The 216,371-nt window shown below is 38.3% G+C and overlaps 11 protein-coding genes and 1 long non-coding RNA gene across 12 annotated transcripts; 8 read left to right on the top strand and 4 right to left on the bottom strand.

The window, feature by feature from the left end:
• Positions 1–4,264: 4,264 nt before the first annotated feature.
• Positions 4,265–126,191, bottom strand: LOC6562682 (discoidin domain-containing receptor 2). Its single transcript, XM_001988094.3, has 17 exons — positions 126,092–126,191; positions 93,382–93,756; positions 84,880–84,985; positions 67,817–68,048; positions 67,222–67,369; positions 66,319–66,498; positions 65,724–65,857; positions 61,720–61,927; positions 56,241–56,396; positions 55,263–55,495; positions 54,680–54,827; positions 50,221–50,716; positions 47,475–47,723; positions 46,932–47,024; positions 6,618–6,780; positions 4,918–5,067; positions 4,265–4,831 (listed from the first exon to the last, which is right to left on the bottom strand). Exons 2-17 carry the CDS (start codon positions 93,680–93,682, stop codon positions 4,667–4,669), a joined length of 3,162 nt encoding a protein of 1,053 aa, XP_001988130.2. The 5' UTR covers positions 93,683–93,756; positions 126,092–126,191; the 3' UTR covers positions 4,265–4,666.
• LOC116805333 lies at positions 6,137–6,538 on the top strand. Its single transcript, XR_004365134.1, has 2 exons — positions 6,137–6,211; positions 6,301–6,538. It is a non-coding gene; the product is annotated as an uncharacterized LOC116805333 (long non-coding RNA).
• LOC6562299 lies at positions 33,518–34,168 on the bottom strand. The gene has a single exon (XM_001988092.3). The coding sequence runs from the start codon at positions 34,163–34,165 to the stop codon at positions 33,860–33,862; it is 306 nt and encodes a 101-aa protein (XP_001988128.3). The 5' UTR covers positions 34,166–34,168; the 3' UTR covers positions 33,518–33,859.
• Positions 34,363–34,746, top strand: LOC6562300. The gene has a single exon (XM_001988093.3). It carries the CDS (start codon positions 34,363–34,365, stop codon positions 34,621–34,623), a length of 261 nt encoding a protein of 86 aa, XP_001988129.1. The 3' UTR covers positions 34,624–34,746.
• LOC6561829 lies at positions 105,492–106,568 on the top strand. The gene is made up of 2 exons (XM_001988096.1): positions 105,492–105,594; positions 105,880–106,568. Exons 1-2 carry the CDS (start codon positions 105,492–105,494, stop codon positions 106,566–106,568), a joined length of 792 nt encoding a protein of 263 aa, XP_001988132.1.
• Positions 116,982–118,129, top strand: LOC6561830 (arylalkylamine N-acetyltransferase-like 2). Its single transcript, XM_001988097.2, has one exon. It carries the CDS (start codon positions 117,007–117,009, stop codon positions 117,676–117,678), a length of 672 nt encoding a protein of 223 aa, XP_001988133.1. The 5' UTR covers positions 116,982–117,006; the 3' UTR covers positions 117,679–118,129.
• Positions 118,395–119,377, top strand: LOC6561738 (arylalkylamine N-acetyltransferase-like 2). The gene is made up of 2 exons (XM_001988098.2): positions 118,395–118,440; positions 118,537–119,377. Exon 2 carries the CDS (start codon positions 118,591–118,593, stop codon positions 119,245–119,247), a length of 657 nt encoding a protein of 218 aa, XP_001988134.2. The 5' UTR covers positions 118,395–118,440; positions 118,537–118,590; the 3' UTR covers positions 119,248–119,377.
• Positions 120,011–120,763, top strand: LOC6561739 (arylalkylamine N-acetyltransferase-like 2). Its single transcript, XM_001988099.3, has one exon. It carries the CDS (start codon positions 120,034–120,036, stop codon positions 120,676–120,678), a length of 645 nt encoding a protein of 214 aa, XP_001988135.2. The 5' UTR covers positions 120,011–120,033; the 3' UTR covers positions 120,679–120,763.
• LOC6562066 (arylalkylamine N-acetyltransferase-like 2) lies at positions 121,857–122,646 on the top strand. The gene has a single exon (XM_001988100.2). It carries the CDS (start codon positions 121,912–121,914, stop codon positions 122,554–122,556), a length of 645 nt encoding a protein of 214 aa, XP_001988136.2. The 5' UTR covers positions 121,857–121,911; the 3' UTR covers positions 122,557–122,646.
• Positions 126,192–138,231: 12,040 nt separating the features above from the next.
• Positions 138,232–138,819, top strand: LOC122322407 (mesenchyme-specific cell surface glycoprotein-like). Its single transcript, XM_043214388.1, has one exon. The coding sequence runs from the start codon at positions 138,232–138,234 to the stop codon at positions 138,817–138,819; it is 588 nt and encodes a 195-aa protein (XP_043070323.1).
• A 31,209-nt stretch (positions 138,820–170,028) lies between these two features.
• On the bottom strand, positions 170,029–172,057 carry LOC6561778 (UDP-glycosyltransferase UGT5). The gene is made up of 2 exons (XM_001988104.3): positions 171,349–172,057; positions 170,029–171,288 (listed from the first exon to the last, which is right to left on the bottom strand). The coding sequence occupies exons 1-2, from the start codon at positions 172,029–172,031 to the stop codon at positions 170,379–170,381; spliced, it is 1,593 nt and encodes a 530-aa protein (XP_001988140.2). The 5' UTR covers positions 172,032–172,057; the 3' UTR covers positions 170,029–170,378.
• An 18,159-nt stretch (positions 172,058–190,216) lies between these two features.
• On the bottom strand, positions 190,217–213,903 carry LOC6562599. The gene is made up of 12 exons (XM_001988106.3): positions 213,548–213,903; positions 210,708–210,813; positions 205,891–206,122; positions 205,686–205,833; positions 200,643–200,822; positions 198,787–198,926; positions 198,401–198,608; positions 194,243–194,470; positions 193,802–194,034; positions 192,632–192,770; positions 191,258–192,322; positions 190,217–190,841 (listed from the first exon to the last, which is right to left on the bottom strand). The coding sequence occupies exons 1-11, from the start codon at positions 213,852–213,854 to the stop codon at positions 191,859–191,861; spliced, it is 2,385 nt and encodes a 794-aa protein (XP_001988142.2). The 5' UTR covers positions 213,855–213,903; the 3' UTR covers positions 190,217–190,841; positions 191,258–191,858.
• Positions 213,904–216,371: the final 2,468 nt, after the last annotated feature.

Genomic DNA, 216,371 nt, shown 5'->3' with positions numbered 1-216,371 from the left:
GAAAGGGAAGCATTAGGAAAGGGCTCAGGTTGTGTGGCAATTTCGTCTTAATGCAAAGCAGGCGACTTAAATGTATGTTTGCGCCATTATTGATGACCTTAGACAGGAGCCAACTCAACCCCCCCATCTTAACCCTTGGTGGCATCTTTGTAGAGTAGGCCACATAAAAAACGCAACATGTTTCGTTTGTGGCTTTTTTTGAACGGGGGAAAGCGATACGTAGACAGGGGCGACGCAGGGGTGCGTGGCACAAGGGTGTGAAACTAGCGCATCGAATTGGCGAAGGGTGCCACATCCAGCCACGTGGCTGAAAGTGAATAATAAACATAAAAAGCAAATCCTTAAGGTGCAGTGGGCTATTTTTTTTCTCTTCTGATCAGCGTCGAGCAAAAAAGCGGGCTAGGCAAAGCAGAGGGTCACGCAATGGGTGCCTGAGGGAGGGGGAGGGGGTGTCGCATTTGATGACTTCATGTCCCCAGTGCAAATGGCTTTACCGTTACCCACCGACATCGTCTGCATTTTTATGGCTTTTCAAAAAAATATTAAATTTGTATTTGAGAGGAGAACACAGTCCCAGATGTGCTCTCTCAGAATTTAAAATAGCTTTTTTATTTATTTACATATTTATATCCTTTACCTGTTGAGCGCAATTAACATAAATTAACATAAATACACACATACATATGTACAGAACATGTGTGTATACATATGCATATGTAAAAACTCACACACATATGCTTTTACATATACAGATATGCTATTAAAATGCCTTTATGTTGTTGCTTTTCCCCCTTTTTCTTTTCTGCTTTTTGGTTCGTGCTCCTTGCGGCATTTTGCTTGCTTGTTGTTTTTCTTTTTGTTGTTGCTGTTGTTTTGCTAACCAAAGCAAAATCTGTGAGCGCATTTGTTGCTGACGCCGACGCCGACGCCTCGCGTCGCTGCTGGCGCTCATTCTGTTTGTTCTTTTTGCGTTTGCTTTGTTTTCGTTTGGCTTGCTTACAATAAAATCAAAGATTGCGTCTGGGATTTTGTTTTCGCAAACCTTAAAAGAAAGCCAAGTCAAATAAGCGCAGTCCCAGTGCCAGTCTCAGTCCCAGTCCCAGTTCCAGTTCGACTCTCATCCCCGCGGGAGAAGCCGGCAAAGCCAGCGAGTTGAGCCTCGAGGCCCTCCCTCGAATAATAACTTATTGATTTCGATTCGACAGTTAACGCAAACTTACTTTAAATTAAAGTAGCCTCGACTATTTGCAATCACAACTTTGTCGCAAGCATTTTTACTGCTGGCATTCTGTTTTTTTTGTTGTTTTTTTTCCAATTAGTAGCTGGATTCACCAAATCCCAGTTCAGAGCAAAACGCTACAAAACCGCACAAATAATTGCGTAACCGTTGCCTTTGCAGTTGAGATGAAGAGGCAAGAAAATAACACACACACACACACACACACACACAAACCGACACACATTCAACAAGAAAGCAAAAATAATGTGCGAGCTAAGCAGCAAAAGTGTGCTACAATTTCTGTAACTTCCATTTGGGGATTAGTGTGTGGGAACTAGGAATGAACCCTACTTGCAACCCTCAACATTGAGTAACTTAAAAATAATTTAAAAAATATGAATTAGGAGTCTTAATAAATATAGAAAAGAATAATAAATCGAATAAAATAAAATCAGAATTTATTCAAAAACCAATTCGACTGTTATATCATTATATTTTGAAATCAGATAATACATAGAATGCCACATACATTTTCTTAGTTCTCCATGATATTCGTGATTCACGTGCCCATCTCTAGCAGAAGAAACATAAGCTCCGAAAGCATGGTTGGGCGGTGTGCATGGCGGCTAGGAAAATCTGCCTGTAATTGAGCTCGAGGGTCACAGATGTTTTGAGGATTTAACAATGCGACAATGATGAGCCAGCCGCTATTTTCTGGGCACAGGTCCTATGTAGGCCGCTGCTGGCTGGCGTCGAGGCCGGCAATCTGAATTAATAAGTTTATTATTTTCAAGTTGGCCTTCGGATTTGTGCCGGATTTGTATTTTATGTTATTTAATTTTCCTCTTGTCGGGGACCGAGGACCCGCAGGACTCAGCTGTTGGACTGCACACAGCGGCTCAAAGTCTCATTTAGTTTTGCATGCTCCACTTTACTAGGCATGCAACAGTGGCATGTGCCCCAAAAACAATAGATACTCTCCAGCAATTTTGATTTGTATTTTGTTTTATTTTTGCATTTAGTGTACTTGGGATTTTTAAATTATGTTTTGTTTTTAATGTATTTAGCTGCAGATTTTCTTAAGCTATATATTCGTTATTTTTATTTATTTTTTTGTCATTTTCTTTTTTTATACCATTGCAGTATTATAACTTTTCACCAAATCAAGTTTTTTTTTTATTGCAGAATAAACGGACTCAATCTAAGATTATTTTCTTGGCTTAAGACTATTATATTATTGATTTTTGTTTGTTGATTTTTTTCTTGTTTAGAAAAATTAACTTGTTTTTTTTATTTCAATTAATATTTAATTTAAAATGTGAGCAGTTGGACTTTGGTCTGCAAGGATATGTAATCTTCGGCGTGCCAAAGATGAACTTTTTTGTTGTTTTGTTTTATTATTATTTTTGTTGTTTTTAATGTAATTTGCCATTTCCAATGCTCTTAAATTTTTAAACTTTTATTCAACATGATTGTGCTCAACGTTTTTCCTTTTTATCTTAGGTCTTAATGATTTTTTTTTAAATGTTTGTATGACATGAAAATTAATTGATGAATATAATATTCCGTAATTAGATTCGTTGCAATTGAAACTTTTTTCATTTATTCGTCAGCTTTTTCCAAATAATTGTAAATGTGTCTTTTTTTCATACTTATGTGTGTAATAATAGTTTTAATTGCATTTTTATTAATCTATAATGCAAATCAGCATTTATGATTGGAATATTCTACGAAACAAATTTTAATTTAAATAATTGCACAATTAAATAAGTTATCAAACGTGCTTTCCAAGTTTCTCACACAACAATTAAGTGATATATATATATTTTTAAATTCTGAAAAAAATTTTCGTTTTGGAAAGACAGTTAAGTTCGGTGGCCCGAACTTGAAATCGATTGATTGACTATGATTTTTGCATAGTTTTAAGAATATATTTTCAAGTATTTTGTTGCTACAGCGAAACCTCTTTAAAGCTTATTCATTAAACATAAACTGCCAAATTAGCAATTAATTTACTTTCTATATAATGTGTGGAAAATAAAATGAAGCGCGGAAAAGGCACAAGAAACTATATTTATTTGATTCAAAAAAAAAAAAAGAAAACAACAAAGGACATGATAGATAAAGCCTGAAGTAAAGAAATATTTTGATATGCGTCTAATTGACTTTGTCATGATTTGAAGTTCGAGCTTTGGCTTGAAAACACAGTGTTATCTTAGCTGAGAATATTTACGCTTAGCATACTAGTTTTATATAGAACACTTCTCTAGTCGGCAGTTCTAGAAGCATTTTGCATAAAATGAAATTCTAATTTTCAGTTGCTCAAACATTTATTGTCAAAATTATACGCAGGTTTTTTTTTTTTTTGGATATTATTCTTCCATCAAAATTCAATTTTGAGTTGTGGTTGATAGAGTTCATTTAGAATTGAGGGGGGAGTTTTTGCATAGAACTACGTTTATATAAATATATATGTATATATATTTATTTAGAGTTCTTCGTATTTATATATACTATATGCATAGGTATAGGTATGTACATACATTTAAAGCAAAATTATCAGATAGAGAGCGTTCAGGTGGAGGAGCGATAGGTACACACATATGTCAATGTTTACATTTTAGATTCTATTTCATAGAATACGCGTACAGTACAACAAATACTTATATCTATCATATGTCGAAATTGTCAATTGTGTATAGTCTGTTTGAAATATATTTACAATTCGATTCAAATTACGAGTGTGTTGAATGCAAATCTTAAGCTATTGACTCGAAATATTGAACTTAACGCTAAGCATATCCTGTGTCTGACCAATTAATCTCTTATCATATTATTACTGTATGTGCTGGGTGCCCTAACCAAAAGTTGTAAGCCCTATTGAATAGTTTTGGGATATTTTAATATGGTTTGTTCTTTCTTAGTAGCATTATTATTATTTTTGTAATTTTGTGAACAGATTATTCCCAGATTAAAAACTTGCTTTTACTAAAATTCTTTCTTTTTATAATTAAGTCAAAAATAAAATCAAGAAGATAACTGAAGCATGTAGCCATTCAAGCATTTGCTATTTTAAATCAGAATAGGGATTCCAACTATGAGTTCTATAAATTATTTGAGTGTATTCATTTTTCTGATCTCTGGGACACTTTCAAAAGGATCTCGGAATACATTTGACTACCGTTTTAGTGAGGGCATTTTCCACTACGACAAGCCGCAGTTTGTTTACAAATCATTTCATTTTAATTGCATTTATCTTTTAAATGCGTAAAATACGCATTGAGTGTGTGTGTGTTTTTTGTTTGTGGCTTATTTTTTTATTTTAAATTTGCCATATAATATTTGATATATATGTATTTCAAATGTGTGCTAAAATCGCGTGTAATTCTTGTTTATTTTTGTTGGGTTTTTCCTTCTTCTTTTCGTTTTGTTTTTTACAAATACAATTTAATACATCAGCGTTTGGGTGTTGGGCTTAAAACCTAAATTCTTGCGCTGCAGAAACAAATGTATCTCCCGGAAATTGGGACGACTTGATTCGTTGCGTTGCCAGCATTCGCACATGAGATCGTAAATTTCGCGCGGACAGTTGAGTGGCATTGGCAAGAGTTCCTGCAAATATACAAAAAATAGAGATGCATAGAGTAAATGTGTACATACATATACGCTAACAGTTAGCACAATGCATTGTTACTTACATGCATTTTATCGTCCTGATAGATATGTCCGATGTTTTCAATAACATTCGCATCTGTCATGTGCTCGTAGGGCTGCTCCCGGGCGAATGTCAATATTTCCCAGAGGGCAACGGCAAAGGACCAAACATCCGATTTGGTGCTGAATTTGGCCTGCAATTAAATGAAAGTTTTTTTTTCTTCTTTATTTGTATTTTATTAATACAAACACACGTATCCGACCAAAAGACCGGTTCGCTTTATTTTTGTTTACATGGCTTTTGGCTTAAGGATTTTACGGTTGCTGTTGGGCGTCGGCACAAAGCCATTCATTCACATACACATACATACATACATATACATATATCCTTTAAGGCAACTTTTGCGCTTTTTAATATGCATATATGTTTGAATACCAAAGAACATCTCAGCCAACCCGCTGCCAACCCGCTGCCAACCCGTTGCCAACCCTTTTGCCATTCGTTTGCCCCCAAGGCAATGGCACAACTCTCTACAACCAGCGTGTACTTTGTTGTCTAAAATACACACACATACGCACAACAAAACCAACAATAATCATAACAACAACAACAACAAGCATATGTATATATCTGATGCTATATGCGTGGAATTTATCCATGCCTTTTCATATACATATATCCTTTTTGTCTGTGCGGCTGTTTTGTGTTGTCTGCGCCGTTTTTCATGTAGTTAATTAATTTATTTAGTGCGGTTTTTCGCTCGGGGATTTACAAAATATTTTGCTCAGTTTCGTTTTTATTTTGTTTATTTTTTGTCTTTTTGTTTTTCGTATTTTGTTGGTTCGTTTGTTTACTCGCTATTAAAATTCATGCTCTATGCTATTTTCAACGAAAATTAAAGTGATTCATTGTCATTTGATACTAGACTGTAACTCAAATATTTTGTTGCTGTTGCATCTCGGGCATATATTAGTTAATTGGAAAATTTAAATATTCAGTTCAATCTATTAAAGGTAAAGTTTCATATTAATTAGACTGAAAATCTCAATTATGTAGACAGCTTCTTCCTCTATAATACTCTTTTTTAGCTCGTATTATTTTGAATTTTTACACAACTACTCGTAAACTAAATAAATATGTATTAACAGCCCGTTTTCCATCAATATTCTCAGTTCACTGTTTCTCTTAACAATTTTACTTCAATGGCTTCGCATTTTCCCTTCCAAGCTTAGTAAAAATAATCAAAAATTGTTTCTAAAATATTCACACCTTTTTGCTTTTTGCTGCCCTAATAGACTTATCAAAATATGGTTTGCAGATCTTCAAGACCGGAAAAGGTAACTGACATAAATCGCCTGCTTAAAGAGGCAGCAGAAAAAGCAAATTAAAAATAATTAACACAATTACAACTCATTTTGCTGTCAAGCTGTCTTCAAGGATCGCCTACCCCTACCCTGGTGGTTAACTCCACTGGCTTCTTGGAATACCCAGGTGGGCAGAGGAGCGAGAAAGGTGGTGGTAAACAGACAGAGAGAGGGAGAGAGGGGGAGAGGCAGAGTGAACACTGTTCATTAATTTATAATTATAAACTTCTGCCTCTGCGCACAATTCAAGCAGTAAATGAGCAAAACAGCAACAACAAATAAAAAGAATAAAAATGTGAACAAGGTGGATTTTTTACTTGTAAGACTTGGACTTGGGAGAGGAGGAAAGTGTTAGGGTCTGGGGATTGGGTAAACTTACTAGCAGGACACTCTCCCAGGCCATCCAGCGTATGGGCATTGGCTGCGTCTGTCGACCAGTGGTGCCCTCCAGCTGGCAATAGTCCGACGAGTAGGCCGAACGGTTTATCACAGTGCCAATGGAGCAGACTTTGACGTTCAGCTCGGGTCCAATGATGCAACTTCTGCAATGAGAGGGATTAAGTTGAGATTTTTGCATCAGAAATCTGTGGCAGTATTGAAAATTCAATTAAAAATAACAGAAATTAAATAAACAAACACTTCCGCAGGCCAAAAAAGTCAAACGAGAGTCAGTCAGAGGATATCAGGATATGCTCCTTGAAAACACGAGTTGATTGCTTCGTTCATCGTTCCCCACTTTCGTGCCACATAGCCATTCTCGTATCCTTCTCGTCGCATGCATTTCAAATGAGCGTCGCTGCCAAACAGACCCCACCTCTCCATCCCATACCCTTCCTATTATTTTACCATTGCCTGCTGTGTGCTTCACCTAAAGGGGTTGCATGTGTAGCAGTTCTGGTTGCTTCTACTATTTGGGATGGCATTGGCAACTTGGTCAAGGGGTTTGCAACAGTTTAGCTTAATGGCCGATATCTGGCTTTGAGGCGTATTAACATATTCTTATCTATATAACATTTTATCGAAAGGATTTAAGTATGTGGAATGTAAAAAATATCTGTCTCTCTATATATAATTAAAAATTAAATTAAATTCATTGAAGTTGATCTTATGATAATCAATGTGCTTTTATTACATTTGCCTCCTAATTTAGGAATTAGGCTGGTTTTCAAATATTTACAAACTATATATTTTCGGAACCAAATTAATTATTTTAAGTCTATTAGAAAATCAGTGTATTGAATTTATAATAATCAGTGCATTTCCTTTTGTTGTTTTTAACACTTTACCACCACAATTAAATTGTTGACTTTATGAGTAACTCCAGCAAAGTTTAACTCTCTGCTCTGCTTTTTTTTCGGCGATTATAATAAGAATACATTTTACCAACAAAATACAACTTTCGATCCTGTTAATAACTTCAAAGGAGCTTAGTATTTCGATAAGACTCTGAAGGGTATTCACAGCTCCGAGTTTTAAATGTCCGTTGTTGTTTCTTGCTTAAGGGCACTGCCGGCGCATAACAGATTGCATGCTACGTTTGGAAGCTGGCAAGTGGTCAGTCCACGGAGTACTGAGCACCCCGAGGGCGGCAGCAGCAGTTGGTAGCTTTGTATTTTTGTGTTATTGTTTCAGGCACAGCCCAAACCACCCAAGCAGGAAGCAGAGAGATGAGTCTGCTGAGGCTGTGCAACAAAAACTGGGGATCAACAAACGTTGAAGCATGACTGAAAATGACAATATAAGTAGAGTGGCAAGGAGCACCAAGAAATGAATGGGTTTGGGCTGGCTCTGCCTGCCTGCATTCGGGGGAGTGTCGTAAATGAAACCATGAAATGGTAAACACAACCAACATTTGATATTGAGCAAAACGGAGTGTGCCAAAGTTAAGTAAATACAGCGACAGCTTTGGGTTATGACTGATGACATACCTCAGAGGGCAATTGAGAACTTCAAGCATTGCGAATATTTATAAACAGAGTGGTTGCGAAAAAAAATATGATGCGACAAATGCTTAACTGGAACTGATGGAAAAAACAGCAAAACAGCAAACAATGTTGACAGACGGACTTTTAATGAATATAACAATTTAGCTACCTTACATCTTATTCCGCAAGATGAGATGAGAATTAAAGTACTCTATTCTATTCGATTAATATTTTATATATTAAACTGACAAACTGATAATAACCGTAGAGAAAAATATTATTTAATTTGAAATATATAATATTACAATAAATTCAGAGCTTGACTTATATTTGTTGTCTTATAAACGCAAATATAAATACTCTGTATTTGACTATTTTCTTTTGTCATATTAATTAATATGTAACTTTAATTCTAATTTTCAAATGAATTTAACATTTTTCTTTTTAAATATCTGTTTTTTAAGACCACGTTTAATAAATAAATATAATAACAAGGGCATATTAAACATATTCATAATAGATGTGCCAATATAGAAGACCCATCGAATTATTAGAAAAAGGCCACATTTCCACAAAAATAATTCAACTGGAAGTTTGATGCCCAAATCTATAGTAAGTTATAGTTATGAGGACTATCGCACATCTGTTTCATCAACAACAACAATTCATTAACGGAAATGCAATCAAGTATGCAAAGACCCAGCAAAAACCTGACAAACATGAAAATGGGGGGGAGGAAGGGTGGACTTCCAACCAAATAACTGACGAAGGGCCAGCGGGCAAAAGTGAACTCCACCCTGCCCACAATTCGCATATTCCATATACCATACACCAAAGAGGTGGGCATGGAGTATTACACATAAGCAGACAGGTCTGACGTGCATAATTTCCTGTTGTTCGCCTGCCTCTTAATATCATTGGAAAAGGATATGAAGTGCTGTCATATTACAAATAAAATGTCTGCCACAAGTGCGCCATCGTCAAGCGCGACTCGACTCGACTCGACTCGTCGGACTCGTCGTTTGCTGTTCGTTATGTAATGCGTTTAGCCCAAATCTCAAACCACACCGCACCGCACCACACCGTTCAGTAGAGTTGAGTTGAACTGGGACTTTGAGCCAGCACCAGCACCACCACCCCATCCATGCAATGGCGGACAGTTTCTGATTTCGTGCGTTATAGATCTCGATTTCGCAAGACGCAACAACAACAACAATTGAATTTGAGTTGAGTGAAAGGTTTAATTTTCAGCTGTCATGCGATGAATGTGTGTATATGACGACGCAGTTGCAACATGGATAGAGTGTCGCTTGTTGAGTGAGTAGTTAAGTAGGCTTGTCTAGGCAGTTTATGGCTGGGGGTAGGATTTCCATTTCTATTTCTATGCTCTTGACATCTATTGACAGCGACACTGACACGTGTCGAGGTTTTCCTGAGGGTTGAAACATAGTAAGGCCCCCCCTACCCCCATCTACCAAATTCCCCACTTCACTGCTGTACATATAATATGTATCTGCTTGCTGTCTTCGCAATTGGCCGATTGATATGTGTTTAGCGATTAGCTATCTTCGTTTTAAAATGAATTGTTTTTATTCTCCGTTTAACTGACTTGAATATGATTTAACTCCAAGCCATTAACTTAAAAGCCTCCACTATTAACCCAATTCATTTCCCTTATACACACTGGACTCACATAAATTTGGTTACGCAAAATATTCCGTAAAATAAAACACTGCCATATGGACACTGGCGCAGAATCAGCGTCAATTAAAACGCGTCGTAAAAATTTGTAAGCTGACTAACAAATTAAAGCGAACAAAAGTGCTTTTCCAAAATAAAATAACACAAAACTGGGAGTGTTTTTTCTAGCATTTCCATGACCAGTATATACCCTGTTAATTGATTTTAAGATTTGTGATTGACTACACATTCTGAAGGCTATCTTGATTTCATTAAAAAATAAATAACTCAACGAGTAGGAAATTTAAAAAATTGAGTTGAATTAGTTATAATTAATAATATTTATTGTAAATAAAATATACATTTTCTATATCTCTCTATATCCTTGAGCTTATTTTTTTCACCAATCCATGGAATTTGGTTTGATATAAATATAAAAAGATTTTATTAATCTCCAGCCAAACATAATAAGAACATGGATATTCTCCATTTCGGTGAGGACATTATAATGTTTATATAATAAAAGGACAGGCAATGGACAACAGTGCCGTTAGTTTGCGTCCTTGTTTTCGAAACTTTCACTAACCATCTGTATCTGGCATACACCAGCAGCAACAAAAACAAAATCAACAGCAAAAAAAAAAGAAAAGAAAAATAAATAAACAAAAATAACAAACAACATCAAAACCATGTATTGTTCTAGTTTTTGGAGCTGTTTCTCTTTTTCTTTTTTTTAGCTGGCAATTACAAGCATATTAGGTTAACATAAATGTACAACAAAAAGTCCTTGGATTTGCGAAAAGCAGATAAATATATATATATATATATATATAGAGAGAGAGAGAGAGAGATAGAGAGTAAGAGAGAAAATGGGGGAAAAATAACAGCAGCGAAAAAAAAGAAAAACGAGTACAAAACGCAATAACAATAAATTGCATGCGACTTGCGGCGTACTTTAAAAATGTGTCAGAAAAACATATAGTTATGGGTTTTTAGTTGCCCCTGAGCCTGAGAATAACAATCCCCACCCACAAACACACACTCTGGCAGGAAGCAGCGTACTAGCCTGTGTTTTGCACAAGACGCGACGCGAGCAAAATAAATAAAATGGTTTGGCAGCAAGGACAAATAAACGACTTTAGGATTTGCTTTGGCGTTGGACGCGTCTTGCCAGTTGGTTATAAATTAGAAAGACTCATGTGCTGCCCAGTGGGCTTTAAGCGAGTTAATTAAAGTCCCAGACAAACTGATGGCCATTAAAAACACGCTATGGACATTAAGTGCATCAACTAAAGTGCTGCCCACTGCCCACTCCCTACTGCCCAGTTGTCAGTTGTCAGTCGAACGTCGGCCGCAGTTCAATAAACTAAGAAAACAAACAATTAAACTTGAGTCTGATGAGTTGCTTGAGGTCAAAGGGTGTTCTGGTCAGCGAGGCACAATAGCAACCACCAATAAAGTCAAATGCCGCTAGGCGTTGTCTCAAAGGATATTAAGGATCTGCTTGAAATCGATTGCTGAAGGTTTACACAAACGGGGGTGCTCTGAATTATAAAAATACGAGCAGGTTTATATAGGTCATCCATTCAATTAAGTTATTTTCTAGAGAGCTATCTATAGTGCAGCTTTTAAAATTATATCTGCTTAGCTGACTTGTTGATGATATATAAAATAGTTTTCGCATTCGATAGGACATCTTAATTTTATTTATAAATTTATTTTGCAATTTTTATTTTTTACAACCATTGTCATTTTTAGTCAGGATAAATAAAGAGAAAAAAATTTGCTGCAAGGCCACAAAGAATATTATGCGAAACCCTGTAAAAAATCTGTAGATATAGCAAACCTAAGCCGCATTTAAATTATTTAAATTGATCGACTGACACACTTACAGTCTAAGCTGCCCATTTGCCTTTTGGCACACCACCAAACAGAACAAACCACAAAAAGCAACTACAATCCGATAGAATAAAAAAAGGAAAAACAAAACAACCTCTCTCGAAAATCCTTGATATCAATGGCAAAACGCGAACGACAAACGCCAAACTCTGGGCCATTATCATTACTGGTCATTCTGGCAGCCAAGGCGAGGGCATATTGTCAAAGGACATCATCAACATAATGGACATGATGTAGCCACAAAAACGGATGTCAAATTGAAAAAAAAAGAAGAAGAAAACGGGAGATGAAACCAAAAGCGAAACTATGAGAAGGAAATACATGGTTTGGAGGGAGGCACAAACGAGCTTATAAGCTTATGAAGAACCGGGACATGGTTCCGGACTGGACCATGGCAGCCTTAGCTTTCCACTCAATTGAAACGCTTGAATGACTGAACCGATGAATGAAGAATGCCAGCGAAACATCAACTAAAATGACCCACAACACATGAGTGGAACTGAGCTTTTTTTTATCACTTGGATGGCATCAGTTGAGGGTCAACTCCCGTTTCTGCTTCTCATTGTGTATGTGGCTGGCCAACAACTATTATCATTTGCTGTAGACACACACACACATGCAGTTATTGCTGGACGGAGACCGAGCGACCGAAGGACCTTTGCTATTGACAACACCAACAAACAAAAAAAAAAAAAGAAGCAGAAAAGTGAGTTAGGAAACCAATGGAGCAACCAGCTACAAGCACATAATAGGCCATTTGGCCAGCACTTGAGGGTCAAGCCTTAATGTATGCTAATGATTACGATGAAGAGTTGTGTCCCAGCATCGATGGGCCAAAGGTTACGACCGGGCCTCATTTTGCCATTTATGATTGCTTTTTTTTTTTGCAGCCATAACTTTGATTTCAGTTTACTTTGTAGCTTAAAGCTAAAACTAAGCTGACACTTGTGCAATATTAATATACAAAGTTTGAGCAAAAATAAGAGACTAAAACTGAGATTGATGGTGTGTTTATTCTATAGAAATTATTCTTTATAGGCGTAGACATACATGAAAAATGTGCTAGTATATTGAAACTATGCTTGGATGGTATTTTAGTTCAACAACACAAAAGGTATTGGTCAGAAGAGCCCATTACAGATAAATTTTCAAATAACAATGAGGGGTATTCGAAGTGATGTTGCTAAAAATCGTATCTCATTTTAAAGATTTCCAAATTCAGTTTCAAACACATAAGCTTTGCTCTCAAATTGCAGCCACAGAACAGCTTTTTTACTGCTGCTTGGCTGTAGTATTTATACGGAAATTGTCTGCCTTTTAACCTATTTGCATGCAGTTGACACATGGCCATTAATTAAAACATCAACACCATGCCCCCAAACAGGTATACAACAACAATTGCAACAAATACAAGACAAGTACAAACAGCAGCAAAACATCGCCTGGAGACTTGCTCAACAATTTCACATGTCATCGCATGCAAAAATTGTTGTGGCAGTGGGGGGGATGGGAAGCAGCGGGTGAATGGGCAACAGATATCGTTCCGACCATGTGAGATGTGATCAGGTGGAAGCAAAATGACAGCCATTGCCAATAAGGTCAATTTGGTGGGTGGGCTTGATGCTACATACATTTAACTCTTGAAAACGCGATGCGTGCAAATAAAATGGAATGAAGTTGATGCTGCAGTTGCTACTGACGCTGACGCTGACGTTGTCATGGCACAGTCTGGGGTGCGGACTGAGACTGATACTCTGGAGGAGTATTGACTCCGGCGGGAAATAATGTGCAGCCAGGCGGAAGTAGTTGCTATATCCGAGCGTATTGATTGACTTGGAATAATTGGAATCAGAGTTTCCCATTGAGAAATCAACAACTTTTGACTCGACTTGCAAGGCTAATAAGTTGCATATACAAAGGTGAAAAAGGCTAATAAGTCAAATAAAACTAGGTGGCAATATTCCTGTATATACACTTATGTAAGCCAGAATTGCTCCACAACCATAAGTAAAATAAAAAATAATATAAAATAAATTGGCAATATAAATAAAATTAAGTAAACTAGTCCTTTTAGAAAAACAACCCAATTTATAAATTAATTTTAGGTATTGGTTTTCTATATGGTTTAGACCAATCTGCTCAAGTTTCCTTTTCAAACCATTATAAGAGTTAAGAGTTATTTTCTTTTATATGGTCAACGTTAAATATGACTTTTAACTTTCTTATGCACACTAAGTGCAAATATAACAAATTGATTTTCTATTTGTTTTTATCTATATTTTTTTGTATACCTCTAGATTACTTTGATGAAGTGGGCGTTGTCTCAAATCGCTGCTGGCTGCTTAAGCGCAACGCCCCCCTTTTTTTTTTGAGTTTGCAGCCACGCCTCCTTTGTTGCTTCATTAGTGCGTCGACTCATTTTGAGTGATGTGCCTGGGTTCTTTACTCGCTATAAATTTGCATTTATGCAAATCGCGTGCATTTGAGGGCTTTCACTTTAACTGCTTTCACTGCAATGCCTAAGGTTCGGGTGACTGCATCTAAGTTAAGTGCCCCCCTCCAACTACCCTCTTCAACCCGCCCGTATCCGCTACTCGCTACAAAACTAACTAACTACCGTTAACTCTAGTTCTGAGCAGCGTTGCACTTGGCAACATTTTATGCTTAATTTATGCGCATTTTTCTAGTATTTTTCTTGTGGATCTTGACTAGAAATTTATTGCAGTTTCATGGCAAGCTTTGCGTTTCGTTTCGTTTCGTTTATTTAATTTTTATGGTTCAAATTTTAGTAACTTTCACTTTTTTCCACCTTACAAAACAAATTTTACATGTTTTCCGGCCATTTTTTTGTTGCAAGCTGATTTTTAATTAAAATTTCGCTCGGTCTGACTTTTTTCCTGTTGTTTTTGTGGTCGGAGGGCGCGGCTGTTTTAATGTTGATATTATGCAAATGACAATTGATTGCAATTTTGCATATACATACGTATGTGCCCGAGTGTGTGTGTATTTGTGTGCTTGCATGTGCTGATATTTGTGTATGTTGACTGAAGACATATTAAAATAAATGGAGGCATACACCATAATAGCCATAATATGCCATAAACAATTACCATTTAATAAATAATTGCTTGCAAATATGCAGCTATTGAATGGACACATTTATATATATATATATATACATGTGCATATTTATAGTTTTGCATTTATAAACAATTATCTCGCTTACACAAAGCACACACCTACGAAAATATAAGATAAACATGGCAATTATCTGCGGGGCTTAATAGCAAAAAAAGCTATAAATACAATACATTGCAGGTGATGAAAAGTGATTATATTAAAATGACAATAACTATTATTCTGTAAGCATTTATACAATGAGTTTCTTCAACAGCTTGTCACGAATATATTCTCTAATTAATAACCTTTTGTACATGAATCCTTTTATGTGTTTTGGCAAATTAAACTTATAAGTTGTGGAAACGTTCTGAATGAAACTTAAGTTGCTTTTTACTTTTTACTTTATAAATAATTTTTAAAATATTAACAAATAGTAATAAATAGTAATATGCAATATATATTAATTGTGTATAAAATCATTTTGAAATTTGAAATCACTTTGAGACTTAATATTAATACATTTGTAATTGAAATGTTCTTTTGTAATTGAAATGTTCTTTTTTTTCAGCACTTTACCAAATATAAAAAGTCAATTTCACAAGTTACATCATGCAAAAGTAGAGTTGTTTTTTATATACTATCTTTGCAATTGATCAACTCATCAATATTATAAATATTTAATTTGATAATTATACAAATCGCGTCCTATAAATTTATATCAATTACCCCTACCACAACTGCAAAAACGTCCACTTTAATAAACCGCATTAATCATTGTCATTGTTTGATTAAATCAATTAAATTTTCCAAAACAACACAGCGTGGCACAGGCACATCAATACACAACGTCTCTCGAAAACACAGACACACATTTATATGTATATATTCCACCACTCATCCACCTATAATTATGCTTGGCCATAATTGCGTTGGTCATTTAAACGCAAATCCTATGGAACTGGCCCTCAACTCAAATGTCCGTCAACATTTGGTTCTGCACGCTTTTTGTCAATTGCCAATCGATGCAATTGAAATTTCAAGTTGCCATCATGTAGCTGCTATTGTTGCTATCGGTGTTGTTGTTGTTGTTGTTGTTGTTGATGTGGTATCGCCCAGCAGCCTTTGAATTGAATTTCCCTGTCATTGATTTGCAATTATTACTAAGAGCGCCTGCAAGGCATACCAAACCCAACTGTACAGCTAATCTACACAAATCTAACGCACAGCTGACCACACCGCCTGTCGTTGTAATGGTTACCATGGCAGTCCAACCAGCTCCAGCTCCAGCTCCGTAGCTCCACCATCCAACACACAGCAAATACCCAGTCAGACTCAAAGGGGGTTTAACTTGTCGCGCGACATGAAACGATTAAGGCTCAAATGCTTTTAGCCATGCCATTGGCTTCTGGCTTTGACTCTTAGGTGTTTGCCAGAGTCGCTATGGCGGTCTGGTCATTATGCGGGCGTTGCGAGGGTGGCGATGTCAACCGCAACGTGCTGCATTTATATATGTACAATATATATATATATATATATATGTACATATGTATGTGTACATATCGTGTGATTGATCACAATTTTCCGAAAGTAATTAGAGGCGCATGTGGCTTGCGTGGACTCCACAGGATAGAGAAAAGCATTCGATGTAATTACTCTGTAAATAATTCGATGCGTTCAATGCTCAGAAGTGGCAGCTTATTAAGGTGGCTTGTGGATAAATGCTTTATAAGCCAATCAAAATATTCACTTCGTTTTTAGAAATCGATAAAGGGTTTTTTTCAAATTAAATTAATTTGTTTAGGTTTAACCAAAAATGATTTAGCATACGACCTAAATAAATGTAAGAACCGATGAATTTATTTATTGTACGGTTTGTTGTGGAAAATGCCTTATAAGACAAGCAAAATATTGATTTTAGCATAGAAATGCTTTTATTTTACTTAAATTAATATGATAAGGCTTCTCTAAAGATGATTTAAAAATTAAAGAGGGAAATTAATTGTACATTTATCACATTTAAAAGAATATTTTATTAATGAAAATGTTGTTTCTTAATTTTTATTGCTCGTTTTAAATGCATTTAATATAGTTTTATTTATGACACAGAATTTTAATATAACAAAATTGGTTTTTATTTTTTATTTGTGTCAAATTTATTAAAGTTTTCCTCTTCATATTGCATAACAAAGTGATATGTATTTTTCGCATATAATAAATGACCCAATAAGACTGATTTTATATTTTGTGATTTTCAATTGTTTTCCTTTTGAATTTATGGCAGCTTCATTTGCATTTAACTTTATACGTGTCTTGCTCATATATTCCCAAACAATGTATTTTGTTTTCTTGTTTAATCAATTGAAGGTTGAGCGGATTATGAGTTGTGTCACAATAACAATTGCATTAATTTAAACTATTTATTTAATTTCAAAGCTAAAATTGCCACATGTAGTGTTTTTCTGATCTCCCCAGACACAACTGTTATATATTCGTTTATTTTCGCCTTTAAATCAAGTCTTGACAGCATTCATATTCATTTTGAGCTTGAGACACACACATTAAAATTCCACATTGAATTAAATTAAGCTTACAAGTCTACTGGAAGTCTTTGAACCCTCTTGACACGTCGTCTATCAAGTAATCAGTTTTCTTAATGTTTGGTTTGTTATTTCAATGCTTTCAGTACCATCTATTACAAACACCCACACGAGAAGCAGCCTCGAAGCTGGCAAAGATTGCTGGCGTCTCGTCGCCTTGGTCGGTGGGTGCCAATAATGACAGCCGACATATGCACGGACGGCAGAAAACAATAAGCAGTCCAAACTTAACGACAACTAAATCCAATTATGTGCACAGAGCGCAACAGGAGCTGCAGTAGTCGACCAATGGACCACTAAAGGAACACGTGTGCGCAACGAATTCACGACAGGCACGCTCGTCTATATACACAGAAATACTCATAAATATATATAAATGTGTGTGTGTGTGTGTGTATTTTTGGGGGTTGCTTCGGGGGGTTGGCTTTTGATGCGGCTGTATTTTGGGCTTTTGGTCTGCATTGCATTGCATCCCGCAGCGTTGCATAAAGGTTTACTTTTCATTTATGCACCACACAAAGGAACAACCCTTACAACTGCATTGAACAAAGGAGGTCCCTGTGTTTGTGTGGCGTGCATGTGTTAACGGTGAAGACAAAACCCACCCACCTACCCAGCACCACCGAAAAATTGTAATTAAACTTAATCCGCTCAATTTGGAACGCACGCCATGCCAAAAGTGCCTCTCTTAATGTGCTTATTGCATTGAATATTATTTATATACCCTGTAACCAAAATCAAGTGCAGGTCATACATGTTTTATATCACTCAGTAGAAGATATCTCTTGAGAAAAAAAATTAAAATAAGTTGCATTTATATTTTAGCTTGCCTAAATTAACATCATTGTTGATTTCAATAAAAAAAATTGTTGAAATTTAAAATCAAAATATGCACTCTATACCACAGGGTATTTACAAAGTAAGTCCCTCAGCAGTGCAATGCTTTCACTTAATTTTAATTAAAAGTTTCAAAAAAAATGATTCATGAATTTTTGCAGTTGCCCAAATGCCTTCATGTGTTAAAAAATGTGCATAAATTATTGAATTAGTGCGTTTCTGTCGCTCTCCTGATTTCTCGCTTTCTCTCTCTCTCTCTCTGTCTCTGTCTCTGTCTCTTTTGACTGTTTCACTTTGTCGCTGCTAGCCAATTTTCATGCTGTGCGTATTAATATAATATTTTAAAGCATAAATTAAGGCGCCATCGCCACACTTGTTTATAATTTATGCATGGCGTTGACTTTGTTTCGGTTCGGTTTGGTTTGGTTTGGTTTGGTTTTCATTTATTTATTTATAACACTCGCTGCCGACTGCCAAAGGGCTGCGGCAATTAGTTCCAAGATCCTTGGGGATGTTTTAATTATCGTATTGTATTTTTGTTTTGTTATTTCATTACTGTATTTGTTGCTGCTGCTCGGCGATTTATGCGAACGATTTAATAATGCAAATTAATTCAAGCGGTTGCCTTTTTTTTTTTGTTTTTATTTTTTCTGAGGTTATCATTTGGGCGGCAATTTTGGTATTGCTTTTGTCATTGTTGGAGTTATGTTTATGGATGTGATTTGATTTATATATCTGAGGTGGACGACACAAAGCAGCACCGCCTCTTCAATTGATTTATATGAGAGATGCACAAGCTGTATGTCAGGCAATTATTTAATGGAAAGGGCATTAAACAATTGAGACTAGAATTTTGTGAATCTGACATTCAACGATTTTGAATAATATGTTGATTCAGCTTGGCACTGTGGTAAATATACATTTGGTTCAGTTAAAATAATATAATATATATCTCAATCAAAGTTAGATATATTTAGTTTTAGTCTGTTTAGCAAATAAATATTGTAATTAACCTAGTGGATGATACAATTTCTTATGTAATAAAAGAAAATCCTTCTAAATTAAGTTGTATTTTAAAGAAATGCATTTTTCTAGATAAATTTTATATTTCTTTTAGCCAGCGCACCTACTGCCTCTCAATATATTTATATATTTGAGATAACGTTCACTTCTTATAAATATTTCGAATGTGTTACAAATTGCCACGACAAACAAACACTGCAAATTCCCTCGACTTGCTGTCTTCAATTGCCTGCGATGCACTTAACACGACCTGCAACAGCAACAACAACAACAACAATAATAACAATAGACAACTCACTCTTCCTCGTAAGCTTCTGGCCCGCAAAGTCAACATTCTTGGCGGGTACTCTTTGGTCCTGGTGCTGGTCCTGTTACTGGTTGTGGTACGCTTTTTGTAGCACAAGTGTTTTGTAGTTTTGCAGTGATTTCATTAAAATTTTACTGTCATAGTAAAAGTTTTATTATGAGCACGAGTTGATTTTGTTGCTGTTTGCAAACGTGAGCCAAAAACAGTTCCCGGCACATGCCAAAAATAAGACACGACACAAAACAAATAGACTGCAACAGCGACTGGAGACACAAGGAGAAACAGAGAGAGACACACGCATACACACACACACACACACAGTCAAAAGTCAGTCAAGCTCGTTCAGTTTATATAGTAATTATGTTTTTGTTGCTGTTGTTGTTGTGCTGTCCAGACTTCACGCATTACGCCTAGGCATGCATATGCAACAAGCGGCAGCAACATCAACACCAACAGCAACAGAGGCAGTGGCACTTACATAAAAAACTGCTGCATGCACTGGTGCTTTTCTTTATGCTTATACCCTCTACACATTCCAAATGGGTAAAAGAGGTGTTTCAGACCACTTGCTTGGGAAAATATGTTGAGAATTCATTTCGAGCTGCATTTGTTTTGTTTTGTTTGTAACAATAGCTTAACCAAACTCACTAAACACCACATATAGGTGTTTTATTATGCTGTTAATATAAAGCAGTCATTCTTCTAATATATCATCAATAAACCGTGTTAGTCTCGGAATATGCCATTTGTTTTGTTTTTGTTAGAAAATAGATATAAATATATAAATATAAGAATAGATGATACATCTGCCATATGTCGGAAAGGGTATTAAATACACATTAACCCAAAGATAACTCTTTGCCGGTGGCTTTTATTTCTTTGCTCAGTCGAACACCTTCTGCTTCTGCTTCTGCTTCTGTTGCTGTTGCTGTCGGAGTTCGCACAGTTTATGCTGCCTGCTTTTAGGCTAATGTGCTCATTTTATGTAAGCGTCTCCCTCATTGCGCGCTGCAAAAAGATTTTTATGCGAGCGCCAAATGCCTTCCTTCACCCTGTTGTCGGCCACCCTTTGTTCGCCCCGCAGCAACTTTTGCATTGTTTGTTGCCGGTGCTGATGGTGCTGCTGTGGCGCACTGCCAAATGCAACAGCTTGTGTTTATAATTGAAATAATTGCAGAAAGCAGACATAATTATATTCTTATTCGTATTGTTGTTTTTCTTACTGTTGGCTGTATTCTCTGGTTTTTTCTTTCTTATATTCATTTCTTTTTTTATTTCGCTCATCATCATCATTGTCGTTCTTGTTGTCTGGGAATAAGAGTGGCAACAGCCTAGAGCTATACGTATATAAAGCATAGTTTTTATGCCATCAACTCTAGCCCTGAAATAGTGCAGCTGGGCATTTTGGCTATGGATAATGCAATGCAGGTGCTCTTTTATATTTTAAGCTTATATTTTATAATTATAATCAAACAAAGCGATGATATTTTATGCCTCTTTTATTATGCACAATCCCAATGGCTTCTGCTTAGTTTTTTTTCTTTTAATTTCTAATCCTTTCGACTCGAGTAATCTTAATTTTTCTTATGCAACATTTGTGAAACAGATTAATTCATTTCTACACAGGATTTACTGTTGCAGATTGTTCTCTGGCAGGGCATTTTAAGGTCGTTCACACCTTTTATGTATGTGTTTCTTTTATGTAGCCTACTTTAAGGCTTTCCATTTTAATTGCACAACATGTACATCAAAAGCTGGGCTCATTTCCAAGCAATTACTTTAAGGCCTCGTCACGTTACAGACTTAATCGTTAAGCCGCCTTTGGGCGCATTAGTCTCGACAATTTTCGTTGCCTAATAATCAACCCTTTTGCAGCTAAGCAAATATGTTTTTCTATCGGGCACCTAATGTTGCATGCAACACACATTTTGCCCAGGTAGCTGCCTGCTGTCTGTCTCTGGCAACGGAGCAGATAAACTTCAAAAAGCGCCTTGAAAAGCGGCTTAAAACTTCTTTAGACAAAACGGTCGCTGGCCAACGAAACTCTATGACAACATTGACAAAGGAGGAGCAGCTAAAGCTGAAATTAAGCATTACCATGGATCCGCTTGCCGTCTATGTGCGATGATTGATTGAGCTTTTAGTTAAATTGCTCAAGCGGCCAGTCGTAGCGCCTGGAAGTACAAGCATCTTAGTGAAAAGTTACCCCGCCCGCACCCGCCGCCGCATAATGTCCCTATTGGCCCCAAACAATCGTCCCCAACTACAAAGTCGTTGGCAAAGCAACAGCTTCGGGCTTACGTCTGGCGTGTACCGAAAATTATTAGTACGTCAGCTGCGCTGGGACTTAATTTTCCATCCGAATTGCTGTACCACCTACCATACCCTTGTTTTGGGTGTTATAGCTTAGTCATTAGGCTGAAAATGATGCGATTTTATATACTCAGCCATGATTGCTGAATCAAGCAATATTCAATTTCATTGAATTGTTAACAAAAATGGCAGCTCAATATTTAAAATCATCATACAAACAAACAAATAACAATATTCTTATTAATTTTACAATAATGTAATTAATATGCATAATTATTAATTTTATGAATTTTGTTAAAGAAACAATTGTTATAAGAAAATATTCTCATTCAATTAGCTTTAAATGAAAATGTCAGTTGCACATAATCAGTATAGTTTGTTAGATTATAGGTAAGGCTGTCTTTAGATTTTCAGAAAGTGTATATGACCGTCTAAGTTTTGCAAAGATAATCAGTCCTGTGTGTGTTACCCACCCGTTTTGTTGATATTTTGTTGCTACTTTTTGTTAGTTTAAGCAGCATCCCGTGCTAAAAGTTAAACTTTGCCTGGCCTAAAAATAATAAGCGGGCGTAAAATGCGCCTAATATTTATCTTGATAGGCCGCATTGCCTTCAAGCCACATCCCCTCTTTCTCTTGCGCACTTTGTCGGCAGCTATCTATCTAAATTATCTCTCTCTCTCTCTCTCTCTCTCTTAGCCGTCAGCTGTGTTTGTCTTAAGTTTTATGCGCGTGGACTGCTGGCAGTAATAATAATCCAAACTTTAGTTTGCTCGGTTCACGTATGGTACCACTTCGAGGATAACTATACTGTTGCTTTATTGTATTTCAATATTTTGTAGACAAATCCATTAGTAACAGCCGCAATAAGGACTAAACCAAAATATTGGCATTTAATTCCCCGCACAACAACTTCATCAAGTGCCGCATAAGCCAGCGAATTTTTAGCACTTAAATGTGGACATGACCTGAAACTTTTTTCTTTTTTTTTTGCCGGGACTGCTAATCCCTAAACTGTCGCAAAAGTTTTGTGCGAGCAGCAACCAGCAACAAAAAAAAAAAGAAGAGGATAAAGAAAAAAGGCCAGCAAAAGTTTTGCAACAGATAAAAGTGCAAAGTTTGACGGAAAGCAAGACAACAAACAAAAAAGGAAAGCCAGGCGAAAATTACAAACATTTTCAATTATCAAGCCAAACAAGGACGTTGACGTATTGTCTGGGCTCGCATTATGCCATTACCATCACATAATTACAGCCTGATTATTGTTTATTAAGCTAAAATGGTCGCCAGGGCGCCTTGATAAATGGCCCGGCTCAGCGCGGCTCGTCTTTTGTCTTGACTGTACCGGTGAGGCTTGTCCATCAAAAGTGTCGACCGCTGCTCACCTGGTGTCAGTTATCAAAGGGTTCACCCCGCCTCCCAACCAAAAAAAAAAGACAGAAAAAAAAATAAACACAATCAACTTGCGCTGAACACTCAACCTCTTCATTAGTCATTCATTTTTCAAAACGAGCCTTGCGGTAGTCAACATCAAAATTTTCGTTAGTTTTTATACACTTTTCTTTTCTTTTGTTTTTGTTTTTTTTTTTTTTCCTTATCATCATATTTTTCAAGTGTCAGTGTCAACGAAAGGTTTTCGTTTGATAGAAGGCAATTAGAGCCAGTGGGCAGAAATGTTTCGCCGTTGCTTTGAAATAACATTGGACGTCAAAGATGATGATAATATCAGCCTCGTGCTCCTTGGGGACTTTAAATTAATTAATCACATTAAATGCTTTGCGGGCTGGCCCCATAAGTAAAAACATTCTGCCATGGTAAATTGTCAAAGCAAACTATTAAGATCAAAGATAATGCGCAAAAATAATGATGCTAAATGTTGGCACAATTATGCCTCGCTGCCCTACTAATGGAGGCTATGTATATTTAAGTTTGGGGTACTCCTAAGCAGAGTGCCCTGGGGATAGTCTAAAGAAGAAGACGGCATTTCAATTAATTAAATATACTACTGCTACAATGTTGACGCATGTATGATGATAATTATTATGTTACGAGGTTCACTTTAAGAGTGAAATATGAATTACTCAAATATCTGTTAAGTTTAAAAAATAATAGATTCTTCAGTAAGTAATCTGTGCTTAGAACTTAAGAGAAGATTTTTATGATTAATTGCATTTATACAAAATCTTAAGAATCTTGAGCACATCTAGTCTGTAAATACATATTTTATATGAAATTTGTATTTAAAACTTTGCATGCCAACCACTTAAAATTATTTCGCTATTTATTTAAACAAATGTCGTCCGACTGGCTTAGGCGCAAGTAAATCAGGGAAGTCGTGCAGAATTTTCTTTTGAATAACAACACAATATGAACAAAAATGAACTTAATTCAAAACATTATCCCATTGGGTTAGAACCTACTGTCAAGTTTCATGGCAGCAGCTGAATCTGGCAAAAAGGAAACTGAATTGGAACAAAGAAAATGCATTCGAGTGTTAATAAAATTGAATACAGTGTTTTTGTTTTCTACCCTTTTTTCTTTAGCTAGGCTTGGCTGCTTGGCCACGTTGTTATTGGTTCGTTTCAGCCATGATTTGATTTCAATTGTGAACTGGTCACGGGACGGGGTTGAGGCTGTGAAGTGCAATATTGTGAGATGGCGCTTTTATCTGAAGCCATTGGGCATTACCTTCAATGCTGTCTTCAATTAGCGATAATAATATAAATGATGCGAACGAGTTTTCCACATTTAACTTTTTGACAGCCTGATGCGGGTACGTTGTTTCAGCCGTTGGTTAATTGACAGGGCGATTGGCCTTGGGATAGTGGGCCAGGATGGCAGGCTGGCAGGCAGTCAGACAGGTCGACAGCTCTCTCGATCGAGCTGTTTTATTTAATGGCTTCGCCTGTTTTTAAAAACCGCAATCCCAAAACTGTCAATTTGGCAGAAAAAGCCACAACATTTGACTAACAAAATCAAAAAAAAAATAAATACAACAAAAATAAATAAATTTCCGGAAAGTTAATTGTAAGCAAGTCAAAAATTGTCGTTATTCGATTTGTATTATGCTCAATTTTGTGCCACTGTGCCAGCTCGCACTAAAAATGAAAACTAAACACAATTAAAACTAACGAACCTGGCAAAATTTGCACAAAATAAATTTTGTTTTAAATGTTATGAGGCTCATATTGAGCGCTCGAGGACGTGTGTGTGTGTGTGTGAATGGAAGGTCATTTGTTGGGTTGAATCAAGTTCTTTGCTGATGTTGCTGCATTTTCCTGTTGGTTCTAGTTGATTTAATTAAATGCATTTGAATGCAATGGCCTGGCAATGCGTAGTGCCGACTCTCAAAACCATCAGCACATGCGGTTTACATACTCCAGCATAAATGTTTTGATATATCTATGTATACCTTTTACATATATACGCACTTGTATGTATGTAGATATGTATATATATGTATGCATTTAGTTGTAACTAAAACAAAAACGGAAATGCTGAGCTTATGCTACTGACAGCGCCTTCTGGTGTTATTTTATGGCAAAACATATTTAGGCAGCAGCCAACTCGTGGCACAATGGCAAGGAGCCGCAGGAGGAGAGACTGACACATTTTCAGTGCGTACATCTACTGAGTGGGCAATATGTAGATGTATGCATATGCATGTAGGTATGTAGATATGTTGGATATTTGGTAATCTCGCTGCGGGCCACATTTAATCAAAAATGGAATTGCGATCAACCGCACAGTGCATAGATATATGTATGTATAAAGCTTTTAGCAGTTCTTTAAACTAAAACATAAATTTGCTATTCAACTTGTCTGATATGATGATGTTTTATTTAATCTAGCACTCAAGGGAGATTTTTAAAATGTATTCGGTCAGAGCACTTGACGTTGTCATTGTCATTTTGATTGCCTATCGAAATAAAATGTTTGTTGTCCAAAATTATATTTATTAAATGAATAAAAGCATGTTGTTTTCATTTAATTCATTTGCATATGAATTTATATTAAATAATTTAACGATGTTTTTAATGTTATAGAATTGTCTTGCACTGTGCTCACATAAATTGAAGCTTTTCACTTGGTAAATGCTTTCTGTTGTTGTTGATAAAAATGTAATTAATTAGCTGTCACTTGTTCTTGATGTCAAGCTAGTTTTGGACTAGTGTGCTGATTGTTTTGACATTTTGACATATGCCAACTGATTGCCACATAAATTTGATGCTCACGAAAATACAACGAAATACAAATAAATTGCAGCTAAGATTAGTTACTTAGTTGAGTTACAGAATACGATGTAATTTTATTTTTAATATAATCACTTTAAACTAATATATATGATAAACATTTAAACAAGGGCATTGCACACAAATAAATAAATATTTAATAGTTGCAAAATTGCATATGAACTGTAAATTAAGTAGAATCAAAGTTTGATTGAATATTCTGCAATCTCATTGCACTCGCTTCAAAAGACTGCAACTGTGAGTAGCATTGCGTACAACGTTCTGAGTTTCGACAGCCTGGCATAACTAATTGAATACATAATTTACAATTAAGTACGTAAGCTACTTTAATATTTATGTCTATAAATGGGCAGAGAGCCACACGCAAATGCAAATGAAAGAGACAGAGAACGAGAGAGAGAGAGAGAGAGAGAGCGAGAGAGTGGGACATTTTGAAATGGCACGCCTCCACTAAAGTGGGCGTATGGTCGTCCATTATCGGCCATCACTTGTGCCAACTGCAATAAATGTCAATTATTCATGAATTTTCAATAACTTTGGCCAAGGCAAAATAGAAAAGTTTTTTCCTCGATGTTCTCGTTGTTGTCGTCTGAGCTTGAAAAACTTTTTAATAATATGTAAATATGGCCAATAGAGAATAATAGAGAGCAGGGGAATGCCAGAGAGTGCAAGAAGCGACGGAAAGAGAGAGAGAGAGAGAGAGAGAGAGAGAGACAAGACGAACAGGCGTTAACTAAGAAGCAAAGAAAATTTAATGCCAAACAATGTGAAAAGAGAATTTACTTGAGCGGCAAAGTACATAGAGCAATGTGGAGAGAGGGGTAAGTGGGGAGGGGGTGTGGGGTGAGCATGGTCCGACGTCCAGACGACAACGCAAACAAGAACGTGCTCTCAAGCATAGTTATAATGGTGAATAATTAACAGTTATTAATAATGACAAAAGCAGCTGCCACCGACGGCAGCACACAAAACTGTAGCATACTTTTTTCGTTGGTGGACGCGGAAGCCGAATGGGGAGGTGGGTGGCTTGGTGACGGGGACGGGGACGGAGACGAGTCACTCGTAATTTTGGGGCAGCAACATTTGTGCGCTTTTTGATTTAAAATTCACCGCCAATAATAATAAAAATAAATCATTTGCACAGCACAAGGCGACGCGCTGGTTCAGTATTACGTATACGCAATGTACTCGCCACTTTGTTGTTGGAGCGTGCAGTACAAACTTTTTTGACTCTTGCTTAATAATTTGCTATAATTTATGAGCGTCAAGCGTCGTAGTCGACTTTGGGCTTTATTATTGGATTTTCGTAGCCTAGTACCCATGTCCACAGACAATTTAAACTTTATGGCAAAACGTTTTTGAATGCTTAATTAGTTCTTGGGCAGCCCAATAAGACGCACACAAAACAGGCGGCATTTTCTGTTTGTGTTTTCGGAAAGTTTCTGGGGCTAACGATTTAATTTGTTTGCCCATTGAGCATAGGAGTCGTCTAACAAAGCATATTTCCTTTAATTGGCATTATTAAATTTTAATGCTAAGTTCTAGTCTATTACTCGTTTGCCATGGCATAAAAACCTGAAAATAAATCTTGAAGCGTTAATTAAAGCTGCTAATTTTTGAGGCTCTACTAGGCTTAAGTAATAAAACTAATATCATATATTATATTTGAATAAAAATGATGTGAAATGCAAAAAAAAAGAACATATGAATGAGCCAAGAGTTGTTCTTTAAAATAATATTTATTTGTCAATAAATTAAATACACTTTTTCAGATTTTTTAAGTAGCTATATATATAAAATTAACTGATTCAAAGGACCAAATTATATGTTTTCGAGATTGCAGATGATTTGATTGAATGATAAAAGATTTAACTAGTTTCGTAATATCTTTTAGATTATTTCATTTTTCATTGATAGGAAGTATTAAGTATATTTAAAAGGGTTTTAATTACATATTCTGTAGAGCAGCACTTAGTCGTGCATTAAATGTTTCAATAACTTGAAAGCGTTAATTAATTTTATGAATCGGGTTTGTGGCATCTTCGACTATATACCATTCATCCCTGTTCAAACCTAATACATCTGGCACAGTGCGCTCAGTCAGGCATTACAAAGCGCCAATGGGCCACCAGTTCCCATCCTTCAACCTGCCTGAATGCCTGCCTGCACAGCTCTTATCCACACCGTTGCCGTCCCCAACCTTTCACCTTTGTAAGGCGCTGGTAACAACTGCGCCCACATTAAACTCAATAAAATAAATGTGCAGCCATAAATTACACAAAGTGCGTCAGTTACACACACCGAATGGCAAAGCAATACCCACGACTCCTCGTCCTCCTCTCTTCTGCTACCTCATATCTGAACACCCTCCCCCAATCGCTGTCTAACAGCTGCTACTGTGCCCCAAAAGCCGACTATGCAAAATCGACAAGTGCCACAATTTTTTATGCAAAATAATCCTTTGCCTGGGTCCATTGATGAATTATAGCAAATTAATTTTACACTAAAAAGCGACAAAGCTAGGCACAATGACAGCCTACCATACACCACCCCATAACCCCACCACCCACCTTATGGTACTCTTATCAAAGCATTTGCATGGCTGACGTTGCCTAGGCAAACAGTTTAACCATATCAAATTCAAATTCGCATAAATTTTGGTAGCATCGCAGGTTGGGGAAATGTATAAAAATCGATTCCCAGCAGGAAGTGCCAGAGCTGCTTCATTTTTTTGCCTCTCATTTTTGTGGGGCGGCGCAGATGAGTTGTGGGCTTCTTAACCAATAGAGAGAGAAAAAAAACAACTCAAACCAAAGTCAAATCGATTATTATTTTATCGTCTGGCTGGTATGGGCACTGTTAGCGACACACGTTCGCTGGAGGGTTGTAAAAATAAATTTAAATGTACCAGCAAAATGTATCAAAAATTGAATATTCGGTTTAGTCTTTTTCGCTCTGCAAAATGTAGTATGTATGTCGAATTTGTACGTGACTGTTGAATGTTAGAGCCCTTGCGTTTATTGAGTGTAAATCCTTGTTGTTGATAAATGGAAGAATAGATGGAGTTATTGTCGATGAAATGTGATGGAAACTACATAGAAAGATGAAGAACTTTGAACTCCAATTGAAATACTTCGATAAAGAACCAAACTTGGAAATAAGGCAATCAAAATAATAATCGAAAGCAATTTAATTTGGTTTTTTTGTTTCCGAAATTTAGTTTATTATAAAATAAAAAATATATATTTATATATATCTTATTTGTGGGTCACACATTCATCCAAAACGAGACCTGTTGAAACAGTATATTGAATAAAGGATAGTGCGGTTAGAATGATTGTCAAAAAGTAATTAAAAGCAAATTCTCGATCACAGGTGGTATCCAAAATGATCACATTTTGCAACGGCTCCAGTTTCTGGTGCACAATCAGGGATGTGTGCTAAAATCAATCGAAAATATGAAACAACTATTGTATTGAATAAATTCATCAACCCACCTCATTGTTGAGCACCTTCAGTGTATAATCATGTGGATAAGCTTTGCGGACATACAAAAACATTTATGAGTACAATCTGCTGTTGTAGTGCCAACTCCTCGCTGCGTAATCGATCCGTACACAGGCCAATTAAAAAAACGTTGATTATTGGTATCATGGTAGGACCAAGACAACCGTCTGATATGATATACACTTTATTCTCAATCTCATCCACCGCAAAGACAATGCACTCAATTAACAGAGTCATGTTGAAAATACTGGTGAATATTGCCAAGTAGATCGCTGAGGGTAGCCAGGCGACATTCTTCTTAATACATTGATGTAGATTATTGATACGCAAATGGAGCTTGAACAGCGACAAGAGCCGGCGGTGATAGCGACCAGATATTAAACGTTGACTCTGATGATACTCGATAAACCGTTGTAGGAAGTAGGCCAAATTGCGATACCAATTTTGTAAAATCATCTGGTAGATAAAATACGCTAGACTGCAATACTCTAAGAGCACCCAATAGAAGAAGTTCATCCAGAGAAAATAGGGTTTGTGCCACATCGACTCCATCATTATGTATACCAAAAGCAGCTTCACGTTGTAAACGCAAAGGAGGGACAATTCGCAGTGATAGATCATACCAAACTTGCTCTCAATGGTCCGTGTAATGTAAAAGATCTCGTTCACCACATGCATAATCAATTGGCGATCCTCCTGCGAATGCAAAAATATTATAATGCGCCGCATCACGTACATAATAAAGCCTTGGATGACGATGCTAATCAAAAAGTTCTGTCCGGTACTGCCCTCGACGCGAAAGAAATATATCCATAGGACAAGACCGAGAACAAAATAATTCACCGAATCGCGTAGGAATATTAAAAACTTAACAATCACAATCAACTTGGAGGCGATGGGATGATACTGTGTCTGCTCCAATCGCTTGTACTGTAAGTTGTAGCGCAATTTGAAAAAATGACAACAACGCGCGATGCCGTAGAGCAACCAGGCGTTACACTGGAAAAAATGGCGATAGATTTGCTGGGCCAGCCCACCGCGAAGCAGTCGGATGTCCTCTGTATTCCACATGACGGCAAGCGAATGAATGAAGGCCAGCAATAATACAGTGCCTGTGGTCAGCATGTTTGAGTTTTTGTTATTTATGCGCTGGCCATTAGCAAGCGAATTAATCGAAAAGACCCAGGCACAACATGAAATATATCATTCGAATGAATAAATCAATATTGAGTGGAATAGATACATGTGGATGCTTCTAATGATGTACAAAGTTACGAATGTTGTAACGTGCTTTATTTTAGAGTACTCCTTAAGGCAGCTCTTTGTTAAACCACTTCTGCTTTAGTTTCCTTTCTTCAATGGAAAAATACGACGAGTTACATTCATAGTTTGGCTGAAAAAAACCCCCAAAAGGATTTTCATGGCAAGTGAACCGCATACACATGAAAACATAAGTGAGGGACGGTTCAATGTACCAAAATTAGAGGCAGAGCACAAAACAGACAGACTGAGAGACAGACAGACAGGCAGACAGATAGTGAGATAGTGAGACGAGCATCCTAGCCGTGTAAAATACTTGGCAATGCTATTTCCCCAATGGAAATGCGAGTGCCGGAAAATGCAACTCTGACGGTGCTGCGCTGTTGATGCATATAAAAAAGGGCACTGAGCCGTTGCCTAGACAATAACAAAAGGACATACACACAAACATGCACACTCACACACACACACACACACACTCACACACACAGACAATCATACAAGGCACACCCACTCGAACGAACGCAATCCCATCCTTTCTAAGCCGACTGCCTCATTACGCACGGTACGGGAAAAATCGTAAAAATATAAATTATGTACATATACATTTAATATATATATATATATGTATATATATATATATACGGACTGTAGTACTTATTTCAACGACGGCGCTTTCGTATTCATATGTATATGAAAAATACTTCTCAAAATGCTCATGTTTCAATGAAATGAAAAACCTTAATGAATCCCACAACCGACACACACTTCATCCGGCGAAGGCTTAGAGTGTTTGGCTGTCTGGTGGCGACTTGGCACTTGAACACCCTGTAATGCAATGCAAGAGGTGTTTTTTTTTGTTATATATATAAAGGTTTAAGTTTAGGCTGGATTTGAAGTAGCTTTTCATTCAAATAAATAAGTTTTAATGCCAATTATTAGATTAAAATTTGGAAAGTTTTAAATGATTTTATATTTGCCTAAAATACCTGACGATTCTGTTTTAATCTAATTTCAATATTCATGTATTTCTTACTGTAGTCGATTAAAAAAGGTATGCTGCAGTCGAGTATTCACAATTGCTACAGTCTCCCTTGTTATTTATGTATCAATTAAAGCACATTTCCACTCTGCCAGCCTGCTAAAGTGCATGACAACTTTTTGGGAGTTGCATTTTGAAAATTTGCTTCGCTGACAGCTGTTTTGTGTCCCGTGGACGAGGAACACGAGAACGTCAGAGAGATTGCATTTGGTTAGCGAACAACCCCCGTGTTAAAGGGAAGGGGAATGCCATCTGGCTTAAACTCTGCATTCAACGTCAAATGAATTACACGGGCTTGTGTGGGTTGCGTTGGGTGATTAAATGTTTTGAACCACCCACCCCTTTGTCAGGGAATTCATTCAGATTCAGATTCAGATTCTCTTTTAGTCTTACCGCAATATGGCTTCCCCCACCTTCCTCTCCGCCCAATTCATTGTAACGTTTTCGCAATTATATCGCGCTTTCCAGAATTAGGGTTGTCGTAGTCGCAGCTCTTAGCCCTTAGCTCCCAGTCGCTCTCAGAGGCTTCACTGTGGTGCTGCTGCTGAGTCTGTTTGTGAAATGTTGTAAGCATTTCTCAAGTGTTCAAGCATAGACAATGGTCTTTAAACAACAATGGAACAGACGACGTTGCCAAATTGTTGAAAGTAGGCTAATAACTGCGGGTAAAACATTGCATGAAAAGCGAGCTTTGTAAATGTAGACTGTACATTTGGGGAATAATAAAAAGTATATTTATATCATGAAGTTTACATTAAAACTCTGGTATGTTTCTCAAATATTTTTGTTTTTTTACGTTTTATTATGATCTTACTTTTTAGTTGCTTGCTGCTGATCGACTTCTTAAAATTCCTAATGCTCGCTCTTGTCCTACAGCTACTCATATAACTTGAGTAATAACAAAAGCATAAATATTTACAACATTATTTATATTTTTGTTTATTATCCCAGTAACAACGTAAACCACTAATAATTCTTACTTCCACTATTAGTTTTAGTTTGCAGATTTTGCAGAAATGGCAAATTATTATTTGTGGACAAAATACAATTGATTAAATCAAAGGTGGGCGAAGCTTCATATCTGTGTAAATAAATATTTGAGAATTATTTACACAATCCTATTTATACGCCATAATCATCGACTTGATCGATCTTGATATTTTTTCTAGACCAAAGGAATTTGTTTGCGTTTTGGCTCAAGTTTTTGCTTTTGAGTTTCCTGCAAAGAAAGCATCGTTAAAGTTTGCAATACATATCGTGTTACTTTTTAAGATACATCCGTAAAAAGCAATCACCGAAAAAACATGTAGCAAAAGTGAGCTACAAGGCTAATTTAAAATCAAGTCATGACCTTCATTACCCACACAGCAGAAATGCCAAAAGACAGCCAATATATACATAACATATAGAATTTGTGGAAAAATAGCTGCCGGCTATTTGTGGAAAATCAGCAGCAGGCAACACGCAGACCAACAAAAACAAGAATTTTACACAATTTAGAACACAACGGAGAGGAGGTAAGAATAAAAGATATGGTTTATTAAATATTGCAAGCCTGCAGCAATGTTCAAAGCAAGCACACATGCCAAGTGTGGAGCTGCTTTTCATGTGGTCTTGCTTGCTACGTGGCGTATGAGTAATTGAATTTAAAGCGCTGCAACATTGATAAAATATATAAATCTGCTAATGAGTTTGCGGCAGTCAGTTGCGAAATACTTATTCTGCCACAGTATCGGCAGTATCAAATCGCCTGCCACTTGAGACAGTCTAAGAGGAATTTTAAGCGAGCAAAAAGCATTTTTTTATTGCTCGCGTCTTGAACTTTATCGCACACACTCAAAGGATCAATGACAGGCGATTCTAATGCTGCCCTTGTTGTTGCCTTGCTATTAAAGTGGCTATAGAGCTTTCAGGCTGGATATTATACCCAATATCTGTTTGTGAATCCAAATCCAAATCATCATCCTGATAGTTGTACTCAGTCACAGGCAGTACTTCCAGCCATTTCGCTATCTTATAAAGCATCCAAGTTACGATGCCCATTAGCCAGCCACAGAGTGCTCCAAAGGCAATGCAAGTTGCCGTCTTGATCAGCAGGCCATAATCGGAGTGTAAATGATAATTGAATATGTTCAATTGCTTTTGCAAATATTCCTGAAACTCCATGAGAATGCGCAATTTGTATAATTTAATTTTTTTTTCAAATAGAAAATGTTCGAACTGATTCTTAAATAAAATGAAATGTCTTCGAATTTCAAATGCCAACTGATTTTCGAGTTAAAATAAATACCTTCGATTTTTAAGTCATATTGGAAATCAATCGTCAAAATATTTTTTGAAATCTATATCGAAACTGTAACAAAATGATGTTAAATCCGATTGAAATCGTTTGCTTCTATGTGGCTCAACCGATTATAGACTTCTTGGCATATTTGCTGAATGATGTGCACTATCTGGTGTTTCTAGCCGCGATTTGTATGATTGGAGTATTCTTTGGGATTGGCATGGGCATCGTATCCGTTATATGGTATAAGTATGGAAACGTGAAAAAAATTGAAAAGGAACAATATGATGGGCCCGAATATGAAGGCTACTCGACAAATGGCAAGGAGAAGAATGAATAGAATACTTTTGTTGAAGATTAAAATAAGTTTATTGAGCCTCACGAGTTAACTCAACTCTGTATGAAATTTAGAAAATATTACAAAATATTGTGACAAAGCTCTTTCCAAACATCCAAACTTTAATTACTAACTTCTAGGGACGTTGTATATATTACGTATATATAACTACGAATATATGTTGGGGTGGACGGGCACTTTCAATGACAGCTCTGTTGTGCATTTCCGTTACAGGGCATCAAAACGCAGTAGCCAAATGGACTCAAATTATTCGTTAAGCACATTTTAATTTCCCTCAGGATACGACGACTTAATATGCAGTCAGACGACGAAAAGCATAAAACTAAATTTAAGCAAAAATTTCAGCTCTGTTCGCTCACCCAAAAGCTGCCATTTTGCCATTTTACCAAAAAAATAAAATAAAATAAAAAAAAAGCACAAAAAAGAGAAACGGGAGTAGAGCCAGGAAAGAAAATGAAGGAAAGTTAAGCAGCGAGCAGGCTGAGTCAAAGGACAACGTCTAAGTGGCATGCAGTTGGCCCATGGCATAAAGACAATTTAGAGGCAACCAGTTCATAAACAGGACGCCCGATGAAATGAAAAACGACGTCGAGAAACCAAAAACCGTGCGAAATAAAATTTATTTTGGTAAGAAAATTGCGTGACACTAGAGCATGGGTCGCTGTAAATGGCACTGAGCCAATGGCATCCACAAGTATATTAAAATGTTGCCCGCCTAGTAAGACATCCGCTGAGAGATAGTAAGGAACGGGTCGTCGGCGTTGGTCTGAGAATAAAGGAAATGATTGGTTTTGGGCGACATTTACGTTGATGTCGTCTGGCCCAGCGAAGCAACAAATAGCCTCGTTCTGGAAACTGTTGCAAGAACAACAAATGGCTAAAGTTTCAGCGACTCGGCAAACTTTGCAAAGCAATGCAAAAACGCAACTTCAAAAACAACAACAACAAGAACAGTAAGCAAAATTAAGTTTCTGCGCCGCTGCGTTGGCAAAGGAAAGGACGCCAAAGTCGACGTCGTCGTCGTCGGCGTCATCGCCATCGTTGCCGCCAGACGCGGTCAAATTAAAAGCGCATTGCAAACAAAGTAAGCATTGTAAATACAAATAGATGTACGCCGTGGAAATACTCTGTAAATTTACAGAAGGTTTTACACATTTGCCTTTTCGTTTGAGATATGTCTCACAAATTAGATCATGCTAATAGTTCAAGGCTTAACCATTTTAAAATTATTATTTTATTGAAAGTTTTGTAAAATTTTTTGATTTAATTTTTAGCATACAGTAAAGATCATAATACATAATAATCGTCTAAAAGCAAACTAAAGTTTCTAAATGAAGGGCATTTCAAGTTTAATATTGAGATTATCAATATATTTAATTCAAATTGAATGAGGAGTTTATATTCAGTGCCAAAAGTAAATTACAAATGGATTAATTTTACTATATATTTATTTATAAAATTGAATAGTGTAGTTTGAGTAACCGAACCTCCAATACAAATATTTTATTCGAACCTGCTATCCACTAAGTGTAGTATACCCATTACATACAGCCTATTAAGAGCATCAAAAGAAACGCAGCCAAGTCCTTTTTGGCAGGAGTAATGCAAAGCGGCGACGACGCAATGCCGACAACGAAAAGCGGCTGCCCTTTTTATTGCATACTCTTAGGCCGCAGGTGCTGGGCCCAGACTGGGCTGGTTCTTGTTCCTGGGTCCTGCCGCAACTGTAACAGTATTTGCTCTATTTGTTGACATCGTCTACAATCGTAAAACGTTGTACTCACTCGTCCCGCTCGATCCCATCAATGTTGCCAACTTGACGGTTTTATTGCTTTTACTCCCACTCCCCTTATCTCTGCCGAAGTCATACACTGCGTATGCGTGTTTTTCTTTCCCTATTTTATTTATGTGTGTATGCACGCCTTTGCATTAATTTCCAAAATATTTTCGCAGTTTTGTTGCCTTTTGTGTATTGCTTTTGACTTGGCGATGGCAAATTTATTTATAGGCTGCGATAGGCATCTCATTGTTGTGCTTTGTCATTGTAATTGTTTGTCATTGTTGTTGCTGTGCCGTGCAAATGCACGGGGGTTGTTTCTGCACCAGAAGGCCTTTTTATGGGACGGAACACCCATTAAGACACTTCCATTGAAACGAATATTAGTTTGATAGCAATGAAGACTGAGTTGTTTATCTTTCATATCTAAAGCAATCGTTTGTTTATTCAAATCTACTCTTACATATATATATATATATCCAAAGTAGATCTGCGTATCTAAACTATATCTCTGTATGCATTTTGAGAAAGTAAAGACATGAATATTGTGACAATAATTACATTTTTGTAAGCTCATTAATATAGAGTTCTGTAAATTCTGGAAACATATATCCATTGATTATTCATTTCTATCTATCGAGGAAAATTTTCAACTTCACTGTTAATTGCATATATATTGCCAATTAGCTAAGCCATTTCGATTAATTCGGTTGCTAATGGCCAACACATAAATAACAGGAATCGATCAAACTGACCATATGCCCATCACTGATGGCTTCCATTCATTCATCTGACATGGAATGTGGAGGAGGACATCCGCTTGCTTCGTTGTTGGCCTGCCCCGCCGATTTTTTCAGTGTATTGCCTATTAATATTATTGTTGGTAAGGAAATGTGAGTAAGGGAATGTTTTTTTGTGTCAGTCTTTTACTATTGCTTACTTTTGCATGGACATGATACCTCTTGACAGCTCTTAATTCTGTCTTAAACAATATGGAAAAGCTCGAAATCGTAATTTTCCTTATTTTAATTTTTTTTTTATATCGATTTGATTCTCTTTCGGTCATCAGACAAGTGAGAACGTTGCAATTGGACTTTACCGACCGCATATTACTCTGATATCTCAGCTGAAACAGGTGGTAACGAAACTTCTTCAGAATTTTGGGTGTAGGGAAGGCAGAGACTCTTCGCTTAAAAGTTTCACAAGAGAAGGTAAGTAAGATCGCTCGATATATACTTATTATCGATTTGTCATTGGTTGAGTTTGACGCACACATAAGCTGCAAAACAGTATACCCTTTAAATATGATATCAGAGTATAAAAATGATAGGCAGTCAACAACATGGCAGTCGTTGTCGCCGCATTTCTGCCACCAACAACGCAATCCATCTCAATCACAAAGCCAACGCGACCAGACAGAGGAGTATGCAGTCAATCACACACTCACACTCACAAACAAGCATACCACAGCACACACATACAATCTGTGGAACTCAAATATAAAGTCATTCAGGCAGTCAGTCAGTCAGTCAGTCAGTCAGTCCGTTCGGCTGTCATTCAGCAATAACACCACAAACCGAAAATGCCTCAACTTCAATGCAAGCCGGCAGGCGATCTGCACAGTCGAGCAGTCCATGCTCAGACCCAGACCAAGAACCAAAGTCAGTAGCAGGAACAGAAACGGGGACGCAGTTCCCAGACGTCGGCTTACCAACCACATTTGTCATTTAAGCTCAACCAAATGTAATATGAAAATCGGCATGAGTGAAAATGTCAACGTGCATTGCGGCAGCCCAGAGATTTGGGAGGGTGGGTGGGTCGGCGACTGGTGCAATGGGTTGGATTGTGGGTGGTCTTGGTGGTTTCGCGACCTCGTCGCAATGTTGTGGAATTTCCTGTCAAGCTAATTTCCTTTGGGTGCAACGTTGGTTGCCATTTGGTTGGTTTCGCTGACTGAATGCCAGCTTGGCTTATGCATTCATTCGTTGGCAGCTCGTTGAATCAATTCACCTGCATGCATAAAATATTTTCGTTGCAAAAAAAATAAAAATATTCAAACATTGCATATTTTATAGTTTATTGACTGCTGCTGTTGCTGTGTGTGTGTTTTTGTTGTTTGGTGCACCCCACCCACTTTTTACTTGTCAACGGGCGTGTCCATTGTTGTTTTGCCTCATGTTGTTGCTGTTGTTGTTAATGTTGCTGTTCTTGACTGCCCTTTTGGCAATTTACATTGTGCAGTTGACACAAAATGAGCGCCATGTAGGTCGTCCCAGTTGGATACACCCCTCCCATCAAACAGCCCCTAACCAACTTCTCTTAACTCCACTGCTATTTACCACCTTGACTTGTTTGCCAATTGCAGCAGTAACAGCAGCATTTTTCAGAGCTACGTGTCGCCACATATGGGAATTGTTTTGTGTGTTGTGCACGTATATACAAATATATACAAATATATATATTTATATATATCATATATTTTGAGGGCGTAAGAGTGGTGCAATGTACATGCACTGCGTTCCTGGAATGTGTTATTAAAATTTATGTGCGAAAAGGTGTCGAAATACGGGCCAACAACAACAGCAACAGCAACGGACATGGGACCCGAGTCCCGAACCCCAAAAACGACCCACATACAACACGGCCAACGAAATATTTTCATACTCAGACAAACACATATATATATATATATATGTATACATATTATTTTCAACCATATGTTGAATATGAATATGTTGACAATGAAGAACATGCAGGTTGGTTATGTGAAATGTTCCCAGTTGTAGTGGGAAACAAAAAGAATTAAAGCAGAGTATATGTATTTATTTTAAGGTCTGTGTTAGTTCGAATGGAATGCAGTGAAGCTGCATTTATTACAAAAAAAATTTAATTGATATTCTATTTTAATTCTATTTTATTTTTTAAGTCATTATTGTTTTTTTTTTTAATCATATTTGCAATTTTATTATGACTTTACATTGTATACATTCATATTTGTATACCCTGATTTTATATTACAGATATACAAAAAACAAAAACTACTATTATTTTTTCTGTGACGAGGATTAATTTAATCAAACCCATAGCTCCTTCTAAAATGTGAGCCACAGTTATGGTTCAACTTTAGGAACCCTAATTGCCTGTTTCCCATCAAGGTAGATCACAGTACACAGTACAGTAGGCCACTGTTTGAACGTATCACGCAGAGTAAGAAGCAAGCAAATATGTGTACTTGCAAGCCAAATATTGCTCATACGTAGAGTTGGTCCAAGGTTTTCTGTCATGCAATGTGAGCCCAGAAGGGCTGCCTTCGAAACACCAAGGCTACAGCAGCAGCATTGTTTGGCTGTGACTCAAAATAAACTGTTTGTAGTTGGGTCTTTTGACTTTGGCAAGTAACATGTAATACATATGAAGTACAAAATACCCTTTCTCTCAATAATTAAAAACAAAAAAGAAAGTATATTTTGCTAAGAACTTTTAAATGTCTCTACCAAGTGTTCCACTTGCTCTAAACAGTATTTGCTGCTTTAAAGATTAACGTTGCACTGGCTAACCCCTCGCTTCAACTGATATTCAGCATTTGCGAAGCTCCTCAGGGGTTGAGGCTATTTGCGTGTCTGCAATTTTCTTGAGCTGCACTGCTACACTTTGCGAGCCATTTGTCGAGTGGTGTAATTAAGAAAGCAAAAAGCAAAAGCTCGAGAGGCTGTAACGAGCCAAGGAAACGTCACTTGAGCTTAGCCAAACAGAAAACTGAAAAGACCCCAGCAGAGTTTTAAATAAAAATATCATTAGCTGACAGTTTCAACGAGATGCAGACTTGAAACTGTGGTTGGGCGACTCTTGCTTATCAGCTGTTCAACAGCAAGCGGCAATTGCTGCTCTATGTTGGCCAAAAGTTAAGCTTGCAAACTTACACACACACACACACACACACACACACACAAGTAAACAAAAACAATGTGTGCGTGTGCGAGATTTACACCTGCTGTATATTGTTGACGTGCCACATCAGTTGGTTGTTTTGAAATTATAAACCTTTTGACGCCGACTGGTCGTAGCAGCTTTCAACTCTCATCTCTTGGCTCTGCCAGCAGGATCAACGTATTCAATTCTGCTGCTGCTGCTGCTGTTGCTGCTGCTGCCTCTCTATCTCTCTCTGCCACTTGGCTGCTACTTTTTACCAAAGCTGTCAGTGTCAAAGTGACTGTCAACATGCCATTCAAAATGAAAATTAATAACAATATGCAAACAGCAACAGCAACAGCAGCAGCAGCAGCACCAACAGCAGTAGAAGCAGTGACGAGAATCGCATTGCCACAAACAGCCACGTCCACATAATCTATATATGTTTACTGTTGAATAAATGTGTGTGTTGTAAGCTAGCCAAATGCAGGTGCAGCTTTTAGTGGGGTTTGAAATGCTGTCACTAAGTTTTTAATGAAAAGTTATCAAGTTCAACAATCGATTCAACTACATGATGTACAAAGCAGTTCATGTCCACATTTTATAATTGATATGTCAGTTTTTGTGCTTGCAAATATAGCATTTATATTTGCATACAGTTAAATAAAAATATGGGAAAATAAATTTATTTTATCAAGATAAGCTATTGCTATAAAAACACATACATTTATTTTCAGTGGATCTATCTAATTTTTTATAATTAATTTTAAGCAGTGATCAGTTTGACTCCTGTCTATTTTTTTTATTTATTTGAAACTTCTCTGCAACATTTTTCGTGTGCAACGCAAGCGTAAAACTGACCTTGCTCACATCTTAAGCTATCACTTGAAAGCGACAATTTCCTTGCGGTGGCTTTTTCCTTAGCCCAATTGAGCCCACGACCTATTACAACGTTCACAGCAATCTAGCAACCCCTGCAATCTGAGTGCCCCGCACTGCCCCCCGCAAAGTATTTGAGCACACAAAAATGCTTGGTTAGCACAAAACGCAAAACCGACAACTGTTCAACTAATTTCAAATTAAACTCAACGATGGCGAGGACGTTAAGCGCACTGCTGCTCGCCCCCCCTTCCCCTTCCCCTTTTCCTTCCACCAACCATTTCCGCTCTTAAGCCATCAAGCGTTGCACGTCCGTCGTTGTCCTGCCAAGGACTATCACGAACAATTTTTCAGCATTTAAACACTCAAGTGCCAAGCTAATAAACGATATTAGTGCCAAAGCTCATTTCAACAAATATTCTATGTATAGTGATAGTATATGTGTGTGCCAAGTAGTGTGTGTGTGTGTGTGTGTGTGTGTGTGTGTGTGTGTGTATGTGAGAGTGTTATACAAGGAGTAGACTGTGGCAACTACTACTACTGCCACTACTAATACTACTGCTGCTGCTGCTGCTTCTGCTGCTGCTGCTGCTGGTGTGCAAACATTTTCCAAACAGTTACCAAATAAAAATGATTAGGAACGTGACTAAGAGTGCGAAAAATGTTATTTACTTAGCTGATGTGCGCTATGGGGCCAGACACAACGACAACGATGGGTTATGCACACACACACACACACACACATACATACATATATACCCATACACACACACACACACACACACTCTTGCGCTGTGTGGGTGGGTGAATGACAAAAGTTTGCTGCATTGCGGCTGCCAAAAAGAAGCATGAGAAATAAGTTAGAATGTTACAGATCAAGCGATTTAGACGATTAGATACTCTTTTGTAGATGCATTGATGTATTAAATATATATTAAATATTATAAATAAACAATATTAGACTATAGTTCAATCCAAAATATTGCCAATAAATATAGCATTTTATTATTCGAATATTTCATATTAAATATATAATTAAAAGTTATTTACAAATCGAACCAATCGAATAAAATTAATTATGTATTAAATATTTAATCAATTACCACGATTTAAATGTATTTAGAATTTATATTAAACTCTAATCATATTAAGCCAACAAATAATTACCTTACAAGGGCAAATGAGTTTTGTTTATGAATTTCTTCAGCTCGGCTTTGCCAAACTTAATATACCCTATGCTTTTTGGATACTGGCAGAGACTGCACAGTTTTTGGCTGTTGAAAAAATACTTGAAAATTACATGAAAGCTACGCACAGCAATAAATGACAACACAGCCGGAGAACGCCCACTTTGGCTGCCCTACACTCAACACTCAGCGCAAAATTTCATATTCTGGGGCATTCACTCGAGTGTGTGTGTGTGTGTGCGGGGGTCTATTTTTTTCATCATCTTCTTTACCACTTGCAAACTATTTTTAAACAATTTCTGGGTGCAAGCAATGCCACGCCCGCCCTACATGCCGCCCACTTTTGGCCAAAAGGGAAATGGCGCTGATAAGAGTTTTGTAGCAGCAGCAAAAGGGGGAAAAAATGCGTCGTTATAGAATATGCAGCAGTCTAGTGGGATGAAAGGAAATGGATGGGTGCCTCTATGAGTGTGTATGTATATATAGATAAGTGTCTGCATGTGTGTGTGTGTGTGTGTGTGTGTGTGTGCATGTGCTCTGCATATTTGTACAGTGTAAACTTTCAGCAGACCAAACGAGCTAGTGAAAGAGGGCACATTGTTTTTTTTTTTTTGGCACTGCTGCTGCAGCTGCTTTGCCGTTCGAAAGTAGGCAAAACTATTTAAAGGCCGAAATTGAAATGCATTGCTCTTTTCGGCCAAGGATTCGGTTGCAGCAGGCGCAGCAGCAGAAGCACATGCAGATGCAGATGCTGAAGCGGAAGCAGAGTCAGCAACAACAGCTGCTTGTTTTATTTTCATGTCCTGTGGTTCGCAACTTCCTTCACATGCGTTCTTGCCTTGTTGGCAGGAAATGTTGATAAAAGTGTTGCCATAACGACAACGTCGTTCCATTTAAATCACTTTTAGTTTACGAATATGGCCATGCCTTCTGCTTATTACTTATATATACTTCAAGATTAATTGTGTAATTGATTGGAAATTATTGTAAAGTTATATAAGGGTGGATGCAAAATGTTTAGAATTATGAAATATATCAAAGAAATTTAACAAGAAATAATAAACAAAAGAGTTTTGAAGTAATTTATATTGTTTTTTTTAAATAAATGAGAAAATTAAAAAGTCTCAGAAAAAAATTGTTTTTCCCATATTTTAAATTTTTGCCATAAAGAATTCTCAAAAATGTTTTGGGAACTTATGATCAATATAAGATTATAGGTTTGCAGTGGGAGTTGTTTCTTTTGAGTGACTTTCTGACTATTTGAATGAGCATTTTATTGAATTGTTTTTAAATATAGATAAGTAATATTTCAACTATTTCGTTGCTTCATATTTTTAACCACATTAAACTTTACTGCAACACCTCACATCAGTTGAGTAATCTGACTGCAGGCAGACAGCGAAAGACGACGAACTGAAGTTGTGGTTAAAGACAAGCACTTAAATTATAAAACACTGCCCACAGCTATGCTTGTAACCCAATCTCCGTAATTTTTCAACAAAAACAGTGAAATCAATGATACATGACTACTCTGGCTAGTCAACGGAAGACCAAACTAAAACCGCAGAAGCTGAGAGAATTTTAGAATTTTGCGGACATCAACAAAGGTTTTGGTATAGCTTAGGAGTGGGTGGAATAAAATAATTTTTTGTTTTACTGGTGCACACAAAACATTTTGCAATATTTACAACAGCAATAAACTCATTTCCTACATGGGCGTTGCCAACAAAAACCGAGAAACGAAAACAAAAAGCAACAAAAAGCAACAAAAGTAACTGCAAAAGCACAAATCCAAAGACAATTCTACATCCTGTTGACTAAACACATGTAAGCTTGTATGTCTAAGCTGCAATGCAACTGTGTACACTTATTTACTGAATTTCCTCTTTTGTGGTACTTCTGTGAATTTTCTTTATGTGCACTGTTTACGTCAGCTGTTTGCCGTCGGAATCCGACCAGAAGTAAAATCCCAACCAACAGCACATTAGTTAAGTATAAAATTTTAATAGTGGCCTTCGTACCATCATTCCCATTCCGATTCCCAAACATTGCCCAACAATTTGTATGCCTTGCCTTGCAGTGCTGTGACAAGTTCTCCATAGCCAAAGGAGGAATATGGCAGAAGCGGGAGTGGCTAGCAAATTTGTGCAAATTTGGCTTGTGGCCAGAACTACTTTACAGTTGTGCGGGCAAGCGGTTGAAATTGTTGTGAAATTTTAGCTAATAAGTGGACACAGTGGCGTGAAACGGTTTATTGTGGCAGTTGGAAAAGTACTTTAGACCTAAGATTTGGCAGCTGCACAAATTCAACTATGTATCATAAAAAAATATGTGAAGTCTTTCACAAGTAAATGTTATTAAATTAAAATCAACAAAAGCAAAATACATTTAAAATCCTGTGTAAAAATAGTTATTATAAATTAATCTCTCTTAATTTTACTTTAGATTAAATAAAGAATCTGCCCGACTTGTATTTCGTATTCGAAGAACCCTGTGCAAACATCGTTTGGCAGCTTTATCCATCACTTGTCATTCGTTGTGGTTTTTGCAGCTAATATTTGCTGCTGTTTCCTGAGACGTTGTCTGTGCGCTAGGTAAAATGGCAAATCAAACAATGCCTGGAATACATTCGTTCATTCGTTCATTCGAGTGTGTGAGAGTATAAGTGGTGTGTGGTGTGTATGTATTTGTGCTTGGGTTCTTTGTTTGCCTGGGCAAATGTAGCAGAAATTCTATTTAAGTGAATTCAGCCTGAAATCTTAGTTAATTTTTATGGCAAATATGTTAAGCTAACCAAAAAGGAACGAACGAACGAACATTCGGAGCCCTGCCAGTAAGTGCTTTAGTTGATGCCCTCACTGACAGGCTTAAGCTCGCTAGCTTTGACATACTAATTGTAGCTATATGTAACTCAAATTGCTCGACAACGGGTCAGTTAACATGTCTGTGATTTGGATAAGCAGTTCAAAAGTAGACCCAAAATATTCTTGTGGCTAGACAGCCCGTTTAATAGAGTTGAACTTCAACCTTGCCCTACTGCATTGCTAAGCTGATATTACGTTGGCTTAATATTTCGTATATTTTACAGTAAAATTGCAAGTAACACAAAGACTTCTGATCATGTCATGCATACGCAATATTTGTAGTTATGTTGCGCATACGTCGGATTGTCATGTTCAAAAATTTATGGCTAGCAATTCATATGGCGTTGCTGAGGAACAAATTTTGTACATGGCTAAACGAAAAAAAAAGAAGGAGATAACTCATGGCCCACGTTGGGCGCCATGGCCAATTGCTGTCAAATGATATACCTTTCTACTATTTTTTGTTTTATTATTTTTATTGGATTGCATTGTTATGCAATGGAAGTCATTTGAGTGCTGGAGCACGGGCTGGGCGGCTGACAGACGATTGTGTTTGACAATTGCGTGCCCAAAAATAGCAAAATTTCTTATTGGATTTCAAAGACATTCAAGAAATATGGCCAGAACATGCCACGTAACATGCTCTACAAGTCTATTGATTTGTTATGACGACGATGGTAGTTCGGCGGGGCGATGGGCGATGGGCGCTGCTATAACAACAGTGTCTATCATTCATTTATATAAGCTAAAAGCAAATAAAAAAAATGGAAGGAGGAGAAAGAATTTCGCCCATAAGCGACAGGAACGTCGTCAAGTGTTGCCATGGCCATTGTTGTAGCTGCTGTTCTTGTTATTGTTGCTGTCATGTTTGTTGCTGGTTGCTGGTGCTCTTCTTGTTGACATTTTCATTAGCAAATTAATTTTAATTGATTACATTTTATGCGCAAATGTGCAGACAGCGGCATCAGCGTTCGGGCTCTTCGATATATTGAATTACCATCTTATTTATAACTTGCCTGGCATTTTGCCCAGTTTCTACTACTCGCACTTGCCGGCTATTCGGTTGGTAATAATGTGATATTATTAGTTGATTTCGTTTGTGGGGGCAACGCAATTTCATTACAGTAACTTGAGAATTCTGACAAAATTGGCAATGCAAAGTCTGTTCCATAAACCAATTTGCTCTCAGTTTTCCCGTCTGCTCAATTGTAATAACATTTCGAAAATATAACTTAGATATCAAATTTCTTTATTACAGGCGTAAAAAGAAATTCACGAATATTCATTCGTTTAATTCAATTTCATAAATAACACGGTGAGTGATTCAATTATTTCAAATTTGATGAATATTTTCTTGAACATAAAGTATTAATTTTTATTGAAAAGGTCATAAAATTCGCTTAAAATATATTTTTTCAGTTTTTCTTCGAAATTGAGAAGCTGAAATTAAAGCGCATATAGTTTTTAAAACACCCTTTTTATTTTCGCTTGCCTTTCAACCGCAAGTTGAAAAACTTTTTGAGCACGCACCACACAAAAAAAAGCCAAAAAAAATAAGGAGAGAAACTTTTCAACATGTTAACTTAAAGTTCAATTTGCTGCAACGATGTGACAGAAATTCAAACAGAGGGGGCACAACCAGTGGTGTAAGGTGTTCTTATCTCAAGTACTTACCTTGTTGCCAGATCCCGATGTACGAAATTCATTTGCTCCAAATGCTTCATGCCCGATGCAATTTGTGTGGCAATGTAGACTAAGCAGCCATAGCTACAAGAGTGTTCGGTTGAGGGTGGTGGTTGGGGGGTCACGAAACGGATGCCAAGGGAGGATGCCAACGTCAAATGAGTATTTCAAAAGTTTTCGCGTGTGGCAAGGACGACAACGAAAACGTCGACGGCGATAGCAGTAACAGCGGCAGCAGCAGCAGCAGCAAAGTTAACGAAGTTTTTACATCCGTTTGCGCATGTTGTTGGTGGTTGTTCGGTGGTTGTTCGTTGGTAGATCGGCGTAATCATTGAACACGAGACCGGAAGTGTAGCGTCGGCAAATGGCGTCGGTACAGGAAACATGATAAAAACGCACGCAAAAACGCAGCCAGTAAACGAAAAGAGACAAAACACATTAGAGTAGCGCTCAGCCAAAAGGGAAAAACTCTGCCACTCTCTCTCTATCTCTCTCTCTCTCTGTCTATGTCTCACTCTCCGTTTGTCTACCTACCTCAGACTCTTGTTGGCCATCAGCCCGCTCGTTTCGGCCACATGTTCCTGCAGGAATTGATTCAAGTCACCAAGACAATTTGAATAGTCCTGCACAATACATATGGGCTCGTCCCGCAGGCAGGCGCCCACCAAACGTGCCACATTCGGATCGCTGAGACGCGCCAGCTGCTTGGCCTTGCTGCGAAACTCCTTTCTCATATGATCACTAGCACCAGGACGTAGGGTGGCAACCGCAACAAGGGTGGCGCTGTAAGATATAGGATTGACATTTATGTTTAGTTTCAAAATCGCTCAAAGGGATTAAGAAGTTTTGATTCAAGATTGAGTATCAATTGATGTTAATATAAAAATAAATTGTAATTTGTATTCATTCTAAATAAATAATATATGTATGGCATACTTCGATTAATGTTTTTGATAATTAGGCTTAGTATTTTTGAGGCTATCGAAATCTTATTTGATCGAATAAGCTAATGCAACAATTAAGCAAAAAGTATTTTATTAATATGCAATCGTTTTCAGACTTAGGTTTTAGAATCGTTGACTCAATTCCATGTCGAACCTAACAATTTACTTTAACTACTGCTTCCCTTTGTACCTTTTCTAGTGAGTAAGCCGCAGAACACATATCACATGCAACCAAAACTCACGGTAGTCTGGCTCCCATTTCTGCTATCTGAACAGCTACTATCCAGCAGGTCCAAATTAAATATATAACAATTGAAATATGTATGCAGATGACAATTGCTCTCTATCGCAAAAATCAATTATTGTAGCTCAAAAGTGTCCTTGTCAGTGTCCTGGCACTGCAGTTGCTGCTATTGTCAATCCGGGTTGCCCTGGCAATTTCGATACGTTCCGTTACCATTCGATTTGCCTGCTTGCTTTAATAGTTTTGCGGTTAGAAAGCCACAAAACGTATTACGTATACGTTATTTTGCACTGCAGTGGTAGAAAAACTAGAAGCAAAAGCGGCCAGGATGACCCTTGGCTGCATGTTCTGGGCAGCTGTATGCAAAATAATTAACACACACACACAAGCACAACACAATGGGTATGCTCGGGTTAAGACTTCAAGTGGTCGGCATCGAACGAGGTCGTCCGTCTACCACTTGTGTTGGGCGTGGCCTCTGATAAAATATTAATAGACAGCTGGATAGACAGTTATCAGACAACAGATGGACTTTATTGTGCTAGACCACAGATGAAAATTATAATAGACATGCAAGTGGAAAATCAAACGCACACACACACACAGCACACACACACACTCCAGGCTGTCTGCGAAAATGAAAACATACTGCAGCAGCAGCAGATTGTAACAAATTGTAGCCAATGTATGGCCAGGCCACGCCCTTGCTCATATATGTTTAATGTGCAATAAAAAGCTTTAATTAAACGGCAAAAATGAAATCAAAGGTAGCTTGCACCATCGCCACCATTTTCCCTCCCACTTGTTACCCGACGAATACAATGGCTGTTTTCAGCTCTCAACTTGTCTCGCTTGCGTCTGGTTACTGCTTTTCTGCTTTTGGTTTTGGTTGTTGACATTGCTGCTGCTGTTGCTGCTGTTGCTGCCTTTTTTGGTTAAAGTTTTCATAATGGAATTTCTGATAAGCTTTTTTGTGGCCAGCATGTGCGTCTGTTGTTATTATTGTTGGTGCTGTTATTGTTGTTGTTCTTGTTGTTGTTGTTGTTGTTACCGCAGACGTGGTATTATATCCTGCAAAACCTGCTACCTGCAGCTTGCTGCATGCAACTACCTGCAGCGGGTGGTGAAGAGCCATTGCACAGCCTTCGGATTCATTTATCTTTCCATCTAACCGTTTGATGTATTCTATCTATCTATATATATATATATATATAATATATATATATTTGTAGTTATGTGCGTTGCGGTTTTTCTCATTGTCAACTGTTGTTATACGAGTTTTTGATTTTTCTTTTCATTTGTCCAACGTCAGCGACATATTTGCTGTATATATCTATATACTTTTATGAATTGGATAATCTCTTACTTATCTCTTTGTTGTAAGTCAAGCAACCAAGTTGGCAATATGTCAAAATAGATGATTCATTTGATGTTCGAATTCTTCCATAAATATCAATTGATTAGGTTCTGTTCGTTGTAATTGGTTTTTCACAAGATTTCTATTTAAGATGCTTATTTCAGATATATGTAAAAGCCCTAAGCAATATATTTATTTTCTGTAAACAAACGTGCAACATTTTTGATTTACATTGATACAATATTGAAGTGAGCACTCTAAAATGTAGAATACAAGAAAAATATTTTATATGGCATTCACTTAAGCATTTTAATCTTTTCCGACGCATTAGAGATTAACTTTTCGATTGTGCATTTCTTTGTTAAAAATGTTGTTCTTATAGTTTTACTATTATTTAGTGTACATAACATTCCCAGTCGAGTTTTAGAACTTCAGCCAAAAATTGTATTTATTTCTTGCTGCCACTCAATAATTACCTAAAGTTTAAGACTAAGCCTGCTGCTGTTGTTCAAATGCATTGAAGTCTGGCTGCTTTTCAAAATGGCAGCTCACTGGTATTTGAGTGTAGCCGGAAAATATAGCGTAAGCCTAATGCAGCTATTTTAGTTGCATTTTGCGAATGATTTTTGGTCCGCTTGTAGCAGACACAACACACGATTCGGTTAAGTATACTGTGGGGCGTGTAGTGTAGGGTTGTGGAGGGGGGTGGCTTTGGTTGGTATAGTGGATACTTACTTCAGCACATTTGTTTCACACAAATGCAGTTCACCAAATACACCAGAGCCGAGCTTCTCGACGATTACCAGGGACTGGCGTGGAAACTCCTGCACTTGGCAATTGGCCTGCTCCGCGTTGATGTCGGCGAAATTAGCGCTCATATCCAAATTGTAATGATGTGGTTTGCCGCCCGTTGGCGTGGGCGTGGTCGCTGCCGTATTGGAGGAGCTCAAACTCAACGAGCCACTGCTCTGCGAGCCTGGCGGTCCAGACGCTGTTTTGCTGCAAATTGGTGTTGCTGCGTAGTATTTCTCTGGTGGCGGTGGTACGGGTGGTGCTGCCCCTGGTCCCCCTGCTGCTGTTGCTGCTGCTGTTGCTGCTGCTGCTGAAACAACTGGAGCCGCAACGATGGATGCATTCAGTGAGCTGCGGGCGGTGGCGGTGCCAGCGGCATTGGGCAGCAGCTGCTGCATGTGAGGCACCGCATAGTCCTGGCACACAATGTCCGGCACATCTGTGCAAAGAGACGAAGCAAAATGCAGGGGATGGTTTTTAGAGTTCAGAGAGTGTTAATTTTTGACCATAAAATAGAACGGCCAAACTGCACCTCACCAAAACAATAAAGTTTTAAGCGCCATTTTACGTGCCAGGCAAAACTTTTGTCGGGCTAACGAATTATACAAAAGATGCCACAAAATTCTACGAGCAAATTCAAGCGAGGTTCACACTCCACTACACAAGACGTAAATGAATGTGCGTTGCAGGTTGTAAATTGCAAGTTTCTCTTAAATTCATTTAGCTAAAGTTTAGCTGGGCAATAAACGGAATTCTAAAGTATTGGTATAGTTTGAAAATTCAAGATTTTATTAAGAAAAATAAAAGTTTTTTGTTATTAAAATTTTAATTAATTAAACATTTAAGCAAATACTTTGTATGTTGCAAACAATATTTTTGCTTTACTATATTCACAACGATTCCGCTCTTCTGGTGATCACAGCAATGATATCGATTGTTATCGATATTATATGTATTATATTAAACGTGACAGTCACAATTATTGAATTACCATCTATTGAAGGTAGCTCGTCGGTTGAAACTTTTAAAAATCTCATGTCAGAAATGTCATTCATAAAAACAAAAATCGTTAAATATTTATTCCTTTCCAAAGTTTTTCTTCACATTCGGTTTTACGTAAACTTCTGAATTTCTGTATATTTAAAATACTTTTTGCCAACATTAAAACTTTTGTAAAATGAGGTAAAACTGATTTTCAAAACATATGCCGGAAAGTTGAGTGTTGCTAGTGAAATTTATTTAGCAGCTCTACTGTTTGCCCCTTGTTCCAGCGTATTTTGGAGAGTGGGTGAACTGTCCCACTCATAAATTGAAACTACGGGGCAAACAGAATGCAACTCTGAGTTGAACAGTTTGTCTGTGCTGTACTGAGCTGAGCTGAGCTGTGCTGTGCTGTGCTTTGCTTTGCTTTGCTGGCAGTAGTTCACAGTGCCGTCATGTAATGCCATCTCGCTTCGGCAAATGGGCGCTTTTGTCTCTGATTTTCATTTGTCTTGTCCAGGACTTTTGTGCCTTCAACTTCAAACTTTTCCCATTTAGTCAACTCTCGTTGCACATAGAAAGGAAAAACTAGTAGAGGAGGGGTAGAACCCCGGGCAAGAGAAAATGGCGTGTGGCAAAAAACTAAATGAAATTAATTGCAACTTGGCGTTCTGTCGTCTCGCTCGCACTCGCACTCGCCCTCGACGCAGGCGGCAAGATAAGTTTTAATTTTATTGTTGTTGTAATAACATTATTTAGTTTGTGTGCGGCTCATTGTCTGTCTGTTTTTCGGCCTCTATGGTGCCTGTCATTTTTGCATTCGTTGTGCCAAAAGCTAGTGAAAACATAAAATTACAGACAGTGCGAAAGAGATAGCCAATGAGGCAGAGAGAGACAGTCAGACAGTCAGACAGACAGACAGACAGGCAGACAGACAGACAACCAAAGAACGTTAATGACAAAACTTTTCGACGACTGTGCAAAATTCGTATGCAAGTTGTTCAAATGTGCATGTGTGTGTGTCCTTATATCTATCTATGTATTTGAGCAATCAGTGCCTTAGTTTTGATGTTGCACTGAAGTTTTGTGGCCTTACATTCTCAACTTGAAATTGCAGAGATCTCAAATACGCTATTCCAATTGGAGCATAGGCGAATATACAATGAAAAACAATGACAAACTGAACAAAATAAAAATATATAAACTTTTTGAAATTCTTTCACAATCACATTAAAAACTCAGTTTAATTATTTATTGCAGTAAAATTCTTCTTTCTTTTTTTTACTGAATTTTGAATAACATTTCTAACTCTGTGGGATTGGTTTGAAAGTTACGTTTTGTTGGTTTCTTTACTTTTTAATCCTTGAACTATCAAAACTTTTATTTTTGAGTGTATTTAATCCAATTTTTATTTAGAGAAATAAACAATTGAAATAAACAAATAAATTTTAAGGTTTAAGGTAAACACTCATAATCTGCATTGGCAATGAGTTGAATTTATTGATTTCAATAGAAGTTTACTTTAATTGCCGGTTTATACAATATTTACAAGCAAGGTGATGTGCAGCTGAGTAAATTGCGACCTGCTTTCAAACGAGTTTCGTGCTTTGGCTCAGGCTCATTGCCATGTTTGTTTGCATGCAATGCTATTATGTGGATTCTCTTGTCGAGGGGATCGTTACGGCAGTGCAAATTGGCAGTTGATTTCAAAAATGGACTTTAATTTGAGTGTGTGTGTGTGTGTGTGTGTGTGTGTGTGTGTGTGTGTGAAGGAGGACTGCCAGCCGCGTGTGGCAAGCACAAGTTTTCCAACGAAGTTTGAAGCACTCAATTTGAAGCGTGCGGTACGCGCGAGACTGTGACGAGTGCTGGGAATGGGTACTCAGTTGAGGAATGGTAGAGTTCCATGGCTAAAGTTATAATTTATTTGAGCTAAATTAAATTATTATGGCAACGGACAGACAAAGAAGAGGAGCTCGCAGGTGGCTGGTGGGACGATGACAAATATTTGCTGCCCAGTTATAAAATGCACCCAAAGGCAACATCACAAAACTTTTTGGCAAATGCCTCGAGCGCATGAAAGGCGTGCCATAAACGTTTATGATGACGATGACAATGGCTATGATGAGCATAATGATAATAATAATGATGATGATGACGATGACGATGACGATGGTCCAGGAATGTGTGCAAACAATGTGACTGCTCAGTCCTGCGTGTTGTCGATTTTATGTGGCATGCTTCGCTTGGCTCAGTGTCTCAAACTCTATTCGAGATAAGCGCAAGAGCCGCAAAAAGTGTGTAGCACGCCTTTAGGCAGCGGACACAAGACATTAGAATTCATTACAAATTATGTAGCTAACGTCGTTATCCCAAACCAAATGCTACATTCTCGTGTGGCAATTAAACAGTGCACATGTATCTCGAACAGTTGCCTTCAAATGCCGTATACTGACATTTAGTTACTCTCCTAAAAGCATTCACATGTTTTATGTGGAACTCTTTTTTGTGTCAGCTCTTAACTAGGCAGCTTAAGGTACGTTGACTGCTATTTGGCTACTCATTATTGGCTATTTGTTTGGGTTTTAGGCCGAGATAAAACAGTATTTCGTAAGCGGATTGAGCGAGTGCCTACATTTGATTAACTAAGATACAGTTGAGTTCGTTTACTTTTCACTGATGTTTATATTTAACTCATATTTATTGTATATTTGTATGTGTTTGTGTGTTTTTGATATTTAATTTATAATCATAAGAAAAGTTTAGATGCATTTTTATATTTTATAAAAGAGTATCAACTCTGAGATTGGGAATGCATTGCTATCTATTGCAATGCGAACTATAGTTGTATATTACAGATTTGAGCTGCTGAAATAAAAAGTAATGTGAATTAAATCTAAAGCTTTTCTACTCCAAATTGTAACAAAGTTCATAAGCCCTTTGGCATACCCTTTCAGTTAGTTTTGCTCCGTCCGACGACTAAGCAATTCAAAATTATGTCCTGCGGCACCAACAACGCGCGAATTTCCTTTTTTTTTGTTGTTCTTTTTTGATTGATAGTGCTGCTTGCTGCTGTTCTTATTTTGCTGGTCCTGCTGCTGTTGTAGCGCCGCTGGCCAAGTCCATCGGGCTGAACTTTCATGTTGTGCGCTAAATTAAGCATTGCTTCGTTATCGCATTTCTCTCTTTTTTTGCTCGCAACGTTGCAGAAACATTTGCATGTCCTGTGACAGCCAGGACGCAAAACATCAAACTCATCAGCAGCGACACCAGCAGTACCAGCAATAGCACCAGCAGCAGCAGCAGCAGCAGCAGCAGCAAAAACAGGAGCTAAAGCCTTAGCCATGCTGAGCGCTGTTTGTGCCACATGACGGCAGTAGATGCAGTAAACTCTTCGCCCCACCTCTTTGCGTGAACTCACCTGTGTAGTCCGGAGTTACATGCTGACGCTGCAGGTCATTCATGGAGCAAGCACTGGCCGCGCTCGTGTACATGTTCACATTGAAGGGCTCATGGTACAGACTGTTCTTGTCAATGGACGACTCATTGTCATCCATTGTTGTGACCACCTAAGGGCAAAAGGTGATAGAATGAAAAATCCAAAAAATTAAACAATCAAAAAAAATGTAAATGTACACACATGTGTGGCATGCAGTGCACAAAAAAAAGTTGACGCCTAGTTTTTTTTTATATTTTTGTTGTGCTCTGACAGCCAATAGAGAACAGTTTTTAATCATGATTTCTGCATATGGAGCCGGTTCTCTACCATCTGAGACCTTTGTGCGTTAGCAGCAATTTTCATTTTTTTCTTAACTCTTTTTTCATTATTTTTTTTATTTCCGACATGCATTTTGGGTTGGTTGCGTCGTTAGCCCCCACAGTGCGACAGCAGCTTATGCACTTGTCATGTCGTCCGGTTAGTGGCCGAACGTTAGACGTCAGTTGATTGTGGTTGTGAGTTTTTGTATCTATATATGTATGTGGCAGTTTATTCATTTGCCTACCTTCAAGACGCCATTGCCATTCAGTCGCTTATCAACGCCGCCGAGCGTGTCCGGATTGAAATTATGCTGAAATGCATCCAAAACGTTGCCACGTCCGCGTCCGCGCTTATTGCGAGCTATTATCAAAAGTATAATAGCGACAAGGAAGAGGATAATTGTTGCCAGCACTGTGATTATGACGCCAACGAAACTCGCTTCTGGTTCCTGATGGTCAATGGGCTTCGGCGAGATAACTGCGTAAAGCAAGAGCAAAATATAACTCCAAGATGTGACATGAAACAACAAACAATAAAAACAGCAATAGACAACGACTGGGTTAAACTCTGTGGCAAGCAACTGAAAATGTAAGGAGAAAAAAGTGCAGCGCAAGTCTTTAATGAAAAAGTTTTTCTGCATTTTGCTATGACGGACGGAAAAGCATATTTACGTACAACCGGTTTCCAGAATATGTATATATATAATATATATATTCGAGCTTATTGTTGTCTTCACCAATTGCCCACGCTCTTTTGTTTGCTTACTCATTCCAACTTAAGAGATAGACTTATTACAGAGTTTTACAGTTGCAATTAGCAATTAGTAAACATACACTGGGAATTTTAAGAAATTTCGATAGTGTATTTTATTTAAGCTTTGTTTTAATTCCATTGTTCTTAGTAGCCCCAGAAGGTAGATTTGGAACCCAACGTTGTTCCATTAGGGTTGGTTCTGTCATTTAATCAAATCAATGCTTATGAGCTAAGTTTAAATATATAACAAATATAAATATAAAAATAATAATAATAACAACACAATACTTAAATTATATTTTTTATATATCATATCTTGAAATATTCATTTAAATAAAACCTTATAATAGCAGCGTTGCCTTAGTTTGACTGCGATTTTAAGATCCTGTACGGCGATCATATTGGGGCAGATAAGTCGTAAGCCAGCAATTTCCGTACATTTAACGGTAATCTGTCTCAATGCACTTACCTTGGGTGGTGTGTTGACTCCTCTCGCCACCGCTGCTGACTGCACGACCTACCTCATCGCGTTGCAGCGGATATTCCGATGTGTTTGGCACAGCGGCCCCATTTGAAGGCGGCACATTGAGCAGCTCCTCATCTGTGAAATTGCCCACAACGGGTACTGCAAACAGAGACAGAGACAGAGACAGTTAGAGAAAACACAAGTTAGAAGAGACGAGAATGTAGTTTGGAATGCATTGAGAATTTTGCTCATTTGCAAGCTAAATAGGCTGCATAAAGATTGCTGCTAACTGAGAGTGGGGCAGGATGGCAAACTGTTGCCTGACAGCTGCCCGTCTTGATAAACCAACTAAGCTAATGGCTCTCAGTGAGCAATTAGAGAGGGAGAGAATGATAGTGCGCCAGTGAAAGATAGATACGGAGACAGAGAGAGAGAGAGAGAGTGAGATAGGGGGTGTGCGGGCATGAATCGCGATTATTATGATAAATGAGCTGCTCTTCAGTGGGGATGTCAACGTTGACGCTGAGAAGAACGCCCCGTTGAGTGCCAATTAGTGTTGCATACTTTTAGGTGCCGTCACGCCTACAACACTAGAGTAGGCGTTGAAGCGTGTGCATTGTTTGCTGTTGACCTTTCGCAGCCAGACAATAAACAGAAACGTTGAAATACGCCATCTACCAGCGACAAACCCAGGCCAGACAGTCGTCAATAACATCAGCTGACCCCCTTCGTCTCACTGGGCAAAGTGTTTACACAGCGGACTTCGGACTGTGGACTGTGAACTTTGTTTTGTTAGCCCGGATGGTTATCCTGGTTCGGAGCACAATTTCCAAATGCATTTTCGCCTCGAGCGTTTGTTGAACTCCGCTTGATATTTAAAAACAAAATTTTCGAAAAGAAAAGAACACATCACACAAAAACCGTTGAGGGAAATGCAAATTTTTACAGCTCGTGGCATTGATTTTGAACTTGTTTGCTTAATGTGGTTGTTGGCATTGTTGCTATTTTTGCTGTTGCTGCTGTTGCTGCTGTTGTTGCTGCCGCGTGTCGTCTATTTTCTTTGGCGTCAACTTTTTTGTTGGCACAAAAGTTTTTTGTTTACTTTCGTGTGTTTGAATTTGCCATGCAAATAGCGACGGCAACAAAATTTTGCCATTCTGTTGTTGGTTGGAGCGACGCTTGTGGCATCAAAGTTCGTCCGCCGCAGCAAATAGAACCGTTGGGAATTGGGTAGTCGGACTCCTAAATGCCGCGTCATATGTTCTGTGAACCACAGCGTACCCAAAATATGTTAATTTGTTGCCGCTGCCAGAGACAAAATGTTAATAGCACCACTTGATATTTCGAGTGGTGCATGGCACTGTTACAGATTGGATATAGACACTTGGAGACACGATAGTGTAAAGGATTTATTTTGCAAAAGTTTCAATCGCAGATAGCTGACTGTCTGAAATTTATATTATACTCCTGGTATTTAAAAAGCCTTTAAGGCTGCAATAAAAAAAATTATAAACATAACTATATTTTTATTACACATTTAAACAAGTGAGTACGTTTTTGGTCAGCCGTAACCGACTGCAGATTATCGGGATGCCAGTGTAATACCAGCTGATAATAATTATTCATTTACCGATCTTTGAATGTCGTCCAGTTGATAATAATTATTCATTTACCGATCTTTGAATGTCTTCACATATAAATAAGGCTCTAAATTGTGGGAGTTCTGTGGCATTTCGATAGAGATTTCCTCTCAGAACAGATTTCATTTTCATTTGAGTAATAATTTCCAACTTTTTACTAATGGTTTTAATCTGCAACAAGTCTTACATTGAAAGCTTTTGATTGTGCTGCTACAGAAATTTTAAATTCAATATGTTAATTAATATTAACTCAGAACAAAGTGTTATTTTAATATGTTTCCTCTTTATTTATAATGACAATAACAGATATCTGGCAATTATTATACCTGTATTAATTGTAATCACCAACAGCAGCATTCAATTTATTGCGTATACAAATTAATCTGTGAGGTATAATTTCCTGCCAAATAAGTTCTTGTCAAGTTTTCAGATGCTTATACATATATATACATATATCGATGTGTATACTTTTAAATCTGCTCGCACATGGTACATCTTAATCAACTTTCGCAATGCACGTGACCTCCATTAACAGCGCATTGTTTGTCTGTGTCAGTTTCCTTCCTTTTCTGCAGTTGCATTGATTGCATTATACACTCGGCAATTTAATGCTTTCAATATCAATGCACTTTGGGTGGCACTTCAACTCAACCATTAAGCAAATTACGAGCGAAATTCCAAATACAAAATGATGCACATTGTTGCAATTTACTCGAATGCTCAAGGCCGTGCAGACGCTACAATGCAGCAAATCAACTACATCAAATACTGATGCAATTCATGAAGCATAAACTACACACAGTTATCCGCATTACCATACAGACTACTACTAGTGCGCACACACACAGAGAAACAGACATTCATATAAATAATCATACTCAAAAGGCACTCTCAGATCTCGAATACAAAACGATTTTCAATTAGAAAGGATTAAGCGAGGGAAATTGCAAAAAGGACTTAAAGCGCAGCAGCAGCGAAGTTATTGAAATGAATTTGTATGCGAATGCTTGACTGGCTCACTGACTAACTGTCTGAGCGAATGAATGAATGGCTGACTGACTGAATGACTGATTGTCTGACTGTCTGACTGACTGACTGACTGAATGGCTGCCTGAACAGAATGCATCAAAATCCAAGCGCACAAACAACAAATTCAAAGTCGTGTGTAAAGCAAATCTGGGGTATGGGGCTCTCCAGCATGCAAAAATATATTGCAAAAATATATTGATTTATAAAGCAAAGCACTTGCAAAGCTTAAGTACGCTTCGACTAAACGAAAAAAAATAAAACAACAAAATTGGAAACAAAAAATGCTAAAAGAAAGCTACAAAAGGGAGAACAAAAAACAAATCTGTAAGCAAGACGAACTACGGCGCAGCAAGCGCCAATGGCAAAGGCAGCAAGAGAGAATCACAAATGAGGCAAGTTGATGATTAAATTCCCTTTCCAATAAGGGCATAAAGCAATAAGTATGTATTTGGTGAAGGCATATTATATTAACAAAAATATTACTCACATTTAATCAATAAATTAAAAATGTAATTAAAAAAGAGAAGAAAAAAATTAATAAGAACATAAATAAATATATTTTTAGTGAATAACATGGATAACTCTTTAAATCAATTAATTTACACAATTATTTTTAAATTATTAGTTCATTATATTACTATGTCGAGCAAAGTTGCATATTAATAAAAAACAACTGATTGATTAAAATTAATTTATTGATTTAAAAAATGTTCTTACACAATCTTGACTTTGATCAAAGTTTGTAGAAAAAACGATATATAGGAAAGGCTGCTTGACTCTGTGAGTCACAGTTGTCAAATATTTATCTGTAACTATATCTGTGTTTAGCCAACTTTAGTGCATAGTTCTCGTACTTATTCCGGCATAGAGCATTAAAAAGCAGTGTGGCGCTTTATTATGCAACGTGTAAGAGGAGGAAGCCAGAGACAGGAAAGCACGATGTTGCCGTCACCATTTCCATCGATTCGGTCTCTCCCAGGATACCGTTGGCTCCACTGCGCTGCATTGCACTGGCTGGCTGGCTGGCTGGCTGGCTGGCTGGCTGGCTGGCTGGCTGCCTGGCTCTATGCTCGGTGTGCTCATTGAGTTGCAAATTTCAAATGCACAAAAGTAATGCAACTCATTTAATTTTCACAATATCCTTGTGCTTTGCTTCTGGTTGTAGTCGAGCATATGCCATTGCTGCTGTTTTAGCCCCGTCTGTGTAAGCTTAAGCACACCTCTCTATCTCTTTCTCTCGCCCTTTGTTTCTGTCCCTGTCTATCTGTTGCTTTGAATTTCTCTCTGTGTGTGTGTGTGTGTGTGTGTGTGCTTCCGTTTCCTATGCTGGTTACAATGGCTGACTTGCTACCCAGTTCGGTTCCCCCAGCATGTCCACACACAGTCAGCCTGCTTTGTATCACTCTATGCACAATTGCACACAGTACACACACAACATTCACACAACACACATACACACACACACACACACACACACACACACACACAGACGCACAAATTCCAACACACACAGAACACTCGTACAAAAACAAAGCTCCCAGCTGGCTTAGCAGCGATGTGAGTTAAGTAAAAATTGGTTCATAGCCCTGCTTTCCAGTTGGTAATATATTTTGCACCATCGAAACACAGTCGAGTTCGAGTGGAGACGAGTCGTTTGCCAGGGGTTTTAATGAAATGCGCAACGAATTTTTAGTGTCAGTGGAATTTTCAATTGCTTAAAGTTATTTTTCCGCCATTGCAGTTGCAGTTGCAGTTGCAGTTGCTTTTGCTGTTGCTGCTGCAGTTTATGTTTGCAGGCGCACTGAGTTTTGTAGTTTGCCTGGGTAAATTATGTTTACTGTTTGGGTTATACGTTGTATGTTTCACCACTTGTTCTAAACAAGCCGTATATTTAAGAAAGTTTTTCACTTCCCAGTCCTCCACTTCATTTACACGTCGCTCTTAACTGGGTATAGCATATACCATTTAAACAGTTGGCCAGGTAAATAGTGCCTCTATTGTTTGTGGCTTGACCCATAAGAGTGCAGAACCTGCATAGTTGAATCAAATGCTACTAGAGCAAGACAATTTGGCATAATTTGAGAACAAATTTACATTAGAAATTTTTGGGTTTTTATATTTTTTGGTTTCCAATACCTTGTCTTGTCTGTCAGATCATCAAATCTATTTAACATTAGTAAAAAAATTACTGAGATTTTTAGTAAACCTTATTTCAGTCAAAATATCTAACTAAATAATATTTAAAAAATAATCTTTCTTTCTGCATCATTTCGTTCTTAAATAAATTAATCAGCTACATAAAAAATTATGATGCTTTAATTTTCTCTTATGTCTGATTACACAAATTGTTGATTTGAATATTTTGCATATTGCACCCGTCGTATAACTAGCCAATCTACGATGGCTCTTCACGCAACATGTCGCTCTGTCAACATTTTAAATCCACTAACAAGTCAACGGGAACTGGCATAAAAAATTAATTCAAACTACAAACAACAGTGGCACATCAACAACGACTACGCTCACCGCCTCTATCTCATCGCAGCTCCTATAGCAATGGCGTTGACAACGAATGCATTCGCATTTATTGCAAGTGGCGCAACATGCACCATGTGGTGGCCAACACAAGCAAGGTGGCAGCCAAGTTAGCCCTTCTTTCTCTCGCTCTCTCTCACGCAGCATGCACGTTTTGCGTGTTCATGTTACATATTTTTAATAAAATAATTTGTACGGCAACATATTTTTTTTTCTTATTTTTGTTTTTTTTTTTTTGGCCCAGCGGGCATTTCGTTTCTTTGCTTTCTGGCTCTCACCTGATATAAATGTAATCTCGCTGAGCATCATCCAGCGGGCGGCGAAATACAAATGCAACTGCAGATAACGCCCCAGGCGATGATGTAATTTGATTGTCACGTCGCGTGCGTGATCCAGCACTTGGTCGGGCATATAGGAGAACTGAACTGGCTCCCCGGTAAACTGGCGTCCGCCAATGCTGAAGAAAACTTTGGCGTGCACAAACACCTGCAACAGATAGAAGGGGAACAGAGGGGGGAACGGTACACAAATATGAGTAACAGTTGGACTGCGACTTCTTTGTATTTGTATGTGTGTGTGTGAGTGGCATAATAATTAAAGTAATCACATTTATTTTATTTTATACGATGCGCTTGCTCTTCGCTTTGTTCGTATTTGTTTTTCTCATATTTGTTGGCCCTGTCGACCGTTTTGGTCAAGCGACAGAGCAAGTTTCAGTTATGGACGTGCCACGGAAGTGATAAAAGCGAAGAAAAAAAAATACAAAAAAATATATACGTATATATACAATTGTAAATTTCATTATTTGTATATACAACATTTACTTTTGGCTTGGCCATTGGATACTTTTTGGTGCCAGCCGGATGTGTAAGTGTTGTCTTTCCCATTGCCATTTGGGCTGAGCATGGCTAATGAGTTGTCGCTGACACTAAGAGGTGTTACTTGGACTTTGTATGCTTTGCTGAATGCATTGAATATCAATCGAAAGTATGGGCTAGTTAGTTGATCAGTGTGGGCTAGATGTATAAACAAATTTCATTGATATTGACAAGAGAATAAATAGCTGTTTAAGTAAAGCTTTACTATTTAGTTGTTTGGAAATAGTTTTTAAGGCATTTCAATTCACTATAAATAATAATGATAACTAATATGTTGGCTTCAGTTTTGAATTGAATGAAAATTATAATTATATCTACTTTTATTTTTTAGCACATACACTTAAAATGAGTTCACAGAAGAGCTAATGTAATCAGAACCTAAGCTACAGCTCAAGGTAAATGATATCCTTGCACACCAGCTAATCGCTAAGTCCTTTTTCGGAAACCACCTGTCAAACTGTTCGCCAACAAACTTTCCCATGGTACGGCTTCAGCTAACGGAAGTCAGCCACTTGAGAAGACAAACAATCTGTAGAGACTAAGCCCCAACACACTAATTATTAGGACCACACGTAGACGTTGACCCCCACGACTATGTCTTAATCGGAACTATAAATCTGGGCACGCATTTTAAAGAGTACACAAGGAGTTTGTGGCTCATTAGAAATGCTAAAGACAAACTCAAACAAGCAGACGCTAACCGACAACGCAAGAGCTCCAGAGGCTTATCGAACATCTGACATATAATGACTGGGACTTGGAGTTTGTCTTGGGGCTGGCTTTGAACCTGGAGTGGGCTTGTCGTTGAGGTGCAGGTGCGGTGAAAGGTGCAGCAGCCACACGCGTGTCATAATTAAAACGCAATTAGCATAATTTTGAGCTTATCAATGCATCACAAATGGCATTTTGAGTATTTATGGCACGACAGTTGGACCAAGAGTGTCCCATGGCAGCGATGCTTCGGGTCCGGGTTTGGGTATGCGTTTGGGTCCAGAGCAGCTCTAAGTAATTTTATGACTTATGGGCCATTCCGAATGGTGCTGGCCAAGCAAATGGTAATGAAAAATCATAAAAATGAGACTTATAGCGAGTGAGAGACGGCAACGGCAGCGAAGACGTCGTCGTTGATTCTGTGTAAATTATGGCAACCATAAACCGAGTGGTCAATACACAGTGGTAACAACTAGTATTTTGCTGGCATAAGTTCGAGAGACGTAGCTAGGAAGGCTAAGAATATATCACAATTTCTCTTTGATGTTTATGCTCAGGATTATTTGGAAATAGAAAACGAAATAACTAAAATAAATATATAATAATATAGATTTTATTTATTTCAATTTAGCTGAATATTGTAGTATAAGAAACAATATGGAATATATATTAGCGAATCAACGATTTCGCACTACTGTGCAACGTCAAGTGGCCGCAAAGCAGGTAGACCAGGATGTTGCCACCCCAGAGACTGTTGACTGCAGACCCAGTTAAGTTCACGTATAAATGGCGGCAACAAATCAAAGCCCGCGAAAATTTGTGGTAATTGAAATTTTATGTGCCGCTTGAAGCTGCCAATTGACTGCATACTTTGTGGTTAATTACGTCAGCAGAACTGAGGAGAAGTACGAAATTCTTTAAGCCGGGTTATCTATACAGACGATCTCTAATGATGGATAAAGCCGTTTCTTTTCAGACTAAAAAGCTTGATAAAATTACTCATGTGCATAAATTGGCATCATAAATTTGAGATTAAGCAAAAAAATTGAGACTCATTTGAAGCACTCATGGATTTTGGTAGAGATTAGAGATTATAGATTGAAATTGTTTCTTATAAAGTATTTGCAGAGTAACATTGGAGAACTTTTGACTAGTAAAAGGCCGTAATTCTATGAGAATTATATGAGATGTGTGGTGATTTATCTTGATAAATAAGAAAACACTTGTTTATTGTTTTTATATTCATTAGTGGATCCCAACGCATATCCTGACATCCAACTATAGACTAACATTCATTCCTCTATCGGCGCTGCTTAGATGTATTCAACACATGAAAAGCATGTACAACTTATCACTAATAAAAGGTACATATTAAATGCGTATTTATGACAATATACCAGACGACTAGTTGAAGTATAGTTATCTGTGTGCCCAGCCAAAAAAGAAAAAAAATCGAGATTAATTTGACACAAATTTGACAAGCGTACGAGCTGCATTGGGGTGTTATATTGCAACAAATATACATAGTTAATAGTGATAAGATCAAACAGGGCGCATATTCCAATTATTAAACTGTCGTACGACACTCGAAGCTGTCAGGTAAAGAAAATGTACAAGATATTTATGATACGAGAGTTGGGTTGCAAGAAAATGCAATCATATTGAGTTGTACTAGGGCTGACTTTAATTAAAGATAGTGCTGCACAGCTGCTGAGCTACCTTTTTATGTAGCGAAGTGAAACAATTTGGGTGCTCTTATCAGTCAACAAGCTCATATCTAACTTAATCTACCATTTAACACATTGCCACAACAATTTGGGTCAATGGACTTGAAACAAAATTCTGTTATGTTGCGTTCAGTTCAGTTCAGTTCAGTTCAGTTTTATAGCCAGATTATGGGGGCCAGCTATTTGAGGGAACGAGTAGGCCCCTTTAGCATTTGTGTGGCTAAGCAAAACATAACAGCGCCCAATCATTATACGATTGTATTTGTATGTACTCGCATTGTTTACTTTCGATAAATACCACAAGGAGTAAGAAAATTGACTCTATAATGCTTCAACTTATGGATACCATAAATATATATACATATAAATATATATGTATGGTACAAGTACCGCCAACAGATTTCAAGTGCCACCTGAGTCAGATCGTTGCGTTCGTATCAATTGCGGTTTGTTTAGGTTCGATTTCGTGTTTGCTTTGTTTATAAAAATCATTCGTATTTTTTTCTTTCGCGCTACCCCGCTCTCTGACAATTTTATTTTATTATTGCGGTTGATGTTGTGGTTGTCGGAACTGTTTAGCATTTATTTGCTCAGTTTGCCGCCGCCAGCTTGTCTGGCGGGACACTGAGAGAGGGGCCATTGGGGGTTGGGGTGGCGGAGGGGCGGAGGGGCTGCGTATCGGACCTTGCAGCGGCTGTTGATATTTTACGATTTCCAAACAAAAGGCGCAGCACATTTTGTTTATATAATTCGCTTGTTGTTGTTGATGTATTTTATTTTTAAAGAGCCAATTTATCTGTCCGCAAATGACAGTATCGTGTTGTCTTCCATGCACATTGAGTGCTCAACAAAAATGTTGTAAAATGCATTTGCGGTTGCATTTGACAGTAATGGGTTTGTAGTCGATATGGGTAGGGATGTGTATTGTGGTGTCTTCTACTAGAAATGTCATTTTTTTTTACTTACTTGCACATCCTTGGAGAACATATTGTTTGTGTGTATAATGACAGCACTGAAATTGCGTACGGTTTCGAATTCAAATGTAATTTCCACTGGACGACCAAATAATGTGTCGTTCCGCCAGCCAACCCATTCATAGCCTGAAATACAATTTTTTTTCATTATTAAATAATACAAATTAAATTGTCATTTTTGAATTGTTGTACTCTTGTTTTCACAAATTAAGTTCGCTTACATTCTTCCTCTTTTTAATGAGTAATATTAATCGTTACCGAATAACTATTTATCTTGATTACTCTTCTACGTCTGTATCTTTTTCCTTTCCCTACTGCACCACATTTATAAATATCAACTAAAAGCTTGAGTACTATAATCTCCATTACATGTCATATCAAATGAGAGCCGAGCCAGTTTAGAACAATTTTATTTGACATTTATGTTCAGTAAACAACATGTAAAGTAGCCTTAAGTCTAATACCGTCTAGACTCGACTATTTAATGTGACTTGTAGAACATGAGCTACCATAAAGAACGTTATGGAGCAATCTAGTTTTGAACTAAGCCGTCTTGACTCTTTAAGAGCCGGCCAAACATTTTGTACCTTTACCAAAGCCATTGAGATCCATGCGAAAATGGTCTTTCCCGCGTTGCCCATCGACAAGCTGGCCAAGTCCATTCACAAGACGATCGCCCTCCTCATGCCCATCATAAGTTTTGTCGGAGAGATCGATTTCCATGCCGCGTTGAACGCCCTTCGGAATGCTGTAGGCGACAATACCCTCTGCAAAAGTCAAGATAGTCTCAATTAAATGATATAATGAAAGGCATCCGATTAATTTAAGCCTATTTGAGGCGTCATATTTTGAGCTTTGACCAGTACCTAGTTACTCGTCATTATAATACTATCTTATGCATCGCCACTCAAGTTACATTCAAATGGTTACCTTGGTCTAAGATCAGTAAATCATTTATGCAGCATGCGACTGGCTAACAGCCGAGCCACAATAACACTTTTAATAAAACAATAAAAGAAAATAACTAGCTTTTTGCCTGGGCTGGCTTGCAAATGCAAAACAAAGTCATCAAAACCGGTCGCACGCTGGATTGCATGCTCGCAGATACTTTTATACACTCACGAAGTCAAGAATCCAATGCATTATATGGGTTAACAAGGTTTAAAAATTTGTTTAAATTAGTAATGTTTTAATACTATGTATCTAATAATACAAATTTTCAGAATAAGATATAAATCATTTCTTAAAAGTATCCAGTTGACATCAAATAAAAATATTGCCTTGGAAAATATTCGATAGAGTATGAATACTTCCATTTGCTTTATGAATATTTAACTCTCTGACTTGTGCAGCTAAAAGATACTTTAACTGTTTGCCAGCCGCAGGGCATGAACAAGTGCGAAGCATGGCGTTGGGGTACATGGTAATGGGTCGGGCGCTGGACTCTCCATGTTTTCGATAATTCATGGCTATGACTAGGGACCACTTACCTTCCCAGGCACAGCCAACGATCTCGGCGCGCAGGCAGACGGTGCGATCATATTGGCTGTAGGGATAGATGCGCACCTTCGACGCAAAGATGCTGGGCTGCAACACGTTCTCCACCTCGCTGTAGGTGTTTATATTGCCAGGAAGTATCTGCAAGATACAATAAAGAAAAAACAAAAATAATATTAAAGAAAAAGAAAAAAAAATGTTATTAATGCACCAGTTGGATAGCGAGCAGCGTGTAGGTGGGGGAATTCGAGCTCTTTGGCCGAAAGAAAAAAACAAAAGCGTCCAAATTGATTTTCTTAGCCGGCACACAATAAATCGATGGAACGGGTACGAGCTGGAGGCTGGGCCTCCACAATCTAGCGACACCTACGCAATTCTCGCTCACCTCGCGATAATTCGCACGTAAATTGTGCAGCCTAAAGATGTGGATGCATTTTGTATCTGTTCGTGGCTAGCGGCAATTGCGATGTTTATCGCCGCCCGGCCCGTTCCTGATTAATGTGTGAATGCAGAGAGTGTGAGAGTGTAGGAGCCAGTGGGGGCAGAGAGAGAGAAAGGGAGTAAGGTTGGTTATTGAGGCACACTCACCTCTTTGCCCTGTATGGTTTTCCAGCGCAGCCATTTCTCGAAGCCGGGTCTCCAGTATTCCAGCACATAGGCCTCCGTATATTCCTGGCCCTGACCTTTGCCAAACCGACCCTGGGTTCGAACGGCGCTCACCAGATGCACCTGCAGCAGATCAATTTGCAGATATTCCTTGAGACCCCGTGAGACCATATGCTTGGGACACCAGGCACCTCCATTGTTGTCCACCTTGAGTCTGCCAAAGAACATAATTCCTTTAAATTAATTTAATTATAGCAAAATAATTTAACAAAATATGATTACTTATTAGAATTTATTTTAATGAGTTTTCCATAGTTTTGCTTTTATTTTTGCTCAAAAGAAATATGTATTTAATTAAAAATATGCTTTTTAAAAATGCTTTACATTAAACTAAATAAAAAATTTTATTATTTGCCACACCATCTTCAACTTAATATCAGTTGAATAATAATATATATAATAATTATCTTGATGAATTATTCCTTTAAAAAGAGTATTTTAAACATATTTCATTGCAATTAAAAATACAATAAACATATTTATTCTGTGTGCTTTATTTTTATTTTTTAAATATGTTTTTCACCTGATAATAATAAATCTTAATTGTACTTTAAACAAGTGTCCTCACTTTTGCCGTTTTCAAAGTTAAGGTTTTCTCGTTGAATGTTACCAATATTGATCAATAATTAATTTGAATTTGCACTGATTGACTCAGCGCTGGACCACGCCCACTTGGCGCGGAACGTCAAATGCATATTTGTTGTCAGTCGTTTCTTTTTCCATTTTTTCGAAGCGTCATTCCGCTTTTACAAATGAATCAGTCACGGCGTTAATTATTTAATTAAATTTTAAAATTGCATTTTTTTTTGTCGAATTTGCGCGTAATTGAGCTGCGTATCGAATGCGTGTCCTGTTTGTAATTAAATGTCGTTAGCTGTGCGTGGCCATCAAAATGTATTATATTTTTGTGAGAAGCACATTGATTGACAACTGTGTTGTCAAAGCTATTGTGCTTAACCCACTTCAAAGTGCGGGGACATGTATATAGCTATGTATACATATTTATATACATACCCATATGCCGCACTTTGATAATGATGTGAGACTAGAGTTGAACATAACTTAGCCAAACAACACTAAATAATACCAATAGTTAAATGACTCCTTAAGCAGCTTTACAGTTATTCAATATGCTGTTAAAGTATTTATTAAATTATCCATTATCACTTCATAATTAATTTCAATAACATGCCAATATGTATTCAATAAAATTTGTTGGTGTGTGTCAAGACGCCAATTTGCATACTTAATCATAATTTGAGCATTGAATGACTTTTCAACTTTTTTATTTTGCGGCAAAATTCGCGCTCAATTTATGAATTATATCCACAACAGCTGCGGCAGTTTGGCAGTTTTCACTTTCAATTTCCAAACTGGCTTAAAGCAGCTGAAAAACAAAAACGTTAGTTACATGCTGTGCTGCTGTACAAACTTTCATCCTTGGGTAAATGGAAATCTCAACTCAACTCAACTCAACTCTACTCGAAACTCAAACACCAACTTTTTCAATAGCTGCAACTGCAATGCGACAATTTCTTTCCACACAAACACAGACACAGACAAAGTGTGTGCGCTGTAAGTATAAATATGTGCCAATCTGTGTGTGGCATACGTTATATGTTCATATTCATATTTTATCTAGTTTGTAGTTGGTTTTTATTAGAATAGCGTACTATGCGAGGGGAGTGCAAAGTGCAGTAAATCATGTAAGTTATTGACTCAGCCAAAGCCATTTAAAAAATTTGTCCAGTTTTCTGTAGAGTACATAATAAAGTCATAAATAGAAAGTTATCCAGTGGGGGGAAATTGTTTATGGTATTGTTTCATGGAAATTTGCTTGTGCAACATATGGTTCGCGTGTGCTGTTTGTTGTTATTATTAAGTTATTCAAAAAGGATAACATTCGCATATCGCATTGAATTAGATAATATCTTTAAGAATTGTTTTATTTTAATATTTATATTTAGATATAATCGTAAGCTTTAATTTAATGGTTAAATTGCTCTGCATTATATTGAATTATAGTTTTTTCTTATATTTAATTTTCGTGTATGAAGAAATTGTTTCGTTCTACCTGTTCAAAACACAGATGAATAGCTAACTATTGCCTAGAAAACATTAATCTCTCGAGCATATTTTATTCATAGCTACAGAAAATCTTTGATTAATTCCGATGTCATTTCACTCGACATTTTTAAGTATACGAATTCATCCAATTACTTGTGCAAATACACAAAGAACACTTTTCGAGTTGTTTAACATATGCATTTTTAATTCTGTATAAATCAAACATTCCGTTAAGTAATTATCTGCCGTGTAATAAGCAATATGTGACTTTTAAGTAATTTGAAGTCCTCATTGAATGCATGTTATGAAACTTGAAGCAAAATCATCTTTGGTACATTATCTCTTTGCTTTCATGTTGCATGTGGAGCCATGTCGGTAGTTCAACTAATCCGCAATCTAATAAAAAAAAACTTCAACAGCTAATTAACTGCATCAGAAGCAGTTGCAGGAATAGCAACATCAACATCAACATCAGCAGTTGCCTCGTTCTCTAGAAATTGCTACAAATTTTCCGCATGGCTGGTGCCATACAAACATGTGAACTCTTTATCCTGACGCATAGCGTTGGCTGCTGGAGGGATTTACAGACAGAGTATCTCCAGTGGAGTAAACTCACACATATCGCCGCCATGACCTACATTATGTTGTGGCTTTGCCAGTGCTGTAGCCTCTGTGGCGCATTCAGTTTTTCCGTTTCGGTTTCATTCCCTGCCAGTTTTATTTTTTTTTTTTTTTTTACCCCCAAGTGTGTGTGTGTGTTTGCCTGCCTATCTGCTCCATGTTTTTTTATTTTTATTTTTTTTTTCGCCGCTACTGTGCGCCATTTTTTCCGCTATTTACGTTAATCGCGGTTTACAACACGCCGGGACAGCGGCTGTGGGCCAAGGGAACAAAACTCGTATGCAAAACTGGCAGAGGAAGCCACAAAGTTGACTGTCTGCCAAGCTTCCATATTGCTATATCCTTCCCCTCCCTGCTACTGATTCAGTGGTTGGCCTATTTGCAAGTGTGCTACGAGTTTTCTACATTAATATCAATTCTGTTGTCATAAATCCAATGAGATGTGGTCTCTACTCTGCGGCTTGACATTTAATGTTGACTTTTACTTTTTGTTTGCCAGCAAATATGCCAAAGAAAATATCTAGAAAATGTCATGAAGCATGACTATTATTTTATCCAAAATTATTCGTGAAATTTGGTTAATTGTCTACAATCAATTTGAATGTGATATTATTAGGCATTTGAGAAAATTGGTTCATTCAAAGTAGTTGAAGAAATAAAATATAATAAATATATATGGAATATATTTAAATAATAATTTCTTTGGAATCTTTTATTACAGCAAACCTAATATCACAGCTCAGTTTGATGATTATATTCATTCATAGAATAACTAGGTACAGAAAACAAAAATAGTAAGCATTTAAATTTTAATTCAAATTCGTTTATTTAAAAAAACGGAATTTTTCACCTTATATTACATTTTTTTAATACAAATTTATAGTGTATTTCATAATCGTGCAGACGTAGATAATACACTCTGTAGTCATTGGTATCAGACTCTCACGTCTGGAGCTGTTTATTACCGTTAACATATGGGTCACCTGGGATAGCACTTTAACATCATTTGCATGACAAGGCTGCTGCAAATGTTTTCTCAATGCGCATTCAAATTGGGCAAATAATGGGCATAGGCAAAAGAACCCTGGAACCAAGTGTTGTTTGCCCGAATGCTGAATGAAGGCCTAAAATGGGTGCTCTGCTCCACTTAAATAATGCAGCACTCGCTCCCTCCGCCACCACCAAAGTTGTGCTTGTTATGCAGCCTGGATAGGCATGCTAGAGTCTCGGTTTTTGAGTACAGCATCATTTTGCATCGCATTCAGCTAAAGGCTTTCATTAGCTTCGTTTCGTTCTCGACGACGCCTTCTCATTTGCGACTAACGAGCCAGATACTTGTGATACTTATACTGCTACAGCTATACAATACCCCAAAACTTGTACACTTATTTTACCTTATTTTACATAAAAGTATGCAATGCAAAACGAGTCCGAAAAATGCCGTGCGAAAAAATTTGATGTTGCCACAAAATATATTTTCACTCGGTGCCTTCGAGGTGCTTCTGCTTGGGGCTGAGGTTTCGTTTTACAGCAAATTGTTGCATTCTTTGCGGCGTTTCGAGTAAGTAGTGTATGCGTGTGTGTGTCTGTTTGTGTGTGTGTGTTATCCTGTGCATACTTTCTGCTGCATAGTTTGGCGCGTTATGGTCAGCAGCAGGAAATGGCACCTAGCGCCACTTTTATTTAGGTAAAGCTACTAAAATATGCCATAAAAGGCTGCAGCTATCGTATAACTGCAGCCACACACACACACACACACACACATAACGATGCAAGGTGCCAGAAACCACGAAACCAACACAACTAAGTGGCCATAATGTTGCATTTGAACATACACACTCACACTTGCTCACACGCACATACAAGGCACAAATTGGTTTGCAGGCAACTCTAACTAGGTCTTGTGTTATTTTATGCTCTCCAGCATGGAATGGTTGCAAACGGGGCTGAAATTAGAGTCAACCAACAGATACAAGAACACAAACACACGCACATAAGTATCTCACAGATACATTTGTGGGCTACTGGGTCCCGCTTTCTGGTAGAATTTTCCTCTGTTTTTAATATAAATTCATGTCGCTTTCACTTGTGTGTTGTGTTGTGGCCTTACAAACATTTATTTAGATAATTATGAAAATATATGCATGGACATGTGGCTTGATGGCGGCGTCATATGCTACGCATGTAATTGTGGTGCATTGGATCTGCGGTGGGTGAAATTGCAAACACCTGGTGTCCTTCTAAATTTGTTGGCAAATTTTGTTAATACTTGAAAAGTGTGGACAACTTTTAAGTTCAGATAACATATTTAGCAGCTTATTAGGTATAATCTAATTGAGTGTAATAGTGACACAAAAAGCAAGTAAAATACATTTACATTTCTTCAAGAATCTTAATATTAATTATACTGAATTTTGTTGTGAAAGATAAATATTCATGTACGATTTAAGGCAATTTAAGCTTTTCTCAAATATAATTACAAGTATTTAATAATAAATTAAATTGATTTCAGAGCCGTTGTCTTTAAGCCTAAGTCACATCAATTTTCTACAAAAGCATTTTCAAACAAAGATTTTTATATATTCTCAAGGTTCGTAAATGTTCTGTTCCGGTGTAGAGGTACAGCTTGCTAATTTGCTCAACATTCGGGTCCATTATTTATTAAAATACTTTTATACAATGCTCTTCTAGTCCTTTTGGCATATTTATTGTGCGCTTTGCTCTATGCAAAATCGAATTTGCATATATTTCAGCCATAGAGGAAGTACCCTGTAGCTTAGGTGCCCAATTGGTTTGTTGTGCTAAGCACAATGCAAGCCTTAACAGACTAAGGCAACCCTTTTTTTTGTTGCCCCTAGGCTGATATGTGTTGTATATTTCTCCAATTTTTTTCTTCTTCTTTAGCCTTTGAATTTGGATATCCTTTTTTGTGGGTCTATGCATATGAAGCAGAGTCTTTATTAAGTTTCGTTTGCAGCTTGCTTGCTGGCTGTTTTCCTATTTTTAATGAGGTTGTCTAGATTTCTGTTTTGGTGCTGGGGTGGAGCTGAGGCCAGTCTTTAAGGATACCCACACACACACACACATAAGAAAGGCTTGAAAATATGCTACAGTTTATGGAGTAAAAAGTTAAGCTGATTTGCACTGAATGAAGCTCGTTTGGTTGGGCAACTTAACTTTTGCCTTGTGGGGGTCCGAGACAAAACTTAAGCGGCTTACCATTTCTAGTATATACAGCCACATATGTTAGAGTATACCCCAACATGCTGAGGGTTGTCTAATAAGTAGCACAGCAGAAGTGTTGCCACCCCCTAAACCCTCTCTCTCTCTCTCTCTCTCTCTCTCTCTACCTCTCTCTTTAGTTCTTAGCATTCCGTCACAATCTTATTGCATGTGTGCAAATTGTGAGAAGTGTAAGAAAAACACAGGTGACGGCCAAATATTTACATTTTCAATTTATTGTGTGTGTGTGAGTGTGTATGATGCTCAAGGATTGCCCCTTCTTCAGCTTATCTCTATCTGACTCGCATTTCCCTCTCCCACACATACATATTTATTTTTCATTTAATTTCCAATTTTTCTTTCAACGTTTTTAATGGCACTTGATGCAATTAAAATGCCAAGGCAGCGGGCTCTACTGCCTCCTGCCAACGGCTTGTAAGCTACTAAAAATTATTTTTTACGATTGTCATAAAGACGTCGACGTCGACGTTTGTAAAGGAAACCCTTTCCCCTCTCTATCCCACCATAGCAGAACAATTCTGCTTCTTTTGTTTCTATGGCTCAGAACACAGCAGCGCCTCCTAGCGCCTGACAGCGACAACAGCAGCAGCCTCAGTTCACCGAGTTTTTAATTAAATTTATTTTTTTTTTTTTGGCACCCTTACCAAAATATTTTACTAAGCTTGAAGAGTTTGACGCTCGCTGTGGTGGCAAGCCGTAAGCCAGTACTGCCAAGCAATCCTTTAACAAATTAATTTTTAGCCTCAAAATGGTCGTCAGATGTCTTTAATTGGCTGTTGCCACGTACCTAAGCACACTGTCTGCAAATAATTATGGCACCTAAATAGATTGACATTGAGGCTTAAGTGAATGTCAGTTGGTAGAAGAAGACACGTAATATAAAAGTGTGAAACATTAGGAAATACTTGTGGAAGGGAAACAGAACTTTTTTCTTATCATCTTTGACTTGCTTCAAATTTTTCAAAATCTTATAAAAAGACAACAAAATATTGTTGTGAGAATTTGGGTATGGTCTTAAATTTATTCATGCAAAAACACTTTCAAAGTCGCCTTTAATTTTAAGAATATCAGTGAATTACCATCGAATTTGTATTTTAAAGTGCAGCTTGTGGGTTAGGTAAGAAATGGCAGAGTATTTGGATACATATTTATATACCATTGTATTATATTCTAAGTATATTCATGTGTGGGAAATTGAAAACAATAATACGAAAGCTAAAAAAATGTGATTGCAAAGACCGTCTACTACAATCTATTCTAGATATATTCAGAAATATGTGATTGGCTCTTCAAAAGACTTTCATGTAGATATACATACATTTGTAGTTTACTGCAATAAGTAAACTGAATCTGCATACCTTTTTCCACGGTTCACCGGCTTGGCTTTAAAAGTGCATGTGGTAAAGCTAACACGTTTCTTTTCTAGCAGTTTCTCTCTCTTCTTGTTGTCTCTGTTGAGCTATCTCTTTCTCTCTCACGTCTAATTCACGTCTAACCCACATAAGAGCCTGCTTTAGTCATATCCTGTGGCCTTTGCCTGTGCCGGGCATATTGCATAATGGCTTTTGTGTTATGCTTTTATGATTACAGTAAGGAAAAAAAGGCTAACTCTTACTCAGTGACTGAGACTGAGACTGAGGCTGGCGTTAACCCTTGTACAGGGCAAATTGCATATGAAGCGAACGGACAACAGGAACGACAACAGCAACAACAACAACAACAATAACAACACTAACAACAAGAACAAGAAAGACATGTGTGTGTGTGTTTTTATCGATTTGTTGGGTTGTGCCATAAAACGCTAATGGCCGCCAGCTTGCACGTCTCAGAAGCTGCTGTCGCCATTTTGCTTTTCATATTTTCCAGTGAACTTTAAACCGTTGACGTTGGTGCTGCTTTTGCTGCCGCTACTGTTGTTATTGTTGCCTTGAGTTCGCTTAAGCCTTAGCCACCATTTTTATTGTCATCTTTTCCGTTGTCATCGCTCCGGCGTGTTTGCCAGTTTTCTAGGTTTTTGCCATCGTCGTCTCCGTGCAATTTCCACTTGACACAATGGCACACAAAATGCAAAACTCTTTTGCAGTTTTCCTACATTTTCTTTACATTTTGCTACCCACCGCCCTCCACCCTCCACCATCTTTCTAATGCTGTCTTGTTGTCTGCTTGTCTTCTGTAAAGTGTTGCCGGCATTTGGATTGCATGCTTTTATATTTTTGCGGCCTGTTGGCAAAACGAACCCACCAAGTCCTCCGCATGTCATTTTCCATTTTCCATTTACTTTTCTTTTGGCAGCTGTTTTTCTTATTCGCTAGTTGCAAGTCGGTCTTAGGTTTTCTTTGCCAGCACTTTTTCTTTTGCTGCGGTCTGTCATATTTGTTGTTTTTTTTTTTTTGTGCAGCTTTCTCGAGTTATTATTGCCAGGTCGCAATAACTGTGACAAAGTCATCTTTTATGGTACGTGCCAAGCGCAATTCCGTTCCCCCCACTGCAGAAGCACCACCCTCCTTTGAGGTCGCGCCTGACTTTTGTCTTAATGGTTTGTCATATATTCAAAAAGGCGACAGCCAAAGTGATGGAAGTATTTTAGTCAACCGAATGACACCACAATGTGACTCAAACTGTCAAGCTTAATGTCCTTATAGTTGTTTTTGGTGCTGTTTTTGATTCACTCTGAGAACATATTCTCAGATCGCTCCCAAAATCTCAGTTTCTCTTTTCCGAAACAATGCTCTTCACTGTGTTAAAAAGATTGACTTAACCTTGATAAGCCTTCCGGCTTCCAAGCTGCCGATTCAAGCATGTTATCAACTATTGCATATTCGTGTGCCTTTTACTAATCTTACTTTACACTTACCGTGGTATTTAATCTACTGAACACCCCAACAGCTGACCAAATATGTAGGTAGATGTAGCTAAGCCCAACCCAACAAGCGTCACTCTTGATCAAATACAAATAGACAAGAAGCTGTAACTGTTTTTGTTTTTTTTTTTTTTCAGTTGTTTTTCTCTTTTCAAAGTTGCAGTTGCAGTTGTCGGAGTGAAAACGTTTTGAGCAAATAGGCAAGTCACAATGTGCCATAGCTATTCGTAGGCAAATAGTCTCGGGGTCTCAGACCTGCGCACTCGATTGAGATGTCCCGGGTCGTCTCGGTCGCATTGTTGTCGGTTACACATGCGCAGTCTTCTGGTCTTCTAGTCTGCTGGTCTTCTGGCCACTTGTCGGCGATGCGTTGTGTTTGTCTTTCAATTACCGCAGCAAACAGTTCCACGGTATTTACTCGGTGTATTTAAATTTAACTGGCACTGTCAATGCGGCTCCCAGACTTACTGCTGCTGCTGCTGCTGTTGCTGCTACTGCTGGTTACGCATGCGTGCCACACAATTTGCTGCCTGAAAGCGTCTTAATTGTGTTGACGTTTCGAGGGTATAGTTTGTCTCTAGAGCACTGCTGCATAGATCTCTCGCATTGCTATTTATGTGCAAACTCTGATCAGGAGAAAGGCAGACACACAAGTTGAACTTTGTTATTATTACAAGGCCTGAATTTGTTATTGGTATTTTTAAGCGAAACGAATGGGAAATGTAATGTAATAATAATATTAAATATTACTAAATACTTGAATTAAATTGATAGAAAGATAGTTAGTGAAAAAGATAGAGCTTCAAGATCTTGGCACATTGAAGCTATATACAAAACATTTTCATAGATTTCGTAAATTTTTGCTTAAAGTGCTGGCATAGCTACAACTGCTTTATAACTTGTACCTTCCATCTGGCTATAACAGCTCCTCAGCTCACACCTTTTGCAGCACTTGCGTTGACGCCGTTATTTTCTTGGAATTTTCCGGTACACGCCCAAGCTGCAAGTATTTGTTTGCCTAAGTGTATGAGCGTCGGCATTCCAAGCAGCACGACGACGCAGCTTGACAAAATCTAATGAAGATAACCTACGGTGTGTATTTTTAATAAATGAAATTAATAAAACATGTTTTCGCCCCCCTGTCATGCCAAAGAATTTTCTCAGCCGAAGTCCGTTGCCTTGGATATGCCTGCCGTGACTTTGGTTGCTCAAAGCGAGCAACATTTTTGTTTTTTGCAAAAAAAAATGTTACTTCAATTAAGTGGGGCAAAGTGGAAAACGGTTTTAAGTTGCAATAAGCCTATAAATTGTTGAGGCCTGTAACCCAAATCAATGCCAAAGTTGAGAGAAATAATGCGTGGCAATGAAGAAATTCAATAAAATGTTATAAATAATTCAATAAGCAAGCAAATTTATGCTTTTCGTCGGCTCGTCCCGTCCACCATATTTGGGGTAATCAATGTGAGAAAAATGCCAAACCGTTATCAAAATTGGAATTGGACGATGGCGCTGGGTAACATTAAATCATAAAAATTGACTCATTTGTAACATAAAAAGCACATTAACACATTACGCAGCATGTGAAGGACGTTAAGAGCGAGACAGAGAGAGCGAGAGAGCGAGAGCGAGAGAGCGACAGAGGGGCTAGAGAGGGGAATGCTGCTGACAGATGAAGCGTAACGAAGCCAGAGACGAAACTGGCAATGAAATCGAATTTCAGAGCACACAAGTGCCAAAGAACTAGCACCGAAAGAAAAGAACAACACACACACTCACACACACACAAAGATACCGATACGGCCACAGAATAAGATACGGATACACACAGCAATCAATTCAATCGGGCCAACATTAAGCGGTGTGTGTGGATGAGGCACAAAACCAAATCAAACATTAATGCAATAAAATGGAAAACGCGTTAACAACAATTGCTCCAGTGGCCAACAACTGGCAGCTGGCTGCCGTAATCAGTGCCCGTAACCGTGCCTCTATTCCGGCCGCGTGACGTGCCGTTCGCCTAAAAGTTGAAAATCAATGCCAGAGACAGGCAGACAGACAGAGCGGCAGATAGACAGACAGACAGACAATCGGACAGACAGGCAACGATTAAGTGAGCGACAGCCGCAGACAAAACCCAAAAAGTGTGAGCAACAATGGAGCTGAATTGGAGCCAAAAAGCACAGGATGTCAGTTGTTGTTATACCCTGCTCGCAAACAAAATGGGTGGATTTGAATGTCATAGTTAAAGGTCTGTCCTATTTTCTTTTTAATTTCTTTTCGAATTTTAAAAGTGTGAAACTTAAAAATAAATAATAAAAAAAAAAATTTAAAAGGCAGAATAATATAATTTGCCGATATACAAAAATGTATCTCTCTGCGGGATTTTTTGAGCAGTTTTTTAATAGGTATATTAGTTACAAGTCCGAGATGTAATGTGGAAGTTCTTATAGATACCAAACACTTCACCTGTTTGATGTTAAGGGTAACAAAAGCACAAGAGCTCAGGGCTATGTTGAAGGCATCTCCTAGTCGGGCACTCTTCCCCCTGAACACTTATGTTATCAATGTTGTGGTTGTTGTACCATAATGTGGTGTGGCAACGACGCTGACTTTAACACAAGCAAATGCAGCGTCTAGGGCGGCAATTAAGGGATGAAGCGGAACGGTGGGGAATCTGCTGGCAACAGCTTCGCCCCCGAAGTGCAAAATGTTCGTAATGTGAAATGCAAACTCAAAGCTGTTTCCAATTTGTGGCAAACATATCCAGCTTACATGTAACAAAGTACATGCCCGTAACTAACAATGGCGCCTGTTTTTGGCTTAACAATTATGTATTATACGGAATATCTATGTATTATAACGATATTCGTAATTAACAGCAAGCTGAACTGAACCTCAGAACAACTGGAATATTTCAGTGCTTGTAGCTGGAGAATCCCAAAAGTATTTTATTTACAATTTACAAATGACTGACAGGAACAGTGGCTGCAGGGGAGTGAAGTAAATCAGCTGTTTGCACTGTCAGATCCACAATTATGGAGTAAATGAGAAATAGTTTCATTGTACAGAAAATTATAAGCATACCATTAAATACGGAATTCTCATTTCAGCATAATTAGACCATGTTCTCGTATTATATACACAAAATAATATCTGTCTAGTGCCACTTACACTGCATTGCAATTAAAATTGAGTGTGTTCATTGTAATGCATTCAATTTCTTTAAAATAATGTAATTAATATTTGTTCTTAGTTACGCAGAGCAATGGAATACAATTTTTCTCAACTTTCTGACCATGAACAAATTCTTATGTTGATTATTTTATGCATTGTATGGAGGAATTCAAACAATAATTTGTCACTTTGCAACTAGACTTTCTAACAATCGAAAATGATTGCGAATTAGCGTCATACGCACCGTGGTCTGCCCAGAGAGAGAGAGAGAGAGAGAGAGAGAGAGAATGGGAATACGAGAGAGAAATAATCTGGGGTCGACATTGACATTTGTTCGCATTCACATTGACTTTGACTTTACCCCATAACGCAAGAGTCTTGACCCTTGCCATTCTTCGCCACTCCTTAACACCACAATCGAAGTTTCATTGATTGCAAAACGTTGTAAGTTTTCGTGCACAAAAGTTGTTCTTTGTGGTTTTGTGCGTTGGGGCATATAAAGTGCAGCTTTCGGTTCCCATTGCCACACAGCGAGGATAACTTCAATTGAAACTGCGTTGATTTTGATTCGATGCTGTCAATATAATGCGAAAACAATACGAATCAGACATTCGCCTTTTGCATTCGCCATGTGATGACATTTTTTGGTTGGTTGGGGTCGCTCCCGCCCCGCCCCCGCCCCGTTGTTTCCAGTACATAAACCAAATGGGTCAATTGATTTCTGCTTATTGCATGCTAAGCTGCCATAAGATTTTACGTAGTTCACTTTATGCTTTTCTTTTTCCTCTTTTCTTATTTTGTTTGTTTTTGCCAGCTCGATGGTTCAGCTGCTCTTTGGCTGTGTATTGGAAAATGTTTGCAATTGTTTCCCGTTCTCGGTTCCTCGTTTGTTATGTTATGTGTAAGTATTTCTTTCCATCAGCTGCAGACGTGAAAAGTTTTTCGGTTCTGTTGTTTTTTTTTTTTTCTGTTTTCCTGCTTTCTTTGCCTTGGTTCGCTAATTTCTTTGGCATTTTTACTTTACGCAAGAATGAAGAAGTTTGCTTAATGGACTTATAAGTCATTTAACTTTATTAATCAGTGCCGCTTGAATGCTGCCTGGTTATAATCAACAGAGCGACAGCGGAAGTCATTTTTCTAGTTTTGAGTTCAAGGAACGATAATCCGCAGAGCAAATGCATGAAATCTATCTAAGCTCCCAAAAGGAAATAAAAGGACTTAAGATATTTATCGCATATCTCATTTCAACATAAAAAAAACTCAACGTTGGCAAGTTCTCCAATTCTTTTATGTAAACTGAAAAAAGCAAGGCAAATAAGCCATCGATTTAACTTTTGATTTAAACTTACATTTAAGAGACATATTTAAAATTTTCTAAATACTAAGTATAATTTATACATATCTAATATGTAGATTTTAACCCACTTCTTAAGGCCTTATGTTAGTTTGCAACTCTCACGATAACTTTCGTTAGACTGTACTATTCATAATTTTTGACACAGTTTCCTAACATGCCAACCTCTTCCAACAATATTTCAGCGAATATGAGCGTATTGGTGCTTCGCTGGACTATTTCTTAAATTGCTTCAATTATCAAGGCAACTGCCACAACAGCCAAAACATCAAAAGTAACGAAACAAATTTATGAGCAGCCTACATTTAGGCAACCCAAACGTGAGTCAAGCGTATACAGAAAGAGAGAGCGAATAAATGCAGCAACAGCGAGAGAGAGAGAGTGAGAGAGAGTGAGAGAGAGGAAGATGGAGTCCCACCAGCCGACTGTCAAAAATAACTCAACTGTCAACAATTTATGCCAAACACATACGACCCAAAGCTCTCCCGAGCGTGAAAAAGAGAGAAAAAGGATACATATGTGGGCGAGAGAGAGAGGGAGAGGGAGGGAGGTAACCGTCGCATATTTTCATTAGGCGACATCCATCAAAATTCACGCATGAATATGGACTTTTCATGTTTGCTGACACGCGGCGCTCACATTGTCATTTTCCCAGCCCGAAAAACACACACACACACACACACACAATGAATTTTCTCCCCACTCTGCACAGGCAAATAAAGTCAATTTTCTTCAATGCCATTTTTGCGAGGCGCGCGCGCAAAGTGAAAAACTATGCAGCTAAAGTTTATTAGCTCGAATCACCTGAGAATGCTACACAACTTAAAATAGGCAAAGAGTTTCTGGTCACGTAAGGCTCATAAAGAATGCTTCAATGGCATCATTTGCAGTGTGCCCGCCTTTTGTTTCTTTCTTTTTTTATAGTATTTTCTTATTTGGGTGTTGAAAACTAGGCTACGCTAATAATAAGAGTTGCCTTGCTGTATCCTTGCGGCTAAGTGGGCCAAATGCAGGCCGTAAATCTTACAACTTGGCTCTCAAAAGCACTAGACATTGTTGCTTTAACCCTTCAATAAGCAGCGCGCTTTCATTTATCATACGTTGAGTGTTTTTCTTCTTTTCTCTCTCCCTCTCTCTCTCTCCCTCTCTCGCTGGCTGCCGTGGCAACCTTTTCATTTGTAATAAAAATTCATATGACTTTGGCGCATGTTTAACGTAAAACTGCCCGCTACCCCCCTACTCGCCTGCCCCTCTCCCGCAGCGGGCATCATTAGGCCTGGGCACGCACATTCCCGGAGTCAGCTACGTTTCTTCCCCCGCTGTCTTTCTCTCTCTCTCTCGCTGGTTTCTGTTTTGCAGGGGGCGCCACATGCAAAACGCCATGTGTGACATTTTTACTACCAAACATTTGTTAGCGCACCGTAGACCCTCTGTATCTACCTCCTGCGCGCCCCCTTTCCCTCTCTCTGGCTTTCTGTATCTCTCATGGATACAGCTGGAGCCTCGTAGTCAACACGTACCAGGGCACCGTCTCCGTCAGCGTCACCGTCCTTCTCATCCTTATTCTCATCCTTATCCACTTTCTCAATGTTGTTGGCAGCGTCATCGTCGTCGTCGTCGTCGTCGTCGCCTGTCGCTGGTCGTTTTTCTGTTGACTTTGCATAATTTTATTGCTTTTCTTTTATTTTTATGCGCTTTGCCTCGGCTCGACTCGCCTGCTGTTCCACTTTTACAGCCCCCCTTTAATTCTGAAAGCTCCCTTCGTTCCCCCTCTAGACGACATTGACATTATAATCAATATTTTTGTTACTTCACTCATATATGCATGTTGTTGCTCTGGTGTTTTGGTTATGTCGCATTTGTAGCTTTGCTTACATTTTGTCTTGTTTGTCTCTGGATTCTCCCCATTACTGACTGACCTTTGGCTTCATTGATATGTGATGGCATTCAGCGGGGCAAACTTGTTTTATGGAGCATGCAGCTATGCATGCTTCATTTATAATGATCTGCTGGCTACTTTAAGGGGGTGTTGAAAGATGGCATTATATCGGCCAATAATGTTGGTTTATCAGATATATTCTCATTTTAAATTTGGTTGCTAAGCATGGGATACTTATTGTAAGTATTATACTTCTATATGTTATATATATTACTGAATAAGTCCTGATGCAAAATGATATGTAATCTTCTCATTTGTAGGTTAAATTAGTTTGTGATGATTACTATTATCTTATTCCATTTATGTCTGTATTTCCAGCATATACAAATATATTATTTTCATTTGTATAATGTAAGTTTGATATTTATCAAATTATATGTGTTCATAAAATTATAATTTATGTTTGTCTCATAACGATTACTCTATCAAATACACATTATATTGATATATGTTTGTATTATAAAAATTAATAATGTCTATTCCATTTAAATGTCATCCATATAGCAGTAAGAGCCCAAACTTTCGATCTACAAACATAGTTTTCTATGGACACTGTTAAAAAGTTCCCTTTTATAGGTTGTTTTCTTTCCGGCAGGGAGAAACTTGGTAAGTTATTTTATTTGACATTTTGTGGGCTTGTTTGGGTTTTCATTACTTGGTGTCCATCCAAAGTTGTTTGTTTTGTTTGCACATTGTGCAAATGATTTTAGTGCGTCATAAAATTGTTTATTCTTATGTGCGGTGCGGGTTTATTACGGGCACAACAACATTATGCATTATGTATTCATGATCTCAGAGCTCGGGGTCAGCGCTTGGACATTCTAAATAATTACCCCGAGAGTTTCTTTTTATTTTAGCGAGCGCGAATTTGTCATGTGTGGCAAGAAGATAAATCAGTAAATGCTTTTGGCCAACTTCACAGCAGGCAAATAAATGTCAGCATAATATAAAGCGCTCATAAGTTGTATCATTATTCTCCTTCATTTACATAAGTATGTTCGTGGGTGTGTGTGTGTGTGTCTGTGTGTGTCTTTGTGTGCTTATTTAAATTTATGTCATTTGTGTGTTTGCCTTGTTTTTGGCAGAAATGACATAAAGGCATTTAAACACGCCATAAAATAATTCATAATAATTTCCATGTACACAGGATACAGAAATATTCCTCACTTGCCATTTGGCAACACGCCCGCCGCCCCTGCCAACGTATCCGCTTGCCGCACGTCAATGTAACCGTTTTTATGTGGCAGATTTTAATGCATGTTTCTTGTTTATCATTTCGAGTTTACATAAATAACACGTTTGTTGTTGTTGCTGTTATTCTCGTGTTGGTTTCTAACTTAAATATTGTTTTGCCTTCGGGCAAGAATAAGCGTTTCGCAAAGTCATTTTCTTGTCTGTCGTAATTGAAATCCCTTTTGCGTTTCACTCACAGATTAAAATTGTGATATTGCTATGGCATCAATATATTAAGTTTTCGCTCTGAATAATTCCATCCATTTCATGAAATCGAATACTTTCGAATACCAAATACAAATTGATGAGAGCTATTTAAATTTACATATATTTTATGATATATCTATGCAAATGTTTATAAATTGTTGATATTTTAAAATTTTAGTTTTATTTTTCAAAATTAACTTAGAAACCCTTTGCAATCGGACAACCCTTATACCCCTTAAATATGGTTTTCAATTATTATATGTGGTTTTATTTTATATTACATTTACCTGGCATGTTGTGGGCCCACATTGCCCATATCATGTGCTGAACTGGCCGTAATTTGAAAGTCCGCAATGGCCCCGGATTCCATGCCCAAAGCCTGTTTGCAGGTGCCTGAAAAATTATATTAATTTTGAATATCAGTTAGATGTGGTTGAGCAATGGCAGCAGCTCCATTAATTTAGTGTTCTCTCTCTCTAATTATGTATGTTAATTAATTATGTGATGCGATGCCTGCAGCGAGCTGCATAACAAGCAAGGTTACAATTTCCACGCCAACATGCCTCCCATATCTGGCTGACTGACACTTGAAAAATGGCACCCAATTAAAATGAAATATGTGGAAATATTATACAAAATACGCATATTTGTATGCTTTTGGGTTATAGAAAAAAAGCTTAATTCAGAAATCAAATTAAAACAAATCAAAAATGCTATGCAGCACAGTTTCTCACCTGTCAGGCGAGCGCATAAATTAATTAAATCAGAAACAAAGCAAAATCAAATAAGTGCCCAAAAGGCGTGCCGAAAGAAGGTGGAAGCAGAAGAAGGAGAAGGAGAAGAAGAAGAAGAAGATACAATCGGCAGACTCAATTTCCATTTGCCATCAATCTGAATCTGAGAGAATGCATGAAAAGCGCAATTATCATTTTGGGCTCCTCCACTTGTCGAATGGAACAACAGCAACATCAACAGCAACAGCAACAGCAGCTGACGCTTCAAATGAAATTCCACTCAAGCGGACAGCGGCCCCCAAGAGACAGCGAAAGGGTCATGAATAGGTCGTTGAGACGCCGTCATCAGCATCATCAACTAGCTGGCTGTTGCTCCGGCCAGGCACACAGAAAAATATCAACAATATTATCATTCAGTGAATAATTAGATGCAATCAGTCAACGCTTAAGCACCATAAGTCAAAGCCAGCTGAGCCAAAAGCAGGAAACTAGACAAAGGTCAAACTGGGAGACGACTATTCCCCAAGCACTTGGTGAGCAGCCAAGTGAGCTTTGCTGCTCGCATACCCACTTGACAACCCTATCGCACCATCTGCAGTTATAGATACTTTTACATCTCGCTGTTGTAGTTTCATTTTACTTGCAACGATGTAAGGCACCGTCTCTTAGCCTTTCGTCGTGTCTTTGTCCCATTTGAGTCCAGGTCTTGGTCTTTCACTTCGTGCTGCCAGTTTCCAAGTGGTTCCAAAGGTTGGGTTGTCCATGAAGTTTCTCGCTTATAAAGTGGACAGATTTCGTGAGCAACTGCAGCTATCAGTAACAATCGTTACTAAAAAATTAAATGAAAATTTGAATTTAATTTAACAAGAAATCTTAAGCCAAGGGAGAGAAGTTTTTATCTATTTCGAATTTAGGTATTTTACTTTATTATGGTTTCGGTTTTTTTTGAAATTTTATTCCTACGAAAAAGGATAGATTGTTCAGAGGCCTTTCAAGCATTTAGTTTTCCACTCCAAATGATATTATTCCTTATTATTCATTTTAGTATCATCTATTCTATTACTTGTGGTTTCCAGAACTTATCAAGCACATCTCCGTTTGTACATATGAACACTGAAAGTACTTATGTGCCCGCTAGTCCTTGAAAATATTTTGTTTTTTACCCAGCCCATTAGCACGGTACACTGTAAACTCATTTAGCCAAAACGCAATTGCTTAATTATCTACACACAGCAAAACTTTGTCAGTGCCCGTAAATTGTTGCAATCATTCACGAGAGCCGCCAAGGAACGCCTACCAAGAGAGGCCACAACAACCAGAACAGTTTGTAATATTTACATTACACCCTGACATATTGCGGCTCATAAATTATTTTTAATTATTGAGACTAAGTTGAAGAAAAACTATGTGCGGAGAACTGTTGCTTTTCTCGCCGATTGATCGATGTTCTCGTAGTTGTCTAGACTTTTCAATATAGTTGTGTGCGGGCAATCAATTATGACAGAAGAAGTTCCCCGCCCCTCTACGCAAAAGTGATGATTTCAAAGATGTGGAAACTATGCCAAATCAATGGCAATATGCTGGAAATGGAGAAACGCTTTATTTACTGCATAAACAATGCATTTTATATCATAGAATTCATCGAGTGAATGCGGAGCTTCCTCAACTTTGAGCTTCCCTCTGGAGATGGGGCACGTAGAAAACTATTTTGCAAAACTCTGACGGCAAAATGCAAAACTACAAAGTGAAAAGTAAACAACGCACGGCGCAAACAACAGTTGCTGTTGTAGTTGTTGTTGTTGTTGTTGTTGTTGTTCACGGTAAAGTTTTGCGCAAAATAAATTGCACAAAATTTAATTAACTGCACTTGAGTGCGTGGCCGGGTATGTCCGCTGCAGCGCGTCCAAGCTTGCCACCACTGAATGTGTGTGAGTATTGGGTGTGTGTGTGTGTGTCTGTGTATGTGTGTGTGCTTTTGCGATAATCATAATTCAAAGTTCATTCGGGAACGGGCGTAAAACAACACAAACAAACACCGCACAACTTTATGAAATTGAAAATTGCACAAATTTCACAGTTCAATGCAAACCAAAGCAAAGGCACAAGTGGTTGCGCGGCTCTGTTGGAGTTACAAGATTGGTTCGGTCGTAAAATCGCATCTCTGCAGGCGTAATCCATGGCAAATTATAAGCAAACATTTTAAATACACTTGCGAGCACGAGAAAGGGGAAATGTGATGCTAATTTGCTATATGGTTCATTGAGAGAATGAGATATGCAAAGTCTTTATTAGTGTGGAACTGTGAGAATTGCTTATGATGATACAGAAGCTGGGTAATAATGAATATTTGTGTCTTTTATTTATCTTGAACAACTATTGGGACAGTCAGATTGGCATTAAATAAAAATACAATCATTTGTTAATAGATATTTATTTTTAATATTTTTCGAGTTGTGATAGTATTATTAACATTTTTAATTTGGTTTTACTGCAGTTACAAAGACATCCAAATAGAACATTTATACAACAACAGAATACGGTCAAGAATATATTGAAGAAACCATATCAAGATTATTAATAGAGCATTTAATGGTCGACTTGGCGTATCTTCCTTTGTGGGTTTCATTGTGTGTGAGCTGCGAGTCTGCTCAAAGGCGCCAATAAGTTTGGAAACAGCGAGCAAGCAGCTAGCAAACAGCTCATAAGCCGCACGAGAAACGCGTTCAATGACGCGTATCTGCTACCGACGCTCATAAACAACGAAAGTAACAAGGCGTGGATTATGAGCATCGGCTCCCTGCCCCAATCCCCTAGCCCCAATATCCAGCTCCCCCCAACAACACCAAACTTCTGGCTATGGTTCGTTAGGGCTGAAAGTGAGCGAAAGATTCGAATAATGCAATTTATGCACTCGTTTTAATTGGGTCTCAATAAGCAAAAACGTATCTGACGGATGCAACGGAAGTTGCAACCATAAACACAAAGGGCCCGGCTCGAAGGCAATGCGCTGATTAATTGTAAGTAGCCAAAGAAAAAAAACCCAACATAAAACGAGCTGTGGAAATGGAAATGGACGTGACAAACATTTAACACGCAACATTAAACAACAGCGATAGATACACAAACGTACATATTACATGTAAAACATTTTGTACAGAGCAAGCGCGATATGGCTATAAATTAACATAATTTATAAGCAAAGTATCTTAAATGCATGTCACCACATTTCGAACATTCACTTTTACGCTCTATCGCAGCACACATAAATCGCACCCGAACAAAAAAAAGGAAAAAATAAAACATTGAAGATGAAAAAAAAATTGATACAATAAGAAAAACATGTTCCATGTTGCGGTGCTTGTCTCCTAATCGTCGCCAAGTTATCAGCGCTCTTGCACGGCCTTTTAATTTATCGAGTGACTGACCATGCAAAATCTGTTCCCTAGTTTACTTAACGTTTGTTGTTGTTGTTGGTGTTGGTGTTGTAGGTGCCTGGGCCAGGTCTGGCCCCAAAACTCCTTCACTGGCTGCTTGGCTATTAATTGTTATTTAATTTTTTCACAGCCATGCCTGTCAGTTGTTGGTTCGTGTTTCTTATCGCCGCTCAAAGATCAGCTGCAGCTGCAGCTCTACAGCCTGGAAGCAACATTAACTTTGGCCATAGGCCTGCGGAGAGCTGTCAAAAAATCTATATCGCAAAATCTATACGTAAAATAAAATGTATTTCAAAAGTCTGTCATGTATTTTTTTTTCTTGGTATCTAGCGCTCAGTTGCCAAAAGCTTTAGGCTTTAAGGCACACGGTAGTCAAACAAATAATCAAAAATGTGCACTTAACTTTAGTGGGAAGTGCTCTATTATCTTGAAGTAGAAGTAACGCTGTTTAGCGGTAATAACTCAATCTGATAGTTTTCCTAAAGCATTGGATTAATATTCGACAAGAGATATGCAGAGTGTGCTATTGGAATTCAGAAACTGTTGTTTCGTTTATTATTTCGTTACATTAATTACATTAAAAAAAGGCTCACAGTTAATATGTAAATTGCCTAAACTTTAATAAAGCATATTCAATTCTCAACAGCCAAGAATAAGTCAATCCTATTATTAATTGTATTGCCATGTGTTTGTTATAAGTCTTTTAATAAAATATTTTCTTAAACATTGTATTTAAATACAATTAGAACTTAACATTAATTGGTTACTCACATAAATTACCTTCTTTCACAAAGTTTTGGTATTATTTTATTTTGAGTATTATTACAAAAAATGTAGTCATTTAAACATTTTTTTTATTTGCTGGGTAACCACAACGATTTTCATTAAAATACGCATTCAAAAACTCGTATATTCTATTTTTTCTTTTAGACATATTTTCTCTTTAGTTTCCGCTAAATGTGCCACAAGTTGGTTACTGCCAGTGCCGCATTTCAGCCTGCAGTCTTAATTGGCCATTCCTCCGCCTGTACCCCCTTTCATACCGTTTAAGCCTAGTGTTGCACTTAGTTTTGATTGCCACCGTCGCGGTTGCCGGTCGTTGGCTGCACATTACATGCATAAATATTTTTGTATTGCCTGCCAGCTAGCGGCCAGTGGGGCAAATTACATGCATTTCAGCATTTGCCGCTTTGGTGTTTAGTTTATCGCATTTTGCCACTGTTTTAGGCCGTCGCGTTGTAATCGCTGCCACAGATGCCAAGAGACAACCGGCAACCGACAACTGACAACATCTAAGACCAATTCATATCAGGTTTTTTGTGTGGCTTGTGTGTGTGTGTATTGAAAGTGGTTTTTAAGAGATTCCGCTCCGGCGTGTGTGGGATTTGCTCAGTGTGGTGGCTATAAAGTGTAAGTCACCCATCTGAGGCTAGAAAGTAAAAGTGTATATTGTGTAAATGGGCCATGGGGCTGGCCAAGCAATTAATTCCGAAATTGCTTTTGAGAGCTTAAAGCAGTCAGTGAGCTGTGAGGGTTTTCAGTGCACCAAGCTGTTTGAGACCTTCGAACGTGTGTGGGTTATGATTGAAATGCGACAGTGAAAAACAGCCCAGTCAATGTTTATTAACTTGTTAATAAAGACATAAGTAATTGTGATTGAAATTGTTGGAATGATAAGAATCCAGCTGAGATTATCTCTATGAACTTGAATCAATAGAGGCGTCTTCTAGATACGTTAAACAGCAGTATAAATCTCTTTTTTTTTCAGTATATTTAAAAAACATGGAAAATCTGACCAGTATTTACGTTCTAGCAAAAAATATTAACATTCACTTTCGCGTATTCTTTTGATTTAAATATGTACATGTCAATAAATTCTTGTGCAAAACCATTGAAATATATCATTGACTGCAGTTAATATTCACTGCTTACAACAAGTTCTTATGCATAAGCCATTATTCGAAGGGGCATTTCGATTTCAATGCCAATTTATACAATCATTTAAAAAGGCAACGGCAACGCTTTAACATTATGTTCATTTGTATATATATATATATCTATATAATAGTATGTATGTATATGAGGTTTATATGCTGTTGTCATTTTTATTTGCTCGCCACGAGGCAATTCGAGCAACATTTCAACGCGCCTACGGTCAAATGAAATATGTCAGACATGCAGATATTTACGCATTTAAATAAATACTCGCAGGCCGATTCGTAATCGAGCAAAACAGACCAAGTAATCCGAACAAGCAACCAACCAACCGACAACATGATTTTCATTCAGCTTCATTCATTTCCTGCTACTGACCTGGCCTGGTTATACTCTGCGACTGGCTACTTTAGCTTGGCGTTAATGTTAAGCATAATAACATATAAATAAAATGGGAATTTTAAAAAATATTTCAATAGTATCTTTAAAAAATTCACTTAAATATATGCTACTTACAACAAATATTCAAACTGGCAATGTTTGAATTCACTTGAAATTAATAAGTCAATCAAAAAGAGTGTTTTAAAAAAGTGCAATTTTATTGAATCATTGAGAACTTAAAATTCTATAATAAATCTGTTGAACAAAACAATTTGTCAAATTAAGCAATAATATTTCAAGTTCTTGTAAAGTGTTATAAAAAATTCCAGTAAAAATAAATGAACTCATACAAAATAACAAAAAGCTTGCGTAAATAACTTTCATAATAAATAAATTTGCATAAATGTTGAAAACTATGTACAATTTGAAGTCCATTTTTGATCGAGCCCAAATGTACATCAAAATATGCAAGTGTATATTAAGTTCGATGATCCTTAATTGGTTATATCTGTGGCTTGAGCAAACAAGTTGCTCGCTAACGAGCCAGAGGCCCACAACAAGATAATTTGTTATGCTCAGCAGACGAATGGCACAGAAAGCTACAACAACAATGACAACAACAATAGCAGCAGCAGCTTGGGGAGAGAAACAAAACCGAAGCTACGCCAGCTGTGATGGACGCGACCACACACGTGAGCATTGGGAGCCACCGCCACGATGGAGCCAATCAGCAATGGTAATGAGGAGCGTCCAAGTTTAAGACCAAGACCAAGACGCAGGCAGTCATCTATCAAAAGCACCGCTGTGGCTTCGATTTGCTTGGCCATCTCACCACCTGGCTCTGCATATATATATATACAAATATATATAAATTTATATATGTATATACATATATACGCATATATAGGAGTATGCGTCTATGCTCTAACCACCTTTTGGCCTGGCATATGCCAAGGCTCATGTTTATTAATGACGACGTCGTCGACGCATCCTGGCGCTTTGCGTAAATTTCTGTAATTGGTTGTGGTTGAGTGCGTGACTGGTAGATGGCGGGTGCTGATCCTGGTGCTGCTCCTGGTCCTGCTCCCGCTTAACAGTTATTAGTTACGGTTTGCATTATTGGGAAACACTTGAGCTTCGGCATGTTTTAGTTTCTGTCTTGTTACGCTCCCCATTGCGGTTGATTGATTTCCATGTTGATTGCCGAATGCAAATGCAAATTTGTATACTCTGGCTCAGTGTTGCCCCCATCTCAACCATTGCATATTTAGTGCAGTGGTAAATTAAATGCCAGCCCTCAAACCTCAACTATACTGAGCTGTTGCATCGTAAGCAGCGTAGCCGAACGAGGGTAGGAGCCCTGCCAGAAATGTAATTTTTGTAGCTGGCTTTCAGGGTCTGGAACTGAGTCAGGACGCTTTTCTCAAGCAGTCTACTTTAGGAAAACTTATTCAAGCATTACAAAATATACATGATGTATTATTGACAATGTCGTCTATATATATATATATCGATTCTTTTTTTTTCGTAATTTCTATGTATTGTTGAAATTTTGAGCATTCCAATTAAGTACAGGAACAAATTTGGTTCCAATTGACTTTGTTACATATGCATAAAATATTTTCCATAATATTGCTTGGTACCTTTTTGTACCTTTTATATCGAGAGCAAGTTATTTTTTCTCCTTTTTTTGCTGCTCTGAAATGTGGTTGTGCGTAAGTATGAGTGTGTTATCGAAATAAAAATGCATAAATTTTATGTCATGGGAAATGAACAGACGGTATTTTTGTTCAATGGCCCAACGAGAAGGGCTACAATGGAAAGCGGCTGTCAGTGGGATTGATCAGGGGTGGAAGAGTGGGAATATGGAAATTTGGTTAAAACGTTTAAATTGTGTATCCTTGTGGAAGTTGCATGCTGTATGTAAAAGCTGTTCACATGCAAAGAATATTTTATAAACAATGCCAAATATATCCTAATAGATTTCATATATTAAAAATTAAATATATTTATCTTTGCTTATTATTTGTTAACTACGCTGATGGAAACTCGAAATCTATTATAATAAGACGGCTTTTAATTTCACATTGTTCTTATCTCATATTGATTGTTTAGAAACATTTATTTTTTATTTAGTTGTTTATATTTTTGGATTACATTACATATTCGATTTCATGATAAAAGATTTGAATAAACGTGTGGTATTTGGTATTCATATATATTTGGCACAATGAACAGAATTCTTCTGTTCCATAATTTCGATCATGTAATTGGTATTCCACAGTGCTTCTCATCGTTTACTTACCAATTTCCAATGCTGCCACGCCTGCCACAGCTGAGCTCGCTGGGTTGCCAACTGCTGTTGAGACGACGACAGTGCCACTGCCACTGGGTCTGCTCAATAAAATCAAAGTCAATGTCAGCCAGCATAAAGTTTTACTGTTATTAACACCCTGACGCTGAATGCGGCAATAACTTTTTAAATAATTTGTTGCAGAATGCCAGCAGCTGTACTCGAGCCTTTCAATTTCTCCTGGCCAATCAATAGACAAATGTTGTTGTTGCCTCGGCCAGCAATTCAATTTCTGTAATTTTATCGCAGGCATTTTGACTTTTGTTACGTTTTCCAATTTAGTGTTCACACATTCAGCGATTTCATTTAAATTTCGCGCATCTTATGCTGCAAAGATAGAAAATGCAAGAGAAGAAATGCAGTTGATAAATAAATGCATAATTGTCGAGAAATTGTTGAAATTTTGCAAACTTAATTGGACTGGGTTTAAGAATGTCTGACAGGCGTTCAGTCAGTTATGCATACTGACTGTTTGTCCCTCCCTTGTGCCTTCTAAATACATCATTGTCAGCAAATTAATGTGACGTGACCTTGCAAACTGTCGCGCTTGTGTCACATGACAGCAAGTCATGTCACAGTTGCTGGCAACGTTGCGCAGTTCCTCGACACGATTTTCTCAGAGCGCAGCAGGCAAAATTTATGTAAAATGTCTGACATACAGCTCCTAACCCAAACCACCTCTTCCTTTCCCTCTCCCTAACCGCTGCACATAGCTCAGCGACATGCCAAAACGTGTCAAAATACAAAAATATAAACAGCGCGAAAAACTGTACGAAAATGCTGGCCCAGCCAGACAAGGCAGGGGAGGTCGGCCTCTGTCTGATGTTTGCCCTTTAGGCAGTCGGAAATGCGACAAAAATGACAACAACAACTACGAAGATTGCCGTGCCTGGTTTTAAGCAATCGAAATTAAAGTTGGAAAACAAAAAACCATTGCAAGATTTATGGCAAACACTGTAATAGTTGTCTGTGTCAGCCAGTGAAAGTTGGTCAGATCGAAACCAATGCGAATCATTACAAAAGGTAAATTTAATTTGCAAAAATTGAGTAAAATGATTTTATTCTGTGTCTATTATAGATAGTGTAAATTAAATTTGTATGCAAAATCAGTTGAAATGTAGATCAGCATCTGCAGCTTGATTTTGAGCGTTTTATGCATTTTTAAATTGCTTTAAAAATTCAATTATGTTCTTTGAATAATTCTAGGTTCCAAGCAGTATGAGACATGCGTTCGTTGAGAATACACATGTCAAAATAATCTATGCAAACACATGAATAACTTAAAAATACGTCTGTTAATTAAGCAAAGGCAAATTTTAAGTCAAATTTCTAACACTTTTAGTGCATACATATTTTATGTGCACCAGTCACATTAGTTCAATCTTTGTGCATATATAAAGCACTTTTTAATTTCTATCATGATAGTTTCCATGTGCGCCATTTTCAAAGTATATATGTATATATGTATATATATGCTTAAGTGTCTCAAAAAAGATCAAAAGCGAGAAAACACAAAGAAAACTTTGCAGGCTGGCGGCAATGCCGACGCGAATTCACTCAAGCAATTAATAAAATGCAAAAAGAAAACCAAAGTGCAAAATGAAAAAAAGTCAAATAAAGAAAAAAGAAAAAAAATCAAAAAAAAAAACTAAACGACAAACGTTGAGGCCGTTTTGCGGCTGTGGCCTGGGATCTGTTTAGGCTATGGAGAAGGGACAGGGGTAGGGAGGCCCAAACTGGCGCCCACACTTCCTTTCATATGCGAAATGAAAAATTTTACGCCAACTTGACAGTGGAAGTGGCAGCAAAGTTGCAAATGTGCCTGGTTGTTGTCGCACTCATTGTTGTTGTTGTTGTTTTTGTGTTGTTGTGTTGTCGGCGGCTCAGTCCCAAATAAAAGAAATAAAATTTTAGCAACACAGCGAGTCGCATAGTTTTTATGGCCATGGTTCGGCCTTTTAATGTGCTCCATGTTCGCCGTAGTTGCAATTGCAATGAAAGCAGCAGCAGCAGCTGGTCGCTTCGCTTAGTCCCTACTCTGTGCGATCTGTGAGAGCTGAGGAGGCGCGGAGCTGAGGGGCATCGAACTCAACTACTGTCGGACTGTTGCTTAGCTGTGGGTTGCCACTGGCACTGGCACTGGCACTGGCACTGGCACTGGCACCGTTACTTCGGTAGCTGCCGTCAAATGCAAATTTTTTTATGTGACGAAAGCAAAAAACAGATGCGTGAAAAGCGACGTCGCTCTTCGACTGACACGAACCGTGGACGGAGGCATTGGAGGCGGACATTGGGTCAGACTAATACAGACACACACACATAGACACACACAGAGATACATACAGATCATCTCAGAGGTCGTGACGCGTATCTTGGTAGCCATGTGAGTGGAGATTGCATCGGAAAGTGTTGATGGAAAAAAATGAGGCGCAACTTAAGAATTGTTTGACTTGGGTGAGATTGTGTTGAGATATCGTTTAATTGTGAATGACTTAAACTTAATCGATAAGAGATTTAGATGAGATGTGATTAGTGAGACGGATTTTCAGACGGAAGTTTCTAACCTTCTCTTTATTTCATCTTGACAAAGCCAAGTTAAATAGATATAGAATATAGAAAATACACCTGATTTCTTTCATTCAGTAATTCTGAAATAATTGTTCATCATTGGTATCCTGTAATAATATTAATTTAAATAAGTTTTCAGTGACTCCAGGTCACTTATACACAATTTTTAATTTTTTTTCTTATAGTCATATCTTGTATTATTTTGAGCTACTGTTTTCCATTTGAATAGATATTTTTGTGGATCAAATAAATATGAGATATTTTAACTTTTTTTTATTTGAGTCAAGCATTAAGCACGCCTATATTATTATATATATCTAATTCAAACAAGTTGTTTTATAATACTGTCTTGTATGATCATCCGTATTAAGTCAGTATTAAATTGTTAATTACCTACTTTGCATTTATATAAGTATTTATGTCCAATCAAATTAAATACTTCAATGGGACTACTCAATATAGACTGCAACTCCTAGCAATTCGAGCAACAAAAGCTACCCAAACACTATACAGTATTCACTTGCACAATTATGTTAGACAGTTGGCAATGTGGAGTGTCAACAGTAGCCGCTGCCACATAACCGAAAGCCTAAGGCAACTGCAGTGCCACTGCAGCAACATCAGTATCAGGCTGCTGCTCCTTCTGTTGCTGCTGCTCTGATAACGCGCACCATTAACACCCGCAAACAATAACCAAGTCGAAAATTAATTGAAGTCATCGCCGCAGACGGTTTCTGGCTGGCGTCGGACCGCAAGTTGCCCAGTTCTCAGTTCCCAGTTCCCAGTTCTCAGTTGCCAGTACCCAGTTTCCCAGTTGCCAGTCTCCTCGAATCCCTGCCCATGGCAGACAGACATTGCAGACGCCCTGGCATGTCATTCATTTAGTTTTCTATGCCTGGGCACCCCATTCTGCGTTCAGCTCGTTCTGTCTAGCTCTCCCCCATTTTGGGCTGATGGTGGAAGTACCGTTGCCTACGGCCTGGTCATATTATTTTCGCACTCTCCAAACTGCCGGCCCGACTGCCGCCGACTGAGTCACTAAAAAGCGGCATTTTATTTGCACTTCAAGATGCGAAACTCTGCGTCAAAAATTATTACGCTACCAACAGGCATCAGGCAACAGCAAAAGCAGCAGACCCGCAATGCAATCTAAGTTGTTGTTGTTGATGATGTTGTGGTTGTTGTTGCTGTATTTTTCTGTTGGAGCATTTTGCTTTCTTTTTGCTTTTGGTGTTGCGTGTTGTTGCCAGGCATTTAATTGCCAAATGCAACACATGCTGACGACGCCAACGCCAGCGCACAAAAAAGGACAGCTTGGAAAATTAATAGAAAAATATTTTTTAGCCATTTTTTAATTTCGGACTTTTGTGGGCGGCAACAACAGCACCAACAAAATCTCCAACAGCCACACAAAAAATAAACCAACACAAGCAATGGCAATTTTTTTTCGCTCTCTGCAATTTCGCTGGGTGTACAATTTCATAGTAATTGTGGTTAATGTTATGGATATTTTATGTGGGAATTCAAGCGGGACTAACGACGCAAGAGGGAATAGCGGGAGACGACTGAGTGAGAGAGAGAGAGAGAGTGAGAGAGAGATAAAGTAATGTGGGTAAATTGTGGACAAGATAAAGTTGCGATTGTATATTAGTCATAGGGAGTTGTAGATATAATTACAGTCTGGGTTTTAATTGAAGTAATAAATATGGAAAAAATAATTAAATCATATATTTAAATATGCATATTATTCACTTGACAGGAATCCCTATTACATACTTAAAGTCCTAGAAATGGCCAGATAAAAAAGAATTGTCATAACAAAGTCAGTTTTACATTAAGCAATACTTCTTCAATTCTATTTATAATAGAACTACATATTAAATACAATTTTAGGTTGAGCTGGAACTCACTACTTATCTATAAAAAATAGCACATTTAAAGCGAAGCTTTTAGTCTTAAACCTAACCTAGATCTTTACCTCTGACATATGGAAATGAATTCTTAAATAAATCATTAAATACCGAATATTTTCTCACAAGCTCTTCGCAGTCTAGCACTTTAACTGCAATCACCTTGTGCAAGTCGCATTTTTAATGTATTCACGACACGCATTCTTTTCATTTCCTAACCAGCTGAAATGACATCCCAGCAAAGTTCAATGCCATCGCCTGCCACCGAAAAAAAAATATATGTTTAGCCAAGACGCCGCGTCAGGGCTACCAGCTGCCCTTGGCCCGGCCCAGCAGCACCGCCGACCCACTCCTCTGGGGCCATCCATGGCTTGCATACCATTCAATGTCGGGCATAAATTTTCTACCGTGCGCCTCTGTGCAGAGCTAAAAATGTAATAAACAATTTTTTGCCAGCCATTTTTTTTACTGCAGCGAAAAATGCAGGCAGCGAGCGGCCACAGAACAATAGAAAACCCATTTTAGCCATTTTTAACATTTTCTTTAATATATTTTTCGTAGCAGGCGACAGCGGCAGCAACACAAAAAACACTTTATCATTGAAATGCTGCAAAGTGACGACGACGAGGGAAGGAGCTAAAATATTTTTGTATAATGGACGCAACTTTTGCCACATGGAAATTAAAAGCGAACAACTAGAAATAAAATCAGCAAAAATGCGCCGAATATTGTAGTCTCTGTCAACAATATTTTGGTTTAAATTAAATATAACTGTTCTATTCTCTGCCCATAACAATTTATAGATTATATTATATATTTTACTTAAAACAGTTTGAAACATTGTTACTTCTTAGTGGTTGTTTATTATGCTTATCAGAGCAACTAAAGCCTTCCAGAAAGTGCTGAGCAGAGAGAAAAAGTGCAAAATGTTGTACCCACAAAATGTTGCATTGTGTTTTTTGTTAATTGAATACAAAAGTCGCACAAGTCGTCTACGTGGCCGAGGTCGTTTTGGGAAGTAGAGACAACACTTAAAAAAAAAACATGTAAGAGAAATAGAAAAGGAAAAAATCGTCACATGCGAATATGGTAAACAACTGAACGCTTTTGGTTGCGTCTGCTTCTGTCTGCCGGTTACATTTCACACTCCCCCGAGCATCCGATGACCGGCTGCAGTTTGTTGGCACTTCTTGGCTAAGGTTAAGGTTTGGCGAGCTCCAGAGGGCCAGACGTTGAAATTAAATGCGCAAAAATTACGCTGCAATTATGCGGCGTCAGAGGCGTTTTGTGAAAAATTATGGCTCTGGGAATTTTCGCTTAGCCAGCGAAAGTTTTCCGTTTGCCGCCCTGCCTGGCTTCAATTTTATAGCCATGTAAATGGCAAAGTTGAATCACCATCATACACATCCTCAACATCGCTGGGCCCGGTACATAATAATCGCCCTGTGCCTGGGAGTGTGAAGTGCTTTTGCTTTTTGCGTAGGTTGTGGGTTTGTCGAGCCGTTGGAATTGCACTTGATGATTAGGCGTGAGATATGCGGCAACCAGGCCTGGTTGCAAAAAAAGTGTCTGAAATGTGTACGGGGGAATGTTTAAGTGATTGGGGTTTCATCTGGTTGGCTATGTATATGTTCAGCTGATTGGTCAAGAGAAATGTGAGTAGCTTAGACTCATAAATTGTCAGACATTAGTTTACATAATTCGATATGGGTAAACTTAACTCCACTGCTAATAGGCGGATAACTCCTTGTTGAAGTTTTGATATTGCCGCATAGTTAGAAAGCCTGCAAAATTAGAGAAATACACATCCTATTTATTGAAAATATTGAGCCAGAGAGAATGAACAAATATCTTTGTGCATTATAAAACTAGCATCTAGCAAAGCATTTCACTCTCCGTTTCTTTTTTTCAAGTTAAATGGTAGTTGCGGTTATTCAATCATAACAATTACGAAAATATTAAGAAAAGTACAAATACCACTTATTTGGTTTTACTATCCAACGCTCAGAATAAAGTTTCAGTTCCCTTAGAACGTACAAGCATTTTCGTGTTCATCTGCTAGCCCGATGTGCTTACATTTAACAACCTGGGCTGGTATTACTATTCCGGTGCCATATCGTTTGCTTTTTGCACAACAATTTCAGCGCATAAAACGCAAAAACCTTTGGCCCTAACAGTCATAAATGTGAACGATTCGCCGGACGACTGACTGACTGACTAACAGCCACACACCACACACCGAAGAGCTGTCAAAATGACTCGAGGCGGCGAGTAGGGCCAGGGGGCAATAATACACGCCCCCACACGCAATGGGGGCTGGAAAGATACCGCCGGTCTGGGGCCGAGTCCATGGACACCTTATAGAGTAGGTGGAGTCGCTAGACTAGTTGGAAGAGCCAAGTGCTAAGCGAAATTAAAAAAGGAACGCATAAATATGAATGATGAAGACATAAAAAGCGCAAAAGAGCCACGTAGAGTATGCAAGAGAGAAGTAGAGAGAGAGAGAGAGAGAGAGAGAGAGAAGGCTAAAAATTATTTCAATTTCAAGTTGAATGAGCTTGCCGTGGAGTTATAACTTTAACAGTCGTCATAATGTTTCGAAATCAAAATAGGACTGTAAACTAAAACACTAAATGGAAGTTGAAGTTGCAACTTGCAGCTGCAGCTAAAGTTGCGACCTGGGAACTGCGAACTGCAAACTAGGGAATTTTGATGTCGGGCCGCAGCTGGCGTTGACAGTGTAAAAACGGGGACGTGGATGTAGGGGGATTGGAGCATTGCCTTTGCTATCCGTGTCCCGGTTGCCTGCCCCTTGCCTGCTTGTCGCTTGGCGAGGCTGTTTAATAGCTTTTCGGGGCAGAGTCGTACAAGAAACACAAGAAACACGCCTACAAACCCAGCCAAGAGTACTAGTTGCTGTTGTTGCTGTTGCTGTTGCTTTTGCTGTTATTGTTGTTGTTGGAAACGCCTACCTAATCATTTTGGCGTTGACACTTGACACTTGCAAAAGAAATGCGACAACAGCGACGATGTCTCTGTCTTTGCCGTTGTCTTAGGGTTTTTGGTGTTGGTCTTGGTCTTTCTTTTTGGCCCATTCCTCATACGACTTGTTGTACGAGATGTGTTTAAAAATTTCTTGCTTTTTTTTTCCACTTGCCAGATGCTATTGCAAATGTGAATGTTGTATTTGTCTTTGAAGATTGCGACTAAGAAAGTGGCTGCGGAATGGAGTTAAATGTGCTCCTTGCAGATTGGGTAGCTCAGTTTCCTAGTTGGACTTGTTATTGCACGAAAAGATACCATATTAAGATTAATCGTCGGAATATTTATGCTTGTAATGATTTTGTGTGGTGTATGATATGGATTTATTATTAGAAACTGCAAAGAAATGAACACAAATTAGGAGATTTAAGACTAATGACGTTATTAGAAAGTCATTGCTACAGAGATGAATAATATATATCTATTAATTATTCTTATATTTTACTATTTTTACATTACAGTTACAAGTAATGGGAGATTCAAATTAGAATCTTGACTTATAATACATTTAAAACAAAGAGAAGAGCATCACTTGAAGATCTTCGTTTAATACATAAATTTCTCTGGCTGCGTTGATGTCTTTGTCACAGTGCCCGCCCACACACTCCCTCACACACCCAGATGTTGAGTCAGTCTTTGATAAGGTTGTGTTGCCAGCCTCTCGAGTAATTGATTTGTTGTTTTTTAAATGTAGCTCTCTATAAATTATGCACTCAAGACTGTCCCCGACGCCATCTTCGTTACTGCCTCCGCTGAGGCGTGGCAATTTGTATGTTGCATGCAAAACGCTGCCAGCCAAATGACGCATGAAAAACAAAATCAATAAGAAAAACGCAAGTGGCAGGGGTGAAAAACTTTTCAGAATTGCCAACTCAGAGCAATTCTGTGGTCGCTTCATTTCACAAGCGCTCCGTATTCCACAAAAAAAAACGAAAAAAAAAAGAAGTGAAACACGCTTATTTAAGCAATAATTTCTTGACGCTCTTTTCAGGTTGCCTTTTCTTTCGATTTTTGTTTTTGGTTTTTGATTAATTGACCCGCTCATAAAGTGACACATTGAAAATTGGAAAGCAAATCAAGCACAAAAAGCAGCCGAAAAGTCGCAAGCCAAACGCATGAAATCAGCACAAAAATAAATAAATAAATAATAAAAGGCAAAAATGGGGCGAACGCCAAGGAAATTGTTGCTAAAAGTGTAAAAAGTTCAGACTCTGTCCAAAGGTCGTCAAAGTGAAAAATTCGATAAACGAAAATGGACAACGCCAGCAAAAGGCAGCAACTGCGACGCCAACTGCCACGGCGATGTTGAGAGCAACAATGGCGCAGCGCACGAATTGAAACGGAAATCCTTATTGAACTAGAGTAAGCCTGAGAGGTTGATGGGAGGGGGTGGAGGGTAGGTGGAGTATGTTGGCTGATGGGTCTTGAGGCGCAGGAAGCACAACGGAGGAGCAACCAGCAAGACTCACAGGCCGCGCTGCTACTGCTGCTGCGTTGCCAAACCGGAAAAGCATGCTGCCGAAAATTTGTGCTGAGTGGCAGCTGAGAGCTGCTGCTATTGTTGTTGCTGCCGCTGCTGCTACTGCTGCTACTACTGCTTGGAGGCTCTCGGCCAGCGGCGTCCTGCTGCTGCCCAGTGGCGGATGCCTAATGGCAACGCGACACAAAACACAGACGCACATACGTAACGCGCCGGAAATAGCTGGAAATGCCTTTTCTAAAAGCAGCAAATGCCACTCAAGCAGCAGCTGCACAGGCAAACAAATGTGTCAAAGCTGCTATGGGAAAAGATTTTAAGAAATACTACCATAATGCGAGAATAGTGATCAATGATATTCTCTCAAGCTCTCAGTTCTTATCTAATCATTCCCTTTTATTTATGGTTGGCTTTATCATTAGATGGCCATAAGTAAAATAATTTGTTGTTTTTATATTTGTAACTCTAATTTTAGTTTTAATTCAGTTGTACTTGGAAGTTGTATATGTTGCTTAAGCCCCGGTTAAGCTACTTGGCGAGCAGTCTATTGCATTTCATAGTTTTATCTCACTTGAACCAGAATAGTCCAGATAGAAGACCTGCTATGCCCGCCTCCACTTTTCAGCAGATTAACACGTTCGGTGCTGAATGCAGCCACAACAGCTTTAATTAAGACCCAGACTGAAAGCACAGTTACTACCTGACTCTACCACAAAAACACTTGTTAGTCGAGTTGCTGCTGCTGCTGCTGCTGCTGCTGTTGCGACTGTTGCAGTTGCTGGGAGCCCAATTGAGGTGAGGTTCTCGAGAACACCCACTTGTTCAGTCGTTGGCCAATCTATCTTAACTGCCAATTTGCGTAAAAATGCTGGCACACAAACATACATGGAAAAAAGAGGGGATAGGACACGACCGGATGGTTGGACGCTCAGGTGCTGTGCATGTGCTGATTTTTCATTTAATATCGCAAAATAGGAAATTGCTCCTTCTCTTACTATTTCTATGGCTTGGCACCTCAAAAGGGGCAGCTTGGTCACATTGCGCCCGTAGTTTTGAGCACAACGAATTGGATTGTCATGCCAATCGATAAATATTTGCACATGGCCTGCTACAAGAGGAGACGCCTCTTAATATGGGCTAAGTGGCTAGGCCACTATGAAGCAGCAGCAGCAGCAGCAGCAGCAGCAGCAGCAGCTCAGCAAAGCTACAACTTTGCCACATGACGAGGCAAGCTATTTAGGCCACACACAGAACTACCAAAACAAAACGAGAAAGCCTTTGGTCAACATTAAATGACAGCCCTCGAGATGTGTCTCGTGCGGGCCACCCACGAGGCGGATGTGCTCTCACAAAAATCCTTGTTGCGTTTGCCAAATAGAATTTAAATCTGTTAAATCCTCGTACATGGCAGTTTCAATGTTGAATTTGTCTTTGCCCCAATTGTTGCCATCTATTTTTTGCTCACTTCTTATTTATTTTTGCTTACGGCAGACAGAAAAATAGAGGAGGAATCCTCATCCAGCTAAAATCTCCATTTTCACCCAGTCCTTCAGTTCTCCTACTTTTTTTTTTTTTGCTTCACGTGTATTTCATCTTTTAAGCTTTCGCTGGTTTGTAATGTGGTGTGGTCTCGAGGTGATTTTGATTGAGTGCGATTTGTACTTTGTGTTGCCTACGTGTTTCGGTTTTTTAAATAATATTTACCTCATGTGACTGCTGTACTTCTTGTTGTGTATCTAGGATTTATTGTTGGCTATGGTTTCTGATTGCAAAGGATAACAGCAGCAGGAGCAGCAACAGCAGCAGCAACGATGGTTGCGACTTTCACTTTTATTACTCGTATATGCCAACGGATATTGTTTGATATTATTTGCTGTTTGCCATTTACTTTTTAGTTTGGCAGGCTTTTGTATGTTGCCAGCACATAAGTTGGTATTTGCTCAGCCGTAAGAAAGGAAATGGATTTATTGTAGGGATAACGTACAAGGAAATTGATATGGGACGCATCGGAGAAACATGCGATGATTGGCCAACTTTAACAATAAAATTGTTAAAGATTGAAGCACAGGAAGATCTTAGAAAATATTTTAAATAAACAATTTATATTCTATAGGTGAATTTGTTAGTAAGAATAATTACAAATAAAAGTGGAGACTTAAGTGCAATCCAAAGACTTTCTCTTAATGGAATATTAAAACTTATGAATTCACTTTACTTCTGGTAAACAATTTGTCTTTTTACAGAATGAAGCAGTAAGGATTTCACGAGAAATTCTTGGGAAATGAGAACAGAAGATCTGGTCGTGATAGTTTTATTTTAAATACAATCAAACAATGTTGAGAGATTCTCCAATATTTACACTTCTTCGTCAAAAAGCTTTTATTTGAGATAATTTCGCACCTTATTTATTCGATTACCATCTGCTGCCCTTTTAACTACCACTTAAATCCGCCGAGTTTCCATTAGTATTTTACGGATTTCAATGTTCAAGTTCAATGTACAAAACTCATCGCTGAGGGCAACGGCCTTTGGCAGGCCTGCAAATTATCCATGCGACCCACAAGTGCAGGCATTAAATATCTGATCTGCTCGTAAACTAAACAAATTAGCGCCCGCTATTGGCCCGGGGCAGACAGCCGTCTAAAAGTAGTCTGCTGGGTACTATCAACTTAATGCTAAATCGATCATGAAAGCGGCTAAGGCAAATGCAAAACATAAACATAAACTCGGTCAAAGAAAATCGCGCTAAACGAACAAAACTATTGAGACAGTCCAGTTTCGAACATTTTACGATTGCAATAAACAGACAACTGGGCAGAACGAGCAACAGCAATGCTTTGAAATTGATTTACGAGGCGATAATATTAACAAGCAATCCCACTCAATAGATCATCTATTAAATTAGCACTTGACACTAGAGTGAAATTTCAGCGAAATGCCATCACTTAAATCGTGAACTAAGCGATAGCAGGCAGAACTTGGATGGTTACAATTACAGGTGCTACTATATAAGCCACTGATGATCGACACTTGGAGCACAGTCTTCATCCACTCAAGTATCCAAGATGTTCAAGAATTGTATTCCACTCTTGCTGTTCTTCACAGCCTGTGTGGCCTTAACCTCTGGGGCTAAAATCAGTTCAGGGGAGGCCTTAACGCGCAATGCGGGTAAGCAAAAGCAACTTGGGAATAATTCGAAAAAAAAACTTTTGTAACAGCTCAGATCTGCTTATTAAACTAAACTTTGCCAATTTAGTTCATTGTTGAATGCAGCTCAATTTACAAAAACATTTCCTAAGACAACAAACATTTACAATTGAATTGAATTTCGATCTATTTTGGTTGTAAATATGTTCAAATTATGTTGATCAGCTTTAGATTGGACTTTATGACTTGATTTCTATTTGAACTTTGTATACATATAATAATCATCTTTATTTCATATACACACAGTACTAACTGGAATTCAGCCACGCTTCATTGGCTGGAATAGACGTGGGAATGATAATCAGCAGCCGCCCATTATTATTGTGCAACCCAACCAAAATAGTGACAGGCACCAGCATAGTCCTTCCTACTGGCCTGACTACTATCCTTATCCAGGAGTGGCACCACCACGCCGTCCACCTTTCCAGTTTCCTGGACTTGGTGAATATCTGAACGGTAGCGGATCGATCGTCATTGTTAACCCTAACAATGCACAGAATTTGAGTTTCCAAGGTGCTGCTCCAGCTGCCACTGATGCTGGCGCAGGCGGAGGCGGACGCAGAAGCGCACCCCGAAACATTGGCTATCGTCACAATGTGATTCCCGTTGTTGAGTTACTGCAAGGCAGCATTGCGGATGAAAATTTCGATGAGATCAATTTACCGAGCTATGAGCCGGAGGCAGCAGGCGCAACTGCAGCAATTGCCAAACCGGCACCGGCACTGGCACCGGCACCGGCTCCATATGACGGCGATGAGTATCCATTTGACGGCATTGCATCCGATGATGAGCTGGCCCTGCTGGAGCGACAGGCTAGTCGAGGCCTGAGCACCAAAAATTTGCTGTCATTTTTGATACAGGACAAGCGACGAAGGCGCTTCCAGGAGGCAATCGCCGGTATCTACTTGAAGAACTACAATCAGAATCGAAAGTGAACATGAATGTACAAGTTGACCACAGTTGAGAATCGAAGGCAAATAAATTGAAATTATATAAGGCAAAAGCCAAGTAAAGCCACGGCCAGCAAACAAAACCAGAAACTCTCCTTTCTATTTGTCTTCATTATGCCATTTGCCATGGTGCGCACTTTATCATAGTTCCCCGGAGAAATCTAAGCTAAGTTGTTTCTCTATTTCTGTGCTTCACTGTTTCTCCTCGTCTCAGCAGTTTTGGCATTGTTTGGTCCGCTCCTCGCGTTCTATTTTATATGCATATATATATATATATATATATTTATTTTTTTTTTGTTCGGTGAAGTTTTACTATTTTTGTTGGTTCAACATTTGGTGAATTCGCATTCGCAGTTGCAGAGCAGTCGCAACAGTAAAATAATCTGCAACTGCAGTTGAAATATTTATTTGCAATTCCCCAAACTAACGTGTGCTCCTCTTGCTTCTTCACTCTCTCTCCCTCTCTTTCTCTTTGCCTTTCTCTCTCTCACTCTTTCTCATTCTGCCAACAACACGGCAGCAGGTAGCCAACGAATGGGCGAAAACTCCTTTGAGGTCTGGAGAGACCCAAAGTTTTTCTATTCGAGCTGCAGCTGCATTTATTGTTTCAGGCTCAAAACTTGCAGAGCCCAAAACGATGTAAGCTTTATAAATTGTTGCGCATAGTTTCTACAAAATACATTTCTTTTTCATACTCAAACAAAACACGTTTCCATCAAAAATACTTTGTATTTAAATTCAGTAAAAAGACAATTTTGTTGCTTACCACAAATTGAACAACAATTTTTTTTTTACATTTTTGCAAACGATTGGCAGAAATGAAGAAAATTCATTCTTGTGACAAGCTTTGGCAATATTTGAATTAATATGAAAGTTTTTCAGTTTTAATGTTTACTTTAAATATTAATAGGTTATCAAATACAACGAAAAGTCTATTCCAGAAACTGGCATAGACTTCGAATGTTTTACTTGAGAAAGTTTGCTTATATTTTATACAGTTTTCTCTATTTTTCGACATAATATTAAACACATATATTTGCGCATTTGCTCGGCCGTTTTTCACAAACTTTGCAGACTTTTGAAATTGGCGTTTAAGCTGAGGCATATTTTAGCCAGACCATCCCGATTTGTGATAGCAGATAGTAAAGGTAAGTAGAAATAGTGGATGCATTCCCTTATTTCAGACGTTGCCTATTTCATTGTTGCTTTGCTGCGCTCTGCACGACTCTTCACTCCCTCAAATTAAGAGGGGAGCAGAAAGCGCTTACAATAACAAAGAGGAGAAAAAATGCTGACCGCCCACCTGCTGCCCTCTGGCCCAAAACCAACTGTCTGCGTGCTTAGAACAGTGTTGCCCACTTTGGAGAATCAGAAATAGCCAGTTTTAGAAGGAAGTAACAGAACAGAGTCTCCGAAGAATTCGATTTTGTAGATTTCAATGTATTTAGATATCTATGTATTCATTGTACAACTTATTTCGAAAATAATCAGCGACTGCAAAACCCTCTATTCCCAGCAGTATAATCTGTTTGATTTTTGAGATAATGTATTTCAATTTTCATAAAAAGTAATCTTAAATATTTCGTAGTGAGCATGTTTTTGAAACTGAAAACCAAAAGCGAAAACTGCCACAATTTGAATTGAACTTCGCTTTCTATCTGACTCTTAAGGAAGCCAGCGTCAAGGCGAAAAATGCGAAATTGGCATCACTGGCGTTGAAACTCCGGTGGCAGAGTTTTTATGCAGACCGAGCACCGGGATACGGACACGGTCGTTTGGTGCTGGCTGCTACCGTTTGTTGCATGTCCTGCGGCGGCCGAACTTGTTTGAAATTTGACGTGTGTAGTTTGCTGTCCTGGTGCTAGGAGCTGATAGCTAAGTGCTGGTAGTAGCTGCCAGCCTGGAGCTGTAGCACCAGAGCTGCACTTATTTTTCCAAATTTATATGCAAGCTGCAGCGGCAGCACGAAAAATGTTCGTTTCAATTTCGCTTTTTTGCTCGGCTTCGCTTAACAAATTGATGAATGTCTCGACGCTGGCAAGGAGCTCTTCGAGCTACAGCAGCTAGAACGGGTGGTGGAATGGGGTGGGTATTTTTGGGAGGCAATGTCGTTGCCCTGCTGACTGGCCAACTTTAGTAAGATGAATGTTTGCCCAGGCAAATGACAGGCAGCGAGTGCCGCCTTCCATCTTGATTTTGAGTGCATAATGACAGGAGGAGCCCCTAGACTGAGGCAGTGGCCAGCCATGTAATTGGTTAGCACCGACGGGACACATCGACGAGCGCTCTTAAAGTGCTCCTCCAAGTGCTGTCAGTGCCAGTGCAAAAGAGCAGTCTGCTCGAGTATGCGAGTAAAAGAAATGAGAAAGAGGAGCAAAGAGGAGCAGAGAGGAACAGAGAGGAGCATCAAAGGCAACCGGATAAGCGCTACTGTTGGAGGCGTCATCATCAACCGAGATGGTCGTCGTGGTCGTGGTCGTGGTTTGTCTCGGTTTGCAATTTCACAAATGGATTTGTTGTAATTTCTTTTGCCACAGCACCTGATGCTCACACTGCGACAGACAGATAGACAGACAGACAGACAGACAGACAGACAGACAAACAGATAGACAAACAAACGAATGCACAGACAGTCAGACAGTCCAAACAGAAATACACAAAACCCAAACACAATGTGGAAATAGGAAATAACAAAAAGGCGAACAGCGCGCTGCAAACGGTAGAAACTTTTACACTTTACACATTTTCACATATGAAAATATTTTTTGCAAGTTTTTATCACTACTCCAAGCATCCCACGGCTCAGAGGGAGGCAGGTTGGGGGACTCAAAACATTTATGGGATTTGTGTTTGCCAGACATGTTTGCATTTTGTATATGCGATATGTTTGAAAATCCCATTTCTGCCACTGGCGGTGGTGCGGGAAGGCAATGGGTTCGGATTTTGTTTCGAGTTGGAGTTGAAGTTCGCGCTGGGGTTGGGGCACAGATTCTCGTTCAGGATATGCATAAAAAACAGACTCATTTTTCTGGTTTTTGTCACTCGCTGAGATCAGTAGAAGTTTAAAGTTAACAACAAGTTTGGAGAATGGGATTTAACTGCTAGAAATTATTCAAATTAATCGCTTTGAGAGTGCTTGACTTTGTTTTATAGCGAGATTAGAGACTTTTGCTGTTAACTTTAACCTCAATTTCCTGTTTGAATTTCAATATTGATTTTGCTGTGCGGTTTACCGAAATATATGAAATAGTTTAGTTATTATTTGAAAAATTTATTCACATGAAACCATGTGATTGCAAATAGCAGACAAAATAAATCTTTACCTAATAGAGAAATTTGTAAATTTTAAATTTACCAGACTTTTTAATTTTAATATCACAAAAGTAAATATTTATTTATTTTTACTATTGTAAATATGGTCACAAAGCTCTTCAAAACGACAGCAATAAATAGAAAGCAAGTGAAAGCAAACAATATCAAATATTAATAACTAAATTTAAATAAATAAATAAATTCACATTTCAGACAATTTTCTTAGTTTCAAACATTTTGTGATAAGAAAACCATATTCAATAACGGCATTTTTCAGTAACTTTCAAAACATTATTTTTATTTATCAAGAGCTTATTGGTTATAACTATTTATAATCAAAATGAAAATCTATTTTATGAAATATTCAGTTTTTCTATACGGAAAAGTCGGAAAAATCGAAAAGTCAACCGGCTGTTGCGCTATTATCTTACTAATAGTGAACACAATCTTGATGATGAACCACTGTCTGCCCGATGAAAAATGAACAATTTGCGTGTCCGTTTAATTTCGCCCATTTTCAATGACTTCGTGTTTGTCACAGGCACACAAAGAATGTTGAATATATATGTAAATGTATTTATTATTAATATGGGAGTACAAATTTTCCAGCAATAATGACCACGACTGACCAAAGCAACCGCTTGGCCCCGTTGCCTGCTTGCCTGGTTTTGCTGTTGTTGTTGTCTCTTTCGTTTTTACAAATGACTTTCGTTCACGTTAACGTCGACAACGTCGCTATCTTAACTCATAATTTTCCATCATAATTTTCTATTTTTCTATTTGTTATGTCCATGCTTTTGTTGTTTTACGTCCTTATTGTAGTTCAGCTTGATTAGTTTCTTTCTGTCTCTGCCCATTTTGTGTCTATCCCACTGTCTCTCTCCCTCTCTCTCTCTCTCACACACACTGTCTCTCTCTCTCTCTCCGTCTGGCTAAGTTTGCACGTCGCCATATTATATTGTATTTAGCCTGCCAAGTTTATGCCATTAAAGGCGAATTGAGGTTATGTTGACTTTGTTTAGTGCTTTCGTTTTTTTGTTGTCCCAGCGCTTTGGCCGTGATTTCGCTTCGCTCCACTGTTTGCTTGACTGATGCGCTGGATAGATTGTTGATTGAGTGCTGAATGTTACAGTTTGAGATATGAAAAGTATTTCGCCAACTTTATAGAGTTTGCTCTGCCATTTATGATAGCTGCGCTCATAAAAAACTAAAAGCAACCAATCAAAATGGCCAATAAAAATGAACATTATATCCAAAGATCCCAAACCAAATCGAATTCAATCAAAATGTTCTACTATAAATTCAAAAAAATGAGAGGAAAAACTAACTTTAACACTCAGTTTGGAGATAAGTATTGCAAGTCATAATATTAAGTCAATAAATATAATTAAGTATATGTACAAATTTATTTGTATTTGTATAATATTTGAAATGCTTTAGGCTAGTAATTACCTCCCACTATTGTCTACATTATTTGCTTTTTAGGATGCATTCATCTTACATGCATGGTTCAACTCCTTCACTTCGCAATGCCATTACCATAAATTAGAAAAAAAAATAGCCCAGTTCGAATGCGAGCATAAAGAAACCATAAACGAATGCCCGCCCACACAAACGGCAATTAAATTATATAGAAATCACCGAGGGCGCACAATAAATTCCAAACTGAAATGAAATGTGCCGCCAACTGGCAACAATATTATGTCAAGTGTGCATGCAGGCGACACCTGCAACAAAAATTGGGAGGGAAATCAAAAAAAATGTAAAAAAAAATAGAATCAGAGACAACACAACACAGCTATTTTTGTCAAGCCGAATATTATATGCCCTGAAATTGCATAAATAAATAAACTTAAAGCCAAAAAGAAGGCAATATGTCCTATGGCAGATATGATGAATAAACACAGCTCTGCCTTATTTAAAAAAAAAAAATTTCTATAAAATTGTGAGACTTAGAGACACGGCTGTATCGACTCGCAAATCTATTGAAGTGACCAATTTGTAGACTTTAAGCATTGTCAGATCTACAGGTCGTTATGCAAGACATCAGGACAATACCCAATGCTAGGGCAAAATAAATACATGGAATCGGCACTCAACTGCGGAAGCAATGTATTTTGGGTTGACGTATGTTGGGTGGTTTCCGCGCTTTGTAGGCTACTCCGGTTACAGGCGAAAAGCACAAATAAAAGAAGAAGAAAATACAAAAAAAATAACTGTAAATATCGAACAATGTTTGGCGCATTTTATACTTTGATGTGCCCTAGCACATTTCGTGTGCTATTTTTAAATGTTTGCAGCGTTCGCACAGCAGGTGGCGTGACTGTGCCAGTGCTTGTGCCAATGCCTGTGCCTGTGCCTGTGCCTGTGACTGTGCCTGTGCCTGTGCCTGGGTCCTCAGGTCTATGAAGTGCCGACCAAGGAACGTGACCAACTAGCCATGTTGACAAACGTTGAGGCGAACGCCGACTGCGTCCACTTGAAACTGTCAATAAATCAAAGAACATTTGTCATACACACGCCCTGAACGTTGCCTCAAGATTTGCCAATCCACAGACCCAGATCCAGATCCATGCCCATACAGACAAGTGCGGAAAAAGACCTTCAGGTCTCTATCTATCTCTGTCTCTGTCTCTCTCACTCTATTGTCTTATACCTGTTGCGCAGGCGCCGCTCAGCACTGTTTATGAGGGTGCTGTTCGGTTCTGCCTTGCTCTGCTGTTTGACTTGAAGTCAGCTCAATTGATTAGATTAACGGCCCGAGATAACAACGGGCCAACTGGCGGCTGGTGGCCGGGGCAGTGACTGCTACAGTTTTGTTACTGACCACAGAGCATAGCAGACGCTGTTCGCAGCCCGGCTTGCTGCCAGAGTTCCCAGAGTTTGGCGAGTTCTCAGCCTCCATTGTCGACCACTGCAGACACATAAATCATTTTTGTTTATTAATAACGTTTTGGTTTTGCCTTTCGTCTGTTTCCTTTTTATTTTTATTTTTTCTTGTTTTCTTTTTTATTTTGGCAAGTTGTTTTGTTAGTTTTCAAAATCGATTTACAAATTTATATGCAAGTTGAGTTGGGGCCCTGCAGCTCTTTCTATAGTCTCTGCGTAGTCTTATAATGTTGCTCGTTGCTGCTCTTGTCGTTCTCTTGTAGCACATAAAAATGTTTGAAACAAAAAGAACAACATGCAGATAAAAATTTATATGTGTATTGTGTATCGACTTAAAAATGACTAAGGTCTGAGCACATCTAAAACTACATCTTCTATTTTAAATAAACAACTTCAATTTACATCAGCTGCCAAATATTAAATTTATTGTTCAATTTAATTATTAATATTGCAGTAACTCAATCTTCTATTAATAGTCTATGTCCTAAACTAATTAACTACACACATTTTTATATGTCAAATGCATATATAAAATGTAAGTGAAAAAATTTGAAATTCCTTTAGAGGAATTCAATGTAATTAAGATAGTGAATGCCCATTTTCAATTAATTTTCTAATTGGATTCATTTTAAAATAATCTCAAAAAATATGTAAATTAAAGAAACAAACAGATACAAACAGCCAGGTGGAAGAAATATTGAATGTAAAAAAGAAAATAACAAACTCAAGAAAAATAACCAAAAAATGCCGCACACAGCCTCTCAAGCATTTTTGTTTACACAAATTTGATGGTGATCAGTTGTCGATTAACTATTTCGCTGTTTCCCCGCTTTAGACGATTTAGATTTGTACTGTTTATCTGCATACATATATGCGGATCAGTCCTACCACTTGAGAAAAAATCAGATAAACGAATTGAATTGGATATAGTTAGTCAGTAGGCAGCTGAAATTATAATAATGCGCTACACATTGTGTAGGCAGAATAACAGCCACTCCACCTAGTATTTCTAAAGGTTTCTTCGGGTTTTCTTTACTAATTAATGAAGCTGAATTGAGCGGGACCCCCCACCTATGTATACATATGATCTGGTAGGCAAAGGGACCAGTAAAAGATTTCGAAACTCGCTTCATGTGGACGCGTGCACCCCCCGAGGTGTGCCCGGCCTGCGTCGCATAGGGAAAATGGTTTAATAAATTAATTACCCACGATATCATCGAAATCAAGTGGCACAAGTAGCAGTTGTTCGATGATTTTGTTAAATTATTCAAATTTTATATTTAGTTTCACTGAGCAAAGTTCATTAGCTGGAACTGTGTTTTTGTGTTTCTCTTCAAGCATTTATTTAACTTATTTTTTATAGATGTAAGAAAGTTAATTCACATATTTCATATTTCTCTTAAGTCTTCTTCTATTTTTGATTATTTTTTAAGAGCTAATTCCCTAAAACTGTATCAATTTGCTGCTTTTTTTTACTCCTACCCTCATAAGTATCTTTTGACTTATTTTAAATGGGGCATTCAGTGTTCATCATTGCTTAGGCTCCATATATATATATACATATATCTCACATTGTACGGGGTCTATTGTCAATTATATGTCGCACTAGAAATCTAAGTTTTATTAAATTGTTTCTTTGATTCTTTACGCCCAGCACACAAAGCATTGTTGTCATCTCCATCACAGACATTCTGGGCTCGATGCGTATCGTATGTTGCCCTTGTCTTTGTTAGTTTGTTATCAAGAGCAGAGTTTTATTTTCTTTATTTTATAAAAGAGAACAAGATGAAGCGGCTGAAGGCAGAGCATAGCACCGGGCAGCTCTTGTTTTAAATTAATCTTCATTAAGGTCAGCAAGACAATCACGCAAGTGGAGGGCTTTCGAGACCGCTGTGCCACAGCTGGGCATATGTTGCAAGCGTTGAATTTTGCCTGCCCCCGCCTCTGACCCGCTCATTACACAAACGCCCGTGTTGAGTGGCGCGAACTTTGATTGAATTTTCATTAATTTCTGCTGCGGTCATAACTTTTACGGCAAACATGCGCTATAAATCATAGGACTATAAAAGCATCGAGTGAAAAATAATAAAAAAAAATTTGATTTGCTCGTTTGTAGAAATTTTAACTGGAGAATGTTGTCAACTTTTCGCTTTTAATTAGTTAGTAACCAGAAAAATTTGGGTCATGTTGCGCGGGGCATAAATCAAAAATTCAGTTGTGCAAATATTTGTGCAAAAATGTAGCCTTGTGTATGCCACCTAAAAGTATGCAACAGTGCTCCACAATTGGGCGTGGCCGGAGTGGGCAACAGCACCTGGTCATGCCTGCGGCTTTGTCGGATGCCAAACACTGTGTGGCACAGCGACAGCAGCTAATAAAAATTAATTTAAAATCCACTTAATTTATTTCAATCAGCGGACTGCGAATCTCTCAACATTAACTAAGCGAATGGACTATTTTTGATGAACTTTGATTAATTTGCGACCAGTACATTAAAGAGACTCGACTTTAAGGCACCTGACTTCGATGCAATGCGTTGCTGCAACACCAGCAAACAACTACGACAAACAGCAACAACAACAACAACAGCAAATGTAACTAGTCTGGCATAACATGGCCAACAGACTGTTCAAGCTGTCCAGATTGTCCATACTGTCCAGACTGGTCCAGCCTCAGTCTACCTCTCTGGCTAACCAACCATCTTCTGCTTCGAACTTATCCAGCAGACATGTAAATTATGTTGGTTTTTGACCAGTTGGGGAATTTGCTGGCATTCCGGACTACAGACAACCCCCACACTCAACACTTAACAGTGCTAAATTTTTGCCGAACTCTTTTGCTGCTTAAAGACCTGTTCATTTTTACTTATTGTCTGCAGATATAGGTGGAAAGAGATAGCCAAATAGATACATATAACTATTTTACAATACTTTTTTGATGTGTTTTCGGGAGGATTGTGATGAACAGTAAAATCTTAGATATACTTGTGTCATATGATTTTCTCTCGACTGATAAGCATCTGATACAAAAAAAAAAAGAAAAGAATGCTATAGTTGAGAGAGCTCGACTAGAAAATACCCTGAACACAACTGTTATATTCATTAAATCGAGTATACATATGTATATATACATATACATTAATCAAAGTATGTTTTGGATCTTGATAAAATATTTGCTGTTGATTATCAATATCTCAACGTATAGTAAATATTGCGACATATGAGAAGTAGTTTTACTCAGCTGTTGATTCTGGTCGAGAATATATACACTTTGAATAGTTAGAGATGTTTCACACTTTCATACAAACAATTTCTACTATTTTTAGACACTTTTAATGGGCTCTGGGTATAAAAATCAACTGCTTCATACTTTTGGCCAGATATAGAATTTATGTGTATTTGCTTTCAGCTGGTTATCTATTTTAGAACTTAATCCAAACAAACGAATAAAATGTTATTAAGAGTTTGCTGTCATTCATTGGCGAGCAGCAAAAGCAAGATAAGATTGCTATTTTTAGTCCATAGAAACAAATGTAAATAATTTAATAGATTAGATTCTATTTAAATTGTATTCATTATCGTTGCACTTTTATTAAATTATTTGAATTGATTCAACAGATCGATTTTATATTTATGGTCATGTTGTGTATTAGATCTTTCGATTATTATAATTATTGTATTATTATTGTACACCTCAGTTATCTGAGAATGTTATAGCTATTTTAGAAGACTACCTCCGTAGTACCTCCATGCACATATAGTGTATTTCGAATGTGTAGAAAAACACTGAAATTATCTGATTATAACACCTGATATTTAAGATAATTGGGAAATCCTTTCACTTAAGATAAGATATAAGATTCATATTTTTATTGAAAAACTTATGACTTGGCATAAATATAATATTATTATTAATTTATATAAGCTGAAAACATTGCAACAAAACTGATTTTAAATTAAAAATGTTGTTATTTAATATACATCTATATGGAGGTCAACAGTTCAAAATCAATTGCCACGCAATTTTAATTAAATTAATTTGATGAGTGGGGCACACAGCAGAGTGGCAGTAAGTAAACAAGCAAATTATCAACATAAGTATGCCAAATAAAAGCACAAAAAGTATAATGATAAGAAGAACTGTACGATAAGACACCCCATATAAATAGTGGTGTTTGGTTGAATACAAACTATATTTCTGCATCGAATACCGTGCTCTCAACATGGCAACGGAACTGTGCTCAAAAGATGGCATACTTATTCGCGTTATGACAGTGTCGGACTACAAGCAAGTGAAGATCTTCATGGGCGGCAATTTCTATAACGGAGAGCCACTCTGTGCCTCTTCTGGAGAGGATGTGCAAAAATGCTATGAGAAGGAGAACGATGAGTACCACATCTCTATGATTGAGCAGGGCACCTGCTTATTGGCCACTGAGGAGAAGACTGGACGCATTGTCGGCTTGGTTCTTGCGGGTGCACAATTCCCCAGCTGCTTGGAGAAGCATCGCAAAGAGGCCGCAGCAATGGAGCCGAACACCTGGGGACTCATTGCGGTGTTCCTATCCAAAGTCGAAATCAAAGTGAATCTCTTTGAGCGTTACGCCATCTCTAAACTTCTCTACTCACATATAACCAATGTGGATGCCTCGATGCGTGGCAAAGGGCTGGGCTCACGTCTAGCTGCCGCCCTTATGGAAGTGGGTCGGACCAAGGGATTTCCCCTGATGATCGCCTACTGCTCCAGCTTCTATTCGGCCCGTCAGAAGGAGGCATTGGGCATGGAGTGCATCTATGAGCAGGCATATGCGGACTATAAGGATGACAGTGGCAAAGTAGTGTTCAAGCCACCTGCACCACATACCCACTTGCGCGTTATGGTCATTAAGCTGTAAGCTTTTGATTATATGTTATGTTATCGAGCTCTTAAGTGATAATGATATACCTGTTGAAAATGTGTCTGGATTGTTGGTCTACCAGGAAATAGAACCAGTTATTATGTCAGCTACTTTTTTGAAAGATTGGCCGATTTGAAGGTTAAAAAAATGCTATGAAGGCTCGACTGTTGGTGTTCTTAAAAACTGTAGTGCAATGTAGATATCAAAATTAATTAATATATACATAAATTAATAGTGAACGCTAATCATCTAATGCATTATTCAAAGCTATCAAACAATTAAATAATTAATGAATGAGCTTTTTAATAATATAATTACATATATAATACGTAATCAAAGTGCAAATCAAAGTGTAAGAGCAATTGAAATCAATTTGTTCCATTATTACGTAGGCAAGCATTATTATTAATTTTAATAAATAGTTGGATTATTGATGACGTAAACTAAATATTACTCAATCAATACTTATAGGTTTTTACGTTGGAGCTTAAATTGAAAGTATTTGTAATTTGCCTGCATTCACATATTCTGTGCTTTAGCATACTGAATGGAAAAGTTTTAACTAAATACACAAAGAAAAAATGTTTTTTTTCAGACAATTTCACACTCACTACACAAATTCACCAACTCAAGCACTTTTCTTTTATGATAAAAAGTAATTATGAAATGGGATATAATGCCCAGATATAAAACCATGACTGGTAAATAAATTCACTTGATCATTATTATCTGTGGGCAGCAGCGGAGGCGATTAAGTGCGTAAGTTACTCACTACCGACTATATCAAAACATTTTGTGTTTACGTCTGGCAAAAACCGGATTGTGTTTTTCTCTATTCCATTGTTTTGCGATAAGCTTATACGTGGAATTCTCTCCAACTGCACTCAGTCAACCGGCGAAGCTCGTAATATGACGACGATTGTGTGTGAAATGAAATCAAGTCACATCGATGAGGCAAGACTCTTTCTAGCCGAGCATTTCAACAAGCATGAACCCCTACTGCAGACACCCGGCATCCAGCTACCGAAAGCGTCACCCGATCCGAAGAGGAGAGAGTATCACGAATCGGTTATTCGGCAGGGTTGTTCGCTGATTGTCGTCGATCAGAGCAACGATGATCGCATTGTGGGCGTGGCCTATGCTGGAGTGCTCAATGCCAGCGAACTAGAGCAGAATTGGCTTGAATTGAGCGAGAAGCGGCGCACGCAGCCAATGGAGCATATCGAATACTTTCTGTGCAACATCAAAAGGAACGCTCGATTGTTTCAGCAATATGGTGTAACCGATGCCCTCTATCTAAAAATGATAGCAGTGGATTCCTCAATGCGTCGTCAAGGTCTTGGTCGCCGTTTGGTAACTGCTCTGATCGATGTAGGTCGGACCAAGGGATTCCCTTTGCTGGTGGCAACCTGCACTGGCCTCTACTCGACCCGACTGATGGCATCTCTGGGCATGGAGTGCGTGCACTCGGAAGACTATGTTGCCTTCAAGGACGAGGATGGTAATGTGGTGCTCAAGCCACCGGCACCTCACACAAAGGCTAGTGTTATGGCGTTGAAATTGTAGACAATTTAAATGGAAATTCAATCAAATTCGGTTCAAATAATGCACAAAAATTGTACAAATTACCTTGTAATAAAACCAGGATCTTATTAATTTTATAAATAAATTGCAAATATATTTCTCGTGATTTTTCCTACATTTTCCTGTAATCTTCCCAAATAAAATATGCTAGAGATAGTGCCAGGCCGTAGCACGCTTTTCACAATTAATTCTAACCGATATCAGTTTTTTACAATTATTTGCGCAATCAGCTGAGTATTTGTAAGACCAAGTTCAACTTGATATTTTTGTAGTCTTTATTTGTATTATCGCGAAAAATATGTATGGGAGCTGTAACCGTTTGTAGTCTTATCAGTTAAATTGCTTTATCGCTTACATTTTGCGATTCGTACACAGAAAAACATTTTCTTTTTTAATCAATTTAATGAGAAAAAAAATATATTTTTATAATAATTTATTCCAGTAGGAAAGATAACGACATTTATGATTTATTAATTAAAAAATAAATATTTATTTGAAATGGTTGTTAATAGAGATATTTGGCAATGTTGTTATGATCAACTGATCTACTAAATTAATGCAGACTAATTTTTTCTATACAATTTGATTATAATAATCATGTAAATTTCTCAGCTTGCCACTTGGTCATACAAAGTGTTTACAGTGTATAAATGATGCCGTACGTGCCACAATCTCAAGTGCACATAAAAAAGTTTTTGGCGATAAGCTCACTTGGAAGCTCGCTGGAACTTCAGCAAGTAGATTTAGTTAGTCGCGGATACTTGCAACATGCAGACGATTGTGCGTGAAATGAAACTGGATGATATCGATGAGGTGACTATCTTTCTGCGAGATCATTTCTTCGGAAGTGAGCCACTAATGCAGACACTGGGCGATCATCAAATAGACTATGACGATGCCAAGAGGAGGAAATCTCGATTATCGCTCATTGCACAGGGCACTTCATTGGTTGCCATTGAAGCCGGTCGCTTTGTGGGTGTGGCATTTGCTGGAGTAATACACCCAAGCGATCTGGAGGAGAGTTGGAGCGAAGCCAATGAGCATAAGCCGAAACTTCTAATCGAACACATTGACTACTTTCTGTCCGACCTTGCACGCAGTGCTCGATTCTTTGAACGTTACGGAGTAGTAGATGCTCTGTATTTGAGTGTTCTAGCAGTCGATGCCACTGTGCGTCGCCAAGGACTGGGACGGTGTCTGGTTACTGCCCTGTTAGACGTGGGTCGGGCCAAGAGACTTCCCCTGCTGGTAACCACCTGCACCAGCCTCTACTCGAAGCGAGTGATGGATGCTCTTGGCATGGAGTGTGTGCGGTCTGAGCGCTATAAAGATTATGAAGATGAGGATGGAAATGTGGTGATTCAACCCCCTGCACCACATACGGAGTGCACTGTTATGGCTATTAAGTTGTAAGGCATGACTAGCATAAACATAAACATATATATACATTTAAAATAAATTTAAAAAATCGATATGTTTTAAATAAAATTACTCGAAAGTTTATTTTTAGACCTTTGCTTATTTAAGACTGAAGCAGATCTATTTTCAGTGAATTAGTCTTGAAAAATTGAAGAAATCACTTAATATTTTAATGATAATATTAATATTTGTTCCAATCCCATTGGAGAATTATCTTTCTATAATTGTAGATTACATTTCTTGTTTTACAGATAAGCGATGATTAGATTACTACTAAAGGGTATTTCATCTTCGGGATTCTAAACTCTTCGATATTACTTTGTATATAAAGAAGAAGATGTTAATGGTGTCCTCAAACCACAAGTAGCACAAGTACAGAAACAAGTATGATTATAGAAGTTTCTAAATTTTAGATTAACTCAAATAATGAAGCCACTTGAAAATAATTTCAACCTGTGACTATTATAAGAGGCTATACATTGTATTTGTGGAAGAGCCACTGATCTTATTAATTATATATCGATCTTATTAATTTTATATATAAATTGCAAATATATTTCTCGTGATTTTTCCTACACTTTCCTGCAATCTTCCCAAATAAAATATGCTAGAGATAGTGCCAGGCCGTAACACGCTTTTCACAATTAATTCTAACCGATATCAGTTTTTTACAATTATTTGCGCAATCAGCTGAGTATTTGTAAGACCAAGTTCAACTTGATATTTTGTAGTCTTTATTTGTATTATCGCGAAAAATATGTATGGGAGCTGTAACCGTTTGTAGTCTTATCAGTTAAATTGCTTTATCGCTTACATTTTGCGATTCGTACACAGAAAAACATTTTCTTTTTTAATCAATTTAATGAGAAAAAAAATATATTTTTATAATAATTTATTCCAGTAGGAAAGATAACGACATTTATGATTTATTAATTAAAAAATAAATATTTATTTGAAATGGTTGTTAATAGAGATATTTGGCAATGTTGTTATGATCAACTGATCTACTAAATTAATGCAGACTAATTTTTTCTATACAATTTGATTATAATAATCATGTAAATTTCTCAGCTTGCCACTTGGTCATACAAAGTGTTTACAGTGTATAAATGATGCCGTACGTGCCACAATCTCAAGTGCACATAAAAAAGTTTTTGGCGATAAGCTCACTTGGAAGCTCGCTGGAACTTCAGCAAGTAGATTTAGTTAGTCGCGGATACTTGCAACATGCAGACGATTGTGCGTGAAATGAAACTGGATGATATCGATGAGGTGACTATCTTTCTGCGAGATCATTTCTACGGAAATGAGCCACTAATGCAGACACCGGGCGATCATCAAATAGACTATGACGATGCCAAGAGGAGGAAGTACCGATTATCGCTCATTGCACAGGGCACTTCATTGGTTGCCATTGAAGCCGGTCGCTTTGTGGGTGTGGCATTTGCTGGAGTAATACACCCAAGCGATCTGGAGGAGAGTTGGAGCGAAGCCAATGAGCATAAGCCGAAACTTCTAATCGAACACATTCACTACTTTCTGTCCGACCTTGAACGCAGTGCTCGATTCTTTGAACGTTACGGAGTAGTAGATGCTCTGTATTTGAGTGTTCTAGCAGTCGATGCCACTGTGCGTCGCCAAGGACTGGGACGGTGTCTGGTTACTGCCCTGTTAGACGTGGGTCGGGCCAAGAGACTTCCCCTGCTGGTAACCTCATGCACCAGCCTCTACTCGAAGCGAGTGATGGATGCTCTTGGCATGGAGTGTGTGCGGTCTGAGCGCTATAAAGATTATGAAGATGAGGATGGAAATGTGGTGATTCAACCCCCTGCACCACATACGGAGTGCACTGTTATGGCTATTAAGTTGTAAGGCATGACTAGCATAAACATAAACATATATATACATTTAAAATAAATTTAAAAAATCGATATGTTTTAAATAAAATTACTCGAAAGTTTATTTTTAGACCTTTGCTTATTTAAGACTGAAGCAGATCTATTTTCAGTGAATTAGTCTTGAAAAATTGAAGAAATCACTTAATATTTTAATGATAATATTAATATTTGTTCCAATCCCATTGGAGAATTATCTTTCTATAATTGTAGATTACATTTCTTGTTTTACAGATAAGCGATGATTAGATTACTACTAAAGGGTATTTCATCTTCGGGATTCTAAACTCTTCGATATTACTTTGTATATAAAGAAGAAGATGTTAATGGTGTCCTCAAACCACAAGTAGCACAAGTACAGAAACAAGTATGATTATAGAAGTTTCTAAATTTTAGATTAACTCAAATAATGAAGCCACTTGAAAATAATTTCAACCTGTGACTATTATAAGAGGCTATACATTGTATTTGTGGAAGAGCCACTTAGAAACTACTAAGTTAGTAGACTTTCTTATCTGCATTGTCGGAAAGATAGTGAGGCCTCAATGTTGATTATCATCGAAATGTTTGTTACTATCGCTAACTTATCTGCTGTTATTCATTAACGAAAATCTTCAACTTGCTATCCCCTGTCCTTTTAAATAACATAAGATAAGATAAAATAGACAAAAGATAATTCAAACAAATAAATTCACATGTTTAAATTGAATGCAATTGAATTTCTTATATTTTTTGTTATATTACATCATTGTTTTGCCTTAGTAAATTGATTACAATTAATTATATATGTGCATGGTTATTGATCTGAGCTGAATATTTAGTCAGCACTGCTACAAGCACTGTTCGTATCATATAAAAATAAATTAAATAAAAAATTAATGTTTTTATACATAAATGAATTAAAAGTTACTGCAAATAAATAAATAGATGATTACAATTTCTTTCATAGCTTGCCAGTAAATCAAATTAATGTATAACGTTGTTGCATGCATTTTTTACTCTTTTTCCATCACCCCCTCCCATCTTAGCCCATCCCATTTTACCCCATCCCCTGAGACGCTCCCATGTAAGCAGCCCGCTGCTTACATGCAAAATGCAGGTCATTATTGCAACGTTCCCATGTTGCTGCACCCCCAGGGCTCTGGCCACCCTTTCGTGTTCGATGCACGCACTCATTAACCAGTTGACAACAACAAAGTCACAGCCCTTCCCCCTAAACACTCCCCCTACCCCTACCCCTTCGCCTGCTAATGCTTCCCTCTTTATCGCCTTGACCGTAGACAACTTTGTAGTCAATTTGTTTGTGTTTCTCTTATCGAATGGTTTACGGCTGACTTTAAAATGCATAAATGACTTTTTATTGATTTAGTTTTATATATTTAATTCTCGTAACAGTTTTTCGACGTATTCTGTGTTTTTATGGCAATTTAATTAGATTAAAAAGCAATAAAAATTCTTTCAAATTGATTTAACCTTGGGATTTGTTGCTAAACGTTCTTTTATTTTTTATATATCTTTCGGTAATTATTTGAAATTATTGACATTTAATTTGTTGCGTCATTTGGTAAGATTTTAAAGTCGTCATCAAAGTCGAACTTTATTGAAATCGATTTGCTGGCCGAAGGGAGGAGCAGCAACAAAAAGTTGTTGCCATTTTCAGTGAGTTTAATTTTCGATTTTTATTTTCGTGTTGATGACACAAACACACACACACACAGACACCCACACACACACAGGCGAACGAAAGAGGCTCGTGCGGCACTTGGGCTGACTAATGGAGTGGGGGTTTCTGGGGTGGGAGGGTTGGTTGGTCTGTGTTGGTACGTGACCCGCTTAACAAATTGGCGCGTGTGCGTCCCCAACTTGAGTACAAGTCCAATGTGAAAACAACCCCCATCCACAATGTCCAATCCCACCCCTTGTCGAACGTCAATTCCGTTTTAAACTGCTCTTTATAGTTATTGCAGTTTTATCTCTTGACCATTTGGAAAGTCACTTTTGCTCATTTTAATTAAAACCAAATGCATTTGCACTTCACGTGAGTTTTGGGCGTGTCGCATACCACAAGTCTCCTATCACTTGCCCCTTGGCTGACCTTGCCATTAGTTGTTTTTATCCCGTGCTTTCCCACGCAACTCGCTTAGCTGTTAACTGGTATTTTCCGCCAACTTGTCTGTTTAATATTCATAAGCAACTTTTTTTTTGGTTTTTTTTTTTCTTAGAAATTTTCACGCTCATTTGCTTGGGTCAACAGTTGCGTATTGCGTACTGTGTATTTAATAGTCAACTCGATTTCGACGACTCAAATTTGTCAATGCTTTTAAGCCGCCAATTAGCATGATCCGAAGGTTGAAAACTGAGGAAACAATCAACAGATGAAGTAACTGTTGAATGGAGCTCATTTAAATAGAGTTAAAAAATGCAGTCGAGAGCTGTTCGGATTAGCCACAGTCAATAATTAATAACAAATAATCTTGAAAAGCTTTCTCATCGACTGTCATCGAGTGAAACAATGCTAATTTATTGACCATACTGATCATCAAGCCGTAAGTTTTATTATTTAAATTACATTGATTTTAGTAATTTTTTTTTTATTAATTTTTAATAATAGTAGAATTTATAGGCATTTTTTAATATTAAAATAATATTGGTATTATTTTTTTTTTTTTTATATTAATTTTCTATTAAGCTATTAAAATTATAATTTGTAATAATTTGTATGATGGACGTTTATAAATACAATAATTCTAATATAATAATAATATTAATATTTCATATTTGCTTATGGTATATTTAAGATGATTCCAATTCAGTTCTTATTAATATATGTTTTTCCTTAAGCAGGACTCTGAGTACCTCAAGGTAATGTAGATATACATATATAGTTCAGGCAATTATACCAAGTATTGTAATTATCGTAAACTTTGATTAATGAGTTTCAAGTATCATCTTATGATTGATATGAAATATGATTACAATATAGTATATCAATATATTGTAATTATACCGACTTTATATGAAATTTGTTTGTCAGACCAATATATTAGCACCTAAGAAGGATAATGCAAAGCTAATAACAGGAATATCCCCTATATCTATACGGAACTTAAGTCACTTCTTAATCCAGTCCCAATGCTTCCCAGGGAGTGACTTTAAATTACAATCCACGCACAAAAAATATACACAAAATAAAATAAGAGCGGTTGGGAATGGTGGAAAGACGGTTTTATTTTCACATAATTAAATTGACATTAGACATCGTTTAACTTATCTAATTCAGTTTAATGACCATAAGCGTGCGTTGTGTGCGCTGTGAGTTTATTTCACTGGGTGGCGGCAAATTTTCAAGGGTCCAAGTCAAAATTGAATTTAGATAAAGTTTTTGCCAGCAAATAAGTAAACACCACAAAAAAGGGAGGAAGAAATAAAAAAAGATAAACCCAAAAGTAAGTAAACTGAATTAAAAGTTCGTTACAAGTTTTATTATATTTTATTGTGCGGGTTAAGCTTACCTAGCAAAAGGTTACTTCAATTAATTCGGCCGATTCTTATTGGGCACACGCTCTTTCTATATATATATATGTATATATATACATATATGTATATATATATATATTCACATGCTGTATATATGTATTTTTATGTGGCAGTATTTTTTTCTTTTTGTGAAATACATTTCTCATGAAATTTTAATAAATTTGTGTTGCTCTGTCGACGGCGGCTGCGGCGCCCCACGCACACATGTGCAACATGGGGCACACACACACACACACAGAGGCAAACGCGCACACGCACACGAGTCGACTGTTGCACAAATGTAACACACACTAATTGGCAGTCCCACACACACACACACACACACACACGAACACACACACACAGGCACCCTTACACCCACACCAACACACGCACACACACACACACAGATGGAAAAGTCGCGAGTACGTGAATTGAAGCCAGTAGAGGCACAGCTGGACGATGAAAACGCCGCCAATTTCAATTGCGCGACACGTTACTCCAGCAAAAGTTTCGCAACGACTACCGTTAGCCGACAACTGGCGCTGCCCCAACGATTGCCGCAATGTCATCCACAGGCGCACATATACACACACACACACACACATACAGCATACAGTTACAGCTGCTCGCACACATGCGAAAACGAATGGACGTAGAACATTTTGCCATTTCCTTGCGACGTTTCCTGCTCAGCGAGAGAGAAGCGTGAGTGAGTGAGTGAGAGGGAGAGAGAGAGAGAGAGTAGCAAAGAGCGAAAGAGGAGCTGCTGAAGAGCGGTTCCAAGTATTGTCATCTAACAGTGTGTGTGTGTGTGTGTGTGTGGGGAGCCAAGGCGAGTGGGGGAGTCGTTGGCTTGCACCTGTATGCGACTCTTTTACCGTTCGGCTCGTTAAAAAGCAGCGCGCAACTCAACGAAGCCCACCACAGAGAGAGAGAGAGAGAGAGAGAGAGAGTGAGAGAGAGAGTGAATAAAATCAAGAGAGTGCGAGAGAGCGGGGGCGAATGAGCGTAACCAAAGAGCGACAAAGTTGTTGCATGTGGAACGCATTCGCAAGTGTTTGTGGTGGCATTGAATAGTGCAGGTGCACAGGTAAATTTTCTTATTTATATTTTTTAAAAATGCGTTCAAAAAATTACAGCAAATTGTTATAAATTTATTTTTAAATAAATATGAAAAGTAAAAAAAAAAAATCGACACGATTGCAGCAAAACTTATTGTTTAATTTTCACATGTTGTACATTTTTCTACCTGCCACATTAAATATTTAATATTATTGATTACATTTGGCGCCTACGTAGAAAAAACAAAAACAAAACTTTACGTTACATTTGTATTTACTTTGAATTGAGTTAAAGAGCGGAATGTTTGTGCTCTTTGTAGTGGTTGGTTGCTCTTCTCGCTCTTGCTGTGCTATGCTGCGCTGTTTCATTGCCAAACTGTTGCGTATAAGACGGACAATTGAGCTAAGCGGAACGTGGCGTGTGAAACTCAAGAGAGCATTTGATAAATATAAAGAGCGTTTGCTCAGAACAGCTGCCAGCAGCTGCCTGTTGATGAGCATTTAACGCAGCACGCAAACTTCTTATTCGGTATTTGAATTGTTGGGAGGGAGCTGTTTGAAGGAGTTTGCTCTGCAAAAAATAATTTAAAAAAGAAATGTTTTATTAATATTTAATTTTTTTTACCTTGTTGTGCTTAAGTTTTCTTTCATTTCTTATTTAATTTTTATTTTGTATTCAAAATACGAATTCATATTATAATATTGAATGTCTTTTTTATATTTAACATTAATTATTTTTATTTATTTTTATTAACTTTATGTCTTAAGTTCTTTTAAAATTATTAGTTTTTAGTTTTGAGTTTGTGTTTCTAAAACTATTCTTAATATTTATATATTTAAGTTTTGATAAATTTTACTATTAATAAATAAATTGCCTTATTTATTATAAATAATATACACAACACATAAATAATGAAGAATAAATAAGAAATATAAATAAGAAAGAATGATGAACAGGAAAAATATAGAAATTATTATTCAAAAATTATAATTTCTGTTTTCAATTAATAATAATAAATAAATATCAAGATTTTGTATTAATTTATTAAATGAGCAGTAGGGTAATTTTATTATATTTATATGACATAAGAAATAATGTTATTTATTCATTAGTTAACAGTAGCATGAGTTTCTCTCCAGGAAGCCGAGCTCTGCCCTTCTCCAAATTACTTGAAAATGTGCTCGTAAAAATGTCAGAAATATTACCAAACTTGGGTTCTACGCACTACTCGAGTACTCTTGAGCAGTGAACAAAATTCTAAACCGAACATTGAGTAACTTTTTTTCACCTGCTACACTCTCTGCGTATGTCGCAGCAATTAGGGCCAACTGAGGGGGGTCTGCCTAAGTGCAACTACCTGTCCGCTCCCCTCCCCTCCCTCTCTTGGGGAGAGATAACACATTGTGGTAATCCCCTGCGACGGCGACGTTGCCAAACATTCAATCAAATGCTGTCAAAAGTTGCAGCGCCAAAAGCTTAGCGACTCAAAATTCAAAGACACGCACACAAAATGTTTCCAATTGTTTTCACTGCAAACAGAAACACAAAATAACAAAAACAAAAAGTGCATATCAATGTGTTGACTCAATAATAACAACGAAATATTATCAATGAAAAAAGACGGAGGCACTTCTTTATTTTATATATATATATATATATCTATTTTTTTTTTTGCATTCTGCTTGATTTCTGTTTGCTCAATTGCTCAATGGGAAAACTTTCGATGAGTTTTCTGCACGATCTCAGACTGATAAGGGATTATTATGATATGTCAAATGCCAGCGGATTAGTCTGTAAAGTTTTCAATGATGGCATTTGAAAGATTTCTTTCATATCCTTATTTTTGTAAGCCAAAGCAAATGGTTTGAGCTGCACTAAATAAACGATTAATAATTTCAGCTTGAGAAACCATATTAAAATAAAAAAGTAAACATTAAAAGTTAAATATTTTTATTATTGGCGATAATTTATGTTAAGCCATAAATCATTTAAAATATTCATCTATATTTACTTTTAATGATTGCAAAGAGGCTCAGCTAATTTTAACATCTGCTTTTTGAGTTCAAAGAACGCTTGATATAAATTTTAAAACTCATTTTACATATTTTTGCATGCTTGCCTAAGAAACTTAATTTTGTTTGCGACACGTGAACAATCAAAAGGAAATCAAATTTATTATTGAAAAATGTTGTACTCTTTGTATTTACATTCAACAGTTTAATTATTCTGCACATTTTTATTGGTGCACTTAATTTTATGTGTTTACACTTCACAGTTTAATTATTCCACCTATTTTTAATTGGCAGAAAAAAAAAGGACTGAAATTCTGAGTCTCGTCGCTTAAATGTGCTCAAAACGTGCAAAACGAGTTTTGAATTTGGAATTAGTTCTTTGCGCAGTGATTTAGTCGATAATGTAGATTAACTTTAGGTTTGTTTTATTTTTTATTATTTTTTTTTGGCTTGCCCGTCTACGGCACTGTCTGATGAATAACCAATGATTGGAACTGAGGTACAAATAGAAAAGCAATCGTGGAAACAAATGACCTTGGCACAATCTGCGTTGGCTGACCCTTAGTTCAAGGATTTTCCAACGTCTGGTATTTACCATTTTTTATTCTTATTTTTTATTTTTGCGTCCCAAAACAATTAGTCGAAATGATTTGTAAAACGCACCAAATCCACAAAAAAAAAATAATGGCAGCAACACCTACAACAAAACCCAAAGATCTGGGGCTTAACAGCCATGACTTGACAAAAATCTGCCGCAGACACAACCACATCAAAGTGCCACATGTGACCAATGGAAAAAGAAAAACGAAAAGGAAATATGGAAAAGAGGGAATCAAATTCTAAAGAGCTCATATCTGCCCATCTAACTGCATGTGTGTTTGTGTATTTGTGTGTTTGTGTGGGTTGTGTGGCAGCCTTAAAGTCATGACATCAAAGTGTTTTCTGACATTTATGAAGAAACGCGCCAGGCGAAAAGTGTTGGAAAATCAATAAGAGCCAAAACCGAACTGGCAAAAGAAAAGAAATAAGGGAAAACAAAATACACCGCTGCCAACTGACGTGGCAAACTATTTTACACCTGTGCTGTCGCCCTGTCAGAGGCCTGAAAAATACAAAGTAGAAAAAGAAATAACAAGAAGAAGAAAAGCAACAAGAAACAGCAAAAAAAAAAAAAAATAGAAAAAAACAAAACAAATAGAAAAGCGCTTAAAGTCATGCACCAGAATAAAGGCGAGCGTTGCACGGGTCTCGAGGCAGGCAGCCTAATGAAGATATTAAGTGCTCGCTCCTACGCCAGCCACACTCTCACTGAGTACAGTGTGGGAGGGAGGGAGGGAGGGAGGGGAACGTGAAAGGTTTCTAATAACCTGACAACCCTGACAGTTATAATAAGGCAAGCTGTCATAAGCTGTTTTCAGGCTCGATTGAGTGGGCCCCTCGCTACAACTGTTCAAGTTTTCAAGTTTTCACCACATTGCACATGAGCCACATTCGGTTGCAGTTCAGTTTGTTTAGTCGGTGGTGGTGGTGGTGGTGCCTGCTAAGCTTATCGCCAAACTATGCAAAAATTGCTGTCAATATTTCAATCAAAACTGACGCAGCGTGTGAAATTTCTGTTCCTATATGCCTCAGTGTATGTGTGTGTGTGTGTGTGTGTCTTGAGTGTGTGCGCTGTGTTTTGTGTGTGTGTGTGTGTGTGTGTGTGTGTGTGAAAGAGAGGTTTGTAGACGGAAATTAAACGGCAGCTGCCACACAGCTCAAAGACAGTCAGCCACATGAATGTGTATCGAGGGCCAATCAAGAAGTAGCTTCCAAGATCTGCACAGATGTGAAACTCTGATTCAATTCAATTCAATTTCTTGCTTATCAAGTTGCATTCTAATCGATTTTGTTATTATAATCAGTTTATAATCTCAACTATTTCAAACAACAAGTTGGAGATAGCTTGACTAGCAGATACCCCTTAGCTGTCATACGCTGAACACATACCCGATTAGACAGATCTATACTTAAAATGTTGAATCTTATAGATGGAAATCGATGGAAAAACTGAATCTGTGTTTAATATACGAAAACTTATATTCTAAAACTGAATTCGCTTACTCAAATAATTTTGAAATCAGCGACCAATAGACGGACATGACTAGATCGACCCGGCTCTTGATGCTGATAAAATAGAAATATATCTACATATATATTTTATATTTTATATATATATTATATATATTACATATATTAACAATTCCATTATGCAATGTGCAGCACTTTATTCTATTGCCATAACTTTATATTCGTGTCTCGCGGAGTTGTTCGCCTTCAAATCCGAATAGCCGCAACATGCCAGTTGCGCTCCAAAAATACAACAACAACAAAAAAAGGTGAAGGAGTTGGAAAACCCAACAGCCAACAACAATAATAAAAACGCTTGCCAAGTTGTCAGCTGCCAGGTAGGCACCAGGCTTAACCACTTCAGTCCGCAGCCACACCCACTTGCCTGTGCCACATCACACACCCACTACCCGCCCACCGGCATGTCAAGCGCCTGGCATGTCGAGCAAAAAGATGGAGTGGTGAAAAGGGGGGAACGGCAAACGAAATTCAAAGGCTGCCAATTGCCAATTGAAGCCGTAAAGTATGCTAAGCAATTTGCTGCACAACCTGGCTGTGCTGTGTGATGTGGCACAACAGTGCCTGTGCTTGTGTGTGTGTGTGTGTGTGCCATATTTATTGTTGTTTTTTGCCAAATTATTGAAGCGGGTGAGGCAAACGGGGCTGGCAAACTGTCTCGCCTGGAGTAACTCCAGGCACCTGTCGCCCGTTCGCAGAGCAGAACTTGTGCCTGCCCCAACTGCATATCGAGTGCTTTTCATAAGTCGAACTGTGCGATTTATAATTCGGGTATCCTGGCACTGCATCAGTGCTCCTCTAAAATACCCTGCAATATTGAACATCACTCTTAATTGAATGATTATTGGAAACGACTGAATTTGGAGCTACTTTCAAGTTCCTTTAACTATATTCCAAACACTAAAAATGCCAACAAAATTACTAAAATGTTTTTCAGAAAATTCTTTAAATCTTTTAATTGATTCTTTTTTTTTAATATAGCAATACTTGCTTTTAATAGTCAGGGAATCTTTTTTAGACCTTATATGTTAAACTAGATGTTGAATTTGATTACTGAAACTAAATTAAATATTTTATTTAATGTGAAGCAACAGCAGCACACATTTTTCAAAAATACTTTCATAAATAAACAATTAAAATTAAAGTTTAATATTCGTAGAACTACTCAAGATATGCAAGAAAATAAAAAATATAATTTTGGCTTTGGCAAAACATCATCAATTTTCAATTTCCTCGCAAATCAAAGACAGTTTTTCCATACCTTTAATTATTAATGCCAAACCAAATGCTACAGGATATTTCCAAGTCAAATAGACACAGTTTCTTTTTATTTTCTTTTCAGTTGCTGTACTGCCATTTCCGGTATATGTCCAGGCATTAAGCTAATCAAAATGTCCGGCACACACACTTTACACACCACATACACACTCAAGTTCAATGCGTTTCGAGTGCAAACTTTGCCTCCGAGTGGCGTCTGATGGACGTGGACAAGGAGCCTGGGGGGGGGGATTGGCAAGGGGCAGGCGTCGCTGAGTTGACTTCATTGTGTGTGTCTGTCAAAGGCACTTCATTTTGTGGGGCGACTTGCTGGACATTGGTTAATCGGAAGTCCTTTTTTTCGTCCCATTATTATTAATATTTGATGGTGCGTTATTAGCGCCATTAGTTGAACCTTCCAACCAGAGAGAGCTCCATTATGACACGTAGCTTTATGCAGCTTCCGGAAGCTTCCGTTTCCGCTAGCGAAAAATATTTGATAAATTGCAAAGCTGCTGGAATGGGTGGATTGTTGGGAGGAGGACGGGAAGGTTGCAGCTGCTGCTGCTGCACATGCAGATAAAGGAAAATGTGTTTGGATTTTGGGTAAAGTAAACAATATGTTAATAGTATAAACATGCAGCAGACGAGGACAATTGGTGGCTTTTGGAGGTAACTGTTTTTTTTTTTAAAGATTACAGCCAAGATTTATGGTAGAGTTTTGGCTGTGTGTGTGTGGCTTAATGGCAGTTTTATGATTGCCTTTCCATCGCTTGATTGATAGATGAAACGATGCATGGCTCTCGGAAAAGTATGTGTGTGTGTGTGTGGGTAGAGCTTTGAGCAATTGGTCTCAGCTGTTGTCAAATTTGTCACAAGACACTTGGAAAAACTTAAGCGCAACTTACACATGTAATAAAATACAGTAACAAAGACAACAAAGCCTCTAACCTCATCCCCTCTTAGTTACGTGGCTGCAACTGTAAGCCAATCCATCAAGAGCTGCATGCATCATACAACTACTCGAATTACTGCAAAGATACACAAATCCCCCCAAACAGATATACACAGACAAACACATGCATCACGCACATCCCAGCTTCATTTCCAATAGCAATTTTCCAACCCCCACCAAAACGCGGCACATCCCTTTCGTTGGCTAGGAGTGTCTGCTGTGTCTTCTATGATGTTTGCATTTATTTTGTAATTACTGTCACGCAATGTGACCATCAAATCAAATCAAACAGTTTCCCGTTTGGTGAAAGTGAAGTGAAATCCAGCTATAAAAAGTTCTTTAAGCAGGCCACCCCTTCACAATAATGAATTTTATTCAATGTTTCCAGTTTACGGAACATTTGAATTTGCCTTCGTAGTGAGTAAATAATGAAGCGAATGCGTTGGGTAAACCATTGGCCTATTTTTCCATATCAGAGTTTTGGAGCAACATTTTTGGTTGCATGATGTGTAGTCTTGCAGTAATTAGAAATATTTCAAAATGATTGGTTATGGAAAATGTTGTTAAATAAAATATCTCATCACTCAAATTATATCTGTGATCTATTTTAATATTTAATTCTTACGATATGCTGTTGTTATATATATTCATAAAATATAAATGAGAAAGCAAATTTCTTACATCAAAGCAATCATTAAGAAGTTGGTCAAAACTTTATTATTCTCTATAAAAATGATAATGTATAAAATGTAATGTAATGTAAAATTAAATGTATAAATGAGTTGCTTTACAATTAGCTTAAACTTGAGGACCAGTTTAATTATGAGTATATATGCGAAAGAAAAACATTTTTATAGAAATCATATGAGTGTACTGTAAATACATATGTAGACAGCGTATTTGTGTACAGACACATAGAATAAATACTCATTATTAATGCAAATTCTTTGCCAAGCTGTGCAAACAATTTGACACTTTCTCAGTGCTGAAGCAAATGTTTTTATTTTTTTAATTTTAAGACTGTAAATGCGTCAGAGCTCACATGAAAATGTTACCATATCTACGTAATATTATGGTGCTAACTGACGCAATAAATTATGAAATACGTTTACCTCTCTAAGATCACACTCGTATTAGCACTCTTCAAGAAATTACGAAAGGATTAGATTTAAAACTACAATGTCTGCGAATATTAATACATTTTGTATATCCAGCAATGCTGCAGCAAAACTTCCATTAACGTCAAATTGCGACAACTTAGATGGACAACCCACCACCAATTCAAACCCAACCAAGCTGGGCGCCTTCCAATTCTCAACTCAACCCGAAATGTAGGACGACAGTTTTTTTTCTATCCTTTTTTTTTTTGTTTTAAAACTTTGGCCATGCTTCTCTCTAGCCGGGTATAAGGTTCAATGCGTTCAATGCTTTTTAGCGAGCAATTTGAAATGCAACACAACGTGGCAAGGATATTTTTCACTTTGCAGGCGACAGGAGGCCACGTCGAAAATTATATATAAAATTCACGGCCAGGGCCATTCGCCATTCACTAGTCGACGTCGCGACTTGTGTTATTTGTTGCTGTTGCTGTTGGACATATCCGACCATCCTCGCCCAATCCAGTCGCAAACCCTGTCCCTACACAGGGTCTCCCGTTGAGTGCTGCCAATGTTAATCGAAGTTGTCTGCACAAAAAGAAGAACCAAAAAGAAGAAGAAAAAAGTAGGATAAAAAACTTACCTCGCCCCGTTATCACACGTATATGGGCAGACATAAAAACAAATTACATGTCGAGGGGGCGGTGTGTGGGAGGCACACAGAGTGCTGCTTAAGCGGCTTTATGTACAAAAATTGTAAATGGCATTTGTCTCTTGCTATATGTATATATGACTGTGTTTGTCTGCGTGCACTTCTTTCCGGTGTTATGGCGGCCAGCGGAAGCGGCTGCCGTTTGATTTTCTACATCATTTTTGTTTTTTTTTTCTCTCTCTCTGATTCTGAAGGTAAAATGAGGTATATTGGTTTTCTGAAATGTCCGTCCTTTAATTCGTCAGTGTACGCGTATTTTCTTGAAATTTGCAATATTTACGATACTCAATTTTGATGGGACATCCTGTTCAAGGATCAATAAAAAACGATCAATCAATCCATAATGTGCGAAATCATTATATCAGAAAGTGCACAAAGCTAGAGAGACCAAATTTGAAAAGTCGACTACTGGGAACACCATTCTAAGGTTGATTTAACAAATTCTCTATCAATCTTAGAGCTATAGTCGCAAAATCTTAGACACAATAATGTTTATTCAATGCACACTCATTCATTACCTCACCAATTCCACAATAAGGTTCCTTGCCGCTTAAGATCAGATGGTGCTACATTGGTATCAGAGTATTCCGTAGTCGGTTTTCTATTTTATTTGCAATCTTCTATTTTTTATCGTTGGCAAAAGTGCAGAAAAAGGTTACTGATATTGAAAAGTTTAGCAAGTATTTATTGTTGAACAGTAAACTCGGTTCATAAATAAGTCAGTAGTCAACGTCGTTTGAATTTGTGTTCAAGTTATGATGGTTATTTGATGGCTTTCCAATTGCAATTCTAATTCCAATTATATTGTTGTTGATGAGTTAATCAAAAAGGTCTTTGCGCAGTTATGTTATTGATAACTCCTAATGTTGAATTATACTGAAATTTATAAAATTACCATAAAACGAAAATCAGACTGAAACTGATATTAAAAATTTGTTATATTTTGTTTCTCAGAAATATTTTGTACCTTTAAGAAATGTTTTTCTAAAAATTATAAATGATAACAGATATTATTTAAAAATTATTTTTAAAGATCAGAAAAAAGTTCCATAATGCTCTGTCTCTATCTATGTCAAAGATCAGTTATTGTTTGACATGCAGGTCATATAGTACTTATAGAAATTAATAAGCTATCTTCATTTTTGGGTGTTAAAGGAAGTGTAAATATAAATACCATATTCATTATATACGGTCTTGCTTTGTTCTCAAATTATGAATTGTGACATTTGACCAATAAATGTGATTCACTCACAATCAACGACCAACTAAGGAAATGGCCAAATCATTCGTTCAAAATCAGTCAACAGGCAGTCGAAAAATGCAATCAAAGTTCAAAGTCTACAAAAATTGACATAATTAGTGGAATATGGCATGCGATATAAATTTCAAAAACAAAAAAAATGAAGTGAAGTTAAATTTTAATAAGCTAAATAAAGCGGCAAGAGAAATGAAGCCGCCAGGTTAAAGCGGCAAAGAAAACAGTACGCAAAAAAAAAAACAGCAGCCGGAGGAAGACATCGCATCGCATAATGCAAAGCCCCAGACAAATATGTGTGCCACCTTCAGCTCCCGACCCCAATCCACGTGTTCTCTTCACTCCGCACCGCTCCGCACGTACGCCGCAATATGCGACTGCCAGGCGAGACAGAGCCGAGATGTGTGCTATGCTTTTCTTTATGCATATTTAAAAAGCCACCCACCCAATAAGTATTCTACAAATAATAAGCGTAGTGAAGCGGCGTACATTATAAACCAGACTGGGTGCCCCATCCACACCCCTATAGCCGCTTTCACCGGTATTCAAGCGTCATGCCTCAGACCATTTTAGCCCAAAGTCTACATGGAATTATGTGAAGCTTCTGCTGTCTGTTGTTGTTTTTGTTAATGGAACAAAGCTGGCAGCGTTTCGGTGTTGTAGTTATTGTTGCTGTTGTTGTACTTGCTGTTGGTATTATCCTGCGACTGTGATTGTCTGTGCTGTTTGTAGTTAAAATGAGCACAACAGCAACAACAATAACAACCACCAAAAAGACAGGACGACAGGACACGGAGCGCCATTAAATGCGCAGCAGAAGCTAAAGCAAAATCAGAAGCTGTACAAAGAGAATATGCTAAACGTTTGACGAGACTCAAATATGCAAAAAATGATGAGCTAAAAAAAAATAAAAATATGTATATACATATATATATATATATTACGAAAAATAAGGAAAAAATCACGACACGTTAAAAAGCATATCAAAAGTCATGCTGTTGCAAATTGTAATGAATTTTACGGAATGCTGATTGCAAAAGACGGAAATGTTTGCCAGGAAAGCAGAATGTCATGACTCTCCTTGAAAAGTCAATCGAATAGGTATTTAAAGAATAAGTGAAGCTGTCTTAAGGAAGCATTGCTCTGAAGTTAAACACAGTCTTGAGACGACATTAATTATGATTAATTCTTAAAGATGTCAACTTAAGATTACATAGCAATTCGTTCTATATGTTTACTTTCGATGCAATTAATTAATCCTTTAATTGTTTGTCATTCATATAAATATTAATTTTATCTTATAAAACAACATCTTAATTAATATAATTATTTTCAAATGCGTTCCCTTAAACATTGTATTTATATTAGTAAAGCCAATTCTGGAGCTCACTATTTTGTTGAAAATTCAAATATTTATTTCAAATTTGTTGCGTAAGGTTTAAGAAAAACATCACGGCTTTAAATTATTCAGCACTGAATTTTTTGACGTCTTTCACAATTACTAAAAATAGCTATATTTGACAAATAAACGCAGCTAACAGCTGTTTAAATATGCCTTAAAATAAAATTGGCTGTGTTGGCAAAACTTCAGACACAATAAAAGAGCTTTGAATTGGACAAGATATTCATTATCGAGTTAGAAACACTTCAGCTAAGATGAGAACCCAAACCGTAATTCTGAGCTGTGCTCTTCTGGCACTTCTGGTTGCCTATCTTCCATCGGGAGAAGCAGTCACCTGCGCCGACGATCCAACCGACGTGGATTGCGTTGACTGTACTCTAGCTGACAATGAAGATGATCCTGAGTGCCTAGCTGAAGAGGAAGAGACCACAGATGCCCCAGTGGAAGCTTCGACAGAGGAAGCTACGACAGAGGAAGCTTCGACAGAGGAAGATGACACAGAGGTTACTACCGAAGAGGCTGTGGAACCGACCACACCGAGAGGCTGCGGTGGACAACGTCATGGTGGACGTGGCGGACGTGGTGGACGTGGCGGACGTGGTGGACGTGGTGGACGTGGCGGACGTGGTGGACGTGGTGGACGTGGTGGACGTGGTGGACGTGGTGATCGTGGTGGTCGTGGTGGACGTGGTGGACGCGGTGGACCCGGTGGACGCGGTGGACCCGGTGGACGCCGTGGACCCGGTGGACCCGGTGGACGCGGTGGACGTGGTGGACGTGGTGGACCCGGTGGACGTGGTGGACGTGGTGGAAGGCGCGGCGGCAGAGGAGGTCGCTTTTAGAAAACTACTTCCACACATTTCCAATAAATATAATGATTAAATAAATGGGAATATTAAAAGTTGTGCATTTTAAATCGGTCTTTCGCTCTGAATATGTCTAAAGTGTCCTCAACTATAACACTTAAGAAAGTCTATTATTTCATATTTCCAGCATGGTTTTGTGAAATGTAAAACTAGTGATGCGCTCGATGAAATGAATAACTCTTGATAGACTGACCGAAGTAAATAATATTGGTTTACTTCTTGATCATAGGTTAGTATTCGATAGGTTTATTAAAGCCTTTCAAGTTCTTGGTCTTATTAAGCGTTGGTCAAAGCAATTTGATGACCCTTGTAAGACCAAGATACTTTTTACTTTCACTAGATTGGTATTTCTGCAGCAGAGATTCTTACTTTTTGCACTTCGTCGTTATGACTGATGTGTTCTGCCTCGACTACTTCTTATTAACATTCTATCTATAACTTATCGTTGTTTTATGCTAGATGTTATGTTTGCAGTTAAGTTACTATATGGTGCAATAGATTCCGTTGCGCTGATGAGCCAAATCAATTTTTCTGCACCCTTATTTCTTCTATCTCTCAATCGCTTTACTTTATTTATTTTACAATTAATTCATCTATCTGGTGTTTGCATTTTATAGAAATATTAACTTAATTTTGTATTTTGGTTCCAATTGGCATCCGCTAATTCAATAAAATAGTTTCAAATTGAATTTAAGCCTTAATAAATGCGTTCTTTACACACATTATTCATATCATGATTAAAGCCAAAAATGTAAATTATTATTTTTATGATAATCCCAAAACAAGTCTTTAATGTACTTTCTTAAAACATTCTGCTTTCGTTGATTGCATAAGATTAAATGGAAACGTCACATTTAAAGGTATTCAGAATTGAATTTTATTACGCCTTTCAAAATCGCTAACAATATTTGACAAATAAACGCAGCTAACAGTTGTGTAAACTTACCAAAAAAATTGGAAATTTTGACTAACTTTCAGACACTATAAAAGTGCTTTGAATTGGAAAAGACAATCATTCTCTAGTTGGTAACACTTCAGCTAAGATGAGAACCCAAACTGTAATTCTGAGCTTTGCTCTTCTGGCACTTCTGGTTGCCTATCTTCCATCGGGAGAAGCAGTCACCTGCGCCGATGATCCAACCGACGTGGATTGCGTTGACTGTACTTTAGCTGCCAATGTTGATGATCCTGAATGCGTAGCCGAAGAGGAAGAGGATACAACGACTGAGGATACTACCGTAGAAGTCACCACCGTAGCGGATGATGACTCCACCGACGATGATGACGTGGACTACCCGTTCATAGGTTGCCGTAGACGCTGGGGACGTGGACGTGGACGTGGTGGACGTTTTAGGCGCGGTGGACGTGGTAGACGCGGTGGACTTTTTGGTTTCGGTAGACGTGGTAGACGCGGTGCACGCCGTGGACTTTTTGGTTTTGGACGTCGTATTTTCGGTAGACGCGGTGGATTTGGTGGCAGGCGTGGCGGCAGAAGAGGTCGCTTTTAGTAAACTTACGCTGCGACATGTCTAAGAAATATAATGACTAAATAAATGCGATTATTGAAAGTTGTGCTTTTATTCCTTTATTATTAGGATATTCACAAAATTAAAAGTTATTATCTTGACGGTAATGCCGATCTCGATCTTTGCACTATATTGCCAACAACCTGCCAAAACAAATTTGTTGACGTTCGATCTAAAATTTAAAATAACAAAAAACAATATTTTACAAATAAACGCAGATGTGTAAACTTTCCACAAAGGTTGCAAATTTAGACAAAGTTCCACAACGTGGCAAGCCTAGCTACAAATTTTACGAAATATTAATAAAGTTTAACATTCAAATAGATTTCATAATAATATATCTGAATTATGTAAGTCTTATAAATTGAACTTAATATTTCATAATTAATTAAAATCTGCTTAAGTGTTTTCTTATGCATCTGTTAATTATTTGCCATTCATATACATATACATTAGGCTTGGAGTTAAATTGCAGCTGTAGATTCAATAAAATAACTTATAGCTTAATAGAGTTGTTTAAAGTTACATTTCCTTAAATCTAGTATTTATAATATTCGCATAACTGAAGTCAATTGTTGAACTTTTTATTTGGATGATAGTCCCAATTTATTTACACTTCAACTTATTATTCTCTAATTCTGGCAATTTATATCTGTACTAAATGAGATAATCTTCTAACATCAAGATCTTTATAGATAATGTTTTAAACTACCTTATTTTATGAAAAATTAATATTTTTAACTTTATTAAAATTCAAGACACAATATGTTCTCTGCGATTGGTTTCATTAAAATAAAAAAAATGTTTTTCACAGCATTACAATCTGCAAATTAAATATATAGCACACCCTAAGTATTCCATCACACTCTCAATCCAACAAAACCACCCACAAAGTTTTGTCTAATGATGTGTTTCGTCCTCGTTTTTATTTATTTTTTATTTTTGCTTCTTTGCTGTGCAGAGCCCATGAAAGGTGTCAAAAAACAAAAAGGCATGAAAAGCAAATGCCAAATTAAAGCTTTGTGGTTCACTACAAGTGATTTTACGAAGGAAGTGAAACAAAAAAAAATTACAAAAAGCAGTCAAACATGACATAAAAAAAACCCGAAACGATGAGCACTTTCAGCCCCTCATTTGAGATGCAGCCGCTCTAGAAACTGATAGAGCACAGCAACCGGGGCTGGGTTATTGAACTGCCAGCCTGGATTCGGCACTAAAAAGTCGTACCTTATCGAAATGACAAGCAAATTTTAATCAACACACAACAAGCCGCAGCTGCAACACATTCGCCTGCTGACAACATCCTTTTCCCTCACCGGCTGAAGACGAGCCAAACATCACGTCGATTTTAAGCACATTGATTAGAAGTGCCCTGCCGATGAGGAGAACTGAGGGCTGACTCTGCGGACATCGGATAATAATAGCTGCTGCTCATGATGCCAACAGAGAGTTTTCACCGAGTGGCTGAAGCTGAGAATCAGGCTGTGGCAGGGCCTGTTTGATGTTGATTATGACAAAGTTGCTGCCTGTCTGATAAGCCTAAAAACTCTCAAACGATGAGCGTGCAAATTTCTACAAGGCACGGAATTTAAAAAAATAAAACTTGTGGCAACTTGCCGAAAATTTAATGCACTCTCCTTAAAATAAAATATACAAAAACTAACTTACGCAAATAAATATGTATTTATTATGAATCTAGTAAAACAATTGAACCCATAACTTTTACAGAGTATTTTCGACGCTTGCGATGCGAATGCCACAACAACGTTAAAGTCTCCTTCGGAAAGTGTATGCCAGGCACAATTCAGGAGGCGGAATTGAGAAAACAAAACAGGATGCGAGGCGTTGTTGCCGCTGCTTGCCTCCTGCATGCGACGCACGTGTCGCTCTAAAAAGCCGATCTAATCAAATGGAAGTAAAATGTGTAAAAGGTGGAAAATTTACGCTGAGAAAAATGTAAGAACAGCAGCAGGGAAAATAACCTAAAAAAAAAACGCAAACAGCAAAAAATGAACACTCAGTGTGTAAAATGGAAAATCATAACTCGTCGACTGTTATTTTTTTCTCGTTTTCTATACACACTAAAGTTCGTGCCACATGACTAGACATGAATTTGCAGCGACTTAAAGCTGAAAGTGTGTACTTTATTCTAGGTGGGCCGAGCTGAGTAGGAGACAGGATCAGGCTCAACCCGAAGCAGAGGGTATCATATACTAATTTCCATATGGTCAACCCTTTTTGTAGCAACGACCCAACATGAGAAATTTTAATAATTTTCAGTGAAGTTTTTGCCTGGCTTCCAGTGCGTTGCCTTTTGGGCTAATTGTATGCTAAACGTTTGGGGGGCTCGTATTTTTGGACGGGTGGCACCTTTAAAGCGCGGCTGGGGCTTTTCAAAGTTTTTGTGGCAGCTTAGAGTTGGTCTAACACCGACGACACTCATGCAGCATACATACACACAACTGATATATGGGATTTTGCCGGAGCTTAGAGTTTCACTTGGCGGCAACTGCGAGCCAAACTATCAACATGATAGCCGGGTAATGACTTTAATTGGTGGGATGCTTGTGCTGGTCGAGAGAGAAAAGTTAATATCGTCTATGATAAAGCATCGTTTTTGTGTTATTTTCATTGTAGCTGCTGTGGTTGGGTTATTTTTAATGATGCCAGCGCAGAATACGAGAAGAGTGCAGCATCTCCCTTACAGAATGCTATGTCAAGCGGAAGGTAGACAACAAGAAAAAAATAGGAGAAGACACCATGACCCTAATTGGCACTTATAACTAAAGCCCAACAAAGTTTATTTATAATAGTTAGTATTCATAAGTTTTGGTTGTCATTAGTGTTAGGTTTTATTGAATTTATTGCCCCCTTAGATTAGCATCTTATCAACTAAAGTCAACTCAAGTCGAAAAAGATCATTATCGAAAAAGCGGACAAGTTCCCTTCTTTGTAGCATTCCTTTGTAGTCAATTTAAAATATTATTGTTAAGCCTTTATTTGTTTATACTTGTTATTTAGATAATTTATTATTAAATTAATGAGGAGATTAAAGAGCCTCTTATACTAAATTTCACAATGTGTATATTCTCTTATTTGATGTAAAGATCTTTAACGCAAAAATAGTTTCCATCTCAGGACGGACCTTTACAACATTCCTTAAGGACTCTCACAAAATCCTGTGCTTGTAATTTTCCTCATTTTCACAGCATACTCGAAAGTAACCATTGGCATTCCATGAGATCCCTTCCGCTTTAATCGCACAGAATTTCGTTAAGCTCCAAAGAGCAAACTTTCCACCATCTCTCACTCTCCTTCGAGAAACTTACTCAAGTGGCCGCGTGTCGCCGGCGTTCATATAAGCTCGACTGCAATGCGTAGCCGGGTCGAGGCCATTATTTTCACAGTTCAACGATGCGCTAATACAAGGACAACGCTTGCACACTTTCTCTTGCCTCCATCTACGTCTCCTCGCCACATTTGTGGCACCCACGTGCTGCGCCATAATTAGGCGGACCGTGGCAAATCCAATAATTACCGAGCGTTAAAAAACTTTCAAGTGTGCCATGCACACAACCGCAGAACACATGTCGAGGTGAATGTTGAGGGAGGGGTGCGTGACAGGATATGAAACATGAAAAACAAATTGAAGAGCCAACATCCGGTTGACTGGCATGCCGAGCTGCTGATGTTGCTGATGATTCTGGTGCAGCTTCTCTTGCTGCTTCTCCCTTTGCAACTGCTGATGACGTCGCCTGCGTCGTTGTCAATGCAACAATGACGACAATCAAATGACGTTTGCATCAATGAGCAATTGGCAAACAGGCAGGGCTGGGATAAGCACGAAACCAAGCAACAGCAGCAGCAGCAGCAGCAGGATGAGGACGATAAAAAAATGAGAGAAAGGCAGTGGGAAATGATAGCGTGGATTAAACGATTTTTAATGAAAAGCCTTCAGACGGGACCATGACATGAATGACAGCAACCGACACACGCACACAGCCGAGCAAATGGAACCACAGCACAAGGGCAAGACACACACACACCCACACACAGACACATATGTGGCATGATTACAATGGAGGAGGCGAAGGCTCAGCTGCAAATGCTGGACAAAATATTGCATGATTGAATATTGCATTGGAGGCCGATCGAGAACGACAGACAGCTACAGAAAGCAGAGAGGAGAATGGACAAAGGAGCGAAGGGAAATGGAAATGGAAAAGGGGCGTCGGTACACACACACACACACACACACACACACACACACATAGCCCGCTTGAGGTGAGGGTTGATGCTGACGAGTTGTGAAGGGAAAATCGAGTGGCTAAAAAGAAAACAGCTCTTCAATTGTTATGAAACCGGGTTTTCTTAACTGTCCGAAAAACATTGCGATGATGGAAGACTTTACCCTAACCCTTTGACCCGACCCCCAACCCTTTATATGCTGTGTTTTTGTCAAGGGTTCCGCTGATTGGACTGTTGACCATCTTATTCATCTTCAAAGCGGTCTTTTGTTGTCAAGGTGCGGGTATCTCACAATAAAGTGGAAGCCGGTCAGCAGGAAAGTGGCCGGCGATATGAAAGGGTTGAGGCTTTTGAAGTGCCTGGCCCACTTTTGTGGCCAACTTAATGAAGTGGACATATCATCCAAGAGTTGCACACAACAAGCAGCTTAAGCGTTCGCCAATTGATAAACAGTCCCGGCCAAGTAGAACAAAGTTTAACTCGAGCAGCGCAAGTCGATTGCTAAGCGATAGCAAAGTCAAAAGCAGAATCATTTTAATAGAAGTCCAGTAGAGATAACAAATACATTGGTAACTCAAAGGGGAATCAAAACAAAAGCGAACTTAATTCAATGTTTCTTGAGAAGCTGTGAAAAACCAAGTCCAAATATACCGATGATTATTCAAGAAAAACTTAAATATTTCTATAAAAAGCCTCATCGTAACGTTGCTGTCCTTTAAAAAATAGTATCTTAAAAAAGTTGCAGAGCCTACTCTAGTAAAAAAAAAAAAGAAAACAGTGTTGTTAACACTAGAAAACAATCGAATATCCAAAAAGAACAGGGTTTGAGTAGAAAGCAATTAGGCTAGCGCCACAGGCACCACACAAAAATCACTGTCGGCTTATCGCTGAACCCCGCGGGAAAAGAGAAAAGAATAATTCCGTTATCTGACTATATCTACATATACATATGACTATTTTCAGAACCTCGGCAGACATTAGTGTCACATTTTATCAACTTCAACGCACATGTTGCTAAACAAACACAGCTGATAAGCGGGCCCATGACCATTCCACATCCTTTCGAGTGGGCAACTTTCTAATGTCCTTGTGCTGTCCGTGCATATCAGCGATGTGAAGGAGAATGTACAGCAATTTACCGCAACGCGTGGCCCAAAATAAATAACCCAAAATGTCGACAGCACATTACACACACAGAGGGTGGACAGAGAGAGAGAGAGAGAGGGGGATGGAGAGAGAGAGATAATGGGGGGTGGGGGCAGTCGTCTAATTATGCAGCGTTGACAAAAACAGAGGGAGAGAGAGAGGACATAGGCGCCAGTGGCACACTGTGGGGCCCTTGAAAACTATTAAGAAAACATATTTTTCTTTTTCAGGAAAATGGCGCACGCAGCGCATTTAACACTAATCATTGTCGTTATTATCGCTGTGCGGCCGGCTTGCCTGTGTGCCGCGGACAGGACTAAATGCCTGCCAGCCTGCCTGTTAGGACCACTCGGGCGTTGTAGCATTAAAAATTCATGATCTCAAGTGGGTTAGCCGTTTGGCCTCTTTTGTTAGTTCGGGTGCTATATTTCACATTGGCCGACAGTAGCGTCGCCTTTAAGTGGGTTTTCCGTGGAACAACTCTGACTCAGCATATGGCAACGTTCCCGAACCTATCGCATAAATGGCTCAGAGAATCAATAAAACGCCAATTAACATTAATTTTCACACGCAGCATACCCCTTTTGCTATCCGAGTCATTGTTCAATTTGTCAACTAATGTAAAATGTAGTAAAACAATTAAAAACTCTTTGTGGGTTCCATTGCGATAATGTAGAGAAAGGGAGAGCGGGGGAGGTAGAGAGCTCATGAAATGTGAAACTATGTCTTTGTTTTGTCAGCTCCCTAAAGAAACAAAAAAAATATATATACACATATATAGATATTTGTAATTAAAATTTAAAGCAACCATTTGAATTCGAGCCGCGTTTCGAGGTCCGCAACGACTCGAGGCCATCAATAAGTAACTAGACGAAGACATGAGGCGTATTGAAGTAAACTATTTAAACATTTGTCTGCTGAATTTTTTCTAGGAAATTGTCTCAACGCATGCAATGCTGTTGTATTCCCTCTTCCCTCCAGCTCCATTAGTAGCTGTTCTCTGTGCGTGTCTGGAGTCGAGCGCAATTAAACGACATTTTCCGGAGGCGGAGAGGTAGCAGGGGGCGCTGCAAAGCATTGAATGTAGTCAGAGAATAATGTTTGATTTCCCCAAAGGGAATAACCACAAGGCAGTAACAATATGTTGCACGACAACCAAATGCACCAGCTGTGGACTAAGAGAATCTCCGAGCAGAATATTCAAGCAGGGATCTTGTGTTTTAAACCGACATATTTTGACTCTGTGATTCAAAGCAGTCTAATATTTTAGAGTACTCTTTGAAGAAGATTAATATTTGGTCAAACTAAAACTTAATGTAAATATACATTTCATAAGAAACTTATAGCGCAAAGGGAAGAATAATATTGGAAAAGATAAAAAGATACAAACTTATGTATACAATACAAATCAATATGTTGAATAGAAATTAATAAAATACCATTTGTGGATATAAATCTAGGAGAATATAAAATATATATATTTTGGACATATGCTGTACCCGTACAAAATTACGGCAATCTAAAATCCATGAAAAACAAACGTAAGTTTATTACAAAAACACACAGAAATATAAATTTAAATTGCTCAGCAATCAGCACAAATTTGTCTCTCTGCTACCTTTGAGATCGGCTCACTTATACAGATAGAAGAGTTAATGGGGAAATTTCTATCCAATTTTAGTTGGTATAAGCCAAAAGGAATTATTGAACTTTGTGCAGTATTCAGATTATTTTAGGTTAAGCAGTGCACAAATCGAAAGCTGCCAATCATGCTAGGCAGCAACACACAGCGAGACTCTTGACACTTATTCCACATTGACAAGAAAAAGTCAAAGAAAATGAAAAGTGCATTGCAATAGAAGATACAAGACTCGCACTCATGACAAGGAAATGTTTGGAGTCAGAGCATAAATGTCAGCCAGAGGCCAAACACCTGCCTAATGACAGCTGAGGTGAGCGACTGCTTAAATGGAGTGACATAAAAAATCAAATTGAAATTCGAAAATCGAAACTACGCAAAAGAGAGATACTACTCGTACTTGCCACTCGCACATAAGTATTTCCGGTTTGAACCGTAGTCCCAGAAAGTGCAGATAAGGCATGCCCCGAACGATGGCAACTTAAAAAGCTGGCAAACATTTGGTGGCCCTCGCCCAAGCCCAAAGGCAAACAAATTGTCGAGTGTGATAAAAAATAATGCGAAATCTGTAAACCGTAAACACAATGCGGAATAATAAGTGTGGCTCCATTTTCCACTTAATTTATGACAAATATATGGGGCCAGCTGATAGACTCTATTGGGCAAAATGAAAAGGAAAAAAATTAAATCCATTGAACGTAAATTTTTAATAGACTTTTAATAACCCACACAGAGTTGGGGGCTAAACAGAAAGTGTAATGAACCGCAGCCGCACATCGTGCAGACATTTTCCAAATGAAAAGCCATTGAAAGGCGTTGGCACTGGGCAAACAATGGCGGCAACTAAAAAAAAAAAAAGAACCAAAGCCAAAGCCAATGCCAGGATACAGCAGCAGTTCGATGGAGACGGTGGCAGACAAACAACAATAAAGATAGAAATCAACGCAGACGTGTGCATAAAATATTAATTATCAGCAATTTACTGGCAGCAACAGAAGCAGCAGCAGCAGCAGCAACAGCAGCAGCAGCTCGACATATTGGCAATGACTTTGAAAAGCCAGGCCAACCATTGACTTTGGCAGACGCGACACGCAATGGAAAATGGCAATGGCATTTGGATTGAGTTGGTTGTGTGTTAGGTGAGGGGGAGGGTGCGGAATTGGCGTGTGGTTGGTGTTTGGTGCTTAAAATTAGTGAGCTTGCCAGTTAGGATCAGGCTGGCAGCAGTTGGCGCCATTGATAACTGACTCAATCTAGGAGGCAACAGTCTCCCATGCGTTCTCCTTTGTGGCTTTGTTTGGCTACCCAGCCTAGAAAACAAACTCAACTGCCGTGTGCGGCTAGACAAAAGTGCATTAAAAGCAGATGTGTGTTTGCACGGGAAGGGTAAGGGAATATCTAGTGGCGACAAACTATAGGCGAAAAGGGTTGCCAGCAAAAGGCAGCTGCACTAGAAAATAATATATACATATATATGGCAAATATAATATGATTCAGGGCGTGTAACACTGCACTAATTGCTGGTAGTTGTGGCAGGCGAAGAGATAGCATGAGCGCAATTAGAGCCGCGTATGCGGCTTGATTTTCGATTTAGTCTACTGATTTATATATAATTATATATGTAGATCATAATGGGTCTGATATTTGAAAGATCGGTTTGATTTAATAAAATAATGATTACATTTTTGCAGCTCAGTTGCCGGCAGCAACACAATAAACTTGTCAAGTTTACACAGTTGTTTTTGGTCTTTGCTGTGTTTTTCACAAATATTAATATTGAACTAATAATTTTGATATTTTAAACAATAGTTTTATTGACATTGCTAAGTAAACTTCTTTCCATTTAAATATTTAAGCAGTTGGCGTCAATTCGAGTAATTCAAGGCCAAACGAAATGTGCTTAAAAAAGGTTAAACTCTTCACAGCACAATTTTGTTTTTGGCAAATTTCACATTTAAAATTGGCAACGGTTACAGAAATTTTGAATGAAAAAATCATTGTTAGGTTGGGTTAGGTTAGGTTTATATGTCTACCGTCAAACAGGAGCGATATTTTTGTATATTTGAAACTGATAATAACTATTTTGGATTGTTGGGGTCTTCATTTTTCTGAAAAATTATATTGATTGGACTTACCACTACCATACTATATACTCGTATGATCAAGTCGAATAGGATCTTCTTATGTAATGGTTGAGATCGGAACAGCGGCTAAAATACGAGCATTATTAGAATTTATACAATAGATTTGCACTCATACTGACACTTACCAATTTAAAAATTCATTTGAATACATTTCGCTAAAATGAATTACGTCTTAAAAATGAATTATTTTACAATTATTGAGTTTTGTGTATTACGTTAATTTCATATTTGCCTATTTTCTTCTTATAAGCAAACTGTAGAATTTATTCCTGCTCGCCTTAGTCTGCAATCTTTACAAGACTTTCAGAGACCCATAACTTCAAAAGAAAAATGTAATGTATGGAATTGGTTCATTAAGTTTTAAATTCATATATTGTTAAAATCGAGAGTCAATTCCTTTATGCCTATCTCCTTCAGCCTATGATGCTCATTTTCTTTTGAATGATTCTACCCAGGATTGATGTTGGTCTGCGTCCTCTCCAACCCCCCGGCCTCCAGCCAGGACGCCTTCCGGGATAACGTCTCCTTCGATGGCGACGACACCTGGTTGTGGCTTCTGCATCATCAGTTGCCTCTGTTGTTGTCGGCTCCTCGTCATCATCATCATCGCCATCATCTATAGCCAAACATTCTGGATCATCAGCGTTGAGTTCATCGGTACAGTCGACGCAATCCGGGTCTTCGGGTTCCTCGGCACAGGTGACTGCTGCCCCTGTGGGCAGGTTAACAATAACTATTGCCAAAAAAGCACAGCTCAGAATAATGCTGTGGGCTCTCATCTTTGAATGTTGGAGTGATTTCAATAATAGAATGATTAACTTTACAAATTCAATTGGTCTTTTATAGCCGCTCGGATGTTGACAACATTCCTAAAGCCTTGTCAAGTTTGTGCAGCTGTTTGCGAATTGTTTTTGCCAAATTTTATTAGCGAACGATTAAAAAGACATTTTAAACAATTGATATGTTCACATTTTCTTTGTTGACTTTTTGTTTGCATTTAAATATTTAAGCAACTGTATTTTCTTTTTTCTTTTTGAGTTATTGAAGACGATAGGAATGAGATCAATAACATGTGAATGTCTTCCGGGTGAAAATTTTGTTGGCAGTTAAAAAGAAAATAGAAGAAATGGATTTTAAGTATTTGCAAACAATTTTCTATTGAATACTTTATTTTTCAGATAGGTTAACCATGAATAATGTTTTTTCTATATGTATGTTATGCGAACGATATTTTAGTTGCATTTTTAAATATCTTCTAGATGATTTGAAACGATTTTTTTAAGCAAATTCTTAAGACTTCAGCATGTTTAAAGTCTTCCAGTTTTAAAGGAACTAATAGTTGCTTTTGAAAGTAAGGATATTTTGAAAATCTTTCTGAAATGTATTGCATATATATTGTATTATATCTCAAGTGATGCTGAAATTGAAACATATAATATAAGCTATAAGTATATTCCATCATAAGTAATTTTCCTAATTGTTGTTGACACATTTCAGAGTTTTTTGGGATCTCCAAGCATATTGCCTCTTCAAATACCATTCTTTCCCGTGTTGTGTTTGTCCATCAGCTTCATTTGTATCTTACCTACTTAAGCCTTGTTTTTCATCTGATAACAAGCTGCTTAATTAATTTTTCTACACTCCGCTGGCGTTACTAAGCAGCAGCAGCAGCAGCATAAGTTGAATCCACCCACTGAAAGATTGTGTTGCAAATCATGCGTGAACATTAATTCGATTTGCGCAGATGTGTGCCAATCGAGGGCACCGGCAAACTACGTGCAGGATACCGCACAACAGGACAATGAGACCGGGCGTCGAGAGTTGCCGGCTTTAATTTCGCATATTGTTGACAACAAGACAAAACAGCACTGTCGAGAGAGAGAGAGCTGGCCGAGAGATATGTATTCAATGCACTAAACCCTCACAAGCACACACACATACAGATGGACAATAACCTGAGGCAAATATTCGCTATCTGCAGCGAGTATGCCCCGTAGCCAGGAATTGTCCACTTGGGTCTCGCTGTGTCACTAATTGTGCACAATATGAAGGATACCTGTATGTCGGTGTCTGTGTGTATTTGGATAGAACTGAGAACTGTCCGCTGCCTGCTGTTGACTGGTGGTTGCTGTCGCTGTTGTTGTCTGATGGTTTTGCTGGTACTGCTGGTTGTGCCACCTCCTCCTGGCTCCTGCATCTGCCCCCTGTGGCTCTGGTTGACCATTAGCTGCGGAGTTTTTTGCCTTTTGATGTATGTATGTGTGTGCTGTGTGTAATGCAATTAATGTGATTTTTGGTTGCCAATTAAACGTATTTATCAGCGTTTATCAATTAATTTTCATTTTCATTTACGGTCGACCGATTCTTTGAGGCTTGACAAATTATCAAACAATGATTAAACATGGCACTTTGAATGCATCCACATCGACTTTAATTAAATATATGTTTGTAAGTAACTTAGTGCTTATGTGTGTGTGTCTGTGTGTGTGTATGCAAACGGAAGCCAGGTCTCCAGGTCAAACAATGATCCATCTCGTAACTCGCAACCAAAATCGCCAAAATCCCTAAACTAAACAATAAATTTCATTACATGACACTCGGTCACTCTATCACATCTTCCTGCTCTCTCAATTTCTCTCGCTGTCTCTTTCTTACACTTTTCCTGCTCTGTCTCTATTTTACAATTTGTGTGGTCAATCGTATACCCTGTTCAATTTGAGAGTAAAGAGTATCTGCAAGTCAGAAAATTTATTTATGAATTCTTATTTAATACTGTTACTCTATTTAGCTTTTGTATACATTTGAGCAACAATTTGTTCTTTTTTTTATCATTATGATCAATTTGAACATGGCTAGAAAGTTTTAGATTTGGAATAGTTTTGCACTCTTTATCGATAAGTTTTCTAGGGCATTTCACAGTTTGGCAGCATGCCGAATTTGGGCATTCGAAATTGTTTTTGATAATTTATTTGATTTGGACATGGCTGTGACCACGCCCCCAACTGACACCGCCCATCGATCATCCCTCCTGGCTATGCTAATAATGTTTTGTAATTTATTTTCAACATGTTGACAGCCGGCGCGCATTTCGAGCCGTAAATTTGTCGAATTTGCTATTATTATTGCAGGCAGTTGCTGTCGATTTTGATGTTGTTTTTGCTGTCAATTTCGCTGTTATTGTTGTTGTAACTGCCATTACACATAATTGATTAAAGGAAATTGTATAAAAGGTGCAAACTGCCGCAATTTGATGATGCATTTTGATGGCACTCAGAGGTTTTTCGGATTTTCATTTCAGCCACACATCTGAGTATGAGCGTATAAAGTGGGTAGTTGTTATAATGCGCAATTCTGATGTTTAGTTAAGTGTTCATTTTTACACAAGTTGATCACACATATTAAATAATCAGATATATTTTCAGTTGCAAGCTGTCAGATTGTTACGGCACTCCTTGTTAGTTTAGAAATGCACTTGGAATTTATTTTGAAATTAATTATTCTGATACAATTTATAAGTCTCAAATGGTCATTTTATAATATCAAATAGTTCAAATAAAATAGTAATTAATCATTTTAAAAATATCAAACAATGTATATGACATTTAATATTGTAATTACTATATTAACAATGAATCAAACAAACGCTTAAATGTTCTTTGGTTGAATTTTATTCAGTGTGAGATTTAATACATACTAATGTATTCTGTATTTATTATAGATGCATATATATTGTTATATTTATTCATTAGTAGACTCTTAAATTATATATGCCAATGACAACGATAATATTGCCACCATTTTCTTTTCATTACATATTTTTGATGTGCATCCGTTCTGAAATATTCACACCTTTAAACCATTTGTTATTTTCTCCCACGAGCTTATGCATCACTCCACATTGTTTTGTTTGTCCTTATCCCAATCCCTCTTTTACAGTTCCCACACAAACTGAGTTGGTTTTCCACAAAAAAATAAATAAATAAATAAATAGAAATAATGAAATAAAATAAGACAAAAGTCGAAAACAAATAGCTCGACCAAAATGTTCAAAGTGCACTAAAAAATACCAGATTAAATTCCACGTGAATGCCACAGCGAATGCAACTATTCAATAAATGCAACCGCAACGCCAACAAAAGCGACGAGTAAAATTTAAAGTATTTCTCCTCCCCAGACCCCTTGTGGGTGTCGCTACACCCGCCCCCCGCACATCCCCGCCAGGAACACGCATGCCACACAGAAGCGAGGCAAGCCAAAAAAAAATTAAATTAAGTTTATTGACATATTGCTAATTAGACAGAACATGACAGCATATCAAGATTTATAGTGCCTGATAAGCAACAGCAGCAGCAAACATTGGGACCCGGGCTCCGTCCCCGCCCCGAAGGCGGATCAATGAACGCATTCATTTTAATTGGAGACATGGAAAATATGCCAAACAAAGAAACACGAGAAACAACAGCAACAAAAATGCTCTGCTCTCTCTAGCAAATGCATAGGAAAGACGACGCTCTAATTAAATGCACTTGAGAATGCCACAGCTCCAACAACAACAGCAATCGGGTGTGTGTGTGTGTTACGGTTCACTGGAATTTATGTTCTGCTCCTCAACTGTCTCGTAAATCTCACAGAAATCCAAAAATCGTCGTCTGCAAAATAAAAACAAACAAAAAACTATGAAAAAACGGATAAAAATTGTTCAGTTGTCGAACATTTGTTGGATTTGATTTTTTATTGTTTGCCTGGGCAATATTTACCTTTTAATAATGCTCAGTGTCTAGTCGCCACCCCGCAATCCTCAGATATCTGTGCAGGCAGCGATAAGGGGAGGAAGCGTTCAACGTTCGACGTTGCAGTTTTTGTTGTTATTGTTGTTGCAACTGCTGTCACGCGATAACAACAAATTTGTTGTTGTTGTTGCTGTTGCTCTTGTTGCTTTGTGCAGCACACACAAATTGGTGGCGTGTGTCATAAATTCTGAGCTTGGCATACCGGAAAAGAGCGATGGCAACATATCTGAATATAACTGCCACTGGTAATGAAAATTAAAGAAGATTGAAAATAATAAACTACACATAAAGTCAACATATGTAAATAATAACAATATAATATATAGTGATAAGATAATAATAATAAGAAGAATATATTATATTATAATAATTATATTATAGCAATATTGGCAGCTTCAAGCTTCTGCACAATTGAAAGATCGAAAATTTCATCTTCATTGTTCGCTCCTTTGCACACCAAACCCATCGTATATGTTTACATCGAATGATAAATATACTATATATGGAGAACTGATTACAATCTACGAAAATAGTATAATAAAAAGCTCTACATGCTTCACGAAACATATATTTAGCTATTAATCAAGCGATCGGTTTGTATAGCAGCTCTGAGCCGATTAGAGACTAACCTAATGAAGGGCCGATGCTTTCTTAGCCATTGTATATTGGCTTATTGGCTATTTTATCAACACTTCAATCAACAAACTTTAACAATTCAACACACAAATTAAGACACTAAAAAGCGCTTTATAACCAACAACAACAACCACAGGAAACCAACAACAACAACAAGTCAATGTCTGCCCCATTCGCCCAAGCTTGTTTCAATAATTTATTTGTGGTCTGTTTCCATTGTGCAAGGCAGGCAAAGTGTTAAGTTCATAAATCAATTCAACTAGTCTGATTATGCTTGGGAAAAATATGGTGAGTATAGCAACTAAGAGTCTTAAAAACATTTACATATATAAATAGGCAACTATTTATTAATGCATCTGCTTAAACATTTATGTAGCATTAAGAAAATTTACAACGCTCGGCCAACCCGAACAAAGCCAAATAAATCAATGTAATTTCTTGTTTTAATTGTGCTATGGGTTAAATATGGTGGAGCGGTGAACTGAAGTCGGTGTAGCTGGTAGGGTGTGGGTAGGGTTATGGCATACAACTGGTGACATGAAAAATGCATTAAGTAATACCGTTCCATGTCCAATTCCAATGTATGTGTACGAGTATGTCATTCCATTTTACCCGTAATGCATATTTTAGTTTATGCCATTCAATTTGATAGGGAATCATTGCAGTTGACAAAGTAAATCAAATGCAGGTAAATTAAATCTGAAGACAAAAAGACATTATAAATAAAATCAAAACGCTGTAATTAATTTTTTTTGTTTTTTTGTTATATATAGAACTTCTTTTTTTAATAGCTGGCCCCTTAATTGCTTTATAAATGGAGCACGTGAGTTGTTGTGACTTGCAATTGCCATTCTCAATAATTCATTTACTGTCTATAGCTGCTACTAATTACTATAATTCAATCCCGCCCCTTTTTGTGTACGATTTACGTCCAGCTTTTGAAAAATAGCCATCCGCTCAAATGTTTGAAATTAAAGCAGCAACTGCAAGCAGTTCCCACCATCAAATTGCAATTAGCCCTTTGAAGGGCTTTGGCACCAAATGCAGCGAATGACTTGGCTACCGTGTTGTTGGCGGTTATTGGGAGGCGGTGCAATCGCAGTTTCGAACCAAAGAATCGACAAGTTGCACACATAAAACTTGACAACAAAATTGGCATATGCGTTGAAAAATTTCCGGCTCGCTGGCAATGCAATTAGGGACGGGGAAGCGGAGGCAGACACGCTGGCTGGCAAAGGGACCAACCGGCAGCTGGCATAATAACTAATAAAGGGGCACCTTCTATGTATATATGTATGTGCCGAGTGTCCATGTGTGCGTTTTTGTAATCCTGCCAAAGTTGACACATTTTGCAACATCAAACGGAAATTGGCTGCAGTCGCAGTCGACGTTGGTTTCTTTATAGGATTTGCATGGCTTACATTTGCAGCAGCCAAAAGGTGCGTCCTCTTGTATCCAGCTCCGATTGCCTGTCCTAATTGGCTTGACTGCAGGATGGGTGCTAATTGCAAGTGATTTGCATTTAGCTGATAAATCAGACACGCTTCGGTTTTTCGGCAAATGTATACGTCAAACTGTCTCTAAACAGATTAACTGAAAGTGTTTAAGTTGGTACCCCAGGAATTGGGATTACAAAGTCCCTAAAGCTGAGCACAGCCATACAAGCGGATTAACTTGCAAGTAAGACCTTTAACAGATTACAGTAGGTATTTGAGCAGACAACTGTCTCAAATGGAAAGAATGCACTCATTGTTATTGCTTGTCAAGATCATGTCAGATAGTGACAGGCTTTCATGCATCTGGCATCTGTTACAGATCCAAATAACATTTGAAGAAAAGGTTTGCATGAGATGCCGCTATCTTACATAAGTAGCTGACAAATTAATCAGCCAGCTGGGAAACTCAGTCATTCACACAGATTAACAATCTATAACCAACGAATATGACCTATTGTATCATTTATATATGGCGATTTGGACTGATTTCGTCTTCATTTAACTTTTTGATAAATATGCGCCATTTTTTCAGAGTCAACAATCATTTTGGAGAAGATTCTTTTGCACCTACTTTGAATTTGTGAATTATGCAGTCAGACTATCAAGTTCTCACAGTAAAATTTGATATATTTAATTGCAAATGCGTTAATAATGTAAACTTGTTAACTCCTAATAAGTTTTCAAGCTGGACAGATGCTGTGAATCTCTTCTTGAAGATTTATCCCGATGGTATTCGATGTGTACGGTAGTGTTTATAGATATTTTTAATCAGACAATATTAACATATGTGTGTAAAGTTGAAAATATAGCTACGAACCTATCCGAATACGTGCTTATCATTTTAAAATCGAACTTATTAGTGTATTTAAAGCTGCATTTTGATAAACCTAGACCTTTTGCAGCTGCTGCCACAAGCTTCTCTTATTTTCACCCCGTAAGGTGGCACACTTGCTACAACATAAACTTTGGCACACCTTCCCCCGGCAATGGGAAGCCAGGCCACCCCAAACCCCACCCCAAAATTGCAGTCATGGTAATCATTTATCAAGCAGCAAGCGAAAAATTCAATATTTTTTCAAGACGTCGCGACGCTGAGCTGATGTAAAAAAAAATTAATTAAATTATGAAATTTTATACCCCAAAGCAAATATTTAATTTCATAACATTATTATGCAGCTCGGGTGGTAAGTGGGCGTTGCTGGTGCGACGTGGGCGTGGACGCACGCACCAGCACGCGGCAAACAGCTGTGCGGGTGGGAGGGGGGTGTTGGGCAAGAAATATGCAGTGCTGAAATATATTTTTATATACACGAATCCCTCAGGTTGCAGCCAGCCCAGGATAATAAAACACGCGCGTGTCCTTCGAACCGAGGAAGCAGGAAAAATATTTTTTATTTTACCAGTCGCTTGGTCGGCTGCCTTGCTAATTGCCAAAAATCATTTTTCAAGCGTGCAGCTTGATTTTTTTTTATATTTTTTTTTGAATACTTTACAGCCAGATTCGGTAGTTCGCGTGCACGTGGCTACAGCTACTGCTATCCGGCTAGCCGGGCTTCACTGTGCCCCGTAAATTCGCTTAATCAAAAAATAAACAAACTTAATAAGCAGCGTGCGTGACTCTGTGCCTCGACTTCAACCGCAGCCTCTACTTCTGCCCCACTATGGTCACTTTGCTGCAGTGCCACGGCCATGCCAAAATGAGGCTCGACTGCACCCAGAGCAGTGTCGAACAACACATCGTGCTTTGGGTGGTACTCTTGTGTCCTCTGTTGCATGCGAAATGCCAAAAATTCAACAACAACTCGGCAGCAACTCGCTTTCCCTTTTTGGTTTCAACTGTACTTGCCCTCCATTCATCCTCGAGTGGCTTCAAAAATTATTCAGTGTAGGACAATAATATTTAAAGGACCTGCTTAAATTCAGATGCTTTGTTCATGAATTTAAGTAGCATTGACTTAATTTTCATATTGTTTCAATATTTTTTCTCTCTCTAATATAGATCACTTTGCCTGTCATTATTATTTACAGCATTATTATTATTTATTATTATTATTTTTCTTGGATTCCAATCTAATATGGTTGTTAGAGACAATGTTTTCTATGTAATATGCTTGAATAAATAAAAGATATGCACCAATTTATAATCTTTTACTTGGCAAAAATTGCTTTGACTTGAATTTAACTTGGATTTTTTATATTTTTTTTTTGGTTGCGCTGTTTTTAGAATTATGCACAAATTGTGTACAACATTTTAAAGAGTCAACCTAATAGTTTTTTTCCAATAATTTTCGACTATAAATCAAAATACAAGTCCGCTCTCCGCCACCACTCCACCCATTCAAAAACCAATACTTCACTAATTGCTAGGCTTAATAAGCATTAAAAGCAATACCCTGCAGCAGGCCCAAACAATGCTCAGCTGGGCAGCTGCCGAGGGATACGATGAGGTGGAGAGTGAGAGGGTGGAGGTGTGGTGGTGGGGAGAGGATGGACAGCACACGCACAGGATAATAAGCGCACGCCAGGATGCTTTTGTACAGTGCCTGGGCAAATAAAATTAGAAATTTACGTTTTGAAAAGCGGCACTGAATGGGAAACGGGCCTCACTCTGCGCTTTAAATATGAATGAAAAGCGAATAGTGGCAGACACTGGCCGAAGGAGCGGGCAGCGAGTGGGAGGTGGAGCGAGTGTTTGTAGATTGTGAGGGTTTTGTGTGGATTGTGGTACAGTGAGGATGAAATGTGAGCCACGCCAAATTGCATAGAATGTGTAAAAGTTGCAGCTGCAGCTGCTGCCTGTCCCGTTTTTGTGCCCAGTCCTAGGTCCCAGTCGCATTTCAAATCCCCTGAATTTACCAAATCCCCGCACGCTACCCCTTATCCATGCGATCACTGCCCAAACAATTCCATAAAATTAGCTAAAAGTTCTTATGCTGGGCCCCTAAAACGGGGAAGCCATTTTTAGGCTCAAGCCGCGAGCGATGAATGAGCACAAATTGTATAACAGATGAACAGATGAAAAGGCGAAGGCGAATGGAAATAAGTAGAAGCAGCAGATGAAATAGAGAATGAGATGGAAAAAGAGAAAGAAGCAGTTGCTGCAAACCTGTCAACATTTCAAAGAGAATCACGAGAAATGTAAAGCTTACAATTCTATGCCAATTTTAATTGAGTGCAAACGGGAAGCGCCATGGAAGTTAATAAGCTGAAAAGTGGACTTCACGAAGATGAAGAGAGGGGCGGAGCTACCACTTGAGAAACAGGCGAAAAGTGGACAGTTTAGAACAATTGTTGGCAATTAAAAGGTGTGCAATGACAAAAACGAAAAGAACTTAAAAAAAAACCAGCTGTGTCTGTACAACATTTTGGAAGAGCGGTAGTTTTCTAAATGTATTCATGTATTTAATTAAAATATAAAATATATATTTCAAAATGACTTTATGGCCAATGTGTTGAAAGAAAAACTAAATTTATAAACCCTTAAATTATCGCTGCTGTTCAAATTTGTCAGATTATCAGTCCTTATTGTTAATTAATATAAATTTATAGATCATGGTGAGTAATATTACCACTATTCTAAAGGAAGGAAATAATAAAATTATAAACAATATAAATTGGTAATTAATACAATACATGAACCTTCTTAGTTGATGTGACCATCAATATTAAATTGACTTAAATGCAAAGGGATGGAGAATAAACTATTGTCTCGCACTCAATTGAAAATCATTTGCAGAACGTGAAAGCAGCCCGAATATCTGGTGAATCTGGTGAAGCACCGCGGGTCACTTGATTTAAAAATGTCATCGCGCGCGAAATTGAAATTGAAATGCAAATCCAAAATGCGAACACAGCATTTTTTTTAATGCTTTTTTTGCCCGTAGCTGTGGATGAAGTGCGTCTGTTAGGGCAGCTGGCACAGAGCTCTGCTTTTAGTCAAAATGCCAGTCACGTCTGTCGATTTGTAATCGAAACGAATCTTATGGTCATGACAGAAGTTTTGAAGTTTGCATAGCAGAGAATCGCCTTGGAAATGTGGCACACAAGTTGACAGTGAGATGCAACAGTGTTGAAAGTTTTAAGTGCGGACTTGCCGAACTTTCTGGCCAGTCGAGTGGAAATTAAAGCTTGATATAAGATAACGATAAAATCTATTTTTAGCTAAAAAGTTACAGAAAAGCATTTCCAAGATGAGAGATTATTACACATTTCTTATAGTACATACTTTTATAAAAGGCAACATTTTGAATTTACAAATTCAAATAATAATAACGAAAAGAAGATGATCACTTTTGCAAAATTTTTAAATTGCAGTTCACATTTTTTTCATTTTTCTAAAACAAAGCTGTAATTCTTTCTAACTGCAACTAGATTGAAAGTTTATGCAATGATTTCTAATTATGACTTTTAACTACAATCATTCCATTCATTTTGAATGTGCAAGTTTGCAATTAGCTGGCGGGGCACTTTCTCATAGTTGGCTTCCCAACGGCTTTTGTACTATCTGCTGCAATGTGCATTGAATTCTCGTTTCGATAACAATTAAAAGTTTCCCATTTGAGAAATTAATTTAAAACAATTACAGAACAGCGAACTAAAAGAAGACAGTGAGTGAGACAGACAGATAGAGAGAGAGAGAGAGAGAGATAGAGTGAAAGAGAAAGAGGTAGATTGGATGAGTGAGAGAGAATTGGTCGATTCTGCATTTGCTGTGATTGATGCGACTTGCAAGTTGCAACTTGGCAACATGGGAAAAATTGGCAAGCTGTAAAAGTTGCCTGCCTCGCAGTCGGCGGCCCCCGTTGACTGTCTTTTAGCTGGGAGTCTGATATGCATGCTTTTCCCTTTTGTGTGTCAAGTTTCATGACGCTGACCCAATTTGCTGGCTGACTTTTCATTTTCATTTGCTGCAATAACTCTATGCTTGGGGGAGTCGAGTCCATAAACCCGGCCACGGATGCCATCCAAAAGGGTCTGGTTGCAAGTTTCCTGGGCTTGGTTTTGGCATTGTCCCCTTTTCGTTGCTGATGTGGCACGTTTATGAGCGCACACTGAAAAATCAGCGTTTTCTCTCGTTTCACAATCAAATCAATTATCGCCAAAATCAATTACGCCATTGACAGAGCCACAAAGAGAGATAGTCTGCGATAAACAATGAGAGAGAAAGAGAGAGAGAGAGTGAGACGCACTCTTGACATTTGTTTACTGACAGCTTTTCTTCGGAATTTCCTGGCAATTTTCAGCTTTTCGCTCTTTCGGTTGCCGGTGTGCAGTCCCGGAGGCTTCTCACTGTTCTTTGTTGCATGCATTCATTCATTTGGCAAATGCCGCCCGGCGGCGCCAACTACACGAGAAATGCATCCATCACGTAACTTGTTGTGCCTGACATTTGGTTTTTGTTTTGCATGTGGCGCCCCCAAGATGAAGATGCAGCTGTAATGCAATACAACTGCAACTCAAAGACGGGCGGCGTGAGATGTGGCATGATTTAAGGCCCAAATCACCCAAACGGTCGGGTTAAAAATGCCCAGATCGCTTTAGTATATTAATGATTTTGTTGTACTGGATGATTTGCAACAACAAATAAAGCATGATAAAGCAGTTGAATAAAATATTTTCGTATATTTATTTCGCGAACTAGAAAAAAGAAAGAATTCATAACAATTCAACGACTTAACACTTCAATTAGAACTGTTTTTGGACAGAGTTCTACATCGAACCAAGGCTTTTCTTTAAATTTAAATCTCAAATTGAGATCTCCTTTCTCAAATCACAAATGTGTTCTGCAATGTTTAAATGTAAACGAACGTAGTCTAGATATTCTTTACCCTTTTTTTCATCTAAACCAAATAGTTTTCGATATGAAACATAATTATAAAAATTTGATTTTTACAAATGTATGATGTTGTTATTCATATTACATATTTTGTGCGCTCGTTCGAATTTGAGAACCTTCATAAAAACTTGAAAATATTTACTTTTATAACTTAAATGTACAAATAAGATCTTGAATAGGCCGTAACACCAGCATGCAATGGCTGAGGGGCAACAATATTCTTAAAATGTTAACGGCCAAACCCTCGATCATATATCAACAGCAGCCACAAATCTGGGCAGATGCCATCGTAAAAAACTCGAAACACAAACAAAAGATCAATGGTACTGACTATGAATGCCGTTCCTGCTTGTAGACTGATCTCAAAAGTTTTGTTGTTTGTTTTGTTGTTGTTGTTGCTGTTGTTGTTGTTATTGCCGCAGCGCCTTAATTAAAAACCGAAACAGAATTTGTTAGAGCCACGCCATTAAAATGAGAATATCTTGAAATGCAGCCAAAGAGTTGTAGCTACTTCAGACGGTTTTTATGGTCCAAATGCAAAGTGCATGTGTCCAAACTGTTCTGCAGGTTTCAGACAAATTTATTGGTTCATTAGGCATTTTAGTTGTTTCCATGTTAACAACTTAGCATTTTAATGGCTACCTCAACGCCAATTCACCAACTTCGGTGCTACTCAAATGACCCCAACAACACCGAAAAAAAAACAAACAAAAAAGCTCGCTGCTTAGTTTCCTGAAATTGCACTTTCACTTAACCCAAATTTTGCAAGAACTTCGAGTTGCTTAAACAATGCACAAAAAATGTAAGTACGAAACTAGAAACTTTCGACTTCTACAAGTTGCCAAACAAATGAAGTAGATTTTGCATTTTCGCGTCTTTTTCTGGCCTTTTTCTTGTTGCATTCTCGTGGATCTAACAATATACTCTCAAAGTTTGTAACTGCTGCAAATCCTTACAGTTTCCTCAGATCACCACTATGTTCGCTTCTTAAAATCAATTTTGAAAGCAAAAACTGTGCGATTCACCTTAAATATATTTAATTAAATGTAAATTGGTGCATAAAAAACTAACAAATATATTATAAAAATGTATAAATGTATCACAATATAAATATACATTCCTACATTTAATTAATACAAATTTATTTACAATATATTCACAATCACTATTTGTTTTTCTATTGTATTTCGTTCTGCTTTAAGGGTATATGCACTTCGTCATAAAACAAATGGGAAATTTATTTATTTGAGTTGTTCTCTTGTTCTTTGACTGCCTGGTTCATTAAAAGTTGCTCCTGTGCCATTTTCAATTAAGCCACTGCGCTTGAAGGCATTGCATTGATTTCGTTTTTGGCTGGCCTAATTGAAAATTAGCTCACTGGAAAGTGTGCAGTCTTGGCTCCTCCCATCCTAATTCCCAGCACTCTGCACCTACATCCACACCCCCTCCTTCTTTGCAGGTCATCAAATTTGCGTTGAGTATTTTGACAGCTAGCGGAAATGGCTTGGCAAGCAATTAGAAGCTGTCAAAAAGAAGGAAAATAGACAAAAAAAAAATCTAAGAACACGTTGACTAAAGTATTTAACCCTTGGAATGCAACGTACAAATTTCTATGTCAATTTGGTTGCCATCAATGTCAAGCGGATTTCGTGTAAATCGACAGCAGGGAGGGGGTGGAAGAGTTGGACACTGTTTGGGCCCAGCTCATTTAGCTCATTTGAATGTAACAAGAGTTGTTCCCACAAGGGTCGAGAAGGGGTGGAGGCGAGGAGCTGCAGTTTCACCCATGTCACTTGACAGCTTAGCGCATAATTAAATAACAGTTCGAGCAGTAACAGAAATAACAACAACCACTTGCAGCACAAATATACACACCCACACACATACTGACACACACACACACATACGCACACCTTTTCGTTTTTGTTTCCGAGGTTGTTGTTGTCTTTTTGACTTTTGTCGCTTTTGATTTAAATTTAAATGCCACATTGAGGCAACGGGCAAATGCAGCCGAAATGTGTTTTAAATCGATTTCATTCTTTTTGCTGCTGTCAGGCAAAAAGTATCGACTTACAAACAAGTTGAGTTCACAGTTTTCAAATGTTAAAACCATTGGCTTGGGAAGCTAAAAAAAAGAACGGGAAGACATTAAATATTAATTGTATGAATATGGACAGTACCATTCTGAAGTAGAAAATATATCACATTCACTGTAATTGAAGAGTACCTTTTCATTAATTTATAATAATTGTAGTTTATTTTTTATGTATTAGAATATATTTTGAGTGATTCCTACTTATATTTCTTTTAAGAATTTTAAAAGATTAGAATAATCCTCCATAAGCTCGTTAGGCTTAATAAATAACTTACATATCTTAATTTGAAAATGCCTTATAAATAATGTAATTGATACTCACTTTACATAACAAACGATGCCAAACCAACAAGCAATCTCGCAATACATTTTACCTGAATTTTCACATAATCCCATCTTCAACAACTGCTATTTCTGTACTCATCTGTGTGAGTCGAGAGGGTTGTCAACCTTGACACCTTGCTAACGACAAATGATATGAAATTCTTTTTTCCCATGCTTAAGAGCCACAATGAAAGCATCTGCTCTATAAGAACATTATTATCAGCACAACGCAATGAACCATTAAATAATTACTAATGCGGCCCACATCAAAATTTATGATAACTGACACTTGACAAGAGCGAAGTTGGGAGCTTTGGCATTTGCTAGGATCTTGCTCCTTGGCGGCTGTCCATCAAATTGCCGCTAAAATGTCATAATTTGCGACATATGCCACGCACCCGAAAAGAAAAAGAGACAATGAAAAAACACAGAAAACAGAGCAATAAATATGTACTATAAATAAAAAAGAAAACAGCGAAAACTGCTAGGACACAAATAAGAAATGAAAACGGAAGCTGACAATTGATGGCATCACAACGAAGAAAATAAGCCCGGGTCGTAAGGACTAAGAAAGGTCAATGGTTTGAAAAATGACAGCCGTAGAATATAGGGTTTCCCCGTTCCTCTTTCCTCTTCTGATGATGGCGCCCCCAGGCAAAAGGCAGCAGCCTTGTCGCAAACCGAAAGTCAATTACATAATTACTTCAAAGCAATTTCTCAAGAAAAACTGCACTGCTGCTACCTGAAGCTGCTGTATCCTTGCCTCTCATCCACTTTTTCTTGTCTTAGCCGCACATGTGACTTCTGTCCGGTTGCCGTTTCCAATCGACCGTGCCATGTGTGTGGGCCCCTATCGGAGGTACTCGACTACCGGAGTCGAGTCGGTGGCCGCACCTTAACCGCAATTCTCTCTCGGCTAATGATGCCTAATGTGACCTTTTTGGGTTTGGGTTCTCTCAGTGGGAAAATTTATGCGGCCCATGGCATCGAAAATTTGTTGGCTCAAATTATGGACAAGGTTGTGTTTTTTTTTCTTATTCTTTATTTTTTTCCAATGCCCATTTTATAGTTTCCACGGCTTCTTTGTAGCTGCTCCCAACATTTGATGTGACCACAAGACCACAGGTGTTGTTTGTGTTTTGTTCTGACGAAAGACTTTAAAGAGCGCAACTTTTTATTATTTAGTTTAAGTAAGCCCTGCGCAGGGTAAATTTAGTTTTGCTATCGCGCTTGTGACGAGGTCTTTGGAAAATAGATAGGGATTGTGGTTTGATGTGATGCAAATAAATATATTGGACAGGAGTCATCTTCTTTAATTGTACAACTTTTTCAACATTGATATTCTACAATTATTCGTTAGAAATAGTAGCAGTCTGTAATTCTTGTTGAGATGGCTCATTTGAAAACAAAGTTAGTGTATGTTTGCTTTAAGTTGATGTCTACGTTTTACGTTGAATACATTTTTATGGCCAGTTTTTATGTTCGCTTTGTTTGGCCACAAAACTTTCAACTTTTAGCGCCACAAGTTGTCACCATTTGGTTTTTGGAAAGTCATAAAATCATTTAAATAAACAAACCGTGGCGCATCGCACTGTTGGCTCTGTTGCCAGTTAAGCACCAGTTTTTCGCGACCCTTTTCGCGTTGGGTCACTTTTGTATTTATTTACGGCTTTTGTATTACTGACTGCGCCCAGTTGCTGGGCATTGTAACGCCCACTTTGGCTCCAGCTGCAGTTACGTGCAGCAAAATATAAAATTTGCATTAAAATTACTTTGATTACAAATTGGTTGTCGCGTCCAACCGACAATTCGCGCAACAAAAAACGCACCGCGAAAATCCCACGCTTTTTTCCTGTTGATCCTTTTTTACTGGGCAAACGTTTTTTCCTTTTTTCGTCGTTGCTGGTGCTGAATTTCGATGGACAGCATATTAAAAAACGGAAGTTATTTATGCGAAAAGTATTGTATTTTTAAGGATTATTGATTTTATTTAGCCAACACTTTTTAGCTCGCAGCTTTGTGCAGTTTTTATGATCTCACGATATGGCAAACTATTTAAGAAGGGGGTTTTTAAACCGCTTTAGGAGGGCCAATGTTTTGAATAGTCATTCGAAAATGGTTGGTAAAATAATAATAAATACTCCCGTAATGTTTGGCCCATTGTCCAAATAAAGCTTAGCCAAGTGAAATCACTCAAAACACATCAATGAGCTGCATTTTGTGTTTTTTTTTTCTTGTGACAGAATCAGACAAATTATCTGTACAAGATGACAGGAAATTTGTAATAATTTAAGCTTAATTTCAAATTAGTATTCCATTGATTTAAATGTCAACTGCACTGAAAGACTGCATTAAGATTTTACATATATCATTAATAATAAACAATTCAGTTGCAACTTTAAGACTTAAAATAAAACCAGTATAGAATTATCAAGCAACCCAACGAAATCAGAATATTGCTGAAAATTTAAGCATATTTTCTAATAAATAGTTACGGGGTGCTATGTGGCAATGGACACGGCCAACAAAATGAATTCCCCTCATTCTCCCAAACGCAGAATTCATGAAATTTGCAATGCATAATTCATTTGCTTACAAATTGATTGGAATGTTTATGCGCTTTCGCGGCAATTCAATTTATGCAGCAACAAATTTGAATTACTTACAATCGCCACACTCCCACAATGCAAAACAAATTAAATACAATGCTTGAGAGCTGGAGGGGGAGAGCTACTTTTGCCAAACAATGTAAATCCATAGTTGGATGCGGCTCGCGCCGTCGTCTCTTTGACCATAATTCAACACAGAGCCCATCGCAAGTAATTTAAAATTGCACAATTCAGGGCCGTCGACACGCCCACAATAACAGCAGCCAAATGATCTTTGGCTCAAAAAAAAATAAATTCGGAGCGTCATTTGGGACAGACAAACCGCAGCAAACGATTTTCCCACGCAACCTTCATGGGCATAATCGAAATTGAATTTGGGCAAAGTGCGCGAAAAAGTTTCGAAACCAACAACTGCAAATGCAGTTTCCCATCGTTAAAATGCTGAACCAAAAGTAATTGCAATTGCAGAGGACACGTGCGGGGTGCAAATTGCTAGAGAAAGGGCAGAAATAGAGTGAGAGAGAGAGATAGAGGGAGGGTAGAGAAAGAGAGAGGCTGAATACTCTTATGCTTGTCCTGATTGAGACATATCAGATGCCACTGCCACTTGAGGTTGAGGTTGTAGGGTAGGTAACGCATATCACACGCATCATGAACTGCTGCCTGGGACAAGAGCAAGTAGCACTGGCAATGGGGATGGGAAAGGTAATGGAAACTGTGGAGGGATGGGTTGGGAATTGTATGTGGTACGGGGATCGTCATATCCCCTGCGGCTTTATGAATTATGCGTCGACTACTGCGTAAAATGTTTTCATTTGACATTGCCCATGACGCGGCAAGTTTCAGTCGTTTCAATATACATCTATTTTTTTCATTTTTGCCTATACCACTTAACAGAGAATCCTGTTTTTTTAAGCACTTCAAAAGGTATTCACTGGAACTGGGTTCTCTTATAAACAAAAAATGATCTCGGGATCGGTAGCATGCCTTGGCACTGTTTTGTTCCACATTTAATTAAACAAACTGCAAACAGCGACACATTAAGGGAACAGTTTTTGTGTAAACAGTCTATAGAATTGATAAAACTAGTTTTTCGGGGGTTAGAAACAGGATTGCAAATCAAATTAGATGAAATGAATTCATATGCTTGAAGTGATCCGCAGTGGCGTATTAAGCAATTAAGTAAATTAACGCAAAATAAATATTTACACAACATTTCCCTGAATTCGAAAAAAACAAAACTAACCTCGAGCGGAATGATCAATATCATGAATTGCAAAGGATAAGCAATGAAGTTTATAAAGGAATCTTTCATTGACATAATCATTAAAAATATTCGCAGTAATATGCTTATATTTATGAAGCTAAATAAGAAACTAAATATGAGCATGGCTTACAGCCCTAAAATTTGCAATCGGAAAGAGTATTTAGCATTCCACATTTTATCAAATTATTTATTCAATGTTCTTTCCTTTTGCAAATAAAATTTCATCCTAATCGAATTTGATTGCAGGTTTAAGTCTCTTAGCTGAAAATTTTCTTTTTCTACTACTTTTTTCAACTCTGTCAGCCACGAAAATAATCAACCAAGTGTAAATCGTATTTTCATCAATAAATATTTTAATGGTAGTTGTGTGGAATTTCCATATTTCATATTTGAAATCTCTTGCTTTTTGCTAGCGTGCTCTCAAATAAATGTAATGCAATTTTTGGCATCCTCACCTGCCAGTTAATAAAAAGTACTGTATGAAACTATGACGATATGGTTATGGAAGAATTGAGTTTCCATTTCAGCATTAATTACAAAATATTTCACTCGCTTCACCCGTCTGGCCGTCATCGCAGCAAACTCCAAATATCTCGAAATCGAACCATTTCTTTGGAGTACTTCAGTTCAATTGGCATTTCCATAGTGAAATCGCATACAACTAAAAAAAAAAAAAACAATAGCACAGATTTCTGAGATACTTTTCAGTGTTATTTTCGTTATTTTACTTTTTATTTCTATACCCTTATACAGTGTATTTGAATTTTGTTTTCGAATTTGCAACGTATAGAAGCAGATTTTCTTTATTAGCATCACTAGCCGAACAACAATTGGTATGGTGTATAAGGGTATGTAATCTTTTTCATACCTGTGATAACTGTTTTCTCTTGCCTTTTTTTTTAACAAAGTGAAAAAAATAATTCAAAGCTGTCTACGTTCCAACGACCATTTTGTGGACGGGTTGGGTGTGGTTAGAAAGAGTGTTTGGATTTGGGCGTTTTCTGCATGCCTTTTCAGTTTGCTATTTCAATTGAAATTTGCTTATTGCAAAATGTTATTTTGTTCTCAATGCGCTCGTTATATAGCTTGAAGAATTTTCAGTTTGCAGTCTTTTTTTTTTTTGTTGTAAATGGTACTGTTCGAAAGTGTATGCGAAATATAAACCTAGATAACAGCATTGTGACGTGCAAAAGTATTTTGTGAATTTATGTAATAAAGTTGCCAAGTATTTCAGCATGAAACCCCATGTCCGTAAGTTAGAAATGCAATGCAATCGGGAACGGGAAAGGGAACGGGAAGGAAACCTTTGGCTTCCACTAGTGGGCTTGAAAGTATTCAAGAGCATTTAGCAATAAGTTTATATATGGTACAGCACAAATGGTCTTTTTGTGAAAAATGAAGATGTTTGATAAAAAGAAAGTCGATAAAATCCAGTTGGTTATTTATTCTTAAATTTCAGCTTTCATTTTAAATGATAAAGTCATAGGTCATAGTCAGGCGGAAGATGGCACATGTGAATAATGTGTAAGATTATCTTATCAGATGGAGATAAGATATATAAATAGATGATAAAAATAATAATCCGGTTGACTAAAAAATAGACATAGTCATTACCACTAAGCAGAACAAAATATTACTTATGTACGATAATGGGTATTTGTAAAATGGATTATCAGTTGCTGATATGACCACTATCAGTATATATTGATAATTCAAATGAAATAATAATACAAATTATGAAAAATTCTAACTACACAATGACATGACAATTTACAATATTTAAGAGGTTTTCGTTTTCTTAGCTTTCTGTGCTTTACCTGTCAACTTCTTGTAAATAAAAATCAATATGACCTTACTTACGTAAGCACAAACCAACAAAATACTTAACAACAATATGTAAACATCCAAATTATTGGCTGCCACAAAATTCATATGAACAAGGGGACTCTGCAAGTGCGAAGCTCCATTATAACGCAGTACGTACTCGGTCCAATAGACTACACTCTTCCGTGCTGTCATAGGTCGGTCACGGTAGAGAGAGGCGAAGCTTTTTACTTTCTGCGTATACTGAGGATTACTGAGAATCTCAACAATGCTCTCATGGAAATTCTGTTCCTCCAGTGTCGATAGACTCAAACTGAGACCAAATCCATCGTTGGCCATCTTTTCGGCATTACCAGGTTGATCACCAAAGACAGGAAGCGAGAGCATGGGTTTTCCATGAAACGTTGACTCTGTGATTCCACCTCTTCCGGCATGATTTATAAAGAGCTTAATATTGGGATGGGCCAGAATATCATCCTGTGGCAACCATTTGGAGTAGAGTATGTTGTCAGATTTACCAGGTGTCTTATCCAAATCCTCCCATTTCCAAATAACTCTCTGCTTCAGTTTTGACAGCACATTAAACATCTTTTGGACTGTGTCGGGCTTTAAGTGAGTTCCCTTTACATTTGACCCTAAACTCAAGAGAATAGCGCCATCTGTTGCATTGCTTATAAAACTGCCAATTTCTTTGGGCAAGGGATCGGGAGTATCTTTAATTTGTATTCCTCCCACCTCGATTATGGCTGGTACATTGGCCCTAATGGGACCCTCGCTGATTGAGTGGGAATTGAAGAAGGCCAGAGAAATAATCTTGTTCAGATCTGCATGGTCGGGCATATTGGGATCGTCACCATAAAGTTCCCTGTTAGGAATGAAATAACTTAATGAAATCCCTTAATGAATGTTGAGGGGGTCTACTCACTTGTACGAATTGGCGCTGTTGCTATCAATAATCAAAGTAAGTAATGCAAAGGCACAGCTAGTAAAATAGTTTTTGAGTCGTTCCGTGAAAGTCATTCGTTGACCCTTGGGGTCGGCGGGAACATGTGAGATCAGTTTAGGATTACCCAACAAGTTGCTGAATAATTGATTCGGTGGCATTGGTGCTGCTAATACCACGGGCACCTTCAGCTTGTGTGCAATGCCAATCTGATAATTGTTCAGAAAGAAGCCAATCATAGCCAGGTCAAATTTGTTGTCCTTGTTCTCGTACAAGTCTTTCACTCGCTGGTCCATCATTGCCTCTTTCATCTTGTTAAACAGGAACTTCATTTGACCCATGCTGCGAAATACTGACAAAATCAAGTTGCTGTTTTCACTGGCCACCATTTGACCAATTGTTGTGCTCATCACGAGTAGCTCTTCCTCGGAGAGTGGCACTTGCACAATATTGAAATCCTTGTGGGTAACTGGCGGCTTGAGCATGGTAACCACCGTCACATTGTGTCCATTCTCAGCCAGCACCTTGGCCATGGACATTTCTACTATCAAGTGAGATGGACTCAGACTCAAAAATAAACCAAGTATATTGGCGCTTTGGGTGCCGCTGATAAAAACGGCCCCAACTATCGCGAGTAGCAGAATTCGATTAGCGGAACCTTCCATGGTGTTGACGTTAGCACTACTTAGCAATCACTGGTTCGCTAGATGAGCGTGGAACACTTTATATTTGTTGTGATAAGGCCTGTTGCCCAACTGATAACACGATCGGACGCAACGGAATTATATTATGGTGAAATTATCAGCTACTACGATGATAATTAACTGATGATGACTGATGTAGTGACCAAGGTCAGGGAATAAATAAATAGTTTATGTAGAAACAAGAAGGCAGAGATATGATTAAGATGAGACCATTTCACACGGATCCTTAATGATGTTATTTTTGCTATTTTCCAAACTTCTGATTAGTTAGAATGACATATGAATATTATTAGATTCGCATTATCTGGTGCGCAAACTTATCTCGTATTCTGGCTCCCTTCTATGAAAGTTCTTTTTGAAAGCAGTTGCTTTTATTATCAGCATTCAAATTCGAATGATCATCGTTAACTCAACAACGTTGAAACCCAACAATGAGTTTTAAATATTAGTCAACCTGCCCACAAAGTATATTAATTTTGCCTAGTTGTGACCACAGTTCAGTCTTTGTCGAATTTTCAAGTTAATTGCGCTGCTAAACACAATGTGCCGGTGATCACAAGTCTTGCCAACAGAAATCGATAGCTTCAAAAGATGGCACACATAAGGCATACTCAAATGATTTGGATGCTTATGCCTTGTCTTACAGATAATTTGTGATAATTTAATTATATTATAATTTTCGCTGTGCTTATTTAAAGTATTTGTCTTATCAAAGTCCTGTATTAGCCATGATCTTAGACTTATTCTTGCAAATATTATGTGACCATAATCGAGGGGAAACGCTTTATGAATGTGATGTAAGGCTATCGCATTCGAAGATTGGGCAACAATGTGAATAAAGTGATTTGTTTCCGCTGCCGGGTAAAGAGATTTATCCAAATGAATAGCTGGCTCTGCCGATTTTTATTTCATTTGCGTGTTCCATTAATTCATTCGATTATCGCTGCCAACCCTTGCCCCAGCCAGCGGAACTAATGGTCCTCCTCTGCGTGTCCAGCACATCGATTGCACTGGATGGAGGGGAGCTGGATGTGGATGGGTCGGCACATTTTCGTACACATTTAATCGTCTGCCAGCCTGCTGCAAATTCTTAATTAACACACATACAAGCACCCACTCACACACACATGCAAATAAATATTTATCGGCTTTCGTTAGCGCGTAACTCACATGGGCAGGTCCCGGCCACGTCCTCGGGTCTGCTCTGGTCTCGGACTCGGCCTACGATTTACTCTGGTCAGCCAACCAGCCAGCCGGTGAGCGAGAACGCGGCGACGCATTGTTGTCAGTGCTTCCAAACCCGCATTAAACATTTCCGTTTCCGCTCTTGCCTTTTTCATTTTCCCTTGTTCGTTTGTGACCAAGCATTTACACTTTAATTCCCAATAGCATCTACGATTCGGACTATAAGGAACATTAATGTGGGTTGTCTTACTCGTAATCTAAGCCAGCTGCAAAAATTCCAAGGTACGATAATTTCTTCCTGTGATCTATATTATTAATAATATATTTGAAATGAAGCCACCTTGGCATTTTACCTTAAACAAATTAGTATTGCAGCTATTTACATTCATCTTATTCTGAGATCTACAATTTAATCAAAAAGAATATTTTTTTAAATCAATTTGTGAATGGATATTTAATTTAGATTACTGATAATCCAAAATACTGTTACTGTAGTATAATTTGTTTGATTTATTCGTAGATCATTAAGATTTCTTGCTGGCCCAATCCTACTTATTGTACTTATAGCACTCCATCCTTTTGCTTGGTATATATATATTTTTTTGTATTCTTTTCTGCTGCTGTTGCCATCGTTGTTAATGGGGCTGTTGATGTCGGCTGTTGGCTGGTTATTGGGCTGCAGTTGCAATGTAAATAATTTAATGAAATTTTTTGTTGCACACTGCACACATGAGTGCCTCCATAACAGCGCATCTTAACATTGAGGAGCTCTGGCGAGTGTCGAGCTGTGAATTCTAATGAGTTCTACATTAGACAAGAACACTTTAGCGTCAGCGCCACCCAAAACAAATGTCAAATATTTGATTAGCCCCATTAAAGCAGCCCCCAAAACCATTTCTGACCCAAATGCCGACCCATTGGGGTGGTTTCGTTTGGGTCGAACGACGTGGCAAGGCAAAACTACATTATAATTTCGCTCATTAACTCATTTCGCGTGTTTCTACATTTTTACTTGTTTTCCTAGGCGAGCTGAAGGAAAAAAAAAAACACTTTTCATAATTAAGCATTGTAATTTTTGTTTGTTTCGGGCTACTTTTCTTGTCGAAGGGGCTTCTCCGAGGTAAGAGCTTTATTCATCCTTTCTCTACGTCTCAATTATATAATTTTATTTATTTTTTTATTTAATTTCTTATTTGCATCTCGGTAAAGAAAAAAATTGTTAATAAGAAACTCTTCTTTTGGCCTCTTAATATCGTAATTTGATAACAGTCACTGCTAAGTTATACAAAATATGAACATTTAATTGATATTTAATTGTTTGTAATACATTCTGCACTTATCTGTCAGAGCTACTACATAATTAAGTATAGGGTACCTCCAGGTCTTTACTCAAAGCATTCATTTTCTTACTCGGGTTCCTTTTGGATTTGACAGGCTCTGCGAAAAGTTTTCTTTGATGGACATGTGATTGCTGTGGAGTGTGCGAGGGCAAGGAGTTTGTCTTTTCATATTTCAATATTTCATTAACTTGGAACTCATTCATATTTACTGATGTGTGTGGGGAGGGGCGCTGAGGGGCGGGCATGGGCGTATTTGCCCATTAGAGGGCCTCAAAGGGGCGATAACCATGATGGTGAAAATTCGTTCACACAACATCGATTGGCATTGTGGTGGTGCCAAGTAAATTGGCGAGAAACTTGCCAGCTGCTTGACAGCTTTAACTTGACTTGAGGAATTTTCAATTAGTGGCGGAAAAATGTCAACTGGTTTCTCGAGAATTTCAATAATTATGCAGATGACTTGTGAAACTGTGTAATCCACATTCATTTTGCACTAAAATTTAATTGAAACTCCCACCTCGAAAACAGAATCTCATGTCAACCTGCCACAGAACTTTGGCATCGCTAGCAAATACTATCATTAAACGGCTAAAAACTACACACAAGCCCCAGACCAAAATGTCTATAATTTCTGTAGATGGCAGCAAAAACAACAAATAACAACAACAAACAGTAACCAGCAACCAACGAGCAGCGACCAACAACAACTGCTCTCTGAGCATTAGTTATTACTGCGAACTATAATTTAAAATAAATGCCAAAGTAGCCGTTGCTCTAAACCGCAACCCAGAGCACTGCCAGAGTGGCTAGAGTTGTGGCAGAGACAGCACCAGAAGCGGGTGAACAGAGGGGGATGTGGGGAGGTGAATTGGGGGCCATTAAGCCCATCCACCAGCCAAGAGTAGCTGTTGCTCGCACTGCTGCTGCTCTTGTTGCTTCTGCTGATGTTGTTGGCTTTATAATAAATTTATAAATGAAAATATGAAAAATGGTCGCTGCGTGTTTGTGCCAAACTAAGCAAAATGTTAGCAGCTTAAAGAAACGCAACAACAAAAAAGAACCCATGCTGGAGCTGGGGATGATTTCGGGACTGGGGCATAGCTTGCTTTTTTTGGTCATCAGTGCTTTGAGGTTTAGCTGTGTTGTTGGTCTACTTCAGCTTTTAAGATAAGAAAAATCATGGAACTTTATGTTTCAATTTCCATTGTCGATTTGTTGTTTGTTATTATTATTTGGTATATATACAAGAAATAACATTTCCCTTTGCATTTCTATACATATGCACTCATTTATATGAGAATATGAACTTAGGTGGTTATTACGAACAACTTTTAACTCTCCAGAATATTTAAATTAAAAATTGTTTTGTCCAACTTTGAGATTCGAAAGTTCCCTTACAGAATGCTCAAATGCTATGAAAATATTTAATATTTACTTATGCAATTCTGGTTAAAGCGAAATAAATAAATATATACATATATACAAAAAATACACAAATGTGAAAACTAGTGAACTTTTTGACGTGCAAAGATGGACTAGTAAAAATCTGAATAAACTTGCATTCTCGGAACATGTGCAACAAACGGGTAAGGTCAAAAGGCCGCAGCAATCTGATCTGGGATGTCCCCTTGTCAATGTGTGCAGCTTCTGCCTTCCCAATGGACCAGCATCATTCTGATTAGGTTTTCATGCGTTGCGAGTTCGCCTGCGGCGAGTTCTTGAAATTGAAGTTGTGGCAAAGAAAATGAAATCAAATTTGAGTTGTTGCTGTTACTGTTGTCCTTGGCCTCTCACATTTGTATTTGAAGTACCGTGTTGCATGTCACGAGTGCGCTGGGCAACGCTGGGCAATATATAAATTAAACTTGCAACTGCAAACTGGCAGCTGGTAAATTGCAACTGGCTGCGATGGCATATATTAAATACAAAAGCCCTGTGAAACTTTCACCATTTTCTTGGCCAACTTTCAGGTACATTTGCAAAATGTCCTGCCAAGTATGCTCAGTACGTTTATATACATGTTTATATATATATATATATATATATATATATGTATATAAATCAAGAGTTGCCCAAACACCTGCTGCCGGCAGAGCCCTCTGGCGGACAGGGGCAGCAGCTGTGCTCCACTTTGCTCCATTCTTTGGCATTGTCGTAAGTTGAGCGTGAAAAAGAAACACTTGCATATCCTGTGACCCACTTATAATCATTTTTCATGAACGTCGTCGTGTACGTCGAGGTAGCTAACAGGCGAATGGCCAACGGCAGTATCAGCAGCAGCAACATAATCGGCAAGAACAGAGTATATTGGAGCTGAGCATTGCAAAATGAGGTTATGTTTGCTCAGCCAGCATCATTTGCATAAATTGTGCAGCAGCAGCAGCAGCAGCAGGAGGGGAGCTGGAGGTGTTCTGCGCGCGGAAAGGGAAAGACGGTGTTTGGTCACGAAACACAATCACGAATGCAGGAAATTCTTATAGACAGAAGCCAAATTATGGAAAAAAAATCTATTTTGGTGCTCATTAGCGCAGGCCCAAAGTGTCAGTGTAATTAATAATCCAAACAGGCAAAGAAGCAGAAATAAATTTAAAATACAACGAAAACAAACCAAAACGATAAAGTCGAGAGTGCTCGACTGGGAGTTACCTGGTAAATATGTTTGTTATATAGTGTAGAGAACAATATAAAATAAATAAAAATGAGCGGCAGGAGAGCTGCTAAAAATTCATCAAATTTAATATTAGTTTTTAAACTTAGAAACATAAGCTAGCTAAAATTTCTATTAAAACATATTTCACGTAATAGAATCAATAGTTTCTTAATTATGTTTTGAATTTCCAACCAATATACTATAACTTCTTCTCCTTATACAAGTAGTAAAAAAAAGTGACTCCAACACAGTGCGAAGCATTTTGATATTTTCCACACATGACACGCAAAGTGTGTAGATGAGTGAGAGAGAGAAAGAGAGAGAGGGGAGGAGAGGTGGAAATTTATTTGCCTGTAATTAATCAGTTCAGCTGAGATACCAACATCCAAAAGGAAAGAAGTGCAATGTGATTTCTGTTCTTATTGTGTTTGTAGTTGCTCTTTAGCCTGTCAAGTGACTCCCTTGTAAATAGAGGGGAAACATTTTGTGCCGCTCTTTGCAGCGAGCGTCATTAGACCTGCGGCATGTGGCGTTAAACTTTACAGCATTTAATTGACAGCCGGTCGCTTCTACAGATTATGTTTTGGGATGTGCGCAAATAGTTGCAAAATAAATCAAAATATTCAGATGTATTCAAAACGAACGCACAACAATAATTTAATTAAATTTGACACAATTGACAAATTTAATCAGCTTAAATCAATGCTGACCAGTCACAGATTGCAATGTGTAAAACGCTGTTTGTTGTATTTTATTTATTTTATTTTATTTTATTTAAAATGTGCTTGGAAATTTTATCAAGCGTCAAAATGTATTCAAATGAACTCTATTAGCTTAGCAGCATGTAAATATATGTTGACTAGTCAGTAATTAAAAAAAAATCATACAAACAAGTGCTGCAAAAGCTTACTTATTATTTTCGCAAATATTTTACACTTATCTCGTGCCTTGTGTCGTCATATAATGTTTTATATATAATTCATCCAAATTTCACTATTATAGTAAAGCCAATACAAGTCTACGATAAATACAAGAAAAGTTAATATCTGGGATAGACATAGATTACCTAGTTTAGATTTGTTCCTAACGACCTTGACCAACAAATGCGACAAGAACAACATTAAAGTTGTGAAAAGGGAAACGACAAAGTGGATTTATGCAAATTGCATGGGCACTCAAGTTTATCGTGAATTGGCCAACCATTCTGTCAGTTCACTTATCGCACACACACAGAAACATACACAGATTACATACACTGACATCGCATATATCAATTGGTTGTAAGTTTTAGGCTGACTGCCGCGAACGTGACATGAATTGCACTTAAGTGATTTTAATAGTTCACGTGCGCCTTTTGACAACACACCGACCGCTGACCGTAGCGTTGGGCCGGGTCGCGTTTCCGTTTCCTACTGCCACACTCGGCCGGAGTTCAATAAGACAATAGAGCACCGGCCACAATTTCCGCGCTTGCTAAGCAAATTTGTTGCCCATCCAGAACTGAGTTCTTGCTTTCCGAGCATTGTTTTGTTTATGCCATACACGAGATGTGCGTGCTTCAAAACTGTCAGTTTCAGCTCTCTCTCTCTCTCTCTCTCTCTCTCTCTCTCTCTCTCTCTATCCCTCTCTCTTCCTCTATCTCACTCTTTCTCTTTCTCCCTGTACATTCTGTGCATATATTCTAGCTGAATTTCGCTTTCTAGCCGCAATGCGTGTAATGGACACGCGCCACCTGACTTAATATCAATTTCCAGTGCTGCTCAGTTTTTGCCTCAGTTTCGTTTTTTTTTTTTTTTGTCTCTAAAAGTTTTTAAGTCAAATGAATTTTTTATGACCAGGTGCCCAGGTTGCAATCGCGGCCTCTGCCTGCCTTTACGTGTTCGGAGTTTTAAAATAGTCGGCCCAAGTCTTCGTCGTCGTCGGCGTCGTCGTCTCTTCTTCATCGTGTGGGTCATTTGAAATAAATGGTTTTAAAATACTTTCAAGTGTGGCACATACCAGGCCGCAATTTGCAAATTGAGTTGATTGTGGGGGTATATCGACTTGTGGGGCAAGTTGTTGCCTTCTGAACTACAGCCCATACCTGCCTGCGCAGCTTATGAAGGTGCTAATAGGATTATGAGGCAATTAGATTGTTTGCGAAAAGGGTAAAATGCATAAAACTGACCTGACTTAATGTGCTAAACTTTTAAAGCAATAAATTTAAAATATAAATATGTATAAAATATATATACATTCTCGGTTTTTCGATCTATAAAATGAAAAAAAATAATATAAATATGAAAAAGATCAATGCATAGTATAAATGTAAATAAATGCATAAGATTAATAATTATAAAAAAAAAACTAAATGACTCAAGTAAGTCATTAATAAGTAATGGATCTGTCTATATCAATATAATATGATCAATCTGGATACTTCAATTTATTTTGTTGTGATGATTCTCTCCCAGTTTGTTCAAGAAGAATGAATCTTTAGGCTTGCCAACATTTAAAAAAAACACAAACAAATATGATATAGCAAAAGCGATTTCCATTTAAAGCTTAGGCTAATTGTTAATTTGTGTAGATAACCTTTCTATCATTTGTTACCCTTGCCCTTGCCCTTGTCTTTAACTCACCAACTGGCTTACTTATTTAAATGTTCGTGACTTTGGTTTAGTTTGGTTGTCTCCGCTGTCATCTAGCAATATGCCAATCACAATGAGTTTTGGTCTTTCTCAGGCCGACAATGGAAAAGTCATTAGGTCATTAGGCAATAAATAATTAAAAGCCATTGTTGGCAGGCCAGGCACGAACATCGACAGCGGTCTGGCCAAAACTGTGTTGTGGAAAACTCTGTTGTTGGCTGTTGGCTGTTGGCTGTCGAGGAAAATGCGCTAATCATGCGCTTAACATGGCGCACCACAACTGAATTTATCACACTCACACAAATTTCAATTACTCGACGAAAAGTGAGAGAAACTGCGTCGCATTTGCCACTCCCAGGGGGAAATGTGGAAATTCCACATGCGCGCCAAATCCTAAAAAATGATGGCGAATAGTGCGTGCTCGAAAAGCGATCAGTGTGATTAATGAAAGGGGCAATATATAGGGAAATAAAAGAAAAGCGCCCCCTCCCTTAAATAAAAGCGAAAGAGCTGCGAACAAAAAATTAGTATGAGAAATTAACAAGTGGCTGCCATTGGTCATGTCAGCTTAGCTCGAGAAGATTTCCAGGCTTAGCTCTCAGGCATTATAATAAAAAACCAAAAAAGAAAACAAAAAAAAAAACATATTCGTGGAACAACTAACTGGCCACGGCAGGGCAAGGCAGAGCAGGGCACATACATATACACATATACAATTTCCGGCTAATGTGTGGAATTAATCCCAGGCAAGGGCGCCGAGGCTGCGCTGGCGACAGTGAAAGTCACTGAGGCGTGCCTGGGGCCACAGTGGCCACCCTCGAGGGCTCAGTTACAGGATTAGCATGGCGGTAGAAACAACAACAATAACAACAACAACAACCATAATGCTCACGGGTTTTTCTGTTTTGTTTTTTTTTTTTTTTGTTTTGGACAACAACAAAACGAAAATGGTTAAGGCAAAGTAGAACGACATCGCATCGTTGAACTAAAGTGACATTCACATTTCACAAGGTCGTTTTTTTGCCAGTTCTTTGTTGAATTTGTTGGAGGGTGTGGGCGGGGGTCGTTCCACTTGCAAAATGTTTGCCTGGACAACTCCCCCTAACTGTTGCCTCTTCATTTGTTGTCATTTGTTATTTGTGCCTCTCGCTGATGCAACTGCATCAGTCCAGCATCGCCAGCATACTCAACAATATTTTGTTTGTATTATTTTTCCATCTACGGTTTCAGCTCTTCAGCCACTGACTCTTTACCAAAAATTTGATTCAATCCATTATTTTTATTTGTTCTTTCGCATTTCCATCAAATCGCAAATAAATAAAATTTACGTTCGCTTCGCTTTCCATTTCCATTTGGTGTTTCCCCTTGTTTTCTTGCTTCTACTATTGTGTATATTTTGTTGCTCATAGTTTGGTTCTTCCAAACATCCCCGGGTGCAGTCCCTGGGTAGTCCCAGGTGTATTTCTTGATATATTGCGCAGTTATGGCACACATCCTCACAGCAAGCAAACACAACCCCAAAACAGCTCAGCCACTGCACCCATCGATCTGAGAAATGCATCATGTGCGAAACGTATGTTGAAATTTCATGCATTATTGTTTCCATTCTAAAAATTACAGTAATGTAATTTAATTGAGTGTTCGATTACGTGATATTGGAAAGAGGTAGTCAGTCATACGTTAACAGTTTTTTCCATCTAATCAACACAACTTCTTCCTTAATATATTTTTGTAACATTTTATACATTACATTTTAACTTCCTACCTATATATATTAAAGAATATAATATTTTATTTTAGCTTAAATGTTTTTTGTTTTAAATTTAAATATATATAATACGTATAAATAGAAATAAAATAATTTGGTGTTACCTTAAACAATTTCACTAATATTAATTATTTTTACATTAGATAAATCAAAACAAAAGCATAAGCCTTCTGGAATGGCTATTTGTGGAATAGCTTTCAGCATCAATTAAAAACAGTTCACAATTTAAAAAGAAAAACCTTGTAGCAAATAGCAATTTAAGACTAAATTTATAATTACAATTAATAAAAATATTGTCTCTATAAATATGAAGAAAGCTGGGATCGTTTTTGCCCTTTATCATCTAGCTGAATAATATCGGTTCCACTGTGCCTTCAGGTCTCTATCATAATAATCATTAGCAATCATAAATTTCGATTTCCAATGGCAATTGCCTTTTTCTCGTTATAAATGACCTCTGCTGACTGCCTTGGCCAATACGTGGAGTTTTCACCATATGTCGCATTGAGTGTGGACAAATAAACTCATATAATTGATATATACATATACATATCGTATGTGTTATGGTCGTCCCACAGTGTGTTTGCCAACAACAAATGAAAGAGAACCCAAAAGTAATGTGTATATATATATATATATATAAAATTATTGACAAATATAAAACACCTAAATGGAACACTGAGGCGACAACCCCTAAACTTAAAGCAAGAGCTGTGCGGCACTTGCCGCAAATCAAACCGAGTAGCAAAATGACAGATCGAGGGACTCTCGACTGTGGCAACAATTAAGTTTCCACATGAACAGCATTTAATGTGCAACTGATTTTCAACATCTGTTTTCATTTTTGGACTTCCTCGTCCTCGGCACTGCGCCAGCAAAACGCAATGAAAAGGAAATGATGCAGACGACGAGTTCGCCCTGCCAGCAGACTGCCATCTAAATTTGGACACGAAAAGTGTCAGAAAACATAATTTTGATAGTCGGATACAGGATAGGAGCACGTGTCGGAGCCGACTCAGTAGCAGGCGTCTTTACAGTGGCGTTAATTAGCCGCAGCCACTTGATATCTGGCTACGACGCAGCAGCTGGTACACTGCAACAAATTTCGATTCATATTACATTAATCAATATGATAAGATCGGAGCAATTTTTCTTAATATATTTAAAAAATGATAACTTAAGAACAAATTCTAAGCACAGCCAGAACATTAACCTTATCTTAAATTCCTTAAGAATGCTATTCTAAATAAAATATGATATATACAATTGTAAATTCGTTAATTATAAATTTTATAAGCTCTTGACACAAAATTCCTTATCAAATTAGTGAGCTTATTCTTTTAGACTATTACTTAGCTCTATAAAAAATATCAGAAATATTTGAATTGCCTCTTAAATTTTTGACAGTGTAAGGGGGCATAGGGCTAGTCACGCCGTAAAATGCCCAACTCCAAATTGACTGCGTAACTAGCTGAAAGGGTTAGCTCGACCTGTGCACCGTTTATGAGGCACGTTTCCAGCTGGCATTCGCTGGAAAAAATGTTTAAATGACAACACCAGCAGAAATAACAATCTAAGGCTGGTCAGGGCCAATCCTTGATGCATGTCTGACACTTTCTGGTTGCGACGCCGTCGTTGACGTCGACGGCGACGGCGACTGCGACAGGGACAAGTCGCTAAAACACTTGGGCTGCTCATTAAAATTCATTCACGCAGATTATTAACATTTGCATCTAATTTGCATTTGTAAGATACATGGCCGACAATTATGTGAATGCCGCACATATCGAAGCAGGAGGCTGGAGCGGGTGGCAGCCAAAGAGAGGTGGCTGAAGATGGCGTCGGCTTGGCTCCTATGTTGAACTTATTTATGCATGCGTTTCTACAAGCAGAATGTCGCCAGCAACACCAACAACACACACATTCACACATATTAGCAGTTGCATAAATTATGCTCGGGTCGGTTCAACGAGGTTAAGTGTAATTAAATTATCAAATTATTGCCAAGTCTTAGGTTGCAGTTTATAATGTGGCACATCAGGCAAACCTCACTTCCCCACACTCCTTCCTAGACACGCACTGCTTCCATATCTTTAACTTGTTTGGGCCATAATCAGGCATTTGAAACTGATTCAATTAGTTGGCGTTAAGTGGACTCTATCATTTTGTAACTTAACAAATGCCAAACTTTTCTTCAGCTCGGCTACTAAATAATTAGATAAAAATAAACTTGTATGTGCAGTCATTACAGCTGTACACATTTTAATAAATAATCTGCTTCAATCAACAATATTATCAAATTGTCAACTTTTTTCTTTTTAAATATGTAGTTATACATTTAATTTTTATTTGCATATTAATATTTTCCATTTTAGCTCACCTTTTATGCAGCGTACTGTTGTAGAATGATTTATAAAATAATCGATATAGTTTATGCATTGAAAGTAACTCTACTTATTTATTATTATTTAAATAAAGGTGAATGAGTATTAAGTAAAGTAATTGCTTTATTTATACACTTGCTTTTAATACGATTTAGAGCAGCTCAGCAAACTGACTGAAATGTGACGATAACTAACCTGTAAATTGTTTCAAATTAAACCTCTGGCAAAATCAACTGTAATCGCTTGATTTACTTAAAATACTTGCAAATTAATCCAGAGCCAAAACCAAAACTACAAAATCACAACTTGTTACTATGACTCTCAGTAATAAAATGATTTTTGCACATTTACCCGAGATGTGGGTCTAAATAATAAATTAGTAGACTAAAACTGCAACGCACAAGAGATGCAGGATAAGGTAGTGCAGAGAGAGGAGGAGAGTGGTAAGGAGGGAAGGATGGGCTTGACAGACCAGCAATTAACACACTCGAATGTCGAGCAATGCAAGCAGCACGCAGCACTTTGATAGTTAGATAAACAAATACACAAATACAAATACAGACAGACAAAGGAAGCCAGCAAGGACGTGCGGCAGGATGCAGCATTTGATAAGGACACACACAAACTAATAGTTGGTCACCGAGGGAGAGAGAGAGAGAGAGACTTAGGGAGAGAGAGCGGTAGAGTGGGAAAGGAAGAGTGCAATTCAATGCCTATATAAATGAAAGGTAACATGCAAATTGACAGAGAGAACATTCGCCAGGACCTGACAAACACAAACAAATGCAAACAGGCAAAGAGAAAGAATGAGACAGAGAGAGAGAGAGAGAGAGACAGAGAGAGGGAGAAGGAGAGAGATTAAAAGATAGAGGGGTTCTGAGAGAAATGTTGACTATGGAACAGTCAACACATGAATTGCATTAGTTGCAACGGCGACAATTTGACAGTTTACTCGTACTTTGCTTTTGGGGCAACTTGATGGGTGAATGGGGGGAGGGGGGTTGGGCTTGGAGCTTGGAACGGAACGGGGTTTGCGCTGTGCAAATATAATGGCAGGGAGTCATTGTCATTGTCTTTGACAATGGCCATGCAACGATGACTCAACGATAAACTGTCAAATTGCTGCAATTTAACGCTTGATAAGCAACTTCAGGCAACTACATATATAAAGCTCCAATAGAGCAATTGACAACACTGGATAATGATGATGATGTGGTAGTGGTAGTGGTAGTATTACCCAGGTACAGGGTATACTCAAAGCTATTGTTCGCTCAGCGCTGTTCCATTGTTGATTCCAGTTCGACTTATATGTAAAAGTCAAAAAGGGTTCGATTAAGGTACAGTGCTTGTTAAATAGGGTTTTGGGTTGCATTCAGGGGTGTGCTGTGTTCCCTATGCGATTTGAGCGACTTAAAACGTTTTCAATTCGCTGACATTTGCCGACATTTGTAATTATGAGCAGTGTGCTGCACGCTGTCTGAGCTATTTAAGCGATTTGCTTTATTAAAATCCGTAAGCGGAAAAACAAACAAACAATTGCGAAAATCAACCACTAAAAAATCTGTACAGGTCGCAGCATGCCTGTCCACTGTCTACTGTCTACTGCCTACCACTATCCAGAGCCTCTTCCTCTCTGTGTGCGCCACGTCTATGAGTCGCAAATCTGTTACTCTGTCACATTCGCAGCTTGCCAAAAATTTCATTCATTCATTCATTCCATTACGTTTCGTTTCGTTTCGTTTCGTTTATCCCTTTTATGGCTTGTTTGGGGATTTTCATTATTATAATGACGTCGTCATCATTCTCAGTACACAGGACGAGCCGGGCATTGTTGTGCGCTCGCCTTGCTCTGCTTGGCCATGTTTATTTATAACTAGCAATTGTAATTAGGATTACTTTTTACTTATTTGCACAGTTGTTGGAGTGGCTCGCGAGGCATATAAAAAACATATTTCTGCATTTTTACGTCGTAGACTTTGCGCTGCAGCATTAAAGTATTTGTCCAGACGGCTTACTAGGGAGCCGCTGTATCTAGTTAATAGGATGGCCATCATGATACCCTGATATACAATAAGCACCAGCTGATGCTCTGCATACAACAGCTTGAATGGATGGCAGCTGAGCTGGTGTCCTTCAGTGGAGTGGGATATGGTTTCAATGGAATAACAACGGCTGCGGTATATATGCGTATTAGCTGGAATTATCTAGAGTAAACTATGTAATACCTTTTTTCCTTAACACTGCTTATTCAGTGCATATCTTTAATTTTGTACCAACCCTCAAAATATTCATAGTACTCTAATGTTTTATTTATTATTAATATGCCTTACACTATCCTTTAAATTTATCTTGGCATTATTTCAGACAGCACGTAATTATAATTTCTTTGGCATGACAGTTCTAATAAATACAGATCATTCGAAGCTCTCTTTCTTGAAATGTGATGAATCCATCAACGAGTCACAGATGATTTGGGCATGAAGTCAGCAAAAGCCGATTTGTCACATAGATTTTCACTTCCAGTCCAGCACTTAAAACGCATTTGTCACAGACTGAGACCCTTTTTTTTTGGCGTAATTGTAACCTTTGAGCTTGGCCAGCATTTTCGGCCATATTCCACATAATTATAATTATTTCACGCGTTTTTATTGCGACACAATGTCACATAGATGGAATGCGTGTCGCATCCAGTTGTCAACTCTACAAAATTCAACCCTTTTCGATGGCCCACGCACAAAATGCGATAAATAAAGTCATTCCATCCAACAGCACAAAAAAAAATAAATAAATGGACAAAGGACGAGCATCACAAATTGAAGTGTTGTAAAGTGAACAACGCAAAACCAAAAAGTGCAAGGAAAAACAAGTAAGAATGTTGTAGTCGAGTGAGCTCGACTACGATATACCCTTACCACTCCTGTTCAAAGTATTTTCTAGTATTATTTCCCTTTAAATGTTTTGCACGCTTAAATGTGAGCAGGTCTCCAAGATCTATATTTTCTGATGGCAGGGATAATCACAGAAGAAGACTCTGCAGAATACACATAAAACCTTATTGACGCTCGCCCGATTTGCTATCGGAAATCGTTAAAATGAAGCAAACTTGATCTGCGCGTGGAACTCAAGAACTTAAATTCCAAATATTTCTTATAATCTGTGAGATCCGCCTGTACATAAGGATGCACGGGCGGACGGACAGGCAAACATAGCTATATCGACTCGGCTGCTGTTCCCGATGAAGTATATACATGTATATACTTTATGGAGTCGGAGATGCTTCCTTCTCCGTGTTAAACACATTTGCACAAAATCATTATACTCTTTTTAACCCATTTTCAATGGGTTCAGGGTATAACAAATAGAATAAAATCGTTTAACACTCCAATGAAAAGCCCATTGACAATGGAACGAATTGTGACAGCGCATTTGCCCAAAAAATAAAATAAATAAAAAAAGCACGGCAAAAATAAAAGAAAGAAAAAATCATTTGGCCATTTTGCGGGCTATTTGGTTTGATGCCCGTAATTCATTTTCTTTGCAACTAATTTTCAACGTACGCTTGACAGACAGGTGAAGCCTCAACAGGCACCAATCAGGGAATTGATGAATTGATGGACAGCCATTCAGCGTCATTTATGCAGTGCAACAATCGAAAGTGTCAATTAAAAGACAGCAGCAAACAGCAAACGCCAAGTGGCTGGCAGCACAGCAGTCGATGTTATTATTTTATTATGTTTGATTTAAACGTTCCGAAAGCGACATGTGCGGACTTTCCCTCTCAACCCGCCGGCCTGCCAGCCAGAAGCCCCTCACTTCCGTCTGTCACCCTCGAGGGCTGCGATTTGTGGTCACTGCTGTCGATGTTCCACGCTGAATCAATTGAAGTATGCGAAATGTGCGTGAATTAAAACAGATGTCAGTAGCCGATGGCGGTCATTGATCCCGGGCACTGTAAAGTGCTCTGATTAATGCCAGTCTTCCAGGCAAAAGTAAACAGCTCCAGCTTCGCGTCCCTGCAGCAGGTCTCCAGAGAAACAACTGGATTAGCCTGCCTTATGTTACGGCAGATCAAACCCGCAAGCTATTTACAAGGCATCCGTTGTGCGAGTGACATTTTGTTTATCTTACTAAAAATACAACGCCTTAAAATCAAGAAAGCATTTCAATGAGCAGTCGATTCCTTAGAGAAGTTGGGATAACTTTCCTGTTACCCATTAAAAATGGTCTAGAAGAGGTATTCCTGTTAGATCCTCGAAAATAGTCGATAGAAAGCTGTTTAATAAGTGCCTATAAATGATTCAAAGGTTTGCCACAACTCGATGCAAATAATAACCACAAACATGTGTATTTATATTTGGGTTTTTCTCTAAATTATTTTCGACGCTCCTGTTTTAGTTGTGTTTTTATTTTTAATAATTAATTACCCATTTTTAATTGTTTTTTTTTTGTTGTGTATTTGCTTTGTATGCCATGAATAACTAAAGAATTTAAATTATTAATTCGGTTAGCATTATGCTTATTTGGTTATACTTTCCTTTATACTTGCCAATGAATCTCAGTTGTTTGCATTGTTTGCAATTGCATTCAATTTTAATGCTGCTGTTGTAAAATGAAATGAGAGAAATGAACAAATGCGTTTGGGTTGTTGTTTAAATAATTTAATACTATATTTTTGCCTTGAAATTTACACATACTTGTAATAAATGCATTTAAATTAATTTAGAAATTAAACTAGTCTAGAAATGAAATGCGAAGCAACAGCAAATTAGTAATTCGTCTGTGTAACTTTGCAATAATTTACAAAAAAACATTACAAGTAGTATATAATTTGTTTTTTACAGTGTACACTTACGCCTGGTTTATTAATTTTTACAAAATGTAATTTAAACTTAATTGCTAATTATTCAATTTCCGTTTATTATTATTATAATTTATACAAGTCTTGTAGGTAGGTTCGTGATTTTCATTTCATTTCGTTTCGTTTCGATAGTGTCTCCAATGTTGCAGAGTTGCATTTGAATGCGGAAAGTGTTTCAGTAAGTGTGAGTTGAGTGTGTGATAGTGTGAGTGTTGTTGTCGTGGCCAGTATTGGAAAACGTTTTGTGCAATTGGAAACTTGGAAAAAGTAAGAACTGTGCAGAAAGTTAAGAAATCTATATATGTAATTTTGGGTATATTTATACCTTTCGCTTCTCGACAGCTTATAATTGTAATTAACGTTTTTAAATATGCTTCTAAAAATGTTTAGCTTAATGTTTAGCTCGTTTCTCTTAATGCTGTTGTTATTAATAAAAATTGTCTCGAAAGTGTTGCACAAACATTTTAAATACTTTATGTGTATGTCTCTGTGTTGTTTTTTCGTATCGTTTTATTTTTACTATTTTCACTACTCTTTTGCTGCATGTTGTGTGTTTGGTGTTTGTGTCTCTGTTTCTGTGTGTGTATTATTTTGAATATTGAAATATTGTTTTTAACGCGCTTATTTAGTTGATATTTTATAAAATGCGGTGTTTACACTTGTATTTTTTTTATTTTTGCTTTTGTATTACTTGCTGCTTTATTTTTTAACTACTACGAAGCTACTACAATATGATGTTCTAACTTTTAGTACTTGTTTGTTGTAATAAATCGTATGCGCATTAAACTAAAAAGGAACATATACATGATTATTTATTAATTATACATTTAATATACTCGTATATAGTTGATATATATATATATATCATATATATATACCATATATATATTTGTTTTCTTCATAGTACTTTTTATAGTCAGAGTCATTTGTTTTCTTGGGTAAAACGTTTTGCATAAATTATAATTAGCATTAAGAAACTGAATATTCGTAAGTAGTTCAATATATATCTTTAATCACAAATCATTGATGAAAACTTCATTTTAATTGGTTTTAGGCGACGACGCTCTGCACGCTCTCTTGGTCCGTTAAATTCCGTTACAATTTTATCATCATCAACGTCTCTCTACATAATTTTTGACGCGGCATCATTCATCTGCTCGGTAAGCAAACAATCTACGTATCTCAGGGATACCTCTCTAAATGTATACACAGAAATGTACAGTGGGGCTCAAATAGTGGGGTCATATAGTATATAGGGCTAGGGTTGTACAGGCATTTACAGCAAGTTTTGCAGTATTCGTTTTTTTTTTTTTTTTTGGTTTTTTTTTTCATTCGGAAAGGTACTAAAAATCAGTTGAACTTTATTATATGCTAGTTACTTTATCTCTTCATTTAATAGTATTTCTTCCTTCTTTTCTGTTTGTTTCGTTTTATAAACAATAAGTGTCGCTAAATGCTAGACCTTAAATTCGTTTTTTGTTTTTTTTTTTTCATTTTCATTTTCATTTTTATTTTTCTTATATTTTCTTTATGTTCTGTTCGATTGCATTTGATCTATGAGAAACTAGTGCCATTTTGTATGCGTTTTGCTTTGTTTTGAAATTTTCTTAAAAATTCAGCTCGGTTTACTATCATATGCATTTTTCACTACGTTTTGCACACCGTGCAATATACTAGGTATTCATATATATGTATTTACAGATTGTATTCTATAAGTTGTATCATTATCATTTCGTTGGCATATATTCGACGCTACATTTTGCTTAGATATTCGACTTTGCTAAATTAACTTTTCCATTTGCTCAGTGGGTTTAATTGTTCGACGCGTTGTGCTCTCCATATAAGGGAGGGGCGGGTACTAACACAATTTTACGATTACGTACGATTACGAGTACTTAATATTTGCATTTGATTTTCTATTTTCTAGTTCATGTATGTCCGAGTAGAGTTTTAGAGCTGTGAATGAGCAGAAAAAAATGTGGAAGACCAAGTGTTTAATATTTGAGTCTGTTAAGCATTCAATAAAAGATATGTATGGATCTCTATATAAAATCAGATATTTATGGATGGATTCAGCTCCATAAATAGAAATAAATATATCTGTCTAGTCTTGGATAAAACCCAAAACTACGATTAATTCGTATATCGAGTATATGTCTGACAGCATATTATTCACTGTCTGTATGAAATCTGTTCATATTTTATTTGATAATGATTAAAGAAAGTAAAATTGAATTTCCTAAAAGTATAAACTTGTGTGAAGTTCTTGCGAAAAATGCTCGATGTACGAATTGATAATTTAATTTTATTTTAATAATTTTTTTTTTTTTTAATTAATAATTTTATTTAAATTAAAGAATTATATGACTCACCTCAAATCCATTTAATATGGGGTTTTCATCAATGATACCACAGCCTATTGTTTTGTGTTCTCATAACACTATTCGCCAACGGATTTGCATTTGCCGTTGCGTTAACATTTCCATTTTCGATCGTCAATTTAGTTGCATTTGTTGTCGTCACACTAGTCGAAGCTTCACTGTTGACAGCCGCAGCAGACTTGAGAGCCGCACTTCTGCAACTCAGATGAACGCCCACATCGTCGGCGGGCGAGAGACCCGTCAGCACCGGTCGCTTATAGTCAATGGCGCCTGTATCCGTATTGGCCACGTCGCGTGTTAGCCGCAACGCCTTGAGATGCTGCCGCTGCTGCTGCTGCTGCTGCTGCTGATGATGATGATTGTCGCGCACCGTTGTGGCATGCTGCTTGCCGTTGTTCGTGGCATATTTGTTGTTGTGCAGCGTCAAGCTATATTTTGGTTTGGTGTTGCCACTGCTGGCGCCCGCGATGCTAAGATGCTGCGGCTTCTTCGGCATCGTTGTGGAGGCTGCGCTGCTGCCGCTGCTGCGTTTGCCAAGGGGCAGATCGCCGCCAGCGTCCGCTGCTGCTGCCAACTTGAGCGAGGCTTCGAACTAGAGATTATCGGGATAGCTGCGGAAATTATAAGTTCTGGCACGCTGAAAATCAGCTGCCGCTGCAGCAGCAGCAGCACTATTGCCACTGGTATATGGATTGATCATTGGTGCCGTCGATTGGGTGTTCATGGTGCCCATGCCATCGTCGTAGATGCCATTTAGTTGATCCTGATTGCTGTGGCTGCTCTTGCCGCCGCCGCTGCTCACCGTGTTGGTGTTGCTGCCACCGCCGCTCGTCGAGCTGCCGCCGCCTCCTCCCTTGATGGGCTTAAATATGGCCGTGGTCGCATAGTATTTCTCCATGGGTGGCGGTGGCACTGTGGGCGGTCTGGGGAATATGCTGCTCAACGGTGGCGGCGGCGTGCGTCGCACATTCACATAACCACCGACTGCGTTGGCCATTTTCGTTGCCGGCATGTAGTCCTGCATATGGGGAACCGCATAGCCACCTTCTGGCACATCTGTGTGCCGACCGTGGGGGAAGCAAAAAAGACGCAAAAGGATTTCGCTTAGTCAGCCAAATGGCAAAGGTTGCAAAGGTGTGTGTGTGTGAGTGTGTGTATATGTATATGATGTGTGTCTGTGTGTATGTTTGTGGCAATCGCCGCAAAAATTTATTTGCATTAGTTGCTGGCGGCGCCATATTTTATGGCTCGCAGCGGAAATGGGCGAGCCAAGGGAATTGGAGTTAGGTTAGTGTTTGGGGGGGCTTGAGTATTGGATACTGTGTGTGCTAGGCACTGGGTAATGGCCTCTTTTGGCATACACACCTGTATAGTCTGGCGTCATATTACATTGTAAATCATTAACCGCTGCGTAGCCGTTCACGCCGCTCGTGTACATGTTCACATTGAAGGGCTCGTGGTAAAGGCTGTTCTTGCCAATGGAATCGCTGTCGTCGACACTGGCCTGAAATGGAGTTGGGGGTTTGGGTAAAAATGCACAGTGTTTAATATATAGTAGTGTCAAGTCAGGGCAATCAATATATACATATATCAGAGTTTGTGTTTTCTGCTTGGTTCGTACTCATTTCATTCAGCTGAGCTGTTGTTCGATTTCTAATGTATATTTAATTATATTGAGCAGTGTCCTTAACAGCTTTAAGCAATCTCTTTATTAGTCGAATATAATTACAATTTTCAGCTAACTTTCGCTTATTGTTAATCTGATGAATAAGTTGTAAGTCACTCAATTCTAACTGAATATTAATCGATGCTGCACTTGGTCAGTCTTTGCTTTGTGCCTTTTTTCACAAGTAAATCGTATCTCTCCAATATATCATATGTTCATCTAAGCCTCCCAATAAAACAGAGATTCAGGATTTGCACTACAACACTTCAAGCTTTAATTTCACAAGTGCGTTTTTTAAAATATTACTTGCTTTAACTTGCCTTAAGCAATCATGTCTAATTTAAAAGCTATTTTGATCCCCAACTATTCTCAACTGCTTTCGCACTTCTCTTATGAGCTCATTTTAACTGCTCATACATTTTGCATTGTAATGCCATTTGCCATTTTCTTTGAAATTCAAGGCAATTGCCTTAAAGCAGTTGCTTTTAATGCCCCACGCACACCCTCCACTTTAAAGTGTTGCACAAACGGCACTTAAGCTTAGCACCCACAAATCAAGGGTACGCTAAGAGGGGTAGGGGGTGCTGGGTGACATTAGGCATTTACCGGACGTCCCTGGCTGGCACTGGCCATATATAGGAAGCCGTTGAAAAGTTCTATTAAATAAAATAAATGCCGCATGGCGTCTGGTCAAGTGTGGCATGGCTCAGAGAGCACACGTTGAGAACGTGGCAGCTCCACGCTACATTGAACAATTATGTGAAATTCGAAGCAGGAATTTTTCCTATATATATATATATATATATATCACACATACACATAGTGTATGTGTGTGTGTGTGTGTGTGTGTGAACTCTTGGTATTCTCACCTTAATGCTATTGCCATTGGGACGATGCTTGTCGACATTGCCGCCCAGAGTGTTGGGATTGAAGCTGTATTGGAATGCATCGAGAACGTTGCTGCCGCGTGCTCGCTTCGTGCGTGACACGATGAAAAGGATGATGGCCACCAGTAGAATAATTATCGTTGTTAGAACAACAATGACAACGCCAATGAAATTCGCCTCGCTCGGCTCCTGATCGATGGGCCGTGGAGCAATTACTGCAAAGAGCGACAATAAACAAAAAAGCCCATTTCAATTAACATATAAAATGCAGAGGAAAAAAAACGAAGGAAAATAAACGAAATTCGCAATTGGCCAATCGAATGAAATTAAAAGTAAATATTGTTCAACTAAATAATTAGCATTCCAAAAAAAAAAGGAGGAAAACCTGCTAATTGAATTTAACTACACGTTGACTGTACTTACACTGAGGTCCGTTGTTGAAATTGTTGTTGTTGCCGGTGGCATCAGTGGCGCCACCGTTGCTGGCACCACCACCACCAGCGCCGCCAGCTATGCCGCCATTCATTTTGTTTTTATTATGATTGTGCTGATAGTCGTTGCTCTGCAAAGGATATTCCCGTGTATCCTGCGCGATGCCTGGCGCATTATTTCGCTGCTCCTGTTCGTCTGTGAAATTTCCCATCGCCGGCACTGCAAGAGCGAAAGAGAGACAAGCAATGTTAGAGTGGGACAGCGAATCATTTGTGGACAACATCAACTGAACTTCATCTTCAAAAGTTGCCGCTTTCGAGTTGAACATTGCGCACAGCTGCGCTTCCATGATTAGTTTTTTTTTTTAGTTTTTCTTTCTTTTGTCTTCGCTTTACTTTTCTTTACACCTTTCGTTCCACTTTGAAGTGTTTTACTTTCGCCACGCTTTTCTTTCTTCAGGCCTTTTAGACCTCCAAACGTGTTCGTTTCCTGTCAACCATTAGGGTTTTTACGGCATTACTAAATTTATACAGATGTTTGATTTTTTTCCAACTTTTTGACGCTTGTCTTATGAATATGCATGGGTTTCTTTTTAACTATCTAGCGCTTATGGCGAGACCTTATATGTATATTCTCAGTAATTCTTATAATAGCCTGACCCATATATTATGTGTTACAATGTTTTTGGTAGATTTTAGTTCAAGTTTCACTATGCTTTTAGCTTTCTCCCATTGTGTTCTTATGATAGTTGGTAACAGTAATATTGTAGCAACCCTCTATCTCGAGTTACAAATGCAACTGACCTATTTATGTTGATGGCTTAGCATGTTTTACACTTAGCTTGCCTCTTAACTGTTAGATATTACGATTGTTATCATTTCATTTCCACCCTTAGCTGAGTTCAAAATAATATATCTAACGATTTCCATGCTGACCTTATTCCCAGGCCCATGCTACTTATTGGCTCAGATCTGTCATGGCCTGAAGGCGCGCTTTACCACAACACCTGCTCATCAGACGTTCACTTTGATCTCTAATGCCCCCGGCTTATGTCTCCAACTACAACATGCCCCGAGCATATGGCTCAACGCTGCAAAGTGTTGTCATTTATCTCCGCTAAAACATCTTGAGGACATTGCGAAACAAAAGCAAAAATGTTGCTGCTTCTGGTGGGGGCTGCTTTTTTTTTCTTTTTTTGCAAAGAACACATACCGACCCACCCACAAAACCCCCCCCAAAATGCCCCTCGGCCAGCCGAAAAATGCTTCCTTGAGTGGGTGACCCCGTTTCTCCAGACAGTAAATGGCGTAATTACTGTGTGAAGTTGTTGTTGCTGGCAAGGCTGCTGTTTTGAGTTATGTCGCTTTCTTGGACAGCAGCAGCCAGCATAGAGGACAACACCGAGTGAGGAGTACAGAGGCATGCCTCTGAATTTTGTGCTTGGCTGCCTTTTGTTTCGACACTGCCATTGTCCTTTTTTGTTGTTGTTTTCCTCTTACTCGCTTTCTACTTAAAAAGGGCATATCTTGCATCTCACTGTACTCAGAGCTCTGAGATCGACCTGCCTCTCTGGTCTGTCCCTCTGTGGTCGTCATAAAACGTTTAAAATAATTAAAATATTTCGAGCCACATTTATCACACACTGGGATTGGAATCTAGGGAACGGGGTGTGTGGCATAAAAGTAATGGCAAATATGCCGCATATCCTTTTCTTTTTTATTTTTTATTTTTTGCTCGTCTGCTGCTTGTTTTTGTTGTCGCATGCCCTTTATAACTAATTCTCTTTGTGTGCGTTTTGTGAGTGTTTGTCCCCAGGGTCTTCTCTATGCTCTCATTGTTTTTTCGCCTTTGTATTTTTAGAAACCTTTAAATACAACTCCATAAAGCACTACAGCAAGAAGAACAACAGCAGCAATAGCAGCAACAGCAACAGCAGAAGCAGCACCAATCACCGCAAGCAAATCTCACAAATTGGGGTTAAATCTCTGCAGTGCCTGATAAAAATATACGCACACATACTTGAAAGATGCTGCCTCTAACATTTGTACGTGCGTTTCTTTTGTTTACCCTTACCCTAGTTTTTTTGAGCCCTTCTGCGCCTCATCCCCCACCATTCATTTAGTGCACAAAAAAGTCAGCCTTAACACAAAAAAGAAAATGTGGAAAAAATAAAAATAAAACCAGAAAACAGCTGGTTGCTAGTTGATGTTACTGGTGCTGCCCCTTTTGGCTGCCCCCCCAGCTTCCCTGTGCGTGACAAATCGTCGTGGTGTTTGTTACTCGTCATGTAATTGCTGCCAGGGAAGCGCAGCATGTGGTGCAACCGAGCCAAACCGACCTCAGTTCAGCCTTCGCTCTCTGGTGGTTTCCTGCTTAAATATCCTTGGCTCAGTTGGATGGATGGATGTCATGCCTGGGCTCAACCCAAATGGCAGCAGTTCCCATTATTGAAATATGCTTTGTAATACTGCGTAGCGCACTTCATAGCAAAATGCTGATCCACTGCTCTGATCTTAAGTGCGGCATTCTTTTCTACTTTTCAGTTTAAAGTCTTCATCAAAAGACTTTGAGTATGCTCTTTTTACTTGCAAGGAACTGTGATGATTTTCATAAATTTCAAAATGAGTTGTTCAGCAATTCTGTTGTTTATGACAGCAGTGTTTGCGTATACTTTTGATGTATGACAAGATCTTCTCAATATGCCTCACCAAATCGTATCACAAATTAAGTTTCCCGACCAGATTCTTTGGTAATGAGTCTAGAAGCTGTAAATCATATTGAGTTGCAGAATGTTTTAAAATACATATTTATTTACACTATGTTTACATACAATTTGGATGGGGAAGATCATTGCAGATGCACACACCCGGGAGCTGTTAGTCTACTAAAGATGACTAGCAATTTATATGTAGTATCTGAATCGTTGATTTTCTCAAGAATTATTCACATTTGTTTTCGTTGCTTAATATTTTCAAATCTTTTACAATTTTCCTTCTCTCTTTATCTCATGGGCATCACAAAAGCTTTATATATATTTTTTCTTTGTATTCAACAAGCTTTGTTTAGTTTCCGTCCTTACAGCATTCTTCCTGTCTTTTCATTGAATCGAAAGTCGCGATCTTCAACTCATATTATTGAACTATAAAATCGCAGTTGCTTTGGATTTATAATCGACTTCCTTCATAAATCCATTAAGCCTACAACGGACACCGTCCTCCCCTGCCCACTCGTATTTAATTCCCTATGCCATCTGTGTGGAAATCCCCTATTCATGCGGCACGCTCTATTTGACTCATCAATCAAATGCCGTTGGCAGACTGGCAGTTTTATCCCCTAGTCATTTTCACACCTACCGCGCATGGATTTTCATTCACAACCCGCAACCCCCTCTCAATGAATCAATGAATATAAATGATCTCCGGTTCAGTGACCGATCCTGCTGATGTTAACAGCATTGTAGCCTCATGAGCAATTCGTGCCCACCCCTGAGCATATATTGTCCAAATATCTGTCCCAAACCTTTGCGCTGGGTACATTTTAATCAGGACTGGGACACGCTCAGCATTCGCAGGATATGTAGTTGAAAAATGCAATGCATGCCTGGCATCCAATGCATTGCCCAGCTAGGGTGTTGCAGCTACCCCTAAGCCCGCTCAACTTGTTTACTTTTGCATGCTGAGGGACAGCCAAGCCAGAGACTCTGAAAGAGACCCTTCTTTCTGGGCTTTGGGTATTTTATTAACTTTAGCCCCCTCTCCAAACCCACACGAGTTGCCTACGAGAAATTTACAATGGAAAAAGAATAAAAAAGAATACTAAGTTGTACTAAAGAGATTTTCCCTTTTGGGCCGCTTATCTCGCCTGTCTCGTTTCGTATGTCTCTCCTTCATCGCATCGCATTGTTGTTAGCCAAATGTTGGAAAAACGTTTTATCCCCTAGCTAAGTGTAATGCATTATTGTTGCTGTTACTGTTGCTGTTGCAGTTGTATCTGAAGCTGCTGTCACACACTTGAAAGTGAAATGAAGCTGAAAACTACATTTGTAGTCGCGTGTGCATTTTTTAGTATGCCAAATGCATTTTTCGGGCAATTTGCGCAGCAAATTTTGTTCATTCAATTTTTTTCGTGCCAGTTGAGTCACGTACTTACCGGATATAAAACTGATCTCAGATAGCATAATCCATTTGACGGCAAAGTACAAATTGATTTTCAGATATTTGCCCACACGATGATGCAGCTTAATCGTAACATCTCGAGCATGATCCATTATTGTATCGGGCATATACGAGAACTGCACGGGCTCCCCAGAGAAGTAGCGTCCGCCAATGCTAAAGAACACTTTGGCATGAACGAAAACCTAAGAAATTAAATAAAGAATATCGTAATAAGATAAGGATAAATATATTTTATAAGTTGCAGCGATTGAAGTTCTTTAGAAATAGTTTCAAATGCAATGCTGCCATTTAAATTCACTACTGATTTTCTTCTAATAAAACTTTTCGAAACTCTCTGAGTCCTTTCGTAAATCATCTCACCTGCACATCCTTGGTATACATGTTGTTTGTATGCAAAACGATGGCACTGAAGTTGCGAACCGTATCGAATTCGAAAACAATTTCAACGGGTTTGCTCAACAGACCGGGCGTATCATTTCTCCATCCAATCCATTCGTAGCCTGGCAGAAAAATAAAATGTATATGAAAAGTCCATCCACATGAAATATATACAATAATATGTAGCGTTATTTTTTTTTGGTCTACCCAAAAAAAAAGGCAAAAGGAAAATCAATAGGCCAACCCGGCGGCACATATGCTCCAAAGTGACATGTAAAGCTATTTAAGCCTCCCACCCAAGTCAATGGCACTTTGGGGTGAAGTCTTGTTGCCCAAAACAAACAAATGCTCACGGCACGAGCACGGAGTGCCCAAAGCGGGGGCTGTGTGGGGGTTGGATGGCTGCTCATAACTAGAAATTATGACCAACGCGACATTTAAGCCATTTCTTTCCACTGTTTTTGTGTTTGCATGGCCCTAATTTGCCATGGATGAGGTGGGCAGCTGCCACAGAAGGCACTATGAAGTTGGAAGTATATACTTGGTTAGAAGAGGAGGGGGTTACGTGCCCGGCTTAGGAAGCCAGGAAACATTTAAGTAGCTGTGCACAAGTCATGCAATATTAACTGTAACCAACTATGGTTACATGTTTTGATATGGCTCTAACTAGAAATTATACAATTTTCAGCTGCACAAGCGAAAATCAATAGACTCGAATAGCAAGGGGAAGGGTGAGGGGTGTGGTGAGGGGTGTGGTGAGGGGCTGCGACATACCCCAATATCGATGGCAAAGAAGCCAAATGCCAGGACATAATAATCATAAAGAAGATGGCCATTCTAAAGTCATGCTCAGTTGAGGGGAGGTGATTTGTGAAAAATTATGCGCTAAAACTTTCCGACTGGAATCGCTGCAATGCGATTGCTTTTATGTGTGTCTGTCGCCGACTGCATGTCTAATTGTCTGTACGAACTTTTCTACTTAAATTCGCACAGCGCAAAGTTTTCAATAATTTCGATTATTGGCCATTTGCCAGAGCGCCAGTGAAATGCCAAAATGGGAAAAATAGAATCAAGAAAATATAAAAAAAAATGGACTTGCGAATTTCGCAGTTTGCTAGTTGCGAACTTTTGAAACGGCCGCCGGCTCGGAAATGAATGCCAGTGTTGCCATAAATCATCAAATATGCATAATGTTTACATTTGAACAGCGGAGTGGTTCACAGTGAGCGGAGTGGTACGGATTGGTATGTTTTGGTTCGGTTTGGTGCGTTGTGCACTAGGTTTTTGTATCCGGCCAAGTTTATTGCGACGCCAGCAAATAGTCCGAAGTTATTATTATTTATTTTGTTTATTGTGTTGTGAGGAAAATTATTTGCAAGCCAAAAGTTTTGTTGGTCCGGGCCACGCCCTCGAAACACGCCCCCACCCCCGGTACCCATCCGATTTGTTCAATGAAGTAAGCATTCAGTTTGGTCACCCCATTTTGGACTTTGCCTTATGCTTTTTCTGTCGGTGAACTTTTGTAATTATTTGATGTTAATCAGTTTTTTCTCCATTGCAATAAATCTGTGCGGAGCAGTTTCACCAGCCATGTTTTTGTGTTTAATTTTTGGTCTAAATATATGGCGAAACTTCGCCAGCAGCAAACCTTTAAAAGCTAAAAACTTTTTGCTGCAATAAGTTGTAATTTCTCTCTTCCATTGATATTTGTAGAAAAGGGTTAACTTTCTAATGAGCGAGGTGGCTCTAAGTGAAATATGTGTTTTGCTTATGCTTACTATATGAACAAATATCTTTTTGGTATCTAAACAAAGGCTAAATGATATTTTAGCACTTACCTTTGCCAAATCCGTGAATATCCGTGCGGAAATTGTCCTTGCCCTTCTGGCCGTCGACCAATTGACCCAAACCATCCACATAGCGATCGCCCTGCTCATTGCCATCATATGTCTTGTCCGATAAGTCCACTTCCATGCCGCGCTGCACTCCCTTCGGTATGCTATACGAAACAATGCCCTCTGCAATGAGAATACAAGAACGAAAATTGAAATTTTAAACAAAGCGACACAATTCGAGGAACTAAAACCCTAAACCCACAAAGCCTCCATTTGTATACTGGAGTAATACGAGCCGCCCACACATATATGTATGTATATGTACACATATGTATATATATATATATATATATATATATGCAACTTGCTTTAGTTTGCTTCCATTTCATGTCACGTCACGTCACGTCACGTTTCGTGTCACGTGACACAGACAAACGAGTCGGAGACAAAAAGCGAGTCTGGAATTTGTATTGTGTATTTGTGTGGTAAATTTAAAGTTTTTCCCCTGTGCTAAGCTGGCAACAACATTACCAAATGTTGGGGCAGGGAGTCCATCTATGTATGTGGTGGGAAGGGGCGCTTTCGAGGGGTGCAGGATATTGAGTTACTTGAAACATAATTTCGTTTTGCGGCCACTTTTGTCTTTTGTCTGCCATTTGGTTTCTGTGGTTATTTTTAGCAAAGTGTCTGACACACAAAAAAGGGGAACTCGAGAGTTTAGAGTTTAGTTTAGTTTTAGGATTGGGGTGGGGTGGGGTGGGGACTGGGGCTGTGATGTTTTGGGTTGTATTTTCGACAACTGCTGTAGTTTTTCAATGTCAAAGTCACAGTGGGAGACAAACCGCAACAACAACTCAGACTGAGTCATGCTTTTGTGGTCGAGTTTATAAAGTGTTTTGATGATTGTTCAGGGATTGTTGCCGTGAGGCCTTTTAAGCATTAAAGGACCGGCTCATGTAAATGTTGGTTGCATTTTGGTTAAAAGCAAACAACACCTGACGCTAATTACCACAACTATAGCTACAGCTATAACAGCAGCTACATTTAAGTGAGTCCACCTACAAAACAATTACATTTAGATCGAAAACCAACAACAGCAAACACTGGGTTGCCAGGGCACTCCAAATAATTACACACAAAGCTCAAACAGCCAACGGGTAGCTGGGGGTGGACTAATTTACTAACGTTTCTATTTACAAAAACGGGGGGCACGTGGCAAGCAGGACACAGAAATAGATACACAAAGCAGTCAAAGGCATTTTCCAATAATTACAAAAAATCACATAATTACACATAATTACGGCACAACCCATGAATATCGAAAAACGAACCTAAATCGAACGCAACGCATTGTGCATAGATAATTAGGGGCGCACCTAAACGAATATCACATATGGAGTTTAGTTGCAGAAGTGTGGCGGGGTTAAGGGTGGCTAGAACCAGCTACAAATATTAATTATTATTTAATTTATTTATAATGTAAGGGCAGTCGTGCAAAAAAAAAAAAAAAAAAGAAACCCCAAAAAAAAGCACCATACTTAATTATAGGAATTAGGACAGAGTCCTTTTCTCGACCACTTAAACACGAACTATCAGGCGGAGAGATAAGCCTTCATTATTCGAGTACACGATATACATTCGTACATATGCAATATTTAATTAACTGCAAAGACATTTAAGGCAGCGCGTTTTACAATTGCGTCGCGACTTCTTTCACGCAATGCCCACACGTAATCCCTCCGCCCCCCCTTAATAGTGGAGCCAGAGGGGGGAGGAACTTCCACTTAAGCCTTGTTATTCGCGTGCTCACATGCGATTTTTATTTGCGTGTCGAGCGCGAGAGACAAAATGAATACTGCCAAAAAAAAAAATAACACAACAAAGTCCTCGCAGTGCGTGCAGACCAAACAAAAAAAAAAAAAATAAGAAAAAGAAGCAAGCTCATAAATAAATGTTATATGGCAAATGTATGTAGTCCAAGGCAGAATCAGGCACTGTTCAACTACCATATATATATGTTTGTGAAAGAAAAAAAGAAAAAGAAAATGTAATTTGCTTCCATCTCTCTGCTCCTCGTCACGCAAAGATTCACAAAAACATTCATGGTACGCAGAAGACGACGTCGCGACGTCTGCGAACTTTGCTGATGAGTCAAATTGAGCAGCAGTTGAATTGAATAAATAGATACTTAGCGGCCCGAATCGCAGCCAACTTGTGGCTAAACTACTCATTGAGTTTCTGAGTTATGGTATACAGTTTTGGGGGCACAGTTAAGGGAGAGACAAAACAAAATATATTCATTTTGTGTGTATCACAATCTTGCATATATCCAGACTGAGTTTCATTTGATGTCATATATGTCATATATATATATATTGCATATATGCGAATTTTGTCAGCTAAATAAATTAGAGCACATTAACAATTGCAATGCAGACTCATCACATATGATATAAACATATTTAAAATAACTTAAGCAGGCTAACTTAAATATGGTTAAGTATAGCAACATCGAATCTATAAATTTACATTCGCTATCTGTGTAACACATCAAACACAGTTAAAGTTTATTTTAGATTTATTGTTACGAAGTTTCGAAAGTTTCCCAGAAAGCGAATCACCTTTATTTTATTTAGGCCCCAATTAAATTACCCACATTCATCTATATTACAACTTTAACTACAGCTTTTGCTCACAACACCTACATAGAGCATAGAGCTTAACTTTCAGTTTTCATAGTAGTTAAACAATATAAATCATATCTTGAGCAAAGCTGTTTTTTAATGTACCCTAAACACTCATAAATTATTCAGAGTACTTTGTTAATCTCTAGCTCAACGCTAATCAGTTGTTGTGCATTTATAAAATGCACTTTAGTATATGCATAAAGCCCCCAATCCCAAATCTGTTGTGGATTCAAATTCCAAGGGCTAAGCTGTTTGTTAAATCGAAACTAATTTGTATTTAGCTCGATGTGAAATCAGAGTGTGTCACTTGCCCCGAAGATAATCTGCAGCCATGACGTGACCGCACACCGAACGCATACCCCTCCAAACCTCCCCCTCCTCCTCCTCCACCCATTCAAAACCCACGATTAAGCCCTATTTGTTTATGATTGGGACGGCGCTTCCAGAGAGCAGAAACGCCACAAAACTGGGTGCGGTCTGCTGCTCGTAGGTGTGCCCATTGATTTGCATTTAAGGTTGCTTTGACTTTGGACAGTGGCAGTGAGAATTTATGGCCACAATTTATAAACAATTATGATTCCGGTCTAAATATCGATGAGATTAATGTCTGCCATAAAATCAAGTCGCATTTACTTTGCTGCTTTATTGATTTCTTAACGTCTGGCTATCTGACTATCTGACTATCTGACTGTCTCTCTATTTATCTGTCTGACTGTCTGTCTGTTTGTCTGTCTGGCACTTGTCTAGACCTCAAACCATAAACCGAATACCCCAAATCCCATGCCAACTTATCTAGTTTAATTTGCATATGAAATGCGCAGTGTACATCTAAATGCCCCATAGCAAATCAACTGACATGGCGCCCCCTTTATTTGGGGGGCGTTGGCGGTCAGCTTGCATGTCTCAGCTACCCCGAGGAACTAATAAAGGGCGTGTACATAGTTTTTGACCAACCCCCCAAACTGACATTCAACACAAATGGCGCCAGTTATCAGGGCCCCCAAGCCAACCACACATTGCGTTAATTTACGGAATAATTTCGAATTCCTGCTCCCAAAGGAGCCAGCTCCAACTCAAACTCCAACTGTGACTTCAACTCCAACTCTGACGCTGCTCAAACAAATTGTCATTAGGCTTGGTTCACGTTTGCTGTTATCGCTGCTACCTGGAAATTATAGAAAAATTTGTTTGCCCAGACTAGTTAAAGTTGTTGTACTTAGTTGTCGCTGCTCGTGCACTACTTGACAATTGCGTGCAAGCGGCTGGCCAGACGACAACAACAACAACAAGAACAACAACAATGCGTTGGTTGTTTACTTGTTGTTGCTGGTTGTCGTCTGCATAGTTTTCTCAGCCAGTCTGGATTTCGATTTGGTTTCGCGAACTAACAACTAATGTCTGCACGCGATACATTTTTTTCAAGTACATTTCGCAGGTTGCAGCCGAAGAGAACAGCGCCAACAACAACAACAACAACAACCACAATGCTTACATTGCGTGGTGGCTCATGTGTTCTTGGCCAAAACAACACAACAGGCACATAGGCGCAGTCGTTGCCATGATTGGATTATGCGGTTTAACTAATACTGCTGCCCATAATATCATGTTTTTGCGTCCAAATAACAGCAAAAGGGTTGCAAGCAGACTGGGCGGAAAAGTGATGGCTTTTATATGACGAATAAGTCAGAAGTTATTATGTAATCAGCGTTACATTGTGAATCCCCATGAAAATATTTCTGCAATTGAAGTATCTATGAAAAATATAAATTAAATATATATAAAAAAATAATACAAATATTTTCAGCTGAGAAATTTGAAAGTTAAGCTGCAGACATTCATAATTACTATGCATGGTTAGTTTTCTCGAGTGCAGCAAGACTTAAAAACGTTTCGTATCCAAGCAAAACAAAAATCTGCATCAACATTCTCAGTTGTGCAAGTCGTTACGCGACTTGAGGATATATCTAAGATCAGCCAAGAAAGCAGAATTATCGTCGACATTCTAGTTGCATGCCGCATCTTCATTTTAGCCAAAGCTATGCTAATGCACTTCATGGCTGTCTGTCCACAAGCTAACTACACACTTAAGCCGCTTTGGCCTGTCTAATAAACACACACAGAGCGTAGAGCATACTGAGCGAGTGGCCAGGTTTGGGTTTGGGTTTGCGTTCAGGTTCCGGCTGAGGCATTTGCCACTCCTCTACCGATGATAAATTAACGCTGACACTAAAACTTTGTTAGCCTTTCCACGCTATCATTGCTCATGTCGAGTTTTTATCGCACTCGTTTAAATTGTGGACAGAGAGAGAGAGAGAGAGAGAGAGAGAGAGAAAAAAGAGAGAGACAGAGAAAAACTTACCTTCCCAGGGGCAGCCAACAATCTCGGCGCGCAGGCAGACGGTGCGATCGTATTGACCATATGGATAAATGCGTATCTTTGAGGCAAATATAATCGGTTGCATGGCGTTCTCCACCTCGCTGTATGTGTTGATGTTGCCGGGCAGTATCTGTGTGGAAGTTTGCTTAGTCCCCTGAATTGTGCTAGCTAATTGAAGTGGTCTTACCTCCTTGCCCTGAATGTTCTTCCAGCGCTGCCATTTGTCGAAGCCCGGTCGCCAATATTCAAGCACATAGGCCTCGGTGTACTCCTGACCCTGACCCTTGCCGAAGCGACCCTGGGTGCGTATGGCGGTTATCACATGCGTCTGCAGCAAATCCACCTGCAGGTACTCCTTCAAAGCATTGGACACCATGTGCTTGGGGCACCACGCACCGCCATTATTATCGGTTTTCAGTCTGCAACGAAAGAAGAACGACAACTTTATTAATTAGCCTCCACAAACGGTAGCCTGCGCGAATAACCAGTTGCGCAGATATTTTTTTTTATAAATTAATTGACATTAAGCGTTGCGGCACCACACGGCGTTGGAGCCGCAGTCTCAGTTTGATGCCGAGTTGGAGGCTCAGCCTCCAGGCTCCACTCACTGCCAGCTACAGCTACAGTCTTAGCCACTGACATTTGTGGCCTAAAATAGAGGGTGGGGCTGGGAGTGGTGGTGTGAGGGGTTATTTAGCCGGACTACGTTTGTCTGGCAGCTCGTCTCGTTCGTTAAGCTGTTGCGGTTTTCGACTCAGCAGGATGTTGTCTATGTAATTAAGGATTAATTTAAGTTAGACGCAGACGCCTGAACAGACAGCAAGTTTCCTGTGTATGTGTGTGTGTGTGTGTGTGTGTGTGTGCGTGTCCTGTGCCTTCTCGCCCCCCTGCCACTTTAATCAATTTCTGGCTTTCGCTAATATTGATATGTTAACCACTACAAATACGTTTTTCGGTTTATATTTCAATTAAGTTTTACATGCTTGATTGCATTTTGGGGGCCTTAATGTTTGCCCATTATTCATCGGCTGTGACTAGGCCTAGACCCCGGCCTGGTTGCTGTCCCAGCCAGTTGTTGTTCTTCTTGTTGTTGCTGTTATCGTTTGGCTGCTCCTTTGCAAATTGCTTCATTTGCTGTCTTGGCTGTCTTTGCTGTCTGGCTATGTCTTTGGCAGCAGCTGCTGCCTGAGTCGTTGTCTTAACCTGTGCCAGTGCCAGCCAGCAGGTTATTGAATTTGATTGCAATATTTATTTAGTGGTAGACATGCGTTTTATGCATTTGTGCGATTTGTTATTTATTTCTTATGTGCACTGAGTGCAATTAGTAACGTCTTCCCCATCAATTGAGTGGTTTGGCATCAATTTGGTTTTGCGGCAATTGAGAGGTCCTTTTAAATGTTTGCCATTACTTTATATCTCTGGTTTTGGCATATTTGAAATTATTAAATATTTCAAATTTCACTTCACATCATTTAAAAACATCGCATAGATGTTTTGGTTCTCATGTCTTGAATTCATGCCGCAAGCTGTGTGGTTTGCTACGCTTCCTGTTGCTATTCCAAGTAATAATCATTACCAACTGCAATTACTTTCAAGTGCACAGATCAAAGTAGTAGTGGCTTATTAAAAAAAAAAAAAGAAGAAAAGAGCTTCCACAGCTTGGCAAAAAAGGTCAATTTAATCATCATAAAATTGCTTAGATTTCTTTCTCCACCGCCTTCATTCGCAGTAGCTCAAAAAGCAAATAACCTAAGGGCATCGCAGGCAGAACACGGAGAACACCGAGCTGTGAAGGAGAAAATCGTAGAGTGAAATACGTATAAACATCATTTAAAATGCTAATGTCCGCCGTTATGTGCATTTCAACTTGACTTTAATTATTGTTATTGCCAAAGTTAACAATCTGCGCCGTCGTCGGCTGCTCATTTTAAGCGGCTGATGGACTGACTAACTGCTCGCTGCCGGGCACTGGACTGGACTCCGAATGGAGTCAACTGGACAGGCTTCTAATCAAGCGCCGCCTGCCGAATGGCGAGAGCATTTTTTTCTTTTCTTCCCCTTTCTGCTGTTTTTAATATGTAAGAGGTTGTAAATTTAATGGCCTGACGGCAGTTGGACGCTGGGCGAGGTAATGAAAATCAAACAGCGCCAACTGTCATTAAACTAATCTTTGTAATTCAATAGCTCCAGACGAGCCAACATGGACAGAGTCAACGTCAACATCACCGTTTATGTTCGCATCCTGTTGACCCTCTGGGCCTAGGACTGAGATCTGAGATCTGAGCTGGCATCTCTTTAACTCTGTTCGGTAGGCAAATGCGCGTGGTTTGTTTTAAGTGCATGTTTCTTGTAATGAATTACTTAAAGTTCGGTTCGAGTTTTGGGCTAGTTAGCTGGCTGGTTAGCTGAGTACACGGCAGCCGCAAATTATAATGTTGCCTGCACTTTTGAACTTTGCTGCTTAGCTCGGGAACTTCAGTTAAGCAAATTGCAGTCCGCTTGATTGGACTCAGTGGGTAGATGGGATAAGGAAAAAGACAAAAGAAAGTTGCAGCTAGTTTGAAGAGTTTGTTGCGTTGTGTGTGGCAGTCATTGGGTTAAGCCAACTTAACTAAGTAAGAGGTGAAAGGCTGAAAGCGGATTGCGATTGCAATAGCTTTTAGGGATTTAAGTGCTCAGGCACTCGAGATTATCCAGTTAAGAAGTAGTTCTTTAGTTACTTTAATTTTGTATATATCTTAAAGTACGAATTAATATATGCTTATAGGAATTTGAAAGTTAATTTGAAGAATATTAATGAAAATATTAATGATATAAAGTATATTGTATATTTTTTTATTATTAATATTCTGCTTTACTGAATGTGTTCTGATAATATTAGAAAGCGATTAACTATTTAACTATTTTTCAATTACTTTCAAATCGATAAGCTTTTTAGAATCAACTCAACCAGCTTTATGCAAATCTATTTACTAAAATGAAACAGTTAAATACTTGTTCAAATCGCTCCGTAAAAGCTGACTGTAAAATATTAAATCAAACTATCTATTCACACAGATAGATACCTAAAGCGTGTGCTAAATGCTGTACTCAACTCTAATAAAAGTCTCCTACGCGAGAAGACCGCTAATCCATTTCAGTTGCCATTAAGTCTTGAGTCACTTAGCGGCAACGCCACATCGCCTGTCAATCCGAATCCACTTTGCCCACCACAAGCGACTAACTAAGAAGTACCAGACGTGGCCAGGTGAGTCAGTCATTCAGTCAGTCCGTCAAGAGACCAGCAGCAGTTGAGAGCCCGCATTTGAAATGCAGATACCAAGTCCGAAGCTGAATCTGAATCCACTACGCGGGACATTGTCTTTAGCTTTTTGTGAGTTCAACTTTGGCTCTTTAGCTCTTTAGTTAAAAATTCCAGTTAATCTGCCTTGAACGAAAAAATAAAAACAAAACATCAAGAAAGCACCAACAAAAAATGTACATCTATATATATATTTTTTTCTTTTTCTTTTTTTTTCATGTATTTTTTGTTTATCTCAACGTGCTCATCACGCATCGTTTTGTGGTTTTACTTTAGTGCCGCCATAAAGGGTTAATGTTAATGATGCCTTTGTGGTGAGTCTGTCTGACTGTCTGTCTGTCTGTCTCTTCGTTTGTTTGTGTGTCTCTGCCAGTCAGCCCTGCTCTGGAGTGTTTTTTAAGTGCATGTCTATAAACGCAGACAGCAAATTATTACAGAAAACGAGTGGAATCTGTTGTGATTATATAGTATATATATATATATAGAGCCGATGTTTGCATTGATTTCGCCGTAACTCACGTGGTAATTGACATGTTTATGGGTTGAATGAGTGCTTTACTTTATATTGCCAGAGTGGGTGGGTTGCTGGCTGGTTGACTTGGTTGTGAGTTACATTCCGATATCTACTACTAATTATATGGCAATACACAGCGCCTCATGATGGTGTCATCAATCATTCGACGCAATTGCAAAACTTCCGCCCCATTCTTCTGACCCGCATTGCCTCACACTATCCGGACTCATAAAACTTTAATTCAAACGAAAAATACGTCAATAAAATGTAAACAAAACCTCAACAAAAAAAAAATATTCAACTGAACTTGTCTAGCCAGCTGCTTCCCGGTCCGGGTAAATGCATTCAGTTTGGTTTGCCTCAGTTTAGTTTTTATGCTTCTGGTTTGCCCTTTGGTTGAACCGCCTCGTGAACCGGTTTGCGATTTGAAATTGCATTTAATTAGTATGGAAAAAGGGTTGCCGACTATGCAGATATCGCTGGCAGGCCCATTAAACGATTGCCCCAGCGAGCTCCTTGCATATTCATGAAAAGATTTCAATTTACCTTAACCAACCAAAGTCAGTATCTCTTAAAGGGCGCTAGCTGAACACCAAAATATTTTCAACTGATATGCAAAATCTTTTTATTTGTTTGGTATTTGATTTTCTTTCTTTTTTATGTCTGATGGCACAACTGATTCTGTCATAACATAAATTTGTCGGGTTTTCATTTTTTTTGAAGTTTTTTTAGTCGTTGGGCTAAGATTTCGATTCAATAAACTGTCTTATCGCACTAATGAAGTTGTCTATAAAATTAGCAATTAAACGAACACGCAGCCGCATCAATGATAAGCAAGGGATTCGAGGGGAAGAGCAACAGTTCCAGAGACTGGAGCAGCTTTGGACAAAGCGATGACCCCAGCATCTGAATGGAACAGTAAAAAACTGAAGTTGTTGTAAATAGTTTTATTGTTTTCTATTAGTCGTATTCAATATTTATGTAATTAATGAAATGATTTAATAAGTGCATTTAAAAGTTTGACAATTTAAATGACTAATTCAGATATTAGTTGAGAAACTTACGCATTATGAAATATTTCAGAAAACTGTTAATTATAACTATATTTTGATTTTCAAACGCTGAATGCTGAATGAGTATCTCATGAAGTTTTACACAAGTATTCAAATAAAGTTAGATATGAACTCACCTTGCGTGTTGTGGCCCAACAAATCCCGTGTCATGGGCTGAGCTAGCTGTGATTTGAGCATCTGTAATTGTGCCAGATTCCATGCCCAGGGGCACATTGCACGTAGCTGTAAAATACATTAAAATATCACAATTTGAAAAATTGCCTTAGGCCACAAAAATATTATAACGTTAATTAATGATGGATAGTGCCTTGCATCTTGCACAGAGGCCAACTGAACTAAATTTAGAATTCCCAGCTCTCAGATCTCGACTCTCTGCAACCAACGTCAGAGCAACGCCCATCAAATCTATCAAAATAACTCAAGCGTCAATTTGATTTTTTTGACATTTGATGTGAGAGTTCTGGTTGAGGTTGGGGTTGGGGTTGGGTTGGGTTGGAGTGCTAGGTCTGACACGCCCAGCAAATGGGGCTGACTGTAGTCCGTGGAGGCAGGCCTATCACTTTGGCCATGGAAGTGAGCAGACACGACTACTATCTGCTTTTAAATAAGGTAAACACTTAATCATTGCCAAAGTCAAACCAAGCCGGGCAGAACGTCAACTACTTTAGTTAATTTATTGCCTACCGATTGCAATTCGCAGGCACAAACTCCATATGCTCTGGGTTGGCTTTTGATATGAGCTTTGGGGCCCCCGCCGCCAACAGCTGTCTGTTTGGCTGTTTGGCTGTCTGACTGCCTGCTGACATTTTCACCAGAATCAACACTGATTTGACATGACTTTTGTTGCGCAGGCACAGCATGGACCAGCTTCCCAGCTTGCCAGCTCTCAGTTCGAGTGTTGCAGTGCCTCCTTGCTGGCCCAAGGTGCGTGCATTCGTTTAGAAGTTTATAAATAAACAGACAGGCAACACACACATTGTAAAACCTGGTCGAAGCGCTCTTTGCATTCGCACTTGATTGGATTTGATAGCTGGCAATGCTAATGGGAACTGAAGCTCTTCAGCAAAGCCTGAAACTGTGACTGTAACTGAGGCTGGGCCAGATCCAGAGCCAGGGCCAGGGCGAGGGCGAGGGCGAGGGCCAGGCCGGGTCAGAAGCCATTGCCAACGACTGCATATTGCAAATGCATTGATTTGGAAAATTGTTGCATGTTTTGCTAACTCAACTCACTCGATGTGTCTAGCAAAACAACAATAACAACGGCAACTGATGCTCTTGCTAAGGCACTTCCTCTGCTTATTTGCTTATGTGTGTATGTGTGTGTGTGTGTGTGTGTATGTGTATGCGCTTTTCGAGCAGTGTAGATGAGGAGGAGGCAAATGCAAATATTGAAGGCAGTCAAGTCAGCTGGCAGTTTTGTATCCACTGCCATCCAGAGGCAACATGTTTATAAATTCGTATTTATGTATTTGGCTTGCTTGATTAACTATAAATATTATGGCTCAGATTTGATTTATTGAAAACAAAGGTTGACTGGCAGGCAGGCAGACAGGCGGGCAAAGTGACTTCATATAACAGCAAAAGTTTGCAGGAAAAGTTGTGGTCGAGTCTAAGAAAATGTTTAAATAAGACAAGCTAGAAAACAAGTCAAGCAAACTTATCACAAACTTGGAATGGAAAAACTACGGAATAAATGGAACAGTTTTTGTTTTATTTTGCCTCAGTAGAGAAATCTGATTTATTTGGATGGATGTTTAAATAAAAGTCTAAAGAGTTTTGAAACTATTATTCTGTAAATATTTAACATATTTATTATATAACTTTTCTAGTTAATCATAAATAAATTCACGAAGAATTATATATGATAGTCTGCCTTATTATTTAATATTTACTTTCCGAAATCTAAATCTGATTAAAATGCAAACATATACTGTATGAGAATTATACATGTGTAAATGGGGAAATTATATTTTATAAATTTATAAAGGTTTCCTAATGGATGAATATATTTCTTACTTCAGTTCACATGATAGAATTAAACCATTTCTAAAGCAATTATATATGCAACAACTATAGATTCATGCCACACACTCAAATTTATAGATTCATAGGCAAAGCCAAATTGCCACAAATGTATTATGGGTTTTCTAATATACATAATGTGTAACTGTATAATTATATACTATGTATATGCCATTTGCCTCAGCCCAAAGCTTTCCTTTGAACGTCTTCCCATGCCGCTTGGCTTTTGTGCTGTACATCAGGCAGCCTTCACAATGTCCCCAGCGGTCTGTCCTCATATCAGCATTGAAATTTATGAGCCGCTGACATGCCAGGGCCATTTAAAGTGGCCATAATCCTAAGCCAACTCCGATTCTAGCTACCATAGCTACTTCTACCTCTTTAGTATGGCTTCATTAAAGCCGCGTTGCCATAACTACTACTGTGTGTGTATGGACAATTTCTGCGCCAAACTTTAGAAGCAGCATAAAAATGTCCATATGCCAATTAATGAAGCAGGCTGAAAGGGAAAGATAAAGATAGAGTGATAGAGAGAGAGAGAGACAGAGAGAGAGCCACCCATATCCAAGCTAAGGATTGCGACGTCAGATCTCAAGTGCAACAGTGGACGTCCCGTGGCGACTCTCCAGCAACCACCAACTGTGCCGCCTGTCGCTGCTCCCAGAATGATGAGCCACATAAAAATGTGTTTTCAATTTAAAAAAAAAAAAATACATATACCTCACACTACTTCAACTGGGAATCGAATCAAAGTAAACATATAGTAATATTTTATTTTTTCCTTTTTTTTTGGCATCGACTTTATCTAAGACAAAGGCACATTGATGAATACTGCGCACCTTTGGACTTTCTGACCCACAGTTCATTTATTTGATTTGTCAGTGAGACGAGAAACTAGTCGAGTCAAGCAAAAATGAGTTGTTCATCCACTCACCAATATCGAAAGCAGCAATCGCTGGCGTACTGAGCATTAAACAGCCGCTGGCAGTGATCAATGCCAAGAGGCGAAGGTTCCAGTTCCAGTTGTTCAAGTTTGTTGTCGGTCTGGCCAAGTGCCGAACTCGACGGTGGTTTCTTATCAAAGCTGATGTTGTGGATGATGAGCGGGGGTTGCTAGATCGAGGGGAGCTGGAAAGGCACTGGCGGGAGAACATTTTGTAGCTGGAATTTATTCTTGCTGTTGTTGTTGCTGTTGCAGTTGTTATTCTTTTCTCTTTTTTTGCTGATAAATTGTGCGTCATTTTTGCTTAAAAAACTTGACTCTGATTGAAATTGGCCTGGCAGTGGAATCTGTAAAAGAAGAAATTAAATGAAATTAGAGTATTTTATTAATAATATATGGGCATGCGATTTTTAAAGACTTATTTAGATAAAATTATAAAATATTAAAGCTATATATAATAATAAATTATTAAAATATTGTGTTCAATTTTTTGCTATGCTTTTTGACTTATTCTATCTAAAGATTTGCACCTAAACAATCCCCGTCTCATATTTCTTTAGAGCTCCTTTAATATTATTTTGAGAAAGAATATTCAGGTTATTATATTATCTGTCATTATTTCCTTCTTCAAGACTGCTTTTATTGTCATCTGAAATGTATTTCAAGAGTTGGGCTTATCTTCATATTTTCCACTCATTCATCCACTTCAGCTTCAGCCACTATGTGAAATTTGTCCAGCTAAGAGGTTCTCTATACACTGCTCATTACACTCACACACACACACGGGGAAGTCATTGTTCAGCTTTCTCTTTTAATTAGTTTTGCTTAGGGTAGTCGACGCCTCGGCCCACATCGCAACTCATTAAAATTAAAAGACATCAAAAGAAATTTGCAAACTAAACACAAACAGCGGCAGCAGATGGCGCTCACTGCGCCTAGGATGTCCTTTTTGCAGGTCCTGCTGCTACTGGCACTGCTTGTATTAGACTCAGACCGCGTTCTCGCCCTTCTCCGCCCATATCCTGGTCGACGGCTTTTGTGCTACCTTTTTCCCTTTTTTTTTTTTTATTTTCGCCGCACGCTTTGCATAAACTAAATAAATTTCTTCGGGCATCAGGGCCTTCTCCAAGCATGTCATAAAGTGGGCTGACTTGGATTCTTGTGTAGCCAGTGGGGTGGTCTGCTTGGGGGTTTGCTGGTAGCCAGTGCAGCTTCTGCTTTAAATTGCTGCGCCAGCTGACGTGTTTTGGAGCTGTACGATGATGCGGCGGCTGCTTCTTCTTCAGCTGTAAGCCAGCGTTAAATTAAAGCGGAAACTGGCTTGTGCCGGGCAGTGAAGAAGATGTTAGTCATTGGGGCTAGACAGTCAGCATGTTTGCTCTAGCCGCTTTCTATATGGCTCCAATGTCTGCCCCGGCGGCCGCCCCTGTCCACGGCTCTGGCTGAAGCTAAATTGTTGCAAAATAATGTTAAATGAAAACCACAAAGTCATTCAGGCAACCACATCAACTCAGAGAGAGAGGGAAGTGGGGGCGCTTAGGTGCTAGCACACACACACATTCACCGTCGCATCCGCATTCACAACTTGCCTCCCCTCATCTTGTTCCCCTCTGGTCTTTTCTAGGCTAGTCCGCATCCTCCGCGTCATCGTCACGCACATTCACTTTGCATTCATTCAAGTCGAAGGAAGAGTCAAAGTCGAGTCGAATAACGATGACGAAGACGACGACAGCCTGCAACGCATTTGTTGTTGCTGATGTGTTTGCAGTTTTGGCTTCTTGGCATCAATTGAGTTTCAGATTCATTCACAGTTAAATCCACGTGATGCGATAACCAAACGTGCTTTCTAATTCAGCTCAGATTGAAGAGAGCGCATTCAGACAGCCGAAGCTGAAGTTAAGAGTTAGTTACATCTGAGCCTCTACTGTTGGCATTCTAAAGTGACTTCTATTTTCATCAAGTGACATGACAATGGATATTTGTACAGCTACCGCTGGAGGGCAGTGTGGCCCACCTGAGAGTAGTAGAATCTGGGCAGGGGTTTCTAATAGGTAGAAAGCAAAAGATTGCTGGGTTGCCATAGAGCTAAAGCCCTTCTTGTTGTTTTAGGGAGTAGTTTGTAATTCGAAAAAAGATTCAGTTTATGAAGAGATGTACAGTCGCAGGAGTAATATAGCTGAATGGGATACAGTCGCCTGGGGAGTTTCCCCTGGCATGCTGACAACCGCCATAAGCTAACCTAATAGACATTTTACACCACATAGCTTGAGCATATATCTGGAAAATACCACAAAGCTGAACCTACAAATTACTAGCACGGAATGAGAATTCCTGCACTAGATTCTCACTTACTCTCACTCAATTCATACAAATTTGTGGTTCAAATACATTTAGCAGGGGTGTATTACGCTTTAAGTCTTTAAGAACTTCTTGCTACAGCCGAGTTCTCTCTGTAACCTTATCCAACACATATTTGCAAACCCACCCGCATTCCTCCGCACAATCCTCAAGAGCTAACGAGAGTTTCTGTGCTCAGTTTTCTAGTGGCCGTTGCCCACAGAGTGCTCCACTGATGTTTATCTAACAAATGTACCCATCTTCTGCTGACGCTGTGCTGGGCTGGCAACCTGAGCAAACTTATCGACCGATGCTCCGATGACTCCTCCACACAACACTCGTGCAACATGAATGCAAAAAAGAAAAAAAAAATAGTGAACGTCATGTGGCAATTTGTCACGCAGACGCAGCTGCAGCAGCAGCAACAGCAACATCAGCAGCAGCAACAGCAGCAGCAGCAGCAACAGCAGCAGCAGCA

The sequence above is a fragment of the Drosophila grimshawi genome, unplaced genomic scaffold (assembly GCF_018153295.1).
Source record: "Drosophila grimshawi isolate 15287-2541.00 unplaced genomic scaffold, ASM1815329v1 contig_1377, whole genome shotgun sequence".
NCBI classification, from domain to species: Eukaryota; Metazoa; Arthropoda; class Insecta; order Diptera; family Drosophilidae; genus Drosophila; species Drosophila grimshawi.
The sequence above is the reverse complement of the archived record's forward strand: the minus strand, read 5'-3'. Positions and strand labels throughout refer to the sequence as shown.

What these genes read in the sequence shown, in the direction of transcription:
- LOC6561738 (XM_001988098.2), top strand. Translation starts at nt 118,591, where the DNA reads ATGACGACGATTGTGTGTGAAATGAAATCAAGTCACATCGATGAGGCA.
- LOC6562299 (XM_001988092.3), bottom strand. Translation starts at nt 34,165, where the DNA reads ATGGAGTTTCAGGAATATTTGCAAAAGCAATTGAACATATTCAATTAT.
- LOC6562599 (XM_001988106.3), bottom strand. Translation starts at nt 213,854, where the DNA reads ATGACGCACAATTTATCAGCAAAAAAAGAGAAAAGAATAACAACTGCA. An exon ending in TATTCACGGATTTGGCAAAG is followed by an intron (nt 198,927 to 200,642) that starts GTAAGTGCTAAA and finishes TTTTTCTGCCAG; the next exon opens with GCTACGAATGGATTGGATGG. An exon ending in TGTATACCAAGGATGTGCAG is followed by an intron (nt 198,609 to 198,786) that starts GTGAGATGATTT and finishes TTAATTTCTTAG; the next exon opens with GTTTTCGTTCATGCCAAAGT.
- LOC6561830 (XM_001988097.2), top strand. Translation starts at nt 117,007, where the DNA reads ATGGCAACGGAACTGTGCTCAAAAGATGGCATACTTATTCGCGTTATG.
- LOC122322407 (XM_043214388.1), top strand. Translation starts at nt 138,232, where the DNA reads ATGAGAACCCAAACCGTAATTCTGAGCTGTGCTCTTCTGGCACTTCTG.
- LOC6562066 (XM_001988100.2), top strand. Translation starts at nt 121,912, where the DNA reads ATGCAGACGATTGTGCGTGAAATGAAACTGGATGATATCGATGAGGTG.
- LOC6561778 (XM_001988104.3), bottom strand. Translation starts at nt 172,031, where the DNA reads ATGGAAGGTTCCGCTAATCGAATTCTGCTACTCGCGATAGTTGGGGCC. An exon ending in AACAGCGCCAATTCGTACAA is followed by an intron (nt 171,289 to 171,348) that starts GTGAGTAGACCC and finishes CATTCCTAACAG; the next exon opens with GGAACTTTATGGTGACGATC.
- LOC6562300 (XM_001988093.3), top strand. Translation starts at nt 34,363, where the DNA reads ATGATGTTAAATCCGATTGAAATCGTTTGCTTCTATGTGGCTCAACCG.
- LOC6561739 (XM_001988099.3), top strand. Translation starts at nt 120,034, where the DNA reads ATGCAGACGATTGTGCGTGAAATGAAACTGGATGATATCGATGAGGTG.
- LOC6561829 (XM_001988096.1), top strand. Translation starts at nt 105,492, where the DNA reads ATGTTCAAGAATTGTATTCCACTCTTGCTGTTCTTCACAGCCTGTGTG. An exon ending in GGCCTTAACGCGCAATGCGG is followed by an intron (nt 105,595 to 105,879) that starts GTAAGCAAAAGC and finishes ATATACACACAG; the next exon opens with TACTAACTGGAATTCAGCCA.
- LOC6562682 (XM_001988094.3), bottom strand. Translation starts at nt 93,682, where the DNA reads ATGCCTGCGATAAAATTACAGAAATTGAATTGCTGGCCGAGGCAACAA. An exon ending in TGTAACTCCGGACTACACAG is followed by an intron (nt 50,717 to 54,679) that starts GTGAGTTCACGC and finishes CTCTTTGCACAG; the next exon opens with ATGTGCCGGACATTGTGTGC. An exon ending in ATCAGGACGATAAAATGCAT is followed by an intron (nt 4,832 to 4,917) that starts GTAAGTAACAAT and finishes GTATATTTGCAG; the next exon opens with GAACTCTTGCCAATGCCACT.